This window comes from Thermobia domestica, chromosome 11 (genome assembly GCF_964235325.1).
Source record: "Thermobia domestica chromosome 11, izTheDome1.hap1.1, whole genome shotgun sequence".
Taxonomy (NCBI): domain Eukaryota; kingdom Metazoa; phylum Arthropoda; class Insecta; order Zygentoma; family Lepismatidae; genus Thermobia; species Thermobia domestica.
In genome coordinates this window covers 262359306-262647663 of record NC_137464.1, presented here as the reverse complement: position 1 = coordinate 262647663, position 288358 = coordinate 262359306, and the positions used below count along the sequence as shown (strand labels likewise).

The 288358-nt window shown below is 36.6% G+C and overlaps 2 protein-coding genes across 6 annotated transcripts; both read right to left on the bottom strand.

The window, feature by feature from the left end:
* Positions 1 to 19679: 19679 nt before the first annotated feature.
* Mkk4 (dual specificity mitogen-activated protein kinase kinase 4) lies at positions 19680 to 89885 on the bottom strand. Of its 3 annotated transcripts, none has more exons than XM_081732229.1 (11): positions 89531 to 89885; positions 77486 to 77588; positions 70025 to 70156; positions 65589 to 65618; positions 45043 to 45106; positions 44450 to 44563; positions 40896 to 41015; positions 40029 to 40148; positions 38964 to 39143; positions 37397 to 37623; positions 19680 to 35066 (listed from the first exon to the last, which is right to left on the bottom strand). In XM_081732229.1, the coding sequence occupies exons 1-11, from the start codon at positions 89622 to 89624 to the stop codon at positions 34901 to 34903; spliced, it is 1350 nt and encodes a 449-aa protein (XP_081588355.1). In that variant the 5' UTR covers positions 89625 to 89885; the 3' UTR covers positions 19680 to 34900. The 3 variants fall into 3 exon arrangements, with proteins under 3 accessions (XP_081588355.1, XP_081588358.1, XP_081588357.1); XM_081732232.1 differs by having other exon boundaries at positions 89582 to 89884; XM_081732231.1 differs by lacking the exon at positions 65589 to 65618 and having other exon boundaries at positions 89531 to 89884.
* A 26271-nt stretch (positions 89886 to 116156) lies between these two features.
* On the bottom strand, positions 116157 to 268433 carry step (cytohesin steppke). Of its 3 annotated transcripts, none has more exons than XM_081732226.1 (10): positions 268182 to 268433; positions 257325 to 257398; positions 145365 to 145429; positions 137322 to 137588; positions 135087 to 135199; positions 132794 to 132942; positions 128644 to 128755; positions 124482 to 124709; positions 123939 to 124008; positions 116157 to 123512 (listed from the first exon to the last, which is right to left on the bottom strand). In XM_081732226.1, the coding sequence occupies exons 1-10, from the start codon at positions 268264 to 268266 to the stop codon at positions 123425 to 123427; spliced, it is 1251 nt and encodes a 416-aa protein (XP_081588352.1). In that variant the 5' UTR covers positions 268267 to 268433; the 3' UTR covers positions 116157 to 123424. The 3 variants fall into 3 exon arrangements, with proteins under 3 accessions (XP_081588352.1, XP_081588354.1, XP_081588353.1); XM_081732228.1 differs by lacking the exon at positions 268182 to 268433 and adding an exon at positions 265310 to 265333; XM_081732227.1 differs by lacking the exons at positions 257325 to 257398; positions 268182 to 268433 and adding an exon at positions 229739 to 230934.
* Positions 268434 to 288358: the final 19925 nt, after the last annotated feature.

The following is a 288358-nucleotide window of genomic DNA, read 5'->3' as shown; positions in this document are numbered from 1 at the left end:
GTTTTTTGTTATTATTATTGTAGCATCGAATTATAAAGAATACAGGAACATGTAATATGATTTGGAATCTGCCGTGCTAATTGAACATTACTACAAATTGCGCTAATCTTATGAACACGCCAGTTCATGGTTTCGGCCTCCGTGGTCTAATGTAGCGGAACAAATTCTAATTAGTAGGTCATGGACTTGACTTTCTCATATGTTCTTTAGGCAATTACGGCTCAAGACGTATGAATGATGATGGATGAATTGGTGGAATGAAGACAGTGGACGAAAACGGGCTAATCCAAAAACTCCCACGCTCACGATTTTTGTCCACAACAAAGCTCACATAACACGAGGAGGGATCGATCCGACGACCTCTAGCACCAGATGTGAATGCATTCTACTGGCCAGACTACGCAGACTGGCCATAATAACTAGTATTTCTTCGATTTTTTCTGTACTTAGATTGTAAAGTATGTACCACCAGACATGTCAACTCTGACGCTCGTAGCAGTTGTAGTAGTAGAAGTAATAATAATAATAATAATAATAATAATAATAATAATAATAATAATAATAATAATAATAATAATAATAATAATAATAATAATAGCAGTAGTAGTAGTAATAAGAGTAGTAGAAGTACAGTACTTTACAGTCTTGAATAAAGAGTTAATTTCCCAAACACCAGTGGCGGCGGTTGGACGTTAAAAGTGAGGGGGCAAGACATGATCTGAATATTTGTATATAAATGTTAGTTTTCCTGGTTGTTTCTAACATTTTGTTTGACGAAAGGTTACTAATAGGATACTATATTTTCAGTTAAAATACCGTATATCGTATATAATAGTTTATTAAGTAAATTGAGAAGAACAACGCAAGTAGATACTAGCCCTTTGTACTCTTAAACAATGAAAGTGTAAGAAGAGATTTGATTCCTTGCTCATGAACATCTTAAAATTCTGTCTGGAAAATTGTGTGATCAGATTATTTAATAAATTTGCAAAACAAATAAATAGAAAGGATAATATTAATCATAGTAATGAATAATGATGCTTGTTTTGCAAAAGTTATATTGAAACTGAGGATTAATGAAAAACTTAATATTTAATTCCACACATGCTATTAAATGTATGTTATTACTCTTAGAAAATGAAAGACAGTAAATACTACAAGCATATGCTACGACATTTAAAGAAATATTTGCTTTTGCAACTTCTTGAAATATGTTCGTTGCCATTAGGTGCAGATTTCACTTTCTTGGAACACATCAAAACACAACAATACTTACAATCCACACTTCAGTTATACAAAATAAACTTAAAACCTAGAATTATGTTCAATTTACTAAATTTTATTGTATATACACTCGTACATCCTTAAACACAACACTTCACTCGTATATTACCTACAAAACAATGGAAAAGGTAGAAGTTGTTTCTTATCACGCTCTTTTTAATCGATATTCCTTACTTTAGAAAGAAGAAAAGACATTTTAGGAACTGTCAATTTTTGTGCAATTAAAGAATAACTTGTGAAATAGGCCCTACTTTTTTGCATAATGTTCTTTCGATTAGCTTCAAAGCGGCTCACTAACATATCGAGCCCTTGTAAGAAGAAATGAAAGTATGCTGAAATTGTGCTCCAATAGGTCATTTTTTGGGGTTATTTTCTGTGGCGATTAAAACGCAATTACTGTAGCTTTCTTTACTCCACGGGAAGACAACCAATACGTATTCACGCAACAGCAAATATTATATGGCAGCATTTTTTCCTATTAATCAGTAACACATACAAAATAGTTACATTTCCAAATGAAACTATATACATTAATTGGTTACTTAAAAAAAGTGCGGGGGCAACTGCCCCCCTTTGCCCCCCCTAATCGCCGCCCATGCCAAACACATTACGATTAACACAGCCTGCCAACATTAGTTTCCGATCCGTCTTTCACAGTGTTCGGGCCGGCCCGGCTCGGCCCGATTTGTGCCCGGCCCGGTTAGAGCCCGGCTCGAGATTCGGGCCGGGCCGGGTCGAGCCGGGCACAGAATTCAGATCCATTCGGGTCGGGCCGGGCCGTCTTCGGGCCTGGGTTTGCAGGGCTCTGCTATATATGCACCCATAAGAACCAATAGAACAATCTTGCCACGCGGAACTCCGCGTGACTGTGTAACGGACCTTAGGTATTGCTTGCCATCTATATTTAACCGCTAGATCAAATTTCGGGGACTTCCCTAATCTCGATCCGCCCAAATGTTCAATTCCGGAGAAAGAAATCGGGATTTTTCCGATCTCCCTTCACAGTGTATGTATGCTTTTAGTTTAGTTTCATTGTGTTACAACAATAGAAAGAAATGCAGATATCTTATTAAACGCTCGCAGGGACATGGCTTTAGAAGTAAATGCAGAGAAAACTAAATACATGGAAGTACGTCGGGACCGTAATATAGCAATTTATGGATGCGTTAAAATATTAAATAATACTTTTGATAAAGTGGATAGTTTCAAATATCTAGGATCAATATTAACAAACGAAAATCATATTCACGAAGAAATTAAATGTCGACTAAAAGCAGGGAATTCGTGTTACTATTCGGTTCAAAATCTCTTGTTGTTGCGAATTCTGAGAAATCTGAAGCTTAAAATATACAAAAAACGATAATCATGCCTGTTGTTCTGTATGGTTGCGAAACATGGTCGCTTACTCTGAGGGAAGAACATAGACTGAAAGTATTTGAGAACAAGATCCTGAGACGAATATTCGGACCCAAGAGGAACGGGAATGGGGAATGGCGGAAACTTCATAACGAGGAACTACATAATTTATACGGTTTACCCAACATTGTTAGGGTCGTCAAGTCTAGGAGGCTTAGGTGGGCGGGTGATGTAGCTAGAATGGAAGAAAGTAGAAACGCTTTCAAAGTCTTGACTGGAAGACCAATTGGAAAATGCCCATTAGGAAGACCCAGACGCTGTTGGGAGGACAATATTAAGATGGATCTGACAGAGATAGGAATACAAAGTAGAAACTGGATGCAGTTAGCTAAGGATAGAAGTCAGTGGAGAGCTTTTGTGAACGCGGCATTGAACTTCCGGGTTCCATAGGCCATAGAGTTAGTTAGTTTATATATAGGGCTATATCTATATATATAGAAATAGGAATACAAAGTAGAAACTGGATCCAGTTGTCTAAGGATAGAAGTCAGTGGAGAGCTTTTGTGAACGCGGCATTGAACTTCCGGGTTCCATAGGCCATAGAGTTAGTTAGTTTATATATAGGGCTATATCTATATATATAGAAATAGGAATACAAAGTAGAAACTGGATCCAGTTGTCTAAGGATAGAAGTCAGTGGAGAGCTTTTGTGAACGCGGCATTGAACTTCCGGGTTCCATAGGCCATAGAGTTAGTTAGTTTATATATAGGGCTATATCTATATATATAGAAATAGGAATACAAAGTAGAAACTGGATCCAGTTGTCTAAGGATAGAAGTCAGTGGAGAGCTTTTGTGAACGCGGCATTGAACTTCCGGGTTCCATAGGCCATAGAGTTAGTTAGTTTATATATAGGGCTATATCTATATATATAGAAATAGGAATACAAAGTAGAAACTGGATCCAGTTGTCTAAGGATAGAAGTCAGTGGAGAGCTTTTGTGAACGCGGCATTGAACTTCCGGGTTCCATAGGCCATAGAGTTAGTTAGTTTATATATAGGGCTATATCTATATATATAGAAATAGGAATACAAAGTAGAAACTGGATCCAGTTGTCTAAGGATAGAAGTCAGTGGAGAGCTTTTGTGAACGCGGCATTGAACTTCCGGGTTCCATAGGCCATAGAGTTAGTTAGTTTATATATAGGGCTATATCTATATATATAGAAATAGGAATACAAAGTAGAAACTGGATCCAGTTGTCTAAGGATAGAAGTCAGTGGAGAGCTTTTGTGAACGCGGCATTGAACTTCCGGGTTCCATAGGCCATAGAGTTAGTTAGTTTATATATAGGGCTATATCTATATATATAGAAATAGGAATACAAAGTAGAAACTGGATCCAGTTGTCTAAGGATAGAAGTCAGTGGAGAGCTTTTGTGAACGCGGCATTGAACTTCCGGGTTCCATAGGCCATAGAGTTAGTTAGTTTATATATAGGGCTATATCTATATATATAGAAATAGGAATACAAAGTAGAAACTGGATCCAGTTGTCTAAGGATAGAAGTCAGTGGAGAGCTTTTGTGAACGCGGCATTGAACTTCCGGGTTCCATAGGCCATAGAGTTAGTTAGTTTATATATAGGGCTATATCTATATATATAGAAATAGGAATACAAAGTAGAAACTGGATCCAGTTGTCTAAGGATAGAAGTCAGTGGAGAGCTTTTGTGAACGCGGCATTGAACTTCCGGGTTCCATAGGCCATAGAGTTAGTTAGTTTATATATAGGGCTATATCTATATATATAGAAATAGGAATACAAAGTAGAAACTGGATCCAGTTGTCTAAGGATAGAAGTCAGTGGAGAGCTTTTGTGAACGCGGCATTGAACTTCCGGGTTCCATAGGCCATAGAGTTAGTTAGTTTATATATAGGGCTATATCTATATATATAGAAATAGGAATACAAAGTAGAAACTGGATCCAGTTGTCTAAGGATAGAAGTCAGTGGAGAGCTTTTGTGAACGCGGCATTGAACTTCCGGGTTCCATAGGCCATAGAGTTAGTTAGTTTATATATAGGGCTATATCTATATATATAGAAATAGGAATACAAAGTAGAAACTGGATCCAGTTGTCTAAGGATAGAAGTCAGTGGAGAGCTTTTGTGAACGCGGCATTGAACTTCCGGGTTCCATAGGCCATAGAGTTAGTTAGTTTATATATAGGGCTATATCTATATATATAGAAATAGGAATACAAAGTAGAAACTGGATCCAGTTGTCTAAGGATAGAAGTCAGTGGAGAGCTTTTGTGAACGCGGCATTGAACTTCCGGGTTCCATAGGCCATAGAGTTAGTTAGTTTATATATAGGGCTATATCTATATATATAGAAATAGGAATACAAAGTAGAAACTGGATCCAGTTGTCTAAGGATAGAAGTCAGTGGAGAGCTTTTGTGAACGCGGCATTGAACTTCCGGGTTCCATAGGCCATAGAGTTAGTTAGTTTATATATAGGGCTATATCTATATATATAGAAATAGGAATACAAAGTAGAAACTGGATCCAGTTGTCTAAGGATAGAAGTCAGTGGAGAGCTTTTGTGAACGCGGCATTGAACTTCCGGGTTCCATAGGCCATAGAGTTAGTTAGTTTATATATAGGGCTATATCTATATATATAGAAATAGGAATACAAAGTAGAAACTGGATCCAGTTGTCTAAGGATAGAAGTCAGTGGAGAGCTTTTGTGAACGCGGCATTGAACTTCCGGGTTCCATAGGCCATAGAGTTAGTTAGTTTATATATAGGGCTATATCTATATATATAGAAATAGGAATACAAAGTAGAAACTGGATCCAGTTGTCTAAGGATAGAAGTCAGTGGAGAGCTTTTGTGAACGCGGCATTGAACTTCCGGGTTCCATAGGCCATAGAGTTAGTTAGTTTATATATAGGGCTATATCTATATATATAGAAATAGGAATACAAAGTAGAAACTGGATCCAGTTGTCTAAGGATAGAAGTCAGTGGAGAGCTTTTGTGAACGCGGCATTGAACTTCCGGGTTCCATAGGCCATAGAGTTAGTTAGTTTATATATAGGGCTATATCTATATATATAGAAATAGGAATACAAAGTAGAAACTGGATCCAGTTGTCTAAGGATAGAAGTCAGTGGAGAGCTTTTGTGAACGCGGCATTGAACTTCCGGGTTCCATAGGCCATAGAGTTAGTTAGTTTATATATAGGGCTATATCTATATATATAGAAATAGGAATACAAAGTAGAAACTGGATCCAGTTGTCTAAGGATAGAAGTCAGTGGAGAGCTTTTGTGAACGCGGCATTGAACTTCCGGGTTCCATAGGCCATAGAGTTAGTTAGTTTATATATAGGGCTATATCTATATATATAGAAATAGGAATACAAAGTAGAAACTGGATCCAGTTGTCTAAGGATAGAAGTCAGTGGAGAGCTTTTGTGAACGCGGCATTGAACTTCCGGGTTCCATAGGCCATAGAGTTAGTTTTTTGTGTTACGGAGGGTAAATATCGTGTTCTACTGGTCGTCTGCATTCTTAATCTTTAAACGCCCATTGACGCAACTGCTGTGTCAGGGCTTTAAACCTCAATGGCTCAGTCTTAAACCCCAAATTAAGGCTGGAAGATGGTTTTGGTACCAATTTATTCCTAAAAGATGCAGCTTTGCTGGTGTACATTTTATGTATGTGGGAGGAGGGTAAATATCGTGTTTTTTTCAATAGTTTTTTGGGAGCCATTCCCCCTCTTGGGGAATAGATTCACAAAAATTGGTCGTGAGGCAATGAAGTAGGCCACTACATGATAATATCGTGTATTTGTACTTCTTGCTTATATGGGGGAGCAGGGAGGGGGCAAAGTTAGACAATTTTTGGAGTTTCAGTTTTTTTGACGTAAATTACATTTATTTTTACAACAATCAATAGCTCAGACCTTAATTAAGCTAGAAAGATGATTTGGTACCAAAGTATTTTTGAGGGATAAAGGTTTCCGTCAGTTGCATACTCCCTATGTATATAGGGGGTACGTATGTACGGCCGAGAAAGGGAAGGATGAAGTTTTTTTTTTCATCAATTTTTTTCATCAGGTTTTGGTGGGTATACCTCCCCCCTTTGTGGTACATCCATAAAAATTGGTATGTGAAGCAATGAAGTAGTCCCCTACATGATAGTAACCTGTATGTGTACTTGTTGTTTATAGGGGAAGAGGGGGTCAAATTTGGTTAATTTGCATTTATTTTCGGAACGGTCTCATATAACACAAGATATATTTCACTGAAGTGGTCTAGAAGCATAATCCTTGTTAGTATACATGATGTGTGCAGCAAAAATGATTTGCATATGGACGTGGTACTATAGTGGGGGAGGGGAGAGAATGTCTAATTCAATGAATGTTTATCTGCGCATTTTTTTTAATATTTCCTACATAAAACGAATTCATCACGCAATGGCAGCAATGGCTACCATTTCTTATATTATTGTCAGAAGTATGTGGCCTACACATTAGCATCATTTTGTCAGCGTAAGGTGACTGCAAGGGTTGCCAGGGCCCCGCAGTCAACATTTTCATATTTTTAATGATTTTTTATGTCTGTTCTTTTTCTATGAATACGGCAGGTATTTCACGAATGTTACCTCGTTGGAATTTGTGGTCTATAAGCTTTCCAATGGTGTATAACTCATGACTCTGTGTTAATTAGGGGGGTCACCAGAGCCCCGAACGTGAGAGTCTACCATTTTGTTACTGGCGGGTGTCTAGAGTTAATAGTGTTGTTATGCCGTAGACACTAATCATTATTAGCTACCCATGTTGCAGATAGAGATGTATCTTGAAAACTGTTTAGTTAAAATGTCATTTGCTCCTTGTAGGCTAGTCACTGCTCTTTTCTATGAGTTGTATTTATTAGAGCATTTCTTCTAGCTTATGACGTGAGAACTGTCATTATTATGGAAATGATAGTGATCAAAAAATACCCAAGTTTTGAATTTGTGAATTTGGATCTTAGAATAGTGTATAGTGTGTTTAACCTCCGTTGTTCTTGGAAATTAACAAATGTTCAAATACTTCACTTGAATTTCTGTTGGTTTAGTTATACGCACACTGATATGCAGAATTTCGTTCAGTAATTGTTGTTATAATAGGAATATAACTGCTTGTAATTTATACTCCATGCACAAATCCTGCGGAGGATGGGTTGTTTGTTACAAAATTAAAATAGCTTCTTCAATCTGATATTTTAGTTGTTTTAAACATGTCCAAGCAGCATCGAAAAAAAAAACACGTTTAAAACAATTTGTTTAAAACGTTTAAAACAAACTGAATAAAACAACAGCCCTCGTTTTAAACATGTTTTAAACATTTTGTTTTAAACATATCAACCCTGATAAAATATGAATAATGACGCTTCATTTCGATATATAACTGGGTATACTTGTCTATAGTTTGGCTTTTCATAAGTGTTTGTTTCTTGCCTCATTGCTACTGCACCTTAGGAAAATACTTTGTAGGTCATACGTATGCTACAGGTCAGTTGGAAATTGTAAATTATAAATAGAAAATTAAAAAAAAATGTATTTGCCCAAAGTAATTTAAAGTGGATATGGACCAATAAATAATTTGCCATCGTTTATCCAACAGTTTACACCTGGTGATAACAGTAGTAACATTACGTTGGTAATTAATTTGGTTAGCAATGCGGCCAACGTATTGCCAACATTGGCAGACTACTAGCCTACTGTTTCCCACTCTTGGTTCTACTGCCTGTTCTGCTGAGAATAGTTACAAGGGAGCTCTAAGTGATTGTATGCAGGAAGCTTATAATTACAACGTAGGGAAACTTTGATAGTTGTATAGCCTACCGTTTCCCACTGTTGGACTTGTTGCCTGTTCTACTGGGGATAGCTGCGAGGGACCTCTGAGAAACGGTGTGAAGTAGAGGTCTGCATGGGTCGGAATTTTTAGCACGGGCTAGGCCGACCCGAGTCCTAAATATTTAGGCCCGAGCTCATGTAATAATCAGACCAGCCACTTAATAATTAATGCAAAATTATATTTTTATTTACAGCACTTAGCGGTTTAATTTTACAGTTGTGCTTTAAAAGTTCTCCAGAAAGAACAGTGATGTATCGTTGTATGCACGACTCCAAAAGTGCATTACCATCTGGAATAGTAGCTAACCCAAAAGGCTCGGAAGTAGTATTGGATGAGATTTCGAAACGCGTTGGACCTAACCTTAATTCTGTTACAAATATATCAGTGTAGCAAACTGCAAAAAAGAGAATAAAGTGAATTGTTAAGAATGGCGGTTTTATTATTGATGGAAATGGATGACACATAAAGTTACAAAATCATTTTACTTAAGCAGTCGAAACAAGATGAATGGTAACTCGGAAATAAGAAAATAGATTACATAAGGTAAAGGTTTAATATAAACGCCTAAGAGCAGATGAAACGTAAAGAGAGACAAACAGACTAAGGGGCACCATTAGCGTAGTAGATATGCGGGCCTCCCATGCAAGATAAACAGACGTGACCCTACTTATAAACCCAATTGTTATATTATTATTATTATTGAAAACTCGTTTCCTTTCCCAATCTCCGATTCTGCCTAATAGCATGTCTGCATAAGCGGTCATGTGTGCAGTTTTTGTCAATGAGCGGTCTCAAAGGCCAAATGGGATGGAAATCTCTGAGTGAGAGGAACAAAAACATTTTCTTATGATAAATTCTAGGTCAAAGTTCGAAGCACTTGTTTTTGACAGATGTTTTTTCTTCTTTCTTTCTTTTTTCAGGAAGAGAAAAGTTGTGGCGCCGAAGAAATTACAGTATATAATATTGCAAATTTGCAAGTGGATTTATTTACATTGCTATTTGTGATAATAAAGAAATTGTCATTGGAAGACATTATTGTAAGAATTAAGTTTCGTTACCCATCGCAAATCTTAGGGGTTCCCTATGCCTCGCGTCCCAAAATCGATATCGAAAATTTAGGATTGGATATATCGATGTTGATATATTTGCGATATCGAATGTTGATATGTATCAATATCAATATCGAAAATATCACAGGTCTCTATCCGAGAAACGATGCTTGAAATATACTGGAATCAATAATCAAAATTTAAGTATGTTCTTGCATTCCGTATCCAAAGTTGTGGGGGAAGGGGGTGAACCTGAACAAACATTTTAAACCAAATAAATAAATAAATAAAAGTAGTTATACTTCCCCTTAATAGAAAATTATTACTGTAATTTATCTTTTACCCCCGTTTCTGATTGTCATCAGAAATCAGCGACAGTACACCAGGGGCTGATCCAGGACCGACTTCTAGGTGGGGGGGCGGTGGTTTGTCATATTGCTACTTTTAAGAGCTCCAAACTTTGGGATGAGTTTTATTTATATATATATATAAAATAAGAAAGTTTCCTCTTCTGGGGGAACGATCGCCCCCCTGAATCCGCCCCTGCAGTACACATACTTTACATAGTATAGGAATATACTCTTAATTTTTCACAACTAAGCAAACCGGAAGACGAAATTCTTGTGATAATAAAGAGGAATGTTCTACAAAGTAATCATAATTCATTGTCCTTATTTTTGTCAGTAATTTTGACACAGAACTACAAGGTTAATAAAACTAGAAATGAGAGATTTAATTCCTTTTGTCTCTCACACTAAAAGACGCCTGCATTTTGCTGAGATTGTCACTTCTTAAGTCCCCTATTCCTGGCTACCGGGGTTTCAAGGTCATCAGTACCGGAAAGTAAAGTTTGTTGACTCTCAAATATCAACAGTTTGTTAAAAGAGGTTTAACAATTCATGTTGTAATTTCTTCGTTACAAAACACTTCTGATTGACTATATTTGTGGTGAATTGTACTTCGCATAAAAAAGCGACAGCTAACACTTTGCAGCTAGGCCATCCAATATATATCTTCTTATTCCACAATCGTGTCTGATAGAGACCCCTCTCTCTTCTCCTTTCCTCTGTCCAACTGATATCAAAATCAGCAACAACATGAGCATAATTTTAATTTCAAAATATACATGTATTAATATCAATAAAGTGAAAGAATAATAATGAGACGAAACAAGATTCATAAGTTGATGTAGAGAGAAACTTAAACATATCACAATAAAAAATTGAAACCCTAGATATCTGTTAGAGGTACGGAAGTGGGACAGAGAGAAAAGGAGATAAAAGAAGAAAAAGAAAAGGGAGCACAGATAAAAATATTGGGCCTTATTTAAAGTCGTTCTGACGCTTGTTTAGTACTATACTAATTAGTTTGACTAACATATGTTTCCTGCTGTAGTTAGGTCTTTAGTATGATGCTAATCATACGTCAAAACGACTCTACATAAGACGGAATGGATTTAAACGTAATGTTGGATTTTAGAAAAGAACCTAACATGTTATTATTTCTGTAATTTTTCCTGGATTGTGTTATTTCGTTTATTAGTGGGCACTAATTTGCCTCCAGGCCCTCGAATGAGTGAATTTCGGCGTGCACTTTGGTGTAAATAACCTTACAGAAAGAAGCCGGTTCGTTCCAAAGAGCAGAACTGAACTTAGTAAGATTTGAGTTATAGTTTCAGGTCGCAGCGTGAGGTAGGGGTAACGTCCTGGACTCACAAATAGTATAGGTTCAAAGCGTAGGTTCGAATCCTGGTTAAGACAAAGGTCCTTTTATCACAAAGTGATCGTGAAGAATCGAACAGTGACTTCTGATACTAAACGAGCAATCCATAAGAATGTGGAAGCAAACACCTGTATCGTGACAGAGACGATTTACAAATGTTGGTTGGGAAAGAGCAAATAATAATTATGGGGTCTACTAGGACAATCCGAAACACTTAATTGGTCTGTAATATCCACATTTTATGTTATTGTTCTTAGAATGAAACACTACACCTTTTGTTTAATATGTTTCGGGTAGAATAACCGTTGGTGTATTGGTGTAGACTTCCACACGGATTATCTCGGTTTAAATCCCCATCTGGTGCTGTTTCCTTTCATAAAACATTCGCTACCAACGTTGGTTGGAGAAGTTACAAGGCGAGATCCAAATAAACAGTGTGTGCAGTCTTAATCATACAGTGTAATGATAAGTAGTTTTCATATCTATATTCATCTCTTTCTCTCTATCCATCTTTCTTGACGTTTCCTTATAATGTCTTTCATCTCCCCCCCCCTCTCTCTCTCTCTCACACACACACACACAAATACACACTCTATGTCAAGGAAATAAGTAAAGTCTCTTTTTTGGGTTACCAAGTCTCAATCGAATCACCGTGTCACCGCGATGACCCGTTTCAGCTCTAGCGTGTTCATTCTATCATTGCGAATTACGACGTTATATTCGCAATAGGTGGAATCGAGAGTGGGTATTCGGGACAAATGACTAGAAAATGGTCCCCTTTTGAGTTATTTCAAGAGAGATTTTATTTATATTAATTTCACACAAAATTCGTTTCCGTCCTTTAATTCTTCAATTTGTTTTACCCACATATGAAATGCAAAATATGCACGATTTGCTACGTCTATAAGGAACCAACATACTTTTTTCATTTTAAACATTTGTAACTTTTCATTATGATACAATTTCAACCTTTAATGTAGGCTCTTTCTGATAGAAATTTAGCAGTAAAATAGGACTCGTTCAATTTTCCTTTCTGTCCTATTTCTATATTTTTTTTCTTCAGTTTGCATTAATAGTCTGCAATGGAAGGTATGACCTACGCCACCTACTAGGTTTATTATAATGCATTTCAGATCTGTACGTTTAATGAACACTACCGAATTCGCAACCGAACCACGCGGAAAGACAGAATCAGCGTTAAATGTTTAGCATGATATTAGATGTGTCTCGGAACTTTTCAGTTTCAATGGAAATTGAGAACTTAATTTGATAACCAAGATTGGTATTCATGTTGAAAGTGACTTAATGAATTTTTCAAGCATCCGCTACGTATTTATTTGAATAGTTCTGACAAAAAAATTAAAAGTTATTTCTATATTACTGTTGGATTTCTTAAACGGAACTTTACGTTTAAATCCAATATTTTTATCTGTGCTCCCTTTTCTTTTTCTTCTTCTATCTCCTTTTCTCTCTGTCCCACTTCCGTACCTCTAACAGATATCTAGGGTTTCATTTTTTCATTGTGATATGTTTAAGTTTCTCTCTAAATCAACTTACGAATCTCGTTTCGTCTCATTTTTATTCTTTCACTTTATTGACACTAATACATGTATATTTTGATATTAGAATTATGCTCATGTTGTTGCTGATTTTAATATCAGTTGGAGAGAAGAAAGAAGAGAGAGGGGTCTCTATCAGACACGATTGTGGGATAAGAAGGTATATATTGGATGGCCTAGCTGCAAAGTGTTAGCTGTCGCTTTTTCTATGTGAAGTGTGTAACTTCAGTAATTCACCATGAATATAGTTAATCAGATGTGTTTTGTAACGAAGACATGACAATAAATCTCTTTTAACAAACTTTACTTTCCGATACTGATTACCTCGAAAACCCGGTTGCAATAATTAGCCAGGGATAGGGGATATATATATATTTTAAAAAATGACATCAGCAAAATGCAGACGTCTTCTAGTGTGAGACAAAAGGAAATAAATCTCTCATTTCTAGTTTTATTAACCTTGTAGTTCTGTGTCAAAATTACTGACAAAAATACGGACAATGAATTATGATTACTTTGTAGAACATTCCTCTTTATTATCACAAGAATTTCACCTTCCGGTTTGCTCAGTTGTGAAAAATTAAGAGTATATTGCTATACTATGTAAAGTATGTGTACTGTTGCTGATTTCTGATGACAATCAGAAACGGGGGTAAAAGATAAATTACAGTAATAGTTTTCTATTAAGGGGAAAGTATAACTACTTTTATTTATTTTATTTTATTTATTATTATTATTATTATTTTGGTTTAAAATGTTTGTTCAGGTTCACCTCCTTCCCCCTCAACTTTGGATACGGAATGCAAGAACATATTTAAATTTTGATTATTGATTCCAGTATATTTCAAGCATCATTTCTCGGATCTAGTCCTGTGCGATTTATTCGATATTGATATTGACACATATCAACATTCGATATCGCAAATATATCCAATCCCAAATTTTCGATACCGATCTTGGGGGGCGAGGCATAGAGGGCCCGAAAGACTTGCGATGGGTGACGAAACAAAAGTTAATTTTTACAATAATGTCTTACAACAATTTCTTTATCACAAATAGCAATGTAAATAAATCCACTTGCAAATTTGCATTTTATATACTGTGATTTCTTCGGCGCCACAACTTTTCTCTTCCGAAAAAGAGAGAAAGAAAAAACATGTCAAAAACAAGTGCTTCGAACTTTGACCTAGAATTTATCATAAGAAAATGTTTTTGTTCCTCTCTCTCTCTCTCTCTCTCTCTCTCGGAGATTTCCATCCCATTTGGCCTTTGAGACCGCTCATTGACAAAAACTGCACACATGACCGCTATATGCAGACATGCTATTAGGCAGAATCGGAGATTGGGAAAGGAAACGATATTTCAATAATAATAATAATAATAATAATAATAATAATAATAATAATAATACACGGGTTTACAAGTAGGGTCACGTCTGTTTATCTTGCATGGGAGGTCCGAAAATCTACTAATCTATCTAATGGTGTCCCTTAGTCTGTTTCTCTCTCTTTACGTTTCCTGTGGTGTTAGGCGCAGGCACGTAGCCAAGGGGTGGGTCCGGAGCCAGAAATGAAAAATATTAGGGATGAAACAAAAACTAGAAAGATTCAGCGTTAAAATATAAAGCTACAGAAAGCGTTTGGTTACTCTTTTCTTATGAGGAGCTTTGTGCGGAGAAAATGAATATTATTATAACGGAGAATTTCGAATTCCATCTAGCTCCATGCTAATCCTATGGACTACAAATGACGATGGATAAACCGGTTCGATCAGATAGACTCTCAGGTAGAACTTAAGAAATGCCCACAATCACCAATAATATATAAAGCCTGGCAACATAAGATTCCAGTAACACTTGTTAAAGAAATTTTCAATTTCAGGGCAACACTAATCCATTTTATAGGATGTCTTTACTACCGAAAGAGATCTCGTTGCTCTCCTTGACGACATTAAACGAAGGTAAGAAAAAGAAGACAAAAAGAACAGAGTTCAAATGACCTCGAAAGACTATCTTTTTCAATACCTTTTTAAATATTCTTTTACTCCAGATTTCTTCACAGTTTATCAAAATGCTTACTAAGATATCCTCATTTTACTGTCCTAAGAAATCCATATGGGTATGTTGCCAGTAAAATAGATTGATCAAGCCCCTAGTGTGATAACCACAGTATTTCGTCACGGATCCCCATTACGAAATACTGGCTAAACGAACCAATATGTGTGGCCAGTAAAATAGTTTAGAATGATGGATCCCCTAGTGTGATAACCATAGTATTTTGTCACGGACCCCCTATTACGAAATCCTGGCTATGTGCCTGGTTAGGCGTTTATTAGTAAACATTTATAGTATGTAACCTATTTTCTTATTTCCGAGTTTTTTTTTTTTTTTTTTTTTTTTTTTTTAATTTAGAGAAACTGCTTTCTTCTGATATCTATTTCTTACCATTCATCTTGTTTCGACTGCTTAAGTAGGATGATTTTGTAACTTTTTGTGTTATCCATTTCCCTCATTCTTAACAATTTACTTTATTCTCTTTTTTGCTTGGTTCAACGCCTTTCGAATTCTCAATCAACACAACTTTCGAGCTTTTTGGGTTGCCTATTATTGCAGGAAAAGGAAAATTGCAGGTGGTAATGCACTTTCGGAGTCGTGTATAGATATATTTAGAAAGTTAGGCCCGAGAAATATGGTTCTATATTTAAAAATTTACGGCCCGAGACGGGACTGACCTTTAGTGTGAAGGAAGCTTGAAATTACAGCATGGGGACAAGTGTCGGCAGTCTTATAGAACGGTTATGTCCGCCCGTCCTCTGTATGTCGACATGTATCAGAGCAAAAACGGTAAGAGATATGAAGAAACGGATTTCGGCAATCGATTGAGCGTCCTAATAGGTTCCATCTCATCTTTTAATCATTCCCTGTTTCAACGTTGGTCGCCATAGAACAGAAACACTAATACATACCGACAAGCTTTTTTTTTTTTTTTTTAAATCGATTCAGAACCTCAAGAAAACACTATCAGTATCTGTATTTACTAAACATTGAAACGGCAGAAATCCAAGGATGTTATAAAATAGAGGATCTGTCCATACGTATCTTCATCATATGAAGTCAATGAACCCCCCCCCCCCCAAAAAAAAAAGAGCATCGTCTGAGCCTTTCCACCATCGTCTGAGCTGACTCATCTGATTGGCTATTCTCATTTCCGAAATAATCGTTGGCTCGAAACATTGCGATCTTAGTGGTGCGGAGTGTTCGGAGCAGGTGTGACGAAGCTGCGACGTATGGCTTCACGATTTTGTTGTATGGACAGATCCTCTATTTTATAGCATCCTTGCAGAAATCAAACGTTTCCGGTTTCAACGTTGATCGCAATAAAACAAAACGTAATAGACGAAAAACTCGCGGGATGAAACCTCTCAATAAAATTTATCCAATATTCAATTCCCTACTACTACTACTACTAATAATAATAATAATAAGACGAAGAAGAAGAAAATGAAGTAAGATGTTTACTTTAGAGGTTGGAAGCGTAAAAATATTGACTGATTTAATATGAATGCAAATTAACATATAAAATAAAGCCACAACCTCCAATCCTTAGACTTGAAATCTTGGTTGACTACACTGAATAAAACAAGCTACAAACTTCACATGGCGTGTTCAGGATCCCAACACAACAAAAACAATTATATTTAGCTCTGGTCGAAAAGGCTTAATTAAGGCCAAGCACGATTCTGTGTCACGAGATTTAAGACCGCGAGGTTTTGATCAGGCGACATTTTGGGAAAGGCATTAATACGAGTGGTCACTCAGAACTGTCATGTGACTACGGTACAAACTGACAGAACTTCAGCGACACGTCCTACAGCTTATGTCAACACTTACAGGTCGCGTCTCTTTTCATGATTGTCACCATTTTAGATCATGTGCATCCTATGGTTCAGATTATTTCCACGCAATGACGCCATATTCAAGGACAATGATTTACCTGTTCACATACCTGGAGGGGTTCGTGGTTTGAGGAAGATCGGGATGAAGCAGAACATCTGTGGTCCATTTTGGAGAGAAATTTCCGCCTCCATTCTCTCTCATGAAAATGAAGTCCGGAACATTTGCCTCCAGCCACTGCTAAGCTGTCCGTGCCTTGTGTGCTGGGGCTGAGTCCTGCTGGAAGCTTTAGCTCTGTCCGTGGAGGAGGGTGTTAAGGAGATTCTTCACTAGTGTCTCAAGAACTGTCTCCTGACACACTTAGGTGACGTTTTGACTCCCTTTTCATAGAAATTGAGCTTGCTTGTACCCTCGTACCCCACATCATGACTGAGCCAGAATCCTTTTTACCAGCTTCTCTAGAGGATATGGCATATATCCTGTCATTTTGGGCATTGAAAGTCTCAACACTGAAAATCCTTTCATCAGTGAAAAGGATTTGACGGTGACTATTTGCTGCGTAACGCTTTGCTTTTAGGAGCCTCTGACGTTTCAGTTGATTTGTTAGTTATCCTTTGCGTTGTTCGTAAGCACGGAGTCTTACGTCATTGCTTAACGAGCGAGATACAGACATTTTCATTATCTTCAGCTCACGTGCTGTAACTGATTCTATCCTAACTCGATTTCATCAGACACGCGCCGCCACTGCTTTCACAAGTTCTGGTGTTCGTATTGTGCGTGGTCTTCCTTGCTGCAAGTGATCTTTCACAGTTCGTCTCACATGTCAGCAAAGCGCTGGATAGTGCGGTAAAAGTTTTTTTATTTTTTTTCCTGATTTATAGCTTCAGGAGGGTTTTGAAAAGCTTCCCTGGTGACTTGACTACCTTGTGCAACACCATCTCACCCACACGATTTTCATACTCGTCCCATTCAATCTTTAACACTTACAACTGACACCTTTATACTTCTTCAGTTCATCCAGCAATGACTCACGTTTCATAGTATCGCTCGCTTATACGGGCAGAAGTACAGCTGCCCTCAAAAATTGGGACAATATTTATGATAAGATTACGTATATACGAATACATTCATTGAGTACTCTCTGATTCACTCATCAACAGTTTTCCGAAACTACTATGCACAGAACCTTGAAATTTTGTGGAAATGTTCCCTCTCCATTTGCACCTTAGACTGTAGCTAAGAGAGGGTTTTATGAAATATGTATTATTCTAAAAGTTTTTTTTTTTTTTTCCTGATCTCCGAAATTATAACGTGTAGGACTTTGAAATTTTCTTACAAATGTTTTCTTTGCACCCTAGAATATCTATCTATCTTTATATATAGGGTGGCCCAAAAGTAGGTATACACCGCTCCATTGATCACGTATAACATTTCTAGTTTATCGGTTTGCTTCGGCTGTTCGGAGCTTAAGGTAAAAGAAAAGAAGGCATTAAGAACAAATAATAAAGAAACTAAGTCTACCTAATAGATAACAATAAGAAATGACAAAAATGCAATGAACTGATCAATACGCTACTGTATACCTACTTTTCGGCCACGCTATATACACACACACACTGGATTTTGACAATTGCATATGCATGCCGGTTAGGCTAAAAAAGACGGTGATAATGAGAAATGAGTGAAATGAAGAAGGTGGGAGGAAACGGGAGAACCCCGAGAAAACCCGAGCACGGTGCTTGTCCACCACGAAGTCCACACGGTGCGAACTGGGATCGAACCAGGGACCCCAAACACCGGAGGTGAACGTATCACATTAAATGTAGAACGGTGATTTTCGTATAAAGTTTCTCCTTGCACCCTAGGTTGCAGTTAAGCTGGAGTTCTGTGGAGTATGAATATGACTTCTAGGGGTGCGGGGTGGGGAGTATATTCCAGCTTCATCTACCAAATAGGTGTTGACTCTTGAAAATTCGTATATATGTTCTCCTTGCATTCTAGGATCTAGATTAGACTATTTCACAAATGCAAATCCTTAGAGGGGGAATAGAAGCTTATTTTTATCTTTTCTTTCTTTCTCCAACATATCACCAAAGTATTGAGCGCAGAACTATGGATTTGAGTTCGTGTTATACATATGGCGGCTTGCGCTAGTTATACATATTTACCTTTGAAGCTCAAAACAGTTAACACTTCGTCAACCATTGACAATCTTTTGTCTCCGCTGAAAAAAAAAATGCTCTGATGCTGTTGTAGCCACTGAAACCCTCAAATTTCATGTCCGTTCAGTCTTTTTTGCGCCTAAAAAATAAGATGGAGTAAGATCTGGTCGGTAAGGTCAAATTCTTCAAAACAAATCTTTCGCTATTCTTGTCACACACCATTGGACTACAAACCACTTTCCTCGCCACTTGACTTTCAAGTTCATTCGATTTTTCCACTATGTAGTAATCTACACCAACATCTGTTGTTTGGCAGATAATCGGCTAATAAAATGCCATATTTGTCCAGTTCTTCTTCCAAAAGAAATGTATACATGTCTTTGCCTATTAACTTCTAAATGCTATAATCCTGTTAATTACTGTTGACATATAAAATAATCACTGAAATATGATTATATTTTGAGAAGTTGGTCGGATGAAAACTTTTGGCTCCATCTCATACGTCCAGTCCTGGTTAAGTGTGATGCCACGTTTACCAGATTTAAGTAAGACATCTTAAACCTAATTAGAATACAACTAGTTAAAACGAACAAATATGTACAAACAATTGTTTTTAAGTGAAAACAAATATGAAAGATTTCTTTTTTAAATTTTGTATTACCAAAGTATTTTGATGTACTGAGCTACTTAAATACAACTGACTTAATATAGAATTTGACCAATAAGGTAACAATCTCTCCAAAGCAATTTACTAGTTATTTTATTTGGGCAATCTTCATACATTCTCTTCATCTCGGTTTCTCACAAGCAAACAGTTTTATTAGGAAAAAAAAAAGTAAAAACAAAATTCATTCATTCCCAATAAAAAAAAGGCATTTTTAACCTGAGACCATGATGCATTATTACAAATGTTACAAAGTTTTCAAAACCAAGACGAAAATCCAGTTTATTTACCTCATTAAATTATTTTAGTATTAGAAAAAAAAGAATTCGGAATACTGACAGCTAAAGGTTAACATATCTTTTAAGATTTTTTGCTACATTATGTTACTATGTTTTTCAACCAACTAGAGAGAAGTCCCTGAAAAATGGGTGGACATCAACAGTATTAGCATATGAACAAGTACTGTATGCTTCAAGTACAGGGTGTCCCGGAAATCCTCGGACCAGATCTGCAATTAAGAATGTAACCATATTTAACTTATCTGAAAATTATATTAGTTTCTTCGGAAAGTCTTTTCTTTACTTGTTAGTATAAAGTTTAATGTCCGACACTGAAATACATAACATCGATTCATAAATGAAATTTTGGTTTTATGTCCCACAGTTATGCCCTTTAGGCTAAAGGAGACGAGCGGTCTCCTACCGGGAATCGAACCAGGGACGTGCACCAAAGGTCTAAGCGCCAGCAACTAGACCAACGGAGATGATGAACATAGATTCTTACGTGGAAGTCAAAAGTCTACCAACCAAAGACACGGCAAGAAAACTGAATGGTTAGGCCCTTTTTTTACTTGCTGAAACTGTAGGCAATTACTATACGCGACAGTTTTGTTCTCAGATATTAAGCTTCACTAACTATATTATTCTAAGAGAACGAATCATATGTTACGAATTCTGATACAAATACAGAAAAATGAATTAAAGTTCCTGTAACAATTAAAGGTCAACAATAACTATACAAACAATAAAAATAATATTAACGCCAAGCAAGACATTACAAACTGACTCAATAATTACTGTTCTATTTCAGACAATACGATAGATATTGCTCTCCTTCGAGCAATGAACGAAGAAGTTGCGGTTAACCGATACCGATACTATATATACACTTGCTACACGGATGCGCAAGTAGGGAGGAAAAAGTTCCCTAGCTTTTGTTAGTTGGACAGTGGTCCCTTATACACAGATCTGGTTGCGAGTATAAATATATTTTACCATTGTTGACTGTGAAACAGGTTCCCTCATATAACCCTCTCCTATATATGAAAACTTAGCGCCTTGATCCTGTATGACCATTTCTTGTTATTCAAAACATTTTGAATAACTTAAATTAAGAATTCCCCTTACTATCCATTAATGACAGAAATTAACATTTCATTTATTCTTAATTTTCTTAAATCCCTATTTCTAATGTTACACCTTGTATTTTACAACGATGTTCTTCAAGTTACTGGACTGGTCTATCTTAAGAATACTGTACGCTGGTATTATTTTTCTTCAAAATTCAACTGTTTTCATCACCTTTAAATAAAATTTTGTTTCAGAAGTTAAGTTTTCACAAAATTATGGCAAATAATATAAGATCTAATTGCTACAGTATCCTCTTAGGATTGGAATGAGAGAAAAATCGCACTGGCAGCATAAGATTGAACGTAGATGGATACTTATTCTAACCGTAAGTACATAATTGAAAAGAGTTAATACAGAGTTCCTACAGGTTCTGAGCAAAAAGATTCCCTCAGTTTTCCATGACTTTCCATAGAAATTCTCTGACTACAGGAAATTCTATGGAATCGGCCTCCTCCTCTTCTACAGCCAATCGTTCCTCACAAACATGGAAATTTTCTTTTTATATGATGATTGATTACTATTGTTATACATATTAATTACATAACTATTACATTTTGATTATAATAAGGACGGCAACAAATATCACAATACCATAACTATGCAAGAAAGAATAAACGTTTAACACCCTGACACAGTTTTAATCAGCGCCATTGTTTTCAATACAGTGAAGGTTTTTTTCTTCTTCTTCAGCTCCTGCATCAATTACACCTTCTTCTCTTAACGTACGCATTTACTTTCTTATAATTCCTTGAGCCTTGCATCCAATGTCCTTTTCACAGCTTTCTTCTATTCTTGCTCATTTCCCTCTACCTTTCTCCGGTCCAGATGTTCTTCACAGCGTCTTCGTGCATTTGGAACACAACCCAGCATCTTCCTTGAGATCTCGACATTCTGGATTCCACCTGCTTCTAGGATGATGTCTAGCGCTTTGCCAAAACTGTTTAAAATCCTCCTCACACATGAGAAAGATCCTGACAGAAATATCCAGTTCTTCACCGCAAGACTGAAAGATTTCCTCAAGTTCCTTTTCTTTCAGATTACAGAATACGGAGTATTGTTACTTGACATTTTCAGCTGTTACATCATTAAGGACGTTGGCATTGTGCATGACTTGCAGTAGAAGAGAAAATTTCTTCCATCCAGTCACAGGAGATCTGGATAATACCAGGATTCAAAGATAAAACTCTTATGGCCTTGTGCTTATAGCCTTTAGAACGCTTCTTTCTTGCAGTTTTCTTATCACTGAGCATAACACACTACGACATTCATGCAGAAATTCAACTTTCTCCTTCTTCATTGTCAAGGCCTGCAAGAGACAATCTGCCTAAAGAACGAAGGCTCACAAGAAAATCTTGAGCCCGATCTTCACAAGGAAAAGCATTTGCTATATTCAACAACTTACATTAAAATACAAATGTTGAGCAAAGCACCGTTTTATTGTAAAATAATCAATGTGACAGTTTCGGATATCTTAACATATCCTTCTTCAGACACTATCGAAAATAAATGAAACTGCATATCTTATTTTTCGCTTTTTGTTTACTTTCGATACTGTCTGAAGAAGGATATGTTAGATATCCGAAACTGTCACATTTATTATTTTATAATAAAACGGTGCTTTGCTCAGCATTTGTATTTTAATGTAAGGAAAAGGAATTTCGTTAGATGTGAACGCTGGTATCAACTGAGAATCCAAATATGGAAATGTACATTTCTCTAAAGAAAATCCCTTATCAGATGCACTTCTATGATTTGAAAGAAAATTCTACAACAATCAAGCAAAAAGTATTTTTCCAGTTTTTTCTTTTCTGCTTTTGTTTACAAAACAGTTCCCTGACTTTTCCATGACCGAGGACCCATATCCCTGACTACCAAGAAAATCTCTGATTTCCCAGGTTGTAGGAACCCTGTAATAATAATAATAATAATAAAACCTACAGGAAAGCAAGATTGATTTCAATTAATGGGGAGGGGGAGGATGTTATGTTTCAGTCTAACAGTCGTCGTGCGCTGACCACCACGCTACTGAGCATCTGAAACAACTTTAATCGTATAATAAGATCCACAAAATGTAATTTCTTCCCGCAAGTAAATGGAATTAACGCTCGATGTCTTTGCGATCACATCATTCAACATCCAGCTAAGTAAATAATAGCGTGAAGGATGAACATTTAACTTCGTATTGTCTCAAATAGAAGAGAAGAAAGAAAGTGACAAACTAATTAGTCCCTTCCGAACTTCTTGACGTCATCGTTTGACTACGGAGGTAAGCTTTGGAGCTATTTCTGAAACTATTCTAAATCCAACTACAAATCAATAACGCCATCAAAGAATTAATCAACAAATAAGAATCAGACACACAACTAAAGATTCTATTTTTTCACTACATCTTGTACACATATGTAATTTCACTAATTAACAACTGTCCAAGAACGTTCGAAACACCCTGTGCAAATGCATTCAATACTTTATTTCATATATAAATATATACAGCTTCCTGAGTTGATCAATTACATGGACGATTGTTTGGTTTAATATTCTACTGATCTAGCACTACTAAGTACTTCAGAACTAGACAAGAAAAATTAGTAATTACAGCACTGGATTTTACAAGTATAAATATGTCTGCTACGCACAGACACGGAAGATCTTCCCAGATTGATGAGAGTACGAAAACTAACATCGTACAAGAAAAATAATGTTGATAATTTGTAAAAATATCCCTTAATAATTTGGTATCATTAAAACATCAGTTCTGGAGATGAAGATTCCGCTACAAATGTTAAATTTCTGTTCACATAGCGTCATCCTTTTCTGACTACAAGTCATACACTGGCCACTATTTTGCACAAAATCACACCAAATTAAGCAGTTTAGTGTACCCGATTATAAAACTATAAATAATCATTGGGAATACGTTCACACTGGAAATATTTTAAGTAAATATAATGTAAAATTGCATTTCATCCACCATGTTTCAACTTTGTTTTTCAGCAAAAGAACTACCAGAAACACTGACCTACGTCTTGAATGTTGAATTTCGACACAGACCTCTTACAGGAAATCGCACTATGATCTCTCGTGCCTACGGCAAAAACATTCACCATTCCTCTTCAATTATTATACTTGTACTCATGAAACAGTTGTGTAATCTTGTGGTGTCTTTTGTGTGTGTGAAGAGAGAAAATGCTGAATGTAACTTCTTTTCCAAGTTACAGAAAAACAACTCAATGCCGAAGGTTTTTGAGAAAGGAATATGTGGATACCCACTTTTTGTTACTGGCTGAACATGCTTGTAAGTGGTAAACAACGAATACTTAGTTATAACTGAAGACGGCTGCTCCATTAAACAGCATTTTCAAATGAAACTCTCCACGTGGGTTAAGAAAGATAACTTTAAAAAATCAATCACGAAGAAACTCTCAAGACATTACGTGAGCATAAACTCATAGAGATGGGAGAGAGCCATAGGTGCACTGCACTAGAAACAATAGCCTTGTCACTGAGCCACAGTGAGCTCGTCCCTTACACAGGCATTTTCTTAAAAATACACTAATTTGGATAGCAGTGGAAATCTGTTTTTACTTTGCAGAACATCGAATATTACACTTTGTATTTTACAACAATCTTTTTCAAGTTACTGGACTGGTCTAGCTTAAGGACATTGTACTCTGAAATTATTTTTCTTCAAAATTCAATTGTTTTCATCACCTTTAAATAAAATTTTGTTTCAGTAGTTACGTGTTGAACATGCTCACAAAATTATAACAAATAATATTTTTAAAAAAAGCAGTCTAACTCAGAAATTATTGTCCTAAATAATTCTGTATAGCCTGACTTCTTATAGAACGTTAAGATCATTCTCATTAATACATTACTCATTTTAAAATTACTATTGTTGTATTCTCCATGTATTTCTACATACATGAGAGTACAGGATTTCAAAGACAATTGACTTGACAATATTGATTGTCTTTCCGCAGATGAGAGGGCAACTAAAGGTGAATCTAATTATCTATCTCATTATTGTGATTTTTTTAAATACAGAAATTCTGAAAATATCGTTTGAGTCTATCACTATCTGAACAATCTACTGACAAAATAGCAATATAATAGTGTTTCAGTATAATACAATATTCAATCAACATAGAATTTCAATTATTTTTGAGTTTGTCCAAAATCTCAGGCCTATCATCATCTCAGCTCAAAAATATAGTACTGTGTTGGACAAGGAAATCAATATTCGAAAGGAAATAATAGGAGGTCTCACGAGAATAGTATATACTAAAAACGAAACTAGAAACCACCTGAATACCAGGACTACACCGTTCCTTTGTCACGTTCCTAATTAATTGGGGTGTTAATATTCTTTAGATTTTACAGAAAGTCTATAACATCTCTACGCCATCACCATCATGAAAGTGCAGATGCCACTGCTTGGGTGACATTTCTCAGTCGAAGGATTGGTTCAGTTAGTGTTCAGCGTATCGTTCAGCAAGAAGGCTACATGGGACGGCCACTTATAGTTTAACTTAGGATCCAAACTACACGAACTCCTGCCGTTAATCAAACTTGGGTTTCCCGCGTACGTTAATCATATAGCTACGAGGGAGTTGCAAGAAGAGATCGTGTGGAATGGCCATCGTTGTCACCTGGCTTCAACCCTATATATATATATATCCTGTTTTGCCGTATGCTATGGGGAATTCTAACTCTTAATCCTGGATTGGATTACCTACGACAAAGAATGAGTCGTTTTCGGAAAAATTCGTCCAAAGAAAAGCCATACCCAAAAGTAAACTACCCACTGTAGATCTTTCTATCAGGAAATGTCTTTTTCCATATATTAAACTTATTTATGATATATTTGTAAAGAAAATAAAATCGCAGAATTCGTATTTAACAAAACTGTCAAAAAAAACCTCACCCCAAGAGTAAACTATCCCTTGTGTATATTCCTCATGGAAGTTATTTATGCAATATTATAGGAATATTAATGAAACATTTATTCAAATATGAATAAAATTGCCTGGTTCATTAAAAACAAATGTTTATGACATATTATCAGGTTATTAATGACATATTTAGTTATGAACAAAATCACGAGTAGTTTTTGAGGAAAATCTCCGGAAAATATTCACCACCAAGAATGAACTACCCCGTCATACATTTTTATCACGTGTAATGGGTTAATATCGTCAGGATATTAATGAAATACGAACAATATCGCCTGACATATTTTTGAGAAAATCGTAAAAATAAAACACTCCTAAGATTAAATTACCTCTTCTCGATTTTACCCACAGAAATTACTTATACCACAGTACGGGGTTGTTATTGAAAAATTGATTTATGAAATATAAACATAATCGTTAGAACCACTTTGGAGAAAATCGCAAATTTTAATTTTCACCCCTCAGTAAACCACCCGTATTTTAGAAAATTCGAACCCCCCCCCCCCCTCGAGAATCACATAAAAACCTTCAATTTAAAATTTGGTTTCTACATGTTGAATGATATGCTCTCTAGCGAGTGCATATCAGGGCGAACAAACGGAAAGATGTCGAAAAATCACCTTTTCGGTATGTATAGGCCGTGAAACGTGTACATCCATTGAAATCTCGAATTCGATTGTTTTCAGGATCACTAAACTTTCTTCTTTCCTTTCATACTAAAAATGGACCGTTGTTAGGTGCAGGTGATTTTTAATTTAAAAATTATTATTATTATTATTAAATCGCACCACCCGTTTGGGCTCTGCATTGATAAGACGCTCCATATTAAATGAAAAAGTAACGTTTCCAATTCACCAAAGCTGTTCCATAGGAGCGTATGTGTAACCAAAAATTACACGGAAAACGTGCACATATTTATGAGGGAACCTAAAACACTTCCAATCAGTTTCCCAACAATGCTATACTGTCGGTATGGTGAGGGCCTAAGGGAACAGCCTGATGAATTGGCAACATTGCTTTTTCATTTAGTATATGGCCCCTACCAGTGTGGATCCCAAACAGCTTAGGTACTTTCTTCTTTTCCATTTTTTCGTATCTTGACTCAAAACGGAGTTAGCCAATGACCCTGGAATTTTGATACACCCTGTATATATTGCCTTTAAATAATGAAAAACAATTTAAAGTGTAATACAGATAAGGTACGCTGGGCGCGTTTTCGCTAAATGCATCATCAGATGGGATTCGGGTTAGGACAGAAGCGGAGAAATAAAAATGAAAAATAAATAAATAAATAAAATAGATGTGAAATGTCCAGGTCGACGCCATGTTAGACTCATATATGTCATTCAATTGGACTTCAGAGCTACTTCTTTCCCTCCTTATCTGAGGAAACGTTTAGCAAAAGACTTCGTAGTTTTTCTTTTCGAAATGAAATCATACTGGTAACTACTTTGTTTCCCATGCTCACTTTGAAATCTTTGTTAAAACTAGAGCGTATACAGGGTGTCTCAAAGGTCCCCTTACATAGGGTAACTATTATCAGAGCTACAACAAAATGTAAGAGGAGAAACCGTCTCTAAATATGATGTTTTCCATCTAAAGTGAAGGGATTTTTAAAATTGGGCGAGCTGTTTGGACTGTAACTCTTTATGCGTCCAATGTTAAATGAAAATGCAACATTGCAATTAATAGAGAGGCTGGAGGAAGTGGATAAATTTTGTAAGAGTATGGTGAATAGAGGCTGGCCATCGACAAGTTAGCGTAAAAGACAGTAACTTCATTCGCTTATGTTGTGGGTCCAGGTAAATGACGTTTCATTTTCATTTAACATTGGGCGCATAAAGAGTGTACACCCCATACGGCTCGTCCGATTTTAAAAAAAATTCTTCACTTTAGATTCAAAACATCATATTTGGAGACGGTTTCCCCTCTTATATTTTGATGTAACCTTCATAATAACAGAGCTACCCTATGTCAGGGAACTTTTGATATTTATATATATATATATATATATAATATCGACAAGCCACATCACATCCTTCACTTTTATTCTCTTTCCGACAAAAGCTGATGCATTTCTCGCTACCCAACAACAGAGAAGTAAACAAATTTGGTTTGAATATCACACACGAGTAATGAGTTATGAAAGAAAAACATACGGAATTTTAACCGAAGATCGAAAAATTATTCTACAATTTACACCGGGTTAGTAAAACCTTATGATTTTAACCATCTTTTCTTACAGATAATGCAACTATGTATTATATTATATTAACCGAATAGACATAACCGGTATGTTAGTTCACAATCGCTGTTGTTTTAGGTTAAATTAACAAATCACCCAATAGCTTCTTTCTTTCTATGTCAAGATTATGCTTTGTTTCACATAAAAAAAAAAAAAAAAAAAAAAAAAATTAGAATAAAATGTCAAAAGAACGCACACAAATTAATGAACATGGACATATACATATAAATCAAACTGGAATGTAATTTGAAGTACATGGAATGAAAATAGATATATGTCCATTTGATTTTAATTACTGTCATCTAGAAATAAACATAAAACAACAAATGCATCAAGGTCCCAGTTTTTTCTTTCTTTTTTTTTTTTCTTATCACCAACAGGTCAACTACAATATTTTTCTATCATTATTTTTCTTATTAAAATTTCACACAAACTCGTTGCAAGCCATCTATGTATTGGAAAATAAACTGAAACTAAGCTTTCTTTAAAAAAAAAAAAAAATTAAACTAAGAAAAGAAACAGAAAAAATACGTATGGGATTACCCATTTACGTTAACATTATTTTTCTTACAGTGAAAAGTCCAGCAATGACATAGATTCACAGCTCTTATATATCATATACATATATATATATATTTAATCATTTATCAGAATGTTTATGTTACAAATACATTGTGAAAAACTATTTTTGTTTGTTTTTGCATTACTCAGCAAAATCTATTTATAATAATGATTATTAGTTTGTTTTCTTTGAAGGCACATATAGTAGGAAATTTTAAGAATTACTTTCTCTAATATTACGTAGATTAGAAAGTCACACAAAAATCGTTACCGGTGCAGAATTAAGGTACAGTAGACTCCGAAGTATCCGGCCTAGTTTTTTATTTATTTATTTATTTATTTTTTTTTAATCGTAATTAAATGAGGAAGGCAAGGCATTGCATTGGCAACATTACCTACGAAGGCATTGGAAGTGGGCGTCTCCTACAATCCTCTTCCGTGTCGTGTGAAAATTACAAGTTCTAACAGGAAAAGATCAGCGTTCTGCTGCTTATTCATTGTTTCGTCAGTGTGTGACGGACCTCAATACAGTATGCTTGCCACTGTTCCTCATTATAACTGTACAATACGTACAGAACTGTATTCGTAAACTATTCTTGGGGTATGCTTACTGTTCATAAAGAAATGAGTTCATAGAACTCCGCCTTTTTTTGTTATCCGGCCTTCCCTTCCGCCACATTAGTACGGATACTCGACAGTCTACTGTAGTATTCTTGACCTTCTTAAAAAAAAACCTTGATTTTGAAAACAGAACTGAATATTCATACTTGGAAGTGGAAATTACAAATGGTCTGTATCATTCAGCTAACCACACGTATCTTATTCAGTATCTGAGAATATAATACTAAATTGAATTTTATTTGTAAAAGTAAATGAGGCAAACTTCCAAACTGGCACTTACATTTTACAAATCTTCTACTGTTTTAATGTGCATAATATTTCTACCATTCAAAATCTTATCTTTGCTACGAAGTTCTTTCATGTGTTTAATGTATTACGAGCTTTTATTGTAGTCAACAACAAAAATTGTGCCCTTTTCTGAACATATCTTTTCAAAGTAAAATCTGATAGTCTGTAAGAATTCAACGGTACTTTTTCTGATACTGAAAAAAAGTAAATTTCTGTTATATGAAGGAACAACAGTTTGTTCCTGAAGTATATGTAATATATCTATTCATACAATATATTTAAAAAGAAAGGAAAAAAGACAAAAATGACTTTACAGCTATCACAGAACTGGTAAGTCATGGATAATATCAACTACTTTCGAACAGTCCATTACAAAAAATGTTCCTAAGTATAAATTAAATTAAAAAAAAAAAAAAAAAAAGTAACTGATAGCGAAAACATTTTCTTTTGTCGAAATTTGCAGCTTTTGAAAATCGCAAATGATTGGTTACATTTAATTTATTGATATTATGTTCTTTGTATTCTGGGAACATCTAAACTAAAAACTCAAACTCCACTCACTCCTCTCTCTGTGACTATGAGAAACTAACTTTCTTCAAGAGATTGATATTTTCTTCTTTATTACCGAACAGTCATTGGGAATCAAACAAGTAGTAACGTGAAAGAAGTGTATAACATATAGGCTTTGCTTCACATTAACTTAAATATAGAATATTTTACCTTCTATTCGATGAATTAACCCTTTTAAATTTTGGCTTTTTTAACGTAAATTCTTCAGTCAAGCTGCTACAGCATCATCCCTATTTATCCTAGGATCATGATTCATACCTCATTCTCTTCAGAATAGAATAGCCTTTCAAACTGTACTATTCACATTTCCCTATCATATGTCTGAGGCGAGAAATTTTGAGAAAAATCGTGATCTTTTTTAGGAAAAATAATAAAATTTTCAGCCGCTCTGTACTCCCCCGTCCTCCTGTGTTAACGCACATATCTCAAAATCAATTGAAAAATAGAAATGAGTGTAGTAAATATGTGTAACATTATAAGCATGTCTGTCTTGAATAGTAAGGACGGGTAAAAATATTTACCAATGAGCCCCACACCGCACCAGATAACTCCAAAAGACCCGGATGTAATATAAAAATTTCCTGAGACATTCCTAATTATCCTAGGGTCATGGTTCTCACATTATTCTCTTCAGAATACAACAGACTTTCAAATGGTACCATTCACATGTCTCCATCATGTATCTGAGGCGAGAAAATCGCGGAAAAAGGGAAATTTCTTGTTAAAAAATATTTTTTCTTTTACAGTTTTGCCCTTTTGGACCCCCCTATTTTAGCGAAGAGGTCTGAAACAAATCTGAAAAATTCTAAGGGGCGTACTGAATGTGTGTGCACAATTTCAATCTTCTAGGTGCAAAAGTAAATCTGCCAAAAAATAATAATAAATAGGCATAAAAGAGATTTAAAGTTATGACGTCATCGCACCCTTATGTACCGACATAGAAAAGAGTGAAACTACACGTAACGTGTTCTACAATGCCTCCAGGCTTTAAAAAACCAAAGTAAAAAGATTTTTGGTTCTTTTTTAATCGAATAATAAAGACACTACCCAATATACTAAAAACAGTATATACAATTTAAAAGGGTTAAACATTCTATCGAGCTGTTTCGATGTGCGCTGATATCTTTATCGTTGAATTTTGTTTATTGCTAAACTTGAGTCACATGGAGACTCCTGTAGAACACTTCTAGAAGAAAATAAATGAATTCCTCGCTTCTCAAAATATGAAGAACTACGTTTAATAGAACGTTTAGTTCATCGGATACAAAGTAAGATATTCTATATTTGGGTTATTCACGATGTATTATATAGCATCTAGTAGCAACTATTTATTTAACGTCAGCTCTACAAGATAGTCTTTCTGTATCTTGTGGATGACCAATAAAATCAATTTAAAAATAAAAATTAAAATAAATTAGTAGATACGAGGGCGAGTGAATTAAAACAGTCATTTCAATTAGTTAAAAAAAAAAAAAAAAAAAAAAAAAAGTCAGATTTAGATTTAAATAATTCTTTATAGGATTTCACTTGATTTTCACTTTTGAGCTCCTCCATGGCTAAGCAGTTAGCGTACGCGCCTTTGACGTGGGAAACCCGGGTTCGATTCCTAGCGGAAGCTCATATGGTTCGGATTTCACATCAGTAGATCCACGTCTCATATAGCTTTGCTGCTGAAAGGGACGTTAAACTCAAACTCAACTCAACTCACTTTCCTTCTTTATTCATCCAATTTCAATCTACAAAAAACGAAGAGTAATATAACTGTTGTAGAAAATATTCACCCCTGTGTAAGAAAGATCGAAAATTTGAACGAATTAGGATTATAATAATGATATTCGTCACGCTTGATGGTACCTTTCATCTAAATTGATAGGCTTAAGTAACTATTAAAAAGTCGGTACATGTCTTTCCGCTTCGAGAATTTTGAAAGCTGGAGTGAGAATTTACCACTGCCAAGTGATTACAATCTCGTTACTCATGATCGTGATATATTAATAAATGAACGCCTTTAAAAACGTAATGATAAGCGACATTCAGATTTAAACAAAACACAATATGAAAAAAAAAAAATGAAATCTGTAAGTTTTACGTCCCATGGTTATGCCGGCTACGTTAAAGGAGATAGTGATGAAGAGAAATGAATGAAATGGTGGAATGAAAGTGGGAGAAAACGGGAGAACCGAAAGAAAACCCACGTACACGGTTTTTGTCCACCACAAAGCTCACTTAGCGCAAGCTGGGGTCGAATCAAGAAACCCATGCACCAGAGGTGAATGCTCTACCACTGAGCCACCGCGGCCCAAAACCAAATATGGAATTTATAGGAAATTTCAGACGCATTTGATGAAGACAGTGTTACGAAAATACATCTAGGACGGGAAGACAACCGAACACCGCAGATCACGCGAAGTAATTGCATTCTTTTATAAGCGTCAAGACGTATTGTATCTTGATTAAAACTGTCTGGTACTGACAATGATAAGATTCACGATGGAAACATTTCATTCTTCAATACCTCTTGTCTTCTGCGCACGCGGAAATATCAAAAGCTTCGAAATCGAGGTAAGTGCAGAAAGTGGTCAAATGCGATCCTGATTTCGATTAACAAAAGAGTATGAACTGATACTTGCCACAACATCCCGACCTCTACTCACCTGCACATCTTACTGGAATTATTCGATGTACTGATAACCCTGATAGATCTGACCGATGAAATACCAGACTCCCAGTTCGAGAGGTCCCTATAGTGGTGGTATTTTCGAAACGCTTATCTATTAGTTATAAAGCAATATATCAATTGGACAGCAATCATTTAAGTATACACTCAATTATATACGTATTTCTATTTCGGCAACAATGCTCCTTACCAAAGGATTTCACAAAGAAATCGGTTTATTTTAAAATAAAATACTGTAACTTTTATTCCGAGCACTATTCGAACAAATGCTGGTCCCAATCAGTTGGAATACTACAATAACTAAATAATTCGTAACAATAATTAACAATAATAATCGGTAATTAGTATCTAGTTCACAAATTTCGCTAAAACAGTAATAATCACTTATTTCACATTATCCTAATATCCCATTTAAATATTCCAATATATAAGTAAATATAAGCACTTTCCAAATTATTTTATTACAACTGAATACCTACTATTGTTCAATAAAATCATCATTTCATGATTGTATACTTTACAGTAAGTTCTCAAGTAATCAATTCGCAAAGATCCCTGTCTATCAACACACATAATGGTTCTGTTAAAAGTCAAAATACTTAATAGTTCTTTTGTAATGACTATCATCGTGACGATAATACATCATCACGCAGACTGACTAGATTACATTTTAAAAAAAAATATCCCTGATAAAAATATTTTTAAACTTCAAAAAAATAAAAAAGAATCATTGTCAGTCATAACAATACTAGACACGATATATAAAATGATCAGTCAGTTCAATAAATCATGTAATAAAGAGTAATTTGCAAATAAAAAAATACCCATACATATTCTTTTTGTCATTGCTGGAGTTTCCGGAACTTAATAAAATTACTTTAAAATATTACTTTTCATCTTTTACAACTGTCTGTATAACAAAACGAATTCTAGCTTAATGGTCATCAATCAATTGACACTACAGCAATCAAATCAACAACTTATAATAATAATTTAAGTAAACTAAAAAAAAAAACGGTGTTTTTTTAAGATATATAAATAACACAACCCTAAATAAGATACTTTTCTTTCATTTTCCAGGTTTCTAATAATTATAATAATAATAATAATAATAATATTATTTAAATAAGTCTTGTAAATTATATTTTTCCTCTCGAAGATCTCATTTTGTAATTACCATACACACAAGGGGAGAAAATGTATATTTATTTGCACTTGAATAGCTAACTTTTTTTCTCCCTTCAAAATGTATTATTTAGAGCTTTCACTCGAAAATATATGCAACTAAGATTGAAAGGTACAACATAGCACCATTATATATTAAGAATTCATTCCTTTGTTTCTTTCTTTTTCATTAAATATATATATATATACTATATATATTTATATTAAGGATAATTATTCTATTACTTGGAGTAACTCTCATATTGTCTGTAAAATGTAAATAAGAGCGAGGGCCTAGGTAGAAGGAATACAAAGGGAGTGAAGCTCTCCAAAAAAAATCTACTTACGTTCTTCCATTGCTTGAGCAAATGGAATTTTTCATTAACTTTCAATTTACATCACGATTTCTGTTATATTTTCTTTGCATAATTAACTTATTGTAATAATAACGCCAGAGTGCGCTACCACACATGTCTTATCACATTCACCTTTATGTACTGGTAATGAAAAATAAAAAAGCAAATCGCTATTCTATTTCTTCAACTCTTCCTTCATTGGAAGCCTCTTCAAGAATTCTGTTAAAGACTTATTGTAGATATAATAAGAACCTGCAACCAAAACATGGTGTTTAAAGGATTCCTTCCACACACGAACTAATTAGAGCGGCGTGTGAATTGTATGGCAGAACAACTGATGATGGCAGGTACTTCTGATCAACAAAATTTTCCTTCATTTCTTTTGTTTTTGTTGAGGAAAAAAAAACTATAAATCGTACTGGACCAGATCCATTCATCGTCACGGAGTCCGTTATCAAGGGTCGTTCATCGTAAACATGGTTCTCCCATTATTAGCCATTCTGTCCAGAATATCACTAACATACAATGCTACATCAATTGTGTCCTCGTCACTTCGTTTGATGAACGGATGTTCCAGTAATTTATTGTACTTCGGTCTTTGAGTTTCATCTTTAATTAGACTGAAAAATAAAGAAATGACAGAAAGTGATATTTACGTCCAGATAGGTCTCTCAAACTTATTTCTAAAGAAGTTTTCAATAAACGAAATATCTTTCATTGAGTTTCAGTTACATCCTGTTTTATTATACTCATGCAGTTGATTCCTTATGTGAGAATATATAACAAGGGTATCTACTAAAATTCCAAAATCAAATTTCGTGACCTTTTCTTTCCCAAACCACAAAATTTAGTAACATTCTTAAGAGTGATCTGGGTACGAATTGGGCCAAATTTTTATGCATGCTATAGAAGCTTGTTTTGCTTGCGATTTGGTAGCGTCTAAAGCAGACCATAGACATTTTTAGTGGTAAATTTTGACGTTTTATAGAACAAAATTTTCCAGTCTATACTTATATTTGTATAGATTAAAAAAAAAAAAAAAAAAAAAAAAATCGTACCCCAAAAGCTAAATTTCTTGACTTTCATGACCATTTTCTGATTTCATGACTTTCGTGACCGATAGACACCCTGATGATAACCGCGTCCTAAGCGGGATCCCAATCTCCAACAGACAAAATCTTGTGATAACTTGCCAATAAGATATCAGCTGAATATTATGTTATTTATTTAGTTGAAGCGAAAGCACGTTAGGAAAAGTGGTTCGAATGGCATACAGATACATTCACATTTTAGCCCAGTTGTTCTCATTTAAATGAATAATAATAATAATAATAATAATAATAATAATAATAATAATAATAATAATAATAATAATAATAATAATAATAATATTTAATAATAAATATATATACGAGTTAAGTTCAAGTCATAATTTCTATGAGTTAATGATAGGCAATATAAATGACTATTAATTTTCATTTATTCTATGTGCTAACTATATAGTACAGAGCGTTAAAACTGGACTAAAGCGTTGTGTGAAGAAATAAATTGGAACTATAGTTAGCGTCACGAAATTCTTGGCAGTTAATAAATCGTTCGCCCATCGCGAGTCAACAGTCATAAGGATCTCAGAGTTAATTTTGACACAAAACTCACTTTCACAGAACATATAAGCACTATCATTAAGCAATCGACGCGCATTCTAAGACTTCTGTACAAATTAACAGAAATACGGAATCTCTCTTCCTAAGCAACGTTCTACAAGGCAATAATTTCTCCTAAAATGGAATATTGATCACCCATCTGGGCAATGAGAGCTCCTACAAACCTATACCGGCTAAACCCAGTTCTAAACTCCTTCCTTGTAATAGTGCGTTATAAAGTACCTCGCATACATGCGATGAAAAAACACAAACTGCTACAAACGTCAAATATGCAATTACCTGACACTCGTCATATCAGTGACCTCAAATATTTGTATAAACTTACACATGATCAACAACTCCGCAAGGCTACTCTCAGAATTGTATTTCCGAATTCCATTCAAACAAACACGTAACACACATCTTTTTCATATACTATGACTTAGACTTTCAATAGTTCAATGTTATCTGTTCTACAGGTTTCCTAAATTATACAACGAAATGTTGTAGATTTAATTCTGAAGCTGCATATAACTCTGCACTACGACGTCATTTTAGTAGATAAACTTTAGTCAGCTACTGTCAAACCTAGGAAAAATTGAATTCAAATGTAGTCATGTTCTTTCAATCGGAAATGTAGCATACTTACACACTTCACTACCATCTCACTAATTTAGCATTTTTATTCCTCTACAATTTTTGCATTACGTGGCTTCTGCGTATTTCTGACCCTTGGTTATGTGGTTAAAATAGAAGAACGTACATTCAAGGGTACTATTCAGTTATACACTTGTACTTACCGGTAAGCTTATTTGAGTTCTTGCTGGAGCGAAGAGATATGAGTTGTATTTGTGGTTGATGTTTCCGATAGTTTAAAGTCAAGAAGTATTATAACGTAAGGTTACAACTAATTTTATTTGAAGCCAACAATGAAACTAAGATAGGCTTTTTCATCTTCCCAATAAACTAAGATTCACCTTTACAACTTTCTTTGTTCTATTAAGTAGTCAATAGTTTAACAACAGAATCAACTACACAGGACAAGATGCCTTTGCATTCCTCTTCCTCCACGAATTTGCTCCTTTTCATTCCTTATTCTTGGATATTTTTATTGTACGATCTTCTATTTTTAAGCATTGTAATTCAGGTTTCAGCAAACACCCGAGCACAAAGTAGTACAAGAAATCTACATAAACCAAAATCAACGTTAAAAAAGGAACCATTTTAGTACATCGATATCGTATCAACCGAACAGATATACATGAATATCGAATTCCTATTAATCTCAATTTCTACTAAAAACTTACCAAGTGTTTACAAAATTCACAAATTCTACAGTGAAAGTGTTTCCATTCTCATTGGGCGATAACCTCGGCGGGTCTCCTTGGACTACCTGATACAACTGCTCAAACACAGAATTCCACTTTGGGTAGGGAAAGTGACCAGTTGCTACCTCCATCAAGGTAATACCTAACGACCACACATCAGAACGAACATCGTAGCCACGGGCTCGCTGCGGGTCTATCCTCTCCGGCTAAAAAAATTTCAATGGTTGCACTTTAGAATTCACATTCATCACAAACATATACATAAAATGTTATAGATTTTACTTTTACCCAACTTGCCAATATAATGAAACATACATAATTATATATAGATATATATATATCGGGTGTTGCAAAATAAGTGTTACAACTCTTGCGAGGTGACTCCTGCCACTGAGGCAAGAAAAAAATTTCTCTTGAACTTTCGGCTATCGGACATAGTTTCGGATCTACAAGATGTCGAAAGCATGCGAAAATGACTTTCGGACGCCAATAGTTCGGAAACTATCCAACATACCATAAAAAGGGGTGGGTAAAAAATTCACTGAAGAAGTCATACCTGCTGTATTGAAGTTTGGATGTTTCACAATCCTACCATGCACGCGCAAGGGATTCGCCTAAGGACCGTAGGGAGTCCCGGATAATCTGACAAATGAAAATTGGTCTAAATGGATATGAATTGATAGGGTTTCTACCACGTAACAATATTCGTTTGTATTAAGTCGATATCTGGAACAAACACAAAATGGCGGACACGTTTTTACCCGTTGGGTGTGGTTGCATAATCACCAGGTACGGATGCTGGCCAACAGTGACGTTTTGAGTATTAAATGTAGCGAATTTGTACTCAAATGCTCTAGAAAGACATCTGGAGTGTCAGTAGAGCACAACAGATGAAGCAGGGTGATTCACATGTGTGGAAACACGTAGCGAAAAATGTTCAGAAATGCACTCATACTCAGCAAACTTGAGTTCAAAGCGTCGGAAATGTAAGAATTAGCGTCAAGAATATGAAAGCCATTGCCAATTCACCAATAATATTCCCTCCACCAATAATAAGGATGCAACTGAGGCCAAGTTGAAATTGTGCAAGGGGACTCACTAATAAACTGGGTAAACTAAATGAATGTCACTAGTGGGATCGCATGATCGATATTGAAATGTGGCCAATGTGCGTGTTGATATCGACATGTAGCTAATGGACAAATCTCAACATGTCCCACTACTGCTGAATTGTACGAAATATTAGGTTAACATGGACCTCTGTTGAATGCTATCTCCAACTTTTTAAAATTTCTTTTATGTATTTATGTTACGACGTGTAATATCTTTTTTTCTTTCTTTCTTTCGGTGTCGGTGCTGTGTGTAAATTGAACTTAAGGATCACGTACAATTCAAACCACCTGTGTTCTTACCAAGGATGAAACTCAGCCTACACGCACACAAAAATACGTACGAATATCTTTGCTACTACTAATCATTCTCAGCAGATTATATATATAACACATTACCAGCAAATATTATGGACCATTGAGTAGATTAAACTTACAGCCATATATGGACGACATCCCGCATCTCTCGTCCGAGCTATTGAGTCGACCAGTTGTCCTGAGATCCCGAAATCACATAACTTAATGTTTCCTCGTTTGTCCAGAAGAATGTTGCTTGGTTTCACGTCCCGATGGATTATTTGTAACTTCTCCTTTAAGTAGTTCAGGGCTTTCACCGTCTGCAAACAAAAATAACTCTTGCAATTATTCAATATTTAAAACAGGATTCAATGTCAGTGAATGTCTATTCCCGTGTGATTTAATGTTTGACAGAAGATTTTAACCAATTTTTTACCCTTTCTTCACGTTTTTAAATTCTTTTTGAGTCTTTAACAGGTTGAAGAAGGAAGTAGCATTTTCCGAAAGCACTACCTGTTGCATGTGCGGTGAGTAGTAGCCTTTTTGCTTTTTCTCATTGAATATTATCACCGCTCATAATATTTATTGAACAATTTATTTATTTATTGAACAATTTCCCAGATACAGCATAACTTTGCCATTTTACACAGGGACATGCTAACAAAAAAAAAAAAAAAGTATTGTGATAATGTACGGTCATGTTTGTTTACATTCCATGTACCGCATAGGCTGAATGAACTATAGGCATTCCGTTTTCTATGCTTGCATTATCTATAATTATGTATCCCATGAAGGAATAAAATAAATTATAATAATAATAATTAATACTTTATACAATTTTTGTTAGTGAAATATAATTGTGCAAATAAGAAATGCTGCAAGGGATAATACACTGTCCGTAATGTAACCATACTACCAAGTGATTTAACCCAAATTTAAAATTATTTCAGCAGTATACGTCAAATGTTTAACTCTTACAGAAAAATATAAGTCCCTAGTGCCATGGTGCACCTTAGCACAATGGTTAACCGTAACATATTTTTTTGTTCTGATGTAAAACTAAAAAAACATGGATCAGAGTATAAAAGTACATCGGCTATCGAAATAAGAGTTTCAGCTTAATGTTGAATGCACACTTAATAAACAAATATCTGTTGTGCTATTCCGTATTACAAAAAGCTCACAATCTTAAAACAAAAACTTACCGCAACCGTAATTTTCCCTAAGATGTTCTCTGGTATTCGCTGCTTTAATCTTTCATAGATAAATTTATAGAATTTGTCTAAAGATGTATCCATGAGTTCCATGCATATCCAACAGTCACCCTGCGAAGAAAAATAAAATTCATGACTTAACATGGAATACTCTGGTTTATTCCATTTAACCTAACACACAAAACAAGCCATCCCCGCACATTTTTGCCTTGAGTCTGCAAAACAAAACGTGAATGATGCTATGCCTCTATACTACCATCAACCGAAGTGCAAGGAGTTTTAGAAAATATCCAACATATATATATACAGAATCAACAAACTTTGATATTAACATATACATTTCTAGATTTTATTACATTAAACTCTATCTCCGGTTAGTATTCTAATATTCTATGTTAATGGTGCTATTCTATATCATGGTCAACGTACTGCTGGTTTTTGCACATAATTAGAGAACCTAAGACACCTTCCGCCCACCAGTGTAAGTCGAAATTGAACTCTAGGCTTGTGAAGAACTCAATAAATAGTGATCATGTAAAACCAGCTTACCGTCTCTGAAGAAGCAACTACAACATTAACAAAAAAATTGGCTACTTACCAATGATTCCTCCCTTGAAAAATTTAAAGATTTTGACGTTTCGGAACTCTCAGCTGGTTCCTTCCTCAGTGCCAAGGTAAAAAGGATTAAAACGGAAAAATTTAAAGATTCTGACGTTCGGAACCAGCTGAGAGTTCCGGAACGTCAAAATATTTAAATTTTTCAAGAGAGGATTCATTGATAAATAGCCAATATTTTGTTAATTTTGAATATCCCCCCATGCGCCCATGTAATTATAAGCAACTACAACCTTTACTTACTTCCTTAAAAAGGGCTCCATAAAATTGAACTATATATGGGCAGTCATTTGATTTCATCACAACCTCCAAGTCCATTAACAACTCCTTCTGCTCCTTCTCGTCCACTGTTGATCGTATTCTCTACAATACAGAAAAAGCATTTCATTATCATTGTTAAAATGTGTTTCTTAATATGATATACTAACAGTAATTTATGTGTTAAAATTAGATGACAAACAATTTATATTTCTTGTCCGATTAAATGTATTTGAAACGAAGATGGTAATGCTCCGATTAACTCAGCCCTTACCATGTTAGGATGAGAGCAAGGCAAATACCTAAACTCAACATTTGTATAGAATGCTATTAGAAAGGGAAGTATTCCTAGCAAAGTTCCCAAAGCAATGGATTAGTTCTTTGGCCTGCAAAAAATCTGGATATAAATTCAAATATTGTATACTGAGATGCTATACGGTGAAAGAATTAAAGCTGATACCAATTCAGGGTTCCCGCAAGAAAGTAAAGATCGATTTCCATGACTTTCCTTGACATTCCCTGACACAAATTCTTGAATATAAATGGGAAGATATGGGGTAAGTTCTATCATACTTTTTTTTTTTTTTTTTTTTTTTTTTTAACGGCTTCCTCCATCTCCATAGCCATCCAACACACTTCTTTAATTACCATTTACATATCTGTTACGTTCAATAGAATAACTGTTATTTACACATAATTTAACATGTAGGTATATAAGCATGATACAGTACCACATACATTGACATGCAAATTAACTTTTTTTTTTTTTTTTTTTTTGCTTCAAAAAACAATAAAAGCAATATAATATGCAGTCAAGAATATACTGCCAACTCCCCTAAGGCCTTATACTATCAATCCTAAAATGAAATGAAATGAAATCTGTAAGGTTTACGTTCCACGGCTATGCCGTCTACGCTAAAGGAGACGGCGATGGTGAGAAAATAATGCAATAGTGGAACGACTGAAGGGGGAAGAAACGAGAAAACTCACGCACACGGTGTTTATCCACCACAAAGTTCACCTGGCGCGAGCTGGGATCGAACCAAGGACCTCATGCAACAGAGGTGAACGCTCTACCACTAAGCCATCATGGCCCATTATCAGTCCTAATACTGCAACTCTTGAGACATGTTAATCCTCACATTTACATTTTTAAACATTTTTTTTCTTTCAGTTCTTGAATTTGTTCTACAAGAGCGTCTTGTTCTTGTTTATAACATTATTCCATTTGTTTCTTCTTTGGTTTCAATTTCTTAATTTCAGCACTTAGTGTTCCTTTTTCACATTTAATTTTACTTTCCTCTGCACTTTCGATTCGTTTCTGTTTAAGGTATTCATCATTGCGTCTCCGAGCTGAACGAACTGGGAGAAGCATTCTTCGATCAACAGGAATAGATTCTAAACCTCCATAGTATATAATTGCATCATGCATCTGCCTCTACGCTACCACAGAATCTTCAATTTGGTTTTCTACAATAAGGGTTTTATTGACTCAGAACATGCCTTTCACTGAGGCATTGTCGTGGGATGAAATTAAACATTTTCGTAACATGCCACAAATCAAAATATTCTTGTTTCTTGGACATTACCTCTGCAAAGAAGTAAAAAATGAAATGAAATCTTTAAATTTTACGTCCCACGGTTATGCCGGTTAGGCTAAAGGAGACGGTGATAATGAGAGATGAGTGAAATGGTGGAATGAAGAAAGTGGGAGGAAACGGGAGAACCCCGAGAAAACCCACGAGCACGGTGTTTGTCCACCACATAGTTCACTTGGCGGGGGCTGGGATCGAACCCGGGACCCCAAGCACCAGATCTGCAAAGAAGTAATCTAACCTAATGCTGCCCATCTTCTCTGAAGTCAAGAGACCCTAAATTTCAGTACAGAAAGACAAACTCTTTGCTTTCTCAGCTGCAGAATCAGATATTCTGTTACGCTCATGCAGAGTTTGTAAGATACGTTTCATCCTAGCCTGTGCAAGTTCTGGATTGTTCTCTTGTAACCTGGAGTCCAAAGCTGACAGAGCACGTACCAGTTTGTACTTCAGACGACTCCTTTTCACAATCTTCTTGATTGTAACCAACAAAAAGTTTCGACAACCTAGGCTGAAAGCTAGTTTATCTTTATCTGATGCCTCCAGTTCTTTCAATAGTAGTTTTTCTGTTTTAGAACTGATGTCCATGAAGATGACAAGACATAGTTCGATTTCTGCTTTTAGATGATCAATTATCTCCCCTCTCTGTATCTCAAACATAGTACTCTTCACATATCAATCTGTACAAATAATAGAGAGGAAACAATTTTACATTGAAAAAAAGAATGTTACACTTGCACATTTATGTTCCCTGACTTTCCATGACATTTTACGCAAAACGCATAATTTCCCTGACATGTTTTCGTTTCCCTGACATTCCCTGATTTTCCAGAATGTGGGAACCCTGTAATGAATTGCTGATGAAATTGTTTTTGACATCCTGAATTTACATGGCATTTTTTTAAATTTTGATACGCGAAGTGCTGTTAATGAGCAAAGCATTGAAACATACTGAAGCGTGTATACGAAACTACAGGGTCTTCATAAAAAGAATTACGGGATTCTAAACGCTTGTCATTCGTCTTGTGTTAAACTAATGCAATTTTATTTTAGCAGACTGTAACGAAACTTATGAAACTAGTTCCCTAAAAAGGCGAGATTGTTGCGTCATCAGGTTTCATTTCCGACTGACTTAACTAAACTGCGGAACGGTGTCCGCTGGGCAGTGAGATGATAAATCCAGTCGAGAAAGCATACGACTTTATTTGGTTAATTGAAAACTAAACCAGTGATCACTGTACAACTTAATTTCAGTTGTGAGTGTGAGGATTCCTACCAACATTGTATACGTAAATGGCTGAAACACTTTAAACAGGAAACATCTTGAAAGAAAAATCACACGGAAAGCCATGCCTATTCGAGAAAACTGTAGAACGAAACAGAGTGTCATGTGCGCTACGTCCCAAAAGTCTCTGAAATGTCGAAGCTTGAAACTTGCGATCCTGTAATTCACCATACAATATGGACGTGCATTTCAGTTGTCACGTTCATGCAGTTATGAGCAGAAGGTTTCCTGACAGATGACTTGGCAAAGGAAAGGATCTATTGATTGGCCTACTCGTAGGCCTAACCTGGCACCTTTGGCCTTTTCCTTTGAGGATACGTAGAAGATTTGGTGTAGGCTCAGAAAATTCAAGATTTAATTAACCTTAAACAGCGAATAAAGAACACAATCACATCCATCCCACCATACATACTGGCGCGAACATGGCGGAAATAGGACATCCGTTGGATATGTGAACGACCGACAAACAGGTATGCATATCGAAATCTACTAGATGTAAAATACGCCACAATATTTACAAAATCCTACCAATCCATTTTCGGATCTTCTGTAACCACTACACAGTGCTCTTCAATTTTATATGTGTTGAGTAAAGAAAGTAACACAGTTGGTCTGGATCAAAGTGTGCGATGGGTCTGTGTGCAACACTGTGCCCTTACCTTGACTGCCATGACTGTATTCTTCTTCCTATAAACCATTTTATTCACTGTACCAAACGCTCCTCTTCCTATTTCACCCAAGTCCTGAAGGTCATCCGAAGTGAAATCATACACCTTGCAAAAACAAGGAAACAAAAGTACATTCAGTTTTCTATGCTTATTAGTAAATAATAAATTAAACATCAGATTTGATATTTACGACGGAATAAAACTGAATCAATATTTAAAGTTAAAAGATGATTGAATGATTGAATATCATAAAATGAACCAAATGTAATAAGTAAATTTGTCCCGTTACATATCAAGCCACACACTCTATTTGAACTTGTTGTTCTTTTAACGAAAACGTATCTGCTAAACACTGAATCTATAACTATGATTCTCAACGATGTTCTTAGAAATTATATCAAATAACGCCCAAAGTTGGAAGTTTTAAATATTTTGTTGTTAAAAAAGAAATAGGTGTGTATGAACAAATTAAACACTATTATTCGAAAATAGTCATTTCATTAAAACAACGTCAATATAGAAAACGACCTGCAGCATACTTTCGAGAATACTATAGATCTAAATTTAACCCAATACTCACTTACCTGCTCAGGAGACAATTGCAATTTTCCAGTGGACTGCATACTCTGAGACATTTGGAACCTCCCTCTGGAAGACACCAATATTAAGTAAGTTTAAGAATATTTTTCTAACACAAATTTAGTTGCAGCATTAACAAGGAAGATATTGAATGCTTCAACTTGAAAATCTTTCTTTCAATAAACACAAGTATAACTCCAAAAGAGAATCTAAGATTATTACACCACTTTTTCTTTCACATTCTTGAATAGAAATATAAAGAACATGATCACAAACATGACTTAGCGGTAGTTTATTCAGAAAAATCTCATTATATATGTAATATACTCTACTACAAATATTGTATTTATGAATAAACAGTACAGCTATTGTATCATTTTGTTGGTGTTAACAAATACTCGTGAATAAGTATTTATCAACACCATCTCCCTGAATATTATTTCAGGCTTTCTAGACAGAAATTCACGATTTCTTAATTAAATGCTCTCAAATACTTCACGATGTTGAGACAGAGGATTCTACAGCGTGTTTCAAAACAACATCGTCAACGTTTGGGAGGTGTTTCCTGACGCCACGGTAACACAAAAAGTCTAGATCAACCTGGGTGCACAAATGATTCCTTTCGGAATTATAGGTTGCCGAAAACATGAAAAAAATGAACTTTAAAGATCCATATCTCCAAAACTATGGGATCTACCGTAGTCGGGTCAAAACTTCACTTAAGAACTAATATGTATGCTATCCAAATATCTAAGTTTTAGAATCTTGTGGTACTTCCACAACAATTTTTATAGAGGGAGTTTGGCTACAGGCATATAGTTTAAAATTTATTTTATCATGTTTTCAGCAGCCTATAACTTCGAAACAAAGCAATTGTACACCGAGGTTGGTCTATACTTTTGGTCTTATCTTGTTATAAGGAATCACCTCCCACACATTGTCGGTGTTGTTTTGACCTACCCGGAAGGAATGGAACCACGCGTGCTAATCATTCGGTTACATAGAAGTATATTTTCACATCTGTTACTAGAAGAAAATATTTTAAAGTTAAAATGTCGTGTTTCTAGTATTTATCAATCTTACGAATGGTGTATACCAAGTTCTAATGTAATTACGTGAATCCTGAATAGCATTGAAGAAACATGAATAACATTTTATGATTTCTTATTTGATCACAGCAAATGTTCCAGAAGTGTTTCTAAATAAAAAAAATAAATAAATAATAAATCTAGAGTATGGGACCATGGGAAACAAAGCGATCAGGGGTCTCGGGTATGTTGTCAGCATAATTCTGCTGGCACTATTTCTTGTCTTCCAGATAAAAGTTATCTTCTTAATTACAGAAAGCCCATAATTGACTTAGTCAACCTAGAAGATCTCGCGAAGTAGCACATGTATGAACACGGAAGCAGAATACAAGAAAATTTTAGGGTGGGAGTCTCTTATAATACTATACAGAGAATAACAGCTACAAATATTGAGAAGAAAAGTTCATACAAACAATCTTTGAATTGTTAAATGGTTTTTCGCGTAAATCGAATTTACGTCAAGGATATGAAATATGCCCTTTTATACATCGCGACAAAACATAGCCAATTTTTTCCTCGAAGGTCAAGATCTAAGGGTTTACTTGTCCCTACCATAAATCCTTCATTGTAACTAGATTTCGGCGTTGCCGCATCAACTCAGGTAGAACTGTATAAAGCTCTCAGTATGGCTAACCCCATTACGCTTATCATAGTAGCCCGAGTCCGTGCAGATTTCTAAACACATTACCCCACAGAAATGAGTGCCATAAATCCAGGCCTTCTAAAGGCTGTTGCGCCAGGAATTTAGTTATCGTTATTATTATTGCTAATAATAATACGTAATATTAGTAATAGGCTTAATAAAGATTCTGTCTGTTTATCTGCTCTGCTTGTAAGTATATTATTTCTAACTTTAAGATATAGTTATACAGGTCAATATATAATTGATCAGTTTCTTTCTAATCTGATTCTTCACATGTATAAAAACTGGACAAACTACAAATTAGGATACTATACACAGGAAATTAATAATGATAGCTTTATTACTCAGATATTAACCTGCATACATTAATACATGTGAGGATTTAGGTACTTATATGGCTTTTAATCATGTCTTTTTTTAAAGAAAAAAAGTTTTAAATTGTAATTATAGACAGATGGTCTGTCGAATAATAATAATAATAATAATAATAATAATAATAATAATAATAATAATAATAATAATAATAATAATGTTTTCCCAGGACATTGAACAAAGTTATCGTGTCTTGCAAAATATTTTTGATGGAGACAAAGATCATGTTGTCATCAAGATAGATCAATCGTCCTCAGAAACTGAGGAAAACGAAAAAGAGGACATATTTTGAACTCTTGAAGTGTTAAGTTCCAATTGTTTATTTTATCTATTTATGTGAGAATTTTCAAAATAATGTTCAATCAGGTCTGATGTAGTGCTTTATGAGATTGATTCTAAGTTGCATGAAGGCAATAATAATAATAATAATAATAATAATAATAATAATAATAATAATAATAATAATAATAATAATAATGCTATTTATAAAAGACTATCATTAGTGCATCACGCTAACTCCTAATAGTAAATCACGTTGATACTCACTGCAATAATATAATGCAATAATTTAGATTTGAGCATTTATATTAATGTATCCGCAAGTTCGTTGGTCAGTTAACTAAAAAAAATAAATGTGAATGCAAACAATTAGAGCTCTTAAGTATTGACTTTAACCTATAATTAGTGCTTGAACTTTTCGGGTAAGCTGTACCCGCCCGATACCCATTGCGTTTGGTTTACTCGATCCTTAGACCTGATAAACTCGTTTGGCCTGTTTGGACCGTTTGACCCGATAGACTTGTTATGAGTTCGTACATGATAATTAGAACAATTTGTGTTATGATAATAAAGTGGAACAACACATCATTTACAATAATGACACACGGGATTATCAGGTCATCCCTATTCATACGGTTCAATCGGACAAATCCGATTCATACGGGTAAAAATACAATATCGGTCTAACGTGCGGTCCAGGATCTATTCTATTTTCCGAGCATTACCGAAAATGCAAGTTGCCCGAAACGGCTCGGACGTAAAAACTATTATTATTATTATTATTATTATTATTATTATTATTATTATTATTATTATTATTATATTAATAGGAGAGAAAATTACTTATTGAATGACGTGTACGTATTTTATCCATATTTTAAATGGTTATTCTGGTTTTATGTCTATGCTTATTGGTTTGCAACACTCAGAAAAAATAATTCGAGACTTCATTGTTTACCCTGGCGACAGGGAGAGCGGCTAAGCTTTTGTAATACCGGCAACATCCAACTGTTGACAAATCGCACGCGGCCGCTAACAACCATATGACAGTTTTACTGCTGATAAGAAAACTTGGTTTAGCTTTGAAAACCACTATAGGCTAAGGGAGACGATGAAAAAGGCAAACGATAATGGAATGAGGAAGTGGGAGGAAACGGGAGTACCTCGAGAAAACCCACGAGCACGACATGTCCACCACAAACTTACTTGGCCGGAGATCGACCCAAGGACCCCACGCACCAGAGGTAAGCGCTCTACCACTGAGCCATCGTGCTTCGCTGTCGCAGGTGCAATGTACTCCAGCGTGCTTCTTAGTTTATGACAAATGCAGCATTGTTAATACCTCATTCATTAGATGGATTCAAAATAGAACTGAGAATTGTAATATTATTTACTTCAAATGTAAGTACCGTTCACAAATTTTACTTGGGGACATCAATCTACCCCCCCCCCCCGAGTTTCAGAAACATACATTTTAATAAATTGTATAATAAAAAACGTGAAGCTCTTATGTCAATGGACAATCTTGCCTCTCACCCCCTTCCCCCCGCAAAATCTAAATGACGCTATTGTACTTAGATCGAAAATTTCTTACGTATGTCGAATTTAGGGGGGCTATCTCTATATCTAAAGCTTACAAGACCCATGGACTGACTGTCGTTCCTTCTCACTTTTTCTTTTCAGCACCGAGGTTATACGATATAAGTTAATATAATTCAACATATGATATAGCGGGCAATCCTTAAAGATCTGTTTACGAAATTACAAATTATTACACCTAACACGAATGAATGGCCCAGCCTCAGTTTTCTTCTATCGTCATATGGTATACTGATGTGAAAAGAACATCAAGAAACAATTACCCAAATTTAGGACTCAGCATTTAAAATAATAATAATAATAAAATGTTAGCCTAAATGTACGAGAACATACCTTTCCTGTAAGTTCTGAATCCAATGAAAAGTTAATTTTATCTATCCAAAAATATCACAAATAAATGAATCCTAATACTTTGAGACATGTTTCTTGCTAGTTCTTGTCACACAAATGCATACCTCAAACTTGTTACTTATCTTCACTGGCTGGTATCGTTAACAAAAATGGAGGTAATGAATTTCTCTTCACTCTGCTTGTCATTATTACTTAGGATTCCTTACATTATTGTTAGATTTTCGGCTGAAACTGCAAATAAACTCTCAAAGTACTCAACTTGCTCTTCTTTGAAATGACATAAAATCTTTCATTTTAACATTCCAAGATTATGCCCTTTAGGCTGAGAGAGACGATGATTAAAACAAGTGAATGATGATAGAAGAATTAGTGGAATGATAAAGTTGGAGGAAACGGGAATATCCCGAGAAAACTCACGGGCACAATGTTGTCCACCACAAACTTATTTGGTCAAGAATAGAATCACGGGCCCCCACACACAATACAAGAACAAATGCAACATGATGTGTTGTATGACGATAAAACGGCCAACTAATATAGGACATGAGGTGAAGTTCAATAGAATTGAAACAAGAACGTTTGGAAGTGTGTGGAGTGTTTCTTCCCAATAATCTACACAATACTAAGTCACAGATTCATCAATAAATTTAGATCGACTTATTTAATTTTACGTATCAAGACCCTGACCACTGAGAACCGAATCTCACATCTACATGCATGCCAACATTCAAGGTTAAGTCATCATCTCGTGTAGTGAAATATCACTAAAGCGTAACTAATACTTTTTTGTCCTATTACCGAATTCTCTGTCAAAGCCAGGTCTAGTCTAATTATCTACACGCCGGCAACAAAGTTCCATTACCTCTAAGTATGATGATAACGAATACTTCTTGTTTGCACTGCAGGTCCTATGAACTAAACAATGGCTGATACGTCCACTTACACTATCGAACAACGCATTATTACGAGTTGGCTACATGACAGAAATCAAACAGGTAAGACTATTGAAAAAAAAAAAAAAAAGTTTCTGTTGCACATTAAACGGGATCCTTCTCCGAAAGAAACCACTTTTGAAATAGAAACATAAAATCTTCGTAGGTAAAATGAAATGATCTTTTCATTTTACGTCCCACAATTATGCCGATTAGGCTAAAGGAGACAGCGATGATGAGAAGTGAATGCAATGGTGGAATTAATAAAGTGGGAGGAAACAGGAGAACCCCAAGACAACCTACGCACACGGTATCTGTCCATCACAAAATCCACTTGGCGCAAGCTGGGATCGAACCAAGGATCCCATGCACCAGAGGTGAACGCTCTACCACTGAGCAACCGCGTTCCTCTCTTCTCTATATGAGGTCAGGATAAGAAGAGACGTGGAGGTGTTCCACCAGAGAAGAAGCATGCAGTTTCGTCCAGGAGTAGTGGAGCAATCGCCAACAAAATCGACGAATAAACGGTCTGCGGAATTGAATATATATCCCGATCGGATATGCAGAAGCATATGAAGCAAGAGTTATACTTGCAGCGTTCAAGAATTACCTGATAATGGCATGTATTGGAGGAAGGAAACACGTGAGGCTCTACTTTACGTGTTCGACACAGTATCAAAGCGCCGTAAAGTGATCTTTTCAGATGATGATCACGAAAACTCGTTTATTTACTTTTCGGTTCAAGAAAAATCCACACTTGTACCAAGAGTTGGAAGATAACGCCCTGCAGGTGATAATATAGGCACCGATGGACAGAAGACGCTTGTTTTTGGTCGTTTTTCCCTGACGATGTTGTGAATCAATATCGGTACCTGAACATGTTATGCAATTGGTCCCGCTCTTAGGAAGAGCATGAAATTAAGGAAACAGTGGACATCTGCTCTTTATGCCATTACAGTACGCAAATATCTTTATGATGTGTTTCCTGGGCGCTGGATTGGTCGTGGGTTATTTGTGCTCGCAGTACCACTTGCCTAGCCACCACGAAGCCAAGACATCGCCACATGTGATAATGCACTGAATGGATTCATAAAGGATGTCATGGAAAACAACTGATGAACTAAAAGATGTTGAGAGACAAGCTTCGCACAGAACGTGGAAGCGTATTATCCTTCGCAATGGAAATGACAGTGCACAGACTATCCGTTGGATCATTACTGGTTTATATCCGATGAGAATGTCACAAATTCATTGTAAATTAACAACAGATATCCCAGAGAACATCTGTTTCATTTTGTTTGTGTATGATATAGAGGTAATGCGATTTTATGACCATCATCCAGTGTACTTCGCAGTGAAACTAAGCCAATTGATCACGAGTAGGGTGTCAAAATTCTTTCCTCGGTGTTTTTAAAGGATATACAGAAAACTGGAAGAGTTAGAGTGCTGGGATAAGCGAAAATTAAAACAGAGATACCACGCGTAAAGAACTAAGTTTTTGTTAAAGAGAAGTTCACTTTCACACATCAGTTAATGACCTCCCGATAGAAAGCACCCTTGCATCAAAATGCCAGGTCCTTGCAAAAACGTTAAAAATATTAAAGTATCGATAAAGCCCAACAGTCATCTCATTCTATAGTGACTCAAAAACATATTAACTTTATATTGAACAGAGAAATAACTTCTTGTGGTACTGTGTTCGTTTCTACACAATCTTGTGTTCAATAATAAGAAAATGAAGGAACGTACACATAACGTATTTGAACACTTTCTAAAGTACCTCATAGACGAAGACCAATATCAAAATTTGGAAATATACACACGCATAGTACTTACCACATACTAGAGGTAGTCGGGTTTATATCCGACCAACTTGGGCAATACTGTTGTCACCTTTGTGATTGAGTCTGAAGTATGCAACTCATATCGTTACCAGTGTGGTGCATCAAATTGTCGATGCCGAAGTACCGTGAAAGATAAATGGCCCCAAAAGTAAGTTATTATTGGGAAGGGTACACCATAGATCTTTTCCACACAACAGAAGAGGAGTGACACTGTCAGAAAAACTGTTTGAGTCGGAGGAACCACTGTTAAAGATATATTGGCTAGGCAAACAACATGGCCCATGCTGATATATTCGCAAACAAAAGGGGTCCATTCGAGACTATCAGCAAAAAAGTCACCTGAGATGCTTCGTAGAATTTGTCAACTGACCACCCAAGAGAATCCACCATTTCAGCGTGCCGTGGCCTTGTAATTTTTTTTTTTTTTTTTTTTTTTTTTCAGTGTTGCGTACATAATAGTTGGGTTCACAACTTCCTTCCGCACTACATTGCTGAACGTAAGACAAACTGTACAAAAGACACTTGGGGTGATCAAAATGGGAAACGACTCTCACATTCGATGTGGCCACATTTATCGTGCGTAATGTTCCAAATTTGGGCAATTATGTATCGTGATACTTCTTGCAAAGCACCTACCGGGTTTTACAGTCGGCGCTTTGTCCTGTTAGGAATCATGATTATCATTGAATACGGTTACGATGAGAAGTTATGTAAGTGAACAAAAACGTGAAGATGAAAGCGGACTGCTTCGAGGAATCTATTATGATCCCAATTTATTCCTCGTTTATATAAAGGCAATAAGAAGCAGGTATGGATTCACACGTACAAAGCCACCACTCATACTGCGGCGTAATTCCTCTGGGTTTTATCATGACATAGAGCAGGAAACGTGAGTTCATATTATTCTATTCCATGTTATTCGTACGCGATTTTTGCGCATTTGGGCTGTTAAAATAACATCTACTACATAGCGTCAATGACTTAGGGGAAACCTGCAGAGAGGAACGAGATCCTATGTCAGTGCTGCAACGCAGTTTATTACAGTGAAAATTTCGATGTCAGGCCTCTAATGCTGATAGTGCGATGGAATGCAAACAGTGGTCACTGCATGGCTTTTCATACCGTTAAATGCACTTTGAAAATCGGTCGAATATAAACCAAACAACCTTCTGTATGATTTGTCATTTCGTGATGCTGAAAACTCAAAATCAAATACCTGAAGCGAAGTCTTCGTAGGGAAAGACTTGCGCATTTTTTTCATTTGACTCAAAAAAATCACAAACACCATTCGACACAGTTCAGTGCAATACCTGCAGACAAGTCATGCTACCCTACCAAGTCAGATTAAATTCGCCATCCAAATTTCCATTGCATTTTAGATTTCATGCTATTAACACACTTTCTTCAATATATTTAGGTTATGCATCTCAACTAAGAGTATTATGATTGTAAAAATAATAAAAATGTTACGAGGAATGTCATAGAATAGAAAAAAAAGTGAACAAACAATAATTGTGTTATTTAGTCTAAATTAAGGCATTTTAACAGCAATACATGCAATACATTCCATAATTAGTACAAATGTAGCAAAGCAAAGAGTAATACAAAGTAATATCAAACAATAAAATACGAGAAGTATCAACATACTTGGCTAACCGATTACTGAGAATAAGTGTTAAGTAAATTCGCTATAGACAATTCCCCAGTTACGTAAATTCGTACGTAAAAACTTCCGATATAAGTAAAATTTACGAATGATACTTACATCTGAAGCAAGAAGTAGTAATTCTATTAATTTTCTAAATTATATTCCGAGAGCCATCTTGTGAGGCATGAACTAATTAGGAAATTAACTTATTAATTATTTTTTTATTTTTTAATAGCGCTGTCGGAAGAATATAAGGTTCTGTAAAAACATATTACGCAAATCAATTTTTGGATTGCATATGATTAAACGATTTATATATTTTTTTCGATTTTTTTTCATACGTTTTCATGGCTATCTTACGTTAATGCTAAAAATTCGACGTATATACATTTCGACTTATGCAAAGAGTCTTGGAACGATCTACTTACGTAAGTCGAGGACTGTTTGCATATTCTTTCTTCGGAGTTTCATATTCTCATTCAAGCGGAATCAGACCTATTGTCTTTGGCTCTCTCAGACCTTCCTCACAATCAGATTTTATTAAAAGTAAATCAAAAGTTCTGATTTACTTGCTTTTTTGGACATTGCAGTTTACAAGTTTAACAGAACATTCCGCCTCAGCTCTACGGATAGTATTTTGGATATACTCTGCTCCAAATTAAATACTTCCACGTTCAGGGAAGCCTCTAACTCTTTACAAGAAACCATATTCGATATAAGTTTACTAAGATTTTCTTGTTTTGATGAGACTCATTACCTCTTCAATTTATTACCATACTAACAAAATATATATAGAATGGTATATATTCAGAATAATGGAAAATATTATTGCAGGCTCTCATTTAAGACGTCCAAAGTACACAATTAAAAGGAAGCAGTTTTGCTAGCTTATTTCTAATTTAATACAAGGGTGTATCAAAAAATTAGGTGAATTTGTCTCTAAAACTTACTTTTTTGTGTTGCTAATAAATTTTTTGTATGTTACAGATACCAAGGTGAGGGGAGTCTGGCGGCTTTTACAACCTTCTATGTCAACCTGTCTGGCACCTAGAGTAATTTAAAAATGGCGGATCAATTTGACCATTACTCCAAGAAAGAGGTGCGTGGTGGTGTTATTCGTTTTTTATGGGCCAAGGGACAGAAACTATTGACATTCATCGAGAATTCGTTGAGGTTTATGGAGAGAGTCTCATGTCATGGAAACAAGCGTATGTGTACGACACATTAGCAAATGATAGGACTGTGACAGATTGTGACAGATGTGGCAGACCACCAACGTCCGTCACCGACAGGAATGTGTGACGTCGATGCGATGATTCGTGAAAAAAGAAGACTGAGGTTGCATGACATTGCAAATCTCATATGATTCAATGAGGAGTGTCTCCCATGGCCAATTTGGCTCTAGGAATTTCGATGTGCTAGTTGTCAAAACATTTGCGGGAGAACCAAAATATTCTGACCCTGCTCACGCGATAGGCCAACTGGGAATTTCTTGACCATCCTCCGTACAACCCTAATTTAGCTCTTTTCGATTACTTTTTTTTAAGCTCTAAAGAAACACTTCCGCGGGTGGCGTTTCGATATACTGGAAGAGGCACAACAGGCTACGGTTATCTAGTTAGGTAAACCTTGAGCAACATTTCTTCGCAAAGGGCATGGACGATTTAGTTCATGTCAGAATGAATGTTTCGACTGCATTGGTTCCTACGTCGAATGTTAGTGATATACCATGTGTCAAAACATGATACAGAGTTTCAGATATTTATCGCTGCACGTTTTTAGGTAAATTAAAAATTCACCTTACTTTTTGATACACCTTCACCTTTGTATGTTCCTCGCTACTGGATTCCGTTACGTTATTTAATGTTTGCCACTCCGTCACTTCGTTGTAGAAACATCGTAATATCATCTACAAAAGTAAACAACAGAATCCACGTTGACAGAAGTGAGGGAGCTATATTAACTGAACTTCATAGTTTATAGCTATACGTTGACCCTGATATGGTAGTACAAAACAAGTAGAAACAATATCCCACTCACATAGCATTTTTCGACAGGACAAACATGACATGAGAAGGTTCCGCCTCGTGATCACTCATGTAATATCTAGCAACTCCGAACAAATCTGATAGTAATGCTTTATAATTGCAGCTCCCCAAGTTTCTGAATGGCTGGAGCACTTTTCAAGAGGTGAAATTCGCCAAGGAACAGCACGTGAAATATTGTTACATTTATTATTTCTTTCCTATCTCTTTGCAGAACTATTTAAGAAATATCTCTAAGAGCGCTAGCGAAGTGCAATCTAGTAATCGTGAGTTTATAGAAATAAAGGCGCCTTTGCCTGAGCTATTTGCCTTTTCCATTTGCATCACCTGTTACCGTCAATATGAACCTTAGAGACTGTTGCTGTAATTAAATTATAGCAGAGGCATTTTCTTTATGTACAATTCCAAAAAACTCAAAGGTTCACTCTGCTTTCCTGTTAATCACTAAATAACTTCCAAAATGACGCCAACACTCAAACTTCCCGCTAGCGCAACACATTTGCCAATGTTTCCTCAGACGTTGCCTTATCTCCGAAACTTCCCGGTGCAGCCTTGGCCCTCTTTTTAAATACATAAATAAGCAGGAGTGTCACGTGTACACCAGTGAAGGAGTTTGGTTAGTATGGCATAATATTTCCTAATACAGAACTCAGAAGTACAAGTGATTTCTAATTTCACTTTTAAGTAGAAATATTACAAAGGAGTTAAAATATATACTTAGGACGCTCAACAGAAAACTGCTTCTCACTATATAGTACTGTTTCTGCTCTACAGTGATCAACGTTAAAACTGGATACGGTTGATTTCTACCACTTCCGTTTTGAATAAAGGATTAAGAGAGAAGATAGCTACTCTTCTTAGAACTCTAAATATCTTCCAAAGCAGTTTCTTGCTATCTCATAGTTTTTGCTCTACGTAGATCAATACTGAAACCGGAAGTTGTAGTGGAATTCTATCACTTCCGGTTTTAGAGAGTTAAGGATGCACAGGAAACGTATTCTTAGGACGCTTAATCGATTGTAAGAAACCGCTTCTCCCTATATAGTACCGTTTTTGGCCTATAGTGATCAACGTTAAAACCGGATATGGTTGATTTCCACCATTTCAGGATCACCTCGATCTGTAACTTTTGACCATCTATCGTCTTGACCAAAATTGATGGAATTCTATCAAACAGTTCTGGAGACTTTTGTGTCCCGGACAGATGCACATTTTTCTTTCAGTTTAACGTCCCAAGATTATGCCTTTTAAGATAAGGGAGACGGATGATTAAGGCAAATGAATGGTGACGTGAGAATTGATGGAATGAGGACGGGGGGGGGGGGGCTGGAGTAGCCGAGAAAACTCACGAACACGATGATGCCCACTACAAACTTACTGGCCGGGAATCGAACCCAGAAACGGATACACAAAGGACAGACGAGGTAATATATAAAGGACTTTTGGTTGCTAACCTAAATGCCTTAATAATCAATAATAATAATAATAATAATAATAATAATAATAATAATAATAATAATAATAATAATAATAATAATAAACCTACAGCTCATTTTGATCTAGCACGACTCGGAACACCACCTATATGTTCCGAGCTTGAAAAATTTATTGATACACAAATGCCTTCAAAGCAGCCGAACAATTACTGACCGAAAGCTGCTTCTACTCGCTCCCTTTTTGTGACACTAGTACTCGCGCGGGAGTCCAATAGAAGACACCCAAATTGATATTTGTTTTATTACAATAAAAATATTTTTCATTTAATAATTAAGACAATGTAGCGTAACTCTAGACATGTTTTTTAAAAAAATATTTGCTACAATCAGATTTTTTGAACTCGTTTTGAGACATTTTTAAATATTTTTTCATCAGGACTTCTGGCTAGCAACACAAAAGTTACCTGGTTGGGGGTCTGTGAACACTCCGCGCGAGTACTTAAGGGTTAAACCGTTTAAAACTTATCGAAACACTCAAACGAAGAAAGAAAATGGGTTCAAATTATCATACTTAACACATAAGTGGCACAGCCTCAGTTTTCCTTTATTGTCATATGATATGCTGATGTGAAAAAGATCATCAAGTGAGAATCACACAAATTTGGACTTAAAAAAAAAAAAAATGTTAACCTACACAAAAAAGAACATACACATGTTTCCAGTAAGTTCTCAATACATTGTAGGTTGATTTTATATATCCAATAACGCCGTAAGTTAATTCTTCGTACTTACGGCTGTGAGACGTTCACTTGTGTTCTAAATCACACCAATGCATACCTCGAACCTTTTACTTATCATCACTGGCTGGCAAGTTTGAAAATATTAGAAGCTGTTGCTATAAAAAATTGTGGTAAATTTAACATTAATCAGCGCCTATAACTGTGTTATTTACCTCCCGGCGCCTTCTGAATATGAGTTTGAAGAGGTACAAAAGGGCTGTTAATGCGTATGAATTTATTTTACTGTGCACTTACTCATTATGGCCAAATACAGGTAACAGTAGTTGTTTTCTAATACGTATGGCTACGAGGGCAAATACCTGATTCGAAGTCGTGTCAAACAACAACTTTCTTAGATTGAGCGACGCTGTAGTTGATCCAATAACAAAAGTGGAAAGATTTTTTAAAGAAAATATGTTACACACTTGGTAAATATGAATGGACGATGACGATGTACTTTACGAAACAGAGGAGTATACAAAGATACACGGATCCGCCTTCTCCCTCAACACATCAAACTGACCAGAAAATCCCATTCATTGATAATCCCATATATCCAGGAAGAAATACTACATGTAGTTAATTATTGTGTCAATGGTTACACATCACTACGCCCATCTTACAACAAGATTCGTAAGCTCGAAAATATATAGAAATCAACGCTATTTATTACCAAGAACATGTCCTATTCCCAGTTTACATAGACAAACTTGCAGCATTGTATGGCGACGTTATCCATCGTGCGACACTATACCAGGACAAAACTTCAGGTAACATGATCAAAAAATCGCTAGCCTTCTATCTACGCATGACAGTTGCATCAGGTATTCATGTTATTTTGTTCGAGAATATTTCCATTACAAATCCAGATACTACTCATAACGATTGTCTATTATATGGGTTCTGTGTTATTTGACTTCTCAAATGGCGCCTTTCATCACGTTCGTGAATGTCCTGCAATGCCTACAAACAAGAGTGGGACAATGTATTCTCGGTGCAGCTGCAGTGGAAACTGCGATGTCGTGCAATGGCCACCCCATCCAACATACTCCATGGTCCTAGAGTGGTATAACTGGGGTTATTTAAAAAAAAAAAAAAAAACTTTTTTTTTTTTTTTTTGATGGAAATAGATCAGCCTTTGTAGAAATTGTTTTCCTAAAATTCATTCCTTACTTCTTAAATTACACATTATCTTTAAAATTTGTATTTTCTGACTGGAACGTTCCAAACATGTACCCAAAACGCAGATAATGGGTGTATGAAATGAAATTGCATGTATGTTCTTGATGTAATCTTAAATCCTGATTTGATTCTTTGTAAATTGTGTTATGTTACATGCATGACTTATATCTTCATTACTATAGTAAAATCCTGCATTACACCACTTGTTTTTTCGAATAATGAAGTGGTTCAGACACCGGAATCCCGGTGTAGATTCCTGGTGCCAGTCTCTCCATCAGCTGATTGGACATTCTTGTAAATGTAAAACTCAAGATGTGTTTCTCGAGGTATTTTCTCAATCTGGGCTTAAATTTCTTTGATCTGTCCTATCTAGTCTTCTTATGATAGGATCCACTGCTTAGCTTCGTGTTTGGTAGTGAGATCCAATGGAAGTTGAAGGATTTAACTGAGTGTTGATGAATGGCCACTAGGCGTAACATTCAGGGCTACAGTTTTCGTTTCTTTCTTGTGTTTATTCTCAGTGTGTTCTTGTTTCCTTCTCTTTAAAATTCAAAAGATTTCATCTGCATTTACTAGCATTTATCTTTAACCTTCCGGTAGTCGCGCCTGCCTCTGTCACACGAGTAGTCGCGCGTTGTAATTTTTACAACATCTAACATTAAACATGTTATTGACTTAATATATAATAATAAGTCAATATAAAATATATATAATACGTTAACATATAATAATGTATATGTAACTGATCGAATTTATTGAATGTGCTGTTTTGTATCCTCTTTTATTTCTACTCTTTTGAATGTTACTAGAGGGACACGATATAAATGAACTTACGAGTATTCATTACCAAATTTGAAGAATTTAACAATAATATTTATTATTTGTATATACAAAATTGTCAAATAGAAACTATATCCTCAAAAATATTTTTCATAGTGATTTACTAGTTTATCAATTCTTACAATTCATCGGCTGCACCATTTAGTTCACCACATCTCAAACATATAGTTTGCTTCTGGATGTGTGTCTAGAGTTGTCACACTTCATAGATATATTTTTTTTTTTTTTCCTTCCACAGAGTCAGCAGGTACCTATTTTCTTAGTTGGAGGTTCATTTGAAGTAGAAGCTTGTTTCGCAGGTTCTTGTTTCTAGCGCTCCAAGTAAATAAAAATATCCTGAGGTAACGATTTTATTGGCGCTTTACTTGTTAGATGCCCTTTCAATAGGACCATCGCAAGATGTTTGTGGAAAACCTTTCTTCCTGGAATGCTTCCAGGATCACTGAAGGAAAGAATGACTCTAGCATTTGTGCTAGCAATATTCATCAATACAAAGAAAAATTGCTTGAAAGGATCGCCTTGTTATTCGGGACACAGTATACGCTGCACACATTTTGTCACATATTCAAGAATGATCTCTGGTTTACCCGTAACTGGGTCAATAGTTTTCTTGTCACTGATAGATGAAACGAGGATGACTGCTTTGTTTAACGTACGAAACAATCGTTTCTCATCGCTGAAACCAAATTCTGAGGTGCCCACTGCTCGCTGCTATTTGGCAGAAATGATAGGAGAGTTTTCGGCTTGTTCTCTTTGTAAGTACCAATCATAGTTATTTGTTTCGTTAGCATATCCTCAACTAGGGGTATACTAGTGTACCAATAGTCAATTGTCAGGCGTTTTGTATATACCTCTTACTTCTGTTTCACTCCAAATATCCTTTTCAAGGACAAAATCTTGATCTCTATACACCACACCATTATCTTCTTTCCCTTCTTTCACTTTCGTCTGAACGACTATCATTTTCAATATTTTTATCAGTTAGGTCACTGTTGCTATCAAGCTCCAGGCTGCCACCATCGTCCTCTTCTTCAATACCCCGTGGAATATCACTCAGCCTTACAATTTTGGAAAACACACACAAGTATTTATTGAAATATTTGTTATCAAACAACTAACACAAGTGGTCGCGCGTTGTAAAAAGTACAACAAGGATATTCCATCTCGGCCGAATGGGCGTCTGGGGACTGAACCGTGGCGTGGCAGGGGCTGACTTCCGGTGGACTGGTGAGGAGAAAGGGAAGGAAGGCATACATAACACAGCTAGCTTTTTCACTTAATCGAGTAGTGACGCAAAAAAAAAAAAAAAAAAAAAAAAAATACAACACTGTTGTACTTTTTACAACAGCGCGACTGCCGGAAGGTTAACAAAAATGATAAAAACCTTACAGATGGGAAACGTCCTCAGGACAGTCATCGTCATGAAAATTAGCATGGATTTCAGTAATCACATCAGTTAATTCAGTTAATATTTTACAAGTTTCCGTTTGAAAAATTCCTCTTAGGAATTATTCTCTCTTTCGGGTATCAGCAGAAGATGGTGTGCTTGAAAACTGCAAATCATTTCTATTAATATACCACAACACTTCTCACTAGTAGCCTTAAGGAAATTACATAAAAAATAAAAATAAAAAAAAATCATTACTGCAGAACGAAAAGTTTACCATCGACCTCATTCTATGACATAATCTTTATTACTACCTTCTTACAATTCTGTTTTGGGGAGTTCTGGTCATACTTCGTGTGCGTGTTCTAGCAGGCTGAAGGTTTTACTTGTACGAAACAATCGATATATTGCAGGAAATGAAACCGAGGTGTGTAAAATAAGCAGGAAAAAAAAAATGAAATATTCTTGAATTAACGTCTCATGACTGCACCCTCTAACCTAAAGATAATACAGAGGAATTCAGAAAAAAACACGGACATTATGACCACCACAAACTCACATGGTCCGAGATCAAATAGAGACCCCTCACATCAAAGGTAAAAGTTCTATTACTGAGATATCAAAGGTAAAAGTTCTATTACTGAGATATCTGCTCTCTTAAAACCGTGGTCAGGTCATTCGCAATAAAAACTGATACCAACAATTTTCGCGAAAAGAACGTATGCGAGAAACGCATCTTTCGGTGGGAAAAGACAGAAGAATAATACGAAACAAGATCTTCAGAAAATGTACAATAATAATCCTAACTTAACTTAACTGATACAGTAACGGAATTTGCCTCCAGCAGCGATCAATTTTAGGATTTCTCGCTGCACGCAGTTAATTGACTATTGGCCAATCTAATCCTCTTTTATGCTTGACACGAATATTTCGCGCAACATTTTTCCTGCGTCTGTCATCATAGTTTGAGGTTAGGAAATAAAACCCACTCACATTAAATACATGTATTTCTATAAATGAAAAAAAAAAAAAAAAAATCACTCTTTCTTTCTTTCTTCCTTTGTCTCATGAGAGGAGCATAGGAAGAAAATAGTAGTGCTCGAAATAATTATGTTAAGAGTAAAAAAAGATCCGGATCAAGTAACACATTTGATACTTCTCTCTAAGAGTTTCTGTTTAACCCTTAGAATTAATATGTCTACAAAATAAAGACATGGACTCTAGAATTTATTGCACAGGTTGTAACGGCAGGACGAACATTTCGTTGGTTTCTTCTTATCAAATAGGTTTCTGGCAACGTGTAGATTTTTTTTTCGCACTTCTATTTCAGTATTTTGCGCAGTGTTGCCAGCTATACAAATTTATCCAAAAAAAATAATTGTAATGATATTTTTCACAACAAAGGCTGAATGCATTTGTACTTAGATTCATATTATGTGTATTTTTTCGTGAAGTCCTGTGGTTGGCTTTCATCTACAAAAGAGAAGAAACCCATTACAGTTCTTCTATGACCTTACTTGTTGAAGGAAGGTTTTAGAAAGAACAAGTGTGAAGTAATTTATTTTTCTCCCTTCTCACTGGCGATAAGAAAACAAACAAGGAAGGAAGAAGGAAGGAAAGAAACCTTCTTTGTTCGCCTTCACGGGCAGGAACACATTATCACCCTTGAATCCAAGCATCCCTTCGTCTCCTCCCCCTCTGAATTTGTGGTTCACCAGGCCAAAAAGGCCATTGTTGATTAGGTAAAATTAAACTTGTGACTCATTTCTAACACACAGGCTTTTACGCAGATCAAAGCAGAAAAACAAATGTGGACTTTCAGTTAATTAGCACTCGTTTTACGATACAGGGATGTTTATCTTCTATTTTCAGTGTTACCAAGCTGTGAAATAAGTAATCACAGTGTTGCCAGCCATTTATATTTTTCGTAACGACAGGTGATTTTTCGCTACTTTTGGCAACACTGCTTTCCTCAGAGACCTCATATGAGTCTCGATGTTACAGAATATGAAAGCATGGTCCCTGACGAATCCAATTATTACCCTGCTACAATATCTCGAGTTACACATAAGCATTCATTGCAACATAATTTATGTGCGAAAATAACCCTATAATATCAAGGTTTCACGTATTATTTTTTTCTTAGTACGTGCTCGCTAGAATTTTGCGATACTTGCAGGATATATTAGCAATAGTCCAGCAAATATTTTCCATTATTTTTCTACAGTATGAAAGTAGTGTTGCCAGTCATTTGTTTTTTACATTTTTTCGTAAAAATACGCATATTTTCCCTACTTTTGGCAACACTATTTCCTTAAGGGACCTCATATGAGTCTTGATTGTTACGGAATATGAAAGCATGGTCCCAGACGAATCAACTGACGTATAAATTATTGTCCTACTACAATTATGAACCAAGATATACTTGCCTAAGTAAAATATTGAATTTTCGCCTAAAATACCCATTAATTCTAAGGGTTAAATTCACTTAAGAAATATTTGTAAACAAAAATATTAATGGAGAAATTGATTCAACAGCAGCATGCTCAACGAAAGCAGAGGAAAATGCTGTTTGCTAAACTTGCAACACCGAGAATGAGTAACGGGAATGCGTCCAACTCGTAGGATTTCGGTGCACAGGTTCGACTCCCGGTGGAAAATCACTGGACGCATTATGGTGATTCGGATTCCACCTTAAACTTTAGGTTTACGTCTCATGTTGCCCCTGTGCTGAAAAAAGACGTTAATGTGACCAACTCAAAGGATTTGTTAGAGTGAATATAATGTATAAACTATTACAATTTAAGCAGAATGGCACATGTGTTGCTCGAGTTGCAACGGTTCGGTGCCTATAGTAGCATCGCGAAAGGGTAATTTAGCAGTTAAATAGTGAAACGTGGAAAAGCATCACTATACATCGTCGTCTAAAAACACTATTTAAACAGACGACTCCATTTGAAAAGAGCACACGGACGGTATGCAGGACAGCGGTTTCCAGTTGTACGAAACCGATATGCGTCAACGGAAGCGATGGACAGAAGAGAACTGTAAGCCGCAACAATCGTGCAGTGGACCGCATACCATGCACCGTACAATGCATCTCTGATTGTGCATGCTTTTGCGTCAGCTTCCATTGAGGTAGAATCACAAATGCCCCAGACATCAGAATACAGTCGTTGGCGCGCTCAGTGGCAGACAGTCACAGCTTCCGACAAGCTCGGCTTCTCATCTGTCTATAGTGATGATTGCATACGTGTTATTGGTTATTGCGGTGAGCGCAATCTGGAAGCATACACTGTCGAAGGTAATAGAAACACAACAGCAGTTGTGCACCGATCTCGGCCAATCTCACGAATGACCTGCTAACCAAAGGTGCTTTAAAGGCTGATGTTATACCTATCCTTTAGACAACTGCGGACGTCACATTTCAGCAGAACAATGCTTTGTATTGACGTATTGTGTAGTCTTCAAGGGATGACGGGTTTCGCCGTCATGCATAGTCACCTGACAAGTCGCCCATCTATAACGAAATATCTTCTGTCTTATGATCCCACCTTTTATCATGGGATTTCCCTTTGAGGGGTTTGAACCCATTTCTCAACCAAGCCTGCGCACTAGTGAACCTCAATGTTTGAGTACGTAAGTACGAACATAAGGCACCACGCCAAGTTTCTCAACTACTAGTGGGTTGTGGAGATACTAAAATAAACGCATTTTTATTATTTTAGTTCCTCAACAGCAAACAATATGTGAGTTCCTTTGTCGTGACTCAAACGCTTGTAGTGGAAACCTCATCAAACATGTGTTGAATATGGTTGATAAGCATTTCACTCGTCACGGCAGATGGTTTCTCATAACACATCCAACCCCTGTTTAATTAGGTGAAACGAAGTTAGAAGTTTCGGTTGGGGCAGTGGAAGCTTTACGCTAAACTGACTTATCAAGGTTATACATTTCTGAAACTCTACTTTCATTCCATTCACGCATATCTTTCTTGGTGTTCCAGTTGTTACAACGAGCAGTGTACAATACGAACTGAAAAGTTAAAAAGGAACATTGAAATACATGCAGAAACAAAGCAAAGGTTAAAGGTTAAAAATTACGGAAAGTACACCGAATATCTCACCTTAATCTGAAGCGATCACCAGGTCCAAAACTGTGGAAAAGACAACACATTTAAAGCTTTCTTTTGCATAACTAAGCCAAAGGCAGTATCAAAACAATACAAAGCAACATAATATTAAGGTCAGTGTATTTCGTGCATATACATATACACATAAAAGTTTTACTGAAAATATTGGTGCTAGATCAAAGAATAACTTAAGAGTACGAAGCTCTTAATGTTGGCTGATTATAATAAGTACATTGAGGTAATAGCACTTGATTCACTGCCTCAATCTTAATAATCACTTTTGAATATACACTCAGTGCGGAAAAAGCCATACCAGCAGAATGGTGCCTTTATTGATACCAAATAAAGTGCAAATACACAAAAGCACAAACAAGGAAAACCACCAAAGCATGTCCGCACAGAAGTTTAAACAAAGGGAACACAAATGTACAAAAGAATACGAACTGCTTACCTAAGTAAAATTTAGTACATAAATATATAAAAATATTCAACACATATTTTAATGAAACGAGAAAATAACCTATTTAAATTTGTTTCTATACACCAAATCCTCTGTAAGCGCGAATTCAGTAACTTACAAAGAGTCAAAAAGTGACTGACTGGATTGGGACTCGAACCCGGGATCTTTGGCATACCGTGCCGATGCGTTAACCACTACGATACGCAGCCCGCTTCCTAGAACAGCCAAACATTCTCCCAGTGCTTGACGCATCGATACGGTAAGCCGGAGATCCCGGGTTCGAGTTCCGGTTCAGTCATTCACTCTGACACTCCGTAAGTTATTGAATTCGCACCTACAGAAGATTTGTTATGCAAAAATAAGCTTAAAACGATTGTTTCTTCCTTTCTTTAAATATATGAAATCACAACCGTCAATAGGTGTTCTCAATATATGGACAATGGATTGACCAAGCACAGCAGCTAGGCGTGGTACAGTCAGTAGCAAAAACACCTGCAACATGAGCATGTAAGTTTGTGAAACGACGAAATCTTTCGCTTCAAAATAAGTGTGCAGTTGAGAGCGCCGAGGTTTCCCCTGGCGTGATTCGTGCCACTTAGCGTTATGTTGATTCTTTGGGCTGATAGGCGTAGTTTCACAATAAACTTACATGCTCATGTTGCACGTTTTTTGCTGCAAACTGTACAAGCCATGTGGTCTGAATGGAGAGCATCGACTACAGGAATGGGAGAGTGTTTGGCTGTTCTGGGAAGCAGACTGGGCGGCGGAGGGTTAACGCATCGGCATGGTATGCCGGATATCTCGGGTTCGAGTCTCGGTCCACTCGCTTTTTCACTCTTTAAGTTATGTTCAACACCTGTTTACAAGAAAGAGGGATTATCGGAATTTCTTTCATTAACATGTTTAACTTATTTACAGATCGCATAAAACATAAATAAGTCTTCATAGTTTAAAACTCTCGTTCTCTGTTAGTAAAACTTCCTACATACAAAAGATCGTTTACACCATCACAAAACATTGATAGTCTTACTACAATCCACCGACGCTCATAGTATCATACATTAATTATTTTATAAAATTCGTATTCCGTAACATACACAACAAAAACTCCGAATAAAATGTTTGCAGGTGTGATTTTTAAGAACACCCCGCTAATGAAACTGAAGCTTCAGATTTTCTACACATCATCTCGAATCTGAAGTACTTCCGTACGTATGACCAATATAGGGTTGAAAATAATGAGTAAATATCTTCTGATTGTTCCTTTAGGCTAAAGGATATGTGATAAATACAAATAAATGATAAAATAACTGATTATCAAAATTTAACACAAAACAAGTGTTCGTAAATGAAAAGGAAATGAAATGTTTAAGCTTTACGTTCCACGATTATGCCGGCTAGGCTAAAGGAAACGGTGATGATGAGAAATGAATAAAATGGTGGAATGAAGAAAATGGGAAGAAAGGGGAGAACCCCGAGAAAACTCAAGAATACGGTGTTTGTCCACCAAAGTTCACTTGGCGCGAGCTGGGATCGAACCAGGGACTCCACGCACCAGAGATGAACGCTCTGCCACTGTTCCACCGTGGCCCCAGAATGGAATGAAGTAAAGAAACTGACAAAAACGAATGGAAAGTTCTCTGAAATACCTCGACATCGGAAGGTAGAAGAGGACGAGATTAAATAAGTTTAAATAAAGAAAGAGACAGACTCTCATAGCTTCCATTAGCCAACAGAAAATCAACAAAAAACAAAAGCGAAATGGAATTTATAAATACCCGAAAAGAGTAAAATCAGTGAATAAGCGATTTCCCTAAATGCTTCATAGAGAAAACCTAGGGATTAAACATCAGCGAACAGATAACTACTATGAAAAATGTAATGAACTGTAAGTTGTAGATGGAGAAGGCCTGCAGAACTATCGCTATCCCCCGCAAGGCTGATGCGGATTGAAAGGTGGAGATAAAATGTTTAACTACCTAATTCATTACAAATATCAAAACAAATGTTACGTGTAAGTGCGTTGGCAATTTGAAATCCTCGTCAATTGGTTCTGTTAACACTGTCGGAATTAACTGATACTGATACTGTTTTATCCTCCTTTTTCTTCTGATGTGCTGGAAAACGAAATTTCTCTTGATGGTAACAATAAAGAACTAAACGGTAGGTGTCATACGGTACGGTAGCTGTCATCAATCATACGGTAGCTGTCATCTTTAATTTTCAAACTTCAAAGTTCCTATAACCACAAACTACTAAACAGTGATTGCGGGACATTTTTTCACTCAAATGCTACGGAAATGTTGGTGTGGCAACGTTTAAGATACCTAGTATAATATTAATGAAGTGTTTATTCACCGAAACCCGTTTGGCGAGTACAATAATTCGATTTGCTTCCATTATATACGACAAACTGAGAAAAAAAAAAAATAAAATAAATCATAGCAAACCCTCTATGTATATGAATTCATATACAATGTGTATTCTTTCATCGTTTGAACATGGATGCATTATATTAGTTTATTAGTTTATACTTAGTATAATGTTGGAGAAGATAAAATGGACAGAGAAAGCAACAAACGAGGATGTTTCAAACGGATAGGAGAGAAGAGAACGCTTCTAAACAATATCCTTCGTAGAAAGGTCAGTTGCATTGGACATGTTTTGCGAAGAAATTGTCTTATTCATACCGCCATAGAAGGAATGTGGAAAACAGGACGAACACCACCACTGATCGATAATTTGAAGAATAGAAAAAAAATAACTAACAAAGAGTGAAAAAAATATTTGACGACCAGGTCTCGAACCCGGGATCTCCGGCATACCATGCCCGAATTCGAGTCCCGGTTGTCAAATATTTTTTTCACTCTTTGTAAGTTACTGAATTCGCACCTACAGAGGATTGTGGTATGTAAAAATAAGTTTCCTCTTTTCATTAATAATTGAAGAAAACATTGGGAGTTCAAAAAGGATGCTGAAGATCGAGGAACGTGAAAGAAACATTTTCAGGCCTAATCTAAATAAATAAATAAATAAATAAATAAGCCTCATTACTTCCAAAACTTACCAGAAATAATAATAATAATAATAATAATAATAATAATAATAATAATAATAATAATAATAATAATAATAATAATAATAATAATAATGTTTGTGGTGTTGGCAACATTGGAAGTTTGAAAATTAAAGATGGCAGCCATCGTATAGCTGAGGTGATTAGTGCTTTCTTGTTGAATTTTCTCAACATTAACATTTCACAGGCTATTTTTTTTTTTTTTATTGTTACCTCCAAGGAAGAGGTTCCGCTTTCCCGCACACCAATGGAAAAGAGAATGAAACAATTTAGTGAAATTTCTGCTTGGCAATGTTACGAGGAATATTTCAGAGGATTTCAAGCTTCCAACGCACCTTACAGATAATATTTGTTTCGATATTCATTATGAAAAAGGAAGGGTTTCAGTCATACAAAGCTGGACAATTGGTGCATATAAGGATACAGATACAATTAAAAGAATCGTATCTACAAATACCTTCACTTTTCTCTTGTTTTTATCCTTTTCTCCCATATTTCTACTCTACCCATTTATCTGATTGAAACATTCCCACAAAACGCTTAGAATTACCATCTTTAGTGACGTGTTTTCCTATTTTCTGATAAATAGTTTATATCATGGATGCAAATAAACAACAAAATTTTACTAGCCCAAGAAAAAAAGCTACTAGCCCACATTACAATTGTGATTATTATAGTCCTTACTGTTTAATAACTCGCCCGCACCGATGAACCACCCGCCCCGGGCGAGTGCTTATTTGCATCCCTGGTTTATACATACATACATAATAAATGCAGTTACACTGTTCATGTAACATCAAATATTACCTCTTAAACAAAAGACAAGCCACTAATTGGTACATTTAGAGCACAAATATTGATATATAAAAAGAATAAGGATATAGGCCTACGTACCGTGATTTATCAGGTACAGAATCCTGAAAAGGTCTCCCACGGGTCACCCCGGTGCGGGAACTCCGTGCAGGACTTTGGTTTCTCCTTTCTTCTTGCGATGCATTCGGAGCAGGTTGTGGAGGTTTAAAGCTACTGCAAAAAGCAATACAGTATATATATATATATAATGCTTCTTAAAGCTACATATCAAGATAATCCCATACTAATCAATATATACATATTACGTAAAACCATGTTCCGCTATTCAGTTAGCAAGAATTCTTGCCTGATTTAACTGACAATTCGCTCGTATCATGCATACTTGATCATGAATTCGATTCCTGATGGTGGCTCATAATCTTTCATTGTTGATTCAATGTATTGCGAACAGGTAACATGCTACCTGACGAAGGACGTAACGAGTTAGAAGTAAATAAATAATAATAATAAAATGGAGTTATACAGAAGGTCGATCCGCGTATATGTGTCCAATTTTGGAATAGCACTAACCTTATGAAAATCCATGGGACCACCATTGGTTGGCCTCAATGTGATGGCCATGTGTTCTGGCAATAGCCCTGCACCGTAACTTCCACTGTAGAAGACTACGACGAAATACAGGAAGTTGAATCTTGTCCCATTCCTCCCGGCAGGCTTTCCACAGGCCCCCGAGAGTAGTGACACGACGAGAAGAAAGTGCCCTTTTTAGTAGACCAAACCCGCAGAAATCCATGGGACTGGCATCTGGTGATTTCACTGGTATATTATGAAATGGAATAGCACGAATACCGGTGTCCGTCTCCATCTGCTTCAGAAAGTTCTGGGTAGAACGAGATGTATGTGAGGAGGCCTTATCCATATGCACAGAAACTTGTTTTATGGCATGTCCATACAAACGAGGCAGATCTTCTATATGAATTGGGGTTAGTATATGTTGCTGAAAGAATGCAGAGTTGATTTTACAATTTTTAAGGACCTGACGAATTGTTAACTTGCCCTGATAAGAGTAACCGGCGAACAACATGAATCCTTTCGAGAAAGTTGCTTTGCAATGACGGATGAACACAGGGCGGCTTTTTGCATCTCACGAAGTGTAAGTTATAGAGCGAATTTTGCCACAATCTGATAGATACACCCATGCTTTATCTAGTGTGGCCACAAACTTCCACTTTTCCCCAGATAGATGGCGTTCATAGAGGCGCCTGCTGTTGGTCCTTCTCTCACGGCGACAGGCCGCACTTAGGTAATGTCCATGACTTTTAAAGAGCCTTCGGAGATTTAATTTCTCACGCAAGGCGCGGTTAACAGTTCACTGTGGTATGTGGAGTCGAGCTGCCATCACACGTTGCGGAGGGGGATTTTCTTGTAAGGCCATTCGCCGCAACTTCTGAGCTACTTGTGGAGTCACTGTGGTACACGCTCGTTTCCTCGACCCCTTAGTGGGTGCTTACCTGGTATGTCTTCTTTTTTATACTGCTTGATTATGTTCTTGATAGTCGTCGAACCCAATGCACAACCATTTTCTCTGCACTGCTTTTGAATTTTAGAAACCGAATATTTGGCGTGGAAAAGTCCAATTACGTAGCCCTTCCAAAAACGGTTCACCTTTGGAGCCATGATGCACACGATACACAGTTTCGCTTGTCAGACGATAGAATGGACCTCCAGGTATGGCACACGCGTTTAACCACTTGGTTCGGTCGCTTCTGTGGTCAGGGGTACGGGTGTAAAATTGGACACATATACGCGGATCGACCTTCTGTATTTGATGCAATGTCACTGCATCTCTTACACATGTGCATTTATAAAAAGTCATAGCATCACAATTTATTACTATTAAATGAATAAGTGAATAACTCAGTTTGCCTGTTTCTTTGAATAGTTAATAATTTAACGTCCCTTTCAGCACCAAGGCTGTATAAAACATGGACCTACAACTTAACGTGAGATCCACGGCACGTATGCCAACGATGACCATCGTACCACCAGAAACATCTTCGTTTCTTTCTACGACCATGAGTACACTCGAAGCCGCACAAAGTGTATGAACATATACCGAGTGGCATATTTGTATTGAAACTTCAAACTCACAAAAAGCTAGTTTGAGGTTTCAATGGAGTACAGTTTTGAAGGTAGGAATAACATTACCTTGTGTACATTACCAAAAACCGAGTCAACCCATCATTAGTGACAAATAACATGTATGGATTATTTTCCGAAAATTTCGAAATAATAACAATAATAAAGCTTGTTTAATACACTCCGACTGTCGATGAGGACCTGTAATCTCCATCAAAATATAAGCGCAGAAGAATCAGGTTTGCTTTAAGATTGTTTAAATCTTTTGAGGTTATTTAAATGTGGATTTTTAAAAAAAAGGACGAGAGTCGGCTGGCATGCCATGGCCGAGTGGTCTAACGCATTATGTTGGTGGCTGCAAGAGCTGTCTGTTGCGGGTTCAAATCCCACTCAGCACTTGAGTATTACGCATGTACTGTATCTCTCTTCATTATTACCATTAATTTCTCATTGTATCCTTTAGCCTAGCGAGAATAACGTAAAACTGAAAAACAAAATAGTTATTTACTTTTCGAACTGAAACATTTGTATTTATAATCGATTATGCTCCTTCCTCCTTGGACAAACAAGAGAATTTAAGTGCACTTAGTTTCACCCCAGCCCTAGTTTAGGGTCAGTAGATCACCACAGATCCTCAGCAATGTAAATATTCGCCACAGAATATAATAAAAGACACTCACACAAGTTTCATGTAAAGTTGGGTACATTTGGCACGAGCTGGGATTGAACAAGCCCCTCCCCCCCGCAACAGAGGTCAGCACTGTAACACTGAACCCATCTGTACGATGGAGGACCCAAAAAAATCGGACTTCCAATGTAAAAAAAGAAAAAAAAATTTAAGTTTTATTACAAAATTCTTTCAAACTCTTTCAAAGTACTATCCATTAGATGCGATGCACTTCTCCGGTCATCTTTCCTACTGTTTGAAGTACGAGGGCGGGGTGAAAAGTTCTCGGCCTAACAATGAAAGACAGAAATTCAGTTCAAACATGGTTTTATTTTTCGACATAATCTCTCTTAACTTCAATACACTTGGTCCAGCGTTTCTCCAACATTAGTATTCCTTCCCGGAAGTGAGAGCCTGGAAGGTTGTGAAAATAGTCATCCACGACCCTCTCAACTTCTTCACACGATGTGAAGCGTTTCCCAGAAAGAAATTTCTTCAAGTTTGGAAACAGATAAACTCCGACGGTGCCAAATTAGGAGAATATGGGGGATGGCCGAGCAAATCGTACCCCAAATCCCGGTTTTCCCATCGCCAACGCACCCTGGTGAAATATGATTTTCTTCTTCTTCAAGCCAGGCCTCTTCTTGCGAATTTTGGCATCCAGCTGGTCAAGAAGGTTGGAGTAATATTTGCCTGTAATTGTTCTCCCTTTTGCAAGGTAATCAATTAACAGGATCCCTTTCCCATCCCAAAACACACTGGCCATGATCTTTCAGGCCAGTACGATCGTCTTCGCTTTCTTCGGCGCTGCACCACCGGCTTCCACCCACTGCTTGGATTGCTGTTTCATTTCTGGCGTGTAGTGGTGAACCCATGTCTCATCCATTGTCACAAATCGGTCTGATCCCTTTTGAATCGGTCCAAAGATTGCTGCAAAAATCGTTCTCGCATTTCCTTTTGGTCCGCAATCAGCAAATGCGGCACCCATCTTGCGCAGATCCTTCGCATCCCTAGCTCTTTATGCAATGTGTTTCGTACTCGTTCCTTCGATATCCCCACACTCTCAGCTATCTCACTCACCTTCACTCGCCTCTCCTCCAACACGATATCATGCACTTTTTCGATTGTTTATGGTGTCGTTGTGGTTTTCGGCCTTTCTTCACGTGGGTCATTTTTGAGGGATGTGCGACCACGTTTAAATTCAGCTGCCCACTTTTTAACGGTTGACATGGAAGAAGCAGAGTCCCTCGTAAACTTCTGTCAACTTCGGATGAATTTCCGTAGGAGTTAATCCATTCAAAACGAAAAAACTTATTTCCGCACGATATTCAAGTTTATCCACTTTCACAACTAACACGAAAGACGTCTAACTGCAACAATGCCTGCACACAAACTACTTGAGAGAACAAATTGGCACTTGATATACGAACAACTGAAAAGCACCCCAGGCAAGAACAATAAAATTTTGCTGATTGGAGTGTCATCTCTGGGTCTTAGCCCGCCCTCGTACCTCTGGAACTCTTCAACTTTGATATTCTCCAGTGCCCTCTGTAACGCTCTTATTACGGCCTCAACATTATCAAAACGTCCCCCTTTTAGATTTATTTCATTCTCGCGAATAAATAAAAAAAAAAAAAGTCGTACGGGGCTAGGTCTGGTGAATACGGAGGGCGGAGAAAGCTCACCCCTGAGAGCCCAAATAGCGGTTCACACACAAGAACGTGTATGCAGGGCATTGTGACGATAACGGAACCAGTCACTTGATAGCGAGATCTCCCGGCGTTTCTTCTGCACATCCTCCCGCGAACGTCTTAACCAAATAAAAACATCAGTTGACAATTTGATCAGGAGGGATAAATTTCAAGTGCACAATTCCACGAACATAAAAAACTGTGTCAACAGATGTGTTAGACTGATTGACTGAGTAGGGAGGAGCGTGGCCTTTATTGTAAGTCACGATAGAATTTTAGTTTAGAATGATCCGTCATATGGACGTGGTGTAACTTCAAGTATTTTAGTGTACGACGTCTTATATAGATACACTACGCAATTAGTTACGAGAGAAGCCACCTCGAAGTTTAATGATGAAAATATGAAAAAGGTCCTCTTTGTGTCAGCCGAGTGCACTGCAAAGGCAGTAGCGTCAGACTTAAAGCTTGTTTACGAATCGTATTAAGGATATCAGTTCAAAAATAAACAGGAAAATTAGAAATATCTATCCAAGCGAAGCAGCGGGCAATAAATAATAATGTACTGTCTATCTGCTCTGTACCTGTACTTATTTAAAATTCATTTTAACCTGTATCTTCTGGGATATGTATTTATGACGTAGCAGCGTTAGCTTTGCTTATGCGATCATGTCTCTAAGTGGCAATGAATATCTGTTGACATCTGCTCTGTTTTCCGCGTACTGCTCTCTGGAACTGGGGGTGTTCTTCATGCACCGAGTGGACCAGGGCAAACAGGAAACAGCAGCAGCGGGAGGGTGCTATCCTCTTTCTTTCTCTCCTTTCTCTCGCTTCTTTTCATGATAGTTTGCTCACTGAACGTTTCTAGAAGTCACCTATGCAGTTGCTGCTACAGAGTTTGTTCAGTCTACATTTGACCAATTTCGACTTACCTAAAAATTTAGAAGAATCCATGGAGCCAGGACCGTAAGTGCTCGATGTATTTCCCTTGGTTCCTAACAATAGCCCGACAGCGTAATTTCCACTGTAATAGGCTTCTCTGAAGAACTGGGAGGGCAATCTTGTCCCATTCCCTTTGCACAGCTTTCCAAAGTCCTTTCACAGTTGTCACACGCCGTTTTCCCAAAGCCCGCTTCAGCAATCCAAACCACAATAGTCCATAGGACTTGCATCTGGAGATTTAACAGGTACCTCATTGAAAGGTATCTCCTGTATACCACTTGCCTCCTCCATTTCCCTGTAGAATGCGACGGACGATCGTGAAGTATGTGATGAGGCCTTGTCCATGTGAATGCGCACCAGATTGGCATCATTTCCGTACATTGCTGGAATCTCATGCTCGTAGATCGGCCGCATGATCTGCTCCTGAGAATACTGCGAATTTATTTTGCAGTTCTTCGCCACCCTACGAATCTTCAGTTTACCTTGGTAACAGTAGCCAGTAACGACCATGAACCCTTTTGGGAAGGATTCTTTACAGACACGGACCCACCTTCTAAAGTTCTTGGCGCCTTTCTCTTGGTTTGCCGCAGTCGGAAAGATAAATCCATGCTTCATCAAGCGTTACGACGTACATCCACCTTTGTTTTGCCAGATGCCATTCGTACAGCTTCCAGGCGTTACACTTTCGTTCCTTTTGGTGGGCATCCGTGAGAAGGTGGCCGCGAGCTTTCATGACTTTTTCCAGCTTAAGTTGATGGTGTAACGTCCGACTCACAGTACCCAAAGACACGTCAAGACGATTAGCCATACACTTTTGTGTTGGCGGATTTTCCTGCATTGCCATTTTGCGAAGTTTTCTCTGCATGGTGGAGGTGGCCTCGGTGCATTCCCGCTTCCTAGGCAACTTCGTTGGTGATCCAAATGGTGGAGCTTCGTTGTCCTTGTACTTTTTAATAACATTTTTTTATTCCACTTAAACTGATGCTGCAACCATTCTTCTTGCACTGTTTTCTAATGACAGAAACACTAAAGTGGGCGTCATAAAGAGCCGCAACATAGCCTTCCCAAAACCGGTTTAGTTTGGGCGGCATTTTGGTCACAGAGCGGAAACTCTCACACTTGGAAACAAATTTAACACAACACTCACAAGAATGGCCCTGTTTTGTGCGTTATTGTCGTCCGCGCGGAAAAACAACTCCGTTCCCAGGAAGCCACTGCACAACACTGCAGGACGCCACGAGCCAGGTCGGGTGAATCCGTTCTGCCCGGGAGGGGGAAGGAACGAAATCGGCCAAACGCAGGCTGAAAAATCTCTGTGTATTGCAAGTGTTAAAATTTTTTAGAAATGTTCTGAATATAGGCGTATCTGGTGTGTGAATATAAATAAAACTGCTTTTGTTAAGTCACCCTTAATTCGTCCACACGGATGCGGACATAGAAAGTCCGAAGCCTTAGATATCAAAGGTATACACAAAAATACTGATTCATTCTCAGCAATCTCTGCATATTATCAATTTACAATTGAATTTGGTCGTTTTATTACAAAGCTATGTACAGAGTGTCTACTGAACTTGACTTGAATATTTTCAGTGTCCTGCTAAAAACATTTTCGTATAATACGATGAACTTTTAAAAAAAAAATCTATGCTGTGATATTTAACAGGCTGTAAAAAAAAAAAAAAAAAAAAAAAAAAAAAAAAAAAAAAAAAAAATTGAAAAGCAATCCCTCCTTTAATATTCTAACAGAAAGAATGCACAGAATCTAGGGGGATTAAAATCGAAAAACAAAAAGTAAGTTTGCTGGGCGCTATTTATCCCAGAGGTCTGCCGTAATTCAAACACTTTTCATCTCTGGAGGAGACTTAACGTCCCAGGACTGACTTATGACAAAATTAGTTAAGGTCTTATAAACACTCCCCATTTTCTTTCTCGAATTAGCTAGTTTTTTTACTGGTTGGGCAGTTACCCATGTCACCATTTACATCCAAATAATGAGGCTGCCATCTTGAAGGACCTCAAAGATAATTTTTATAATTTCCAAGTACATTTTCAGTATTTCAAGTATCAGTAGACACCCTGTATGTATAACAGAATCTCTCCACTTACATATGCTGAGAGTAACTGGAACTTGAGAACGTATGACTTGCTTGGGAGAACGACTTCTTCGAAGGATTAGTGAAGCACAGGTTTAGTTTGCTTCGACGTTCGGCTGAAATACACATACGTAGAAAAATAATGTAAAATGAGATTCACCACTTTCAACCAAAACAAAGACTAACTACAAGAAAGGATGCAAAAGTTTACTTTTGACACTGTCATGCAGTGGGGGTGGATTGCATAATACATATTACTACTAAAACCAAGATTCAGCTACCATACAATACTTTTTATTACAAATTCTCCATGCTATATATACTGTTAACAGTGGTTCGATATCTAAAAGTAGTCATCTCAGTAACATAAATCTCTGCAAAAATCGCAATTTATTTTTGATTTTGACAAAATAAGAGAAACGTGGCAACACAAAGCAAATGGCAACACAAAGGTGAAAAGTGCCAAAGGGAGTGGTGTAGCACCCATCATTTGTAAAGAGTTTATTCATTTAATTGATTTAGTGTAAACATTCATTAAAAAGAAAAAAATAGAAAAGAAAAGAAATAACCAACTCTTCCTTAAAGTACATCTTCCACAGATACGATTCAATGAAATTCAAAAACATGTTAAAATGAAACTGAACTGTGAATCGAACCAGGGTCTCCGATTAACAGTGCACAGTGGTTAGCATATCAGCTCAGCAAAACTAATATAGAGCTAACTTTAAAGATGTACGATATTTCAATATGCTGATGGATATTTTCCATTTTCTTATAGAAAGTTACTTCTGTTTGACAAAGCCCTATATAAAAATCAATAGTTCAATTTATCAGTACAGAAGAGAAGAAACGGGGTGATAATGAAAAATCTAATTCGAGATCTCCTCAATGAATTTGCATGTTTCATAGTCTCTCCATGCCGAAAGTGTGATTTTTAGACTCTCCACATCTGCCCGTACTTAGGGCTATGCGATGTTTCAGAATAACGACCAATCGATATGAAAACAATTTTGTTGATCGATACATGTACTTAGTTTCTGTATCGATAGCCACATCCGGATATCGCAGAGACGTAGTCTGGTCCTTGTTTGTCATATTTTTCACCCTGATGATATGCTGAAAGGAAAAATCCGTTTACCATCAACGAATTTAACGGGGTATTATTTAGTTTCTCCTCCAAATCATTTAGTAGTGACTCTGGCTCAAGTACCGGTTCCAGAGCCATTGATGGGGATATGGACTTGAATTCCTCTCTGCAGATTCACTTTAGGACTTCAGCGTACGTACGCGATAAGAACTACTGTTCAAAAGACACTAACCAACTTGTGCTAGGGAGTAAATAAAAAGCAAGAATTCTATCTAACCGAGCCACAGCAGTAATGCAGCAGGGGAACCCGAGCGGTAACAAGGTGATGTGTCCGTATGAAGCAGGCGCGTCAACGATAGTGGGTATCTAATATTAAAATGCTAGGTTTAAATGGCCAATCCTTTCGACAATGAGATCTTGAAAACCACAAATGCTAGAAACGTGCCATTTTCGCTGGTCGATCCCAAATTTTGTGTAGATTTGCCAGTTCTCATTCAAATTTTCAAAAAGCCTGTCTATTTTTCCCATATTTTAGGCGTCATTTTGACCCATTAGTTTAATATTGCCACTAGGACGTCAAGGTTGATACCATTGTGACAGTCAATCAGTAGAGGAGATACGTATAGCGGGTTGATGAACATTTCAGGCGCTTTGCTTTAATCTGAATGACAAATCTATCGTAAGCTGGCAACTTCGAAGGCTTGTGGACCAACAATGAGGTGTACTCGGATATGGAATTATAAGAAAAAAATGCATTTGGTATCATCTATTACTTATCCAAGTTTGCCGCAAACCCACCCCAACATTCTATATATTCAAATACCCCACTTATATGTTTGTCTATAGCAATTCACCCTCTTTGAGTGTGTTGTGTTCGTAAAGGGACTTGGACAGATATAGTAAGAGTTAAGGAGGAGATTTAAGCTCATATTAAAACTGTGCGCTGCGTAAATAGCGGAGTTCAGTTTGTATACATAAAGAACAGCGCAAAACAGTATATAGCAGAAAACATCTAATGTGTGCATTTGGGGGAGATACTAAATGCTATCTTTTAACCGTTATAGGTGTTCATTAACACAGTAATTAAATTGTCGAAATATAACAAGAGCTTTGCTACAGTGTGGGTGGTCTATATCGCTGCGTATTGTTGCGTGGCTCATCTGGGAACGCATTGGCATGTTAAGTAGGAGAACTGGGTTGAATTCTCGATTCAGTCTTATTTTTTCATTTCTGGAATTTCAACTCTACTATCCTTCACAATAGATAAACCCTGGCACATTTTAGTTCTGGTCAACTATCACTAATCTTTTTACTTTCACAGGACACGTAAAAAGTTTAGTCTCTCCAATATATTGAAGGATTAAAAACGTATTTTTACCCTATCAACCCCTGTGATAATTGAAGGCTCATCCGCATTCTTTTTAATTTTAGTGCATAACCAAAACAATTAAGAAAGTAAAAAAAAAAAAAAAAAAAAAAAAAAAAAAAAAAAAAAACAGTGACCCAGGTAGTCTCTGCAAAATACTATTAAAGTAAAAGAATGTTTCCAAACTTCTCTTATAAGCCAGCAAAATTAAAAAATGAAATGAAAACTTTGAGTTTTACATCTTAAGGGCTACGGGAGACGATGATAAATGAATAAAATGGTGGAAGGAATGAAGAGAGAGGAAACGGAAGAACCTCGAAAAAACCCATGCACACGGTGTTTATCCACCATAAACATCATCTGCCGCGAGCTGGGATCGAACCAAGGACCCCACGCTCTTGTAGGCCAAGGATGTGCAGTTTACGTCATAATTGTTGGGCACCCAAATTTATACCCTGCACGAAAGGTCTTTAAAAATAACGCTTATTAGTTCGTGCAATAACATTTTGCAGTTAGTATCTGGCTCGACTTCTAAACTTTTGATGCCCTTCATTGTCTCCTAGTTATTTACTAAAATAAAATAATACAGTTGATGTGACCCTTAACAACTAAATTGTTATTACTATTGTAATGAAAACAAAGCATCATTCATGCTTTTTGCGTCTACTTATGAACAAGAAAAAACTAATTAAAATCTAATACAGAACGGATAATACTTCGTTAAATAAACAACTGAAAATGATAAATGGTGAAGTTACACAAAAATTAATACTTGTGTAACTTACTTAAATATATTTACTTAACTATACTACGAACCATACTTTTACTCGATTTAAACATTTGCTTTTAATTACGAAAATAGTCTTCCGAACTGCATACGAGGAAAAGTGTCTTTCTAGGAAATAAATAATGAGTAGCTACATGGATTTTTGATGTTGAGATTTTATGTTAAAAGATTTAACTACACATGCATATCTAGAAATAGTGAGCAACATTGCAAATGCTAGGGTCTCCACCGTTTTTCGCAGCTTTCGTATCAACACAACACAGCACAGCACAGAACATCTGAATTTTGCCTTTATGATGATCAAGTGAGCATACACAAAGTCAAGTGAAAAAAATCTTTCAGTTTAACGTCCCACGCTTATGCCCTTTAGACTGAAGGAGAAGGATAATTAAGACTAGTGAATGACGATGGTTGGAATGAGAATCTAGGGGAATATCAGAGCACCCAAAGGAAAACCACGGATATAACGTTGTTCACCACCACTAAATCAAGTGAAACCTACCTCGCAGTCTACTTCAAACTTAGAAAAAATCGTGTTTAATATATGAAAGGAGGATACAAAAATTTCCTGATAAACTCAAACCTACGGTATTTGCTTATCTTTAAGTCCAAATACTAAAATATATTCGGACTAAAAAAAAAAAAGTGATACTTTGCATCGCACATTTACAGATTATACAGGGTGTTTTAAAACAATACCAACAACGTTATGGAGGTGATTCCTGACACCAACATAAGACAAAAAATATAGACTAACCTGGGTGCACAAATGCTTCCTTTCGGAGTTATAGGCTGCCGAAAACATGACAAAATGAACTTTAAAGATCCATAGTTCCAAAACTATGGGACCTACCGTAGTCAGGTCAAGACTTCACTTAGGAACTAATATGCGCGCTATCTAAAAATTTTATGTTTCAGAATCATAAGGTACTCACGCAACAATTTTTATAGCTAGGGAGTTTGGCTACGAGCATATAATTTGTAGTCGTCACCAACAACCTCTATAAAAATTGTTGCGGAAGTACCGCAGGATTCTGAAACATGGATAATTGGATAGGACACACAATAGTTCCTAAATAAAGTCTTGACCCGAGTATGGTAGGTCCCATAGTATTGGAGCTGTGGAGTTTTATTTTATTTTTTATTTTTTATTATTATTATTATTTTTTTTTCACGTTTTTGGCAGCCTGTAACTCCGAAGGAAAGCATTTGTGCACCCAGGTTGGTCTATACTTTTTGTCTTATCTTGGTGTCGGGAATCACCTCCCAACGGTGTCGGTGTGTTTTGAAACAGTCTGTATAGAACCGTAGTATTATTCTTACAAAAACAAAAGAAAGTAACAATGTACTGAATGAAATAAAATCTCAAGCCTATGCTCTCACATGGTTTTTACTTACTACAAAGCAAACAGCGATAAACGAATATCTCAACCATGAAAGCGAGGCAAGCATTCAACCACTGTACTCCTGCTTGACCCAGCAACACAAGGTGGTCAATTTTTAACATTAAATTAAACAGTTATCAACTGATAACAACAAAAAAATTAAAAGTGTTATATTAGAGATATACATATTCAAAATATCGATTACATCATTACGTAATTTAATTTTGTTTACTGTTTCCGTTCAATTTTACCATACTTTGTGAGTAGTCTTGACAGATTTTTCTTCCAAGATTTATACAATGTCCGAAAGATTAATTGCAGTGTCATTTGATATGCATGGTGAATGCATAACTACTGATACTTTATTATAGTATTATTTTGTAAGTATACGCTCACCATAAAATCAAAATTCAGATGGACTTTTCCTTTCCTGTACCAAAAAAATATAGTGGAAGCATAACCCCTCTTGTAATTACATTCTGGATCCATACAACATTATGCTTAAAATAAAACAATAATAAACTTGTCCCATTGTAAAACGCAATCATGAACACATACATAAACAACTTAACTTGAAAAGTTACGTATTTGTTTCCGTGTGAATCAAAACCAAAAACAACTTCCTTAATAGACAATATTACTGAGTGATGCCTGTTGTCATATTTTCGGCAATTTTCGGCAGTCTTTATTGATAGTACTATAATCTCTCGATATTTTTCTAAAATATAATACAATAGTGCAACTAATTCTGAACTAGTAATACTTAAAATGCTTTGACACAATTCAAATTTATTTATGCTTCTCAACACAAACAAATCTATAATAATTGGAAAGCAAAAAGTCGATCGTCGTTAAATCCTGAGCTATGTAAGTCTCAACTGTTTCCGGAACTTGTTCATTCATTTCATATCTGCTTAGAGTTAAAATACATTATGTTAAAGTATATCTTGAAACTGGATTTTCTCTAGACTATAATACCTATTTAAGAATAATTAATTTGCATTATGAAACCATCATTGCGTCTCAGAAAAGACTTCACTATCACTACTTTTTGCGTGTACAAGATTTGAAATGCCACTTTGGACTTTGCTTTCTCAAAATGACCTAAAAAATTTAACCCATCATTGTAATACTTGACTTCCTCACTACAAAGCGGGAGTTGTGCTATTGTCAGATGTCATTAGAAACACGTAAATAAAACGTACCAACCCTGAGCGGTTTCCTTTGGGTTCACTCGAGCAGACGATTCTGCCAAACAGAAGATACGATTATAGGTAAAATACAATGCAAAACATTTTTCCTGAAGGAATCACACTGTGAATAAAAGCAATTACTATCAGTACATAATCATATTGTACTGAATTTTTAGTAATAGTCAAAGTATTGTACCGGTATGTGTACATTTGCTCTCCCATTATCCTCGTCTATGGTACACCTCCATCGCTAAAGCGCCTGCTCCCGACGGTCGCACCTCCTGCGCTCCTGGCCTGATTCGGTTAGATAGTATTCGTGCTATTTAGTGGCTACCTAGCATTGTAGTTGTTATGCCATACGTCCACACTGTATTTATACTGAGCCCTCCTGAAGTCAATCTCCAAGTAATAATGGTGCTATTCATTTGGCGCATGCTCCACGCTCTGCTAAAAGAAATACAAAGCCCTAACCTAACCTAAAAATGTAAGAAATGTAACAAAATTTGGTAGAACCGTCTGTTCCAGTAATGCCGTTATATATATATATATATGTCAGGCGCGGATCCAAGGGGAGGATTATAGCTTTCCCTGGCGCTCAGGTATACTCTGGGTAAAATGAGGGGTTAACTGCTGTATCGCCAGACCAATTTTAGGAAACTTACCAGGTCAATTGGAGAATAAGGGTGTCTACTGAGTTTCAATTTCAAAATTCCAGTATATTTTCAGTATAAATATCAGCAAAATTCTAGTACCTAATACAATGATTTTTTTAAAAAAAGGAATAATCACACTCTTGATGATTTCAGGTTTGTAATTGTTTTACCATTAAATAATGAATATTTTATTTTTAAAAAATGTAGTTAGCCTGATTTCTTTGAAATACAAATGATTAGGTATATGTAGCTGCTCATGAAAGCGCTGAAATCTTTCCACAAGCAATGTGCCACATCCATACCATGCATTAAAACTGGCCCTCAGTTTTCCATCACTGGACATACTTTTACCGACTTTACTGAATAGTCTGCAGCCCTGTATACTGTACTTGAAGCATTGCATATAATATAATGGATCCATTGTTATTATACGTGAGGTAATGAAAAAAAAAAGTTAGTGACTATCTGCAACCCTAAGAGAGGTTGCATCACCTCTTAACGCCGGATCATTAGGAAAAGTCACAATCTATCAGGGTTGGCAAAAACCATGGTTTTTATTGAAAAAACCAAAAAACCAGGTTTTTATTGTTTTGTTTTGCTTAAACCCGGTCTTTTTGGTTTAAATAATTTACTCTATGTATTTATATTAGATATGAACAGAAATGAGTTTGTTTCGTCTTGGTGTTATTATGCAGCAACAAGGTTATGCTAAAAGAGGTCACATAAGCTTAAAGCGGAATCCAAGCCGCTTCTCAACTTACATCCAAGAGAAATTGTCCATTTGGAGACAGAACCGGAACTAATTGGTCACAAATGCGATTGCTGACTCACTCACAAAGGAATCCTGATAAAAATAAGTTGTATTGATCTTTACATAGGCCTACTTGTTAATATAATTGTCGAGTCATTTCAAAAGGACACAAAGATAAACAGTTACACAAGTAAAAACATTATACCAGAATTATATATAAATCGGGAAATTCCCGCTTTAGCCATTGTGAAAATCGTGTTATTACTTTAAATGTATTTGTATGTAAAATTTTAAGGTCAACGTATCATAATCACTACGCCAGAACTGGGGTATTAAATTACAAACTTGGCATGTAGATATCATTCAATAAAATTAAAGTCAAATCCAAGTTGATGTTGGAAGCTACGTAGGCAATTCATAAATTTTGCCAATTTCTATCAATATATTTAAACAATCTTACTTCTTTATAAAACAACAGGCATTGATTCAATAGAAATATATAATTTGGTTTCATTTCGCCTGTTTAGGCTTAACATCCTTATGAAATACCAAGGTTACCACGGAGAAGACTTTTGCTTAAAGGGACATCTGGAATCACTAATTGGTTTACACTTGAAAGATGGGTTGTGGTTCGATCAATAATTGAACACGGGACCCCTTGATTAAAAGGTGAAAAGTAGATAAACGTAATGCAGATGATTTGATATGTGGAAACGTCACCATGAAGTTCACACGATTTAAAGCATTTTCATTTTTTTCTTTTGGTTTAAATCAGCCAACCCTGCAATCTATTACTTCAATGACTGTACTCTATTACATAACTATTGTTGTTCTGTAAAATCACTTTTTCCATGATCTGAAGCTCAATTTCACTACTTTCCTTTGACCGACAACCTCAATTTATGATTTTCATGGCCCGTAGACAATTTACTCGGAGGTCTAATACAGTGAGCCAAGAGCAATATTTGTATTATCTAAATGTATTATTAAGTTATATTATATCTTGTATAAATAATTGTGTATTATTCTATTCTAGCTATAATGCAAGATTGCTATTACTCTGGATTTTTGGAGTTCAAAAATAGAGGGTAGATTATAAAGAATGATAATATTTGTATATTTCATAATTTTTCCAGTATGTGGATCAAAATTCCAGTATCAAAATTAAATTCAAGTATTTCAAGTATTTCCAGTATCAGAAGACACCCTGGGAATTTATTTAAGTTTGTGAGGAAGAATGTGTGAAAATCAGGCGACTAACCAGGCCAAGAGAAGGGAGGGGCAAGTAACTGAAAAGACAGCGAATCTGGCCTGACAAAAGGTACCAGGTAAAACCGCAGTCACTCAGTCAGGATGAGCGATCGGAACAGAGTTCGTGCCCATGCTCCACCTTTCCAATGCTGCTCGTTAGGCATACACACTGCCCAGGGCGTAAAGTGGCTCCAGTGAATAGAAGCCTCGCCAGAATGCGTATCCACAGTGATTTGCCAGAACACAAGTCAATAATGAAAGTAAATAATCCTTGATCCATATTCCTGATCTGGTTTGATAATCATATGAATAGTCGTTTCATAGACGGAACCAAAATATTAATTAAAAATTGAAGCATAAAGTTTGTTAAGTGACAAGTGTTGCACACGAACTAAATTCCGACAGTATTTAGGCAGATTTGCCGGAGCGCACTGCGGCGAGTTCCAGCTCACTTTAAACCCCGGCACTGCCTCTCTACTACTAGCTGGATAATTGTCACTCATTTTCGATGCATGTGATCTGAATTGGTTCACACCTCACTCTATTGCTTTTTTTTCGTTTTTAGACATTACATGTTCCTTTACGACGGTAATAATAATTTATAAACTGTAGTGTCAAATTCAGGATTTCTTTACTTTTCTGTTACATCAGAAATGCTTGTAATTTGAATAAAGATAGGACTTATTCTGAACTTTTTTTTTTTTTTTTTTATTTTTTGTGGGGGGGCGCGAGGGTCACAGATCCAGTATAAAATTGTGATTGAACTATATCCAAAAATAATCTGCTCATGTTCAGAGATGTTCATATACCTTCTCCCTTACTGATTCCGGCTGTTTCTTAGCCAATGGACAGTTATTAAAAAATGTCTTATCTATGCTGATATTACGTAAAATGTTCGACTGTGAACTGTCTTTAAGTCTGAAAAAAGTTCTAGAATAACAACGGGAATGGAACTCTGATTTCAACCACATCTGGTAATGTCTTGCAATAAACGTTTTGCTACATCCATTTTAAAGAAGGTCAGTGAACTTTAAGCGTACTACAGAAAGGGGATGCGGTGTACATTGATGGTCAAAGGAAGTACAGGTCGGTCCGTTGTCTGGGATACACGGTGTGTTTTATAAGGATAAGCAGAGACATACAGAACTCGGCTCTTTGTCGGAAATCTTGTTGTCCTAAATACAAAAGAAATTTTATTGCTTTCCCTGTAAGCCACAAAAATAGCAACATCTGGTGTTGTTGTAAAGTGGAAAGGGAGAACTGTACGATTAAAACAACGAGTTACTGTTACTAATTGCCACCCTGGCACCCAAACCAAATATAATACACTTGACTTATTCTGAAGCTTGTGTTTGCAGTGAGCAGTTCCTTTGAAGTTTTTTCCTGTATATATACCCTTCAGCTCCATTAACAGTTCAACTCCAGTTTCCATATCATTACATTTCGTCGGTAAGTGAAATATTAAATCAAAATTATAAATGTGATATTTACTGACTAATATTTGGATTTCCTTGTATTATTGATAAGCAGTATTTCTTTCAGAGGGTGAGCCGCCCCCCCCCCCCCCCTCCATACATACACACACACTCAAGTGCAAAATACTCTTCCGGCAAATATTCAGAGAAAATCAGGATTTCAAGAAGCATATATTTAACTATAATACACTTCTTTACTTTTAAAATACCCTTTTTGGATATTTCTTTTCCCCCAAAGGTAAAACTATTAATGAGCTGGTAAACGAAGACGTGGATATTGTGCTAATATGTTGTTCCAGGTAATTCCTTAACAACATTTAAGGCTCTTCTGGTGTCACGAGGAAAATCAGTTCAAGAAATTTAATTAGGACGACCTATGCTCTGGTGTAGAATTTTATAAATATAATCGATGTAATATAATGTAATTATGTAATAAAGTAATTAAATATAATGCAAAATATAATTAAAATGCACTATTCATAAGACCTCTTGTTGCCTTATCTATTATGTAAATGAGAAAGTTAGATACTTCTACATCATATATTTCAGATATTATTATTTGATTAGAATTCAAGAGTATCTTGTATAGATTAAAATCCCATCCTTCTTTCTCAATAGATGTATTCATGCTTATAACTTTAAAAGAATGCACACTCCAAAGTAAGGAATCTTTCTGCATATGGTTCATCCCTCCCCAAAGGAAGATTTTTCCACTCAAAGTGTAAAATAACAAAACAACACAAACCATTCGGAGTTTCTACGCTACTTTTTCTTTTCTTTTTCTTCAAACCCTTTCTCAAGTGACAGAGAAGAATACTCACCCCTCCAGCCGAGAATTGTCAACTAGCTTGAATTTCTTGGCAACACCGTATTTCGGAGAAAATATCTGTTTCCCTACCATCTAGTGGGAGGAGAGGGCTATTAGGTCAATTTTTCATACCCCTCCCAAAGGTTTTTAAGATTTTTCAAAATGTCTATTTGTTACTTGTTCTTGATTTTATATGTGGAGGTAGAGGGCCTATTTCGCGGAAAGGTACACTTGTTTTACTATACGGATCCATAGATTGTAAAATGCATACAAAAAATTGGGCAAGTCTTTAATTTGCCAGTTTCATGTCGAGAACAGAACCCAACTAATCCCTACGGGGTTACTACCCTTCCTACTACTACTCCTACTCCACTACTACTTGTATATAGATCCGTATAGTAAAACCGTCCGTCTAATAACGTAATCTAACGTAACAATGTAATCCAACCAAATATAACCGAATGCAGTATATTTTGGTACTTTTATCGATTTTTAAATGGATCCGGCGATACAGCAGTAACGCCAAAACGGGCTTCAAGCCTACTTTCTTTACACTGGATAAAGCCGCAAACTGTGGCTTAGCCCCTCCCTTGACCATATCCTGGATCCGCAGCTGTATATGCATTGGAAACAAGCAGCATTATACATGGCTTGATTAACTCATTAAGCAGTTCTTTCATGAATGTTAGTTCAGGTTCAGTATTAATTTCAATACATACGGATACCGGTACAGACCCACTGCCTTTCTGCTCTTACATTGTGAATGAAATACCGTACAGTCGCAGCTTGTATTCCCACTAACACTCAATACATATATACAATCCTCCTAGAAACGGATAATTTTGCCTTGTACTTCAGTAGACTGTGCTTTAATGGAAACAATTTAAACGTTTATTTTACAAGTATGAACACTATCGTGCATTCTAAGAATTTTCATGCTACCATACGACTACGCTTATATCTGTCAATTTATTTCTACCCAAAATCATTCCTACTTTTTAACAGTTTTAGAAGCGAACGGTAGTTGAACCAGGGCTTCTACTCTTTTAAGGACAATGTTGCTTTCCAGCAATCCTGTTTTTAGAACACTGTTTACACGAGTACCTACACATTTACGTATGCGGTAAGTACTCGTATTTGCTTCTTCACACTATTGTATAACGAAATAAAACTTAAATCACACAATTGTTACACCACGAACTTGGGTGATACGAAACACGAAAAACTATTCGCTTCTAAAGCTGTTCACTTAAAAATGGATTCACCACAATTAAAGAATAATTATTATGATAATACAAACACCTTTTGGGGTCAGTCTAGAGTTAAATTCTCCACTACCTACAGCAAACACACCTTGGCTCATCTGATTACACGAATTTCCTTGAGGTTCCGCCATTTTGAATTCCTTGACGTTTTACAAACCGATCATTTGTACCTCTATTACTACTGTGTAAGACATTTACTGCCTGAAAAACTATGCTCTTCTCCAGATGAACCATCTGTATCATCAGTAAACATAATTCCATTCATAACACTCAAACATTCTACATTTCTTAGTGCAACATGCATTTTCATAATCACAACCAATCCGAAAGATGGTAGATTTTCAGTAATTTACAATTCTTCTTCTTCACTTCTATGACGTAATAGAGACCATTGTATTCTTCTTCTTCTTTGAATCAAACGAGTGTTGGCAGATAGCAAATGCATTATTTTTCATATAAAATGATACAATAACAATGAGGGTTTTGACTGAAAAAAAATAATTATTGAAATCACTAATTATAATAACCTTCTTTGTATTAAACATATAACCTCAATTACATAACTCTTTCCATAAATTAAACATAACTTTCTTACAAGGCTGTCTGTATTCTTTATTATAAATTAACGAGAAATGTAGTAGTTTCGGAAATGTAACAGCCTTGTAAGAAAGTTATGTTTAATTTATGTTTAAGATGGATACAAGGCCTTTTTATAAAAATAACTCTTTCCAAAGAAAGAGTCAGTATTCCCATCCACAAACGTTCTCTCGTAGAGTTTTACTATACGGATCTACAGTATAAGTAATCGTTGTAGTAGTAGGAAGAAGAACGGGTTAGAAGTCCCGCAGGGATTGATTGGGTTCTGTTCTCGACATAAAATGGTCAAATTAAAGACTTGTCTAATTTTTTCTGTACATTTTATAATCTGTGAATTCGTATAGTAAACCATTCTCTATCATACGTAAGGGAAACGACTGATTTATATTTTCAACTATTTATTTAATTGTCGTTTTGCTCATTAAATACGTTATTGAGAAGTTAGCACGTGAGTTTCCTTTATGTCTTTACTCAACGCCGACGTTATAAAGTACAAAACTATTATATTAAATCTCAACAATCTGTCCGAATATTTTAGTTTCTACAGAACGTGAACCAGAGAACGCCGCAGGACCGTAGCCAGAGAGTGGTTATACCGGGCGATATCCACCCTAAATTATGTTTTCCCCTTCTAAAACAGAGCATCAGAGATAATTTTGAAATTGACTCAAAACCAGATACGAAATTCTTATAATTATTCTTTATCAAATTCTTTATTAAATGATATGCTTCTTACCAGAACCACCAAATATCTCCCATTCGATTATGTCAAGAGTTTCAAACTAATTTACTGTATATATATATATATATATATATATATATATATATATATATATATATATATATATATATATATATATATATATATATATATATATATATAAAGGCATTGCACTTTGACAAGCATCTATGTCATGGGACCAAATACACTTCTAAAGAATAGCTATTTGCATTGAGGACCACAAAGTCAACTGCGAACATAAGCAAAGTGTAGAGACTCATTTGTTTTGACAGGTAAATTGAGTGCTATCAGTGACTATAATATATTCTTTTGTTATGTATTGATTTCACCTGAAGTTGCTATAATACAATAACAATCAAATCTAAGGAAGGAATTATTCGATTTTAATGTTTAATAAGAAATAAAAAAACTTGCAAAGGAACACTAACGGATCCTTAAAAGGGTTGGAGGAGAGGGTCGCCTCCTGGTCAGTTTATGTAAGTTTGAAGCACGGAGTTTTACATCGGTTCGCAATAAAGTAGTGCAATAATCTATATACAGAAGTGGTAATTGCGGCACCTGTGGGCACTTTTATCTGATTGGGTGAGGAACGTCACGTGACCTGATCCCCTATATGACATCATAGGGATAAATGCCCTCTTGATTTACGTACGGTAGCTTGCCACCCTCCCCTAAATTTTGGGAGGCGTAACTAGGGCCACGGCTTTTAAATTTTGTAAATTGCCAAATTTGAAAATTTGGTATGGTAGCATAGAATCAAAGTATGTACCTCTGCAGGGGTGTAGCCAAGGGGGGGCCCATCGGGGCCTGCCCCCCCCCAAAGACCAGCTTTTAAAACATTATAGTAAAATTATCTCGCTTCAGTCATTTAAAAGTAACAAAGTTTACTGACAATTAATAATTTACGGTAAAATATTGTTTTTCCATACCGATCGAAAAATAGGATACCTTTTTGTGACAGCATATTACACAATTTACTGCGATTTATATTTGACAGTTTGGAGACACACGTTTTAACAAGGTACTATAAATACAGCCATAAAATAAAGGTACTAAACTGATTTGTAAGTACAGTATATTTTTTATATGCTTTAACAAGTGTTTTAAAAGACATATTTATCAGATGGAAAATTTGGTGAGAAACAATGTTTTTATTCAGTTTGGATTTCATTCGCTCTCTCTTTTATTTCTACTCAGTATAATAAAATAATTATGTTTTTTAGGCACGAATAATAAATAAATATTTTTGTCAGGAAACCGTAAAGAAATGAAGTGAAATTTCAAAGAAAATCAATCTTGTGTAGACAGGTTCTGTATACAAGGTCTTAAATTTAAATATAAAGGTAACCAAGAAAAGTTGTGTTGTTTTTTCACCCACCACCTTCGAACATCGATATGTCACCTAAGACGTACCTGGAAAATCAAAAATAGTCCCCATCAACATCGACGACCTTCTGCCATTGTCCTGAAAGGCCATGGAATCCATCGCGGTAGAAATTGGTGGGCCGTCAAACGAAGAAGGTATCAGGTGCATTTTGCATTTTTACTAGGGATTTGAACTGGCGTCCTCTAAGGCGATTGTCCAAAGAATGGAACAGGTAATAATCGGACGGTACAATATCCAGGGAATATAGTGGTTGCAATATCGTTTCCCATCCAAGGCGTAGAATGGTATCCAGAGTCATCCTAGTCATGTGGGACTTAGCGTTGTCCCGTAAACGAGGACCCGTTTGCGATTCAGAAGTGCTGGCTCCAGAGTTTTGAGTTTTTCTTGAACACAGCTCAACTGCTGACACTACACAGTTGCATTGATAATCTGACCAGCTGGTAGCGTTCCCGATGCACGATGCACCAAACACCCAGAGGGACCTTCTGGTGCAGTGCTGGTTTCGGCTGTTTTGAAATCGGTTCATGGGATACTAACCAATGATGATGGCGCCGTGGAGCTTCGTATAGGACCCACTTCTTATCACACGTCAACACCCTGTTGCGAAATGGCTCCGAAACAGTAAATAAACACAGGTGACTGCCGCGTTGCCTTCTGGCCCGGTGTCAAAACATGTGGGACACATCGACCCAACTTGTAGTGCTTCCCAAGTTGATGGAGGTGCTGCCGAATGGTTTCTCCAATCACAAGTATATTATGAATTGATTTTTTTTTTTTTTTTTTGAAGTGAAGAAAATGTTGAGAAACACTGCACTGTTGTTTTAAGTCAATATATGTATTCAAATGAAACATTAAGTAAATCCAAGTTTAGAAGGGATATCGAGGCATTTTCTTTCGCAGATGGTAAATCCAAAAAATATAACTTATTCTTTTAAATTAAAGATGACAAAATTTAAAACTATTCGTTTAATTTTAAAATTATATTTTGTTTAAATTAGCTTTCACAGACCACTTTCTCTCTGTTTACAAGACACCTGCTTTTCAAAACTATTACAGAATAAAGGAAATAGCCCCTATTTGCGTGTATTTAATCGCGAAAAATGACCCCAATTTTGGCAAAAAAAAAAAAAAAAACGCCGATTTCAAAGATAAAATAAAACGAAAACTTCGTCTCTACTTAAATGTTTATATGAGTGTGTACAGGGGCCATTCCCATTCATAAAATATGAATACATTGATACTCCCTCTTAAAATTTGGGAGGAGTATCTAGGACCACCCCTTAAATTTTGGAATTGTCAAAAAATGGTAACTGTTCGGTAGGGTTTGAATATGTATCACGGGGAATTTATGTGGTTCATCTTGTTCACATTTGTGGGTAAAAATTGCCAAATATTAATACCGCCAAGTGGTCGGTCATTGACTTATTTTATCATATTTGTTGGTGGTTTTATTCATGGGCGTCTCTGGCGGGGGGGACAGGGGGGACGCGTCCCCCCAATATTTTGAGTGACATAATCTAAAATTCCGCTGAGATACTAGCAGTTAGATCATTTCCTTTGATGTCCCCCCCCCCAAATTTTACATGCCAGAGACGCCAATGTTTTATTACCTTGTACGGTTATTAGATCATATAGAGTCCATTTTCTTTCATAAGACATGGTTACATCGATGCTTCCCTATTAAATGCTGGGAGGGATACCTAGGACCATTCCTTAAATCTGACAATGAAATTTGAGAGAATTGTCAATGAAATTTGGTAAATGCTCTCTTGGACCCACTGTAAACTTTGATTGGCAATGCTTATTCCTTTTTTATGGAAAAAATTACCAATAAACATATAAACGTAACCAATATGTTATATTACGTGATAGGTTATTGACCTTCCCTTTAACAACCCTTATTATCTTATATGGTTATAAGTGTGAGTATAGGAGTCCAAGACATGGGTACATTGATACACACTTTTTTTATATTTTTGAGAAGATTACGTGAGACCATCCCTATAAAATTTGGGAGTTATCAAAAAACAATAGTTGGGAAACGTTCTCTGGGAAATTTGTTATATTAGTCACGTAGGAATTTTGAACGTTGTATCTTAAGATCCATGACCAGAGTTCTCGCGTCATAATGGACACTTCTTGAAAAGAACTCAACCTTAAATCCGACAACATTATATATTTATGTGATGATCATGTTTAATGTGCCATATTGATATTATACCTTTGAATTGTAATTAAAATAAACCACGTAGATAAGCATAAATTTTATTTATTCATTTTCGTTTCTTCTTTTGATACACTAAAATGTTGAACATGTTTATGGTTATTGTAGATACCGTTTCATCACAGGTACACATTTTTGTTGTGTTTCGATTATTATTATTATTATTATTATTATTATTATTATTATTATTATTATTATTATTATTATTATTATTATTATTATTGATTGTGTTGATTTGTTTCCATGTCATGTAACATAATACCGGTTTGTAAAGCTTCGTATTGCGAGTTCTGTAAAGAGATGAGAAAAATATTATAAGATTAAGAGTATCCGTCGACCTTTGTCTAGGAGCAAAAATTTGCGAGCTACATCGTTGTCCAAGTTGCAGCGCTCTCGTAGATAAAGGAGGTTTACATGGTCTATCATGCAAAAGCAGTGCCGGCAGACATTCACGCCATTCGAATGTGAATTATATCATTTTGAGAGTCTTAAAATCCTCAGGGGTGCCAGCAGTGAGAGAACCAATTGGTTGCAGCCGTTCTGACGGGAAAAGACCGGATGGTATGACATTAGTGCCATGGAAGCAAGGAAAGCGGTTGATTTGGTATTTCATTTGCTCAGACACGTATGGCCCCCTCCAATTTTCAATTTTCAGCAATAAAAGCAGGACTTATCGCTGCGCGAAGAGCAAAAGAAAAGAGAAACAAATATATGAATCTCCTAGACATGTATTGGTTTGTAGCAGTAGCAATTGAATCTAGTGGTTCCTGGGATCAAGAAGGCGCTAAATTTATGAACGAAATCGGCAAACGTATATCCTATAAATCAGGAGACATTCGAGCTAAATCTTTTCTAATTCAACGCATTAGCATGGCCATACAACGAGGAAACGTAGACGCTATTATGGGTACGTTACCCACTGGTAAAGAACTAGAAGAGATCTTTCTGTTATAATTTTTGACAGCGAATTTATGTTTTCTTAAGATACCAACTAGAATTTCATACAACATTGATGTTGAATTATTTATTGAAATGTTTCCAGAGTATAAATGTTAAAATGGGTAGATAAAGATTATGGTTAATGTTTTAACTTTCTCACGAAATATTCAGTGCATAAAGATCCATATTTGACAATCTTCCTGTGTTCTGTATATAGTTATTGTATATAAATAAATGACAATAATAAATATTACAAGGATCTTATAAAATAGAGGATCTGCCCTTACAACAAAATCTTGAAGCCATACGTCACAGTTTCGCCGCCCCTACTCTGCCCACTCCGCCCAATAGGATCGCAATGTTTTAAACCAACAATCATGGCGGAAACGAAAATAGCCAATCAAACTATGGCAGAAACGAGAGTAGCCAATCAGACGTACCGATGCTCGGTTGTTTTTTGGCTTCATCGATTTAATAGGATGAAGATACATATGGGCAGATCCTCTATTTATAACATCCTTGAAATATTATGATGTTTAAAAATAAATAAAATAAGGCATTGTTATAGAAATTGTATAAATGATGATAAAAACAAAAACAAAAATTCTCCCTCATTGATAAATATGATAAAATTACCTGGAAGGTGTACTGCAGTAGTCTACAGTCATTGACAACGGATACCATTGTGAACATGTATTGAAATTCACGCAGAGATTTTCCTTGGACTTTACAGTGTAAATAATAATAAGCATAATAGCCACATACTGTTGATTCAAGACTGCATTTGACTATTGTTATATTTATAATACATACAATGAAGTTTTAAGAATGCAACATGTTGCGGTACATGAGGAGGATCGTAGCTGTCAAAATATTCTCCATAACGACGATTATCAATATAAATTGCAATCCAATGGCTCCCTAATTTTGTTGAAGGATCTGTATTCACAATGATTGCCAGAGGGAAAGAGATTTGTAGAGGCAAATCATTGCTGGCAAACACCCCTGTAAAACGATTTTTAAATATTGGACTTCCGTTTAAGATACTAGCTAGTTGTAGTACATGAATTGAAATGGTAAATAACGTATAGTACCTTATTTAGAAATCCAGAATAATCTTACGCTGATGTTTGATTTCTAGGAGTGATGAAAACTTCCCATACACAATGCAGTTTGCAGGTGCTGCTAATTTCTCCTGCAAATGTACTTCCTATCGAATGGCTCCATATAGTAAATTCCAATAGTGACTATCTCCAGTAGAAGAATCCGGAGGTAGGTCGAATACAAACAGTGTATATCCATTTGTGTAGTCTACTTTCGAAATTGTATTTCCTGTATTGGTAAAATGTATTCCTGATTCTGAGAAAGTGTGGTACGATGAAATAGAGATTCTCTTCAAAGTGGGTTGCAATGGTTTTGAAGGTACAGATTTCCCATCCACGTAGAATGTAAAGAAATTAATGTTCAGAGGTTGAAATTCAAATGGATTGCTTGTTATGGTTCCACTGGATGCTTCAATCGATGTAAATCCTACAATAATACGATTTGGCAATGTTCCCATGAACAGGTTATCAATAGTCTTGGATTGCATATCTTTCATGATGGTAAATGATTTTATTTGAACTTTTGTAAGAGGATATATTACAGGTATAGATTGTAAATTTTTACTGTGCTAATCTGACACTAGGACTAATGTTGTCTTTTTCACTTGCAACGGTGCATCTAGGCTATTGATTTTCGCACTGACACTACTTTCACTGGCTATGAGACAAAAGTTTGGTTTTGCACGAATAAGCTTCATACTTAATGAAGATGTCTAACCATGTCGAATTTCATACTTTGTCAATTTAAACCCTTTGTTCTCATTGATAGTTGCGTACATATGACGAGCAGTATCTTGAAACCACATTGCTCTTTGTAAATCTGTAATTTTTTTTTAAATCTCCATCACTATAGTTTAGCAGGTTTTTCAGGTACAAACGATATAGATGACTACGTGACGGAATCAGTTTATCTTTCAAGTTGATTTGTACTTCACTAAACATGGCATTTAGAAAATTATTGACAGGTTTATCCATTTCAGTGAAGAAAAAAAAAAAATAACATCTAATCTTACAATTTATGCTTGGTTGTACAATCAAGGGCGGCGATTTCTCTGTAAATTTGGGGGCCCATTCAGATGAAGAAAGCATATATGAGGATTTTAAAACAAATTGCATTCAAATTATGCCAAATATTGTAATTTTACAAATACAGTAAGGGGGCCGGGCTCCCCGGGCTCCCCGGGCTAATTGGTTTGTAGCTAGTAATGCGATTCTCGAGAACACTTGTTTCTGTGGGTAACGTTGAAAAAATGTCCAATTCACTTTTTACACATTCACATGACTGAAGATGTAAGAAAGCCATTGTTGAATTAATTAAATTCAACTGGTAACGATAATGTTGCGAATTGTTTTTCTTCTTATGTGATAATTTACGTCACCCCGTAACGCCGAAATTACTTAAAATAGTTCGAAAAAATATTCAGTTAGGTATTCTACATAGATTAGGGTTACTAAAGTTGAATCAACTGATAAATATGCGGAAAATAATTTTTACTATGTATTTCCGGTATGTAGTGAATTCGAGATACTCGGCAGGTAGGTTACATTTCTCTCTTCACTCAGAAAATAACAATGCTTATAAATTTTACATGTAGAATATTACAAATTATTTCTAAATTACTTAATTAGTTTTTTTTTTTTTTATCTGACTTTGTGTCACATTTAGCACAGCTGTATTTTCAACTGCTCATGGAATTCCAGGATACATTTTTTTGCTCTTGTTCAGACACAGATGAACATTACATTTGGAACACTTTATCACTGTATGTCCAGTGCCAGAATTAGGTTTGATAAGGCCCTAATGAGGCCCTTATATATATATCTAGCTTTCTTTTTCAGTGACAAAATGTCGCCATTTTGGGGCTTTGAATATATGCTATATGGTAATTTATGGACCTAATAGATATCTAAATGCGTTTACATATCAAATATACAAGGTGTCCGGAATGGGTCTGACGGTTTTTAAAAGTGTATAGTTTCAATATGATCAGAGATACAGAAGAAAAAAAAACATGCATTTTTAAGGGAGAACTCAAAAAGTTTATTTGGTCTTACTTACAAGTCACTCTAACTCAGTGTAACTCCACGTGAGCTCCATTTGTAACTCTTACAATATCTGGCCTGAACTCAATCTCCACGTATTCGGTAACATCTGAGGTGTTACTGAAGCAATCGCATTCCTAATACGGTTCTTCAGTTCAAGGTTACGCATCTTTCCACCAGAATACACAAGGTCTTTCAGATACCCCCACAGGAAGAAGTCCAGGAAGGTAACATCAGGAGAGCGTGGAGGCCACCTAATTGGCTCATCACGGCCTATCCAAAGGCCAGGAAATTCAGCACCAAGGTACTCCCTCACTTGTAGGCTCCAATCAGGCGGGGCACCATCCAATTGGAATTTTACTTGAGGTTGCAAATGTTGTACCTGGAGAACAGCAAAGTGGTGAAGCATGTCTCAGAACACATTTCCTGTTATGGTTTGCTCTATGAAAAAGAAGGGACCTATAACTGCATTATGTGTTAAAGTACACCAAACATTCAATTTGGGACTATCTCTAGAATGTTCTATGTACGCATGCGGATTCTCAGATCCACATATCCCAACACTGTGTCTGTTAACACAGCCAGACAAGTGAAAAGTTGTCTCATCAGAGAACGTTCAATAGGAAACTATGGTCATAATTAATTCCGTTCAGAATTTTAGTAGTAAATGCTGCTCTCTGTGGCTTATCGTTGGGCTTAATTTCTTGCAACAATTGCTCCTTATACGTGCGCAAACGTAATTGTTTTTGTACCACATCACGCACAGTTAACTTTGGAATTGTCAATCTTATTGCTTCCACATTCTTCTGACCGACGCAATTTACCACTGCTGTGTTGTTTCACTACACTCTCCATTGATACAAATTGATCCTTCCACGCCTGGATACTGTTGCGTGATGGAGGATCCTTGTGGTAAGCACGTCGAAAGTTTCGTTGAACTTGAACAACACTTTTTGTCTCTGCAAACCACCACACGCATTGTGCCTTTTCAAATGTCGACGCAATTTCTGTTTATCGGCGATACTAGCGCCGTCACCGGTAGTTGTTTGGGAGAAGAAATAGAAGAGAGTCTGAGTATTTTTACATGGAAGTTTACGATGAAGAACTTGAAAGTGTGGGAGGAAAAGTTCAGAAGAAAAGAACCAGAGAGATTAAGAGAGAAAGGTAAAAGAATAGGCTGGAAACAAGAAGAGACAATAGACGAGAAAAGAGTGGTAATCATAGGAAATATTGAGATTACTGAAGAAGAGAAGCAGTTTTTAAGTCTAGGATATACATTCAGAGTAGCCAAAGAATAGATGGATAAGGAAGAAGCTTTTTATGGGATAGAAGAAGCACTTCAGGAAATAAAAGATGAAGGAGATAGGAACATAATTCGGAGGAAACTAGTAAATATAGTAAATAACAAATCAAGAAGACAAAGAGAAAATAGGAATGTAAAGGATAAGAACGAGAAAGGACATAGTAGTGGAACAGGCAGACAAAGAGGGTGCTATAGTTGTGATGGATAAAGTATGGTATGAAGAAAAACTTGGAGATCTGAAAGACGAAACATACGAAGATGCGGTTGATAAAAGACAAGAAGAAGAGATAAAGAAAAAGATTATAGAGGACTGCAAAAAGAAAGGGTTCAAGAAGTTAATGAGAGAAGAAGGAAAATTGCCTAGGATGACAGGATTTCCAAAAATCCACAAAGAAGTAGTGAAGTTGACGCCAGTGCTTAACTGCAAGAATAATATGTTAGAACTTTTGGAGAAAAAGCTTAAGAGAATAGCCGAGGCAGTGAGAGAAGGACAGGAAAGTAGAAGAGTAGAGAATGCGCAAGAGGTTAAGAGGATGATAGATAGATTAAGAAGAAGAAAGCAGAGCACAGTGTTATTTAGCTTGGATGTTAAGAGTATGTTCCCAAGCCTTAAGAGAAAAGAAATATTGAGAATAATAGAAGAGGAAATGCGTGAAAAGAGAATAGAAAACTGGGACGGTAAGAAGGTAAGAAAAGGATTAGAGACATTGTGGGAGAATGGATACTGTATAATCAGAGACAGGATTGTTAAAATGAAGGAAGGACTTAATATAGGATCTTGTTTGAATCCAGTACTATCAGATATAATAATGAATCGATGGGAGAAGGAGACGATAGAAAGAGGAGGAGAAAGACTGCTTCTTTTTGCGGTTATGTAGATGACTGTTTAGGAATATGGAAGGGAACGAAAAGGCAGCTGGAGAAATTCATAAGAGACGTGGAAGACGAAAAGAAAGGGATTAAACTAGAGAATGAAATAGGAGTAGACAAGGAGATAAACTATTTAGATATGAAAATAAAGAAATCGGAAGGAGAAGAGTTTATTACATTCTGATATCAAAAAGGGTGTGCAGCGGGAGTGTATTGTCACAAACGAAGTGATGTGGATGAGGGTACAAAAAGAATTTCATAAAAAAAACATGGAGGAAAGTATAGGAGACTTAAACACAAAAGAAGAACAGAGGAAAAGAGATTTAAAGAAGTTCTGGAAACAACTAAGGAGAAATGGATACAACGAAGAGGATAGGGTGACAAGAAACATAGCAAGAGGGAGAAAGAAAGAGGAAAAAGACAAGAACAAGAAATGGTTTGGAATAGAAAGCCTAGGCAAAGAAACAGAGAAGATAAAGATAATGCTTTGGAAAGCAGGAATAAGGACGTACAGGAAAAGAGGAAGCAGAATAATTGAACTGGTCAGGAAAACCAAGAAAAAAGCAATAGCGGACAAAGACGAAAAGAGGGTAATATATAGAGTAGGATGCGCGGAGTGTAACAAAATGTACATAGGAGAAACAAAGAAGAAGATGGAAGAAAGAATAAAACAGAACAAGGATGATGTAAGATTAAAAAGGGATAACAATGTGATATATAAGTATCAGAAAGAGACAAACCACATAATAGGGTGAGAAGGAGCAGAGGACATAGAAGTAGAGAAGAGAACTTTGGTGAGAAAATGGAAAGAAGCCAGGGAGATTATGAAGGCAGGAGATAAGGTGATGAATTGGAATGCAGGATTCTCGCTAAATAAAGAGTGGGAGAAGATTCTGCCTAAAGAAGAAATGAAAAGGAAGAAGAAAGAAAGAGAACAAACATAAGAAAAATAAGGATAATTAAAGGTAGAATGTATCCAGCGAAAAGAGTAAACTTTTGATTGGACACGTGTGCAGCTAAAAAGTGAAATTAAAAACCACACAACTTTTACTTTTTAATGAAGGGGTGGAGCCTAATTAAAATTTGATCTCCGAAGAGTATATAAGAGGTGACCAACTTCCAAACAGCAAGAAGAAGTGGAAGTCTGATGAAGACAGTTATTTTGTCGAAACTGTTACGTGATTGTATTTTTTGTTACATATTATCACATAGCCTTGCTCAGTGTGTTGTTGTGTTTTAGTTTAACTTCGTCCCAATTAAGCCTCTTGTAGATATCTGCTTCCTTCTACGCCAATTGTGATCAAAGCTCCACTCCATGTTTCTATACGTGGAAGTCGCAACATGTCTAATTTCAAGTTGTTTCTATTCAGGTTTCCTGGTAAAGTTTCAAACGTTTCCAGAGATCCAATGTAGATAAATACAGTCTGAATATCACTGTATTGCCTGAAATTCAACTCCACTTTGAACCAATCGTGTGAGTATTTTCAGGTCAAGTTACTAGAGTAACTCAAGCCAAAATGAAATGCAAGCCCTGGAGATTACTCGAGTACGACGCAAATTCGCTGAAAATCATCAAAATATCGTTGAGAAACGTCAATGTTAGACTAAAATGATTATCAAACCTATAAATATTATACGTAGCTTCTTCTTACTGCGACGCGAAAATATTTAGGTACTTTACCATGTTTTGTAGTAACTAGTTTCGATAGGCCTAACACATTCAGATTGCTGCATATTAACTTACACAGGATAAATTCACTTGTACAGTTCTGAACACAAAAATACATAACAAAATACAGTGTGCTATTAATATATAAAAGCGAACGACTCAGATGCCTAAAACGAATGATTTATGCTCCTCTTCTTTCCTTTACTGAACCACTATTTGCACTCTATAGATCGCTATGAAAATAATGACTCACTCACTCAGGGTAGTAATGCTTCTGGAAGTAGGAACTAAATACACGGTTTTGATTTGTTGGCTTGACCCCATTCGTTTCTTGGCACGTAGCATGCATATAGCAGAAATCAAACGCTTGCTGCTGTCGGCCCTCGTGGCCGAGCGTACTAGCACAACGGCCTAGCAATGGAAATCTCTTTTGGTGTGAGTTCAAACTCTGCCTAGGGAAAGTTTTTTTTTAATTTTCATAACACTGTTCCCACTAAAATAAAATGAAAATAATACTCAAAAAGTTATTTACTTTTGTGCAGATAAGTAATAGTAGGAAGAGGAGGAGTAGAAACGGGTTAGAAGCCCCGCAGGGCTAGTTTTGTTCCACCTTGACCCCCATGATATAAATTTTGTGATCAACTTAAAACAGCTGGCTAGAGTAATGAGCGAAAAAAGTTTCCGGGAGTATTACTCTCCCGAACGGGTGGTTGAAAATGAGTGGCAAGGATAGTAACTCTGAATATTATGAAAGTACTTCTTTACCCTACTTCTAATACGTACAGCGAAATATTTATAATTTCGCGATATAAAAAGTATCGCCGCTTAGGGGTAATTTCTTGATAGTTTACTATTATTTACCCAACTTGTCCTTTTATGTCTTTTTAATGAATCTTCTTATTACCAGCCTCGATTTCTTGTCGTATTCCAAAGAGTATGAGAAAGGGCAGCAATAGAGTTCTCTTAGCATACAAGTACATGGTGTACCATAACACTTATACTGTAAAGTCTTGTTAAAGTAGCTAAATGTAATGGCTGGGAAACAAGGTCTCCATTACAAGCAGGACTCTGAAACAAGGTCCCCATTAAAAGCGAGACTGGGAAACAGGTGCCCCATTATGAGCGGTATTGGAAAACGGGTCCCCATTATAAGCGGAGCTGGAAAACAGGTACCCCATTACAAGCGGGACTCTGAAACATGGGCTCCATTACAAGCAGGTCTAGGAAACAGGTAGGGATGCGCTCGAGTCGAGACATGTCTCGAATCTCGACTCGACTCGACTCGAATTCGAGTCGAGACACACTTTGTAAAATTCGAGACGAGTCGAGACAAATGTATATCTCGACTCGAATTTTCGAGTCGAGACACGAGTCGAGTCGAGACGGCTCTTAAAAATCTCGACTCGACTCGAATGTCTCGAAAATCTTTCTATAATTTTTAATATTATTTTGAAGAAAGTATTCACTCAGAAACAGCCTTGAAACCAATTCCAGCTTTTATTCCTTTAGAAAGTTACAGAACGCATAAAATTAATAGTTAATCTTTAAAGATCAAGATTTAATTTTCAGCTCAATTCAGTTAATTAGAACTAATATTTAATGTCGTTGTATTTGGTTGTACTGTAAATATAATGATAATAATAATAATAATTGATTATCTAGTTTGTATAAAACTATTATCCGTAGTCTAAATCTAGTTTGTATAAAACTATTGGGATAGAGTGAACTTCATAAATTCTCTGAATGAGCAGTTGGTAGTCTATAGTAATTTAGCATAGTTATAATTATTGTGTTTTCGTTCCCATGAACGCAATAGGGTTACGTAACTTCTGGATTATTCGCTTGCCCAACTACTCTGAGGCTTTAATATGTTGCAGCATATCACGAGCTACGGATAATATATAATGTAACATTTCTTGTACATCACATATTATGATACGAGACTATTTTACATAGTATATCTTATCTAATATAAATAAAATAAAGAGTTTGTTTGTGTGTTTGTCTGTCTGTCTGTGCGACCTGGGGACCAGACGAGTGGACCGAGAGTTCCCAAAATTTGGTCACGGGTACCTTAGTCCAGGCCCCAGATTAAGACGAAGCGTTTTTTTTTTAATTTCGAAACAGAGGGGTCTCGGGGGGGGGGCGTTTACTGGGACCGACCTGGGGACCAGACAAGTTGACCGAGAGTTACCAAATTTTGGTCACGGATACCTTGGTCCAGGTCCCAGTCTATGGCGAAGCGTTTTTGTCAAAATTGGAACCAGGGAGTCTCAGGGGGGCGTTTAGCGAGACATGTAGTAAAAGTAATCCAAATTGATCGACATTAGTGTCAAATCCATAGTTTTCACGGTCGCTGAGATCAATGGTGACACTTCCATCAGCGATGACTTGCAAATTCAGCTACTACTGTATGCGGGCCGGGTGTCAGCGGGTGAGGAATACCGAGACATGTATAAATAGCCCATATTGATTGATACTAGTGTCAAATCCTTAGTTTTCGCGGTCACTGAAATGAATGGTGATACTTCCACAGGTGTTGACTTCCAAATACAGCCCCCACGCGAAGAATGGGTATATTAAGCTAGTATTACAATAAATGGACTGCTTGGATGCCAAGAACTAGTACAGATAAGTACCATCCACTTCTATGAATAGGTATTTTTTAAAAGGATTTTTGTAAACACTATGTTATAAAACAATGAACTACATACAGTAGTTATGGTTTTGGTTCCCAACATAAAAGAAATATGGATTGTTCATGAGATATTGAACTTCAACTTTCACTCCTGGAAAATTTCAATTTTGGAGTTAGGCATCAAAGCAGTTCACTGTAAGATAAATACATTCCGCACATTAGTAACATAGTTGTTCAGGGGCCTTCGATTTCCATCCTCTCAAATGAAAGCTGAATGATTGCTTGATACATGCTGACTATATAGGAGAAATAGTGTATTAAGTTTTCGAGCTTTGGTGCGTATCCGTATTTACACTCTGATATAACTTTAAGTGCACACTCAAATCGAGCTAATTGTTTAATGCATTTCGAAAGCTTTTGTTTTTATGCAGTTCATTAAGGAAAATCTATTTCATAATCGTAACATTTATGTACTAAGAAACTATGAACGTAAAGTGGACTCGACCTAGCCCCGTGGCCGCTGTGACTCAGTGGCACAGCTCTCACCCTTGGTGTGTGAGGACTCTGATTCTGTGTGTGTATGTGTGTGAACTCCGCGGCTAGTGTATGCGTACAGAGTCGGAAGCGGTATGTATTGTTTATACTACTTACAACGTTACCCCCCACATAAAATATAAATTCACCCTTTCTCCCTTCTCTTTTTCGAATACAATGAACCGACTCTTTTGCTGAAGAACGATGCTAAAAGAAAATTGAAACATCTGTGTCTAAACTTTCTTTGAAGCGCAGTCTTTTGTATTTGTAAGGTTTTGCGAGTGTTTTCGAGATAGCCAAATTTTTACCATGGACTCCTGCTGCGAACTGACCGTGAGTAAACACCCGATCTCGCTGTGCTCAATTTCTCTCGCACACGTGAAATGGGTTTGTTGTTTCCAAAACAAATAAGAAGTTACCTTGTGCTTTTGCATTTCTGCACGCACACAGGTACCATTGTTGTTTTAATGATCAGAAGAAATATCAAAACCATCCGATATATATGATACAAAACAGCTAACAGAGGGAGGCAAAGATAAAAGTAGGCCTATACCAAGTTTTCCGCGTGGTACCATTATGGAGAATAAATATTTGATAAAGTCACGTAGATGCGCTTAAACCTATTCCATCTGTCCTTATAATTTTTCTGGTCTCATCAATTTCTCAGGAGAATACGTACAACATATGTCCAAATTCCATATATACTCTTTCTAAACTAATGAGTAAACTCATTAAGAACACCAACTGATATCAATAAACAGGAAAGAAAACAATACTTTATACTTCTATCATTTGGTACACATCTCTATAAAGCACAGCTTGTTTCTTTTTGAAATAGCTCCTTCGTGTCACAGCTGTGGTTAGTTTTGTGTTAGGATGAAAGAGAGAAATGCAACATTTGCTTCGAAGTGAAGTTATATATATTATTAAGATGAGCGGTGATAAGCGAGGTTTAACAAAGAGTGCCTTTCGGATGCACAATTTAACGGGTAGTTGCAGTCCGTGTTGAGAATCGAACCAAAGCTATGTAAGACATGTTAATATTGAGCTCTTTTGTGGTAAAAGTGAACTTCAGAAACACACAAAAGACTTGAAAATCAAGCTAATGTAAAGCAATTGAAAAATAGCCTACCTATCGCTGCATCTTTTCTGTGGCTAGAAACATGCAGTGTGTAGCAACAAGAATCGTGTTAAGGACTTTTTTTTTCGAACATAACATTCCCTTCCACACCATAAAAGACAAAATAATGTTTGTTAAAAGAAAGTGCACATAATATTTTTAAATTTTGTTTGTGATCCTATCATGCATAATTATAAATAATGCCTTTCATACTACGAGAATGAGTTCAACTATACGTCATGGCCCCTGTAAAGCGGGGCCGCGGTGGCTCTGTGGTAGATCGTTCACCTCTGGTGCTTGGGGACCCTGGTTCGATCCCAGCTCGTACCAAGTGAACTTTGTGGTGGACAAACACCGTGTGCGTGGGTTTCCTCGGGGTTCTTCCGTTCCTCCCACTTTCTTCATTCCACGATTTCACTAATTTCTCATCATCACCCCTCTCCTTTAGCCTAACCGGCATAACCGTGGGACGTAAAACTCAAAGATTTCACTTCATTTTTTCCCTCGAAAGCGATATCTTTCAAAATTATTTATTGTTAGATATTGTAAATTTACGGTATCTATTTTAGTGGACGGGAAATTTTGCATCTAATCGGATAATTTCATGGCTTCTAACAGGAATTCGCAGTTACGAAATTTGCATCACTGTCTTTTGAAAGGATGCCTAGAAAAAATACTACTAGAAAATAACTGAAAACACAAAATGGATTTGATAGCCAAATTCACGTCATCTTGGTGCGTCATCATTTTTCTTTAAATATTTGTATTTAGTATTAGATTAGAGTTTAGTGTCCCTTTCAGCATCAAGGCTATATGAGACGTGAACTTATAAATTAACGAGGGGTTCAGAACCACAGGAGTTCCCATCGGAAATCGAACCTAGGTCTCCCGCACCAAAGACGCGTACGCTAATCATATGGACAAGGGTGTTCGATATTTAGTAATGTGTACATAAAGTTGTGAAATTGCGCTTGTATAATGGAATGCAATTCCTTCTACTGACATAAACCTTCACAATACTTAGCTGGACAAAGTATCTTTAAAAAGAAAATGTCACTCTTTATGTTTCAGTTCCTGGTTCGACTGAAGGATGGAACAAATTGCAATGAGCGTTTTTGGATCCTACTTTGTGTAGTTGATTCATCATAAACTTGGTATTTGATACGGATATGAACTATTACACATATTTGGTGTTTATTTCTAAATAATAAGTCCTAATACAATTTCATAAAGTTGTAATTCTTCTTTAGTTTGTATCACTTTACACAATGACAAATCCAAAAGGTGTGTTGTATCGGTGCAGTACCAGTTTTTCACGTTTTTCAAAATGTTCCAAAACCCAAAGAATAATCTTTAATTTCTGATATTTTAGTCGTCACAAATTACAATTTTATAATGTAGTCAATGTTTATAATTACTGGGCAGTTGGGCGTTTAAACTAATGGCATCATAATAAAGTCAAAACCCTAATTTTGAGTTGAATTGATTCTGATTTTAACGTCCCGGTCAGCAGCGAGGCTATGTGAGACGTGGACCTACTGATTAACGTGGAATCCGAACCTCATGAACTCCCACCGGGAATCAAGCCCAGGTTTCCCACGCCAAAGGCAAGTATGCTAACCGTTAGCCACGAAGGAGCTCCACCATAATTTTAGTGGGCGATAAGAAATATCTCGCCAGTGCTTTTACAATAAATAAAATTTTATAAGTATTAAAGAATAGTGGTAAGAGATTTTATAATAGCTCTTTTATTTATGATATATGAGTATTTTTGAAAAAAAAAAAAACAACAGCTAAAGAATAGGTTGGCGGAACCACAAAAGACTCGTAAAATAAACTTTCTTATAAATACATACGCACCTTACTCACCTTTTATAATTGCTATGCTTACGTTCTCCATAAAAACAGAAATTCTCTTTTAGTGATACTTTACACAATATCATGAAGTGGGTTCAAATTTAATTAAAGGCAAAATACAATACAATAATCCATAAATATTGCCTCAAGTGAGTTTAAAGATTTCTAAACACTAGTGCGAAACCGGGCTCTGCCGTTGCGATCGATTTACAGATCTTGAGACGGAAGTAAGAAGGGTCTTACGCACACAGTAAGTAAAAACAATTAATATGCCGGTAACTTTCCCCCAAATGGGTGTATCTTAAAACTAATCTCACCATTACTTTTCTAATTAAATTCTAGCCCGAAATTATGTATCATATTACCCTATTCCCATTTTGAAAACTTGACCTTAATTCAAAATGGCGGATTTCAAGATGGCTGCCATCAAGGTCATATCTACCATACGACTTCCCCCTAGACTTATATGTATCCACATGGTTTTTCTTCACTTTTCTTCATTAACGCTCCGTTTACAAAGGGTAGTAAGGGACTTCTGTGGTAATCTCTAATAACCACATCACAACTCTTAAAAGTTATTAAAAAAAATAGAAAACATGCACCATGGCAAAAATTTGTCATCAAAAGTAATGATGCATACATGCCTTCTATCAGCAAAAAAAGTTTCATTGAAATTGGAGCCGGACATTTGAGTGATGTCCCTTGTGGGATGTGATTGAACGTGACGTCAGAACACATCGCCCCCCTTCCCGGAATTTACGGGAATTAGGTGACTAAGTGAGCACATGTGGTGCCAGCTCTCTCCAGCGACCTATCAAGGATCATTGCGTGTATGCCAAGACGTGTCGCCGTTTTTATCCATGCCAAAAGTCGACATACTGACAATTAGGTAGGTAGTCATGATGGTCTGGCTGATGTGTGCGTATATTTTAACTCGTACATTTTGTCTCGACTCGAATTTCGAGACGTCTCGACTCGAATTCGAGTCGAGTCGAGACAGAGACTGTCGAGTCGAGACAGAAACATATTTTCGAGTCGAGACAACATTTTCTCGAGACGAGTCGAGACAGGCTTAAATCTCGACTCGACTCGACTCGAATGCATCCCTAGAAACAGGGACCACATTTCAGGCAGGGCTGGAAAACGGGGGTCCAATTATAAGCGAAAGGGGCCCTGTTATAAACAGGGTTAGGAAACAGGACCCTATTACAAGCGAGGCCTCATTACTTGCTTCATAAGAGCCTAGTGCATACCAATACAAAATACCGTTGTTATATGTTTTTTTTTATTATTTGCTTTCTTTTATTATTTGGAAATTGTATTACAGCGAGTTTTGTCTTTAAGTTTTTGTGAGGCCCTAAGCTAAAGCTTGTTTAGCTTATACGTAAATCCGGCACTGTGTATGTCCCTTCCAGTTAGACTTCTTGCAACGCTGCCTAGATTTCATAACAAAAGGCCAGTTCACTACTGCATCTGTGCTCACTTCAGTGTTCAGAATTGCCTGTACTGGACCACGATGCCTCTTTTGTTGTTGGCATTCTCTATCAATGGATGAGGACGGGAGAGCCCTCTTTTTCGTTTGGCAAGATCTTTTCTTCCCATACAAATGATGCTGCAACTGCCGTTCTAAAGGAAAATCTGTCTGCTGCTTCTTCAGAATCCCTAGGAATTCACAGTCACGACAGTAGATTAACCTGAAAGAAGTTTTACCTTTTCAAAAATAATGCCCAGGAAATTGTTGGCGAAACAACATACATACATATGTATAAGAAAATAGTGACTCGTAAGCATTTGTAAGGAAAAAAACTTGAAGGGTGGGGAATCCCCTTTCCCTAGTTTCTTAAATTCCTCGATGTACTTTTAAAAAAAAAACTTTTTTGCAACATAGACATGCAGTATAAGCTATTACTATGTGCGTATTATTGTATTTATCACACATAAAAATCATTAGGGATATTTATCAGGACCATCTAAAAATGTTAATCATTACTGCCGAATGTTGCGGAAAAGGATATACCACATTCTTTTAATATTTCGAGAAACGTTTCGTTACGTCTCTGTAACCATTGAGTATTCATAAGTGTTATACATTTTTCATATTACAAGCACTTGCCTGTTTTACAGAAGAGCAAAAGATGAAACAGCAAAAACACAAAAACACGTTGTTGTGCTACCGCCAAAATCCTCCCACTCACAGAAGCACACAACATCGTCGATAGGAGGTCTACTAAGCAAGGATGAATTGACCGGTACGTCGCGAATTCGTTGCAATCCGCATCTGCAACCACTGTCACTCATAGGCTCGTAGAAGCACGCATAAGTATGTCACGGATTCGCGACAGACGTCCAAAAGGGGTTAATGGGAAATGAAATGAAATTTTTAAGTTTTATGTCCGACGATTTTGCCGGTTAGGCTAAAGGAGGCGGTGATGATGAGAGATGAGTGAAATGGTGGAATGAACAAATTGGGAGGAAACGGGAAAACCCCGAGAAAACCCACGAGCACGGTGTTTGTCCATCACAAAGTCCACACGGCGCAAGCTGGGATCGAACCAGGGACCCTAAGCACCGGAGGTGAACGCTCTACCACTGCCCCTTAATGTGAGCATTAGTTCGTTGGGACCAATGGAAAGTGAATAAATAAATAAATAAATAATAATTAACACTTGGTGAGAATTGTACAGAAATACGGATTTCCTTTTCGAGATGTCTTATGAAGCATACATTATTAGTTGTATCATGGGATATAAATAAATTGGTTTTTATATTATGTGTATTAATTCCATGAATAAAATCCCGTATATTGCTATAATAGCGTACAAGGATTGTTACAATCCTCCATGGTTCTTGATGGCTTGTAATATATTTTATTGTTTTAATGTTCAATAAAGAATGTGAATAATGAATATCTACAATTGTCTCATTTCATTTCTAGCTAAACTCTATACGACGTTGTAGTTTAGAACAGAATAGAATAGAGTATTTTACCATCATTGAGCTTTACAAGCAATAGACAACGTCCGAATGAGATATACATAGATACAAAGAAAAAAATAATCATAACATACAGACAATCAGCTGCTGGTTAACTGAATAATGAACCTGATAGTATTTGATATAAAGTGACACTGCAAATTACGACACCGTTTCTTCACATTCACTAAACTCTTGAATCAAGTAAAATGGATTCGCTATTAACCAATCATATAACTTTTTCTTATAAACCTTAAATGGCAGCTGCTGTATGGAGGATGTTAGTTTATTAAACAGCTTCGGTCCTATAACTAAATAACTATTTTTGATCTTCGATAATCTAAAGGGTATATCATTTTTTTTTTACACCATCTAGTATTATATGTATGTACTTCATCCCTGAGTGTCATATTTGCCAGGTTTTGCTTAGTGTAAAGTAGCACTTGATAAATATATACACTAGGAATGCAATGGATATACTCGATTGCAATGAAATGAGCTGAGCGAGCTTAAGCAACGTAATCAGTTTATTGTGACTTTTTAAAACAATCAGTATTTTTCATAACAATCGCACAATTCTTCGTCTTGACCTTTTGTTCCGGCTAAAAAAAGTTTAAAAAATCGTTAATTTGTTTCTAAATTGTGATTAAAATTGAAAATTTTTACGCTAAAAAAATAAAAGGGCTTCGCCCGAATTTTTGAAAATCACGCGCAGATTTTAATTGTTGACGAAAAAAATCACGTGAAAACTTTTTCCCCATGTTAAGTCTATGGAAGCGTTTTTCGGTGATTATACCTCGATGGTACATCGGATTTTTGATTTCGACCTATGTTCTCACTCAGCACGACATACTCTATCAGCGTGCTAAGTTTGGTTGAGATCGGCCAAACGGTCTAGGAGGAGTTCGCGGACAACCAAACGGCTAACCCGAGTATAAGAGCTTCTCTCGCTCAGCTCAATTAACTATTGTCATTGTCTTAAGGCTGATAAATAGTGGTTTACAGTGTTCTTTATCATGTGTTCCTGGTGGTTTTCTTTTGCAAACCTAGGACATCACGTGCTTGATTACTGTTACCCCAAAGCAAAATCCCGTATGCAATTATGCTGTGAAAAAAATGCAAAATATGAATTCCTCATACTCATAGGGAACTGTATCTTTCAGTTTTCTTAACAGAAAGAGCACTCGGAAGAGATTTGTACATACATATTTGACATGTTTTTCCCAGGTTACTTGGCTGTCTACACATATACTAAGAAATTTAACCTCAGTTTCATCATAGTTTTCTGTATCATTGCAGTGATTGAGACTAAAGGTTACTTTTTTGTTTTGTTTCGATTAAGGACAAATCCCATTTCTTTTAAACCAGGTCGCTGCCTCTGTTAATGCACCTTGAGTTTCTGTACACTTCTTCATAGGTTGTATTTATGTTAAGTAGGGTTAGTGTCATCCGCGTATAGAATTGATATGGTATCAGTATTTAGTGGCAAATCAAACCCAGAACAGACCCATATTTTACTTATAAGATGTTTGAATGCATGTTGTTAATACTATCTGCTTACGTTCATTTAAATAGGATTTTACAAAATTTAAACTGCTGCCATGGAATCCGTATAATACACTAATTTATCACCTGGGATTTTATGATCTACACAATCAAATGCTTTACTTAAATCGCAGAACGTAGCTAGAGCAAAACTTTTATTTTCAAAAACTTCATATATTTTTTTCCTTAGTGATTCTACTGCATAAGTTATGGATTTCCCAGGCATGAATCCAAATCGAGCTTCTAGAATTATATTTTGCTATATATGAAATCAATGTATTTTCTGGAAAATAATCCATGGAACTATTATTGGAAGTGTGACGTAAAAATCTTGATCAGGTTCCATTTTTTTTTTCTTTCTTCTTCAATGATGATGCAGGAATCCACGAACTGAATGATATAGGATATCCTTTCCACTGGATGAGATACTCCTTTCTGCGACCACTTTGTTCTTGTACGCAATACTTTTATTGATTAAGAATATGGAACGGGATTACTACCAGTAATTCTTCTCTGTAGAAAACACCATCGAAAAGCTGGTGGCTTAAATCCTCTAATCCAGGGGTTCTCAACGTTTTTCACAGGCGTACCACCAAAGTATATTAATTATCGATACCACCATAAGTCGTATCACCAAAAGCGGCTGATGTACCACCAGTGGTACACCTACCACTGGTTGAGAAACCCTGCTCTAGTCGACACACTGGTGGATTTCTCGCTACAATGGCTTTTACTTTAAATATTCCCCATATCCATTTCTCAAGATAGTTCTTGTCAAAGACATGTTTTGTTTGCTAATACGCACAGTATCACCAACAGATAAATCCGTATATTGCTTTGAACCAGTTTTCTTTCTTTTTTTCATATAGGTTATGCCACACCTCGAATATATTGTCTTGCAAAACGTTTGCAGATGCAATTTTAATACTGGAATGTCGACTTTCATTGTATACTTTTACAAGCAATGGTAATAATTCGATGTAGTTGTAGGTTTGATATTTGTAAAGTATTTCCACATACGATGTTTCGTCTGATTAAATCTTTCTGCGATACTGGATTTAATATCTGGATCCTTTGTTGTAACATGTTGTACGTGGTGTTTCCAAAGAAACTTTTGTACTGCTTTGTTGGTAAATTCAGTTATTTGATCACTACGAAGTACAATTGGTTTTCTGTCCCGAATGAATTACAGATTTCATTCATGTTATATATATAACATATAACAAAAAAGCTCTCCATTCTATTCTAGCTGAAAGACAGAGGGTAGGAGAGAGAGAGAAATGTTCAAAGTATTGCACGCCTAGGAAACATTTGAAATTCAAGTGTATTATCTTTTTTAAAGACGTAAACCACCATTATTTGGTGTATGTTTCGTTGAAAAATTATACTCGACAAGTGACACTGAAACCTAATAAATATTGTTTCGCGCCTTAAAAAATGAAGATACTGTTTCTCTTATTTTTATTAGAATATTAAGATATTTTGGAATATTACTTATGAATATTGTTATTGAGTATATATGTATATTGAAATGAAAGAGTTGATGGAATATTCCACTATTTTATTCAAGTGGAATTTGATAATATTCATACATTGCGTACTACGCAATGAAATTCGATTTCTTATGTTACATATTTGCAGGATAGATAGTTGTTCAAATATTTCTTACATCTGTTATTTTTTTGCTCCTCAATTTCTCATACATAAACGATAAACACAAAGTTGTTTACCACTAACTCATATGGCCTGGAATCAACTCCGGTATCCCTCGCACCACAAGAGAGCGGGTTTCTGGAAGGAACTTATAACACAGGATACTCTTCCGATCGCACTGTGGGGTAAAAACCAGCTGTGTGTGAGATCGATGGTGGTTCACTTCACTGTCTTACGATCTACCACACATTATTGTACAGTACCAACTTCTTATCGTGAAGTAGTTTCAAAAATGGGAAGTTTTCATTACGTATAAACAGAGAATCGCATGCGGAAATACGGTCAAAATTGCTTTTCGCTTGACTACATCACAGCTATTAGTATTACACCAAGACCTCCGAATGATTTTCGCAATTAATTTGGATACTTTGAGCCCTTGCAGATTATAACGTGGATTGTTCTCAATATTTTTGTTTGATTGCCATCAACTTCAAATGGTCTACCCGAGCGTGGAGCCTCTCTTCCCGTTGATCTAGTGTCTAGCGTACGTTAGTTGGTTGCACGGGGACCCGGGTTCGAATTCCAGTGGGAGAACCAAAAATAATATACGTAAGCGGTGGTTCGGATTCCATCTTACTTGTACGTCCATGTCTCACATAGCTTCGGTGTCGAAAAGGAATGTTAAACTCCAATTTAACAACTGAGCGTGAAGTATTATTATTCAGCAAGAAATCTCCAGCACAAAACTTCGCAAATATTTCATTTTTGACAGGTGTTCGTGACATTAGTTCTTCCATACATTGTATCGTCAGCGATGAAAGTTCTTTCCGTTTCCTAAAATCTACTTCGGGAATAACGGTGAAACGTAGTTTTTCATAGAGTTTCAAGACCAGAAGATACATAAAATTATATTCTTTTTAATTTACTGAAAACTGTCCTCAAATTGTCCTTCCATTCTGAAGTTATTTACAAAACTAATTTCATCAAACGGAAAGAACATCCGTCATTGACTGTACAAACTTCTGATTTAATATTTATTTATTTTTAATCTTCCTTAAAATATGACACAATTTTTGCTTACTTTCTTCCATCTCAAATCGTAAATTGGCTTCACAAAATTGAAACAATTTACACAAGATGCCATTGATATGACAGCTGTCACAATGCAATTTAACAAAACTGTTTCGAATCAAGTTAAAAACAAATGTTTACTAAATTACATTTTCAGATAAAATGAACGAACTTTCTGACCAATCCATTATTATGAAATAAAGAAAGAAAGAAAAAGAAGGAAATAAGTAAAGAAAAGAAAAAAGACAGAAAATAGAAAAAAAGAATCAATGACTGAAAGAAAAAGAATGAAAGAATAAAAAAAGAGAGAGAGAGAGAGAGAGAGAGAGAAAGGAAACTACCAAAAATGTGCTATTGTGTATACATGGAAATTTCGATAAACAAAAACTTTAGCATGAAGTAATATTACTTTTATTACAAAAGAGAAAAATTATAATTATTTACATTAAGAATGGAATTTGATATTCTGACACAAATTGTGCTCATTATATACACATACATCACATGTTCATCACCACATTACACAAAGCTTCACGTACGAAACAACGCAAAAGAATCTTTGGTTAAGGCAGTTATTACACACTAACCTGAGGACATTCCCTGGACAATGGTGAACTATTCACCAACACGTTTATTACACTGGGCAGGCATTCATGAGCAGCCACATGAAATTTAAATACGTCTTACAACTTTATTTTTCTTACCTTCGTTTAAAATGTATTAATATTTATATTGCGAATTACAAAGGCTTATAATTTCGATTACATAACGGGAAGACTATTATCAAGACACATTCTGCTCAATTCACGACTGTTTTCTTTTGTCTCTTACTAATTATTTTGCTTAAACTAACAGTTTCTTAAAATTATACACCTCTTTTGGTCCACCTTAAATTAGTTATACTGGTTTATTATCATCATTAAGTAATTTGTCATTTATTAAAATTCCTTTCATTATTATGCTAATAATAATAATAATAATAATAATAATAATAATAATAATAATAATAATAATAATAATAATAAAGGGTTTAAGTAAAAAGTAGAACGGTTGAAAATGCATGATACTACCACTACTACTACTACTACTAAAAAACGCAAGGTTTTTCTTGTCAAAATTCTATCAAAGAAATTGAGATAGTAAAAATATATAAAAGCACAAATTTTGTGTTCTATTGAATGGCAGTGAAAGATGGTAGCTACCTGAAAAAAATACATTAAAACTTGAGCGATCTCGAGAACAAGGTGTAAGGAAAATAAAACATTTGCTACCAAAATAGAGAAACATATAATTGAATGGAGAACGTTATTAGAGATTACTATTATTCCACGGTTAATAAGATCTAGACGTATAAACGTACTTCACACCATAGCTACGAACAGCGCGTACTAGTTAGTTAAGAAGCCTACGGAAAAGACTTTAGGAACACCATGACGATCGACGATGCAAATCAGGACCTTATGAAGGTGAATGACAACAATCAAAAACTGAATTCGCTTGATACAAGGTGGAATTCAATTGCTAACCTTTCTTAAACCAATATTCAGTTATATAAAGTAAATGAAGGAAAGCCGTGCACGACGAATCACTAGAACAGGTTATCAAACTCATTTGCGACTTTCATAATCATTATAATAAAACGGAACTGAAATTGGTGAAACTAACTTATCACGCTTAGCAGTTTTGTTTTAAAAGCACACAAGTCCACGCTTTTACTCGTTAATTCTTTATTTCCTTTAACTGTTGTTTCCCCTCTTCTGTACTCTGAAACAATTTGTTAGTTATGCGTCACAATGACCATCTGATTTTCAATTCTAGTTCTTGCTAGACTATAATTATACACGTCAAAGGCTTTCGCAAACAAATTATTGTTTTGCTGTTAGTAACACACATTTTAAGCGCCCTTTACTTGCTTTTATACAGAATACGTTCCTGATACACTGAACAAAAAATATACGAAAAAAGCCGTATTCTTGGAATCGAGGCTACAATCATTAACAAGAATGGTTCGAGGCAATATACTGAAATTTAACGTATGTAGCGACATTGATTCTAGCGTTTTAATTAATCGAGTTTAACATCTCTAATTTCTATATAAATTTAATTGTTTTGAAGTCAAAGTTAATTTCACATCGTATGAAACGAATAAACAACCTTACAGAAGAAATTGCATGACCAAAGATGAATGTGGATATATAACCGATTTCTCTTTATAGATGTGACTACAATAACCGTTGGTGTCTTATGACCAGTGGCATGTATAGGGCCGTATTTACGAATGGGCCATAGCTTGATGCGGCATAATTTTTATACCTCAGCTCTGAAAATTACAGAAATTTGGCAACAAACATCGATATTGAGGCGGTGTTTGCTAATGCTCCAAGGCGTCAAAAAATGTTAAATAGACCGATTCATATGTGTCCAGTGGCTCCTTTGACAGATTTTGAGATGTGATGTCTGTGATCTAGACCCTCTTCACTATGCAAATGTAATTCACAATAGGAACAGCAGAAGAATACAATTTGAAAAATACGCTATAAAAATATTGAAGATAATGTCAACTGAACTAACCCCTGTTTACGAAACCTTGCAATTAATGCACAATGCTTAAATCCCTGGCAATTATGACGTCAAGCTGCACATCCAAACTTCCGGCATGTAAGATACGACCACTAAACAGATATTTTATTTTATACCATTCCGTAGTAATACAGACTCATTTTGATATTTCTCACTGTCTCATCCACAATTAAAAAAAAAAAAAAAAAAAAAAAAAAAAAAAAAAAAAAGGGTAGAGTCAAAGTCCTTACGCAAGTGTAATTTACAAATGTCCCACGGTTATGCCGGTTAGGCTAAAGGAGACTGTGATGATGAGAGATGAGTGAAATGGTGGAATGAAGAAAGTGGGAGGAAACGGGATAACCCCGAGAAAACCCACGAGCACGGTGTTTGTCTACCACAAAGTCCACACGGCGCGAGCTGGGATCGAACCAGGGACCCCAAGCACCGGAGGTGAACGCTCTACCACTGAGCCACCGCGCCCCCATGTGCCAAATTGTATAGACTGTTCTATGCAATTCAGTTTCGAAATTTTACAACATACGATTATTATTATCATTATATTATTATTATTATTATTATTATTATTGTAAATCTGAAGTATTCAACAACTATTAAGTTACTTATAATAAAACTGACAAGATTTTTCGTATCTACATAGAAAATACGTTTCTGAAAGTGTACGAAAAACCTTTATGAACCCAAGAGGTAAAGCAAGTTTTAAGCATTGAGACTTTTTAAAATCATCCACGTAATTTTATTTCACCCTGTATACTAAGATATTGTATACCAAATCCTCAAAAAATCACCAAAGAAAAAAACACAACAATGTTTTTGCGTGCTTGATTATGTTATTCATTATAGAATTTTACAGTAATATATCTTAATTGAGATGCATAACGTTTCCAAAATGAATATAACATCTGATATGGTACCTTTTTCTTGAAAAAGTTTTGAAAAAGAATTTTTAAATATTTTACATTATAAACGAGCTATTTTCTTCTAAATAGCGAAAGGAGAAAGTGGAACGCTGACATCAATGTGCTTTTAAGACCTTTGATGAACACACGAAATTAACTCAGGTTTATCACTCAAATGCAAAATCTGCCTGTAGTATATTTACAGTTTGTTTTCCAGTAAAAATACTTATAATATCATCTTATTTGACACTGAAAAAAAAATCATAACAGATCATAAATTAACAAAACAACAACATGATTAAAATGGAACCGACGTCATTTAGATCTTTAAAATAAAATTTACGAACACTCAAATATATACAGATAAAAAAAGGTACAACATTCCTCGCGTCTCTTTACTTTTAAAAAAATAATAAAAAGTGTTACATATACTTATTAAGCTATTTCTTTCTTTCTTTTTTACTATTATTAGTATTTAATTACACTATAGTGTGAATCCTTAATAGAATTCGACAATCAAATAACATTAAGGACTTGACAACGGTCAGATAAAAAGTCCAGTTATATTGCACTCCATAAACCAACACCTTAAGTATTAAAAATAAAACAAAAAATTTGAAATTAGCAACGATGTCAAAAAATAGAGTTCTCTACCATTAGTTTTTAAAAATTAAGCCAGGATCAAACCTTATCCATCTTTTTGTTAAACCATTTCCATAAAAGAAACGAAGAGTATTTGAAATGCAGAAGATATCGTTTCAGTAGAAGATAAAAAGTTTAGCAGATGATTGCGGAATCTCAACTGAAAATTAAAATATGACAGAAAACACGAGAAAATGTTGTAATGAGTATGAGAAGAAAAATATGAAAAAGGATGAAGGAATCTGTGATTGCAATGGGAGGTTCTAGATCAAATATAGGCGTTGGAGTGAAGAAGAATATGGAACAGGAGACTGTTGTAAGCAATCAGTTAGTGCTATTGGTGGAAATGTGAACGTGAAATAAGAGCAAGGATAAGAATGGAGATGCCGAATAATGAATTTTATACATATTGACTCAAAATATTTATCATTGTAATTCTACTCATATGTGTAATGCTCAATGAAGCAGACACGTGGTTACGAAAACACTAATGATCCAAGAAATGCACGTATGTAAAAAGTGACGCAAAGACAATAGCATTGGAATAATTATAAACAAATGAAGTTTGGCTAGAAGATCTGGAAGAAATTATTTTCTGAGGGACGAGACAGAAAATACAGTGAACGGAAAAGTAGGACGGGAACATTTGATAGACGGTGGTCTTCAAACATAATTTATGTATCAAAACAAAGAAATCCACTCTCTGAGTGAAAGTTTCTTAACTTGCTATGACAGATGATGGTTTCAAAATAGTACAAAAGTGAAGACTAGTGTCGAAATTTGGGAATCATTGAAGATCCACAATTCTATGAAATAAAGTGATCAGTTTTCGAGAGATTGTTCAATTAGCTACGTGATTTGTCAACTGCAGCGTGATAAGCGAGGTTACTCCCCCCAGCGTCGTGAGGCGAACAGGGAAGTAACGTGACGACCACTCGGTCTAGAAAGTTCCTGATACGCCACGCTGAGCATGGGTTCGTCGCGGCCGGACGTAGCTAATGACCATAAGGGCTGTCATGCCAGTGGTTAGTTCGTTATATAACCATAATGTACAGTCTTACACAAAAATATTGGCTGTCCACCTTACTTTGGAAGATAAAATTTTGTCCACCCTATGGAGGAAATGCTAATATTCTAACCCTAATTATTCCTATGTAGGAAATTCTAATACTTCGGCTCTACATAAGAATGTCAATTGGCCCAAGATCTACATTGTTTGATTTAATTCGAACTGCAGATAAAAATACAGGGCTTTTCAAACAGAAGTGGGGTGGCCAAGCTTTTTTATCTATTTTTTTTAACAAAACTGTACATAGCCTGCTTTTATTTAAAATATACCAAATTATATATATGATTGTATCATAACCACAAATGGGCTTTATCAACTATCGTCGATTTGAAGATATTGTTCCGTAACTACCAAACTAAGTTGCTTGGATGCCGAATATCTTTCAGCTGAAAATATTATTTAAAATAACATACATAAACTGTTTATGAAATCTTAGTTATGTACCGAAAAATAAACCCAACATTTATCTGACTTATCAGCTGCCAAGTCCTCAATATTAAGGTTGTTTACTTGTACTACTACAACATACAAAAAGAGTACACGCTTGACCTACAATCTAGTTTTTTTTTTGGTCTGTCACTCATAAGTGCACTGAGAATATTTTCGTCATACTATAGGATACATGGTCCTACATTTTATATATCCATTTAAGTTGATATTGCCAAATTTACACGAATTCGAGTACGATACTTAAATTTCGACAATCAACTGGTTATAAGTTCATCTCAGTGCACTACTACAGATATTTAAGTCATATTAAATTTCTACATGAAAATATAATTAGTTATTTGTTTACAAATACTATCAGCTAATTATTATTTTAATAAAACTACAGTTGTAATTACATGGCATTTCTACAATGAACAGAAAACTGATGTCACTTTTCATCAACGGTTCTACTGATATATTACATCTCTCCGAGTTTTAAATACATTACTGAAACCTAACTTAGTGACAGGTGGCTTAGTTCCTTTGTACTGTATACTGTGTAACTCAAATTATATCTAGTTTAAAAAGTTTTAACATTTCAAAAGCCTTTCGATTTGTCTTTCAAATGACATTAAATGACGGAAAGGGGAGAGAGAAGAATCTGATTCTCTCAGAACATCATTGCAATAGGGCCGAGTGCTAACCATTATGCAAATATCATTACAAGGCTTGGAAAGTCTAGTACTATAGCTATCTGATCTCTATAAGAAAACTTCGGCTCTTTCAACATTATATCCTCTATTGACGATTTGGCTGTTTCAGTACATGTACACTTTCTTCCTGTAAATATAGGCATTTACAAAACCTAATGATGAAAATAGAAGTGCATAAACTCTGAAATCAATTTTCCAGTACATTTTATAATAGCGAAGCGTTTACAAGTACAACTGATGAATTCACTATAATATTGAAGATGGAATATGCGAATACATTTCAAGAAGCAAAATTTCAACTTCAACACGCACAAATATTATAAGAAAACTAATTACACATTGGTATTCAGTCGTAAAAGCATTGAATATTATTATCCACTATCTTGATATTTTATGCGATCATAGCACCGTTTCTGTTTTCTAAATATTAGTTCGTATCAATTGTGTGTGTGTGTGTTGTAGCGTAGTAAAATCTTTAAATATAAACAGACACATTACATATGAAATAACAAGGTCACATGAAATTGTGGAACAAGAAAACCTAATTGAGTAGAACAATAACAAGTAAATAGCTATTTGACTTATGGAACTAATGTGTACTTACAACAAAATCATACCATGATAGGTCTTACTTTCCGCTTTACTAACACGTTATCATTTCTGAATTATATTACAATAAGCTTTTCCAAGTTGTGCAGACTCTAGTATTATCTGATTTGGACTCAAAGAAAGAGATTTTGTAACGTGATACAGCTGATCGCTGGTGACTATTAATAACAGTCTTATTCTAACCAATTAATGAGCAGATGTTTCTCAGATTACTTTTATGCTCTGGCATGTTTGAATGGAAACAATAACCAACAGTTTTCTTTATTTTTTCACTCAATAAAACTCGTAAACGAGTGAAATAACAATAAAACATCCGACAATATATATTAAATAATGCACATAATCGTGTGCAAAATATACATATCAAGCACTACAACTCAATTCAACGTTACTCCTTACATACATTGATAAGCATCACTGTTCACCACACCACATTATCACATCACATCACAAATACTTCACTTGTTTGTTGTTCCTGCACTCACACCTCCTGGCTTTGATATGAATAACCATTCTCCTCAGGCACTCATTGTACACATTTTTGGAGATTACAGGCACATACCACTTCATGTGGCTATTCGAATTTCCCTGCTTCTACATCACAACAAAGCATGCACTTCACTCCACCCTTGCGCTTTCATTATGCAGGCCATGCTTTCCCTTATGCTTTGGTAAACTAGCACCAGATAAAATATCACATCAAGAAAGAGAAGGAAACGCTCTTAACTCTTCGAATGAGCACTCGTTTTTTGAGCCTTCTTCTTCCTGGCAGCTAACATATCATAAAATGGATTATGACTGATGCTTTGCCTGCAAAAGAAGAGAAAACAAATGTAACTGATGTCGAAGTACCATACGAAAATAAATTTATCAAGACACAGATCAAGTTGAGACGCAGTAAGTACGTCCGTCGCCACAAAGTTGGCAGTACTGGATTCAAGTTAATTTTATGCACCTCTTCCGAATTGAAGAAGCAGAAAATTGTACAGGTTCGGATGTAAAACATTCATATCTATTGTAACTATCAGTTTCAGAGCCGTTTTGAGACACTATAATCAATGTTTTTATGCCCTAGTCAACACGTAAAAAATACTTACTAGTGTTTCACTATTACATACGCATGGTTTCAGTTACATTTTGTTAAGGACTGCAACTACGTTTCCCTGACACATTACGCTATCGACAAACTTTATTCCAATTCAAATTGATATCTGAACAGATTACATCGTAACTTACCGTATGCACTTAATCCATTCGTCCTTTTCTTCTGGAGTAGCAGCTGACATTCGATAAACTGTGTGTTTTCCTGATGAGAAAAAGAAAATGAATGATTGTTTTAATGTTACATACGATACTTTCTGGATCAACAGTGTAATGACCTGATTCCTAAAAGAAGTACACAATATAAATGAAAATCCAAAAGATATGTTCTATCTCAGATCTAGAATTAAGTTTAGCATTTCCTGGTAGTAAAAAAATTCTTTATGGTGAATACATATCATTTTATTATAGAATAATAGAGAAAAATATGTCTGCCCAGGCATATCTCCTACCGACTGAGCTGTCAGTGACAAATTTTTCCTCTCTATTTCTCGAGCTCTAATTCAGCTTTATTGCACATTCTAATGAAACAAAATTTTGTGAGTTTCTCTTTCATTTGATATGACTTTCATGTATGTGCGTATTAATAAACGTGAGTCATTAAAGTGTGTAACCAGGAAGATCATTTTGAATAATCCTCTATTTCTATGGAATTTGGAAACAAAAACGCTCATTTACCTTCAACCACTTTTCCTTCGGAGTCTGTTTTGCAGGCTTTAATAAAATCCGTTCCGTAAGCAAACAACTCAAAACAATGTGGCTTGTTCCTGTCCTGGACCTCTCTGACTTGAATGTTCTCCAGGGGGATGATCCCTCGTGGCTCTTTGTCCGTTGTATATTCGAAGTAATAAAGGCAATTGTCATTTAATATAAACCATCGGCGTTTCCAGCTTTTATAACGTCCACCTGCAAGCAAATATACAACGTCAGATGTTTCATATGTATCTTTACATTCTCTCTCATACACATACACACGAGACATGACATTAAAATTGAAATCATAAATAATTGATGATTAAACCTTAGTCGAAATATGCCTAATTATTAGTCAAACTGAACTATTCAAAAAGTGAACGAAGACGTAGCCCGGTTCTGTTTTACTAAATTTATGCAGATTGTTCACTATTGTCAGGATTCTTCTGTTCACTGACAAGTTACGTTTGTAATGACAGAAGTGTGTTATTTAGACTGTACTTATAATTCTGCAATGAAACTGAAAAGCTAATTGTATACGTTACTGCACATCAGCCATTTTTAAACTGTGTCTCGAGACGAAATTACTGATGCGCTGGAACAAAGTTAGAACATTATGAAAATATTAAAAAGTAAAATCTGACCACAGCAAATCGCTTTTAATAAGTAATAGTGATAGATAGCCGAAACTGTAATTCTATTATTTATTAAATGCGATTTGCTGTAGTCAGATTTTATTTTTTAATTAACCCATTTGTTCCTAGCGTCCTACCACTAGGACGTTAATGTTTTTGAACACTGTATTAATATTTTTATAATTGTATACACGAGATGGTAGTTTTAAGATTAAAAAAGTTGTTTTATAATGTTGACCTGCCAACATTGAAGTCTAGCGCACGTGTTTCGTCTCGAGGGTTCGTGAAGCTGGTATTGAGAACTGGGCAACATGTCTTGTCAAAAAATGTAATTTTTTTGATAAAAATATAAGTCGTAAATTGTTTAGATTTGTGTTGTTGGTTTTTAAGAAATCAGTCTATTCTTACATACAATTTGTTTACTGCGCAATAATTTCTGGTTTACAAGGCATGTTTAGAAACATCAGTGTACTACATGTAGGACGCAAGGAAAATATGCTACTTTCGACCAATTTTGCTGGTGATCTTTATGTAGGACGCTGCGTCTACAACTAGGTCTATAGTTAGTGATATTAGAGCGAATCCATCCCTTTAAATTGCGTGCTGCCCCTAAAGAAGAATGTAATTTTTACTCCCATATTTGTAAGTTCCTCCTAACTGTTTGGGCTGGTCTAACTGTCTAAGTCAAAATTTCAACAGAAATTTCTGAATGCACAGAGTGTGTGTAGTGTCTTTCAAACACGGATGCCGCCAGTTTTTCAAGGGTAAACCAATTAGATTCAGTTTTAAAATGTGGTGCGGCTGTACACGATTAGGTTATTGACTTTGGTTTGAACCACACCAAGAAACAATGAGTATAATCCCGGAAGTGTAGGTGTAGGTGGTTCTGTAATACTTCAATACGAAGAGAAACTGGTCGAGGGAAAATTAGTGAACTATCATTTTCTTTTTGATAACTTCTTTACATATCTCCCCATTTTGGCTGAATTGAAATAGTGGGATATAAACGAAACGGGTACAATCAGAGAGGATAGGTTCCTCAAGGAGGCTCCAATAGAATGCAATCAAACTATGGAAAAGAAACCTAGAGGGTCGTTAGACAGTTGCAACGACCACGAAACAGAAATAACATTATGAAAGTGGACTGACAATAGCGTTGTCTCCGTAGCTTCTAATTCTGTTAGGGTGGAACCACTCTCAAAAGCTAAACGTTGGTCTCAACCTTCAAACAAGGCAGTGCACATAGACCAACCATTTATGGTAAAATTGTAGAATCAAAATATGGGAAGAGTCGATCGGATGGATCAAAATATAAGTCAATACAAGGGAAAAGTGTTACAGTTGTCTTATTACGTATATGATTGATTTCGCAGTTCAAAATGCGTGGCTGTTACAGAAGAGAATCTTAAAACAAAAACTAGATATGCAAAGTGTAAGAAGAAAACTTGATACATATCGTCAAAGCTACGGAAGAGACACTCGAAAGGGACACAAAAGCCATCCCTCTTCCCTTCTTTTAGCACAAGACTCGAGATATGACTGGTATCAAACACTATGTCACGCAATAAGAATAGCAAGAAAATCTGTAAAGTGCAATATTGAAGTTCATGTCAAATGTTTCATTGATTTTTCACAAGAAAAAGTAAAATTTTAAAAGAAAACGACATGAAAATTATCAAAATATGTGACAAAAAGTACATTTGGCATAAACGGGTTAAGGTAGAGTAATTCCAAAGCTAGAATGCACACCATTCGGATAAGAATATAATACATACTTTATTACTTATCTTTTAAAACGGTAAAAACTCTTTTTCGTTATTAGTCAGGCAGTTGCAGTTTCTTTAGGATCAAAAAACAAAATAACTTGGCATTAGCTTTGGAGGAAAAACAGGTTTTATAGGTGTGCCGCAGGATACACGATTGCACAATGAGCCAAAAACTGAAAAGACCGGAAAACGCTGCTGTGCATAATATAGTTACCGGAGGTCTTGGGACCCATTGCTATATTTTATAAGTTTATTTGGAGTTTAACGTCCATTTTTAGCACACAGACCTAGTGACGGATCCAGCGGGGGTCGCCCCCCAGAAGAGGAAACTTTTTTTTATTATTTTATATATAAATAAATAAAACCCATCCCAGAGATTGGAGCTCTTAAAAGTAGCTCTAAGTAGCAGTATTACAACCCCCCCCCCTCCTAGAAGTCCGTCCTAGATCCGCCCCTGCACAGGCCATATGAAGTGCTATCTCAGGAACGCGAAAGGTGGGCCTAATTTTTTTCGATTTAATTGTAAAACAAAGTGTACCTAGATTTAATGAAATGCTGTCATACGAACTATCAATATATGTTTATGAAAATTGTTACCTTCTAACTTGTACCTGTTGGAACAGGAAACCATAAGGAACATGAAACTATACGGAAACGTTAGAGAAGTTCCGCGCATGGTTGCGCCGCGTGCTGCGTCTGGAAGTGTTCGACCCTATTCTGCAGCACGACACCCAGTTGCGAAACAGGTATCCCTAAATCATGGCATGTCTCAGGGAAGTATTTTTGAGAGATTGTTTTCAACCACACTTCGCAGAAACTAAAGAGATTGACAAGGAAATTTTGGGTATTCCATAAATCATGGCATGTCTCAGAAATTACTGCACAAATAAATCTAACACTTATGTGGTGTGATCGGAAAGTTTTTCCGTTAGCATGGAAGAGGTGGCTTGGTGTGTCCTTGAGACATGTTGAAACATGCACCGAGATATCTTTATTCAGTACGGCGTAGCAACCAGTTGAGTGCGGATTCAAGCAAATACGGAAAAAATGCTTCACACCATCATGGAAAATAATTTTCAGGAATGCTTGCAGAAGTGGAAACACCGTTGGAATCGGTGTGTTCATTCAGCAAGGGACTACTTTGAAGGAGATCCATCCCAACAGCCAGTAAGTACTGCCATTTTTAAATTACAAGCCCAGTCTTTAAACTTTCCAATCACACCTCGTAGTCATTAGTCATATTAGTCATTTGATATTTGGCAAAAAAAAGTAAAGACCAAATTCCTATCACCACAAATAAAATATTTGGGTGCCAATGGCGACCTGAAATTTCGCGCCCTGGTAAAGCACAACTAATACAATCTAACACAAATAGTAAAATATTCCCGTGGACCTCCACCCCTATCAGGTAAATACTAGATAAAACTGGCAGAAGTACGGTTGGATGCAAACTAATAAATATGTCATATTACGTTTAAATTGTCCGTTGCTACAATACGTTTGTCAAAAAGAAAACAGTAACGGAAGTGTATGGTCCACTCCCGTTAATAGTAATAAAAAGTCTATTTTATATTTGTAACACTGTAGGAGAATAATGTTAGTATTACATTAGGTTCATATTTCTGCGTTGTTACAATACATTTATCAAAAAGAAAACATTAATGGAAGTATATGATTCCCTCCCTTTAATAGGAATTAGGAATAAAAATTATATTTTAATTTAATTGTTGAAACGTGTTATCTTACCTTGTTTCCACAACCATCCTTCCTTATCAGGATTAAAAAAGGTGTGCATTAAATCGTTGCCATCGTCTTCTGGAATTTTAAACGGCTCGGTTTTTATACTTTCGTATAAGCTCTGAAAAGACAAGGAGCACATTTCATAATTTTTTTCTTTACAAACTCTCAAAATATCAAGTTATAATAACCTTTCAAGTTGGCTACTGTGAACTATTATTACTCTAGTTTGGTTATTTGTATCAACTGTCCGTGGCCAATTCTTACACGTTATTCTGCAGAAGCAAGTTCTTGAAGTTAATTTGTCTCCATACCAACGAAGCGTGTGAGACAATTGCAAAAGGATAGGAAGAAAACTTACTGTGAAACATGCTCACGAAGCCCCAGTTGATCCTGTATCACTGTGTGTAATGTACAGTAGATAGATACAAACCTGAAAATTTTAATCACAAAAGATACCTTTGATTTGTGCAAGCAAATGATTAGGTCAAAGCGTTGCTTCCTCACTTTGCAATGCTGTAGCATATGGTGGACAGTTGTCAGTTCTCCCGACAGTAATTTAGACACTTTTAGGTAAAAATGCTTCAGTTACTTCTACTACTTTCAATGACAATTTAAACATTTTTATACCTCTGGTTACACGAAAATTAATTGTTTGCTCGTTGATGGGCACTCCTACCCTCATTAAGATATTTAATATATGCTATTTAAAACTAGTTGGACGTAACTGAATTATTAAACTTTTGTTTAAAAAGGGAATGTCGGTTGTTAGTTTCTACAACGTGTGAAGTTTAACATAAGGAATCTTATAAAAATTACCTTTCATGTTATTCTTCAAAATGAATATTTATTAACTGTCCAACTACAAATATTAAGTTCTACTCTACTTATATAATTTAATATAACTACAAATTTTATTTTAAAATAGATGCTCTTACATGAAAGCTTTGAAAGCAGTGTTCAGATCTTACAATATATATATATACACACAGGGTATTAATGAACTATACCGACAAACTGTAAGAGGCGATTCCTTACACAAAATGACAGAAAAAGTTCATATTGACTTGTGGGCAAAAGTGCATACTTTCAGAGCTAGAGTTGTCCAAAATCGCGAAAAAGCCAAATTTCAAGAGGCCCTATTTCGAATTCTAGAAACTGGATGGTGACCCTTATCAGCATAAAGGAAGTCAGGCATACGCAATCCAAAACTCCATATTTTATTAATGTTCAATGAGTGTACAGAGTATTCCATGCAGGGTGAAATTCCCAGACATACCATCAACCGAATTTTGAGATATGCTCTGACTTTATGATTGGTCCAAAGTAGGCAAACGATAAGCCTTGATACCAGTGAACACGGAATCATTTGGCACGATGCTGGAAGTCTTAAGGATCGTCAACAGCACGGTCTCTCGTGCTCGGGAAAATGCATGCTACAATCTTTTCTTTCACGCTTATAAATGAAGAAAACGTGAAATATACCGTGAGGAAATACATCGCATCACACGTTATTCCGAACACAAAAAAACGCGGTTCCTAACACTTCCCAATTCCCTCCGAACTATTGGATGTCCATTGTTGTCAAGGCTTATCTCCTGCCTACTTTGGACCCTCCTTGAGATCAGCGTATATCTGAAAATTCTATTGAGAGCATATCTAAGAATTATACCCTGTATGGAATACCCTATACACCTATTGGAAATTGATGAAATATGCACTTTTGGATTGTGTATGCATGGCTTCTTTTACGCTGATAAGGACTACCATCCACAGTTTCTGTAATTTGAAATAGGGCCTCTCAAAATTTGACTTTTTCGCGAATTTGGACAGCCCTAGCTCTGAAACTGTGCACTTTCGCCATAGTTCCATATGAACTTTTTCTCTTATTTTGATGTGAGGAATCAGCTCGTACAGTCTGTCGGTATAGTTCATTAACACCCTGTATAACCTTTTCACACAATAACCGTCTGCATAGAATGAGTTGGAAAATTGTTCGCTGGACTGGTGTGGAATTCACACCGCAATTTTCGCTTGTATGGAATGCCCTACCACTTACCTCTCACCGGTCAGTGATATTACCAGGGTGTGTTTCTTATTCCTGGAGTTCCATCTAACGGAATGATTTTATCAACTACTGGATAAGATGAATAAAACTAGTCCGTGGTTATTTCAAATTAGGCTTTTCACTTTATTCACTTATTTATTTTATATGTAAACATTGTGTATAGTTTGAAATACTGCATATCAAAATCATTAACGATATTTACGTAACAATATTTGCAACTTGCTTTTGCACAATGCGGAGTGTGAAATTATTTCAGGCGTAAAAATATGTATGGCAGGTAGAAGTGTGTATAATTTAGCAGGAAGCCTGTACATTAGGGAATTTGGATTATTGCAAGCCTATGTTTAGGAATATAAAACACAATTCCTATTCCGTGTTGTGTAAATGGGTAATTTGAAACTACGTGTGGTAAGAAAAGACTGACAGTTTAGTAGTAGTAGTAGTAGTAGTAGTAGTAGTAGTTGTAGTAGTAGTAGTAGTTGTAGTAGTAGTAGTAGTTGTAGTAGTAGTAGTAGTTGTAGTAGTAGTAGTAGTTGTAGTAGTAGTAGTAGTAGTAGTAGTAGTAGTAGTAGTAGTAAAAATGAAATCTTTCAGTCCCACGCTTATGGTGGGCTAAAGGAGACTGGCAGGGTGTCTACCAAGCAAGCACAATCAACTTCCCTGACAAAATTATAATTTTTCCTGACTCTGTCGCTATCTTTTTTCTTAGTATATCTAATTAAAAATAACTTATCTTTAAAGTGAACTGTAAGTTTTCATCATTGTTTATATGCTTATACAATATTCTACAAACGTACAAACGAACCAATTCATTTATATGTAACTTATGACTATTTTAGTGGGCAAACTTTTCACTCCCATTTATTTTTATTTTTAGTCATCACACTATAATAGAATTTAAATGAAAAAACTTTTGGAAATGAGTTTTCCTATACAATAACTTTTTTGTTTACACAGATGTTTAATTTAAACCATTATCACAGACGTGCCCTTGGCTTGTATGTTTAATAATTCAATCAGTGAAAAATATAGGAAATAAAGGACAAGATTAAAATATAGGACATATATACGACAAATATACACAAATTTTCAAAATATAGGAAAAAATAGGACAGCTGGGAGGCCTGGGTTTCTGATAGCGTGATCTAAGTAACAAACAAACAAACAAAAAGGTGAGTTTTATGGGAAACTGAAAAATCTTTCCCATGTTATTTAAGTGGCACATATTCTGCACCCAAAATGTTGGTACTTCCGGTAGGGCCATAATGACGAAATCTGGCATGCTTATAGGTTTATGAGGTGCGAGATAGTAGCCCGAGCTAGCGCGAGGGTTTTGAGGCGAAGCCCCAGCTAGCCTTAGGCTAGTTCCCATTATAGAGGTCATGGGAAAGATTTTTCCCTGACGCACAATGAAATTCCCTGACTTTTCCTAACATTTTCCCTGACCCTACCAATTCCCTGACAGGAAGACATCTTGTGTTCGAATGAAGAAAGTGGGAGGAACAGGAGATCCACGAAAACACACGCACACGGTATTTGTCCACCACAAAGCTCACTTGGCGCGAGTTGGGATCAAACCACGGAGCTCATGCACCAGAAATGAACGCTCCACCACTGAGCCACCGCGGCCCCCAGTAGCAGTAGTAGTTGTATTATTTATTTATTTACTTCTAGTACCGATGCTACATTCAGTGCTTTTATGATACTTTTATTCCTTCACCTACGTAATTGTGAAACTCGTGGCGAACAATGGCTAAATTGAAATAGTTCAGAACACTATCCAGCTTGGAAAGACATGTGGGGCATACCACAGATGAAACAGATGAACAGTATTCCATTACAGAAGAAATCAAGGCCTCGTAATAATTATCTAGCACTGTCAAGTGTTGAAATGCTGTCTGTATAACATTTCTAACATGCAGAAAAATAACGTTTTTATTTCATGTGTAGTAATTATTAGGAAAGCCATTATTTCTAAACACATTATGTACCTCGGTGTAAGTAATTGGGAAAGATATAATGGGTCATATCACCTTTCACTAAGTACTTATTACAAGAAACTAATTTCAAAGAACATGAAATTATACTTACAACCAGCAGCTCTTGGGGTAGATCCCCTCCGTTATTGATTCCCCTATTCATTGAAATGAACTGTTCCACAGTCGGTTTATCCTTAACACTGGGATTATGTAAACTTGTATTCAACATAATTATAGCAAACGATAGGACGTAACAGGTATCTGAAATTAACAATTTGCATATATTAAGTAATACTCATATGTACTACATATTTAAAAAAAAAATCTCAAGTCAGAAAAGAAAGCTAGAGACAACAGCTACGTTTGTTGATCTTCAAGAAAGAAGTGCTTTGTTTATTTCCAAAACCCGAAAATGAAAATATTCGATGTAGTTACTGTTATTTTCATTATTAAACAATGTACGAGGGATGATCGAAAAAAGGTTAGAAAGCCTATTATGGTTTGTGTGTAAGACATAGCTGGGAGATCAACACACTTAATGATAGAGGTAACTCAACAATAGTTTTCGACGTAACCACAGTTTTTGTTCAACCGCTTACCACAACGGCAAATAAAGTTTTCTATGCCATTTGCATAAAAATTCGCGTCACGTTCTCGTAGCCACCGTATGGCAGCGGTTTTGCTTTAGAACAGGAAAAAGGTGAAAGTCATTGGGGCTAGGACAGGGCTGGAGAAGGGGTAATCTAGTGGTTTCAAACGTAACGGCAGTGGCTGAAGTACTGGGTCTACCGCTGTGTCCAGGATTGTCATTAATAATATTGGTCCGTCTTTCTTTAAAGGCACGACACATTTCCCTACACGTTGCTTTGAAATGTAGCTCTTTCCATATACGTCTACAATCTGCCAATGAATATCAGCAGGTGAAGTGTTTTTGGACCACGGGAACCGCACCAATGACCTCACTTCTACTCTTGATCAATTTTCCAGGTGGGTCATTATTTCTGATGTCCAGTGCTCGGATATACAGGATCAGAATTCGAAGTGTGCAAACCTGCATCAAGACAGACGTGTTATTAATCCACAAATAAATTTTCGTTAAGTTACAGTGAATAACATAAACGTTCTATGCTTTATAACTTCTTTTTTCAATCATGCCTTGCAACTTGAACTGAAACTCCGATTACTTTATAGATATGCACCGTAATCTAACCTAGATAGAACACTCAGCCATGTTTGCATTTTAAGGGCTTCACTACGCTCCAACACTTTCTTCTTTTTCTGAATTTTAGTGAATATAACTAATATTAAACAAACAAAAAGTAAGGAAGACAGTTACTTACAAAATGCTGTAAACTATTTTTAGATCGTTTTTCTTATGTGTCAGAACTCTGGATGCATAGTTTATGACGTCATACTGTTAGTCTCTCAGAATTTCTCCACAACATGAGAAGTCTTGAAAATAACTAGTGCTTCAATTAATATTACGAAGGTAAATTCGAAAATTATCCGCATTTTCGCCATAATCATATGCGCACTGTCCTCTGCCCTCGCATTTTATAAGTTTATATTGTTGTGGTAATGCTACCAGAGCTTGATCTTCATTACTCCATTTTTGTTTCTTTTATTGCAGAAAAAACGTGGCCCTTCGGCTGATAGTGTTCACCAAGGAAGAACAAAGGGCAGTGATTCGATTTCTCTTGTCTAAAGATATCAATGGCTGAACTTCATTGACGTCTTTCAACTCAATACAATACAAGGTGTGCACAAGTGGATAGAAGTAATCGAACAAGCGTAAAGAAGGAGAGTACACCTATCAACTTCCACCATTGACAAGCTTCGGCATACCCGAGAGATTGTACTAGCAAATCTGCGAGTAACTATCGATGAGATTGCGTGTACTCCACAGGTCAGTCATAGTTCTGCCTGAGTCACCCGACGATGTTGAGAGTCTCCGATGAATTTCACTCCTCACACACATTCAGATCAGTTAAATCGAATCACTGCTCTCGGGTTTACTTTGATGCGCACTCCCAGCGGAGTGGCTATGTTGTCTCTGCAACACAAGAAAAACTAAGTAATTAAGATCACTCTCATAGCATTACCATCAACAATATAAGCTTATAACATACGAAGGCAAAATGTAGTTTTCACAATATAGTTATGGCAAAAGTGCGGATAATTTTTTTGACTTGTCTTCGTACATAAGTATTGAATACACCACCTTTAAAAATTACAGGACTCTCTGTTGTTATTAAGTTACTGAAGATACAAGCAAGTACACGTATTTATATTATATATATAAGTTTATTCCAAAGGAATACTGTGTAACACATTGAAGTTCTGTGGACTTCGAACACCTTAAATAAAATATGATTGAAGGTGACTATTTGAGAAACAGTACTCACCAGTATTTGTGAATATATTAGGATTAAGTTGACAGTATCGTTGAGCGAAACACTCCATCATACGATCAATCTTTTGTGCTTCACCAGGAAGACGAAAACTCCACAGAAACTGCCTGAAATATCGATAAGAAACTTTTACAAGTTTTCAAAACTCTTTTCGACGAATAATTTCATTAACATTACTTCGTATCAGATTTATTTTTGTCTAATACTCCACTCGAAATATAAATACACATTCCATTTCTTCGTAAACTTAATCACATAGCCATTTGAAAGCTGTTTACGCACCCTGGTAAGTAGCTTCACATATGAAGGTATAATAATTTAAAAGCAAGTAAGAAAACGCATTGTTCTTATGTGTAAGTTTATGTTACTTACTTACAATATATTCATTTGTCATTAGGATACACACTCCTAATTGTTATTTTTTTTTACGTCTTACTCGATAGGTAATAGAATGGATACAACAAGGAGACAAATAGTACAAGGTGGTAAATTAAGAAAATTGAAAATAATGTATCCCAAAAACAAAAATTCCAATACATTGTATATTTTATAAAAGAGAAAGAGAAAGACAGAGAGAGAGACGGAGGAGGGGGCGTGAATAAACAAAAATCACGGTAAGGCTTTCATAGCTAGAACTACGAAAGCCGATATAATATCCTACAACAGTAGCAGCGTATACTAATTTTTAAGAAGTCAAAAGAAAATAACATATCTATCGACAGGTTTATTTCATCGAGCTGAATAAAATGACATACTGGAGAATAAATCCTCATGCGCAGTTTTCGAAAAAGTTGACAAAAATGTTAACAACTATTGTATTGTAGTATTGTTTATGGCGCTAAAAAAATATGTCGTTCGTGGCAAACAAAAACAGACTAAATATACGTCCTCTACTAAAGAGGAATTCATTATTAACGTATTTCTCCCATCAAGCCTTTAATTTTGACATTAACAAAACAACATATATACTATGGTTAATGAGATATGATAACTTGATCTGTTAACATTGAACATTCTTGTCGTAAGACAAACATACGTCTGCCTTTGCCATAATTACATTCGCTGTATGATCTATATAAATGATGTTAGAATGAAATTGAGGAAGTCACAGCGAGTGAATCGAAAGTTTTGTTACATTATTGTTAACCTCTTAACATAAAATTCCGAGAATACTCCAGTGTAATTTTATCGAAAATATAAAATCCCGAGTATACTCGGGTTAACTTCTGTTTACCCCTTAATGTTTTAAAACAACGATTATACTCATTTTCCTATGTTTCTGTATGTTTCCGCTAGACAGCCCTGTTGTTATTCACGTGTTTTTACAGTAGACGTCACTGCAATCTCCTCCATTCAGGATTCCAGTTTGTTTTAGTCTGCAGTGGGTGGTGGTTGTGATAAAGCGTATTCTGGCACCTTAGTTTTCTTCCGTGTTTCTTCACGGTATTTATCTTGATTATTCAAATGCATTCTGTAGTTCATTTTAACACATCCTATAGGTAATATAGGTCCCTTTGCGAGCACGCGTATAATCGGAGTTTTATTTTAAGTGCTTTTCAGGTGCATGTATCTCATTGAATCAACAATTAATATCCCCAGCACCTTATAATGTTTTTCAATAATTATTTCCATTCAATAATAATAATAAAAAATACATTGAAGTCGAAACACCTTATTCTTCAAAATCTATATATTAAGAGGTCAACTGTTCCAACATTAAAAAAATCAATTCCTCAGTGCATTCTTATATATGTACCAAGATTATTTTTACCACAGAACTGACTTCAACTGCTATCAAAATACGCAATATACAACTAGCTCAAAAACTAAAATCGCAAATCTCAATATGATACGTTCCGAGTACTAAGGACGAACAAAACAAAAGCTTGTTCCCTAAAAATGCCCCGTGAACGGTCAAAATGATAATCCGTTTATTCTAAAACTATTTTTCTGAGAGAAAAAGGAACTCCCAGGCACGAGAATTGGCTGCCACAAAGTCGTTTGGTATTGCTACTCTACACTTAAGGTATAATACTCTACTTTACACAGGTTGCACATAACTTTTTTGTTGAGCTTGCCTTTACTACCGGGAACGCTTTAATATTGTCGCATATTCTATTAGGAAAATTAAGAGACAACTTTCATGTATGTTTGATACAAATTCCCTCTATTCAGAGTGGAGAACACTTGCATTGAACTACAATCAAACGAAACAAAAACTGCTCATACCTTAAGGCTTGTACTAAGATAAGGTCGGTGAAATCGTGTAGATCGACGAATGCTTTTAGTACTTTTTCATTGAATTCGTTTCGTTCTCCAAGGTAGTCTCCTATCGCAGTCTTGTTGAGGCCCTCTCCTTTGTACAGAAATTGAGCAACTTCTTCCGGCGTGTTCTTCAAGAGTCCGTGCTCAATCAAATATTCAATACCTTTCTTTGGATCCATATTGAACTTCTTTCGACCTATACTCATTTGTTTTGCTCTTGTACTGTTTTTGCTGAAATAATACAAAACAAATAGTTTTAAATACAAAATACTTTTATTTCAAAGAACATTACATTATTTTCCTGTTTTTGCTTTAAATCTGACACTATTCACAACCATTCAATCAATTAAAGTACATTACTTGTAAATTTCAACTATCATGTCCGGAAAGTTGGGCGTTTTTGACGCGTATATTTATAACAACATTTTCTCCCTGATTCTTAAAATGTTATTGAGCCATTAAGAATAAATCAAATAATTCACTTACTTTTTCACGCAATATGTCGTTTATTCCAAATATTTAACGTGGAACAACTTAAAGCAGTATAACTTACGTCTTTATCAGGAAAATCAACAAGTAATTCGTCGTCATGGATACCAAAAACATTCCATTATCTATATTACAAAAATATTTTTTATCCTCTTATTCTATCGGAGGCTAGTGCATATAAAAATCAAGTATCCCCCAAGAAAAATTACAAGCTTATTACAAGAAAATGATACAACGAAATGCCCACATTTCGTTGTATATTTACATACCTGTTATGAAACCGCACTTCAGAAACAAAGACGAATGACTGTTGAAAGCGAGAAGCAACCAATTGACTTACTGGTCAGTGGCGTTCGGCCGCATGTAGTCAGTTCTATAGCGTATATTAAAAGAAAGAAAAAGAAAAATGGTGGCTGAAGTTGACAAAAAGGGTGAAAACACTGCATAGAAGTGAACATTTGTGATATGTGGGAACGACACTATCTCTGAATCAGAAGTTCAAAGATAAAGCAGGGAATTTCAACCTGAAAGATTAGCTTAATGCTGGGTAACTATCAAAACAGTGGACGATGACCAAATAAAGAACCAAATAAAGTCTAACCATAGATGACAGATCAGAGAAACAGAGGTGCTGAACCTACCTTACAGCACTGTTCACGAACATTTGATGATACTCGGATACACTCTCACCAATGATATTTAGTATCACAGAAATGTCAGAAAAATGCTTTGATCGTTATTCCATCTGCGGTATGCTTCAGAAACAGAATAAAACTGACTTCTTGTTTAAGGAATGGTGAGTAGTGACAAAAAGTGAATCCTGTATAACAATATTATGCGAAAACTCAAGCAATCCACTACTGTGTATGGTGGGATTTCACGGGCATCCTGTCGCTCCCATAAAATCAAACAATCAAATAAGGCGGTAGAGCATTCCGTTGGAGACATTGCATTAAAACATCTATAAGACAAGAGAGCTAGTAAACAGAGAATACAATTCGAGATTCCACATGTCATTGACCACTCACAGAAAATTCAACGAGTTAAGCTGGACACCAAACTGTTGTTCCGTCCGGTCTTTACAGACCTCGTTGACGGAAAATCATTCCGTAACATTTTCAAAGATTACTTTCGCCTCCAAACCAAGACAATTCTACATTCAGGTACTTTGAGTTCCCAGAAACATGGACTGTCATTAAAGATAGTAGACAATATTGCAATACAGTTCTTTTTTTATGTATATATAATCATCATTTTATCACTTGTTTTCCATCCTACGAGGAAAACTCAGAACTTTATAACAGTTGTAGAGCAAAGTCAGAAAGTTTGCCAACAAAAGTGAATAAAATAAAACAATAATAAAGTACAATGAAGATAACACTATCAAAATGAAATATTATTGTTTATGATTATTTCCTAACATGTCTAAATTACAACCAGTTTGTCTTAATACTCGCATATTTCTTAGTTTTAAATTATATTTTACTCTAGTTTGGAAGAAATTTGTTTGGTACATTTCCTAACAAGTCTAGCAAGGGCCCATAACAACCAGACAACCCAGAAGATCAACGTCTATTTGGGCAGTGATAAACAATTTTCAAGCACTTCACAGAATCAACGTACAGAACAGAATCAACGTACAGAACAGAATCAACGTACAGATAGCACTAGTGTTAAATTATTCTTCTCAAACAGTATTATTCTAAGGGAACAATTATAATTTTTTGACTTTGTGAACGTGCTTTTAAATAAGATGTTAAAACCATTAGATTTTGAAGATTTTTTTTAAAAATTCTTAACCCGAATTATTATTATTTATTGTTTTATCCTACTGAAATCTATAGGACAAATGTATAAAACATTTGAAGGGTATACGGAAAGAAGGGGATAATCGATATTTTACATTTTTGTTAGAAGAAGCAATTTAAATTGTAGAAGGGCTGTAAATTTTCTTGTATAGCTGTTTTTCTTGTGCAAGTTTCTCTGCAACGAGTCACCTTTTTCTCAATATTCGTAGTGCATTTAGAAGTACAAACTAGCACCAACAGGTAGTGTGCATATCGGCTTTTTCGAAAAAAATTGCAATGAGCCCCTTTTTTCCATGTACCCTTCATTTGATGTTGAACATCTGGGCTACCTGTGATGTCAGGAACTGATTAAGCCTATAGAGTAGAGGGGGGCAAGAGTACGTGGGGGGTAAGGATACGATTCCCTAAAATCAGGTGAATATATTCGTGTATGGCAATAATGCGTCACGTGGAGTTTGATGTTAATGGCGTCTAGAACCTAAACAAGTTTGAGTGTGCTGCGGCAAACTACAAGCTATCTAGGTAATTATTTATGTTTTTCTAATAGTTTGATATAATATTGGGACATAAGTAGTTAATGAATAACTTACACAATTTTATAACGATTTCAAAGTACTATAACGCGTTAGTTTCTAACATATCCATTGTTTGACAGGATGGAGTAAATTGACTTTCTTTCAACAGTTCGCTGTACAACATCACGGGAAAGTCAATTGTGTAGTAAGGGGGAAAGGGTACGCAGATACCTACGGGGCAAGGGTACGCGTGCGTACTCTTGCCCCTTCTCTTCTATGAAAAAGAATCCAATTTGATTTAGAACTAACAATCAAAAAAAAAAAAAAAAAAAAACGTAGATTCCGTTGTAATAGAGAGTGACGGCAAACTTTACGAATATTGGTTCCCATATGTAGCCTCTAACGTTAAGAATTCTGAAGAATTGTGATATTTTCTTATATACGAGGGATAAATTTTTATTCTAAATACCATTCCTTACATAACAGTATCTAAGGTGGTGTTTGAGTTTTCGAAACAGATAAACGTGAGATAGTGACATCTGTAGTTATTAAATAATGTTACGCTTGCTTATTTTATTCAGGTTTCAGAAATACTACGCTTTGTCCTCTTTTATCTTAAATGTCAGTAGTCTTCAGTAATAAATGTCAATGGGCCTTATGCAGAGTCGTTCTGACGCGTGATTAGTGCCATACTAAAAAGTTCGAATACTGTATGTTTCCTGTAGTAGTCAGTCCTTTAGTAATCATACGTTAAAACGACTCTGCATAAGGCGGTATCAGTCCAATGATTGGTATGGGATTCTATAAAGATATATGAAGCTAACCTAACCTAACATTTGACAATATGTAGCTTCATCAAGGATAGGTCGAGAAGTTTTCAAGTTACCCTCGTAGGTGACAAGTATTCTGTAACTGATGGAATAAGCTGGAAATATATTTTTATAAAGGATCTCTAAATATCATCTGATTTTTTTGTATCCTATGCATTCCCATTACTGATATAAAGAGAATTAAGGATTTTTCTTTTCTTTTTCTGAATGAGAATCTGCAACGTCTTTAGGTACAATAAAGCCAGTAGGCCTATTTACCGAAGAAATGGAGAACGAATTAGTGCAATATATCACATTACTGGATCAATTCTTCTATGAATTAACTTTAAAAGATCTACGAAGAATGGCATACAATTTTGCTGAACGCAACTAGGTGCCCCATATCCTTTAGCCGTGTGAATCGAATGGCAGAAAGAGATTGGACAGTCTTTCCGTCGTAGACATTTAACAATTGCTTTGCAACAGCCTTCAAAGACTGGTCTGGGGAGAGCTCGTGGTTTTAGCAAGCCACAAGCTGAATGTTTTTTTAATTGTCTAAAAGATCTTGTAAGACAAAACGGCTTTTCTCCACGGGATATCTACAACATGTACGAAACTGGAATAAATATGGTTCCTCATAAAGTTCCAAAAGTCGACTAAAAATCAGTTGTGAATAAAACTGTATCTAGTGATTTTGGAGTTAACCTAACAGCTGTTTCATGGTGAGTGCATCTGGTTCCTTTATTCCCCAGATATTTTCCACAAAACAAATGAAACAAGAATTATTCGATGGCTCGCCGCCAGGTTCTGTGGGAATATCTAATTCTGGTTCATCAACTCACGACTTTTCGTAGAATGGTTATATTATTTACATCAACATGTGCGATCAAATCGGTTACGAAGAAGGTATTTTTACTTGTTGACAATCAGACCTCTCACATTTCAATCGAAGCGATTGATTTCTGCAGGCAAAATAGGACAGTGATGTTGAGTTTACCACCAAATCCCAGTCATAATTTGAAACCATTAGATCGCTACTTTTTTGACCCAATGAAATCCTGGTATTCAACTGTGTGTGATAAATGGATGAGGAATAATCCATCCCACATAATTCCAAGTTGCGAGTTTGTTTACTGAGGCTTACTACAAAAAAGACTCATAAAATGCTTCGTGTGGAGTGTTCTACTGTATGGGGCGGAAACGTGGACATTACGTAAACGTGATGAAAATCGACTGGAAGCCTTCGAAATGTGGGTGTGGAGAAGAATGGAAAGAATTAGTTGGGTAGAGCGGAAAACGAATGAGAGAGTGTTAGAAATGGTGGGTGAGAAAAGAACACTTTTAGATATTATTAGGAAGAGGAAGAGAAACTGGTTGGGACATTGCCTAAGAAGATATTGTATCATGAGGGACGTTCTAGAGGGTATGGTGGCGGGAAAGAGAGGGAGGGGGCGAAGGCTACTACAATTATTGGATTATATAAAAACAGAAAGATCATACGTGAAGACGAAGAAGTTAGTGGAGGACCGTGGAGCATGGAAGCTTCTCGCTGCGGCAAGTGACCTGCCAATAAGGGCAGAATACCTATGATGATGATGACTACAAAGCTGCAACCATTGGTATCCAGCCTTCAAGAATCTGGAGTTGTCCTACTGAATCCAGATGTGTTCACTAAAGAAGATTTTCTTCCTTCTATTGTGGATGTGCTAGACTTAAATGTAGAAGCCAGGTCTGAAGACGAAAGCATTCCTGAAGCAACAAATCAAGCATCAGACCTGAATAGAGCCCAAAATCGTTCATCATATGATTCACTGGAAGTAAAAAGGGATCCATGTGGTGCATCCAGATCAAACACTCCTTTGCCAGTTGCTCGTCCTCCTCCATCTGTTACCAAACCTTTAAACAGTAACGCTAGATCCTCACTAGAAGCAAGCAAGAGCTCATGCTGACTGTCCACTTCAAACACTCTTCTGCCGGTTGCTCGTTGTCATTCATCTGTTACTAAACCTTCAACCAGTAACGCTAGATCCTCACTAGAAACAAGCAAGAGCTCATGCGGACTGTCCACTTCAAATACTCTTCTGCCGGTTGCTCGTCCTCATTCATCTGTTACCTAACCTTCAACCAGTATTACTGGGTTCTCACTAGAAGCAAGCAGGAGCTCATGCGGATTGTCCACATCAAACACTTCTCTGCTGGCTGCTCGTTCATCGGTTACCAAACCTTCAACCAGTAAACTAGATCTTTACTGGAGGTAAGCAGGGGCCCATGTGGACCATTTACCTCATGCGCTCCTTTGGTGGTTGTCAGTCCTCTTCCAACTGCTACCAAGCACTCAATCAGTAGATCTTGATCTTCTCGAAGTCAATCAGAGATTCTGACATCCTCTCCTTTCAAGCAGAACTTACTTTCGAAACGGCGCCCTCCAAAGAGCAAAGGCAATCATCATCTTGCACCAGGAAAACTACAACCGAAGTTGTAGCTACAACTCCTCAGGTCAGTGAGGAAGTAGTGTACGAGTGTCCATTATGCAATATCATTTACAGTGATCCACCAATAGAAGACTGGATCAAATGCGCAAGATGTCATGAATGGTGGCATGAACAATGCACATCACATAAAGGAGTAGGCACCTTCATCTGTGATAATTGTTAATGCTCTTTTGGGTGCGTACTCTTGCCCCTTTGATTTCGTACTCTTGCCCCACATATAGGGGCAAGAGTACGAATTTGAATGTTTTCATTTTATGAGTTCTAGTTCTTCTAAGAATAGAGGTATATAAAAATTGAGTTCACATTTCGTAAAGGAGAGTTCAAGTTTTGTGTTCCATGTAAAATTTTTCCGTTGTAACTATTTTTTACCAAAATATATAAGTTTAATTAAAATTTGCGTACTCTTGCCCCCCTTTCCTATACAATATTGGAACGGGATTACAGTCGTCGTACTACACAAATACCTTGCAGGACGGGGTTCTATTAGTACACATATTTACGAATTGGCGATAATTCTTAAATATATATAATTGTAGTAGTAGTTGCATTCGGCGTCGAAAAAGTATTGAGCTTTTGGCGCATGAGATTGCGTTGTTCCAAATCTGATAATATATGGCTCGACGCGGGTCAAATCTAACTTCATTTGACAATTGACATTTAAGCTAGTAGATGTGCAAAACGCGTTGGAATTCTTACCATAAGACGTCAAGTATTGTTGCGCCAAGGACACTAGTGAAATTTCCGCAAAACTTTGCTACATTTCACGATCTTATTTCGATAAAGGCGCGTGAAGAAATTTATGCCGTTTATGGGTAAAATAGTTATCAAAAGCAACAGCCAAAATACGGTCCAGTCGCTTTTGTTCTGGAAATTTTTATGTCCACGATGCTCCTCAGTGGGCGACCAATCATAGCAAGAGGCTTATATTTTACTGAAATTCTGGCAAAAATCGGGCAAGACCCGTCACGTAAGTAGTCACGACATCGCCAATGACCTAGATATTCTCCACCAATCAGTATTAGATCATTTGAAGCTACAAGAAGCTCGACGTTTGAGTGCCACACGATCTGACTCATTTATTCAATCGAATTTCAACGTGGGCATCTTCACTGAAACGTATCAAACTCGAGCCATTTCTGAAGCGGCTGTTCACGAGTAATGCAAAGTGGATAAACCTACAACAACAACAACGTGAGGAAAAGACTGTGGTCGAAGTGATAAGTTCCACAGTCTGTGGCAAAGGTCACATTGACGCCCAAGTTTATATATAAGGAAATTTATACTATACATTTGGTGGAACTGGAAGTCTATCGTGTATCACGAACTGCTCCCACCAGGCAGAACAATAGATTCGGACTTGTACTGTGGACAATAAGCATGAGCGCACTTAAGAAGTGAAAACAAAGTACCAGAACTAGTCAAAGAGTGTCGAATACCTCGCTGCCACCAAACAGCTCGCTAGAAATTGAGAAGCTGCCTACGAAGTTTTAATGTACCCACCGTATAGCCCCAACTTGGCACCATCACTATCATTTGTTTCGGTTTCTGAAGGACTCCGTGAATGGCGTTAAGTTAGTTTCAAAACAGGCCTGTGGAAACCATGACTCACACTGTTTTGACCAGAAACCATAAAAGTTCTATTGCGAAGGATTATAGTGTTGCCGGATCATTGAACAAAATGGTGGTATGTAAGAGTTCTCGTAATGTTACTTTCAAATCTTAAATATTTTTCCATTTGAATTTCCACAGGCTCAATACTTAGGTAACCTGACATTATTAGTAATACGTATTTCTAACGTCTTTTCAGTGTATCTATAACTTATGAAGTTCCCGTTTTTAAATCCTCCCCTATTCCTAGTACTCACTATCGAGAGATAGTAAAATGTGGGCTTACCTTTCTTCTGAAGAATCCATGTTTTCCATCTCTGCAACGACCTCGCCAAGTTCATCTTTGAGTTGCTGGAAAGAAAAATATATAAATTAGAACAAAAAAAGTTTTCAATTCTGCATTATGTAACTATCTCATATGGCAAACTAAATATTACGAGCATTTGGAGAGTTATGGTGACCACGACCGGAAAATAGCACACATGTAATCCGAAGCCCTATCATTTTTGCATCGGGAACATACAGTGCGGCAAATTGGAAACAAGAATAGTTTGTATTTTTTTTTTAATCGACCTTTCTCGGTTTATTCAAAAATAGGAACCTCTTTGTGCACACCAGCTGTACATGATAATGTAAAGCATTGGACTGTAATGGTGTTTAAGATCATAATTTTTTGTTATCTGGATGGTGGAATCGTCGACAAAAAAACTACCCTTTAGTTGTGCTTAAACCAGAAGTAAACGAATGGGAACAATTTTGGCGAGCATCTGGGGTGTGGTAACCCACACGAAACATTTTCGTGCCAAAAACTCCCTGAGTTGTGTGCTAGGACATCTCCACTTTGTGCTTCCCCCTTAAGGTATGGAGCACGAAACGTGCATACAACTTTCTTTTTTCTTTTTAATTCTACATTATTTGGCAACCAGTATCCTTATTCACTCTCACGAGCCTTGATATTACCCTGAGTCTTGCATTTTGGCCATTCAAAATGATATTTCAAACTTTGATAATGTCATTTGTTCTGGAAGATCATCTTAGGCCTGGGCGCTCATAATCTTTCACAGATCTCCGGGTAGCACTAAATCTCTATGGCATTCAAGAACATGTTAATGAGAAAAAGAAATTGTTCCCATAAACCTTTTCCAACATCTCAAATGTTTTCGTTGGAGTTTTCACTAAGCGCGCATAGAACTAGATATTTATTCCTTGTGCCACTGTTGAAGCTGTGTCATCACAATAATTACAATGTACACATTCCATCTATACTTAGCCGTGTCACGCGCCACACTAGAGACTGGCCGAGGTGGGAATTGCTATACGTATTCCCTAGACCACACGAACGATTCAAAATTGTGAAAAATTCCGTGCCAAAACTAACTTCGTAGAAAAAAAGTCTCGTTTTCTAATTGCCGTACTCCACTAGTATTATGAAAAATGTGGGCTTCCGACTTCCTTGAATGAAAGTGATCCAATTTCTTTTGAGTAATTTTGATTTCGTTGGTTCTTTTGTAATTTCCTTATTATTGTTGTTACTATTATTACTATCTATACTTAGCAAAACTTTTTTTTTAAAATTGTGTATGTTTATATTTTAGTACATTTGGAAATTAATGTGTTACTGTACTTTGTACTATATTCTATCTTTCACTTTTTTTTTTTTTTTTTTTTTTTTTTTTTTTTGTTAATAATAAAACACATTTCAACTAAATTTTAGTTTTTCTACTTTGAAATTTCCCCGTCGAATGAAGAACAATGCATCGTTCCACTTCGCCGATTGTCATACTTTATTATCCTATCTTAAAATGTATTACAAATCTCTACCATAATTGCGCGTGTTCTGCAGAACATTTTACTTGATCGCAACGTTGCTTAGGGGGAAAACAAAAGTGGGGTTTAGAAAAATACAAGGAGAAAAAATAGCATTTCCAAGAATGGGAAACAATAGAGCTAGTTAGCTTCATGATACCGCGGGGAATTCCTTCAGCTAGTTGCTAGATCAATAAAACACAGTGGGGAAAAGTCTGCGTCGGTCACATCATTTATGACCAGAGCATGTCTTTCTTCTTTCTGTCTCTTTTCAACTTCGGGTTTTCAACAGATTAGCTCTATTCTTTTTCTTTCCTAGCAACATGATCGTGACTCAAGGTTTTAACCCTATCCACTATCAATCACGTTACATAGCCTATCAATCTATGGCTATAACCTTCTTATAATGCAAAGGTCATTCAACAGGAAACATTTTGAAATTTAGAATAACTCAACAACAATAAGCATAATTCAGTTAACAAGGCAAAAGCACTTCTTTTCCTGGGTCCTACTAACAACAAAGAGCCGAATACTGCAACAGTACTTTAAAGTTATTACCGCCCTTTTCAATTTTTGGTGAAAAAAAAAAAAAAAAAAAACTTACTGAATCATCATCATAGGTATTCTGCCTTTATTGGCAGGTCACTTGCCGCAGCTGAGAAGCTTCCATGCTCCACGGTCGTCCGCTAACCTTTTCGTCTTGGCGTATGATCTTTCTGTTTCCATTAATTGTAGTCTCCTTCGCCCCCTCCCTCTCTTTCCCGCCACCATACCCTCTAGGACGTCCCTCATGATACAATCTCTTCTAAGGCAATGTCCCAACCATTTTCTCTTCCTCTTCCTAATAATATCTAAAAGTGTTCTTTTCTCACCCACTATTTCTAACACACTCTCATTCGTTTTCCGCTCGACCCAACTAATTCTTTACATTCTTCTCCACAGCCACATTTCGAAGGCTTCCAGTCGATTTAACGAATAGCGATGCTTCAAATTACATCAATTTGGCAACGCTGTTATCACCTGTGTAATTGTGCCAGAATGAAGAAACTGGCGTTATCAATGCGGTGTGTCAGCTTGCAGGTGTCGGTGTGTCGTGTTGGTGCCAATGAAACTTTGCAGAGAGGGAAGCGTTATTACGAAGATTAGGTCATAACTTCCCGCGCCGAACCATCGGAGGGACTAAAACTAAAAATACCGTGGCTAGAAAAACACGAATGGGGTCCACTAAGAAACTCGCAAACAAAAGGGGCCTGCTCGAGATTATTAGCGAAAAGTGTCGTATGAGGTGCTTCGTGGATTTCGTCAACTGGTAGGCCAGAAGAATCCACCACACCAACATGATAAAGCCCCGAGAGTAAATCTGGCATAGTCTACTGTCCACTAGGCCATTTCTCGCAGTCTTGGTCTGGGATGGATATATAATGGCTGAATTCACAATCTCCTCTTGCACTACACTGCTCAACGTAAGAATATGCCATAACTACGAAAGAAACTTGGCGGAGTCAAAATGGAAGACACCTGTCACATTCGATGAGGCTTGGATTTCTCACGAGTCATGGTAACACTCGGGCAATTAATTACGTACCATATGTCTCGCAAGGATGTACTGAGTTTTACCGCCACTCCAGAGCAAGTATTGACAGGGAATCGTGATTGTCGCCGAATACGATTACAAGGGAAAAATGGGAAGTGAACAAAAATATTGAAATACCCCCCAGCCCTTTATCCGCATACTGAAATTGGAACTACGTGGGGAGTGGCCAAGGGGACTTACATTAGAATCTCCTGCAATCACTTTCAGCTAACCTGAAACTTTAAGTTATTAATTAGTACCGGTATGTGTGTATAAATGTAAAGTGAGGACAGGCTCCAAAATTGATCTGCCTACTCCCTTCCCTTCGTTCTTAATATTCTGATTACGGGCCAGACAAGAATGCTACGATTTTATAAATTTCAACAAATATAACGGTTTGCTCTTAGCCTATGGACATAAGACATAAACGAACATAACTGCAACATTCCTTGAATAATGAAGTGTGGCCAATTACAGTACAGAATTCATTCACGCCACTGCATAACAATAAATTACAAAATATTACCACCTTAATTTCCTAATGTCATGTTATCACAACATTATGCTGTTGGATAATTACCTGACTACCCAGAATTGCGCAAAGAAATTCACATAAGCTAAAAACGGAAGCACTTACTTGTTTCCGCATTACTTTGTCTAACGGAAAATTTCTTGGACATAAAAAAATACGTTGCACCGTACTACATCATCATCCTTCACGTTCCAGACGCATTTAAGTCGAAAGATCAACCAACGCGTGAAGGACACGCATGCTCAAACATTCTATCCATAACACACTCATATTATAACATACAGGTTATGAAGTACGTATGTAAACAATTGTGGACAAAAATACCTTTACAATTAGTATCTGAACTTGATCGGGAACTTTCCAGCGAAGGGCAACGGTTCAAAGCAACAGACGCAACGAATGAAATGTTGAAATCACCGCAGAGCTCTTGCGTGCTACAGAATAATTATTGAAAATGAATATAGAAAATGTGTATTGTGTACATCGACTCTAGCACAGAGAACAAACACTTTTTGAAACAAATTCACCACACAGTCATACACTTTACATGTATTGTCTTCAACAGTTCCTTACGGATTAGCTATTTGAACACATGTCAGCACCACCAAATTAGTTTAATCTAAGAATTGTTGCCAAGAACTCAAGAGGGCCGTCATCTTTCAATGTCATTTTCTCGTACAGTATTTACAGTACTAACTATTAAGAGGGGGCTAAAATTAGAATTTATCCGGGAGAAACATCAGGAAATTCTCCCAAGGAACATTAAAAAATTGATCGACTGATTTCACAGTTACCAGAAGGGCTCGAAGATTTTCGAGGGGGGGCTATCTCCATGGTTGCTATACGTGATTTGCTATATTACGTATATATTTTCGTGAGTCAGGGGAGGCCGCCCCCTTCCTCTGCCGCCCTTCGAGCGTTCATGATTGTTACTGGAAAAAGCATGTAGGTTGAGAATATCAATTCTTTGTGACTAAACATAAAAATAGAAGTTTCGCTTGGGATGAAAAATTATAAATGAATATTAATAAATAAATAAAAACTGCAGTAAAAATCGTTAATATGTTAAAGCTAAATCAGTTTTTATTTCGGAAGTTATTCAAAGCAGGACATTTTCTATTCAAAAATCAGTAAATTATATAATTGATAAATAAAACCGGAAATAATAAATACTGAAAATCCCGTTTGAATAAGTTACGGAAATTATTATTTTTTATTCACACGACTAATTTTCATCATTTAAAAACTTATATGGTTGATAACCATGAATTAAAAAAAAAATAAATAAATTACAACCCAAAACAATTGATATCTGAAAAATTTTAACGACAGATGCAGCTAAAAATTAACACAACTTACACCGAAACCATATACATTGAATAAGCGGTTTATTGCTTCCAAGAAACATTTGTATATCTGTAATATTAAAAGCGCGTTATTTGAGATCCATTTATAATATTTAAATTAAATTTGTTTCAAGCTCTTCTCTGACTACTGTGGCTCCAAATATCAAATTTTAGTCATCAGAACAAATATTCTTGATGTTGTTCACCACAAATTTACTGTGCCCTGGATTGGACCAGAGGTACTATTAGAGGTCCGCACTGGCCCGGCCCGTGAATTTATGATGTGAAGCCCTACCCGAGTCCGAAATGTGTTCTAGCTTTTAGGAATGATCCCGGCCTGAGTTCGTGTGATAATCAAATGAGCCCGAAATAAAACTCACCACTGCCATCATATAACACGGAAGATTTGAAAAGCGGATTCGTACTATCACCCTCTGTTGGTGTTAGTATAGTAAATACAACAAACTGACATATCAAGATGTCCAGTAAAAAGGGTGCTGACACACACACTTGCTTCGTAATACCGAGCAAGAACATAAGTGGATTCTTGAAAGGAAGTCGTGACATACACAGGTACGCCATCGAGGAAAACAAGTAGCATAATTTGTACTTATTTTTGAGACAACTTGTAATGATAATTTGTGTATATAAATGTTGTTATGGACAATGGTCGATGCCGAAGATATTGTCTTTTATGGCCAGACAGATTTATGCAGTTAAGATATAATACGTAAGGAAGTCATTATGAATGGATGTAGATTCAATTTATACGCATGAAATTTTGTGAAAATATAAGGTAAACGTGAAAAAGTATTCGAAAATATACAAGTTTAAATCAATTTTATTCTGTGTTTATCATTGAACATTCATGGAGTAAATTACGTCTTAAGCAGTTCAATAATCCTATTTTTGACTAATTTAGGGCAAATATGTAATTAATTGTCCAGAATGGATGAAGTCAGTACAATGAATGTTACAAACTTGACCTCCCTTAGCAGAATCTGACTTCGGATTACACAAGTCACGAAAGGAATGAAGTTCAGTGTCAGACCATTTGGGTGTAGACTTTCGACTCTTCTAATGAATATTCTTTGAAAAGTAATGGCCTCAGAACTTTCCGCCAACCACTCGTAGGCGAACAAAATAGATCCCAGCAGCAACATTCATTTAATATAAGAGAAAACGAAAAAGTTTCTTCCATAATCAATATCCTGGCCACGATAGAGAATTCCACACGAAACATTCTTCCATTAGCATATCCTCCCATCCATACGTCCTTTTCCCCTCAATTTTGAAATTCAGCATTCTTCATGGCTATTCTTTTTCTACGCAGCAAATCAACAGGCTTCTTTCTGGTCATCAGACTAATGTTTTCTGCTTTAATATTATGCTTATAATATTAAACATGCTTATGCTTATTATGCATATTATGCTTATTAATGCATTATGCATATTATGCAATATTATGCTTATTAAACATCATTTAAAAAGCCAACAGCAAATCACAATATTTAAGTGTACAAAATGACAGGTAAACTTAGAATTGAGCACTGAGTCGCAATGAAAGGTTGCTTTGTTTGTTTAGAGGTACGTTCAAGTTTCAACAATTATTTCGCCATTAACTCCTTTACGTTTCGCACTAAAAACACACTCTGTCCATTAGCGGTTTCGCTTTTTACATTATTATAGGAACCGAAGCAAAAGAATAAAATCTGTCTGCGTAATGTTCTAGTATTGTAGGAGTCAAAACATGGGTTTTAAATTTATTTGTGCACTAATAATGTAGGAATCAAAACATAAGATTAAAATGTATCTGCGTAATGTTCTAGTATTGTAGGAGTTAAAATAGTGCACGGGGTCCCTGGTTCGATCTAAGCTCTTGACCTGTGGGATCTGTGATGGAAAAACGGGATCTCCCTTTCTTCCTCGGATTTTTTCATTCAATTATTTCGTTCATTATCGTAGTCTCCCTTTGTCTCGGTGCATAACCTTAAACATTAAACTTTATTGTAGGAAAAATAACAAGTCTTCAAATTTCCAGGTAAGGTCAAACCTAGATTAACTGAGAAACCTCTATCTTGTCCTTCAACATTATCTCCGTAAGTGGGATTAAGCTAACAGTTCCTTGAGATCATATTTATCCAGATTTGACTATATTAGGAACTATGGATTTCTCATGATTAATTAAAAAATTCTCAGTTAATATTTCTTCAGCCAGTACCATTAGAAAGCCACTTTTAAATCAAGAAAAAACAACTATGACGTTAGTTTAAGCTGACCTGGCCTTGAAAAAGCTAACAATTCGAGAGGAAAATGATTTATTAAAATTATTATTTTAATATACAGCATCGGAAATGGAAGAAATGAAACGTGGTTGTACAGTTTAACACGTGATTTAAACATACATTTACTTTCAACAACCATGTAACTCGAAGTAACCAGACCAAAAATTGTTCAAAGGAACAGCTACTTTATCTAGTGCTAAATTCTTTTCTAGTTGAAATACTGTGTATGACTACCTTCCTAATTACTGCGGTCTGTGACGTGGTGAGATTATTTCTACAGTGTAGATCAAGTGTCACAAGGTTTGCTACCTGCATTATTTTGTGAGTGAATATTCTGAAATAATAACAGATACTCACTAACTTCTCAATGTCAAAGCTACCACGTATACAAGAAACCGTATAGTATTTCCTGCCCCTTCTGAATTTTGGAAATATATCGACTCGTTTGTTCCAAAATCTGGCTACGTTTAACATCTGCAATATTTTCACTACAACTGTGTGAGCCATAGCCATTGCCACTGAAATTAGAAATAAGTGGAGAGTATCGGAGCAGAGAATTAACTCTATTGAAAAATCAAATTTTCGGGGACGAAACAATGTAACAAAAGTATTCACGGGTTGTGACACTGCTTTCTCATCTGATGATGGATGTCCGGTGATGCACAAAGATCGCAACCAGCTACTTCAGGCAGAAATCCGCAAGCGCACATCATCTGCTGACGCCCACGACAGGTTGCAGTTGTTTCTTCACGAAATCCTTTTTTGTTGCATAATCATTTATGGAATCAAGGACGGCAGAAAAATCAAAGGAGGAAGCTGATTCAATCGGCGCTAAATTTCTCTTCTGATGGCAAGTGCAACGTTAGTCCTTGATCGCCTTAATATCTTCACGTTTTATGTAATGGTAATAAAACATTCGTGGAAAAACGGAAGAAAGAAAAAAAACTTTCTTTTCTTTACGATTTACTGGAACAGTCGAAAAACTGCAAAGTTAGCGTACAATTCTAATTTATGCTCAGCCATAATCGCAATGAAGAGGATAGGTATGAAATAGTTTTAGGCTTACCTTAAGCATACTTATGACAACCCCACCCACCATAAGCAATTATTCACAGAATTTAGTAGTTTTAGTCCTAGTGTGGTACTCCCATGTAGGCCATAGTGTGCGTTATCCTGGGTTCGAAAAGTGAAATGAAATGTAAGTTTTACGTCCCTCGGTTATGTTGATGAGACGGTGATGAGAAATGAATGAAATGGTGAAATGAAGAAAGTGGGAGGAAATGGGAGAACCCTAAGAAAACTCACGCACACGATGTCTGTCCATTACAAAGTTTACTTGGAGTGAGTGGGAATCGAACCAGGGACCCTACGTACAGAGGTGAACGCTCTACCACTGATCCTGGGTTCGAATCTCGGCCGGAGTTCAGAATTTTTTGTCAGGTAAAGGACGATGGCTTGACACCTCATGCACTTTTGGTACAGTTTTAGGTGAGTTCCACTGAAATGTATAATATAGGAACTTACAATGGTCGTGTTTCGGCTAATTTTGAAACTATAGTAGGACAGTGAATTTTAAGTCCAACATACGTGTCCTTCAGGATCAAGGAGACCGATCAAGGAATGGTGTGAGAATGTGGGTAGGAAACCGAGAAAAGACGAATCGATGTTGTCAACCACAAAATCATATACTAGCTTGCAATCGAATCAGGGAACCATCGCACCAGAGAGAGAACGCTGAATCACTGAGCCACTGTTCTTCTATTAAAACTTTTAAAAAATAAACGATACAAAGATGAAAAAGATGAGCGTTGCAGTGGTACAGCGTTCACACATGGTGAGTGGGGTCCAGTCCATAGTTTGATCCCTTTTATCCCAGCTCACGGCAAGTGGGCTTTGTGTTGAACATTCTTAACAGTCTGCGTGAGTTTTCTCGGGCCTTCTCCCACTTCTTCATTCCACATTTAATTCATTTCTTGACTTTTTCACAGCAACTGGAGACTTATTTGAAAGCAGGAAATTCCGCTGCAGAAAGACTAGTAGTGTCGTTGGAAATCGATGCACTGACCACAGATTATTGAGTAGAAAGTGTGTCATGTAGCCGGTCATATCCTTCGACTGCATCGCCAGTTACTTGTGTTCACACACACTTTAAATTATGTACGTTAATATATCATACTGGGCGCCCGGAAGGTTTGTACACACTTCTACATGTTAGTGCAGCGAAGATCTTTCTTAGGATATATACAGAATGTTTCGAAACAACACCGACGACGTTTGAGAGGTAATTCCTGACACCAAGGTAAGACAAAGGTATAGGCCAATCTGAGTGCACAAATGCTTCTTTTTGGAGTTAGAGGCTGCCGAAAACCTTTAAAAAAATGAATTTTAGAGGTCCATAGCTCCAAAACTATGGGACCTACCACAGTCGGGTCAAGACTTCACTTAGGAACTAATATGTGCCCTATCCAAATGTCCAAGCTTCAGAATTCTGCGGTACTTTCACAACAATTTTTATTGACTTGGTGCGTATTTCAAATCATATGCCCGTAGTCAAACTCCCACTATGAAAATCGTTGTGTGAGTACCTTAGGATTCTGAAACGTGGATTTTTGGATAGAGCATATTTCCTAAGTGAAGTCTTCTGACCCGACTAGCTGCGGTAGGTCCCATAGTTTTGAGCTATGGACCTTTAAAGTTCATTTTTTTTTTCTTCACGTTTTGGGCAGTCGAAACGAAGCACTTGTGCACCCAGGTTGGTTTATGCTTTTGTCTTATCCTGGTGTCAGGAATAACCTCCCAAATGTCGGTTATTTTGAAACGCCCTACACACACATTTTATATTTTAATATATTATATATATATATATATATATATATATATATATATATATATATATATATATATATATATATATATATATATATATATATATATATATATACAGTGGCGGATCCAGGATATGATCAAGGGAGGGGCTAAACCATACTTTGCCGTTTTATCCAGTGTAAAGCAGAATCGAAGCCCATTTTATCCAGTGTAAACCTGAGCGTCAAGGGGAGGGGCTATGGTCTCTTAGCCTTCCCTGGATCCGCCCTTGTATATGCAATTTGGTTTACACATTATGCATTAACATACAAACATCTTATAGACATTCTATATACACACATTATAATTTAATACGCTTCTGAATATTAAAACTACAGTAAAGAATAGTTAATATCATGTGTTTTCCAATCGGCATTCCCCTCTGGAGCTATTAACTTGCAATACTTATCATTCAGGTGCGTGCAGAGCATGTCTAAGTAACGTGTCCCGATGCAGCATCCTCAGATTTTGCTTTTGTATATCCCCCCCCCTCCAGAACAATTTTTTTCTGGAAGGAAGCCTGAATGCCATGCTTGACGAAGAATATAGAAACGTACTCTTTTCTAAGAGTGATACGTACTAGAAACAGCAGAGTACCCTAAACATACAGATTATGCTTAGGGAAGTACGCCACTGATAGCCACAAAGCCAAATAAACATACTGAACTTACTGACTATAATAGCTATGACAACACTTAAATAAAGAGCTGGGCTCGGCACGTGGTCTGATAACAGATGGACGAAGACCAGGAACAAGGAAATGGAAAAAGGATCATGAGACGCTGGAGCAAATTCCGTCGATCATGTGAGAAAGATTAGGCACATGAAGTCGGAGAATACGCTACATCCTGAAGACACATGCTTTCTATAAAACACACTGTTTCACAGAATCACGATGGGATCACAGATTCAAGTATCATAAGTATCCCTTCAAAACAACTGCATACTGTTGAGAGTTCAAACTTCTATTCATTTTCTTAATCAGTGATGTCTGCAATAGGCTGAAGTCAAGATTCCACGGCCGAATTTACAGATGTACCAATGCGGCAAATCAGCATCTTCAATGTTCTTCAGTTTTGACACAGTAACCACCTAATTTAAAACCCTACGATACACCTATATATAATACAGTATTATATAAATATTAGAAATAATACTTCAGAAAATGTAAATGCAGTATTGGGGATCTGTAATATTAATTAGTTTATAACTTCCCACCATTTGAAAAGTGGCAGATGTAAATCAATACGAAGTAACAATTTTTAATAGGCTGGAAGTCACGATGGAAACAGAATGTCAAATTTGCTCACTCCTCTTCAAGAACTATTGTCTGAGGAGTTTCAACCATAACAGTTTGAAACTGCAAAATCGCATGAGACCCTTTCTCGGTATATGGTTGGCGTATCTGTCACGGGAGACCTGGGTTCAACTTCTGGTGGAGCTCATGTTAAGCTATACACAGGTCGTCCAAGTTTCATAAAAATGAAATCTTTCAGTTTAACGCTCCACGATTATGCTCTTTAGTTTAAGAGAGATGATGAGTAAAACAAGTAAATGATGGAATAAAAATTGAAGGAAACTGAGTACCCCTAGAAAACCCACAAACACGATGTTGTCCACCATACACTTACTTGGCCAGGGATCGAACTAGAGACTCTGTACATGCTCTACCACTGAGACACCGTGCCTCCTATCTCTGTCTGATAAAGCCGAGCGTTTAGTTTGCGAAACTGTCACAAGTTATAGTTTTATAATAAAATCACTTTGCTTTGATCAGCAATTAGTTTATCATTTAATTATAATATATAATAGGTAAAGCTAGTATAACAGAATGTTAACCTTATGTTAGTTTAACCTTATGCTTACAGTCTATCATGGCGTATACACGCACCTGCTCTTTGAGTTGGGAAATATTACAATACTTCTGATTCACCCTTGTATTTAATAGAAAAAATATGAAATAATAATATAATTTTTTCAACTTTTTTGCCTTTAGGTAAAAGTAAGTAATTTCTGTATTGGTTTATTATTAAATATTGAACAGAATTAGTTATTTCTTGTATGTTATGTTATACATACATAACTAACTCGATGGTCAATGGAACCTGCAGGTTGAATGTTGGGTTCACAAAGTTTCTCTATTGACTACTGTCTTTAGCCAACTGGTTCGTCAGGAGTTATTCAGAGTACCTGTTTTTTTTTTTTTTTTTTTCCTACAAGGAACCTGGTCCACAATAGTTCGTAGAATATGTCATACATTAAACATATGTATAAATTTGCCAAACGCCATTGTAGAGGATACAACAAAAATATTTGTGTGTAATTTTAGTTGAGTTTTCCATTTCATAGAATCAGTGGGGTATTTACAATTTTGTTTCGGGGGGGCTTTGCTTGTTTCGGTAGGGGCTTTGTAACTTTATTCCTGGAAATGTGAAAATTCTGCAAATATATATGCAGAATAATAGATAAAAAGTTGTGGTAAAATTTCGGTGAGTGCTTCAGCCCGGAAGCCACCTCCTTAAATATGCCACTGCATAGAATACAATATTAAATATATTGCGTTGATTTAAATGAAGTTCCTTCTGAGCACTAACATGTTTAGTGAAGTCATTATCACGTGATGCATTAATTAAATGCAGTATTGTACTTTAAAGTGGGTGATGCAAGTAACAAACGCTTATCCAACAAATTTGACTGCTAATTATAAGAATATACTTTATTTTTCTTTCCCTACATTTTCAAATATGCAGGAAATGAAAACAGCAAGTTAGGAGGAAATTCCCCTTACCCCCCTTGCAAATCCCAGACAGAAGAAAACATGAACTGCACTTCAAAATATTTGTAGTGGAGCTAAATTGGTATATTCCATCAATACATTCTGACTATAATTTTAAACATTTTATGAAACATTAAATGCTATTTATGCTATTAGTTTATCGGGCCTACCCTACTTGTGGGATTACGCATCACCACTGTTCGTTAGACTTGCTTCAAGAACATATTAACACACTAAAATTGTATTTCTTCTTTATGACATAACTGGCAGATAATGAAGTACTTTTTCTAATCACAATCATTCGGAAACACTGATCACTGTTTTTGATTGGTTGTCACAATACATTCCTAACAGTAAACCCCAGCGTTTGAGATTTGGAACAGTAATTCCAAAACAACAATCGATTAATTTTGCGTTCGTCCCTTTCATAAAAAGTATGTTGATCTACATAATGTGAAATTCAATCTAAATGAGTGCTAGTTGGTATCAAATCTCGGTCTCCCGCACGGAATATGCAGTGGTGCCCACCCCCCCTCATGTCCATGACGCACCCCCCTCAATTGTCTATCCGTAGGTGTTCTTCCATGAAAAAAATCTTTTCTATTAATTTTTACACTCCCTCAAACATATTTATATAGATTTTTACCCCCCGCAAATATTTCAATGACGCAGTTTGCGTCATAGCCCCCCCCTGTGGGCACCCCTGGAATATGCGTATGCTAACAATATACCCGCAGAGGAACTTAAGCAAGAATTGAAAAGAATCAACAGTTCTAACAGAAACGCTGTTTCTCTTTGAAGCATATATTTTTTTTAAATAGATCTTCACTGGTATTTATCCTCAGTATGGTCTCTTTAACTCCCTTTGTTGTTAGTATCTTCACGTTTAATGAGGAATCCGGGTTCGATTCCCGGCAAATATGGTTCGGATCTTACATTCAATTGTATACGCCCATCTAAAATAGATTTGGTTTAAGAGGCATCAGAAACAAACAACTTATTTTGCCCATTTAACTTGTTTACTCAAATAAAGCAAAAACCTAAGTTGAGAAATGCTGCACTCGTATAGGTATTGGTATTACCTGACGAATCTCAATCTTCACCAAATGATACGGACGACTGATGTACAAACACTCACGCACATTAGGTATTTGCGTACGCCTTGAAAATATGCAAATTTATCATTGTGTAGTAAATATTTAGGACATATTTTCCAGGGCCACATTCATAGTCTTTCGTTGTTTGGGCGTACGCCCTATCAACCGCGATTACAATCAAGTGAAGAGTTAACAATGTTACCATAAATTTGAACCAATTTACACAAGGACGAATTTTGTTTTGGGGAAAATTATTTGAGAATAAAATAAAAGGTAAATGACTGACATTGAGAACGTGCCAAGTTCCTGTTTACTACCACCACTGAGCGAACGCCAGTAGACAAACCAGTCGCATTCGCGACACAAAAGAAATGATTCACTCACCTAGTCCAGCGGATGCCAGATTTTTACTAACGACTGACGTTGTCCGGTATAAATAACTTCAACATAGAAAAATAGAAAAAGAAAATCACACTCTAACACGGCGACCGGAAATCCTCGAGATGCGTTAGATATTTTCGATGAACCTCTATTAAACTGAGGTCAAATCTTGTTAGTAGTTTCTTCGCATCCTGATTTCGTAACTCGCTCAAGTCCAGCTACATGTAACTTGCACTGCTTCAACAACGCACTGCTACTACACCTTGTTCAAGCGGCGGCGACAAAAAAACGCCAAACAACATTCTTGCTTGATTCAGCACACAACATAAAATGAATCTCCTATCCCATCATCTGCAAGGTCAGCAACCCCCGAAGGTCTAATTCACACCATTGTTATAAAACTAACGACAACCGGGTTAATTATTTGCACACAGGCGACACAGTTTAATTACACTAAAGTTCTGAGTTGATGGAAACAATAGGTTGTCTCACGCGGAGCCTCTACAAAGAACATTTACCTTCGGCTCCTCTTCGCACACTACAAAGAAGTGAGTTAATAAAATGCAAGAATTCACTAGCAGAACATAGTCTTCAGTTTCTTTTTATTTGAACACAGTTGACTTCATCGAACGGAACTATGTGATAAGATCATAATTTAAATCCCAGAAGGCAGTTACAACTGTGACGTCACAATTATAATGTTGCTATTGTATTCAACGCTACTTACGTCCAAGAAGCTTTATCACCAAACATCTAACGAAAGTTTCTTATATTGAATTTACTAGAATAAGAATCTAGATCTGCTTTTTCTGCACACCATTCATTCATTCATTCATTCATTAATAATAATAATAATAATAATAATAATAATAATAATAATAATAATAATAATAATAATAATAATAATAATAATAATAATAATAATAATAATATTTCAACTGTAGCCAGTACTTACTTTTTCTGGAACTTTTCTGTTTAGGGGACATTGAGAAGGTCAAATGATAACTGCATCTTCCTTGAGCTCTAGAAATGCATGCCAGCTTTTCATGAAAATCCTTCCTACGCACATTGCGAAGTGAACACTTCGTTCGCACTAATCTAATCTCAGTCAACCTCACGTTTGGTGACTCAATGGTGGAACGCTCACCTATAGTGCGAAGGGGTCTTGGTTCGATCCCAGGTATGAGTTTCTGGACAACATCGTGTTCTTGGGTTTTCTTGCGGTTTTCCAGTTTCTCCTACATTCTCATCCTACCAATTATTTCATTATCATTCACGTCCACTAATCATCAGGCGTAGAACTGAAAGATTCGTTTCTTTCTCTCTTTCACACCCACCAAAGCAGTCCAATATCACACTCACGCGACCTTACACTCAGAACATAATTTTGACATACCGTTCCCATCTAATTAGATGCCTTCTTTTGCTCGAACATGGACAGTAAACATTTTTTTGGTGGGGGGAGAAGTGGGGAAATGTCATCTATTTTTGTGGCGGTGGGGAGCCGGTAAGACAACTGCTTCAAGTTCAATATTCGTAATACACATAATATTAACAGGCTACCCATCCCTTGTCTCCATCCAATGTATACGAGACACCCATCACATATATTCCAAGGAAATGCAACACACTAAGATGTAAGCACGAAGTAAATATTTCCGTAATCAGCACTAAAAATTTAGTTATATAAATTATAATTTTCACATTACACGGAGAAATTTAGACTAAATAAATCAATATTTTAAATCTAAAGATGTTATTTTAAAAAAATGTATTTGAAATCTAAAAATGTTATATGGTATGCTCTTTTGATTTGAAACTCACCTCAGTCAACCCCGAGGCTCACTTCGGGAAGATGAGGTAGAGCAAACCTGAGTAAAATGAAATCTTAAGTTTTACGTCCCAGGATTATGACTGTTAGGCTAAAGGAGATGATGAGAAATGAAGAAAGTGGAAGTAAACGGGAGAATCCCGAGAAAACCCACGCACATAGTTTTTCCACCACAAAGTTCATTTGGCGCGAACTGAGATCGACCCAAGGACCCAATTTACAAGAGGTGAACGCTCTACTACTGAGCCACCGCGGCCCCTCGAGCAAACCTGAGTTCCGAACTCTTGAGTACGGAGTTCGGGTACCTTTTCACACGTGTCTTTGCACTTCAAGTGCTACATTCTTTAACTGTGCAACTACTTCTCGTCGCACTTGCTAAAAAAGCGCCTACACATAACCAAATACTACTTTAAACATGAGATTGGGGAGTAAGTTAATAAAATGATTAAATTAATTTGTAGACACACTGTATTTTAATTTATGTGTTAAAGATCGCATCATTCAACGGATCTCTGTGATACGATTAGGATTTCGATTCCTGAAGGAAATTATTTTCCCAACCATACCACAACTCGTGTTGCTTTTTAACTAAGTCGTGGTAAGAGACTGACATCGAGTAAGTACATTATACAATCACGAGTGTCTACATATAAAATCGTGTTTTCCTGTCCACGCCCAACAAATAAAACCAGCAGACGACAAACAGTTGTTAAATGTGAGATCATTACAATTCAAAGCCGGTGCTCGATTACTTCAATATCTTGGTCTTCCTTCCGCTCCTCCACGTTCTTTGCATTAGCAATGGATCTGGCTTGTCCCGTGTAATAAGAAAGGGGTCATGGAACCTCCAGATACATCACATTTAAGATTTATTTTGTTATATATGTCTTCAGCTTGCAGAGCTTCAAAAACTCACTTTTTCTACTAGCATCCGTAGCCTTAAGCTATCTTCTTATTCAATGCCAAACATTACATCCACATTTAACAATGAATAAACAGAGAAATTCCCACCTGTCATTCACGTTCTATTCGCACTATTGCTGTTGAAGTTATTCGTTGCTTTATTAACGATTTGAAACAATAAATCCTTTAGTTTAACGTCTTCGGATTATGTCCTTTAGGCTAAGGGAGACTACGATTACGGCAAGTGAATGATCGAAGAACTGGTAGAATGCTAATGTGGAAGGAATGGAACTCCGTGGAAGAAAACCCATGGACATTATGTTCACCACAAGCTTACTTGGTCGTGGATGGAACCAGGGATCCCACGCGCCAGAGGTCAGCCACTGGGCCCCTAAACGATAATCATGTGTCAGCCATTGTACCTGTTGTTCTGTATGGTTGCGAAACATGGTCGCTTACTCCGACTGAAGAACGTAGATAAAGTATTTGAGAACAAGATCCTGAGACGAATATTCGGACTCAGGAGGAACGGTAATGGGGAAACTTCATAACGAGGAACTATGTACTTTATACTGTTTACTAAACATTGTTAGGGTGATCAAATCTAGGAGGCTTAGGTGGACAGGTCATGTAGCCAGAATGGAAGAAAGCAGGAACGCTTTCAAAGTTTTAACTGGAAACGGGAACCGACCATTAGAAAGACCTAGGCGCACACGGGAGGACAATCTTAAAATCGATTTAGCAAAAATAGAATATGAAGTAGAAACTGGATCCAGTTGGCTGACAGAAGTCCAGTTGGAGAGCCATTGTGAACGGCACTTAACCTCTGAGTTCCATAGGCACAGGGTTGGTTGGTTAGCTTGTTTTAATTTTACGGTCCCTTCCTGGCACTGACGCCATACAAGGCGCAGACTTACATGCGCTTGTCGCATATGAAGGTAAAGCTCCAAATAATTTTCCTACTAGGAAGCTCGAGCATGATTTCGCACACTCTACTTTAAATTTAAACATTTATTAAGGAACTTCCCGATACTTACGAAGTAATTTTAACTGGGAAAAGAACTTAAAGTTGGCCGGTGCCAATATTTAAAGTATATATAAAAAAAAAAAAAATCAGACGAGCTGGCCGCAGGGGCTGGACCCAGACCCTCCCAACTACGAAGCAACTACAATAGTGATAATATTGCATTCCTCAAAACGTTGCGAGAACAGGTTACACAAAATATTTTTAATATTTATGAAGTATTAGCATTTTAAATATCCTAACTGCCAACTGGCGTGGTCGAGCGGTGTATTGACGGTCTTTAGTGGGTTCGAATCCCACTCAACACGGGTGTTAGTATTCATTATTACCAAGCATTTCTCACTTTCTCCTTGGCCCTAAGGGCACGACAGTAGGAGGTAAACCCTGAAGTAAACTCCGTTAGGGGCAATAAAAGGAATCTCGAGATTCCACGTACGGGATATGGATAGCAACTTTTCTGTATATCCTTATACGCATCAAGCATTTGTTTGCTACTGTGCAGGTTGCACAGAAGCTAAGGAATGTTCTAGATTTTAAACGGGATATGGATATGCACCGTTAAGAGGGTTCTCGACGCCGAAATTAAATTGCCGCAAATTTTAAACGTTTCCCTAAATATTTCATAAACTTATAAAGAGGAGAAAAATTGCAAGTAGTTCTTTTATCAATGTGATTTTCCAAATGATTTGCGTAGTTACACCTCCTCTGAATGTTTTGGTTATGCTTGTAACTACGCTATCATTTGTAAAATCATATTGTTAAAAGAACAACTTGCAATTTTTTCTCTGCTTTATACGTTTCTGAGATATTTACGAAAAAGTTTAAAATTTGCGGGCAATTTAATTTCGGCGTCGAGAGCCCTCTTAAGGGATTGACTCCACTAACGAACTCGATCGAGATTATTGCAATAAGAAATGGTACTTATCCTTTAATTATAGGCAACCAACATTCCTTTGGTACTGTGCAGGTTGTATAGAAGCTAAGGAATATTATGGGTTTTAAACAGGATGAGTAGCCAAGCCATCGTTACCCGTGAAGATGTTAATAGACTGCCTCCACGAACGAACTCAGCTGATACAATCACTCTAGCTGTCAATTGCGAAAATTAATTAATTTTCGTTCCAGTTACCGTATGGAGTAACGAACAAACGCACTAACAGTACAATTTTATAAGGGATACTGCCTTGTCTAAATTAATTAATTCATTAACTACGAGTGGAAGATATCGTCTGAAATACACTAACTGATTCATATTCACGTCCTCAGCAGCGAGGCTATACAGGACAAGAGTACAGTTTAAAGTGAAAGCAGGGATAAGAGTGAAGGGGAACGCGGTAGGACGCCGTTACTCCTCTTCCAAAAATATCTGTGACATCCCCCACTTCCTAAAAAAATTACAATGGGCAAAGATAGGCATGAGGGACGGCGTGATTACATGCGTCCCCCCTACCTTTTCAGGTCCACTTTTACCCCTGAGTGAGAATGCGCCGATTCTCTTTCACAGGGAATAGATCCTGGTACCCTATGCACCAGGCACGCGCTAGTTTCTAGACCAACAAGATCAACTCTTCAACTCACAAAACACGATATGCATACACAAGGCAAAGTTTTCCTTTTTCCTCTTCCAAACTACCTATTCTACAGGTATTATGTTTTTCACAAAAGAAATAATTACGTTGTAAAATTGTGTAGCTTTGGTACAAAAGATATCCGGTCTTCCCTCTCAACAAAATAATAATGAAACATCCGTACATTGGCTTTTTGAATCTTGTGTTTGCGTGATGTCGGTAGGCCCACGCCCTCTGACGTGAGTAATCATCAGAAACAACATTCTCTGCCCTGCGACCTCTCCCTATCGCACATTGTAAAGCCACAATTCTAATTCTCTCTCTTTCAATGTTTTTTTTTTTTTTTTTTGTTCTCAAAAGACTACATTGTCAACTCCATTTTCCGATGTAAGTTTAAAAAAAAAATATCCTTGTTTTACCATTTATCTAAAAGTGGCACTTATTTCTGGAACATACAGTAATATTCACAATAAAATGTGTCTCAAATACATAAATTAGTTTTTTTCTAGACCCAACCTCCAGGAATTCTAGCCCAGAAAGTGTTGTATTCGATTAGAGAGATTTTAGTTATGTGATATGTGGTCAGCACACCAATTTCCATCACTATTATTCCCAGCGTTATAAACCGGAACCCACAATTCTTCAGTCAAATAGATTCTTAACTGACTTACAACACGAAGGAAATAGTAAATTTTCTTTAGTGGGAATCGAACCCGGAAGAACGCACGGCAAATATTTGTCTACAGCCATAGCCGCTCGCAAGGTAGGGCAATTGTCCAGCTCTGGATTTTCGATGTTCTGTTCTTCAAAATAAATGCAACCTATTAGGTAATAAAGTTATGCAATATACCTAAATAAATGTTTTACATGACTCATTATCGGCATGCGTACATCCAAGCGTATATTTAATTTCGTTCTGAGTCTTTCCTCTCTTCCTTGGGAAAAATCTTGCGGGCGTTACTGCCTAACGATAATAATAGACTTGAATTTACGGGGGCAGACTACTAAACATGATACAAAAGCTAACCATTTTTCTTTTGCTCATTTTTCGTAAGTGAAAAGAGGTAGTGAAATGTAACTTGCCATAATAATGGATAATGTTATTCTACACCCGAAAATACGAATCGAAATAATTTTCAGTGTTGCCATCCATAGAAATTACAGTGTGCCAGAATATGAATTACTCAAATATTTAGGTTAAGGCAGCGACTAGAAAAAATAACTCAATGGTAATTGATGACTTATCACGTTGTCTAGATTTCTTGTTAACTACTTTTCAAATAATATTTGTATTTGTTTTGTTCTGTTGACTACCGCTGAGTTCAATTTTCTAGTTACTGCCTTAACCTTGATACCTTGATTTTTGGTTAATTCATATTCTGGCCACACTGTAATTTCTAGTGGATGGCAATACTGATTTTTTAAATTCGTATTTTCGTGTGTAGAATAGTATCTATTATTGTGGTAAGTTACATTTCATTATCTCTTTTCAGGACCACAGAAAACAAGCACGTTAGCTACTTGGCCACAACGATAATAATAATAATAATAATAATAATAATAATAATAATGATAATAATAATAAGTTACATTCATCTTTTAAGTGTATATTCCGCAGAATTAACTTCAAATCGTGTATGAAGCATATTTGACAATTTCTGCCTTAAAAAAGAAAAATCTTTCGCAGAATGTTTCTAATAATAGCCAAATTGTTAACCAGCCATTTCGTACTGAAAATGTGCAAAGGTTCAGTACCTGTGAACTACAAACTTCGAAGAACAGTACATTAATCAATGCTGATATTAAAGAAGATTGCAGCTCCCACATAAGATGATTACAACATGTCGAAACTTGCGAATCTACAAGGCCAGATTTTTTTTTTTTTTTTTTTTTTTAAATCATTAAGACTCACCTTGGCTGACAGCAAGTGCCTTGATTTGTTCCCATAGCGCTTCTGCCGGTTTTCCCACCGCAATTTTAAAATGCAGTACATGTCTTGCCTTTCCTCCCGATGGTGGATGCCAACACACTGTGCTCAAGTTACATTATCTCTCTATAACTGGACCACTTCGACTGACTAAAGAAGCGGTACTTTGTTCAAAGAAACGGCTCTGAATTCCTTTATTACTCCTATAATGTGAAGTTCCACGAACAACCTCATATCTCAATCCCTACCCAAGAAGTAAATAACATATTATCTCTCTTCGAAACTATGTGAAACATTTTTTTTTTTTTAAAAGTTTTCCGTTAACGGATGCAATGCCATTTGTTGCTTAAAGTATAAATGTCCTTCGACAGATTTAAAAGAAAAACAGTCTTCAACACATCACTTGTCATTACTCATTACGTTACGTAACCGTGACGCACAGATGAGATGGTGTAAGCAGTTTCCAATGTTTTTTGGTGTGGTTTGTCCATTGGGTTCTTATGTAGCCTACATAGACTGCTATTTCTGTACAAAGTCAACTCGCACAATGCATCATCTGCACTTCTCTAGTGTCAACTGCAAACACCCTGCTCGCAATGCTTTCTCTTTATACATGAAATGTTCGAATTAATTAGCTACTGGTCGTCAAAACGTCAAAGGAAGTCGTTAACACGAGTTGTCTTTTGCGCACACAAAGAAAAAGGACAATCTCCATAGCGTTTATCACCAACCAGAGCCACTCTGACTCACTCACGAGCTAATTTTCTCATATGAAATGAAACAGAAAATTAACATCTTCGAGCAACAAGGAAACAAACAAACACGCACGGAAGAGCCACATGACTAACACTGTGCTATCAATATTAACAAGACTGCGAATAGAAGTTTTCTTCGTCCGGGAATATCCCACATCACTGATCGGGACTTAATCATCGTTTGATTTCCGAACTATTTTTATTTCCGTTTCTATTTACAAACTGCCTTGTTATGTTCCAAAAACAAACGATAAATAATAATAATCAAAATAAAAATGTAAATTCCACTAATGACTTCGATAACATAACAGATATACTAAAACTTAAAATATATAAATTTAAATATATTTGGAATCATATCGAAAAATATTATATATACATATATATATAAGGGCGGATCCAAGGGGGGGACTAAGGGGCTATAGCCCCCCTTGACACTCAGGTTTACACTGGATAAAATGGGCTTCAATTCTGCTTTACACTGGATAAAATGGCAAATTATGGTTTAGCCCCTCTCTTGATCATATCCTGGATGATCCGCCACTATATTATATATATATTATATATATATATATATATATATATATATATATATATATATATATATATATATATATATATATATATATATATTAAACAGTACACTGACTTCTTCCTAATTTATTACTACAAATATGAAACCATTTGCACTACATGAGTACTACACCTCATGATTTTCTGTTAATTAATGTTCATAAATCACCATCTGTTTGAAGAACTCTCGGTTTTGTTACCCTACGAGGGCTATGACCGGCCAGATTACCTTCGTGTTGCCTACAAGAAGAGACAATGATTTCCCGTCTCATTCTGTCAATTTATGTACAAAATTTGTATCCCGATGTTTTTTCTTAATTTCATCTAAAATTTACTATAATCCTTCTGCGACACGAAAAGTCCACAAAGTAATGGAGCATATTGTGTAATGGTCTGCTTTTCGTACTATCACTATCAATTTATAGTTTTTATAATATGAATTACGTAACACTAAACGAGTACCTGAGATCTAAGACTTTCGAGAAATTAGTAGTTTTGGAAATGAGACTAGAATTACTATGTTTCTGGTCTAGTCTCGAACTTAAAGAAAAAAAAATATGTACACTCATGTCCAAAATTATTGTCGCATGTCTATAAATATGTTGTTCTAGCAATATGATTTGATAACGAGTTCGCCCCGCATGTTCTATAATGTTAGTATGTGTATAATTGGCAACGACATGTATGTGGAAAATTTCATGTCAAAAGAGCAGTAAATAAGAACAATAAAACGAAAATAAAATTGTCTTGTCCATTTAGCAACATTTTATTTTACTCATTGGAATTTTCGTGTTTATAATTATTTTCCTATCAAATTTACAACAAATATACATTTCCCGATTATACAACATAGTATAAGTATTAAAAGTACCCTGCAAAATCATTATCCAATTATATTCTTACAAGAAAACAAGTTATAGATATGCAACAACAATTTTGGTCATGAGTGTACAATTAACTAGTGATACGTTGTCAGCGTATTGGCTTCCAATGTACTTAATCGTAGCTTTCAAACCCCGAGTCTTCACCTCTTTGCAATAGCCCCCCCCCCCCAACTGAGTTAGCTGTTGAACGAAAATTCTGTGTCTTCATAAGAAGCAGGAGCACCTTTACGTTGTCATTTGAAGAATCTAGACTGCTACTCGGCTAGACATAGAACACACTATTTTGTAATTTAAGTTGTTTATCATGCTCCCAAAAAGTGCGCCTTGTCGGGCTTACAAAGGCATCCCGAAATATATGTTAAGTTTCACTGAAATGATATCTGCTTTCGTTTCAGTGCGCAACAAACTTATTTATCCCACCATCTATGAAAATAAACAATGTTCTTTTCTTTATCGTGTTATAAACATGTATTTACTTTATGCTGATTTTACAAACTATTCCTGTATTTAAAACGTGTGTTGCATTCTTTACATGTACACGATTTATGTATTTATATCTGTATTTCCATGTGTGTGTTGGGTACGCCTACGTTATGACTTGGTGAGCAGTTTAGAAAAAACTCAGTGAAACCGAAAACGTTTGGAAAACACCGCTATACGCAATTACTCCCTTCGTGTCTCCAGTATATTATCAGTATAATTCAATCACTCGAATGTTAATGGTATCACGAAAAGGCTTGCACTAGCTTTTAGATACGCATGCAAGGAAGGCAGTAATGATGTATAAATGCAGCAGTTCAAAATGTAATAAAAACATGTAAAAGTTCCTTTTGTTTTAAACGTAATACAATATATTTTTTTAAACGGTTATTACATCAGCTAATTAAGAAGTCTTTTAAGCATTGTGTAGGTTAGTTATAAACTGCGGAGACGGAGGTACAGGACAATGAGTGGACGAAAGGATAAGATGCTCAAGACTGACGTTAAGACTTCAGGAATACTAAGACTCACGATCCGTAGGATGTAGAATGCGCCTTCATATCTACTCTGAAGGACTGTTGCAAATATTAACAAGGGGAAATGACAGTCTGGTTCGGGACGGTGCATCATCTGAAGCTCCAAGATCATTACCCCATGACGGAAAAATCATATTCTATGTACTTGTATATTGGGAAACCCAACCTGCAATTATGTACCACATTGTATGCAATTTTCTTAATCTGAAAGTGTTCATGTTCCTATTATTCCACCAATCAATTAATCATTTTCTTCTTAAATACAGTAGACTATCAATAATATGGGCACTCGATAGTGCGGCCCATCCACTAAGCCTACGTTTTTCGTAGGCTCTTTACCAATATAACATCATTGCCTCATTCTTGTCTGTGATTGCAGGTCTCTTTACAGTCTTTTCTTTCAGCCCTTATATAATCCGGCGATATCAGTGAGTACATGACAACCTAGCTGGGATGGCAACTTTAAACAAGCAGCGCTCTACCACTAGGCCACCGATCCTCCCCCCCCCCTTAAATTCTCCTTTGCACATGAGGAATAGTGAAGGAGCGCCAGCAGCCGAATTAATTGCTTGGCATCTGTATAGATTTATAACGCCACAGTGTAACTTTCTTTTCCTTTATTTATTTATTTTAAATGTTAATCATTCTCTGATTGCCCTGAATCATCAGAGGGTAATAAAGGAAACATTTGAAGAACGTGGAACACTAAAAACAACGTAGTAGTAGTAATCACTTTTACATCAATGGAAATACAATTTGTATTCGCTTATTTGGTGAATTATCGGAGTGTTTAAAATTAGTTTGATCCCCACAAAACCATTATATAGAATATTTTGATTTCAATCAAAACACAACTAATCATATGTTAGTACATGCTCAGTGTGCATTTATCAAACTAATCAATAACAGAGCCAGGAAATAAATGTCAATGCTGGTATTACAGGTTAAAGACAGCACGTACAATAAATATTACAATCTTCAACAAAGCATGTCGAAAGAAATCCAAAGATTATCTAAAGAATGTAGAATGTAGGCTGCCTTGATAAGATTAAAATACAACTCCACTGTTGAAGTACACTTTCAATTCAAGCCATTGTGTGTGGTTATTGTCACATAATCCAATGATTTTCACGAAATCTAATCATACAACTGCTACGGAATTTAAGTTCTTACATTACCGATAAATGTTACAATACCGAGTGAGCATAAATTCTTTTGCAGCTGTTAGGCAGAGACATCTGGTGTGTTTTTTTAAAAGTATCCCCAACTATTATACACCTTGTTGCCTTAATCCTTTATTTCAACATGGGTAGGCAATATACAAAGTATACTCAATTTCTCGCTACATGTCAGACAAATCTCTGTCTCTAATATCTGCTATCCTAGCCTTGATTTTGATTTCAGTTTGAGTTTAGGATTCCCTAAAAAAAATAATATCGTTAAAGGAAAATTAAAACCAGTTGAGAATACTTCAAGAGCATTGCCAGAACAAACTTAAAAAGAATGGAGAGAGAGAGAGCGGGAAGGATAACTGTCATTGTTCCTAGATATAAAAGTAAATCTTTCAATCGGGACCAGCACCTCTTTCTCAAAAAAAAAAAAAAAAAATCTCTATGACTTACAGTTCTCGAGATATAGCTGCTTAAATATCTAGAAATTCGAACTTTTTTGGCCATTATCTGGGGAACGGTGACTAGTTGGCCAGTAGACAGGTAATCAGTGGCCATCGGTTACTATTTGGTACCAAAATATTCACCATCCTCTTAGGTATTGATCAGCACCAATATGATCTTTGTGTGACTTACGGTTCCCGAGATTTGGCTCCTTAAATCTCTGGAAGTGAGCCATTGTTTGGCCAATATCTCGGGAACGGTACTAGTGACGCGAAAATTTTAATCACTTTCTCTCATAGTTTTTGATGCTCTATCGAATGCAGGGTTTAAAATTGGAAAAAAAAAATCGCAAATAACAGACAGAGAGAGAGAATTTAGTAACGAACTTTTTAAGTTCGTTGATTTAAGGCTAATAATCACCATTTTGGCCTCTCTCACATTAACCACATTCTGTAGTCTTTTTGCTAGTTGAGGGAATACTTTTATCTTCAAAAGGTGGCGTGGTTACCGTACAGCATTCATTTTAAAGTTTACAAAATAAAAAAAAAGTTTTTCTCTATTTTTCAAAAACACTACGCATCGAGCAGGGGCGTCATTTAGGGAGGACAGGAGGGAGCAATTGCCCTCCAGAGTTTAAGGAATACAAATACTTTAGTCGATTTTCTACTAGTATATTAGTACAAAACTTAAAATTCTTATGTTGGTGGTGCTCTTGGCACCCCCATCCAAAGTCTAAAATGACGCCACTGGCATCGAGATCATTTTGTTCAACTCCATGATACATATCGATTGGTGTAATCTAATCTTTTTTTCCTAACGCTAATAGTATTGAATAATTTAATTACTTCCGCTCATGAGTACTAGTACATTTTTTTTTAAATCGGGAAACTTTTTGAACAAAACTGTACATAATCATTTAAAAAAGTTAACTGTAATTTCACCAACAGCAAGATAAAAGTGGCTGCTTAAATGCAAACATTGCTTTCAGAAGGCATTTTCATTAAATCGCTCAGCGTGGGTGTATCATCCAAACAAACCCATCTTATCGTATTTTTCGCTGATATTTCCACACAGCGGCAATGTGTGAAGATAACATCTGAAGCAGTGACGGCGTAAAGTTTTTAAAACGAGGTCGGTTAGTGAATAACACGTGATCGTCAGGAAGCCTACATCCGTGGATCCTTCTCACTTCCTCTTGAGAAAAAAAAAAAAAAAAGTAATTATGCTGACTGGCTATAGCAGATTTTGCTCTCATCTGCATTGCACGTCATATACAATGATTAGGCTCCCGTTTGGCTAAATACTACCAGCATAAGAGCAAGCAGAAAACATTCACATTCGCTCCAACTGACATTTTACTTTACATTTCTAACGTGCATTATTTCAGCCAATTTCATCAATAAAATGCTGCTAGGACCATCCCTAGTTACGGGTATATTGTAATCATGTTGACGGGGAGTTGGTAAATTCTCCAATCAGTTATTTCGACCTGTTTAAAGAAAAAAAAAATCAATGAAGTCTTTTAGTTTTATTTATCACGGTTATGCCGTCCAGGCTAAAGAAAATGAAATGAAATTTTGCGTTTTACGTCCCACGGTTATGCCGGTTAGGCTCAAGGAGACTGTGATAATGAGTAATGAATGAAATGGTGGAATGAAGAAAGTGGGAGGAAACGGGGGAGCCCCGAGAAAACCCACGCACACGGTGTTTGTCCACCACAAAGTTCACTTGGCGGGAGCAGGGTTTGAACCCGAGACCCCCAGCACCAGAGGTGAACGCTCTACCACTGAGCCACCGCGGCCCCCGTCCAGGCTAAAGGAGACAGTGGTGATGAGAAATATATGAAATGATGGGATGATTAAAGTAGAGGAAACGGAAGAATCCTGAGAACCGCCCACACGGTGTTTGTCCACCACAAACCTCACGTGGTACAAGCTGGGATCGAACGAGGGACCTCACGCACCAAACGTGAACGCTCAACTACTGAGCCAGCGTGGCTCTTGTTTAAAGAAAGTTTCCATCAGAAGCTGGTTTAGTATGAAATTTAAGCGTCCCTCTTCATTACAGCACCTATACGAGACGTAGATTTACACATGAGCTATCAGCGGGAATTCAACCCGGATTCTAAAGCGGACACATGCTAACCATACAGCTACGCTCACGTGAATGTTGGGTTTATACTTTTAACGGATTCCGGTCGACTTCTTTGTCATTTTTATAGTTTGCTGTTTAAGGTATACGAGGTGTGTTCAAAGAGTATCGAACCTTATTTTTTCCCGCGCAAACCAATGAAGCGCAGGAGACTTTCTTCAATGTAGATGTAGAGGGGACACTCATGCGCAGTCGTGAATATTTTTTCCCGCCCACAGAAAGCGTCAGTCCCTGGTAGTCAGCCAACGAGCGAAGACGTGTAGTTAGCGGTCTTCGGATTTCAGCTTTTTGTAAAATGACAGAGAAACTTGACCAGCGACATTACATCAGATTTAGCTCACAACTTGGAGATACCCGAGCGAACTTGCGCGGAAACTATTCAATTGCATGGGTACATTCAATTTTGAACGAGAATTTGGGCATGAGGAAGAGTGTCCGCGAAATTTGATTCAGGTTTTCATCGCTAAACACAACATTCCTGTGCGTCATCAGGCTTCCTACTCATCCAACATGACTCCATGTGACTCGGTTAATTCCCCAAGCTGAAAATACCACTACAAGGGACCCGATTTAATTCCAGAGAAGACATCTTACGGAATGCGATAGTACGGTTGCTCATCATTCTAAAAACTGCGTTCCAGAAGTGTTTACAACAATGGCGGGAGCGCTGGGAGAAGTGTGCACATTACCAAGGAGACTACTTTGAAGGGGATTAATGTTTCGTATTTCCAAATCAATAAATGTATTTTTGCCAAACAAAAGTTCGATACTTTTTCAACATACCTCGTATAACGTTTTCGCAGGCTGCAAGTGAATTTTGTCTTTAAAAATGGGTATGCATAAACAAGGAAACCAGCAGTTTTTTTTTCAAGAAGATCAAATGACCGACGCGCAGACAGTGATATATATATATATATATATATATATATATATATATATATATATATATATACCTTGATGGTACTACTACTTCATATAAAACTACAATTATTTACGCTCATTGCATAACTTTACTAATTACATTAAATAGACTAATAATGCTTAATACAGATTTAATAAATACTAGATGTCACTAAGCAGATCTGTTTTGCCAGTATTTTGATGAAATGGACCCCTTTGAAAATCCAGTGGAAGGCAATTTCCCCGTCGCTCCACCCCCGGAGCAGACATGTACTAAACTTTGATAAGTAAATTTAGTAGAACTAATTTCACCTGATTAATTTCTAATGACTGTTACAGAACACATGTCAGGAAATGCGACCGAATTATAACAAATTGTAACAAAACTAATAAATTGGCACGAAGTTAAGCTATGTGGATTTCTGTGTTACCGTCAAAAGCATAAAATATGTAATAACGCAACCAACTTTTTTTAACGATTTTTCCGTAATTTTATCGTTAATCTGAAACGGGAAAAAATAATGACTTAAATTGCATAACATTCTCAAAGAGTCTTTATCTCCGCATCTACAACTCAGAAAATAATAATTGGGAACTAAAATATTATCAGTTTATTGCTTCGATTATGTTGCGTGATTACTTTCACTTAGTTTTCACTTATTACAGTCATGTTTTGCAACGAACAGAGAAAACATTAAATTATTTCAAACGACCGTGATTTGTGATCTCAGCAAAGAACAGTCTCTTTCCATGTTATGAGATGTATTGTCACCATTGTGGAACAACTTTTTGCTGAAGGATGAACAAAAATGAAATTAAATCTTTAGTTTTACGTCCCACGGTTATGCCGGTTAGGCTAAAGGAGACGGTGATGAGGAGAAATGAATGAAATGGTGGAATGAAGAAAGTGGGAGGAAACGGGAGAACCCGAGAAAACCCACGAGCACAGTGTTTGTCCACCACAAAGTCCAAACGGCGCGCGCTGGGATCGAACCAGGGACCCCAAGCACTGGAGGTGAACGCTCTACTGAGCCACCGCGCCCCCTGAAGGATGAACAAATACACTAGTTATTTTATTTAACAAACAATCAAACCAATGAACAGCTTACACGAATTTGAAAAGCTGTGATAGAGTGCATTACGATACTTCAAAACCCAAATAAGTTGTGGTAGAGTGTCCAGAGGGCTAATTACGATCAACAGATGTTCTAACTTGCGAGCCTAGCTCTTGAGCGTTCAATAACTAAACGCAAGCACGTTTGAGCATGAACGCTATTAGCCAACAGAAATCAGACAAAGCCCGAGTCGAAGCGAGTGTGAGTTGAACCAAATAAAGCCCTCGTCATTGGTCTAGAGCAGTGGTTTCTAATCATCATCTTTGTTTGGTGTTCACCTCGGAAACCCTGCATACTTCACCCTTTCAGCCCGCGTTGGTCACAATTTGTTTGGTCTCCTCCTTCGATTTCAGATACAACACTGAATTATCAAATAATAATAATAATAATAATAATAATAATAATAATAATAATAATAATAATAATAATAATAATAATAATAATAAATCATCAACAATTTATATTTATTGGCAGCAAGTCTTCTGTATATCACTGAGGTGCGTCTTTACTACAACATCCGTAATTACGAATACATTTATTTGTAATTAAGAATTTAGTTTATTAGTAGCGTCCGTCCACTTGCTTGCTGCTCACGTTCTCCCGGTTGGGAACCACTGGTCTAGTGGCTGGCACTCATGCCTTTTGTGTGTATGAGAACCCAGGATCGATTTCCGGCAGGAAAGCGTCTAACGAACTACAATCGTTTAATATCCCACTTTAAACTGGAAGTCTCGTCCCAAACAGCATCACTGGCAATCACAGATAAACCAATTATTTCTGCGATACAGAACATTCCGGATCTGATTCCTGGTAGAGCTAAGAATTCTGTACTGCTCAGCTAAGTGAATTAAGATGCAGCGAATTTCAGTCTAGAGAATCATAGCTACATCGCCCAAATAAACATTTTGACCGGTCGTAATCCTTAGGATTTATTCTTATGGCTTGAGTTTATTTCTTTAATCATCACTACGACAAATCTAGATAAAGATGTCAAACGAACCGTAAATATCTATGAAAAGAAAAAAAAATAAATATTTCAGTTTAACGTCCCACGATTATGTCCTTTACGCTAAGGAAGACGATGATTAAGGCAAATGAATGATGATGGAAGAATTGGTGGAATGACAAAGTTGGAGGAAACTGGAGTACCACCGAGAAAGCTTACGGACACAATGTTGTCGTCCACAATTTATTTGGCGGTGATCGAACCAGGGATCCCACGTACCAGAAGTACTGTGCCCCAAAAAGAAAAAAATAAAACAACAGAAAAGAATCACCAGTATAAGTTCCAATTTTGTCCGGTAGATGTCAACTGTTGGAGGGTGTCTACTTCCATCTAACGGCGTGATGTGTAACTTCTAGAATTCCACAATTATACACAGTTTCAATTGCAGAAAACGAGATATGGATAGACATGGTTAAAGCCACCGTTACCGATTCCGATATTAACGAATTGACTACTAACGAACTCGCTCTGTCTGAAGATTCAAACACTGGCGTCTCAGGCATGTAAAATTTGGGGGAGGGCATCAAAGAAACTGATTTTAAATGATACTACCTAGTCCAACCTGTTTATTAACTTCGATTCCATTTGTTACCTTTCTGCTTACCTTCACTTACACCCTAAGGTATATCAAGAACTATTACAATCGTTTCACAGCCTGAATATTATATTCCAAATAAATATATTATTTATATGATATTCTGTCGTTAGTAAATAAATTAAATTAGAATGAAATATTGAATATTTTGTACTTCAGTACCCCTCGTCCCTCTCCCGCCAGAGACGCCCGTGGATTCAAATATTCTATTTAGCTCAAGAGTTATGTGGAGTAACGAACAGACGTAATAACATTACAATCTTGTAAGCTGCATTATTTGTGATGCTAATAATGATCAAAATAGATTTAGAAAATAGAATGCAACACAAACGGTAGAAAGCCGAATCAATATACAGAATAATAACACTGAGAAACGAAAACGCTGATCAACTACGCGCGAGACAGAAAACAAATATGAGAAAAGAACCAACCATCTGCCAGATATCTATCTCCAATAATTTATCGGCAAACGAAGACCCAGGAAAAGCAAACATTTGGCTGCAGCATATACAACTGACATCTTTATTCACTTCACTGACTACAAAACGGAAGACAGTCAAAACACTTGGAGCAAATCTTCTTTTAACTTCCAACAGCTTTAGTAATAGGGTGATTGAACTACACAGTAAACATTAAGCTCTTCCTTAGCTTACAAAGATCACCAATAATAAAAACATTGCAGAAATTTCGCAGCTTTTAACAATTAGCTTATCAAATCATAATACCGTATGTCATATTCTATAGTGCAGTTCCAGCTTCCACTTGGTAAATTGTCCATATTATTTCAATAGCCTGTAAAGCACCACCACAATCATCCTCCCTGAGTGCTCTAATTCCATTCCTTGTTGTCCAGATCATTGAAGGGTAAGGGGAAAAAAGAAGGAATGTCACTAAATTGCATTTTCGAGAAAACTGCGTTTTAATATTGAAAAGCGCGTAAAAAGAATAGGGTTAGTCAAATTTTTTGCCCTTTTTACAATGGATATTTCTACATCTACGCATGCATGGCATATACAGTCAAATAGTACCAAGAGTCACAAACAGATAGGACATAGCACCCGATAAAGCATGGACATGGACATTTCTTGTTGTTTTTTTTTTTTTTTCCTTACCCTTTTGCAGTTGTGAAAACGCATGGACAGATGCAACCCAACTTTTATATGAAACTTTTCTCGGAACTGACAGCAGTTGGTAGCACTGAGCTGGGTAAAACTGTTAAAGTAGGTGATTTTAATATATGGTGTTCACTGCAGAGAGAACGCTCCGAATCATAGAGATGCATCTTAAAATGGAGAACTGTTTCGTTAGTCACCTACTCTACAATTTTACCTGCATAAACACCTGGGTCAGTGCTACCAACTACTGTCAGTGTAGAGAAAAGTTTCATCTAAGTTGGGTTGCATCTGTCCAGGCGTTTTCACAACTGCACATGTTCTGGACACCAAGGAATGGAATTAGAACACTCAGGGGAAGGAGATACTTCTGGTGACTATACATATTGTATATCAGCATGCAACACCTTCCCTCACATTATAAAACTTCAAAGACTTTATCCATCCATAATTATCACTCTAGACGCTAAATTTATTAATATTAAAACTCATGTTGTTAGGAACACATCCACAAATTGTCCCCAGAAAGCAGAAAGGTGCTAAGCGCCATTCTCCTTGATTTCCAATTAAGTGCATATTCTGACTACCCATTTCATGTTTAATGTGGTGCAGAAAAGAGACAAGTGGCAGGAAACAATATGAAAGGTCTGCAATGAAAACAATTCTAGAAGAAAGAATCGGAATTATTGTTTTATTAGTTTTCATTCATCTCCTGAGAAATTTTAATTTTCGCGCTTAGGACCTTTGTGCTTTCTGGGGGCGAAATATATTTTGATAAAAATAAAATCACTCGATTCTAATGTGAAGAATCGTTGGTTCGATCGCAGACCGTATGAGTTTGTCGTGGACATGATGTTAATGGGTTTTCTAGTTCTTCCAATCTCTTCATTCCACCACATCTACTATTGTCGTTCACTTTTGTCTGTTAGAATCTGTCTCTAGTCTGCAGGGCATAAACCAGGTTAACGAAGCGCGATTAGTTCATTTGGAGTGAATAAAAAACGAAACTTTACTATGAACCAGGTTTCTTGTGACACCCAAGCAACAGCCTAAAATGCATGAAAAACGGAATGCACCATTGCCCGATACGCACAGACATATCACTTTCCTCTACAGGCCAGAGGCGCAGCCACGCGGGGGACCCTAACTTCATAACTCGACATACATTTATACACACACTTAATAAATTTATACTTGTTTAGCAGATGAATGACAGATTTATCTTACACTTCATCTTTACTCTTTCTTATAAAACAATCTATTTCTATATAATCTAGGTACCAATATTTACAATTACTCACCGCCTTGTTGGGTGCAGAACAACACCAGTTCAATACTAAACAGACGTAGTGCTTTGTAGTATTTGACCCCTCCCACCAAATATTTCTGGATGCGCGCCTGCTTCAAGCGTTGCGAGACGTACGGTCTAGACCGTATATATACGATAATTTGATCTCGTACGGTATACGGTCCGACCCCTTGACCGTACACGTTTACTGAAATATTGTACTATATTTTATTGTTGCGGAAAAAAGTTATCTTCTGCCGTGTTTAGTATATCCCAATGACTACTGATTCACAGTTAGCTGCGGCCTGTTGCAGTGATGCTTTGGATATTATGTTCCTCTTTCGTCCTTCATTAAAAAACAATTTAACAAACAAACAAATAAATAAATAAATAAGAAATAAACAAGAATTTTAGGAATGATGCAAAAAAATTGGATCAATAGATTGCAATCATGGCCAATAATTAGTTTCTGAATCAGGAATCACAAAATTTTTGAACAGCCCCTAAGTAGAGTTTTCATATTTTTTACGGATAAACACATGACACTCAGTTAAGTGATAGTTTTGGTTTGGCTACACTATGTGTAGTTCTCCAGATATAAGGCCTACAAGAAAATTTTTGATTGAAATATATTGGATCTTTTGATTGAAAAATCGTATAAAAAGGTAGTTATCGTATTTTCTATTGAATAAGAACATCATACTGAATTAACTGATAGTTTGGGTTTGGCTACACTATATGTAGTTCTCCAGATATAAAGCGTACAAGAAAATTTTTGATTGAAATATATTGGATCTTTTGATCCAAAAATAAAATACACTTACTATCGACAGTGAATGAATGCATTTAATGTAAAATAATAGATCCGCATGTTCTAGTTTCACTGAATCACAAAATATAGTTAGACTGTATGACATGCTGTTTTCTGTTTCGAATACAAAGTTGCATTTAATGAAAAGTAACAATGTCCATTTGGAAGTATAATTTGGACAAAAACAAATCGGAGTTTTCTTTTATTTTTTTCATTATTATTATTATTATTATTATTATTATTATTATTATTATTATTATTATTATTATTATTATTATTATTATTATTATTATTATTATTGTTTCATGCAGCAAACCTTAATATTATATATCATAATGCTCTATTACTTTTATTTTTTTCGTGAATAATTTCAAATCAAAACATTGAACTTGTCTGGATGAAAAAAAAAAAAAGAAAGAAAGAAAAGCTATATGTTTAAAAAGAAAGGCGCTTTCATGTTACTGCACGATTCCCACCGGAGAATAAAGTTGTCTATTCTTATCTTGCGTAAGGTTTCCGCGTTTTGTGAGTCTAGCAACGCAGCTGTCTTGAAATACTGAACGAAAACTCTCGTAACTAAACGACCAGCACTTGTCTTCAAAACGAGACACCAAGCTTCAATTGTTTGTAGTTCACGTGATTGAGATTCCATGGAAAGTGTAGGTCCACGTATCGTACAGCTCCGGTACAGAAAAAGCGCAAAAATCAACCGTCATGTAAGTCTACAGAGCAACAATGTCAACGTACTGTGTATTGGAGCACTTAGGCAGATTTCACATTACGTTTGAAATTATTTTCGGCATCAAAATTAGACCCAAAATACAGAAATAATAATTATACAGGCCTCGCTTCAAACGTTTGCTTTATTTGTTTATTTAAGAAATGCCGTGTTCCTTGAAATTTCACCAGTACTATCTTTTCAACCAGTATAGACAGATAATAGATAAACCTTCTGACGAAGGAATGCAGTCCTATTCAGTCGGTCCTCTGAAACTCCACCTCACTATTCTTTCTCAATTCCACAATTCTTCTGTTTCACTTCATACTTGTTACAATAAATTGAACAGTAATGTTCCGTTAGTGACCGAAGTTCATACCACTTTGGTATCACTATGTTTCAAAGTTTTCCCCATTATTTCTTTGTTATCAAACTTATTTCTACTATCTCTCATCAGGTTCTTGCTACTGTCTCATCAAGTTCTTCCCACTATTTTTTTTTATCTTACGAGTATCTAAGTTCTTCCCACTCTTTTATCTTATCTAAGTTTTTTCCACCATTTCTTTGTTAGCCAAGTTCTTACCACGATTTCTTTATAGCCTTCCCTGCTGATCTAGTAGTTAGCAAGCGTGCCTTTGGTGCACGGGGGTCTTTGTTTCAATTTCCGGTGGGAGAGAATTCAAATTAGAATGCATTATGATGGTTCGCCGCATTAAATTGTAGGTTCACGTCTCGCATAGCTTTGATACTGAAACAGTTCGCTAAACTCCAATTTACCAACGATTTCTTTAGGTTATCAAAATTCTTACCAATATTTCTTTATGCTATCAAAGATCGCAGACTGGAAACATTATGAGAACGGCTACTGCACTGTTTCCGTTCTTACAATCCAAACAGACAAAACTTGGTATCAAATTATACAATATGTGATGCTAAAACCCTTGATAATCCATGGGTAACCAGCATCTGCACATGCTCTCATTAAGACTGTTGGTTTTGGTCAATTGCATAGAACAATCCAAATAACAGTTTCCGGAAAAGGGTGAAAGTACGGTATTAAAGCATGTTTTGGGTGAGGTATTTTTCTGGTTTGTCCTAGCAGTGAACCATTAATCACTGCGAGTTTGTGTTCTGTTGTTTCCTCTCAAAGGAGTAGTTTCAGCTCATTTTTCTCTGGCGCTCATTTCCACTTGGCTCACATTCAACTTAAACACTTTTTCTTTCCACAACATAACAACGAGAGTGATAAACTGATTTCACCAGGTTATTAATAGACACACAAAAACCCTATCACACTGATTTGTGTCGAAAAAAAGCTCTCGCCACGTCTCATAACCTGCTGGATAAATTCCATATACACAACCACAGAAACACGTGAAAAAATCTACATGATGCATGCACGCTCCGGCGTATACAATTTCCTACAAAACATACTTTAAGTTTATATTTTAGGATTTCTTACTTTCCTTTCGACTAATGTGATAAATTCAAGTCTCAAATTATTACCAATAGTGGACAAGGAAAAGAATTATTTCGACTGCAGTAAAATGTCTACCTTATCAAGTTGAATTTAATGATACTGAAAAGCATGATTAATTGGCACACTCGGACATCAATTTACCGAGTATTGTACTTCAGTTGATAGCTCACCTCTCGTACAAAGCCCATATCATGTTAAGCTCGTCGACAATAACAGCGGAAATGTGAATTTCTCCCGGGATCACCCGCTTGTTATCACATTCACTCACTCGCATCTGTCATCTTCGAATTTCGAATATCAATTAGGTTTAACTAACGAATATTTATTACGCGTGCTTTTAGTATGCTGATTCTGTATTCGGTTTTTGGTTGTTGCAGAACATTGTGAAGCAATTGTGAAACTTCTAGAGCAAACTCTTGGTTAGGAAGGTAGAAAGAATGGCGTTAGGTGTTGAGATGACCACGGATCATTAAGATCAACTCGCACCATCTTACCAAATATGAGTCCTTAGAGATTTGAGCCACGGAATTTAATTTAAAATCTTCCAGTCAGGGATGTGAAATGCTAAGTTTAATGAATGGAGTATTCCACAATTCAGCTCATTTTTGTTTGAAATTGACAGAATCGTGACATCCTTTATATTCCGTTTATTTCATTTGGTAAGTCGAGGATACTAATTAAAAATATATTTCCTTTTCATACTCATTAGAAGTAAGGGTTTCTGAGTTATGCCTAGAACACAGTGTCTCTGTAAACTTAGTCCCGACTTTAACCCCTAGTGGAGAAACTTTACATCTAAGCGTATATTAAACGTGAAGTAACGTTTTATACAGAATCAGTTCCGACATTTATCTTGCTACTTAAGCAACAAATGTTTGCAGCATTAAATTGTGTAGGCAGTCCCAGAGGTCAAAATTCTAGGGCCGTTTAAATCTAAATTCAGAATAGAACTTTGAGAATAGGGAGGGAGATATGTGATCGAAAATGACCGATATAAGTGTCAAATCCACAGTTTTCGGGCTCACTGAGACGAACAGTGCCATTTTCGATGCCATTTAAATCCAAACTCAGTCCCCATTAGTACTCTTAAAGGGGGATAGTGACATGTAAAAATAATTGAAAATGATCGATATTAATGTCGATTGATTGGTGACAGTTTTGATGTTCTTTATGACCAAAATGAAACTCACTTTCCCTGTGCGAAAACGGGCATTCTACTAGTTATATGCATGGATGGAATCATAATTATATACATGGATGGATTCTACACCGCAAGAATAAGTTTCATCGAGTTTACTGCTACATCGCAATCGTATATCGTAGAAATATATTCGTACTACTTCGAGTTTTACAATAGATTTCCACAAAGCGAAGACCAGTGTAAAGAGGACGAATTATGGCAGAGATTTGCAAACACGAAATATTCATTTGAATCAGGGATGATATTGTGAGGTAAAAGACTGATAGCATTAAAAAATACATATACAGTACATAATCTGCAGTGGCACAAGTGTGCCATGAATATGAGTGTTAGACAAGATGGACACTTGTACTTTCTGCTTATTCTTTCTTTAACTATTATCAGTACAAAAGGCCACGCCTTCCCTTCCCAAGTAAAAAAGCTATAGTAAACACGGATGGAACTTCAGTTCTTCAACCATGAACACCGACAATAGCTCTGTTATCTCAGAATAATCAGTGACATACAACGTACTTTCTAGGGAACAACAACTTGCAAGTGACTATTGCACAGGTTGGCACAACGCAAACCATCAATCACAAAGCCATGAAGCATATCGAAACAAGGTTTACTTAGTACGTAATACGTTTCAGAATTCATTACCACGTCTTCTTTCCCAACTTGCTTCCCACAAGAATGAATGAAGAAGGACGAAAAATCCGAAGAAAAGGCATCATAAACTATTATTTAACAAAGATTTCAATGATCGATCATAATTTTCTCTTGGAGCATCCGAAACGAAGCTCCCAGAAGAAACCAATATCAGTTTCGTAATTGATAGATAATGACTATGATAAAACACATCTAGTCAGTTTAACTAGCTGAATGATTGGTGAAGCAAATCTAAGTTTGACAGACTCGCTCAACATACTCCCACTTTTACATTTTAATTAGAATAAATAACAAAAAGAACGAATAGTCAGCTAGAGCCACCAAATTTTCTACACGATAGGACTTTACCAGATTCAATCACGTACGAAGTCGTTTATTTATTTATTTATTTATTTATTTATTTATTTATTTATTTATTTAATTTTCGACTCTAGGAAGAATGAGGGAGTCAAAATTTACACAGTAGGAACATCTACAATAAACCACAGTGTATGTGAGGCAGACAGCCCCAAAATTTTCCTGTAATGCAAGTTGCAAATTTTTCAATTTATATAATTGTTTTGCAATAACCTTACTCTTCCTGTGCAAAGAACGAGTATTTCTATTTTTAAAATATTCTAATAATCGCAGCCTAAATGTAACAAGTATTGACATACTTTAACCAAATTATCGTGTCTTGAGTGACGCCGTTTCTAGACAGACTTGGAACAAAGCTAAAATAATTGACATGAAACTTCTCTTCCTAAAATCAGAAAATTTTCAAACTAAGAATTTAAAAATGTCAACAAGTGAGTGAGAACGAGTATTTGAACAGCACTATCTGAAACAACTCTGCCCCCCCCCCCTTTACTCGCTCTTCACATCTCACCAGGATGCTGCCAAACACCTAAACGGACAATATTGTGAAAATGAAAAAGAACTGGTAAACCTTGGAAATCCCAATGCTTGGTTGATCAATATTATTTTCTATTCACGCAACAAGGAATAACAGGCATTCAATGCTGCAAGAATGAACGGAAGTACGGGATAAAATAAAACTAGAAAGTAAGAGACTATCATTTCAAAGTAAAGACTTTAGAAGGTTTCTGTTCAGTCTGTTCATCTGTTGAGCCAGCATCTATTTCAATGTATCCTCCCTCCGCGTCCTTCAGCATCAATGTGAATAGTTTCCTTTTCAACTGGAACACAAAAAACGAGAATAACGTTCACATCTTTCCCACAGTGATCCAAGAGACATGATTTCTAACAAAAAGATATAGGAAACCATTTGTTGCAAATTATCAAGGGATAAAGTGGAGAATCATTACGACAAATGCTGTTCCCTGTTCAACAGAAAGATCACTTCAACACACGTACCGGAAAATGTACTAAATTATTTACAAGAAAGAAAAAAAATGCCTGCCTTTACTAGAAGCACAGAATAATAAATGAAGAGAACCAGTCATTCAGCATGTTTCCATCTACAGTCCACGAGGAAACTACGCTCTAAGTACAGTGATGGGCAAACTACTGTCCGCAACATGAATTTAACTGACGAATTTAACTTTACTTTTGATAATCATTTCATACCACTTTGAACCTGATTATTAGCAATTTCACGATTCAATTAATCACATTCCCCTTCATAACATTTGAACCATAATAGTGCTTAGTTTTGCAAAAATCTAAAATTTTCAGTGTTGTTTTCAATAAATTATATTATCCTGCGTAAACATTTTTCTTTTTTCCTTGGGTCTCTGTTACGAAACTTTGCTCATCATGTCTAGCAGAACAGGTAAGACTTGCATGGTGAAAACCTCAGCGCAGGGACGTACCCACGGAAGGTTCACTGGGTCTGCCCAACATCATTTGTACACTTTCTTAATAAAACTATACTTGTTCAACAGAAATATAAATGTAGCATGAAAATTTGATTTTACACTATTTCTGTACTCACTCTCTTATAAAAACAACCTGGTTCTATCATTTTTTCTGAAAGTATAGGTCAGCGTTTCCCAACATTTTTCACCCTGCGGCACACTCATAGATATTATTATTTGTAAATATAAAATACGGTGTTATTTTTTCTGTGATTACTGATCTTCTCACAGAGAAGAAAACTCGATCACTGGTTTTTCCCCGTGGTAAATCATTATGCTTATTTTTCATTCTAATTCAAAATAGAAAACAATTCTAAAGAAATATTGGACTCAGATTTTTAAAACTAAGCTTTCTTTTTCGAAAACTGTATCCAACCTTTCACTAAGAAGAAAGATCACTAAATAACGAACGAACAAACAAATCTCTTTTGTAATTTGTATGCATGTTTGCTTTGTCGAAAGGATTGAATGATATTTTAAAATTTCAAGTTACGAAATAGTCTGCAGCAATAAAGGAGCAATAATAGTCATAACAATGATAACAAATACTTTTTTCAACATTAAAAATGCACAGAAAAGTAACACGGTATGTAACTTAAAGTATTAGATTCATAGTAGAGGTTCATAGTAATGTGAAATACAAATATACATTTTTCCTTTGTCTTGCAATTTGACTCCTATAGAATTAATAGTTTCGATTTTCTCGCGGCACACCAGCGGCTCATTCACGGCATACCGGTTGGGAAACGCTGGTATAGGTGGAAGTATTTTACAACTACTAATTGTCTTTTTGGGTGCAGAATAACACTTGTCCAATAGTACATAGACATAGTGGCTTGTAGTACTGGATTTTTTCAAAACTTGAACCCATCTCAACAAAAAATTATGAGTGCGCGCCTGCTACAACATATGTAAAATCTTGCACAGCAAATTATTTGATCAAAATATTGTATATTTAAAATTCTCAAGTATTTTTCCAGTCATATTGTATATCCAACGAAAATATATGGTTGGCTAGTTTCTCTGTTGGATGACTAAACGGTGGACGTGGACGGTTAACATTTTCGTTTCGCAATTCACACCATACTATCAGACATCTTGACGGAAATTCTTCTGGAGTTTTCCCCCAGTTAAATTAATACAATGCTAGTTATAATATATACACTCTGGTTCTCCAAAATTTCTTGACGTTTTGTTTTATCAACTGTACTCTATTCACTCAGACTAGATGAAAGAATGAGACAATTATCCATATCAGACTGAGAAAAAATCGAATACGTAGAAATACATTGTTATGAAATCATGTTATTGTCACTTAGAATTAGGAATATCGGGGAAGGTTAAAATTTTGAATGTTTCTGTAAAATAATAATAATAATAATAATAATAATAATAATAATAATAATAATAATAATAATAATAATAACTTGTACTATCCCTGACCATTCATTTCCTGCTATATTCTCTTAAAAGCTTCTTTGTCACCCCTCCCGCTTTCTGGTGGCATTTATTTTTCTTTCTTGTCAAATTAACAGTCACTTTAAATTTATGGTGTTTGCCGGATGCTTATTGTATTAATTCTATCAGCAACTAGGCTAACAAATCAATATCTTCTGTTTTCAACTCCACCATCTGTCACCTGATTAGCAAATACTTTTTTCATCGATCATATCAATATATGCAAGCGGATTTACGTCAAAGCATCCGTTCACAGCTCACACGTCATAAAATAACAATTAGGGTACAATCTTGGACAAAGATTTGCATCCTACCTGTTTTCAACAATAACAAACTGACAAACAAAATTTCGACCATTCTGTCGCACGTGTATATGAACATGCAATTCTGAATGGGGCCGCGGTGGTTCAGCATAGAGACCTGCACGGGCTGGGCCTGGCCCGAAGCACGGCCCGGCCCGCGGACCGGGCTTGGGCGGGCCGACACTGATTTCTCTTCAGGTCGGGCTGGGCTGGGGCCGATTAATTGTAATTCTTTAATGATTATCGACATTCGTTAAACGATAATAATTAGAATAAAGGCAAATGTTGAAGAAGTGTGCCCGTGAAAAAATATTAGAAAATGAAACTTCGAAAATTTATCGGGCCCGGGCCGGGCTTGGGCCAAGAATTTTAAAAAACTTATCGGGACGGGCCAGGCTCGGGCCGAAAATCTCCAAAACTTTTCGGGCCCGGGCTGGGCCGGGCCTAGTACATTTGGGCTGGATTGGGCTCGGGCCGAAAAATTCGGCCCGTGCAGGTCTCTAGTTCAGCGGCAGCGCTCACCTTAAATACATGCGATCCCGGTTCGACCCTAGATTCGACCAAGCGATCTTTAGTGGTAGAGAAACACTGTAAGCGGGGATTTCTCGAAGTTTTCCCGTTTTCTCCCACTTTCTTCACTTCACCATTCCATTCATTACCATCATCACAGTCTCCCTTAACTTTCGTGTATAATTGTAGACGTTAAATAATAATAATAATAATAATAATAATAATACAGAGAAAGTGAATAAGTACAAGCACTCACAAGTAGTGATAAATACGAAACAGCTTCCCGCGTGACATTGTTTGCATTTTTACCTTGGCACGGAAGTCGAAGGTTTTATTATAGATTTTGCGTTAAAGTTGCTGGTTGACGTCTCATATAGCCTCACCACTGAAAGGGAGTTGAGTTTAATGTTCTTTTCAGGAGCGAGACTATATGAGACGGGACCTACTGACTAACATGAGCTCCCGCCGGGAATCCGCTGAAAGGGAAACTAAACACCAAATCAAATCAAATCAAATATGATAAATAAGAACTTAATCAACGCGGAAATCGTTAATGGTGGGAATGCATGCTTTTAATGCAGAAAGTATTTTAGTGTATCGCGACCAATATTGGAGACCTAAAAAGCAGATATTTATTAAAAGCGTAATTCCGACTGTCTTATTGTTTGGATGTGAAAGTAGTCACTGGTGCGCAAATTAGAAACCTGAGGTTTTGCGAAAACAGTTGAGAAAAACACAATTTGGATTGAAAGGACATATACCACATGAATTGAAAAGATGTGGGTGCAGGTAAAGGATCACAGCTGCAAATCCTGGGGTGAGAGGACCTTTCGGTAGACCAAAGCGATGAGACAGTAATATAAACAAGAATCTTCGAAACGTTAATAAAACTCCGGATTTACTGTGTAGGTTTTGTTTCTGCGGTAATGAACTTCAGCGTTCCTTAAAGCCCGTCGCTTCATAGAATCTGAATTAATACTACAACTAGTAATACTCCAACTGCAAAATGAATTAAAAAAAAAAAAAAAAAAGATTAGCATCAATTCTGCATTAACAGCCCCACTCACCTGGCATCAAAGTAGAAGACTGCATGGGCTCAGCCCGATCCCGCGGGCCGAACTCAGGGCTACAAAGCATATCACCTTGGGCCCAGGCCGGGTTCGGGCCGTAAATTGTTAAATATACAATCATATTTCTCGGACCTTTTCGGGCCTAACTTTGTAAATATGCTGTACAACGATATTTACTGGACCGTTCTTTCTGGAGAACTTTTAAAGCACAACTGCAAAATTAAACCTTTAATTGCTAAATTTCATCTTTGTTCAACCACTACATTTTTTTTCTAATGTCCACACACCCGTACGTCACATTTAACATAGCACGTGCCGCTTACATAATATTTCCATTGAAACTGATGCGCACTTTTACCGCGAGATCAACAAACATACTGAGACCTCTGGAGGTCACTAACTGATGGTCACTGAATGTCTATATAAACGTCAGAAGGCTGCAGCATGTGCGTAGTGGAACGGGTTCAGTCAGTGATGAAAATATTCTAATCCTCTACACAAACGCCGGTGTTTGTGCTTATATTAAATTAGATTAAAAAAAAAAAAAAAAAAAAAAAATAGAAACACATAATAGTTTCTAATTCTTATAAATTATTACGAAACACATTAAAAACCACTTGCGTCTTTTCACTGAGCCATATTTAGACGTAGACTTACAGTAACTAACGTGAGAAAGGAAACACATGAACTCCCACCAAGAATCAAATTACTTAGCAACTAACTACTCAAGATACTGCACATGTCTGATAAATGCACTCTATTATTAACCATACAGCAGACTATAATCTAAATCCGCATCCAGACCAACATGAATGTGAAATATAATTGCAATATAATAATAAGGAAACAATTTTATTAAATGTAGTTCCCACGAGAGGGCTTTTGCTAGCAAATTGTGCCCAAAAGATTTTTTTTTTGGAGGGGAGGGGGCAATTTTTCATTGAATCAAACTGAAGAATGGTAAATTTAGGGGGAGAAAGATATATCTGGCGGATAAAATGGTAAAAATTTGGGTGGTTGCGCCCAAATTCTTGTAGGGAAAGATTGGACACCCTGAAAGAAAGAACTGCTAAGCACCCTACGAATTTTGCTTTTAGAGCAGGGTTGCCAGTTTTTTTCAGATGAAAAAGAAAACGTTTTACGATTTTTTCGGGGGGAGGAAACAGAAACATATGTAATATTCAGAATGTACTATAACAAACACACATGTGTTTTTACATAGTAACGCAGAATAACAAATTGAAAACTAGGGCAGTTTCATTTAAAATGCAACACAAAAAGTATATTATAACTCCCAGTGGGATTTCATGTGGTTCGGATCCCACGTTAACTTGTAGATCTTCGTCTCAGACAGCCTCGATACTGAAAGGGAAGCTCAATTCAAATCCAATTAACAAAGTGTATTACAACTTCATCAAATCTAGGAGGCTCAGGTGGGCAGGTCATGCAGCCAGAATGGGAGAAAGTAGGAAGCCTTTTAGTTCTAACTGGAAGTCCAATCGGAAAACGACTTATTAAGAAGACCTAGACGCAGATAGGAGAATAATATTAAGATAGATCTCACGGAAATAGGAATCCAAAGTAGAAACTGGATTCAGTTTGCTAAGGACAGAAGTCAATGGAGAGATTTTGTGAACACGACATTGAATCTCCGGGTTCCATACGCCATAGAGTGAGTGAGAGTTTTTATTACATCTTTGTTACCCTCTAATGAAGACTTTGCATCTCTTATCAGACGTCCTTTTTTGCATGTTCAAAAAGATTTTTGCAGGACCTATCGAAATTCACAACCACTTAGAGTTGTTTCTTCTACTTTACACTAGCTTCTTCTGACATCAGTACATCACAATCGATGGAAACTGTGTTATGATTGAGAGGGTGGTGGCACACAAAGGTGGTGACACAAAACTATAAATTATTCTTAAACATAAGGTTGGAATGCCGGTTACACAGGAGATAAGATTGCAACCTATTGTATTTTCTCTATGAATACTAAGGATTCAGGATTTAGATCTCTGGGCTTTCGGCATCTATCTATGGCTATTTAGTCCGTCACGTAAGAGGGATGACGTCCCTTGGCGAGCACATTATCCGAGGAAAGGGAAGGAAGGAAGCGAGCTGGGACCTATAAGTTAGGTACCATTCCGACATTTGCCTGGTGTGAATGAGTGAAACCCAGAAAACCTTATTTAGGATTGCTGGCCGGAAAAAGCTTCTTACACTTTTTGACCGAGTGCCCCCACCGGGAATCGAACCTCTGAATACTAAGTTACATGATTGGGTTGAGTTGATGATAGTGTATGAGAAATTAGTTGTTTTAGTATATTATATAGAAGCAGTACGGGGTCAGTGAAGACACCTAACAATCACATGCTGTCAATACGATAAACAAATAATTCCTTTTAAATCATTAATATCAGCTAAGGCGCAGACGCATAAAAAAATTGGACTCCGAATAAGTATGGGTACCACAAGCAAGGTTGTGACGTAAAGCGAAATTCTAGGAAGTTCAGGGGAAAAATAGCTTAAACACTTAATTAGACAGTAATCAAAATTTGTATAAGAAGTATAATTTAACCAAGAACATGTTTTGGTCAAGGCCATACCCTGAGGTGGGATTAATTGAGGATCAACCTTTGAATAAACTGAAAATCACGTTTTAGGTTTTTCTATTTGGTGGCTGGAGACTCTTGGAACAAGAAATAACCATAGTTGCACTTTGCTCAATTCAAATCATAACCATAAAGAATCAGGCAAAAACTAATATCTTTTCCTTTCCCTTGAGGTACTAATCTTCAAAACAGAAAAACAATGGAGTGAGTGAATAAGCTGTTTGTATACTTTATCAAGCTTGAATACTCTTAAGAGTCTTCACTGCAGCGAAATTAAACTACCGCTAATTTTAAGAGTTTTTCTGTAATATCTTCAAAACAAATAAAAATATTCGAAAAGCAGAAACGTAGTGAATTAGACGATACGTTTTTGCATGTGATACCTTTATCACAACTCACTATCTGCTTTCGATTTGCAACTGTAGATGTGGATTTTGTAAATAGTGGAATATCAAAAGCAGATAGGTGAATTATAGTAAAGGTATCACATGCAAAATCGCATTGTCTAGTTCACTACGTTTCCGCTTTTCGAAAATTTTTATTTGTTTTGAAGATATTACAGAAAAACTAAAATTAGCGGTAGTTTAATTCCGCTGTAGTGAAGACCCTTAAGAAAATCCTAAAACATTTAGATGAAATTTTCGTATGGGTTTACGTTGAGCTGGTACTCACTGCCTCAAGGATTCTGTATAAGGGTTCCCTTCTCCTATATTAATAACGTGGTTTTACGTCTCGAATTGACTGAAGGCTGAAATCAACTTTCCCACGTAGCAACAAAGCAGCTCGTTATAACAATCTTATTAGCTTCTCCAGCTGTGATAAAAAATCACTTTCTCGCTCTTCATCCACAAACCTGTTTCCCTAAGTCTGTGTAGGTCATTCCTGTCATTAACTCCTGAAGAATCGCCAAAGGCAATGCTACTACTCTGACAGGAGATCTTCCATTCATTTCTCTCTACGTTCACACGACGATGAATCACAGCACAAATCAATGGGATTTCATTCCTCAATCCATTCTTACATGTTCACTGCTCCAAAAAAGATCTCGCTCGAACTGTTGATGTTTATCATGCCACACAGAAGGCATCAGTCCTCAAATTAAGACTCCACTTAAAGTACCATTTAGCCTCTTACGACTGGCGCCATCTGTACTACAAAAAAGTATCATCAGAAAATTATTAAACAGAAGGGGATCCTCTGGCTTTAAAAACCAAGAAAACTAAATTCCACTCTAGATTTTGAAACAATATTTTCTTTCTAAGCTCCTTTTACGCTAAAGAGAGTTGGTAGATTGCTTCATAAACGTATTATGTGCGAGGAATTAAAAGCCATGAAAAAAGAAATTTAAAATCAAATTACCGGTACCGAGTGACCTGTTGGTTCTAAATGATTAGTGGCATTGAAAGTAAACAGGTTTCAAACACAAAATACACATGATAATTAAATTTCAAGTTAGAGCGCGGAGTCTTGGATCCGAATCTTTACTTAAAATATTATCTATTCGTATTTTTACTACTAACACTGACGCTGTTTGAAGTTCGAACGTGAATATTTATTTAGAAACAGATAATGCCGTTTATTTACATAAATTTTCCAGACGTCAAAAGTACAGGATTCTGCAAATCTATCAAACTGCCAATTTTTAAGAAAACCTGCCATCTGACGCAAGAGGAATTTGGACATTCACTGAAAATTTGGATGGAAGAGAAAAGTACAAAGAGGTACGTATCTGTTTACGGGGTTGAGTCCAAATATTCAATAAAGAAATAGTAAAACACACACAATCTTATTATAGTTATATTTCTGAAGAAGTTGATCCAACAATATGTAAAAAGCCAAATTACATGACAACAGTACAGGTTCGAAGAACAGAAAATGTTAGCTTCCGAGATGCCGTACTATCAAACCACGAGCGGAAAGAGAGAATACGTGAAGAAAAAATTTAAGAGATTTTCTGCTACTCTGTCCATGCTCTTCGAATTAAACTACAATTATTATTATTATTTTTTTTTCAAAACTTGAGTCTACTGAGAGGAGAGCTCAACATTTTGCCTACTGACTACGATATATACACTCAATAGAATTCCTATAACTACACCAGAATATGACCATGACCATTGCTGATATATAAATGATAAATACGAATCAAACATGTTGTGACCCTTAGAAAGAAACTTACTACGCATATCGATATCGTTATTACGTACTGAACACCACAAACAAGACATCTGGGTTGAAAAACAAGAAGACTTCGACCTTGTAGATAGTGAACAAACAAGTTGATAACGTATTTAAAAGTCTTTGCTGTAAATATTTCGAAGCTTCAGAATGGGCTTTAACATTAAACTTTACAACTGAATGCCAAAGTGGGAACATTCCACTCAAAACCCAAACGCGAAGTGATAAGGAAAAGGTCCATAGAAATAAAGACGTTCCGAGTTCGATTCTAACCACAAAACCACAGTTTATCACGGTTTATCGTAACAAAGATGTAAATAATAGATAATGGCAGACCAATTTATGATCACAGCTGCTCCCTTTGATTATTGAGTGATTGATTTGCATTACTTCCTTTGCCAGAAGCAAGGCAATGTAGAACGAGGAACTACCACCGGAAATTTTGTCACCTATATTATCCCGTGGAAAATTCTTACATTTATACTAGCACATCGTAAATTTTGTCACGGTCATCGTCACATTTACAGCTGAACTATGAAGAGAATCGAAACCACCGAAAGAGCTTAGCTTATCTGAATCAAAACGAAAGCAATTCAGTTGTCGGTGTCTGCGCGGACAAAAGTGGCTCTCTAATGGGTTTCTAACTTATTATTTACAAATGTACAGTGTCCTGCGAAAACGAACTAAGCGCCACTTTTATACTTTTAAGAAAATTACGTATAAAGGTTGATGTCCAGCATTAATGTAGCCGTAATCAAAAGTGAATTTTTTTTTTGGGGGGGGGGAGGTGTTGGTTTTCCTCTCTTTTCGATTGTGCAAACCGTTCTAATGCTTATCAGGAACAAATCGTCGCATTTACTTGAATTTTCACAGTTTGGCGCTTAGTTCATTTTTGCATAACACGGTACAAATGTTAGGTTGTGCTGAAACAATTTCTGAACAGAAAATAAACAATATAACAGGATAAAAAGTGTTTTACGTGTTCATTTCCTACTGTCCATGGCATGGTAAGAAACATCAAGCATGAAATTTTGCGAACTTTTAGCTTCTGTGTTATACGTTAAACACAAGGCCTGGAGTAGCTTCCCCAACGTTTGAAACACTCAATCTTGCATGGTTGAGTTGAGCTGATTTTGAATTTAACCCCCCTTTCAGCAGCAAGGCTATATGAGACGGGACCTACCGATTAACGTGGAATCCGAACCACATGAGCTCCCGCCGGAAATCGAACCCGGGTCTCCCACGTCAAAGGCGCATACGCTAACCGCTTATTAGTCTTGGGTGGATGGAACATTCCTACAAGATGATGAAACTTGTGGTTCCACGATTTACAAATATTGTTCGTCCTAGGATTGTTGTTAAGGGTAGTTTGGTGAATGTTCTGGGTGTCTGGGGGATATACATACAGCAGGCACACTGCGAAAGAGAATATTATCTGACCCATGAGCTCTAACAGGACGTACATACCAGACAAGTAAGTACTATCAAAGTAGCCGAAAAGTTTAAGCTTTTCTTCCAAAGCATTTCTTTTGAGAATTTGAACTCCTCGATACACACGTGTTGTAGGAAAAAAATGCCAATTCGTTCACTTTCCCACAAATAGACAAAAAAATTCTTGTCTTTTCTGAACAGTTCGATGAGTCCAAGCTCTCTGAACTTCCTCCACGTTGACAGAATTAAGTGAAAAACGCAACCCTGTACACAAGTTGAATTTCCAAAAGTTGCTTTTACAGCCTGCATTGGTGCTATCTTAAAATATAACCACAGATGCAGGTTCCGGATATCCATCAATTTTACTGCACTGTTGCTGCACCACCGCATGTAACAGTTTTTCAAACGAATATCGTGTCTTGCTCTGCATTAGAAGGCAAACCGTAGTAATTAATGGAAACAACACCTTTCAGAACCCGAATGACAAAAACGGAAATATTTGTTAGGAGCTATTCAAAAGTTTCCGTCCATTATCCAGGTTTCGCTTCTCGATAGCTCCACACACCTGACAACCAATTAAGATGATAAATTTAAACGAACATGTATAATACTTATGGTACTGTTACGAGTTATATTTTGTACGGTTTCCTTCTGTTCATTGCATTATGTCCTAAAAGGTGCCGGTCATTTACGGTGACAAAATTACCCCCGCCTGTAGAACGAGAGCTACAGTTTTGAAGTGGGATTTGAAGTACTGTAGTGCGTTGGATACTCTCTCACCAGGATCGAACGTGGGACCTCATGGTTCTCAGATAGTTACTGGGATGTACTCATTTAATTTAGGAATACACAAATACATCAATTCTCACACAATTCTTTTCAGATAGCCTTCTTTTCAGTGAGGCATACTATAACCTTATGGATATCCACTGCTTTTATATTTGTTCATTTCAAACTATGGTCAAGAAAATCAATTAGTTCTAAACAATTATTTGTAAACTGCGACGAAGATAAAATAAAATGAAATCTCTCAGTTTAAAGTTCCACTATTATACCCTTCAGGCTAAGGGAGACGATGATGAAAGTAAGTAAATGATGATGGAAGAATTGGTAGAATGAAAAAGTGGGAGAAAAGCAGAGTACCCCGAGAAAACCCACGGACACTATGTTGTCCAGTACAAACTAACTTTGTCGGAGATCGAACCAGAGATTTCACGCATCGAAGGTAAGTGCTCTATTACTGAGCCACCGTGCCCTCCTGCAGCGAAGATAAAGAAGAGGAAAATGTTATAGACAGTGCTGCAACGCATGCATCTTTGTAAGTTTCTTAACTTCTATGAAGAACCTAACGACTATAAACAGAATTTGCTGAATGAGGTATCGATAGCACCGTTAGGGCCGCGGTGGCTCAGTGGTAGAGCGTTCACCTCTGGTGCTTGGGGTCCCGGGTTCGATCACAGCCTCCGCCAAGTGAACTTTGTGGTGGACAAACACCGTGTGCGTGGGTTTTCTCGGGGTTCTCCCGTTTCCTCCCACTTTCTTCATTCCACCATTTTCATTCATTACTCATCATCACCGTCTTCTTTAGCCTAACCGGCATAACCGTGGGACATAAAACTCAAAGATTTCATTTCGATAGCACCGTTATTTCCAAAGTGACAGCATATAGCGTGAAATAATTCAAGATGGCGAGAGCTAAATAAACAGTGTAAAAAAATGAAATTTTAAAAAGACTGTAAAACATTTGTGTGTGATATCAAAAGAATTAGAGATAGTTTCCAAAAATACATACTCTATAGGGGAAGTATATTTTCCTTATAATAAAAGAAACAAATTCGTAAAATAGTTTACATCGTACATAAACAAGTCCTTTTTTCTTCTTGTTTTTCAGTAATAACAGCCTGTTTGTCGTCTTTAAAATATGCTTACATGCCTTTCTAACATGATATTGTCACCAACATTAAAAAGCGAGTCATAATATGGTGTTCTCTACATGTTTACTACGAGAAAGTTAATTCTAACCATACGAAGACTATTTTTTGTCTCAGTAGTATCAATACACACATTTTTTACATACGCATGTAGCTGTCAAACTGGATCTGGTGTGTTATTCTTTACAAGAATGTCAATACTTTCCCCAGATTCATGCGTGAATGGCGAGAAATCAAAATATAAACTTGTTGACATACAGAAACAACGAAGAAAAGTAAACATTTTAACTTTCCTGTTTCTTGAATTAACTTGTTTCCATTCGGTTTTTATCAAATAATAAACTTGATTGTCAGGGTAATTACACTCAATTTACGATTTCTCCATAACTTCATCATTCGGAGAGACTATTTTTCTGTTTTGTACTAGAATTTTCATTCTAGGAGATATATATAAATACTTGCCAACCTGTAGTGATTTTACACTTGTATGCGTGGTTAATATCCGAGTAATAGCACAAATTAAGAATATAAAAATGACTGAACCATCTAAATTAAAGGGAATGTAACGACTTGCTTGCTACTCGTAAACCCTCCATCAATTTTGTTGACTTTTGTTACATTAATGTACCCTGACCTAACTTAGTTCTTTAGCACATTTTCCGCGAGGTGGGGAGAAGGGGTAAGAGGTGACAAGTTGAAAATGGCCGTATCAGTGTCCAAGTTATAATTTTCAGAGTCAGTGAGATAAGCAGCGACACTTCCGATGCCGTTTAAGTCCAAATTAATCTCTCATACGTGTCCTAAGGGAGGAAAGGTTTCAAATACTTCCCATAAATCTATTCTCCCCGAACGAAGAACGGGCATTCCACCTAGTCGTTACATAAATTATCAATATTTCAAATACGAGGGAAGATCAGAAACAGGCTACAAGGCAGATATTTCTGGTGTTTCGTCTGTTATAAAGGAACGAGGAAACTGCGGTAATTGAAATAATATATATAGATTTACCAGTTTCGCTGCAGGCTTTGGTACCTTACTTTCTGACCACCCGTCGTATATTGCTTGATGCACATGTTTTCCAACGTAAAATTGTCTTTGCTTATCCATTTCTTCCCTTAAGTTACTTCATATACGTACATGAATAATATATCGCCTAACAGGACAGGATGACTGCTCCCAAGTTCGATTTCCGAGGAGGGTAAGAAAATAGCCACTTTTCGCGCTCACTCAGTTCCACCAAGCTGCAAGAAGTTGTCTAAACTGCGACGTAGCGGGCTTAAAACCGAAAAGAAGTACATTAAAAATTGATCCGCTGACTACATAAATTACAAGTCCGGTTACATTCCAGGAATCAAACTAGGCGGTACTGGTCGGGGAATAGGGATGGTAGCTACCAAACAACGCGAGTGCATCAATGACCTCTAAGTTCCTTATTACCAATTTTGTACTTCAAGTTCTTTCCAGCAATAAAGTATTCATCTCAAGTCGTCTTCATACTTCGCACTCTACTAACGAGGTCCCGAGTTTGATTCCCACTGGGAAAACTACAGTAATCCAGAGTTTTCTTTACCTGTATCTCTTGTCCCGTATAGTTCACTGCTGCCAAGTATGTAAATGCACATTAATGAATCAATACTCTCTACATGGAAGAACTGTTCTTAGCTCGATGGTTACGAATGATAAACCAGGGAGAACAGCCATAATTGAAATCGTGAAGTTATAATGACGGGGAGGTCTACAGCAGCCATTTTCAAAATGAAATCTTAAATTTTACGTCCCACAGTTATGCAGGCTAGGCTAACGGAGACGGAAATGAGAAATGAATGAAATGGTGGAATGAAGAAAGTGGTAGGAAACGGGAGAACACGGAGAAAGCACAAGAGCACATTGTGTTCGTCCACTACAAAGCTCACTTAGCATCCATTTACGAGCGGTGTGCAGCGACGGAACCACTCTTTGGCCGGGCGTAACTTAACGCTGTATAGAAAAGTTGGTACCTTTCAAAAGTATAACAATAACTGTTTCTCATTATTTGATTGTTAGTAGTTCCATATTTCTTTGCCGTAGATAAATGTTTGTGATCAACAATAAAAGTAATTTGGCATTAGCTACGAGAAAAACTTGCTTCTTCTAGGTGTACCGAAGGACTTCAAGTTAGTTATTGCCAAAGAGACCGAAAAAGCACTGGTCTCAAGAAATCTGTAAAATCTACGCCGGGGATTGTTTCCTGAAGAATGTAATTAAAACAAACATTTCCGTCCATAATTAGTTTAACTGCAGTGTAAAGTTATTTATTTTTTAAAGTTTCTCTCTTATTTGTGTAACTTACCAAAACAATGAAAAATTAGTTACTTTGAAGTTGAAACGTTCGGCAATTATTAACAGACAGACATATTGTAAGGCTATTTCGTCCTTGACGTACAGGAAGTATGAAAAGAAAAAAAAAAATCTACGTAAAACTGATCTATTTTAAAGATCAACATAACTAAAAATACGAGATATCTCAGAAGTGACATCGGCACGGCTTCTCCATCTGCTATGGAAAGCAAATCCGCAACCTGTCTTCTAACTGAACTCTGGCGTCGATGAAGCCCAACGTAGAGAAGAAACCGTGGCAGCCAAAACAAACAGCTTTCTTTAAATCTTGTGTGATGTGGATGCCTGGTTCAACACGGTCAGCCACATGCAGAGAACAGCAGAGGTTCGGTTTCTCTCGAGAAAGACTCGGCCCCGGAGCGCAAGATTTGCATATGCATATGTAACAACTGGATAGACGATCAAGGTTGTCCTCATTTATTCCTTTTAGAAACTGCCGCCGCTGTTGCAAAGCACTAAAACACTCATTAACCATGATTCTTTGTTATCGCAATTACCTCACCAATCAACTGACGATTGTATCCAATTGTCTTAATCGTAAGCACCATTAGAATCACCTTGAACCGAAGTTCTTCCTTTTACCTCGATCACAGACTAATTGAAACTCAGTTATTGTTCCTTTTTAAGACGAAAGTGTTTATTCATGGTCGAATGGATACCACTTTGATTTTCAATTCTGTCACTTACGTCCCGTTTTCATACTTGCTCCATCTTCTAAACACAGTTTGTTTTGCAATATATAGGGCCACATTTCTTCTTCTACTTTAAAATAACAACCTTTGCATATTATTTTTCCGTTTCAATTGTGCAGAGCTATACACCGATATAAACAGAAATGTAAGAAATAGGCAAGGGTTGCAGAACTAGTTTCCTTGATCCCACTTCAAACAACGCATGCCATACAATTCAGATTCAAATTATAATCAATTATCATAAGATACGAACAAAAATACAAAAAATGACATACATGATCTGTTCTTGTCATTTATCATTCGTTATCACACACACACATTATATATATATCTGCGCCTGCAAAAACCCACTCTATACAGTTTTAGCTCAAAATGATATTTTTTAGAAATATAGGGGCAGTTTGGTGTAGAGCTAGGATCTCCAAACTGCAGGTCGCGGGTCAACACTGGCCCGCGAGCACCGTCTGTATACTTCGACTAAGCAAGCATAATTGAGGTTTTGCGTGATTTCGCCGCTCCGCACAAAATGGCCCTAGCTACAGTATGTTGGTATTATGAGCAAACCAACTGTTGGCCCTTGGAACTCAGTGGACAAGTCAACGTGGCCATTAGCCTAAAAAGTTTCGCATCTATGTAATATGTTCATTTAAGGGATAATTAAGTGAAATCCAAATCCGCCACACGATGTTCCTATCATTTTCCGCTAAGTGATTTCAAAGACACACTTTATGTTAAAAAGGTAACTTAAAACGAAACTGCGATTCAGCGCTTTCTTTTAATGCTAAAAAGATGTACGAAATGTTGCAAGCAGCATTTAGCTATTCATCAATGAATTGCATAACTACCTCTCAGTAGTGGCTTTCACGTTTTCAACCTGAAAGTGTGCTTGGACAATTATCCCCGTTCTGTTCGCTCGTGCGGAGTCACAATGACAAAAATCGTATCTGGTTAAGTGCACTCGTGACCAAGATCGTAGACTGACTGCCGATAAGCTTAACATGTTCATCTGCTTGTGTCACCGAATATTACACAAATACAGAAGGGAGGCAGCGTGTATCGGCGACATTCGTGCTGCGTACTATCACAAAGGATGTTACCATCCGCAGGGTAGTGGAAGAAACAACCGCTAACGATCCGACATTCCTGGTGAATATAATAACAGCGGATGAATTATTGCTTTGCCCATACATCTCCGAAACAAAGATAGTATCAGTATCGTCCCAATGGAAGTCGATCTCGATCCTGGAGGTCCACCCCTCCGGAGAAAAAAAAAAAAAAAAAACGCAAGCCCAATAGGAGTGAAAGCATTACTGACATGATCGGGATCATACATCAAATTTGTTTCACTTGCACGAACAGCCAATATGAACGACTACCCAGATGTGTTAACACTTAGAGAAATGTGAATGTGATCAAGGTGTTCGCACAATGACAATGCTCCGTACGATACTTCAACCATGGTGCCTGACTTCTCCTGAACACAATATCTACATTATACACTACAGTATCTCCCGTGCTCGCCGGATCTGGCTGCTTGTGATTTTCTCCTATTCCTACACTGAAATCCACCTTAAAAGAAAACTATGACACCATTCAGGATATCACAACAAAGAATTCTAGCGCATTCTACAATAGGCGGTCCAGGACTTCTTCCAACTATGACGACAATCTTGGAATCAGTGTATAGATGCAGAAGGTAAGTACTTTGAAGAGGAGAAGCACGAACAGATGGTGTCTCTATACTTTTTATAGCATCAGTCCGGGAATTAAATGAACAGTCCTTATAATTATAAATGTCAAGGTATTTAACTTAAGCTTTACTTTCACTCACTGACAGAGAAAAACAGTTTTCTTTATGATAGGTAATATAGCATACTTTTAGAACGGAAGACAACGCTCTGAAACTTTCAGATCCAGCTACATATGTATTTTCGTTTTATTATTTAAAAACTTTTGTGCAAAGGATAAAGTCTGTAGAGCTACCTGAAGTTTATACTAAGAAATTTCAAACAAGGAATTCTGTTGAAAGTCTGTCCATTATTCCTAACACGAAGAAGTGGATCATATGAGCATTTGAAAGCGTGTTTCATTAAGAACTTTAATATTTAAACATGAAAAATATGCTTTAATTACAGTGGAATTCAGAGACTCCTAAGTAGAAGGTAAATAAGCGCCTTATTTAAAGAGTAAAAAATGCAGAAGGGTTAGTAATTCTTACGTATTTTAGCCACTTAACACGAAGATTGGAAAATTTACACTTATTAAAGAATAATAATAATAATAATAATAATAATAATAATAATAATAATAATAATAATAATAATAATAATAATAATAATAATAATAATAGGAAAAGAAGAAATAATCATACAATATGAAATTCCAGTACTTTTCCATTCATGCGTTACACAAAATTACAGAATATACTGTATAATAAAACTTAACTTACATACGCACTGAAAGGCTCTCACGAAAAGGGAAGACCAAGGATGTGTCATCGCCAGCACAAAATCTAAAGTTTATCAACTTCCTCCTTCAGCTTTCGTATATTCTCTTCTGATTCAAAACTTACAACTACGTTCTTTACAACACATGACTCAAAGCTAACAATACATAAATTAAAACACGCGATACATTCTTTTCCTGACACATACAGCTATAAAATCATATATACACGTTATTCTAAACACATTCATGTATACACATGTATGTGGAAACTATTTTCAATTTGGAATTATGCTTCCTGGTATCAGTGGTTTCCACAAATTTAGATTGCAGTGACTGTCAGTATTAGCAAACATTCGATTCAATGATTTAGATACAAAAAAAAAAAAAAAAAAAAAAAAAAAAAAAATTTACACTTGGTAAAGATAGTTGCAAACCAGTAGTACACAGTCAGTTCAATAAATTCAGGAGTAACTAGAAATGATATATTTCATGATGTCAAAAAAAGTTTATTATCGAATTATTTCTTTTCCATCTCTCTCTCTCTCTCTCTCTCTCTCTCTCTCTCTCCTCGCTAGGAAAACGCGGGGGTGGTTGTAGAGACTTTGGAGCGCAGTGGGAAAATAGTTCACTGGAATGCTCTCCAGTACCGCCGCACAGTGCTCGGAATAGCAAAAAAAAGCTGGATAAAACCCCCAAAATGAATCCCATTACAGGAACGAACGTCTATAGCCTTGTAGTAGGGGAATTTCCACTCGATATAAATCAGATCTGATTTTCATCCTGGCATCACTCGTTCATGAGAAAACCTGTCGAAAGTGGATAATTGCGCGTTCTTGTAAAAACGCTTTTCGTGTGTGACAGTATGACGTAACTGTTACTTTTAAGTATGGTGATAGTTATGAGATGTTAAATATTGGTATTGTTGTTCACAACAATAGCAATCCTGTAAGGCAAATGGCAGGCCTCTGAAGCAGTTAGTATGCCCACTGGGGTCATTTTTACAACACTATATTCAAAATCAATGCTTTGTTATATATGTGTAGACTTTTAAAATTTTTCTAGCAAGTCCAAGGTTTCATTTTCATTTCAATATTTTATGTGGTATCTCAACGATTTTTGTTAGAATAAGCTGCTACTATCTGCTACAGTACTTGGAAAACAAAGTGAGCTTCAATAAGTCTGGGCGCGCGCTCAATGCTCACAGAATGACTGCGAGTCCCGTTGTGTCGTGTTATCTTGCCACCTAGACAAGTCTTCGCGCACACTGTAAAACGCTGGAGGATTTACTATACCCATAGCTCATTTCCCAATAAAGATGCTAAGTGAGGAATCTCGGAAGTTTCGAAACAGACTTCCGCAGGTATCGTGAGAAATGGTGCCAGAAGAACTCTAGGAAAGATGTAAACCTAGACTTGCTACACATTTTTTTTTTTTTTTTATCATCGTTTGAACCGATAATTTCATTGTTCAGACCCAGTATGCCCCAAATCATAATATGCCCAACGAAATGTTACAACTTTTAAACAGCCACCGCCAATGAATGGGAACTAGAAACTGACTAGAAAAAAGTGATTAATTTCTCAAACGCCTTTTGTGATTTTTATTGTACTTGATTGGACAACTTCTACTATCTTGCTTTCAAATATGTATGTTGCGAGATAGTTTCGTTTCTGTAAACATTTCTTACACAGACTGATTTTGGTTAAATTCATTATTCAATTTTTCGTTACTGTCCGAAACCATGTTTATTTTGTTTATAATGAGATCTTTACTCTGTAATTTTAATAATATTACCACAAGTTTTAAATTATTTTTTTTTTAAATAACGACCCAAGAAAGTATTTGTAAACCTGATTTTGAAAATGACTATTTTTCGCCGTCTACATAGGCAAATCGCATCATTAACCTTAAACGGTAAATTATTATTCACATTACAGGAAAACAATTGAAAATAGCCCAATGTGCCTTCAAAAACTACCATACTGACAAAAACGCGCTTTCAATACACCTGCAATTAGTTTCGCCGCATTTTCTCGCCATTACGACCACTATGTGCCGTCATATTCGTTTGAATCTATGCAACATCCACAAAATGCTCACGCTTGAGGGCTCATTTGAGCTTACAGGAGTGTATGAAGTCTGGTGGGGACAAATCAGGTGAATATAGGGTGCGTTCAAGGACAGACCCTTCTTTTGGCCAAAAATTGATGCACAAGAAAATAAATCGGCTCACACCAGTTTTCTTGTGCGTTATTTTTTTCTAAAAGAGCACAACATACCCATATTCGTATGCGTTATTTTGTTCTTTAACATACCCATATTCGGGTAATTTCGCTACATTAGACTTCATGGGCCTTGTGCAGAGTCGTTCTGGCGCGTGATTAGTGCCATTCTAAGGAGTTCGACTAACATATGTTTCCTGCAGTAGTCAGGTCTTTAGTATGACACTAATCATACGTCAAACCGACTCTGCATAGGGCCCCATGTTTTTTCCTAACTCTACTCTGCCCTCAAGGAAGAGTGTTTTGAGAATGTAGCATCTATTTAAGCCAATATTATAACGGTGCCGAAGACAATTCCATTACATTACTTTCCTAGAGCGTTCTAATGCATTGGATTTGAGTTTAGCGTCCAGTTTCGTCGTAGCGAGGTTATACGAGACGTGAACCTATAGCTTAACACGTGAGATCCCAATGGTAAGAGTTCCAGCCGGAAATCAAACTCAGATTCCCAAGCCAAAGACGCATACGCTATCTACTAGGGCGTTCCGTAACCTCTACGAGCATTCCCACGAGTATGTGGCGAGGGAAGGGACGTGGTAACAGTTTTTTTTTCTTTCTAGAATCGTTATGTATATTGTTTAGAATAGTCCCGAATAGTATTGCATATCCGACGAGAATCCCAGGATGCAAGTTTCTGGACAACACTACTTTAGCCTAGTTTTAGATCTCAAACACTCTTGTAGTTTTAAATTATTTATAGAATAAAAACTATAAATTGATAAAGTAATTGTACGAACGAAATGAAGAACGTTTAAAGAAGTCATTACCCAATATATTCTAATAACGAATATAGTTTAAATGTTATATCACGTTGAGTGGACGTTTCTTTGTGACGCAGAAGGATTGTAATGACTTCTGGATGAAATTAGGAAAACAATCAAGGCATACATTCTTTGCACAAACTTACAAAACGACAATATAAAATTTTCGAGATGAAACTAGAAAAGGGGTTCCGACATTCGACACGAGATTAAAAAGAATCCTTTGAGAATCGAGACAACCTTATTTCTCGTCTCGTTTCGTTAGCAATACTACACGGAATTTATTATACGAACTGTGTATATGTGTTGCTATTAGGAGAATGTGACACACTTTGAAGACAAATAATAACCTGCTCCTAACAGTGTATTTTATGCAGTGTACACTTCAATAATTGTTTCAGCAGAATTTAAAGAAAAAGCGTTAGATGAACCACTTCCTTCACGTCTATTTCTCTTTTTAAAGATCATTAAAGTTAAAATAAAAATTAAAGTTTAAGAGGAATTCATAAATTTGTGCTATATCTCATTATAACCATACCATGTACTATCGTCTTGCTATAATAATAATAATAATAATAATAATAAAAAACTTGACAGTGCTTTACTCTTCAGTATTAGTTTGATCTTAATAGGGGACGTGGTTATTATACAGCATCACATTTACGTTTTAAAAAGTCTTCTTTGATTTTGTCAAAAACTATACATGAGGATTTACAACATTTTCCTCTTTTTATTTTGTGCAGCTCAATCCGACCTATCCCCGTCGATATACGTGAGATATATCCCCGTCGGTCTTTAGAAACTTTTGAAACGCAAAAAATTGTAGAATTATTATAAATTCTATTCAATTTTACACTTCAACTTAACCTTCCCTTTCGATCTAAAAAGTCACTGAAGATTAGTCGTAGCTGTAGATTAGCTCAACATAAAATGTACAGTCCGCAAAAAAAAAAAAAAAAAAAAAAAAAAACCTGCAACATGAGCATGTACATTTATTGTGGAACGACGAAGTCTTTTGCTCCAAAATAAGTGTACAGGGGAGGACGTCGAGATTTCTTCTGGCATGATTCGTGCCACTTAGACGTTATGTTGATTCCTTGCGCTGTTAGCTGTAGTTTCACAATAAACTTAATGCTCATGTTGCAGGTTTTTTGCTGCGGACTGTACAATATAAAATACTCAACTATGGATACTAAACAAATAATCCATGAATAAGAATCTTGCTAACACATTTAACATTTTTGATGAATAAATTAATTTAAAGCTACTCCAATGCAACGCAGATTTATATTTTTCTATTTTAGTCTGCACAGAGAATGGTCCCGCCTACAGCTTCGCTCTGCTTGGGAAAGAGGTTTTAATATTCCAATACTCGTATATTGTCTTACGAAATCATGCTAAAGGACACACTGGTCAGCGTATATAAATTTAATACCGTGTTCTGTGATATAAGTCTCCACCTTGGAGCACAAATACTATATGAAAATGGAAACGCCTACGGTATACTACGAAATTAAATCGATTACATATCACTAGTCCCTATTAAATTCATTTCTTAACCCTTTAATTGGCAAGCATTGATAGCATTGCCATTAAAATATCAGCACTTGAGAGGAACAGTGCCAAATAAAGGATTAAATATTTTTTAAAAAATATTGTATTACGAGGAAATTTAGTAAAAATAAACAAAATTATCATTTCGTAGACTTAATAAGTAAAGCACGCACACTATATACAAAACCGCTGAAATCAGAGGACAGAAGAGCTCGGCAACCTCCCTCCCCTGGTTTTGAAAGCCGGATCCAACCGACCTAGGATGAAATTTCCTGTTCATTGTGTGTCCTCGAATTGGCTCGTCTCGGGTACCTACTGCACGAATATTAATGATGGTTGGCGCGTATTTCACATACCGACAGCATTCCAAACATGATGCGCTTTCCTGTGTTTTCTTTTGTTCTCAACTCTCATCCACCCATTCCATTATACTGCTTTAGTTCAAATGTTTCGAGTATATATACATATGCATACATTTATTTTGTAATATAATAATAACTGTTTTATTTGCATAAGATCAATCGATGAATACAGAATAACACGATATAGGCTACTCAAAGAACATACAAAAATAAAGATACAAGATATAGATACGAGGATTGATCTAAAAAAAAAGGTTATAAAGCATATAATAGCTTTTTTGTGAGACATAGCTGGGACATCAACACACTTGATGATAGAGGGCACCAGGGTGGATTGATTTAAATCAGTCTGATTTAAATCATGATTTAAATCAAGATTTAAATCACTTGATTTTTTTAATAAAAATCGTTGATTTAAATCAAATTCCGAAATAAAATTATTTAAACTGAAAATAAGTAAAATCCCGTTTCTGTTGTGTTATTTCGGTTACGGAAGTTAATAACCATAATACAATGAGACTCAAATGTACAGTATGTACAGCATAGTATGAAAACAAGTATCATGCACAGGATGATTAGGGAAAATCCCGTTTTGAACGCGTAATGGAGCAATCCTGCTTTCTTCTCTTCGTAACAATGGGTTTGGGTTTTTAAATCGTTAACTATTCCAACGGGGAAATTCTTTCGTGTGCGCTCCTGCTTGTTTGTTCCCAGACAATAGGGCGTATTTAGAGGGGTCCTATTCCCCTCTCTGATTTTTTTTTTTAAAGATTTATAACTTTAGGCGAAATTTATGTATTCCGTGCCTCAAGCTAGTTCCAATTTTTTAAAAATATGCCCCTACCAAATATCAGTAACTTTTGTGAAAAAGTGTCATTTTGATAAACGTTGCTGTACTTTGTCCTTAATGTTTAACCTTTTAAATTATATTACCTATTTTTATTCTATTAAAAACCGAATCTTCCATTATTCGATTAAAAATGTACCAATAAACCTTTTTACTTTGTTTTTTCTTTTTCAAGACTGGAGGCATTGTAGAACATGTTACATATGCTTTCACACCTTTCTGCGTCGAGACATCAGTGTGTGATGACATAAATTTAAAAACATATTTTTTTGTCATGCCTGTTATTCTTATTTTTTGGCGAGATTACATTTTGCATTCAAAAGACTGAAATTTTGCACACTCGTTCAGTGCACCCCTTAGTATTTTTCAATGTTTTCAGATATCTGCGTGAAAACAAGGGGGGGGGGGGTCCAGAGAGGAAATTGTAAAAAAAAAAAAAAAAAAAAGACATTTTTAACAAAACAGCTTTTTTCGCGATTCAGATGGAGACATATGAATTGTACCGTTTGAAAGGCTGTTCTGTTCTGAAGAGAATGATGAACGAACTATGATCCGAGGATAAATAGGGATGTTTTAGGAAACTGTTAACTGAGATCCTGTTTTATACATGAATCTAGGGTATTTGGGAGATATTGTTTTTCGCGGGCTTACTTTTGCACCTAGAAAATTGAAATTTTGCACAATTATTCAATGCACCCCTTAGCAGTTTTCAGTGTTTCAGATCTCTACCGTAAAACAGGGGGTTGGTCCAGAGGGGTAAAAAGTAAAAAAAGGATATTTTTAACAGAAAATCCCTTTTTTTCGTGATTTTTCCGCCCCAGATACACGATGGAGACATTTGGATGGTACGATTCAAAATATTTTTTATTCTCAAGAGAATAATGTACAAATTTTTATGTCTGAGGAAATTTTTATATTACATGCGGGTTATCTGGGGTATTGTGGGGATGTTCTTAGCGCATTGTTAAATATTTTCCCCGCCCTGACTATCCAAGATAGCTTGAAATTTTATACACACATTTAGTACACCCCTTAGTATTTCCCAGTTGATTTTGAGATATGTCCGTTAACACAAGGGAGTTCAGAGGGGATCAAAATTTAAAAAAAAAATCAGAAAAATCCCATTTTCTTTCAAAATTTCCCACTTCAAGGACATGATAGGGAAATGTGAATGTTACCGTTTCAAAGGCTGTTCTATTCTGAAGAGAATGAGGTATGAATCATGATCCTAGGATAAATAGGGATGATGATGTAGCTGCTTGACTGAAAGTTTATAATTTACCTTTTAAAAAAAGCCATAATTTAAAAGGGTTAAAGAACATTGTGATTGATATAGGTTAACAACTGGGAATTAATTCAAAATTCAACCCTTATACTTTCAATTAAATGGCATAATTAGCATTTAATACTAATTCCTAATGCTTTCTCTTCAGTTCGCGACTTATAATTTACGAGGAGAAAGATTTGATTTAAATCAAAAAAAATCAACAAAAATGATTTTTTTAAAAAAAATCATGATTTTTTCCACCCTGGAGGGCACTCAATAATAGTTATCAATGTAATAGGTTTTTGTTCAACAGCTTATCAAACGAAAGATAGTTTTCTATACAATTTGCATACAAAAACGCGTCAAGTTCTCGTAGACTGTGAGACAGCAGGTTTGAAATAACCACATGCCTAGATTGTCTAGAATTAAACAATTGTCTAGAAAGCAAAACAATATATTTTTTTAAATAATTATATTAACAAAAGGAAAAAAAGATATTTTTTTATTTATCACAAGAGTATGTAGCCAAAAACAAAGACTAAAATTAGTATTTTATGAAACTTCTAATTAAATAACAGGGACAGACATATCCGGTGGTCAATTACACAAATCAAAAAGTCATTGTCAAACACGGTGATCACTGACAAAATCATTAACTATGCAAATAAAAATAAGCAGTACATAATACGGAATCAAACTCCACCCCAATATACAAATCCTCATTATCCATTATACCGGGTGTCCCAAAATTCACGCAAGAATTTTAACTTTTTTTTTATTGATTCATAAAGTATACAGTATAGGGTTATGTATGGAATAGCATATCGGGAAAATTGTACGCACTCTTTTAAGTTGAAATTTTCCATGACAGTTTTGCATAAATGTAGCTGAATTTCGTTGATACATCGCTCAATTTCCTCCTTCACGTTATGGATGGTCGTGGGCTTGTTTGTGTGAACCTTAAAACTTACACACGTAATATATATATATATATATATATATATATATATATATATATATATATATATATATATATATATATATATTTTCAACGGCGTTAAATCGCATGATCTGGGCAGCCAATTCTGATCAATAAAACACGAAATTACAAGAGAAAGAAATGACTCTTACAATAATTGACTTACTTCTCGGCCTGTATGGCACGTGGCACCGTCTTGTTTGAACCACACGTCGTACACACCCATATTTTAAAATTTCAACACAAAAAAACGATTTATAATGTCGTTAACAGCGAACACCATTAACTAAATAATAATAATAAAATCTTAAAGTTTTACGTCCCCCGATTATGCCGTCTAGGCTAAAGGAGACTGCGATGATGAAATAATTAATGAAATGGTGGAAGAATGAAGTGGGAGGAAATGGAAGTACCCCGAGGAAACTCACGCACACGGTGTTTGTTCACCACAGTTCACTTGGCGCGAGCTGGGATCGAACCATGGACCCCAAGCACCAGAGGTGAGCTCTCTACCACTGAGCCACCGCGGGCCCCGAACACCATTAACTGTGCTTGATCAGCCATATTTTCGAAGAAAATTCTTGATTACGGCGCCGAATTTATGTTGCTGGATTCTAAGAACACACTCACGAACTGTTTGGATGTTTTGTTTTGAACGACTTTTTGAAGGACGGCCAGTGTGTTTAAAATCACAAATTGTTCCAGTCTCCCTACTTTTTTAACACTTCTCTTCACAGTTGAAGTTAAATCATACTATTCCGACCACATTTTGTACAAAAATTTCGAACTATATCTGCCAAACCTTTATTATTTTTTCAATGAAAACTTGTTCTTTGGTCTGGGCTCCATTTTTTAATATAATCGTGAGCTGTCAGCTGCCTTTTTTTTTTGTTGTTGGGAACACCTTACCGCACAAATGACGCAAAATTCAGATCTTGCATGAATTTTGGCACACCTTTGATACAGCTAACACAAAAGAAAATCAGATGTAAATGATTTGTAACTGTACAAATTTGAATTGATTCGGTCAAGTCAAGCGAATGATGTGAAATAAAAGAAATGAATGATGTATCAATCAAGAACCTATCCCAAGAATAGTAGTAAGCTTGCAACATAATCCCGAAGACATATTAACCTACTAATATTAATTGACAAAAGAGAAGCATCTCTTACCAATTTAGAAAACATCCTTTCACCCTAAAAGAAAAAATCTTTCTACCATGTATAAAGAACAAACAAAAAATTCCAAGAAACGTGTGAATACTGTTAACAGTAGCCTTCTGTGTTTTCTTTACGTATTGCATTGGTTTGCAGAGAATAAGCGAGACAATACAACTATGTTTTCGGTATTTGCTGACATAGGCAAATACCTCAACAGGTCTTCACAAAGAGAATACGCTAGCTGAATTTTAAATAAAATACTAAAAAGAACGTTTAACTTTTACGACTAAAAAAAGAATATATTGTAGTTATTTCGAAGGAGGTTACCAGTCTCAATTTCTTTCTTTAAAAACTTCTGCTCTTTACAACGCTTAGTGATCACTGGTGGAGGTACGCTCTTTTGCGTTCTCTCTCTACTCAGAACAGGGATCTTCTGCTGTATTGTCTATCTAAAGGTTACGATAATTCTTTGGTTAGAAAAAAAGGGGCGGGGCAACAATACCTCTCGTAACACTTAAAAGTACTTCTGTTACTCTCCCAGAAAGAAGTTCTAGCCAACTCTTTAAACACGCCTTACAGTCTCTCTCTAAAAAGATGCTCATATCCAGGCACGGATCCAAGGGGAGGGCTATAGGGACTATAGCCCCCTTGACACTCAGGTATACACTGGATAAAATGGGCTTCAATCCTACTTTCTTTACACTAGATAAAGCTGCAAACTATGGTTTAGCCCCTCCCTTGATCATATCCTGGATCCGTCACTGCTCATATCTTTTCTCCGCATTTTAAAAGAAGTTTATGACCTATTTGCCTGTGCATCCAGTATAAAAAAAATCAAGAACTATTTGACGGAGCCAGAATGTAGAGGGTTAGATTAGGAATAGAGTTTCTTGATGAAAGTGATCCATCCAAATGATCTGACGACATGGCCCCTATATATTCCCCATACGAGTTACTATGTATCATCATCATCATCATCATCTAGGTATTGCTGCAATTGAGAAGTTCTCACGCTCCACGGGCCTTCTGCTAACCTCTTCGTCTTTACATACGATTTTTCTGTTTTGATATCATCCATTAATTTTAATCTCTTTCGTTCTCTCCCTCTCTTTCCTGCCACCATACCCTCTACCACGTGAAAAATCTTCCTTACATATTGCAACAATGAAATCTATGTTACTGGTACGGGTAAACTTCAAGAGAACTGTAGTGAATTTTATAAAAGGCTACTGAAGAATAAAGCTATTGTCAAGAAGAAAATTTCTTCTGAGAATTTTTTGTTGAACTCTTCAGTTGAAGAATCAACTTCTTACCCAATGTAATATCAAGGATTCGAGCTAGGGCAAAGGGGGAAATGCAGGCAACATAATGTCCTACTACATTGTAAATTAAAGTTACATTGTTCACTGCTTATATTTTATAGCTTATATATATATATATATATTACAATATAAATGTATTAGGCATTGCTAAGGTAAACATGAACTAATTTATGCACTGACCTGTTTCAAATTTCTCATGATTTTTAAAAAAGTCGGAAGCTGTCCCGTTTTCAGCTGAAAAAACTGAACTTCAGACTCCATCCCTAAGAGACAAGCGCTAATTAGGGGTATCTGATAACATGTTAGTAGTAGGGGCCCCGTTATATCTCGCCGAGTCAGCAAAAATTTTTGTGACGTCATAGGTCAAAGGTCAATGACCTTGGCCCGGGGTCAATGACCTAGGGGTACATAGGACCACCCCCTCTAAATTTTGGCAGGGGTACCATGGCCCATCCCCTAAATTTTGGCAGGGGTACATAGGACCACCCCCCTTAAATTTTGGAAATTGCCAAATCTAAAAATTTGGTATGGTAGCCTAGGACCACAGTATGTACCCCTATCAGTATTGGGTGTCTATGTCGTTCCCTTTCATGGGTAAAAAATTGCCAAAAATTTAAATTTCGGGGTTTTTTGACCTAATTTATCCCCTTTGATGAGGTGTTATTATCCTATATAGTTATATGGTCATGTATAGGGGTCCATTACCTTTCATAAGATATGGGTATATTTGTGCACCTCTTTAAAAATTTGGGAGGGGTACTTTGGCCCACCCCTTAAATTTTGGAAATTGCCCAATTTAAACATTCGGTATTATAGTACAGGACCCTAATATGTATTATGATAAATTTGGATGGTCCACCTCGTTCCCTTTTAGGGGTACCAAATTGCCAAAATATAAACGTAAGCAATACGTAGTACCACGTGTTTGGTTTTGACCTAAGTTATTTCTTTGGATGAGGTTCTATTACCTTATATGGTTATGTATAGGGGTCTATTCCGTATCATAAGACATAGGTACATTTGTGCACTCCTTTAAGAATTTGGGAGGGGTACTTTGGCCCACCCCTTAAATTTTGGAAATTGCCCAATTTAAACATTTGGTATTATAGTATAGGACCCTAATATGTATTATGATAAATTTGGATGGTTCACCTCGTTCCCTTTTAGGGGTACCAAATTGCCAAAATATAAACGTAAGCAATACGTAGTACCACGTGTTTGGTTTTGACCTAATTTATTTCTTTGGATGAGGTTCTATTACCTTATATGGTTATGTATAGGGGTCTATTCCCTATCATAAGACATAGGTACATTTGTGCCCCCCGGGGAGGGGTCCTTTGGCCCACCCCTTAAATTTTAGAAATTGATCATTTTATATATGTGGTATTATAGTACTGGACCCTAACATGTATTATAATAAATTTGGGTGGTCCACCTCGTTCTCTTTTAGGGGTACAAAATTGCCAAAATATAAACGTAAGCAATACGTTGTACCAAGTGTTTGGTTTTGACCTAAGTTATCCCCTTGGAACGTATACAGGGGTCCATTACCTTTCACAAGACATGGGTATATTAATGCACCCCTTGAAAAATTTGGGATGTGTACCTTGGCCCACCCCTTAAATTTTGGAAATTGACCAATTTAAACATTGGGTATTATAGTACAGGATCCTAATATGTATTATGATAAATTTGGGTGGTCCACCTCGTTCCCTTCTAGGGGTACAAAATTGCCAAAATATAAACGTAAGCAATACGTTATACCACGTGTTTTGTTTTTGCCCAATTTCTCCCCTTTGATGAGGTTTTATTACCCTATATGGTTATATGGTCTTGTATATGTTTTTCATTTCCTATCATAAGACATGGGTATATTAATGCACCCCTTGAAAAATTTGGGATGTGTACCTTGGCCCACCCCTTAAATTTTGGAAATTGACCAATTTAAACATTGGGTATTATAGTACAGGATCCTAATATGTATTATGATAAATTTGGGTGGTCCATCTCGTTCCCTTCTAGGTGTAAAAAATTGCCAAAATATAAACGTAAGCAATACGTTATACCACGTGTTTTGTTTTTGCCCAATTTCACCCCTTTGATGAGGTTTTATTACCCTATATGGTTATATGGTCATGTATATGGGTTCATTTCCTATCATAAGACATGGGTACATTGATGCACCCCTTGAAAAAATTTGGGATGTGTACCTTGGCCCACCCCTTAAATTTTGGAAATTGACCAATTTAAACACTGGGTATTATAGTACAGGATCCTAATATGTATTATAATAAATTTCGGGTGGTCCACCCCGTTCCCTTTCAGGGGTAAAGAACTACCAAAAATTAAATTTCGGAGGTTATTGACCCCTTTGATAAGGATTTAACATGTTATATGGTTTATTACCTTCATATGTTTATGTGCCCTTTTAAATTTGGGAATTATCAAATAACAAAATTCGGTAAACCTTTTCTAGGACCCATTGGTGTTCCTCTTATGGCCAAATATTCAAAATTTAAAGGTTATTGACCGGCTTTATTATTGAATAACTACAGGATTTATTACTTTTTCATAAGACACAGGTGTATTTGTGTACCAATCTTTAATTTTGGGAGGGGTACATTTCTTATTGTCATATCAATAATTGATAATTGGATAGTATCTCATTCATTGGGTAAATCATTATGATCACGTGATCAGTTATTGACCTATGATGGGATTAGGAGTCCAGGACATTGGTACATTTAAACTTTGTAGGATAATTTGAGAATGCGTCATTGGTTTCGATTATTCCAGCCAAATATAAACGTAAGCAATACGATGTACCACGTGATTGACCTTGATGAGGTAGTGTACAGGGATACATAGCTAACCTTATTGAAACTTATGACTCATAGTCTTAAGGGAATACATGCTACAACACTGGCAAAGTTATTGTTGATGCAATTTGATTGGCTGATCACTATCTTTCGTGCAATCTGATTGGTTGATGAGTTTCAAATCTTTGCTGCATTTAGTTTTAAGTTTTGTTTAACATTTAAAAATCTTGGTTTCGTTTAACATTTTGCACTCACTGATAAATATGATCAAAACCGTTTATTTGTTAATCGAATAGTTAAAAACCGGATAAAGTTTGACGGTTAACCGTGAAACGTGAAATTTTTTGTTTGAAAACTCTTGTTTCAAATTTGTTTGATTTTTTTTTGTTTCAGAATTTTGTTTGAAATTTATGTTTCAAAATTTTTTGTTTGAAAATTTTTAATTTTTTGTTGCAAAATTTTGTTTGAAAATTTTTTGTTTAAAATTTTCTGTTCGAAATTTTTGTTTTGAAATTTTTCGTTTCCAAATTTTTTTGTTTAAAATTTTTTGTTTGAACAGTTTTGTTTGGAAAATTTTTTTCGTTTTAAAATTTTGTTTGAATTTTTCGTTTCCAAATTTTTTTCGTTTCAAAAATTTTGTTTCAAAGTTTGGTTTGACATTTTTAAAAGTTTTGTGCACTCATTAGTAATGAACCGGAACTGTTTAGAACTAAAACCTCTGGCAACATTGTGGTGCAATAGTACACGTCAGAACATGATGATGCAACGTCATCAGTTTTGCATCATATATAAGTATCGTTCGAGTTAGTATTCATGATAACATCATCATGGCTACTTGTCTGCAGTTTCTAAACACACGTGATGTGATGAAATCATTTACCAAGATTACTGATTTACAACAGAATGTACCTTATAGAATCTTAGCTAGCGAAAAAATCCCTACAAAGTTTGGATTAAGAATCGTAGTGAAGCTTGAAAATGATAAGAATATAATTTTACCAGCAAGATATTTACCCATGGAAGCATCAAAACAAGAGGAACTGTTACGTTTCTTAAATACTGTATCTGTATCTTTATGTTACAAAGGATTCTTGGGTCGAAGTCATCAATTTGAATTTAGTACACAGCAATTGTGATGAAATCATGAATTCAAACGTCAGCACATTAGACATAGTTGTATGAATTTGGTTGGTCAGCTTGACGTCAGCAACTGTGATGAAATCATGAATTCAAACGTCAGCACGTTCCTTACCAATGACGTCAGCAATAACTATAAACCAGCAAATACAGTGTCATCCCACGAAATCATTTGAGCAAGTGCTTTTCAGGAGGAAAGATGTGTACTTCTAACGATAAAGAGTTCATCTTCGCAAGCTATTATCCAATAAATATATTTCAAACAAAACATGTGATGATTGGTATCAGTGCTAGAACATTTGAACCAGTAATTCGATTGGGCAAAGCAGAACAATTTGGTGTACAACTGACCTGTGAAGAATGGCACGAATCGACCAAATGAACGATTATTTTCATGATGAGCTAAATGTGACCATAGTCAAATCATTAGGCTCAAATCATGAAGTGGTGCTGCGTACAGTCCTCGAAGAGAAGATGATGCTGTTACGTAAAAAGAGTACATTCCATGTCTCTCGCAATATGGTGTATCTAACGGAAACAGAATGGAACAAATTTATCAACGTATTTCAGTGTGTTAAATCTATCTAGATATGTATCTACATGTATCTAGATATTGTGATGGTTGTCAACATCGTTCGTGGGTGCATAACTGTATTGATAAACAGTTTATTTGTGATCAAATGGACATTGAGTTTCCACCAATTGATATCGCAATAGACCTTAAAAGACTTCAATTGGAATTAAAATTATATGCTAAAGACAAACTAGTGCAAGAAGTTCAAAATACATTGTATCGACAATATCCAGAACCACTATCTGGTATGGATGTATGTGGAGTGTAATAAAATGATCCATTTCAATGAATAGTGTTTTTTTCATTTCAAGTACAACCCCATATTCTGATGTGTACTATTGCACCACAATGTTGCCAGAGGTTTTAGTTCTAAACAGTTCTGGTTCTTTACTAATGAGTGCACAAACTTTTAAAATTGTCAAACCAAACTTTGAAACAAAATTTCTGAAACGAAAAAAATTGGAAACGAAAAATTCAAACAAAATTTTGGAAACGAAAAATTTCAAACGAAAAAATTTTAAACAAAAAAAATTGAAACAAAAATTTACAAACAAAAAATTTCAAACGAAAATTTTAAACAAAATTTTGCAACAAAAATTTTTCAAACAAAAATTTCAAACGAAAAGTTTCAAACAAAATTTTGAAACAAAGTTTTCAAACAAAAATTTCGAAACAAAAATTTTTAAACTAAAAATATCAAACAAAAAAATGTCAAACAAAAATTTTCAAACAAAAAATTTGAAACAAAATTTTCCAAACAAAACTGTTCAAACAAAAATTTTTAAACAGAAAAAAATTTGGAAACGAAAAATTTCAAAACAAAAATTTCGAACAAAAAATTTTAAACAAAAAATTTTCAAACTTTTTGCAACAAAAAATTTCAGACAAAAAAGTTTCAAACAAAAAATTTTGAAACAAATTTCAAACAAAATTCTGAAACAAAAAAATTCAAACACAAATTTTCAAACAAAAAATTTCAAACAAAAATTTTTCAAACTAAAAAATTTTCACGTTTCACGGTTAACCGTCAAACTTTATCCGGTTTTTAACTATTCGATTAACAAATAAACGGTTTTGATCATATTTATCAGTGAGTGCAAAATGTTGAACGAAACCAAGATTTTTAAATGTTAAACAAAACTTAAAACTAAATGCGGCAAAGATTTGAAAATCATCAACCAATCAGATTGCACGAAAGATAGTGATCAGCCAATCAGATTGCACGAAAGATAGTGATCAACCAATCAAATTGCATCAACAATAACTTTGCCAGTGTTGTAGCATGTATTCCCTTAAGACTATGAGTCATAAGTTTCAATAAGGTTAGCTATGTATCCCTGTACACTACCTCATCAAGGTCAATCACGTGGTACATCGTATTGCTTACGTTTATATTTGGCTGTAATAGTCGAAACCAATGACGCATTCTCAAATTATCCTACAAAGTTTAAATGTACCAATGTCCTGGACTCCTAATCCCATCATAGGTCAATAACTGATCACGTGATCATAATGATTTACCCAATGAATGAGATACTATCCAATTACCAATTATTGATATGACAATAAGAAATGTACCCCTCCCAAAATTTAAGATTGGTACACAAATACACCTGTGTCTTATGAAAAAGTAATAAATCCTGTAGTTATTCAATAATAAAGCCGGTCAATAACCTTTAAATTTTGAATATTTGGCCATAAGAGGAACACCAATGGGTCCTAGAAAAGGTTTACCGAATTTTGTTATTTGATAATTCCCAAATTTAAAAGGGCACATAAACATATGAAGGTAATAAACCATATAACGTGCTAAATAGGGTAAATAACCTCCGAAATTTAATTTTTGGTAGTTCTTTACCCATAAAAGGGAACGGGGTGGACCACCCCAAATTTATTATAATACATATTAGGATCCTGTACTATAATACCCATTGTTTAAATTGGTCAATTTCCAAAATTTCAGGGGTGGGGCAAGGTACCCCTCACGGGGTGCATCAATGTACCCATGTCTTATGATAGGAAATGAACCCATATACATGACCATATAACCATATAGGGTAATAAAACCTCATCAAAGGGGAGAAATTGGGCCAAAAACCAAACACATGGTACAACATATTGCTTATGTTTATATTTTAGCAATTTTGTACCCCTAGAAGGGGACAAGATGGACCACCCAAATTTATCATGATACATGTTGAGGCATGTACTATGATACCGAATGTTCAAATTGGAAAATTTCCAAAATTTAAGGGGGTTGGCCATGGTACCCCTTCCAAATTTAAAGGGTGCATCAATGTACCCATATCTTATAATAGGAAATGGACCAATATATATACATGACCATATAACCATATAAGGTAATAGGACCTCATCCAAGGGGATAAATTGAGCCAAAAACCAAACACGTGGTATAACGTATTGCTTACGTTTATATTTTTGGCAATTTTGTACCCCTAGAAGGAAATGAGGTGGACCACCCAAATTTATCATAATAGATATTAGGGTCCTGTACTATAATACCCAATGTTTAAATTGGTCAATTTCCAAAATTTAAGTGGTGGGCCATGGTACCCCTCCCAAATTTTTAAAGGAGTGCATTAATATACCCATGTCTTATGAAAGGTAATGGACCCCTATACATAACCATATAACCATATAGGGTAATAGGACCTCATCCAAGGGGATAAAATCGACCAAAAACCAAACACGTGGTACAACGTATTGCTTACGTTTATATTTTGGCAATTTTGTACCAATAAAAAGGGAACGAGGTAGACCATCCAAATTTATCATAATAGATGTTAGGGTCCAGTACTATAATACCCAATGTTTAAATTGGTCAATTTCCAAAATTTAAGGGGTGGGCCAAGGTACCCCTCACAAATTTTTAAAGGAGTGCATTAATATACCCATGTCTTATGATAGGGAATAGACCCCTATACATAACCATATAACCATATAAGGTAATAGGACCTCATCCAAGGGGATAACTTAGGTCAAAACCAAACACGTGGTACAACGTATTGCTTACGTTTATATTTTGGCAATTTTGTACCCCTAAAAGAGAACGAGGTGGACCACCCAAATTTATCATAATACATGTTAGGGTCCTATACTATAATACCAAATATATAAAATGGGTAATTTCCAAAATTAAAGGGGTGGGCCAAGTACCCCTCCCAAAAATTTAAATGGGTGCACAAATGTATCTATGTCTTATGATAGGAAATAGACCCCTATACATAACCATATAACTATATAAGGTAACAGGACCTCATCAAAGGGGATAAATGGGCCAAAAGATCAAACACGTGGTACAACGTATTGCTTACGTTTATATTTTGGCAATTTTGTACCCCTAAAACGGAATGAGGTGGACCACCCAAATTTATCATAATACATGTTAGGGTCCCGTACTATAATACCAAATGTTTAAATTGGGCAATTTCTAAAATTTAAGGGGTGGGCCAAGGTACCCCTCCCAAATTTTTAAAGGGATGCACAAATATACCCATATCTTATGAAAGGGAATGGACCCCTATACATGACCATATAACTATATAGGATAATAACACCTCATCAAAGGGGATAAAATCGACCAAAAACCAAACACGTGGTATAACGTATTGCTTACGTTTTTTATTTTTGGCAATTTTGTACCCTTAAAAGGGAACGAGGTGGACCATCCAAATTTATCATAATACATATTAGGGTCTTATACTATAATACCCAATGTTTAAATTGGTCAATTTCCAAAATAGAAGGGGTGGGCCATGGTACCCCTCCCAAATTTTTCAAGGGGTGCATTATTATACCCATGTCTTATGAAAGGTAATGGACCCCTGTATACGCCCATATAACTATATAAGGTAATAATACCTCATCAAAGGTGATAAATTAGGTCAAAAACCCCCGAAATTTGAATTTTTGGCAATTTTTTACCCATGAAAGGGAACAACATAGACACCCAATACTGATAGAGGTACATACTGTGGTCCTAGGCTACCATACCAAATTTTTAGATTTGGCAATTTCCAAAATTTAAGGGGGTGGTCCTATGTACCCCTGCCAAAATTTAAGGGGTGGGCCATGGTACCCCTGCCAAAATTTAGAGGGGGTGGTCCTATGTACCCCTAGGTCATTGGACCCCGGGCCAAGGTCATTGACCTTTGACCTATGACGTCACAAAAATTTTTGCTGACTCGGCGAGATATAACGGGGCCCCTACTACTATGTTAACAAAAATTAAGGGAAACAATTTTAGCCAAGTTTCCTTATATCTTGACAATCTTTAATATCGTACATTTATAATTACATTCCTAAAAAGAGTTGACATTTAAAATAAAAAAGAACTGGTTTATAAAGAAATGTTTTTATATAAAATACAATGAAGCTATTAAAAATTGTGATGTCCTCCTTTAAACTCAAAGGATGAATTAACGAATGACCTACACGTGATTAGTGTAAGTCGCACTTCTGCTGTGCGATGCACTATGGAAACTAGTTCCTCCTTACAGATGGCCACATACGTTTTTTGTCAATAACTAACCAGTGAACTGCGAATATTTCCCGTACAAAAACCCACATGTTGACATGAGTTTACATTGCAATATTCATTTTTAGAATTCCTGTTTCCTTAGTAAGCTTCGCAGGAAATCCCAAAATGATCACAGGAAATGAAGAATGAATGATTTTTCGCCTGAAGTCACAAAAACTTTATTTTCCTTGTTTCATCAACAAAGTTAACCTCGTTTAATAGTAGAGGTATATAGGGTGTTCCTAATTCTTGTTACAACGTTGCTAAGCTGACTAAAATACTCATGAAAATAATATATATATATACATATATATATAAATAATATACATATATATATAAAGTCTATGAGACGAAATGTTGAATATGGCCTGTAGTTGTAGCCAGTGAAGAACCATAGTTCAGCTGTCTACTTTTCGTTGGCGAGTTGTGATTTTGTTTTTAACGTCTCGTTCAGCAGCGACGTTATATGAGACGTGGACCTACTTATTAACGTGGAATCCGAACCACATGAGTTCCTCCGGAAATCGAATCCGAGTCTCTCATGCCAAAGGCACGTAGGCTAACCGCTTATGAGCTCCCAACTTTCAGTTCGGTATTGTAGTTAACTCCGACTCCCATTAGTTAAGTTTTACTTATAGGCATTTTTATTTCCTGCCACAAGTTGCTTCTCAGAGCTACACGATGCTAAAGTCATTACAGAGACAGTACACACCAAAAACACGTGCACCAACAATTCGGCCATATGACAACTACCGTAATTACCGCGGAATACGCTGAAATAAAGCAAAATGTTTTGAATGAAACTGGAGGTATCGTTTACTCAGTTTAACACTCAAGTGCGACTGATTTAAACAACACGGTTGATTTTTGACGGAAATCGCAGTCAGAGCACAAACTCCTTTCGAAAGACTACGAGTAAGCCGTGGTTTTTAGTTTAGAACTTGGCTCCGACCTGTTCAAATGACAAAGTTTTCGCGTTCGGTACGGGAGATCCGGATTCGATTCTGGTGGGAACTAAAAAGTTATTTTGAATCCATATTAAGCTAAACGTCCAAATGGCAACGGAACACAAAATAACTTTAATTCCGAAGCATCTAAGAGTCAACCATTCAACGGCGTTTGCACATACAAAAATTAGCGTATTCTACACTTAGAATTTCCGGACCAAAAAATATACCCAAATCCATCTTTCTAACTTGTGTTTTGTCGAAAGTGAAAAGCTAAGTAACTGACAGAAGAGTATGAAAGTAAACAGATAATCCACATTGTGACTAATCGAAAATCTGATTAATAAATTGTCTGTGACTCAAGCTTATTCACTTTAAAAACAAATTAAAACTTTCTTTTAATCATCATATGAAAAAAAAAAAAAACTTTCCATGCAAGTGAGTAACTAAACACCGTCTTCCAGTAATTACGAATTAATAATAATAATAATAATAATAATAATAATAATAATTATTATTATTATTATTATTATTATTATTATTATTATTCTGGTACCGTTTCCCAACAGTCTTGCATCTCTGTTACTTTAAGTGATATCCAATTTAAATGGTTCTTAACCACACAATAATTTTGTTTAAACTGTAGAACGAAAAAAAAAAATGTGGATCCTTCTTAGGGCTAATGCAAGACAACTTTGAATCACAAATACAGATAGATGTGCTAAATAAAGTATGCTTTGTTCACAAGCGGTCAAATTACTGTTATGTGGTTAAAAATGTTATCCAAAGTCTGCATTACAATTACAGACGGGTAATAGTCTTCATTCATGCTGCAGACTTCCTCACTAGTTGGCTAAACAATACACTATTGTCACCATCCAGCCATATGCAACCCCAGCTAGCTCTTTACATTTTCCATTATTTTGCACATCCTTAGTAGAATTCACGCTTTGAATTCTATTTATCTTATAAACAAATGTGTTGCTTTTGGATGACATACTAGACTGCATGAACTGTCTGGGCTGAGAGGATAGACAGTCGTGTCACTCGCGGCGTAGATTCTCGTCTAGAACTTGGAAAGTTGTTGAAGCTATCACAAAGACCAGTACCCCAATCAAAATGAGAAAGGAAGTGAGGAACAAGTCCCAGAATCTAATATAAAATTACTGGTTACTAGCCCTATTCATTATCATTACATTAGCAGCAATCAATTAACGCGAGCAACAGGACTTTAGGATGCTTTCTTTACCACTAACCACCGACATAAGGTTCTAAAATTCACTTCTCGTGCAATGAAAATAATTTAATGTAAGTGAAATACAGACACTTGATTGTTAAATAAATACTGTCATTGTGAACTCATCTGCATTGCGTACTTTTATTGCTCATATATAAATTTGAAAACATACATCGGGTGTTCTAAAAATGGCGCCCACGAACAATTACAGGGCCATTCTTCAGGTCAAAATAAACCGAAAATTCTGTATAATGATATACTCTCCGGGACCTTCTTCAGCCGCTCTGGGAAATCAAAATTTTCACTATGTGGCAACGTTATACATTAACTTCAAATCATCAGCATTGCTCTACGAATCCATCAAGAAGTTACATTGATTGTTACACTAATAAGTGGTGTTAGTGGCAACATTTATCGATTTTAATTGCCATCGATTGAAAGAATCGATGTTATTTGATAGATTGGTAGATCTACTCTACTCATCTTTATCTGCGACCTTGCCACATAGTGCACTCCAGACGAGAACTCGGCAGGTATACAAATATATACATTTTTCTCTTATTTTGACTTGTAGAATGTGGGCGCCATTTTTAGAACACCTGATATATATAGTGGCGGATCCAAGGGGAGGCTATAGGGGCTATAGCTCCCCCTTGACGATCAGGTATAAACTGGATAAAATGGGATTCAATCCTGCTTTACACTGGATAAAAACGACAAACTATGGTTTAGCCCCTCCCTTGATTGATTATATATCACATACAGATAGTTTTATCTCTATTTTTTTTTAAAAAATAGGTAAACATGATTATGTATTAGGTATGTCATTATTCGTTGCATATTGGTTTACATAATTCAACGGGTTTATTCTTAACCATTTATAAGCCGTAGCCCTTACCAATGCACAGATGGAACTGGTAAGTATAAAACCTCTGCTTTCCTTATTCACTTCATAACAAATCAATTTTACATTACTAGAAAAAAAAGTTATGCTAAATTAATTCTAAACTCAAATTCTTAAAACGATAACTAAAATGAAAGTAAAAATCTGACCATTTATATAAGCTTCAATGTTTATTATTAATACCCCTTTTTTCAAACTAACACCATACTATCCCGCCCTGTCTACAGCACTAATTAAAGCGCAATAGACTATAAAGTTTCTGAACATATTGTGCAGGGATGTCATTTAGGGGGAGCAGGGAGGAGCAAATGCCCCCTGAGTTTGACATTTATATCGATTTTATCAATAGAATAGTAGTAACTCAGTGAAAAAACGCGAAATTTTACTTATATCAAGGGGTCTTGCTTCCCCCCACCCAAAGCAAAATCTGAAATGATGCTCCTGACTTTGTGGTCTGCTAATGTGTTTGAAAAATTCAATTAATTTTCGAATTTCTCACTTCTCAATAACGTCCCATTACTTGTGGATATTTCTATAAATTACAAAATACGCTTTACAGAGATACGAAAATGAGTAAATTGTGTTCATTTCATGCTTTTTATTAGTGGTGGGCACAAAAACGGTTTGTTCGGTTTTTAGAAACACCGAAACCGGTTTTCGAAAATTAAAAAAAAACGGTTTCGTTTTTCTCAAAAACCGGTTCGATTTTTCAGCTGATCTGGTTTCGCTTTTCTTCAATACCGATTCAGTTTTTTTTATTTTTTTAATTTGTTCTATTTCTGACCAGAATGGTGTTTCGTTGTTCTCCGGAAACCGAATCTATTTCCACAGAAATAGTTTTATGTGCTTTCGAAAAGTTTTCACCGAAACCAGTTTCGGTGAAAACCGAACCGGTTTTGGATAAAACCGAAATGTCGGTTTCTCGGGTTTCGGTTTTTATAGAAACCGGTTTTGCCCATCCCTACTTTTTATACTTGTAAATAACTTCCCCACGAAAAAAAGACAGCTCTTTTATTAGGTTCTGAGAAAAGAACTTGGAGGACATGGAACTGAAGACAGCAGTTTGTAATATTTTTGAATGTGATAGTACAAAGTAGTCTACAGAAATTAACAACAGTCCAACCTACAATGACGTTGTGCAAACTTCCCTGACTGTACAAGTCAAATTGAGGTTAACTCACAGTGCACACAACTACATACAACCACGCACTCATTCCGTCATATTTTTCTTAGAAACGCAGGAATACCCTATCAATTTGCGTCATTCGTTGAAATTCTACAGTAAACAACCGCTGTCTTTGCCTTTCACAATAATGTGGTCGGCCTTGTCATTGTGAGCAGGTAGAAAGTATGCAAAGGAATGCAGGGTTTTCATTAATACCAATGGACTTTTCTTTTGAGCTTCCAGGAAGCAGGATTAACATTTATACAATGAAGCGAGATTGATTGTAAATGGACATTGCCAACTCTTTTGTCATGAAAATCCAGGCTTCTTAATGTTTTATTTACAATCATTTTCATAGGTTTTCAATAGAAAGAAGAACCTTGACTTATTCAATGTGCAAAATATCAATTTTAAGCTGATTTATTTTTTAAAAAAATATTTCAAAAATCGTTAACGCTAAAGCTAACGTAACAAAGCTATGTGTCAAGTCATTATCTTCTAAGAAGAGTCCTTGTGAACGATAAGCTCTTGAAAATAAGTGTCTGAAGGTTAAACAAGAAATCATTCTCAAATCAATTTGACTCGACTTTCTGAAGCCCTTATCTAACATAGATACCGACCATCCATGTCTACATCAGATAGTGATATTGGTCTCTCCTACATGCCATGTTCAGCACATATAGCACGAAAAATATCTAGACGAATGGAAGCTACCAAGACCTACTGTATATTGCAAATGTCAAACATATTTGAAACAATTAAATGATAACTGTCCTTTTTTGCATTAAAGTACTTCTGTCTCGCAATAAAAATACACACAGTACAGTTTCAACAATCAGAATACTTACATTATTTTCAACTTTCTCCTTTTATCCTAGAACAATCTAATTATAAATATATGGATATGAACTATAATAATAATAATAATAATAATAATAATAATAATAATAATAATAATAATAATAATAATAATAATAATAATAATAGCACTTAAAATAAGTATATCTTATATTAACACTGAAACTTAATACATTAAATTTACTTTTACGCATACCCTACATATCTCAATATCAATACTCCAAATACTGGAAAGCCGCAGTGGTACAGCGTTGGCCTGTGGTGCAAGGGGCCCCTGGTTCGATTGTGTGTGGGTTTTCTCGGGGTTCTCCCGTTTCCTCCCACTATTCATTTTTAATTACCACCATCTCCTTCACAGGCTGCCCGGCATAATCGTGGAACAAATAATTGAAAGATTCCATTTAATTTCCTTTTCCAAATACTGGATTACTTGTAAATATTTTTCTACCAGTAATAGACAAGGGATAGGCCTATTTATTTGTTAGTTCAATGTTATGAGACTTCACTATATTCACTGTGATTAGTCTGGCATTCAAAATGACGTCACAAAGTATCAGTCTCTCTCGCATTTTGCCCTGCTCTTTAGACAAATGGTTATACATTTCTGGGGGAGGAGCCACTTTAAGTGAGCTCCCATCAATGAGGGAAATAGGTGCTCGAACTACTTTAGATTCTGCGGACTTTATACACCTACGCTGCTCCAAGTAGTGAATGTTACATGAATTTCCCTACCCGATGAAGCAACTGTTCACACTCCTCTCTGTAGCAAGATTCTCAAGTTTACCATTCACAACTGATTTCCATCCTAGGCTAAATGACGTGAGGCATGTTTCTTAAAATGACATACCCTCTCGTGACTTGCATGGATAGCGCACGCGCCTCTGGCATGGGAGACCTGGGTTCGATTTTCGGCGAGAGCTCATGTGATTTGGATCCCACGTTAGGCTGTAAGTCTACGTTTCATACAGCCTCGCTGCTGAACGAAACTCAAATCAAATCAATTCAAATTAAAGTGAAATACGAACCACCGCTCGAGTTTGTATCCGAGGGTTACACAACCGGAAATCGAACCCAAGTACTTGAATTAATCGTTCGTCCCCTTTGGCCTACAAGGCATAACGATAAGACATTTATTTATTTATTTATTTATTTATTTAAGAAATTATATTTTCTCCACCTAATCCCCCTTCGGTAGCCGATGACTGTAAATACTCGGTCAAATTAATAACAAAGAACATATTAGGCATATACATGAAATAATTTGATTCATTAAAAAAACAAAAAAAATCCTTACCACACAACTGGATATATCCCAGGCCGACTTGGAAAATCTGTATCCATTTCGTTGGTGGTTTTGTTTCTTAACTTGGGATCTCCTCAAAGAACCAAACCAGCCAACAACCACTGCTTTGGAACGGCCACTGTTTCCTCCCTTCTGATCACCCATACTCACTCAACACACAAGCACCAACACTTATTCCACTCCAACTGGAAAAACGGAAAGCTGTCGTTTCCTGTTACAGATAGAACTTCCGTCTTCCAACCAACAATTCAAGCACAACACCACCACTCCATTACGATAAAGAAACTGCGTCCTTCAGAATAACAAATACGAAGTACAAGTTCTGCTGCTGTTGTCGCTACAGGCGATATTCGAAGGAAAACACACTGCCGCGGGCTGCTTATTCATGAATTTTCATCGCAAACAGGTGTACATGCCACACACTCAAGAAAGAACGAACTCAACTAAGCCAAAGTAACACTTACGAGTGACGCACGTATGTAGAGATAACTCATACATGAAGGCGGGATATAAGCTTCAGATAAACACTTCACATGATAACCCAACTATTCTCGGGATAAGCGTAAATTGATGTAGTATGAGCATAAACACATATAGATGAAGCAAATAAACACTGCACTCGCACGTGGACTAGAAATGTAACAGGAAAAAAACGCATCTGAAAGACAAAAATCAACAGACACACACCACTTATCTATTTTTGATTCGCGCAAGAAAGAAGAAAAACGCGCCTTTCCTCTCTTCGTCTGTACAGTTACTAGTTTTTCCCCAACTTTTGGAACGACTTCGAAACCCACGTGTGCCTTCGAATGTGATGTTCTGTTCTTGACCTGGGAGCACCGGCCACTCTCCCGCGTTGCGTAACTTACACTAGTCAAGACTAAAGACTAGTCTGCTCCTCGACCCTGAACAAACGCTCACTTGAAACTAACCACAAAGTCTTATCTTGTTTACTCTGGCCAAAAGAAACAACCAGCTATTTCTCCCAATAGAAATGTTCCTTCCACTCTGCGTGTGTGTGTGTTTTCCCACATTCCCACACGGCAAAATGTTGGCGCACGAACACCTCTTTCAAATTCGACACACTTCCTCTGCAACAAGTCAACTCAGTCGTTTGTCTTTGCTTTTGCCATGTCAAGCCTCCACTCGCAAATGGCAGGACGCCTCAATTCACACCTACATGATGTCACCATTTCACAGAATAAATAAAGAAAAAAAATCACAAAACAATGCACTTGCATTAATCCTTGGCATTTTCCAACAGATGTTTCGTTCCATTTTTTCTTTCTTTTTTTTTTTTTTTTTTTAATTGCTTGTCGACATGCAGAGAAGAATTATGTTTCGCGGTTTGGGTTCCCGCCTCTATTGTCAGTGGTTTCAGATTTCACATTCAATCCAGCTTCAAGCACGCGCACACTTTAGTTCCCCCCCCCCTCTTATGTCAATGAACGAAGTTAGCAGGACGTTCATGCACTTCCAAGCAGCCAAATATTAGCACATGTTGTCCCGGGTTCACTCTCCGATGGGTGAACTATATGTATTAGGTTCTTATCAATGTTCCAGGATTTAAAGTAAGGCTTTAAATAGAGTACATTTGGATGAAATTGATCAGTATCTATGTGAAATCATTCCGACATTCGCATGGTAGAACTGCTGTTGGTGGTGATGACTGCCAAAATTCCGGGCTGCGATATTCTAGCTCGAAAACTCCAAATCACACTTACCGTTTATCAACCCTTGCTCGGTAAAGAAAATCAAACCTGAATAAGTGTTTATTCTTTCCTAAATAAAATACACGAAAGTACACGGTTTCTGATCATATCAATACCATTAAAACATTCATTAGTGTCTACTTAAGTATAAATACACGATTTTAAATGCAAACTTTTTCTACACGCTACTAAATTTTAACTAAAACTTTCTGAATCTATTGGTATCTTAATGGCTCTTTATACTAACAATTAAAGCAGCTCCCAGCTGCCTCACGTTTCATTAACGCCAAAAATTGTGTAGCATGACCTGGAATCAAGGCACACATGCTACCTACCTGTTTACATTAAAACAGAAATGGGCAAAACTTTTGTTTAGAACGAGACCAAAGAAGAAAAAAAAGAGAAGACTTTATGCAGACCAACATAATTATTAAAAACAACAATTTTACATTTTACCAAATTCTTGTAACTAACTAATAACACCTATTAATAACGGCACTTTATCATAATCTGACTCGAGTTAACTGTGTTTAACGCAGAGATGTTCACCCTCGCGAGGGTGGCCCTCTCGAGGGCATCCTCACCCTCAAGTTCCCTCGCCCACAGTGACACGAGGGCGAGGGAGAGGACAAGTTTTGGCCGCGAGGGCGAGGACAAGCTTCGATGGCGAGGGTGAGGGTGCGCGAGGGCGAGGACAAGTTTTGGCCGCGAGGGCGAGGGTGCGCGAGGGCGAGGACAAGCTTCGACGGCGAGGGTGAGGGTGCACGAGGGCGAGGACAAGTTTCGGCAGCGAGGGCGAGGACAAGCTTCGAGGGTAAGGGTGCGCGAGGGCGAGGACAAGTTTTGGCCGCGAGGGCGAGGACAAGCTTCGACGGCGAGGGCGAGGGTGCGCGAGGGCGAGGAAAAGCTTTGACATCGAGGGTGAGGGCGCGCGAGGGCGATGGACAATTCCATTCGCGAGGGCGAGGGCGAGTAATCACCGGTAATCGACCTATAACCAGAGTCGAAGTCTAAGAGGGAGTTATTGAAAATGTTTAATTATCCTAATTTTTATGTAATTATTTCACTTTAGAATATTAGCGTTTAAATACTCCTCTCCCCCATACAACCATTACACACGCTAATACTATGTAACAAGCAGTAACGACTACATATTATCAGGTGCAGCATTTAATCAATCAACATATAACATATAAAGCTTATAAAATTTTAATTAGTCAGCTGGATTACATCTTATGAAAAAGTTGAATAATTTCCACCTTATATGTTAGTTGTTTGACGTAACGTAAGCATGAAGGTAAGCTTAGATCTTTGTTCGAAATTCACATTGAAATGATATTCGCAAAGAATCTTCAGTTGGCTGAATCTCTTTCGTTCCAGGTTGGCTATAAGACTGCGATAATCGTAGGACGTAAAAATGAAGATTTTATTCCCCAGTCAGAGTTTTTAAACTATCCTATCTCTTCAAGTCAATAATTGTCTGTTTTGCATTATTACTTTTCAACCACAGAGCAAAATAATTCAGTCACTCTACTCCTGTTTTAATGATGTATGGCAGCATGTAATAAATTGTTGCGAGGTCCTGGGCAAGAAAAGTTTGTGATCGCCCTTTCAGTTTTTAATTGCTAATTATAATAAAATTTCTGGAAATCAATTAATCTACACTTTTAATTATTTGTGCTAAAGAAAATAAAGGTTTGTTCTCTTACTTTCCCGTTCCACCATTTCTTTCATCATCATTCACTTGCAATTTCATCCATCTCCTTTAGCAGTTACATAACTCTGGGGCGCTAAACTAAAGATTTCATCTTTTCTTTCATTACTACAATCTTAAAGTTTGCACGTATTAAAGATTGCACGACATTATTAATTGTTGAATTCGTGGATTTATAAAAGTCAGTGCTAAATCATTTTAGGCTCGATAATCTTTCCAAGGCCCCTGGAGGCGCTAAGCTCTGAACGTGCCATTTAGGGAGGAACGGTGGCTCAGCGATAGAGAAATTACCTTTGTTCGAAGGGTCGCATGTTCGATTCCCGTCCAAGTAAGTTCGTGGTGGAGGACATCGTGTTCGTGGGTTTTCTGGGGATTCTCCAGTTTCCTACCACATTCTCATTCAACTATTTCTTTCATCATTCACTTCTGTCTCCTTTAGCATTTAGCTTGCATAATCGTAGGATCTTAAACTAAAGATTTCATTTTTCATTTGCCTTTACGTATTTGTAGTGTAAGGAATCCTTGAGACAACGTTTGAAATATATAATTTCATAATTGTGGGAATTACTGAAAAAGTTTCCAACAATGATAGCTGCCAAAAATGAACCAAGACCAAAGTGATAAAGTGCACAAATTGGCCCCTAGGGTAATTTCTTAAGACAAAGTTTCATATTTATGGCAATTATTGAAAAAAAATTAAAAATTTTAACATCGTTAAGGTAGGACAAATGTATCTCTATTAGTGGTGAATATTAACAATATTTGAGCATCGAAATTAACCTTACAAGCACATTGACACATTTCAGTTCATATTTTAAAATACCAATTAACTTAGATTCACATTCAAATCAATGAAGTCTTTCATGTAATAGGTTAGAGTGGGTATATATTTCCGAGTGATAATTCAACAATAGTGTTCTGAAGTATTTTATTTGTTTGCTGACGGAGTTTCAAAATTAAGCTCTTTAGATCTTTCCCTGTGAATTTGTTCAAATTCCTCAGTTACGCTACATACATCAGGGATGGCCAACGTGTTGACTGTCAAATTCTGACAGATAGTCCGCGGCAGTCACTCTACCGCCACTCATCAATCCTTGATTTCACCCTCACCCTCATGAGAGCCGCCTTGTGTGGCTGAATACTTATGCTTGCATCGTAGTTCAAGGAACATTTTGAAGTAAAGGCATTGGATACTGTTGATAAATGATGTAAACGTCACTATCGACCGAGATCTCCATTGTAACAGTTGTTCCATTTGTAGGTGTTCCACAATAAGTTATACGATGATATGTTTAGTTTCCTTTCTTTAGGACGTATGTTACGCAAGGGCGGATCCAGGACGGACTTCTGGTGGGGGTGATGGGTTGTAATACTGCTACTTAGAGCTACTTTTAAGAGCTTCAAACTCTGGGATGCGTTTTATTTGTATATATAAAATAAAGAAGTTTCCTCTTCTGGGGGGGAGCGATCGCCCCCCCTGGATCCGCCACTGACGATAAGGAAATAATTCAACAAATAGGTTGAATAATTGATGCTCTGATCCTCACGAAGAAGGCCCTCTCGAGGCCTCCTCACCCTCAATTACCCTCGCCCTCAATGATATGAGGGCGAGGGTGCGCGAGGGCGAGGAAAAGTTTTGAGCACGAAGGCGAGGGCGAGCGAGGATGATGGACAACTCCTATCGCGAGGGCGAGGGTGCGCGAGGAGGAGGAAAAGCTTCGACGAAAAGGGCGAGGGTGTGCGAGGGCGAGGAGAAGCTTCGACAGCGAGGGTGAGGGTGCGCGAGGGCGAGGACAAGCTTCGGCAGCGAGGGCGAGGACAAGCTTCGATGGCGAGGGTGAGGGTGCGCGAGGGCGAGGACAAGCTTCGATGGCGAGGGTGAGGGTGCGCGAGGGCGAGGACAAGTTTTGGCCGCGAGGACTAGCTTCGACGGCGAGGGCGAGGGTGCGCGAGGGCGAGGACAAGTTTCGACAGCGAGGGTGAGGGCGCGCGAGGACGATGGACAATTCCATTCGCGAGGGCGAGGGTGAACGAGGGCGAGGGCCAACTGCTACTGCGAGGGCGAGAGTGAGTGAGGTCGAAGTAAAATGAACATCTATGGTTTAACGTCCTTCAGCAGCGTGGCTATATGAGACGGAACCTACTGATTAACGTGGAGTCTGAACCACATAAGCTCCCGCCGGAAATCGAACCCGGGTCACCACGCCAAAGGCACGTACGCTAACGAAGGAGCTCTAATCTGACTCGAATTTGGCTGCATTGATTTTCAGAAATGAACTTAATTACTCATCTGTCAGTTTGTTTCTAATACAACTCCTTCGAGATAATCCTGTTCTTTTCATTCGTCATATTACGAATCAGGTTGCGGGCCAGATAGAACCTTTCAAGGGGACATTTGTCCCACAGGTAGGATGTTCGATAAGGCTGAGGACCTATCGAACTTCGGTAGTGAAAATTTATCGAATTGTCACCGGTTACTCGAAAGCGTTCAAGCATTTGGAATTATCGAATTTTCGGGTATTATCGAAGTCTCGAGTATCGAGTTTGTGGGAAGAAACTTTTCCTTCACTTCATTTCAAGAGAGGCAAATTTTAAATCAACACCCTGCATATACGTAATACATGTACACCTATGTTAACCTCGATTGCACTGTTTCTTCTAAACACTCCGACTTCGCTTCTTTCAAACAATTCAAGACACGAACAGTTCCTGTGTCAAACTCGTCGAATGTTTCGAACACTTCGAGTGTCGAACATTTCGAGAGTCTCGATCACTTCGAGAGTGAAGCATTTCGAGAGTTTCGAAAGTTCGATAAAATTAAAATTCTTTATCGACGAAACGATTTTGAAATTTTATCGAATTATCAATTACTCGATTATCGGAACAGCCCTATCCACAGGTCGTAGTTTGTCTATCACTCACTAAAGCATCCTTGTGTGCATAATACAACCTCCCCCAAAAAAATCTTCCACTGGACTGACAAAAAAAAAAAAAAAAAAAAAAAAAGATTAACGTTATTCACCAAATCTAAATTTTACCAATTGAATAACATTGTAATAATAAAACTAAAGATTTAATTTGATATATAATGAATATACAGATTTAAGCATTCGAAGAGGTGCGATATATTTCCAAGAATTAAGCCCGATAAAACCGTAACAAAGAACTGGAGATTACATGTAACATTCTACGTTCAAAAGGAAACATTCAGTGTATTTTAGTGATTATTTAGAAAATCCCAGCTACTATGTTCAATTTAATGTCCCTTTCCAACACACCAAGCCTGTAATACAGTTTAATATGTGATGCAAGCGGTTTGTGTTCCGATTACAAAACTCAAGTTGTAGATTGAAATATAATACAGAAAATATTAACCGATGCAAATAATGATCGTTAAAAAAATATTTAAAAAAAACTAAGCAACTTGGGTGTATATTTGGAGATATAATTACAACATAAAGTACAGGATTGAGGGGAGGGGTAAAAGTGGAAATATGCATCAGGACGTCGGGCCACGGAACATGAACTCAGGACCGCACATTACGAAGTGGCAATAATTAGGGTTGCCATAATTTTTCGATCGAAAATACTTACAAGCCTTAAAATGACGACCCATCAAAGATACGTATTTTGAAATTTCTTACCTAAAAATCACATTTTTAGGTTATCACAACTGTTTACTGTAATACTTAAAACACTATTGGAAACAACATATTTTATAATTTTTTCATTAACGCAAATATATTAATGCCATTAAATTACGTATATTAAATCTAACCACAAGAACCCTGGAATGGAAAAATGGGACATTTTTTTAAAAACATAACCTACTTTGCTAATAGTAACTGAAATATCCGTAAGTTATATACCCTATGATGAAAACAGTTCGTTTCGCCCGAGATTTTTAGCGATTTCCGACTCGGAAACTTTCGGGCAACTCCCAAAACTGTCAAATACGGACATTTTCCTATTTCATGCTTTGCACAATACGGACACGGACCCAAAAATACAATCAGTCTGTACAAAATACGGATGTATGGAAACCCTAGCAATAATTAACTTATGCCTATAAGCAAGCGCGTCCTGCAACGGAGGGCAACTGGGAGGTGCTTTATTTGCATAACTGTCATTTTAAATCTTACACAGGTACAAGGTTCTTTATAAACATCCACTCAAATGCATATGAATGAAAGTTGAACATGAATTTATTACAAGCAAAAGTTGTTAATGAAGTAACTATAATAAACTGAAATGTACAAATACATAATGATAAAAACGTAATTAATAGATAATGTAGCTATTTCGATCTTCCACATGTTAAAAAATGGTTTACAGCTTTCTTCGAACAGAAGTCGAAGACTTACCATCCACTGACTATGTTTTCTCTAGGGACACTTCGCATGGACAAACTAAGCAAGGAGTATTGGAATTACGGTATTCTTTTACTTAGGATCCAGTGTAGCCAGGTGGCCAACGCAATGGAGGTGTGGTTCTGATAGGAGCACAGCGGTATTATGGTTCCTAACCAATTGACCAGTTGCATGTCTATATGTAAATGAAATATTTATTTTGCTCATGCTGTTTTCATTTTCCTATTGTAAAAATAAATAAATAAAAAGTTTGTGCTAAGGAGCGAGCCTATCTCTCCCCTCATGGACCCACTTGCCTATAGGATTCCAAACCATTCCCGTGCTCGTGGGTTTTCTCGGGGTTCTCCCGTTTCCTCCCACTTTTTTCATTCCACCATTTCACTCATCTCTCATCATCACCGTCTCCTTTAGCCTAACCGGTATAATCGTGGGACGTAAAACTAAGGATTTCATTTCCGTAAAACTAAAGATTTCATTTCATTTCCAAACCATTCCATCTCATAAGTGGGACATACAATAGCCTTCTCCCCCCTCCTAGTTTTTTGAATGACAAAATAATTTAAGGTTTTATTTATACAGTTTTGAAAGATTACAGTAAACTCATGATATACCAATCATAATATAGATTCTGACTGCCCCCCAGTTTTTCCCTTCTAGATCCGCCACTGGGGACGCAAGAGCAAAGCACGTATAAGAAGCACCGGAGAGTAGTTGACTACTACAGAACTACGGTCCTCATTCCGTATCACTTCGCATCAACGAAAAGCAAAATCTGGGCTTTAATTTGCGAATTTTTGCACGTTCTGCACCCCGCTACGCTACGCAGTATTTGCGAAGGTTAGTACAGAATAAGGTTCGTATACGTCTCGTATTTTATGAAATTGTATCCCGGCAATCCAACAAAATTCTTCGGGACTCAGAATTATCCCGTAATTTCCGGATTTATCTTTAACTTTCTTACTCCTAAATTTAAAACATGTAGTTGACAAGAAATTGATAACTATTGTCATAAAAATTGAAAAATGAAATGAAATCTTTGTTTTATTCCCACGATTATGCCGGTTAGCCTAAAGGAGACGGTAATGATGAGAAATTAGTGAAATGGTGGAATGAAGAAAGTGGGGGGAAACGGGAGAACCCCGAGGAAACCCACGAGCACGGTGTTTGTCCACCACAAAGTCCACACGGCGCGAGCTGGGATCAAACCAAGGACCCCAAGCACCACAGGTGAACGCTCTACCACTCAACCACCGCGCCCCCGGTCATAAAAATTGCACACAATGGGTAATTCAATAATGTAAGTTGAGCAATGTACTATTTTAAAGGGTATTATGGTCTTTTGGAAGTTCAAATACTCCATGCTCTCCTTCTCCCCCTCTCAGCCCGCCAAAATTGTTGCTTTACACTCATTTTATGTGCAAGGCCTTCATCAAAAAATTTGACAAAAGAATCGAGATCAAAAAAGTTATTATTCATTCAGTGATTATCAATCCTCTTAACAAAGATGGCGACCTAACATTTCTTTCTTGCCACCATATTTAATCAGAAAGTACTCAATTTGAACGTTTTTGCCTCTGATTTAACAGTGACTCTAGCTAAAAAGATATTAGTGTTTCCCCTTGTTGATTTACGTCAATATACCCTATTTGGTCAAAATATCTTGGGTCAACTTACTGTTACGTTGCGAGATTGGCGCCACTACCGGAAACTGTAATAACTGATTTGATATGAATCGAAAGCAATTAAAATTATTACTTCATGTGCTTTCAATATGCTCAAAAATAATGTATGTTCTTACAGAAAATCAAAGGACAAAATGCTCCTTTATTATACCATGTAATAGTGCTTGAAAAGTGGCCCATTAATCGATTCGATTTTTTTTTCTTTCACTCGCAAATATGCGAAGTTCATACAAGGCCCACTCAACTTAAAGAAATTAATAAACGTGCAGAATTTGTTCGTCGAATAATTTACGTAGAAAATACACTATCTAATCTAAGATAAAGTTGATAGGACAACACAAATACCAGAGAGATAACTAAGTGTTTATTCTAAGCAGCCTTTTGTCACCCACATCCTCCCCCAACAGTTTCAAGGAAGACTCTGACGTCACAAATGCTTCTCGTCAAGGTGACATGTTACCTGTTTGGATGACGTCATGTTTCACCTATGGATTTCTTTCTGCATCGATGACCACACCAAGCCACTCTATTCTGCCTGCAGCTAGGTCACACATACTACAAACAACTGACAAAGTTCACTCACTGGTTGAGGTCATGAGAAAAGGTCATGGATCTTCTATAAGCATCAATGTGCACGATAGACCTAGCGCTGTTCCAAAAAAATCACAAGACAATATCAACTGATGAGCAAATAAAAAATGCTACAATATCCCGTTGTACAACCAAGGATTAATTATTTAAATGACGCGCAAAAACGTACCTTGTCATTGAAGTGAAGCCTCGAGTCCACGCGAGTTAAGCCAAAACTTTGCATTATCTGATGAGAGAAGTCACTTGTTTATTCGTGGTAACAATTTCAACAGCCGCTAACACGAGGGCATACAATCAAAAAATTTAAAGAGTTCTAGCTGTTTGGAGACTATAATAATAACAATACTAACATTATTACTACTACTACTACTACTACTACTACTACTACTACTACTACTAATAATAATAATAATAATAATAATAATAATAATAATAATAATAATAGCAGCCTTTTGGAAATCATATTTAGGATTTAGATTTCTGGGCTTTCGGCATCTAAGGCCATTTAGCCCTTCACGATTTGAGGGATGACATCCCTCGGAGAGCACACAATCCGGGAAAAGGGAAGGAAGAAAGGATTGGGGAAGGAAGGAAGCGGCCTGGGGCCTATAAGTTAGGCACCACCCCGGCATTTGCCTGGTGTGAATGAGGAAAACCTCAGCGTGCTACACTTTTTCGACCGAGTGACCCCACCGGGAATCGAACCCGGGACCGCTCGCACCGAAGGCGAGAGAGTTAGCGAGGAAATCACATTGTAAATGCTAAGAATTTTGAGTAAAAACTTTCGCGTTAAGTTTCAACAGAAACGTGATAAGTGAAAGATAATTCTCATTGACATAAGAATTAATTGGCACTAAAGGCTTCTTCGGTGGACAATATGCAAATTCGTAACTGCATCTAGATATTCTATCCTTGGTCTTTCTCTCTATCTTCTCTTCCTGGTGTTTCTTCTGTCCTTTCCCTCTATCAACACGGTGATCCAATCGGAGTGCCGAATAAGATGGCCAAGCATGCTGTTTCTTATTTTTCCTATTATCTTCAAGATCTGCTGTCCTTAATTAGCTTCCTTTAGTATGACTTCGTTCCTCTTACTTTCGGTCGATGATATGCGCAGCATTCTGCCCAACACCACATTTCAAATGCTTCCAGCTTGGATATTTCAGCTTTTCTCAATGTCCACGTCTCTGATCCGTAAAGCGCCACGCTCCCTACCAGGGTCTTAATAAATCGTCTACGAACGTCCAACGACACACTTCCTGGTGTTAGTAGTCCTTTTTTCCTATTGAATGCTTGTTTAGCCTGCGCTATTCTGGAATCTACGTCTTTTTCACTTGTTCCGTCCGAGGATATTAGACTTCCTAAATAGGGGAACGTATTAAAATCTTCGATTTTCTCTCCATCTAGCCATACGTTTGCCCCCTTCCTGTCCTGCTCTTGTGTATTTTATCACTTTGGTTTTCTTCGTATTTATCTTCAATTTGCTGCCCCCCCCCTCCCAGTTAGTCGTTCAAGTTTGAAAGTGCTTCCTGAAAGCCCTATTCGTTCCCCGCTATAAATGCAATATACGAAAGTTATATCTGAGCTGTGTAAAAGCATCGTAGGTGAAGGTACACATCCTCTATCTCCCTCCCAAGAATGCAAATGTGTCATTTATTCACACATGTTAACCGAGAGTAGTGTCAACGTGCTCTCCTCAAAAGTTAATAACTGTGAGTTGTGACACTTGAAACTTCCCTTGCAGAGGGTGCAAGAAAACGATTTAACTTTGTTTCAACTTTGACAAAACTCATTCAGGGGCTTCTCTGGTAAATTTATTTCAGGCTGTAAAGTAGGGATGGAGTAATTACTTTTCCTAATCATTTGTATGAACTAGGATGAATTTACAAGTTTCAGGTAGTGCGAGAGAACCATGTATGCCTAAATGTTTTGTAGGGATACGCACGAACGAGTTTTCTTTGAAACTCAACTCGACTAAACTCGAAACCGACATTTTTGAGCTCGACATAACTCGACTACAAAAATTTCCTCAAACTCGACTCGAATTCGGGTCCACTTTCGAGTCAAGTCGAGCCAAATTCTGTGTTGAGTTGATTTTGAGTTTAACGTCCCTTTCAGCAGCGAAGCTATACGAGACGGGATTTCCGAACCACATGAGCTCCCGCCGGGAATCGAACCCGGATCTCCCACGCCAAAGACGCGTATGCTAACCGCTTAGCTACGAAGGAGCTCCCAAATCCTGTGTGTAATTTCAAGTACTCTCTTCAAGTATCCTACATAGACAATATAATTATTATCAATGACACTATTACTACTATAACTTATTATTATTATTATTATTATTATTATTATTATTATTATTATTATTATTATTATTATTATTATTATTACTAACACCGTGAATAAAGATGAAAGACAGATGGTTTGTATCTGAATACAAAAAACCTAGTTGACTGCTGATTTCGGTTGTGGACAAGTCTTTAGGAGGCAAGGACATCGTTCACGAGGTTCTCGGTTTGAGTTCCGGAGGAGCGTCTTCGGGCTCGAGCCAAAAGTAGTTAAAAATTATAGGACGCCAGCCAAACATGTTTTAAAGTGCTCTGTCCAGGTTTAGGGTTGTCAACGGCTCGAGAAGGTCGGCTCACAGCTCATTCACTATCAAGCCGAACCGAGCCAACAACTCACCAAACAAGCCAGCTCGAGCCGATGCCTCATCTGAGCCGAACAGAATCCAGCTGATGACTCACCCCAACCGAGATGGTTCGAGCCATCGGCTCAGTTAAACCTAATCGAACCAAGCCGATGGCTCGTTCCAACCGAACCGAGTCGGTTGACACCACTACTCGGGTTGGGCTTCTGATTGGGCTCAAAATTTCGACCGTGCAGGTCTCAGCCTTGGTGGTAAGAACTACAGGATATACTTATATCGGTGCTCACGTTTAAGGCTGTCTCGTTATAAAAATATATTGTCGTAGACGAGAAGAGACGAAATGCGAATAGTGTACTCTGTCCTGAGCAACATGACACAAAGTATACCATATTACTGGTTACATTTGTCATGGCTTTCGCTTTCCAGTCTAATCAGGCCATGATTTCAAAACGAGTTAAAACAAGCTGAACGAGCGAGTCACTTATCAAACTCGACTCGACTCGAGATTTAGCTCGACTCTTGCCCATTCCTAATGTTCCGACCAAAGAGAGGTTCTACCACTTACCCTAACGTAGCTAAGTGGGCCACTAAGCCAGTCAAGCAAGGGTAGTGTGACCAGTTCCTTTCCGCAGGGGTTCTGAAAGTGGAATCCGTGCCAGTTGCGGACGCTGCTCTTATCTGTTAAAATCATTCCCAGTTGCGGACGCACAGGTGTTGTTTGGAATTTCCATGCCTCGATTACGATGCAACCAGACTTGATAGTCCCAATTGCGGACGCATGCAGGAGAAGAGGTAAGATCTATTGATAACAAGCAGCAACATTGCCACATTTTTCATTACATTACATTTACTACCCTGCCTCAATATAAAGAATTCAAATCTGTCAGTATACGAGCATCTATAATTATAAAGCTATGTAATACTAGAGATACTGCTAACCACTAGTTTGTCCATTAATTACATATGAAATACATGTATACATCAGAATTCCTGTAATTATTTTTCAGATTTGTGCATTATTTAATTTCATTTATCCCAGCAAATTTTTAGTGAGGGAAGTTTTCGTAGATGCTAGCCCAAAATAACACTTCCATTTTTATTCCTTCTGTCGAAAGAGAAGTTATTTAAATTTATTAGTTTTGCATGATAATTTACTTAATTACTTGCTTAGAAATTACTTAATTACTTGTTTTAGAAGTCATTAACTAAAGCTTGTAGTTTGCAGAATATTAGTTGATGAAATATTTAATCATAATCGACCGTTTCGCACACGTTCATCGACGAGGAATATTTAGTGTCCCAGGAAAATTTGTTACAAAGATTCATTAAGAAGATCCATTTCCAGTAGCGTAACTAGAATTTTTCTCAGGGGGGGCCAATGAAGGGCCCAAGAAAATTTTGAGGGGGCAATCTCCAATGAATGATTTTTTGCCTATATATATATATATATATATATATATATATGTGTGTGTGTGTGTGTGTGTGTGTGTGTGTGTGTGTGTGTGTGTGTTTCAAGGTGAATGTTTTCATCTTTGTTCTTCATGATTTTACTCTTTTAGGTGAAAGTGTAAGAATTTACTACTTCAAACAACTAGGATACATTAATACAATTGATTTCCGATATAAGTAAGTGGTAATTTAATCGCTGCATTTAAAATATGTGTGGCTGGTAGATTTAAGTGAAGCAGAGAAATACACTTTTACAGATCAAGAAAATAACTTAGAGGTTCATGCTTCTACTTAAAAGAAGATCTTTCTATTCTTGTGGGCAGCAGCAAACTTATCAACAACTTCTTCAAGATCTAACGATTTAGCAATTTTCTTCAACATAAAGTAATCCTAAATTTTTCAACCTATCATCAGTCATTGAATTGCCTATATATCTTTAATCTTTTCAAACATGAGAATGGCCTTTCACATGTAGCACTAGAAACTTATATAGAGATTATATGTAACTTGTTGGTTTATAGGAATGCGTTTTTGTAGACGCAAAGATGAACGAAATTCGCCAAGGAATCAACTTTGGTTTTCTCTCGTCTTCATACAACTTAATTGTGTTTGGGAGGATTTTGAGTTTACATTTAAATATTTCCAGATCACTTTTATAATACTGGACCATATGCTCCACAATGTTGTAATTTAGAAAGTTTTCACCCTTTCGATGTAGAGTGGTGATTGATCTAATGATTTTGCTACATGATCCAAAGCGTTTTTCTGTCTCAGTGATTGCTTTATCAATAGTAGAAGAAAAATGTCTCTTAATATATTATCTTTAGAAAATTCGTTGTCTGCCTCCAATGAAGGAAGAGATTAATCCAAAATGAATTTGTAATATTTCGATGGGGAATGTCTAATTCGTTTCCACGAGGAACCCCTATAGCCTGTCTGTTTCCGGCTCTGGAATTTCCGGACCATTTTCTATGCATATCGACAAATGTTATTGATAAATTTGTTCGACTGTTGTTCGTTGAGAGTCATATTCTCCAGACCACATTTTTGACAGCGTTTGAACTAGTGAATCTACAAGAATCAAACCTTCCGACATCTCTGCATCTACTTGAAATAAGGCGAAGCTCAAAGTTACAGCATGGCAGCAGTAATATTAAATTTTACCCGAAATCATTCCATCTCGTATAGATGACATTTATTTCCAGGGTGGAATGATGGAAGTAAATAAATATCACAAGTTCCAGATTTGGTTTATTACCGCATAATAATATAAATAGTTGTTTGGCAGATAAACTGTATTATTAATAATAATAATAAAGTAAAATGTGATGTACGAGGACAAAAGTGCTTACGAGACAAACGTCGCACAGAAACAGGAACTGAACTCTAACAGGACAGTGATTTGCCGTTCCACCCCACTTTAAATTATAAGCCTTGCTCTTGAAGCTTAAGTTTCACTCTAAAGTAAACTGCCAATAATTATCATGTATTCTTAATATTTCAGAAAAATGTCCAAATTTCACGCTCTAAAAAATGGTAGCCTAATCAGTGACGAAACTAGACATTTGGTGCCCAGGGCATCTTTTGCGATTAGTACCCGTTTCATCTACATCCACACCAATAAACACACATATTAGTTTGCTGGCGCCCGGGCAATTGCCCCGGTTCCAGTACCTTGTTTTATCTGGCCGTAGTTCAATTAATTTTTGTTACTTTTACCCTTGAGTTCTAAAACTGAGTAATGAATGTGCCTTAACTTTATTAAGATGATGAAGTGAGCACTCTTTGAAGCAAAAAGAGGAAATATATTTTTGTTTCCCTAATATCAAACAGTGTTAGAACAGACATTTAAATCGGGACTCCTTACAGCAAAAGAAGTATACATGATTCTTTTCTTTCTTTCGTTTGTTTACCTTCACTACTTTTTAGAATTTGACGTGAATTCAAATACACAAACACTTCACACCCACACCGAATGGCCAAAGCTCAGCGGTAGAACATCAGCCTAAGATTCGGAAGATGGTGTGATTGATCCCTCGTGGATAAATATTTCAACTAAGGAGATTACCAAGATTCTTCCTCGGTGGCCCTATTGACTAATTTCCCTTATCTCTATCCTCTGAATCTCGGATGTTTCAAAGCCTTAAAATACATTCAAATGTAGTTGAAATAATGCTACTATCCTGTAGTCGATGCTAAATTAATATTGTAAGTTTTGAGATTAGATTTGAAGAAGGGGCATTAATTAGTATATCCTGTTGAAAATCCATGTCACCACTGATTTACTGTTCTGCATAATTGCTACAATGTAATTTTCTCAGAAATGCTTAATGCTTAATTTTCTCAGAAATGCATATTTTGACGCAGAATTAATATAAACCTGTGATAAAAATTGGTATTCACTTACTGAACTTACTGAATGGAATATCTGTAGACCAGTCCCACGAACATCATATAACATGATGATACAACCTGGTCATGGGTGTAACTACACTTTTACACAAAACAGCATTACTGCCGCGACCAAGTTGTATCATTTCAGTATCTTACCTGATGGTTAGTAATCAGGAGATTGTAGCAATGGCTCTGTGATAAATTTCGGAATTTCTCTAGTAGTAGCAGTTTTGGGATTAAGCTACAGTTAAAATAGTTTAAAAGAAAATACTTCTGAAAGATTTATTTATAATGAATCACTGATTTTTGTTTGCCTCATTTCCCCAGGCTTTAGTTAATAGAATAGGTTCACCAAGCGCTGACTCCGTTTTCCTTGGAGATCGCTAGTATCGCTTATTAACATCGCAGCAGAAGGTTTCTACTTAGTTGCCACGGCCAAGAGCGTTAGGAAATTAGACGTACTAGAGACAAGACCAGAAGGTAGACGAGGAGAACCAGTACCAGTAGCAAATAGTAGGTGTTGGTAGTATTCAGTATCTTAATTTTCTCGAACTATTGGAATACGAACAGCAGAGAGAATGACAGAAATAATAAAAAATTCTGCTCTCTTCTTTTACTGTATATTAAACAAGACCTCTCGATATTATTTGATAATAATAATAATACCAAATTATTTAATGGATGCTATGCATTTGTTCTATGCCGCCATAATCGATGGAAATTAATTACTTAGTGTACGAAAACTACTTTCGTCCAACACAATGGTAATGTTTCACTGCAGTGCATGCTATTTGTAAGGAAGCATCTCTTATTTTAGTATTACTTTCAACATTGAAGCAAATCAGAATGCAAACCGATTTTGCTTTTGTCGAAAACAAAGAAGACAAGCAGATAAGGGACAGAGGTTAAAAGGAACGTTCAGATACTGAGATCAATGCATGCACCTTACAGATTTAGATAAATTAGATCTTGCTGTACTACAAACAAAAAGGAGCTGAAGATTTTTGCTCGGAACGCAGACTATTGCAACAACGATTCTGCAGTTGGTAACAGTTGGTAACGACTGCAGTTTGTCGAGATGTTTCGGTAGTAGCTTAACTTGCGGCCACTATTAACTCACCGTTTGTCGACCTATAGCAGTATCACTCTGTGTGGGGGGCCGCTAGGGGGGCCAAGATTTTGAGCAAGGGGGCCTGGCCCCCCAGGCCCACCCTTGGCTCCGCCACTGTCCATTTCTCAACGTAATTGCACGCAAACTCCTAGCCTAAACTTTCGTACGAAACTATATGAGACACAATTATGCATGTTAATGTAGAATCAAAATCTTATGATGAATAATAAAAGGAGAGTAATAAAATGAAATTTAGTGGAAAGGTTCATTTCCATGAAAAACTGAACAACACAACGTAATAACTTCAACTATAGGTTCATTCTACATGTGAAGTAAAAAAAAAAAAAAAAAAAAAAAAAAAAAAAAGGAAAAATAGTTCCTCCGGAAATGTGACGTTAAAAAAAAAATCCACTAACGCGAATAGGAGAACCTCTGAAATATGTTTCCTTTTGAACAAAAAGTAGGGCTTGTACAACAATACACAAATGATGATGAGATTAGGTTGTGCATTAGAATGTGTGCTGCTTTGGCACACTTGCCAATAGATAAAGTCGTTTATGTTTGGCTGTGTATTCAAGAAGACACACCATGCAACAGTAAATTGCAGCAATTTTATGATTATTTCGTCGTCCAGTGGTTGGAGAACTCGACTTTTACTACATATATTTGGAACTGCCATAACACAAGGCACAGGACGAACAACGCACTGGAAGGCTGGCACAACAGACTGCGTTCTATTACAAACAAAGCACACCCAAACGTCTCATAGTCCGAGTTCTCAAGGATGAAGCTCGGCACAGCGACTTTCTGTACGATCGTTTGGATTTAAAAATTGGCGGGAAAAGAAGAAAGAAATCGGCAATACTATTAGACAAAAGAATGCTTAGAATTCTCGCGGAATTTAAGGATACTGGTAGCATCAAGAAGAGTTTGCGATGCATAGCATATGTTCAGAGACTTGAGTAGCTTTGTGTAAATACTGTATATAAGTGGTTTGTGTAAATATTGTATAATTCACTACCTGACAAAGGAGAACTGCAAGCTTATTCTCATATATAATCGATAGTGGCTTTTCTCCTGCAACTTGTAAACACGTCAGTGCCAATAGTTTCATTGACACTGGCAGTAGTAAACCTGGTTAAGTGTGAAGGGAAGTTGCATAGAGGGTACGAAATTCTTGTGGGGGGGGTGATTCCCATCTTATTTTTTGAAATAAAATTCCCCCCACTAAAAATTTGTGAGAAGAATTTTATTTCGACATTGTAAAAAGGCTAAGGCCCCTGAAAAAGTCATGCCCCTATAAGAATTTACTAGCTACACTCCTGAATTAATCTCTCTCTTTTCAGCAAATTGTATTCCTGCAACAAAGAGTCATTCTCGTTGCTGAGGGCAGAGTAGTAAATGTAGTGAAATGAAAAATGTGGCAACGTTGCTGCTTGTTATCAATAGATCTTACCTCTTTTTACGCACGGAAGCTTTCGAAATGTAAATGCGGAGAATTACTCCTTGAAAACCTTACGTTTCCCGAATCGTTAACTGTATCACATTCGAACACTATTATGGTAGTGCTCTGAACTTCATTACTTGCAACCCCCATCACTAGGTAGGATCGTCTTCTGAAAATCCTTTTAGTTTTACACATCGGTAAGTCATACATAGACGGAACGACGCTGCCTTATGAAGGAGACACTAGAAACCATAGCGCCGCCCAGGGGCGGATCCAGCGGGGGGGGGGCGGTCGCCCCCCCAGAAGAGGAAATTCTTATTTTATATTATATATATATATATATATATATATATATATATATATATATATATATAACCCATCCCAAAGTTTGGAGCCCTTAAAAGTAGCAGTATGACAACCCCCCTCCCCCAGAAGTCGGTCCTGGATCCGCCCCTGCTATTACATTCTTAAACAAGTAGCAGTGTTACGTCTATACCACGTGAAGATGTTTGGTTCATAGGTGTGATATTTTCTCTGTTATTGAAATCGGAAATAGTAGCCGTATATTTATATCACTTCCTGTTTTATTAGAACAATTCAAATGGGGATGGAATAAATTCTTGCGATGCTTGATTGTAGAAAACTGCTTCTATCTACTACTGTTTTTACTCTACAACAATCATCATTAAAACCGAAAGTGATTGATTTTCTGCCATTTCTAGTTTTAGTCGAGAGATTAAAATGGAAATGGAAAATATTTTGAGGATGCTTAGGTGATTACATGAAACCGCTTCTCGCTATCTATTACGGTTTTTATTCTATGGCGACCAACGTTAAAACTGGAAGTGGTTAAATTCTTCGACTTGCGGCTTCAATAGGGGTTAAGAGTGAAAACTGCTTCTCTTCTGAGAACGCTAAACTGATTCCAAAAAGCAGTTCCTCCTTATCTCATGATTTTATTCTATGTAGACCAACACTGAAACCGGAAGTTACAGTCCCACACGTGCAGCTATATTTTGAATGTCGACTTGTTTCCATTGTACTTTAATAAGTACAAGTATGTTGTGTACCAAAAATTATGTGACCTATGATTAACCCACTGACAAGCTTTATAAAAGAGAAAAGTTGGGGAAAAGTGTTTTTCGTACTTCACCCCTGATATACAGAATGGTCCATATATATCCTGATCCGTTCTTATAAGTTTTGAATTAATATTTTTAAAAAACTGAAATTTCGTACCATGCAAATATTGACAGGGGGACATTGTTTTGACTTACCGTGCAATACCATCACAATAAGAGTGTTCCAACTCAATATACAGTTTGAAGGCACGGTGGCTCAATGGTAGAGCGCTTACCTCTGGTACGTGGGGTTCCTGATTCAATCCCCGGTAAAGTATATTTATGAACAACATGGTGTGCGCGGGTTTTCTCGGGGTACTCCCGTTTCCTTCCACTATTTCATTCCACCAATTCTTCTATCATCAATCACTTGCCTTAGTCTAAACGTTAGTCTCAAAGATTTCATCTCATCTTCAACATCACAATAACAGTGATGACAACCGAACAACAAAGTTATACATTTTAAAATGAAGTTACATATTTATAAATGACGCTACGCCAAGTTATTATATACTTCAGATCTAATGTTCAAAGAAAATGAAATAATATTTTTTTTAGATGAATATTTTTTGTGGCCTCCCATCGGGAATCGTACCCGGGACCACGTGTACCAAAGGCACAGCGCTTGCAACTAGACGAGCGGGAAGGACTTACGAACTAAGGATGATACAGTATCACAATGACGAAGATTGTGCGAAGATTCATGCTGCCCACCAACCATAGGAAAGAACAGATAGTGTTAGAAGAGGGAGATTAACAGTTGACTACGGTTTTCGTATGTCTTATCTTTCTCCCAATAGTAGACAAAATTAGAAATGAAGAGTACGAAAAATAATATAACACCAGAGTGGAAAAAATTAAGATTTTTTTAAAAAATCATTTTTGTTGATTCTTTTTTAAAAAATCATTTTTGTTGATTTATTTAAATCTTTTTTTTTTTTTTTTTTTATTTAAACCAAATCATTCTCCTCGTATAATGCAAGTCGCGAACTGAAGAAAAAGCAGTAGGAATTACTATTAAATGCTAATCATGCCATTTAAGTGAAAGTATTGTGGTTGAATTTTGAATTATCCCCAATCGTTAACCTATATCAATCCCAAACAATGTTTCTTAACCCTTTTAAATTATGGCTCTTTTTAAACGTAAATTATAGACTTTCAGTCAAGCAACTACAACATCATCCGTATTTATCCTAGGATCATGGTGCATACATCACTCTTTAGAATAGAACAGCTTTTGAAACGGTAACATTCACATTTCCCTATCATGTTCGTGAAGCGGGAAATATTGAGAGTAATCGGCATTTTTTTTTTTTTACTTTTTTTTAAAAAAAATTTTGATCCCCTCTGGATTCCCCTGTGTTAATGCACAGGTCTCAAAATCAACTGGGAAATACTAAGGCGTGTACTAAATGTGTGTACGAAATTTCAAGCTTCTATCTTGAGTAGTAAGAGTGAGGAAATTATTTAACAATGAGCTAAGAACATTCCCATGATGACCCGGATGTAATATAAAAATTTCCTCAGACATCCCTATTTATCCTAGGATCACGATTTGTACATTATTCTCTTCAGAATAAAACAAATTTTCAAACGGTACTCTTCAAATGTCTCCATCATGTATCTGGGGCGGGTAAATCACGAAAAAAGGAATTTTCTGTTATTTTATTTATCCTAGGAGCATAGTACGAACATCATTTTCTTCAGAATAGAATAGAACAGCCTTTGAAACTGTACCATTTATATGTCTCCATCTGAGCCGGGAAAATCACGAAAAAAGCTATGGTTTTGTTAAAAATATTATTTTTTTAAAAACATTTTTGCCCCTCTGGACCCCGCTGTTTCCACACAGAGATCTGAAAACATCTGAAAATTATTAAGGGGAGCACTGAAAGAGTATGCAAAATTTCAGTCTTCTGACTGCAAAATATAACCCGTCAAATAATAATAATGATAATATGCATAACAAAAAATATAATCTTTTTAAATTTATGACGTCATCACACACTATGCCTCAACGCAGAAAGGCGTGAAAGCATACGTAACGTGTTCTAGAATGCTTCCAGTCTTGAAGAAAACTAAGTAAAAAGCCTTATTGGTACTTTTTTAATCGAATAATGAAGATTCTAGCCTATCACCTAAAAATATAATTTAAATATAATAATTTAATCATACAATTTAAAAGGTTTAGCATTAAGGAAAAAGTACAGCAACGTTTATCAAAAGACACTTTTTTTTCACAAAAGTTACTTATATTTGGCAGGGGTCTATTTTTAAAAACTCAGAACTAGCTTGCAGCATGAAATACATAAATTACGCCTACAGTTATAAAACAAAAAACAACAATGGAGAGGGGATAGGACCCCTCTAAATACACCCTATTATCTAGGAACAAACAGACACGCACAAAAAAGAATTTTCGTCTTAAATGTCGATACTGATTTCCCCGTTAGAATAGTTAACGATCTTAAAATCCAAACCCAATATTACGAAAAGAAGAAAGCAGGATTGCTCCGTTACCTGTTCAAAACGGGATTTTCCCTAATCATCCTCTGCATGATACTTGTTTTCATACTATACTGTACATTTGAGTCTCATTGTATTATGATTATTAATTTCCATAATCGAAATAACAGAACAGAAACGGGATTTTACTTATTTTCACTTTAAATTAATTTATTTCGGAATTCGATTTAAATCAACGATTTTTATTTAAAAAATCAAGTGATTTAAATCTTGATATAATCAGACTGATTTAAATCAATCCACCCTGTATAACACCGCTCTCACAAAGCCTCGTTTCATAAATACTTACCTTTTTTTTTTTTTTTTTTTTTAACTAATTTTAATCACCAGGACTCAAACTACTTTGGCACAGATTATCAAAATTAGAAATCTAACCAAAGATAATCTGATAACCGATCACACTACATAGCAAACAGGGACAAGACTTCTGGAAATGAAATGTTTTTTTTTTTTTCAGTTTAATATCCCACGTTTATGCCTAAGGCTAAAGGAGACGAATTATTAAGGTATGTGAATGATGGGAGAATCGGTGGAATGCGAATGCGGGAGGAAACTGGAGTACCCGAGGAAATCCATGGACACGATGTTGTGCAACAGAAACTTACGTGGCCGGGGATCGAACCAGGGAGTGCACGCACCCTACCACGTAAGCGCTCTACCATCGAGCCACAATACCCCCATACAAGATTTTTGAAGTCACGTGTACGATAAGATGTATCCATTTTCGTTGCTAGTAGAATGTCTATCCTTCTCGAAGTTAGCAGTCTTTACAGAATAGGATTTAGTTGATTCGGAGCTCAGCAACCCTTTCAGCACCTAGGCTACACGAGATATGTATCTACAACTTAACGTGAGATCCAAACCGCATGTACTCTAGGGATGGCCGGATCCGGATCTCGGATCTGGATCCGGATCTCGAATCTGGGTTCGAAATTCGGATCTGCATCCGAAATCCGGATCACATATCTTCATTCTTATCCAAACCCACATCCCGCCCAAATTGTGATAAACTTGAATATCAAAAATTCACCGAAAGTAATTTCACGAAGTCCTGACAGTGAAGAAGAAAACAGAAAATTAAGACGAATATTGACAAGTCTATTTGTTTCCTTCATTCTACACTAAAGATCAAATGCTTGCCTTACTAAAAAATGATCTGATTTGACCCGGATGAGAATTCGAATGTCGAATCTAGGTCCACCCGGTTGCAGGACCGAGATGAAATGCACACATATTTATATTTGAAACCGGAATACAAAACTCGAATATTTAAAATTCCTCAATACACCAATTTCTTTGACAGTTAAGAAAACAAACAGTTAAGACAAGTATATTTATCTTGCTCAGTCTGCTCTAAATATCAAATGTATACCTTACAATTAGATTTAATAATTATTTAGTAATCACAATATGAGCACCGAGAATAAACTATGAATTTTGGTGCCCCTTATCTAGATTTGAAATTTCGGATTCATACATAGTATCAGGCTGAAAGATAAATATTTGAAATCTGGACACCGAAACAAGTGCTAGTACCAAGATCGTAGCCGTTTTACCTAGGTAATGCGAGCGGAAGGCGAGCACTAATTCCGTATGTACCGGTACTATGGGGAACACGAGAAACTAAAACAGATAAATATTCTTTTTCAGGGGCAAGTTGCGCTTTAACATGATTTTTCATGAGTGTTGTGTTCAAATACGAAAACTGTAATAGCGACTTGTTTGAAATAAATGCCTTTTCTTTTTTAGCAATAAAGTTAGGTACTTTCACATTGAATAAAAATTAGCAAAGCACATTTCACTTATTAGAGTGCTGGTTCTTATGGAAGCTTTCACACTGAACCGAAGATTTCCTCATGTGGGTATCGGATTGCCACAATTCACCTTGCTGAAAGACGTGGTTTATCAGGAGGTCGGCCAAGATTCTTTTGGACTTAGCCTGTAGACTGCTTCTGGTCTCAATTATTCCCATATAACAAGACTAACCATATATACAGTTGGTTCGAAATGATTTAAAATATCACTAATTGACCTTAAGGGGATAATCGCGATTTACATATTCGTAAATCAGAAGAGATGTAAAAGTTAAGCGTTAAAATAAATCCGATAATTCCTAATGCAACCTAATGACAGCAATAAAACTCCTTATGTAACATTTTCAAAGCTAAGATTAACAGTTATGTTCCTGAAGAAGGTTTATGGCAACATAGAATATTATAAATCCAATTATCATAAGTAGTACCTCCGACAGCCCCCCCCCCCCCCCGCATTTCACATCATCATCGCCCTTCATCCTGACAAGTGGGCAATTCACTTACCCACAATGACTTTTCAGGCGTTCCAGTGACATCAATATCTCAGTTTGGGTTTGGAATCATGCTTCGGTGAACCTTGACTATCACCATCAGCAGCTATTAGAGAATCAGAACTTATTTCTGTATTAGACAATGTGGGTAACTATATCTTTTCGTCTATAGAAGACAGAGGGCGTGCCTTCGGTGCCCGTGGTCATGGGTTCAATTTCCGGAGAGGCACTCAACAATTTCGATGTTGACCCAGCATCGTGAGGACAATTGAGGAGTTATCTTAAGTAAGAGGTAGCGGACTGCAGTCTAGAAAGCCGGCATTAGGGACTTCGGGTGTCGATGCGTTGACTACACATCCCCACTTTGAACGTAAGCCCGCTGGTCGTGCCAAGCGTGCCAAGAATTTAGTTTGTTTTAATTATCATAAATGGCTTCTTTATTATTAAATTTTATCCAATATTTTCTTTTCAACTAGTTTGGGAAACTCAGAGCTAGCTACTTGTTTTCTTTTTAATTCATGTTCATAGTTAGCACAACCAATCACTAAGGAAAAACAATCTTTTCAATAAAATTTGCCTCACGTCTTTCGTAGCTCTAAGTTTAGTTATTTTTAGTTTTCTTTTTTTTTTCAAGTTGAAGGGCGGTTTATCATTTTCCCCTCGCTTACCCTATTTTTTTTTTTTTCTAGTTTTACCTATGTTTCTTTGCACGGACATTACGCCTATACGCACGTGCTTAGTGTGTTCGTTTACAAAAGCGGGCCATTTTCCTGTCACTATAGAAAGTAAGAGTGCACTATATCAGAGAAATATTAATTGAAGTATGTAAGTGAATATATCTGTGACGAAGTCATAATTACTCTCTTCAGACCCGCTTCCTGAATTCCAGTTTTAGTATTCTTTCTTGATGGGGGAATGATGTCTCATGTAGGCTTATTAACTATAACATCAGCAATAAAGAAAATACGGTTTAATTTGCACTAATTTTAAAACATTACGTTAATTAAATAATAATAATAATACGGAGCGAGCTCAGGCTACTTGTTAGGATTCTTGCTTCGCAATTGGATAATACCGGGTTCGAATTCGGAGACCAGACATCCTGACTGAGGATTTTTCAGGGTTGTTTCTCAGTTATACTGGGCAAATGCTAGGTTAGTACCTTGATCTAAGACTCTGGAGACCTTCCTTTCATTCCTTTTCCAATGTTTTCATCTGTTGATTACTACAGTGTAAAGTGGCCTCTGAGGATGTATCTGGTAGCTTATAGTAAATAAACAAAAACGACGTAATATATCTTCACGAAACGTGTGGGTTAATTTAACTACAGCCTTACAGTCCCAATAGATAGCTAAAGTTTTAATATAAATTTCCTGACTTTTATATACTATTTTCATATTGTTTCAGCTTTCAATTTTCTCATGTATGTTTCCACCGAGAATTGAACCTGAGATCACATGAACAAATGCGAATATGTTAAATATTTTTGAACACTTTCATATACAAAACACAAAACGCTTCAATGATACGAGGCATGGATATGTTTTGGTTACGTCCTGCAACGTATGATTAAAGAAACATAAAGGGTGAAGAAAAAATAACAGAAATCTCTTTTATATTAACTCCTTCAACAAACTCCCGACCTCAGAAGGGCAAGACATAAGTTAGGTGTGTACGTTTAAAAATCTACTGTTGTTCCACGCCAACCAGTCTATATTTTTTGTTGTATACCTTAGAAGTGAAAGATATTCATTATTACATTTGTTGATGCTTGGACTCTAGTGAGTCAGAAACTACTATTAATAAAGAATTTGTTTTGTCTAGTATTCCTGCGATTAGAAGGGCCTTATCTAAAAGATATTTCATTCATATGAGAAAAGAAGAAAGTTTATTTTCTAAGAATAAAATAAATATTTTCAATGTGAAGCTAACATTAAGTTTCGAAGAGGAGCTAAACAGAAGAATTTGTTATTTACATCAGTTTTCAGACAATTCACTATACTCTGAAATGGGAAGAAATCAAACCGGGAAACATTTTACTAAAGAGACTTCGACAGAAAGTGCAACATGTAAATATTGCAAGGTTAAAATAAAATAAAGAACAAAAGTAACACAAACGTGTTATGGAAACATTTAAAAGCACAGCAACCTACTATATCAGTGAATCCTAAAAAAAAAGTTTTAACGAATTTTAGATATTCAATTTTATCATCACAATTTCAGATGCAGGTTTGGATACGAATCAAGATCTGAGATTCGAATTTCGGATCCAGATCAGAGATCCGGATCTAGGTCCGGATCCGAAAATTTTTGGCCATCCCTAATGTACTCCCACCCGAAATCAAAGATGAGTCTCCCGCGCCGATGGTGTCAATGTTCTTACTCTCAAAACAAGGAAGAAAAAATCGAAATAACATGGTAAGAGAATACTTCCGGTAATTAATTAGTTCCTTTAATGAATTTTAACAATTGATTAATGGAATAAAATGCTTGAAGTGAAAATCTTACCTGTATTTCCATCAACAGCTCCGCTTTTCTCCTCCGTATATCTAGCAGCATCTTTTGCTGTTCTGGTGTCAAGTCTGAAAAATAAATACCAAGAGATTCGATATTTATATGCAATGTAAACAAATCATCGAACAAAAGCAATATAGCGTCATATCTTTAGGTTGTATGAAACTCAAATTTTAGCACAACAAACTGTGATAACTTTGACGCTACTGTACTGGGCGGTTGAGCGAAATCTAAAATATTTCGATAGTGCTTTAGAAAACATATATTAAGTTCTGAATATTAAATGATATGAAGAGAGTATATTTCATCTGAAGAACTAGTGAGACCTTTTAAAATAGCACAAATCCTCATACTAGCTAAAGAAACTGAACAGTAGCGATCTTAAAAACATTGCCTAGAAACTGCTGGAGACGGATCTAGATTACACTACGCATGAAGGAGTCACTATGTAAAATTTTACTGCAACTGAGAAATTTACGTATGTGTACATTTTTACTGTATCAATCTATGACGAAACTTTTATCTACAACACAATTAGCCCGGTTCACATGGACTGACAATGTAATGCAGAGAAACTGGTGATACTTAGCTAAAAACTTTTTACGACTAGTTTTCCAGCCAACGTGGATGATCGTCACCAGCAGGAGCAGCACACCGCTCCCTTAGGGCTTCAAGTACCAAAGAAACAGAAAAAATAGAAAATTTAATCATTAAAACTAATAAAATACTTAGTTTTTTTTTTTTTCATTACGGATACATTTTTGAACACTGGAATTCCCTTCGAATGCACCCTTTAATAAACTTTATATGATCAGAACTCAGCTGGAGGTAGGTACAATGTTTCAAAATTCATTGCAAACAATACAGCAATGGGAAGTGCTCACAATCAATAAATAACGTCGCTTTCAATATAACGATAAAATAGAGAAAATTTCTGGCTTCCCTTTAAAACAAAATTTTTAAAAAAGAAATGCTGAGACATTTGTGTCCTATGAGAGGTTTATGTGCCGCGTTTCATTTTCCTAACTTGACAAGATTGTGAGATTATGTATTTCGGCCCAAATATTGGACTACTCCTACCTTTTACAATACACTCTTGAATCAAAATACTGTAAAAATTTACGTGGAGGTACGTGCTGCTGGTTTCAAAATTCATTTCAAACTGTTCAATCATCCTCCTTGATCTCAAACAGCTGAGCTCCTTCATAGCTACAGCATTAGCATACGCGCCTTCCACGAAGGAGTCCCGAGTTCGATTCCCGGCAAGAGTTTATGTGGTTCGGATCCCACGATAAGCTACAAGCCCATGTCGCATATAGCCTCAGTGCTGGAAGAGATTCTAAACACGTTCAACTAAACTAACAACTGGCAACATTGCTTCCAACACAAGGAAAGAAATTACGGAAAATGTCTCCCATTTTTTCCCTTAAAACGGGAATTTTCAAAATTGTTGCGACATGGGTTGGCTTATTTTTTAATGAGTAGATAAAGTTTCATCCTAACTTGACAAGATCTGAGATACATAATTTTTTGCGTAAATCTCTTATGCTCCCTCCTTAGATTACACAATTTAACCAAAGTAACACAGTAAAACTCAGATTCCAGATAGAAGACAACTGCTTTGAAAACTTAATTTTAAACGGTTCAGCAGTTTCCCCGTAATTCGAACACACAATATCACTTCCATTTTTATAAATTACAATCGTATTCTCCGCGGGGAAAAAAAAAACGAACTTTTATTAAAGTACAGCTAACAGCGAATTATATTCTGATGAGAAATGTTACCATTCTAAAAAAATATGTTTTCACAAAAATTTTGCAAGCTACCTCACGCTGATTAGTCCACAACTTTTGAGAGGTCCATTCAAGTTTCTCGAATATTATCTAACAAGTCATCAATGAGTACTTTAATTATGTAGGTCCACATCAGGCCCGCAACCAGCCACAGAGGTTTGGTGGGGGCATGAACAAGTTAGGGGGCTAACTCATTAAAAATTCTCTTACAAACATCTAAATTGTGCGTTTTTTTTTAATGATGGCATTTTGTATTGAAGTCTGGGGGGGCCACGAAAACTTTAGGGGGGTAGGCCACTTAAGGATTTCATTCCATTAAAAAAAAAACAATCAAAATTTTGCCGTTCCCAAAAATCTGCCACCCTGTGCTCGAGCACACATTAGCCCTTACCTAAATACGGGCCTGACAGTGAGCTATGAAAAGTATCGACGCCAGTTTTCATTTTTTTGGGACAGCAACTTTTTCTACACCGAAAATAACTTTTATTTTACTTGCCCACATTAATACATGTCAGGAATAGAGAGGCACCAGGAAGGCACTCGCCCCCACTCTATCATAATCACTGATAACTCTCGTACACGTGTAATGACTTACCACCAGATTTCCTCTCTACATCAGAAAGCACTGCGAAGACTGGAAACAGTACATTAAATTTCATTTCATGCCGAATCCTTTTGTTTGTTTTAGTTTTTATATTCTTCACATGTAATGTTCCAAACAGAGGGCTTCTTTTCTACTTTCACAATGCCTAGTTCTGTTCAAGTTTCCGGATCCCTTCCTATCTGTTGTGTTTCTTTACAGTGTTGCAATAAATTGTCGAACAACTAACAGAAGGCCTCAGGAGAACTTTATACAAGTCAGTCCCATTTCGGCATTAATGGGGCCGCAATACACATTTAGACAATATGGTGCTGGGTCCCATTCTTCATATTGTTGAAATATATCCTTACTAGGTCATAAACAAAGGGCCCCAAACAGGACTTTATAACATTGTTAGTTTCACTCTAACAAAGGGACCCCAAAACTATATTCAATGTTGGTGGCCACCGAACTCTGGGAATGGAACAAACTACAACGAGTAACTATGCTCCAACACAGCAGACATGTTTCATCTTACTTTCCATGTTATTGAATATTAATTACATATATATATATATATATATATGTACCAGGCCCGCAAATAGGGGCGGGCTAGGAGGCCTGGTCCCCCCTAGTTTTCGTGGCCTCCCAGACTTCACTACAAAATGCTATTTTTAATACAAAAAAAAACAATTTAGATATTTGTAAGAGAATTTTTAATGACTTAGCCGCCCCTAACTTATTCATGCCCCCCCCCCCAAAAAAAACCCTCTGTGGCTGGTTGCAGACCTGATATATACATAATATTTTTATTAAAGTGAATGAATTCTCAATAATGAGTCGAATACACTAACTAACGTCAGCATAGATTAACCAAGAATACCATTCGTACTCCAAAATAATGTTTTCACCAAATTCATTGGATGATTGTATTTGGAACTAAACCTGAGATTGAGCAACTGCTACTGAAATGTGTGTTTTACTAGAAACAACAGTTAAAACATTAAAATTCCCCCACTAATTCTTGCCTTCATCTCCTTACCACTTGTGTACTACCATGAGATCCTTTTGGGACCCCAGAGATATTTAATGCAGTGTACCTCTTAAATGAACGTAAGTACCTTAAAGTCTGCTCGTGTACTTTCTGCCCTGTGTATTTTTAATATATTGAACACAAAATATAGTTTCCTCTTGCTTTCTTTTATGTAAAAACTGTGTTTACCACTGAGGTCGTAACAGGACTTCAAGGCAATGCCCATGTAAGTAATCAATTATTTCTCTCTTTTCTCGCTTCTTACCAAATGAGCAAAATTAGTAGTTTACATAATGCTCAATAGATAGCAGAAATGACTAATCACTAGTTCCCGAAAATTACCTCATTATTGACTTAATAAAGTTGGGTGTGTAGGGGTTTGCGACCTTGTCTCTTTCTCCCAAATGTTCCTATTTGAAGCAATAGATAACTTGCAATCTGCTTACATTTTTGAACAGCTTGTGAATAACAAAGTCTCAATAAATAAATAAATCCTGATGTCCATTTCTTAATGAATCTACCAATAAATGAATGCTCATAACCCTAGAGAAGGCGATACCTTCTGTAGCCCGCCCATTTTCAGATGGAATGAAATTACATTTCAAAAAAAAAAAAAAAAAAAAAAAGTTTCGAAGGGCTAAAGCCCTATACTTCAAGCAACAATCCCAAGATGATATGACATGACTATTCTGGGCTGTATTTGCGCTTGGTACCTGGTGATGTGATCAGAGTATTTCTTTTCGATTTCGGATGATGATTATGTCAGTGATATCAAGATGACAGTCCCAAAGAACAATGCAATAAAATATTGTTTTTAAAGGTATCTGTATAAACTTTCTGTACGAAACACCAATAATTACTTATTTTTAATTGGAGTCTCTGATGGACACAACGGTATTTCGTATGCTATATTTTTTACGGTAATACACAAGGGTAGAAAGACTAGAACGGGGCGGCACATCACCGTGCAGATTAAGTTGAAGGACACCACCACATATATGGCTCTAAATATTATTATTTTGAAAAAAGAAAAGTTTCCAAATCCTTCCTAGAGTCTTTCTTTCCTTTCGTAGCAGGTATGATACCTGACGGCACACATTACAAACATGCCTATAGTTCCTTGCAAACTAGTAACTTAATGCCTAGAAATCTGTTCCATGAACGAACGAGAAGTGTAAGACACGAAAGTGGATGCAGGTAAGATACATATAAGGTTAGAGTGCCTAAAGCGCTTCGGCGACTGTTAACCAAAGTATTGGTTGTTGAGCCCCAAACTAAAGGTGCATAACTTTATTAATCGATAATTATTAAAAACTTCTTAATATACGTACAGCGCGTCTATAAATATACTATCATACTTTAAAATGATATTATGTTGCTTTCGATAATGTATTTAAATAAAACTGGTCACATTTGAAAGAAAAACTCAAAACATGATTGTGCATGCCAATAATGGACGGGATGAAACACAGAAACCGTAAATTCACTCATGTTTACTTGCACTGTTATGCCGTAATGTGCTAAAGTAAATTTATTTCCTTTCGTTCTGTTGCGTTGTTAATAAAGAACTAGCTGAACCTGCGCTCTCTACAAAACGCATCATTCGCATAAATCTCCATATCATTCCTTACAACATCTGTACATGTCCCTTTACAGACACAAGTGAAAGACGTATTGAGTAAAAAAAAAAAATATTTTAAAAAAAAGCAAAGGGGTATCATAAAGGGGAGACTTTTTTCGATTATTTTTTCTCAATATCTCGCACCGTTTGCAAGGTTTGAGCCTGCTTCCGGTTGGAGCTTCTAACTCATGTATGACCAGTGTTTTCTTTCTTCTTGCATGCTGTATATAATAAGCAAATACATTACATACACAATTAATTATAATGTCAGTTATATATAGTGTTCATTGGGCAAAACACTCCCCCAAAAAAGGTTCATCTTAGACTGGAGAAATGGTTATCCTTCCTTTTCCATTATTATTTGGCCATGAAACAAACGCCGGAGACATATACAACCCCTATAAACAACAATGTGGTGTTCGAATTAATGCTTAGAATGTCATGCTTTAGGTTTTTTTTTTTTTTTTTTTTTAATTTCAACCCTTACAATGTACCCGTAAAAATGTAATAAAGAAATAGTACCCGTGTTTTTTAAATATTCAATTAGAAGTGGACAATCTACATGAAATTTGCAATCGATCAGTGAAAACGTCATCTTTCTAGAGCCTGTAGTTTCCGAGATCTCATTGTCGAAAGGATTGGACAGAAACATATAAATGTCGTTTAAAAGAGCTCCAAAGATGGCAGCACAATTCATTTGCATTTATTTCGGAGAAGGCTTATTAAAGACAAAGGCCTTTGAACAATAATTTAAAAGGATAAACTTTGTGAAAAATATTTCTTTAACTAATTTATTTAAAGTACATTCTTTTAAAAATATTTGTCATTGTTATAAACGTGAAATCACAAATAACCGTAAATCAAAGGTTTGAAAGCCAAGGTTATAGGTTAGAGCTCGGTCGCTTTTAATTGGTACTCATTTTAATAGGTAAGTTTCAGGAGTTCCGAAGACCCCATAAAAACGAAGTTGGTGTGTTTTATAAGAACACTGCACGCAGAGTCTGGTACAGGCTCCAACATCAGACTCCTACATCACGTCAATTTTAAAGAGGTACCGTGATTTTGCCAATCGTGACTACATATGTCATCAAATCCATTTCATCAGATATGTTGAAGCGCATGTGGCGTGAATGGGAACATCGTCTTGACGTCTGCATCGGCACTTGTGGGGTCCACATTCAATGTTTACAGGTATAGTGAAAATATTTGAGTGTTTCATTCAAAGGTGACCGATTGCATGTAAATACCACTCTAAAATGTGAAAGTATTTTTATTGACACGGTGTATAATCAAAGAAATGGTAGAATCTTCACGTTACTAAATCTTTTAGGCATGAACGTGCAAAAATACCATTACGTTCGTAAGGCAATAGATAAATCTTTTGCAAAATGCAAAAAAAATATTACAGGCAGCTTGCTCTGATTCCTGGATTCCATATGTACTAATCGGGGTGTAATATTATGAGGATGAATGCAGATCTTCCCATAGTGGTTTAGGAATAATCAGTGAAATAAATAAATAACCTACTGTAATTGTCCTGTGATATTACGTAAGTTTATATTCACTTTTCTCCTTGGACGGCATTTAGAATCTACCCCAACTCGTATCATGGCTCCAGAACCGAGTTTTATTTGTCTAAACTGTGATAAAGGTAGAAAACAACGAGTCCTGCGGGGCTTCTAACTCCCTTCACTCGCTCAGCTATATTTTGTGAAGTACGAAACACTTGAGATCTTATGTGCAAGATATGGTGAGAAACTACAACATACCCTCCTCCTTTACCATGCAATCTTCATTTCTGTCGTCTGTGGTGATTCTTTCGGCTAATCTTGCTTTACTGGCTGCCCCAGATGACATCTACATGAAGCTGTTTTCACCGGTGTGATGCTATTTATTTGTTGCTCTTTTAATACACTTTACTTAGAATTACTCGTCTTTCATTTTCGTAGTTCATCACAAATATTTATTATTTTCATGCTTTCCCTGCTCCTTCCCAAATATAGGTACGAATCTATATTGTATTAATATCTTTACACTCCTAAGTGTTGCAAATTACCAACTACTGACAAATAACGAAAACAACGAATCCTTACCTTCTCACCGCAATGGAGGATACAGTTCCGAAATTGCTATTAAGAATACGTGAACAATGACAGTATTTTATTTATTTGCTCCGTGTTTGAATACATACTCTGCCAAATAACTCTTATTGTCGTAGAGAATACTTAAGGGAGGAGTTGCATTAATGGACCCAGATTCACTTTAGGAGGGCTGAGTATAGAGCGTGTGGGCATAGTATAGAAACTATAGTGTATAACACAAACCAACTCCCACTAAAAAGCACGAATGCTAACAGAGTCAAGGCAGGAGCGCGATGTCTGTAGAGAACAGGCGTAACAGTGATGGTGGGTATACTAATAAACTAGGATCGCAGGAATATGTATGCCTTGCGTGAGTGTGTGTAGAGGGGGATTTCTTGGTTCTTTAAGGAATAACCAAAAGAGGCTTTTCGACATCAAAATATCGTCCCACTTTAGCCACATTATGGTGTCGAGTGGAGCTGAATTTGAGCTTAATGTCCCGTTCAGCTATCTGAGACGCGGACCTGCTGATTAACGTGAAATCCGAACCACATGAGCTCCCGCCGGGAATCGAACCCGGGTCTCCCACGCCAAAGGCACGTACGCTAACCGCTTAGCCACGAAGGAGCTCCACATCATGATGTGTTCATTAAGTAAATCTTAACCTCATTCGGTTAAGATGCAACTTAGGTTTCCGCTGTAATTTCATTTTTTTTCCCCCATTATTGCAGCATACACATCCTACGATAGTTATTAAGGCAGTGGGTTTCAACACTGACATTACACTCTATCGGCTGTTTACCTAATCTCGTATCACACGCAAATTGATGCTTCACAAATTTAACTCACTTTTTCTCAATAATTACTTACCTTAGATTGACGGCGTTTATTACCTATATTCAGGGCTTGAAAAATTCACTTGCCTGCTCGCCAGTGGCGAGTACTTTTCTACTTTTGGCGAGCAGAGACTGTGTAAACACTGACCGCAAAATGGTCTGGCTAGTCGATGTTTTAGCTGCTTAGTACTTGCATGCAAGATATCTTAAGCTCTGCCTATATTCTTACCAGGGTTGGCTGGTTTAAACAAGCTGGTAAAAAAAAAAAAAAAAAAAAAAAAAAAAGTGTAAAACAAAAAACGAAAAATGTTCCGAAAATCTTGATGAACACACATTTATGGGATATCACGTTTCACTCCTGTATATTATTCGTATTATATTCAGATCTAAATTCCCCATTCAGTACTCAAAGAGATTATACTACAAAAGCAACTTATGTTCTTTTTATAACTTTATGAATGTTTCTTTTGTGATTTTTTTTTTATAGTTTGTTATTATTGTTATGCAATTGCAATCAAAGAAAAATTCTAAACATTGTTTCGTTTCAATAATGTTTACTGTTGGTAAAATACAACGAAGTGCCGTACGTTTTTTGGGGGGGAGAGGGTCATACAAAATCCCACCAGAGGCATTTATTGAAATCAGAAGTATCTTTGGTATCTATATATGTATAAATGGGTAAGAACCAAAGTGAATACAAATAATTCGCATCTTTATTCATTTTCCTTACTAATATGCAAATTAAGCTGTTGTAAACTAACTTGGACTAAATTAGTTCTTCTGTACTCTGCAGTATTTTGAAATCGTCCATATGTAATTCTGTATAATGGTTTCACTTGTGCAACAGTTTACTTGTGTCCTACTGAAATGGCTTTTGACAATTATATTAACAAGTAGGATAAGATCAGTACGATGTATTTTTATCAGGAGTCCTTTGTGAGTGAGTCGGCAGACCTATCGCCAGTTAATCCTGGTTCCGAGTTCAAATAGAGGACAATCTCTCTCAGATGTAAGCCGAGAAGCGGTTTGGATTTCGCTTTAAGCTTATGTTACCCCTTCAAGCGTAACCCGATTGTTGTGTAATAACACCAAGGCGAAACAAACCTATTTCTGTCCATATGTGGTGTAAATACATGGAGCAAATTATTTAAACCAAAAAAATCTGGTTTTTTGGTTTTTTCAATAAAAACCATGGTTTTTGCCAACCCTGATTCTTAAGTTAGTCTCATGCTGACATTTCGTCTAATTCTCCGTAAATTTCCTTAGTTCGAAGCCACCAACCCAATTAGTCCGTATAAATAGCTCTTTCGAACCTGAATACTCAACCTCGGCCCTAATTTTAAAAATTCTTTAAATTTAATCTACACCTTTAAATGAAATTAGACATTAGCTTTCATGATCCCTGTAGCTAAATGATTATGGACAGACTGATAGAATAAGAACGTTAATTCTGTATTCGGGGAGCCAAAACTAGGAGAAAAACAGAATGTTTACAAGAGAAACGAGTTGTTACGGAAGGGTAATTAATCTATAAAGTGTATACAATAGAAATTAAATTCAGTGTGTGTAATGGAGAAACAAGAAATGTTGCGGGGGGAGAAACTAGGTTAAAAAAAAAGAAAAAAGACAAGCCGTGAAGGTAGTACAAACTTCTTGTGAAGCGCCTAACCTAACTGAAACAAACTAACCAAAATTAGGCTATATTTGGGGAAAAAAAGTATATTTAGAAAAAAAAAGGGGATATGTTTAGTACAAGGGGTCCAGAAGCACGTAAAAAACAAAATTTACAGGAGAAATGAGCGATGCAACTACTTAGACATAACATAACCAAATCTAACCTAACAAACTAACGTAAGCTAACCTAAACTAACGTAATATTAGTAGAAATAAGCGAAATTCTATGATTTCTTGGAAAATTATGCGGGACTCCTACATTAATATAACATAAACTAGCCTAACCTAACAAACTAACCAACCCTACCCTAAACTAACCGAATGTGAACAGAAATTACCAAAATTGTAACTTTTTTTTTTCTTTTTAGAGAAAAGAGCTGGACCCCTTCTGGTAAACATAGGCCAAAAAAAAAAAAAAAAAAGCCTGGGACTCCAAAAGCAGAATCTATCCGAATAAGATTGTAAATGAAATTGAAGAAAAAAAAATGGCTCATATAGTGGTTCTCTATAAGTTTATATGGACTGGTATGGAATTAAACACACCTTCTCTGGTGCAAGAAATTAGCACTATCCCTGAATTATCATGTCCTCAAAATCTTCGTTAAACTAATATTCCATTTATAGCTTATGTTTCAAGATTATAATAATTATATCACACTAACTTTACATGAATTAGTGCATTAAGTGTTGCACAAAGAACCTAACCTACTCTTTACTCTACCCTACCTAACACACCACTGTTAGGTTGTAATTCATTGATAAAAAGTAAAAAAATTAACATTGTACACAGCCAAATTAAATTTCATCAATACTGCTAATATCAGCGTTATCAAGCAAATTTGACAGAAATACTGTTATCGTCGTCGTTTACCCTATTACACTTAATTTTAATCAGCATTACCATACAACACGATTTATTCTACGGCATTACCAAATTAGGCTTCACTGCATTTATGTATCATCACAGAAAAACGAAATCATATTCATAATTTCAGAAAAATTACTCATAACAGGCAGTTAAAATCCAATTTGTCGCACGATTATATTGGATTACGAGTATCAACGATTATTCATTTACCTTGCTAATGACATCTCAGTTGACATAATATTTACGAAGGTATTAACAAGTAAACTCATGATAACAATTAAGTCGCACATTTTAAAATAAGAAAATAGAAATGGACCTTTCTGTTACCATAATTCTACTTTGCAATTAAAAACAAATGCTTTACCTGCTATATTGAAGCCTTCAGCATTGTTTTGTGATGACATGCTGTTCATTTTCTTTCCTTTTAGGCTTTCAAAATCCTTCCACATGAGGAAAAATATGTTGTGAATATCCCTGGAAAATTCTTCAAATTTACAACTTCATTCAACCATTCCATATACACAACAACAACAGAAATACTACACAAACGCAAACGCTTGTAGAAAGATTTTTTAACTTCGTCACGGTCCTGACATCTATCGAACGTCTGGTATAAATAACAGAAGACCATCACATCGCGATTGCAACATTTTTTTTAATTCCTCACTGAGGCCATCTAGTAGTGAAAATAACAAACTCTTTGCTTTTAGTCAGCGGAGGACTGAAGCCTGAACCATTACTGACCGACGAAATGTAAATGACAAAAGTTACTGCTGTTTCTCGAATGCCACTTTTCGCAATTGTGAGTATATTTTGCTATCTTGCTCGTCGTCTGCGACATAATTTGAAATTTTTCCTGGGGACAAGAGTAAATACTAATATTTGGGCTCCTAGAAAAATATTAATTAGGCCTATGATATTTGAGATCTTCCAGAATTCAAAGCAGTCCCACAGTCAGGAAGGGACTAGAGTGCCCAAGGTACTAGTACATGATTTTTGCCCTATACAATTTGCTAGTTATACATAAACAAATAAATAAAACATCGTTCTAGTAAAACTATCCACTATCAGCTGCATCGGATTGGAAACAATAGGCGGGTACTCAAAAAAAGTATATTTGGGTGCAAGGGCGCCGATTTCTCTCTAAATTTGGGGGGCAGGCATTCAGATACAGAGGCATATATGAGGATTTTAAGACAAATTACATTCAAATTGTCCCAAATATTATATATTCTTAAATATAATAAGGGGATCACATGATCTTTGGGGGTCCGGGCCCCCTTGGCCCCACAGGATCGGCGCCCTTGTTTGGGTGACCACCAGAGTGGCGTACTTACTGATGGGCCTTATGCAGAGTCGTTTTGAAGTATGATTAGCGTCATACTAGAAGTCTGACTAGTGCTGGAAAAATATGTTAGTCAAACTCTTTAGTATGACACTAATCACGTGTCAGAACGACTCTGCATAAGGCCCACCAGTAAGTACGCCAGAAATTTTTACTTGGGGGGTGTTCAAAATAAAACGGGGGTGCTCTCAGAATAGTGATATACATTTTTAAACAAACTCAAAGAAAAAAGTATATTTTGTTACGCAACTATTGCAATACTACTACTACTACTACTACTACTACTACTACTACTACTACTACTACTACTACTAATAATAATAATAATAATAATAATAATAATAATAATAATAATAATAATACCAACTCTTTGCAGTGTAGGTTCAATAAACAAAGTTCACACATTTGAGCATTTACTATTATCACTGCCGCAAATCCCGGGGGGATGAGGGAGACATGTTCCCTCCAATCTTGGAACTGAGAGGAACTGTCTTCCCCAATAATCGGATTTGAAATGTGTTTCTGGGGAGAAATTTGATGATTTTTGTCTGATTGTCACAAAGAAACGTGAGATGAAATTGATGTCTCCCAGAATAAGCCTCAAATCTGCCCGCCTCCGAACGTTGAAGACAACTCTGCTCCTCTGATCTTTAACAACATTGTTTTTCAACTTCATAAATATTTTGGACATCGCAAATATATACATATATACAGGGTGTTAATGAACTATACCGACAAACTGTAAGAGGTGATTCCTCACATCAAAATAAGAGAAAAAGTTCATATGGACTTATGGTGAAAAGTGCATAGTTTCAGGGCTAGGGCTGTCCAAAATCGCGAAAAAAACAAATTTCAACAGGACCTATTTCGAATTCCAGAAACTCCGGATGGCATTACTTATTATCGTGAAGAGAGCCACACATACACAATCCAAAAGTGCATATGTCATCAATTTTCAATAAGTGTACAGGGTGGCTCTACCTACAATGTGACTCAGATATGCTCTAAATAGAGTTTTCAGATACACTCTGATTTGAAGGAGGGTCCAACGTAGGCAAAAGGAAAGACGTGACAACACTGGACATCCAATGCTTCGAAGGAAAGTCTGAAGTGTTGGGAACCGGCAGCTTCATGTCTTTCTGTGTTCGTAATAATGTGTGATGTGATGTATTTCGTCACGGTATATTTCACATTTTTTTTTTTTTTTTTTTCATTTATAAGCAGGAAAGAAAATATTGCACCATGCAGTACGAGAAACTGTATTGCTGACGATCCTTAACACTTTCGACATCGCGCTAAAAGATTCTGTGTTCACTGCTATCAAGGCTTATCGTTTGCCTACTTTGGACAAATCATACAGTCAGAACATATCTCAAAATTCGGTTGATGGCATGTTTGGAAATTTCACCCTGTATGGAATACGAAGGGATGCTGGGAAGTCCTTAGCTTTGCCCCCTTTCTCCTTCCGATATTTATAATGTTCGTTTTTATTTGAAAGCTACATGTGTCTATATGTTTGTGACGAAATATTAAAACATTGGTACTAAGGAAAGTTATTATTATTATTATTATTATTATTATTATTATTATTATTATTATTATTATTATTATTATTATTATTATTATTATTATTATTATTATTATTATTATTATTATTTTAGGTGAGTGCTTGAGATGGCAGGGCAGCCCAACAAGTTCAACGATGTTGAGAGTCGAGCGGTGATGAAGTTCCTCTTCCTCCAGGGAAAATTTGCAAAGACGATCCATGGTGAGATGCAACAAACATTGGGGGTCCATGCACCTTGTTATGCCACAGTGGAGAACTGGATTGTGAGATTTAAGACAGGCCATTTTGGCACTGAAGATGACCCTCGCCCTGGGAGACCATCCATAGTGATTGTGCCAGAAACCATTGAACAGGTTCAGGAAATGATTCTCACAGACAAACGAATTTCTGCTAAAAGTATAGCAGAGGACCTAGGTATATCTCGTCAACGCGTTGGTGTCATTATTCGCGATCATTTGCACATAAACAAACTTTCTTCCAAATGGGTGCCGAAATGTTTGCAAGCCGATCAAAAGCGTGCAAGAGTGCTTGCTTCCAAAGTGGTTTTGAGCCGTTTTGAGAGGGAAGGGACTAATTTTGTGGAACATTTGGTCACGGAGGATGAAAGATGGATCTATTTATATGATCCAGAGACAAAGAGTGACGTCACAGTGGTTCACCGAGGCCAAAAAAGTTTCGTGTGCAAAAATCAAGTTCAAAGGTTCTTGTCAGTGTTTTTTGGGATAAGGATGGGGTAATCTTTGTTGATTCTCTAGAACAAGGTAACACCATAACCGGAGCTTACTATGCATCATTGCTGGAAAGGCTTCACTCAGAGCTGAAGCAAAAACGCCGTGTAAAGCTGTCCCGAAAAGTTGTCTACCTTCAAGACAACGCATCTCCTCACAAGAGCAATTTGCGATGCAAAAATTGGCTAGCTTAGGGTTTGAAAACTTGCACCACCCACCATATTTACCTGACCTGGCCCCATCAGACTATCACCTATTCCCAAATTTAAAGAAACACTTGAAGGGCAAAAATTCACCACCATTTCTGAAGCAATTACAGCAGTAAACTCATGGTTTGACACCCAACCAAAAGAGTTTTATTTAGAGGGCCTAAATAAATTGCAGGCCCGAAGCAAAAAATGCATCGAATTGAAGGAAGAGTATGTTGAATAAATCCATCAAAAAGATTTAATTTTGTCTTATTTTTCTTAGTAAAGCTAAGAACTTATCAGCACCCCCTCGTACTCTGTACCCCCACTGAAAATTGATAAAATATGCATTTTTGGATTACGTATGCGTGACTTCCTTTACGCTAATAAGGACCAGCATCCACAGTTTCTGGAATAAGAAATAAGTCCTCTTGAAATGTGTGTTTTTTTTTTCGCGAATTTGGACTGCCATAGCCCTGAAACTATGCAGTTTTCACCATAGGTCCATACGAACTTTTTCTCTTATTTTGATGTGAGGAATCACCTCTTACAGTTTGTAGGTATAGTTCATTAACATTCTGTATATATATATATATATATATATATATATATATATATATATATATATATATATATATATATATATATATATACTAGCAGCGTTCACCCCGCTTCGCTGCGGTCACCCCGGAACGCAATAAACTTTGTTACTTAGATAATTTTTACTTTTTCGCTTTCAAGTGATATGATAAAAACCATAGAAGATTGCAGTAAATCTTAACATTATATCGCCTGTCATTTATGTTAACCCGCCCCGCTTCGCTGCGGTCATCCCGGTGCTGGCATATTGTAAAAGTGTCTGTAAAAATAAGCAAATCAATTAAAAAATTTTAAACAGAAGATTCAAGCTATTTTCCGCTGTATATCGCCTGTCATTTATGTTAACCCGCCCCGCTTCGCTGCGGTCATCCCGGTGCTGGCATATTGTAAAAGTGTCTGTAAAAATAAGCAAATCAATTAAAAAATTTTAAACAGAAGATTCAAGCTATTTTCCGCTGTATATCGCCTGTCATTTATGTTAACCCGCCGAGTGACACGGTCATGCGGGTTGCATATAAATACGTTTATTTTTACCTATGATGAACTAATAACAAAGGATTTGTACGTTATGGACACTTGAATGGTCAATTATCTCAAGACACTGGTAATTAAAAATTAAAGTGATATGATAAAAACCATCTAGGGTCCAAATCCTAATAACCCCCCAAAAATGAAAGAAATTGGTTCAGCCGTATTAGCGTGATGAGCGGACAAAGGATTTTGTACGTTCTCTTTTATATATATATATATATATATATATATATATATATATATATATATATATATATATATATATATAAAATATGGGAGTGGTCTTACCGCCCCCCCCCCCCCACTAATGTTGAAGATAGATCTGCGCCGCTGATTATTATTAATAAATTAAGTAAGACAGTGAAACCTCTCTAAACGGACATCGGTTATTTGTCCGTAAATGAGAGGTGTCCCTAAAAGGAAGGGTTCTCTCTCATAACACCACAGTACACATATTTATGGCATGGAAGAATAAGAAAGTATGTCCTCTTATGAAGGTGTCCACTATTGAGAGATGCCCATTAAGAGAGCTTTCACTGTATTAGGAATTAACAACCACTATTTTACCCAGTAATTACCAGTGGCGGATCTAGAAGGTAAAAACTGAGGGGGACAGCCGGTACCCAGACTGATAGGTATATATAAACTTTCAAAAATATATAAATTATAGTTTAAATTATTTTGTCAGTGGAAAAACTGGGGGCCTAGGCCCCCACGGCCCTGGCCTAGATTCACCACTGGTAATTACACATGAATTGATTACATACGAATTATTGTAATAATTTTGCAATATTCTGCAATTATTTCAATTCATTCACCCCCAGCAAGTTTTAGTGGGTGATTTTTTTTTTTTAAATATTAATTGGGAAAAAATTCCCTCGTCTCATGCTGAAATCACATTCGATTAGTAATGAATACTGTGTACTCATGTCCAAAATTAATGTCGCATGTCTATAAATATGTTGTTGTATGAATATAATTTAGTAATGAATTCACCCAGTATTTCTTATAATGTTAGCACGTGTATAATCAGCAAAGACATGTATGTGGCAAATTCCATGTCAAAAGAGCAGTAAATAAGATCAATAAAACGAAAATAAAACTTTCTTGTCTATTCAGCAACATTTTTTATTACTTATTCTAATTTTCGTATTTATAATTCTTTTCTTATGAAATTTACCACAAATATACATTTCCCGATTATACGCATAGTGTCAGTATTAAAAGTATCCAGCAAAGTCATTATCAAATTATATTCTTACAAGAAGACAGTTATAGATATGCGACAATCATTTTGGACATGAGTGTACATAGTTGCAATTTCATTATTTTAATGTTCTAACCCTACTGTTAACGTTGATTTTTGTAATATTATTTGATCTCTTAATCTTCGTTCCTGCCCTTTCTTGGCTACGTTATTGGCTTTTGAATATCTTTCATAAGAAAATTATTCATTGATTTAGTTGTTTTCCAGAAAGCCAGTTTTTCAATTTACAAATATTTTGTATCTTTCTCTTTTTTTCTTTTTTTAATGTTGCCTAATTTTAAAAATCCGCTCAATGAATTTACGTGAATAAAAATATACTTTACAAAAAAATTAAGCTAGCGACAAATGCGCTCCTGCATAACATTAGAGTCAGTCTGAAACATGTAATTCTTACTTCGATCGATCTCTTCATCATGCTTCGCTGGTTTCCCATTCGAGGCATTGTTTTCAGTGTCAAGTCAAGGCTGTGATTATTACGTATTTGTGGACGCAAGGACGCCAAGTCTCAGCAACGGGCGAGAGAGTGGGAGAGATTCAGGGTTTCACCCGAGTGGAGGCTGCGTTACCGTACACATTAGTGTACATATTTTTGGAAGCTTAGCTTCATCATTCATTCATTCATTCATTTTCATCTTTTCATCTCGATATATTGCATCACCACCTTGAACGGGACTTATGGCGTCCCAACCTGTCACCGTGCAGCATTCTGGCTTACCGCCTATTGCACCGGAACCTTCTTGCTCCTCCGTGAAACCGATTAGACGACGCGACGTTGCCATTCTCTGGAAAGGATTTCTAGCAGTCAGGGTTCATCAGCTCGTCAACGTTCTCCTGTTGCATCCACAAAACTGCCACCCGCTAAACGTCAGCATAAGCTAAGCGATGCCAGCTCTGAGGCATCCATGATCATTCACATTCAGGATGATCGCCAGTTTCCAAACCTGCCTCCTCCTAGTCGACCAACCATTCATTCTTTCTTGCTTCAGAACTTCGATCCTAAATTTTCAAATCCAAAGCTACTATTAGTACAGATCACAAAATACATGCCGCGGGCGAACATCACTCAAATAGTCAAGACTAGGAATGGCATGATTATTAAGACGCCTGACCCGGAGTTTCTCCGTACGACACGGAACAAGTGCAGCTTTGAGATTTTTGGTTCCAAATCAACCATGACAAAGCTTAGCGATCAACGCCCGAAACAGCCACCACCACCGAGGAAATCACCAACATTGTCTGTTGTTATACGCAGGGTGGATCCGAGCTATAGTGACGAGGAGGTCTTTGAAGAACTTAAACTGGAAGGGAACAATATCATCAAATGTATCCGAATAAAAAACGATCATGGGTTGACCTACATGTGCGAGTTCTCACAAGCTCTCAACAGACTATCGATGAGTTACTCACCCATAGCGCCTATATCTATAAACAACGCCATCGTGTTGAACCATCACGCACCTCCGCTCCTTTACCCATTCGCTGTGAACGGTGTCAGGTCTATGATCAGCACTCTACTTCCCAATCTAAAAATCCGTTCAAATGTGGTTATTGTTCCGGCCCACATCTTACAAGAAACTGTTCAAATTTACAATCACCTCCAACCTGCTCCACGTGTCAGGATCATTCTCATCCGACATACAGTTACAAATGCCGATCCAAACCAGCTCCCGAACCAACAAAACCAGAAACTGTGGCACCATTACGCATACCGGAACAAATCCATCCACCCGCCAATCCAGTCTTACAACAACCTGTAACTGTCCATCAGCTTCTCACCTTTCTTACTTTCTCGCTACAAAATATCCATCCATTCCTTCGAGATCACATCGCCCAACAAATTCAAACCGCGGCTAAGGCAATTTTCCACGCCAATATCTGCCCAACATATTCCGGCAATAATGTCTATTATCACTCAAATGCACTCGAAACCGAGGTTTAAGAGCTATCCTCTAGCCATCCATATTATTATTCACTGCATTATGGCGTTCTCTTTCTTGTTCTTAAACATCGGTTCTTTACCACAGCATAAGCCGCTCTTCGAAGCACTTTTACTCGAAGAACAAATCCATGCCTTTATCCTTAATGAGACACATCTCACATCCCGACTGTCATGCCGCATACCTCGCTTCCAATTGTTACGTCAATATAGCACTTTACCTGCTATGCGAGCCAACGGGGGAGTAGCGATTGGGTTTTTACCTTCTATCCCATTTCGGAGTCATTCTCCGGCTCTGCACAATCTTCCTGAATACCTTATCGCATCATTATACTACCAGGAATTGTATGTGACTGTAGCAACCATATACATCCGTCCTGGGCACGATATTCCGTTCAGTTTCTTTCAGTATATCTCCAATACCTTCCGCACTTACATAATTATGGCAAATGTGAATTTACATAGCCGGACACATACGCAACGGGACCGTTTCCTCAACTACATCACCAGCCATACTACTGGAGTGACTCTGTCACTTACAAAACCGACTCGTCCCACGAGTCAGATTACTCTAGTTATTGTTTCGAGCAACATATCACATCGTAGCTGTGTTAACGTTCTTGATCTTATTGGTAGCGATCATGCTCCAATCAAACTAGACATTCAGACCCATGTAACTACCACTTCTCATCCTTCTCCTCGCCTTACTATCTATCGTTACGATAAAGCAAATTGGACTGCCTACAGATCGTATCTTCAGGATCATCTTCATCATTTACCTTCACCAATTGCAGAATCAGAACTTTCTGAAACTCTGGATTCTCTAGTCAATAATATGCATAACGCCACAGACAAATACATCCCTAAGTCAACAGTTTCGACTTTTCGCCTCTCTTTACCTCTTCACTACTTACCACTGATCAAACGGTCCCAAAAGTTTTATAGAGATTATGCTGCCACTGGCAACCTTGACTCTCTACATCATTACAGGCAGTCGCAACGAACGGTGCACAACTATCTTAAAGCTTACAAGTTGCGATGCTGGGTCAAAACATGCAATAATCTGGCTCTCTTTCATATCCTACTCAGTATTGGAAACGATTCCGGCAACTTACAGGTCAACATACTCACACAACATATCCTCTTATCGACAACAATACTCCGCTGCATACCGATACAGATAAGGCAAATATGTTTGCAAGGTATCTCCAGGACATCTTTACATCTCTTGCACCTGAATATCCCCATCGTTCTCATTCAGTCGACAAACTCAATCTGGATTCTCCTCATCTCCAGCCTAATGTTAATCACACTCTGCCGGACAACAATGCTCTTACTCCACCAATCTCTATATCTGACATCAATTCAGTTGTAGCTCACAGACGTAACACAGCCCCTGGCATGGATTCTATTAGGGATGCATTCGAGTCGAGTCGAGTCGAGATTTAAGCCTGTCTCGACTCGTTTCTCGACTCGAAAATATGTTTCTGTCTCGACTCGACAGTCTCTGTCTCGACTCGACTCGAATTCGAGTCGAGACGTCTCGAAATTCGAGTCGAGACAAAATGTACGAGTTAAAATATACGCACACATCAGCCAGACCATCATGACTACCTACCTAATTGTCAGTATGTCGACTTTTGGCATGGATAAAAACGGCGACACGTTTTGGCATACACGCAATGATCCTTCATAGGTCGCTGGAGAGAGCTGGCACCACATGTGCTCACTCAGGTTACCTAATTCCCGTAAATTCGGGACGATGTGTTCTGACGTCCCGTTCAATCACATCCCACAAGGGACATCACTCAAATGTCCGGCTCCAATTTCAATGAAACTTTTTTTGCTGATAGAAGGCATGTATGCATCATTACTTGTGATGACAAATTTTTGCCATGGTGCATGTTTTCTATTTTTTTAAATAACTTTTAAGAGTTGTGATGTGGTTATTAGAGATTACTACAGAAGTCCCTTACTACCCTTTGTAAACGGAGCGTTAATGAAGAAAAGTGAAGAAAAACCATGTGGATACATATAAGTCCTGGGGGGAAGTCGTATGGTAGATATGACCTTGATGGCAGCCATCTTGAAATCCGCGATTTTGAATTAAGGTCAAGTTTTCAAAATGGGAATAGGGAAATATGATACATAATTTTGGGCTAGAATTTAATTAGAAAAATAATGGTGAGGTTAGTTTTAAGATACACCCATTTGGGGGAAAGTTACAGGCATATTAATTGTTTTTACTTACTGTGTGCGTAAGTCCCTTCTTACTTTCGTCTCAAGACCTGTAAATCGATCGCAACGGCAGAGCCCGGTTTCGCACTAGTGTTTAGAAATCTTTAAACTCACTTGAGGCAATATTTGTGGATTATTGCCTCACACACACACACACACAGAATCAGAGTCCTCACACACCAAGGGTGAGAGCTGTGCCACTGAGTCACAGCGGCCACGGGGCTAGGTCGAGTCCACTTTACGTTCATAGTTTCTTAGTACATAAATGTTACGATTATGAAATAGATTTTCCTTAATGAGCTGCATAAAAACAAAAGCTTTCGAAATGCATTAAACAATTAGCTCGATTTGAGTGTGAATTTAAAGTTATATCAGAGTGTAAATACGGATACGCACCAAAGCTCGAAAACTTAATACACTATTTCTCCTATATAGTCAGTATGTATCAAGCAATCGTTCAGCTTTCATTTGAGAGGATGGAAATCGAAGGCCCCTGAACAACTATGTTACTAATGTGCGGAATGTATTTATCTTACAGTGAACTGCTTTGATGCCAAGTGGACTAACTCCAAAATTGAAATTTTCCAGGAGTGAAAGTTGAAGTTCAATATCTCATGAACAATCCATATTTCTTTTATGTTAGGAACCAAAACCATAACTACTGTATGTAGTTCATTGTTTTATAACTTAGTGTTTACAAAAATCCTTTTAAAAAATACCTATTCATAGAAGTGAATGGTACTTATCTGTACTAGTTCTTGGCATCCAAGCAGTCCATTTATTGTATTACTAACTTAATATACCCACTCTTCGCATGGGGGCTGTATTTGGAAGTCAACACCTGTGGAAGTATCACCATTCATTTCAGTGACCGCGAAAACTAAGGATTTGACACTAATATCAATCAATATGGGCTATTTATACATGTCTCGGTATTCCTCACCCGCTGACACCCGGCCCGCATACAGTAGTAGCTGAATTTGCAAGTCATCGCTGATGGAAGTGTCACCATTGATCTCAGCGACCGTGAAAACTATGGATTTGACACTAATGTCGATCAATTTGGATTGCTTTTACTACATGTCTCGCTAAACGCCCCCCTGAGACCCCCTGGTTCCAATTTTGACAAAAACGCTTCGCCTTAGACTGGGACCTGGACCAAGGTATCCGTGACCAAAATTTGGTAACTCTCGGTCAACTTGTCTGGTCCCCAGGTCGGTCCCAGTAAACGTCCCCCCCGAGACCCCCCTGGTTCGAAATTAAAAAAAACGCTTCGTCTTGATCTGGGGCCTGGACTAAGGTACCCGTGACCAAATTTTGGGAACTCTCGGTCCACTCGTCTGGTCCCCAGGTCGCACACAGACAGACAGACAAACACACAAACAAACTCTTTATTTTATTTATATTAGATAAGATATACTATGTAAAATAGTCTCGTATCATAATATGTGATGTACAACAAATTTTACATTATATATTATCCGTAGCTCGTGATATGCTGCAACATATTAAAGCCTCAGAATAGTTGGGCAAGCGAATAATCCAGAAGTTACGTAACCCTATTGCGTTCATGGGAACGAAAACACAATAATTATAACTGTGCTAAATTACTATAGACTACCAACTGCTCATTCAGAGAATTTATGAAGTTCACTTTATCGCAATAGTTTTATACAAACTAGATTTGGACTACGGATAATAGTTTTATACAAACTAGATAATCAATTATTATTATTATTATCATTATATTTGCAGTACAACCAAATACAACGACATTAACTATTAGTTCTAATTAACAGAATTGAGCTGAAAATTAAATCTTGATCTTTAAAGATTAACTATTAATTTTATGCGTTCTGTACCTTTCTGAAGGAATAAAAGCTGGAATTGGTTTCAAGGCTGTTTCTGAGTGAATACTTTCTTCAAAATAATATTAAAAATTATATAAAGATTTTCGAGACATTCAAGTCGAGTCGAGATTTTTAAGAGCCGTCTCGACATGACTCGTGTCTCGACTCGAAAATTCGAGTCGAGAAATACGTTTGTCTCGACTCGTCTCGAATTTTACAAAGTGTGTCTCGACTCGAATCTCGACTCGAATTCGAGTCGAGTCGAGTCGAGATTCGAGACATGTCTCGACTCGAGCGCATCCCTAGATTCTATTACATATAGACACATTAAAGAAAGTCCGTACGTAGTCTCATATCTGCTTTGTCGCATCTTTACCTTTATTCTTCGCACTGGCTTTGTACTTGCTGACTGGAAAACTTCGAAAACTCTTATGTTTCTCAAACCACATAAACCTGTTGCTTCTGTTAGCTCATACCGTTCTATTCAACTAACATCGACTTTCAGTAAAATACAGGAACGGATCATTGTCAAACGTCTTCATTCATACCTGGCACATCATGACGTCATTCCACTCGAACAAGCTGGTTTCAGACCTTCTTTTAGTATTAATGACCAATTGCTTCGCCTCTCAAATTTCATATCTAATCATTTTAACACAGGCAATCCATCCTGCTTGGTCCTGTTTGATCTCGAGAAGGCATTCGACAAGGTCTGGCATCCCGCTCTCATCTATAAACTCAAACAGCTCCGCCTGCCTATTGCTTACCTTCGATTCATCTTTAATTTTCTTACCTGTCGACTGGCTTACGTCTGTATCAACACTAGTTTTTCATTTCCTATTTTTCTTCATTCTGGAGTTCCCCAAGGATCGGCTTTGTCGCCCTTACTATATATCCTATTCGTTTCTGACTTCCCAGCAATCCCAGATTCTGTTAAGCTCTTTCAGTATGCCGATGACACTGCACTTTTTGCCACGGGAAAAACATTTCATCAGCTCAATTTGGCTCTCCAGGATGCTATCACTGCCTTTGTTGATTGGTGCTCCTACTGAAGACTGAAAATAAACCCAGCAAAATCTCAATCTATTGTATTTCTTGCTCCGAAACATCGCTCCCGTGTACATCGCAACCCAACACTCTTGAACCTCACTGTACAAGATGTACCTTTAAAACCTACTCGCAGTGTCAAATATCTAGGAGTAACCTTCGATCGTCATCTAACCTGGACAGCACATCTGAAAGATATCTCCAAGAAGGCGTACTCTCGCCTCAATCTTCTGAAAAGTCTTGCTGGAACTACCTGGGGACTCCATACTCATACGTACAATTCTTAACACATACAAAGTTTTTCTCCGCCGTATTCTGACGTACGGCTTTACAGCTTGGATATCTGCTCCGACCTCATACTATGAGAAATTACTCATCCTGGAACGTCATGCCTTGCGAATCGCTTTCGTATCAAATTACCTAGTCCCACTCAAGATCTCTATCATAGACTTACATTTCCGCACATCTTATATCATCTAGAAACACTACGCACTAAATATATCACCCAGTGCTTGCACAACAATCATCCACTCCTTCAGCAAACTTTTGCCGACCACGCTCGAAGTACCTCCTCCGTTGCTGCTCTGTTCCCTCCGCTCTCATTACTATTCACTTTGTACCGTTACACTCTGCCTCCAGACCACCCTGACGCCGTCTACTACGAGCCATATACTACAGACGCTCATCTACCTCACATATGGCCATCATATGCACAGTAACACCTGTACTAACAGGGCTCCTGTGTCTTCATTAATGTCTAGCGTCGCCCCTAGGCGAGGAGATAACCTGCATTTGTTCCACTAACAGAACCTATGTGTTGTGATGTGTTTCGCACTTCATTTCATCATCTCACATAATATCATTACCAGTTATTACTTCCTTCACTGAAGTATGTACCTACCTTACCTCATGTTTATGGTTAAATTCCATAAAGACCGTTAAAGTATGTGCAATAAAGTTTTTGGATCTACCCATATCCCTACCACTGATTCCTGCACATCGTACTACATTTTCTTGCATCTCTTCCCCTACAGAGAGCTCCTCCGTGGCTAAGCGGTTAGCGCACGCGCCTTTGGCGTGGGAGACCCGGGTTCGATTCCCGGCAGGAGCTCATGTGGTTCGGATTCCACGTTAATCAGTAGGTCCACGTCTCATATAGCCTCGCTGCTGAACGGGACGTTAAACTCAAAATCACCTCACCTCTTTCCCTACAGAGGGCGTAACCCTCTTCGGGTAGTAGCTAGCGTCCGCTAGCTGGACAAAAAAAAAAAAAAAAAAAAAAACGATCTCTTCATTTCTAGAAACGTTAACTGCTGTCCATTGATACACCACTTGCAGAGTAGCACTTACTAACTGTCTTTTCTCGGAAACGACCGCGGAGCCCAGGAGGGTAGGTATGAGCGGGTCTGTTTTGTCAATTGTTTTGATCGGAACACCGCCCGAAACAATGAAGTCATGTGATTCTCGAAGCCGTACATGAGAACTAGGTCGCTTCGTATTTTGAAGTGAAATAAATAAATAAGAATTTTGTCTTCATTCCTAAACGCTAAACCCTTTTTAATTTGATGTAGTAAATAACCTATATCAGTGGCGTAGCACACTTTTACGCCCCCCCCCCTCCGCAAAGTATAGAGAAGGGGCCCTAGTTGTAAAGCCGACAGAAGTAAGGTTGAAGTTCTACTTCTTTAAATCTTTATTCATCGCAATACTTCGGGGGCCCCTATACCTCGCCCCCCCGGGGGTTGCGGGGGCAGCTGCTACGCCACTGACTTATATGATACTGATTGATACAATTGGATTTTGTGAAGTATTCCTTTTCCATCCAGGGGTGTGTGTAAAGAAATTTCAGAGAGTGTTAGGGGGAGTTGGGGGGTGTATATTACTCCCTGAGGCCCACTATGTCTAGGTACTATTGAACTTGTATTATTTCTATACTCGATAAAACGATAAGCAATTTTAAAGCATTGTTACCTATATTCTCAGCAAAAATAATCAAACTAAATTGTTTTATAAGAAATGAAAGAGTACAGATGTAGTGTAAGATCAAGTTTTAGGGAATATCATCCATTTCTCTTGTAGAGCAACAACATACATACTTCTTAAGAAAGTGTAGAAATACGAGTCACGTAGTACAAAGTTTGTATGACTACAAGCATCGAATTACGAAGTTTGGGAAGGAGGTCCGGACCCATTGATACAATCTTTAAGTTACCTAGAACAATTTGTACACGTTTGGCACCATTACTCCTCGTTATTTATTACATTTTGCAGTATTAGCAATTCTACATAGAGCCGGCTATTCGGCCTAATGGTTTAACCATTTTGGTTACCGTTCATACTGTAACTTTTGAATTAATTCAATATCGGAACAATTCTAGGGATAACGACGACATGGCTTGGTAGCCGTGACTACAGTGTTTAATATCCTACAAGTTTATTAAAAAAAAAAAAAAGCACGAAAGTTCAGTGTTGCCAATATAGGGAAAAAGTCGCTAAGTCTAGGGGATTCCACTTCAAGACAGAATAGCTTTTTCCGATTAGTGACTTTTTTGGTGATTTTTAAATATTGATTCGGCGACTTACTTAAAAATCTAGCGACTTTTGTGCTACGAATAACTTATCATTCTTAGCTCTAAGAAGTTTAGATATATGTTTGTTTTCTTTTTGTTTACTTGAATTAGTGCAAGCGTGCACAAACTGGGCAAGTACCAACATGCGGCATAATCTCCAGAATTCAACTTTAATTTATGTTACCCTTTGCCCTATAACCATAGGCGGAACTAGAGGGGGCAGGGGATGCCGGACTCCCCTAGAAGCCAAGCCGGCCCTCCCCAGATTTTTTCTACTGGATGAAAATGTTATTAATTTATCTCAATCTATGCGTAACAATTTTAGTGATGCTTGCATTTGACATAAGTGTAAACACTCGTCCGCTTATCGATATTTTTTTTTTTTTTAAATATGGTCTGGTGCCCGGATGTAATAACATCCCTGGACCACCGGCGTGCCGTCAAGGGGACTAGGGGACTAGGCTAGTCCCCTGGCATTTTAATTAAAGTATTTTGTGATAAATATATACCAAAGAAAACGAAAACATTGTTTGTATTTCTCTATTTTCGTAAAATAACACGATTTCAATTGTTCTGACACAACTTTAGTCAGCGCTCGTGTGCTGGGTGCAACAAAGTGGAGATCGGAAACGTTCGGGTTTTAATCGGCTTTTCTCGGGGAAGGGAACAGGGTCCAGCCAGCTAGTCCTCATATTATGTTGTCTAAGCTCTAAGCACGGGCGTTCTGTCGTAAGCGAATTTAATGCTCGTTTGCTTTTTACAGTTAATAGTTTTAACGCAATTAAATTTACAGTATTAATCTTGACACTTTAAGAGATCTAGTGAAGTGTGAACTTTTTAGATTGTCAATATATTTTGAAAATGACTCAAAGAATAAAATATGGAAGGGGACTCGTTTGAGAAACGGAGTCCCTTGCAGCAAAGCGATGGCGCAAGCAGTTACAGTATATTACTTCAATTGGTACAGGAGACAGTAGGGGTGGGGATCGGCCGTTTCAGTGTTGTATTCTGGACCAATTATTCATGGAACCATTTGGATTCCTTAATTTTCAAGAAAAGCAACAAATAATAACCAGTGGTAGAACAACTCCAAGCATTTCCATTTAGACAAAAGTGAAAGATTATATACATAATATCAAAACGGATTATTTTGCTTCTTCGAAATAGTTAATTGCATGTAATACAAGAAACAAACTGTATTGCTGGCCTTGTATTATGTTCCACATAGAAAAGGACGTGTGGAATAATGGTTTTTGTGACACGAGCAATTTTCACATACCCAAGTTGCTCCAAGAAAAATGTTATTCACACCTGTCCACAATAACTAAATTGAAAACTTTCGGGAAACCAGAATTGATTTTCAATTGAGCAATCAATGCAGAAGTTGATTCAAACCGAGAACTAATGAACCGATTGATTTATTCCCCTTGTTTTATGGCTAAATAAGAGCTATCATTTAGAAGTCATGACAAACAGGAAGATTCTATCAATTAGGGAAATTATATTGAAGTAATTCAGTTACTTTCTAAGTACGACATTAAACGGACTTGCAGGGGCGCCTGAAGAAAATTTTCTAGGCAGGGGCCCATCTCCATGGTTGCTATGTTGCGTCTGGTATTTCTGGTATTTAATATACGTGGTTTGCTATATTACGTATACATTTTCGTGAGCCAGAGGAAGATACGGGCCCCACCCTGCCCTCTCGTTCGGGCACCCATGTTGACTTGTCATATTCACAGCATGGGAGTGTTTAAAGGAACATCAAACAGAATTCAGAATTATATTATTAAATGTGTTGGTGAGTAATTTTAGATAAAATTAAGTCAGAAATAAACAATACACTTCTTACAGTAATAATGTTGGACAAAACTACGGACATTGCAAAGATCTTTCAACATTCAATCGATACGTGAAAGACGGCAATTCATGAAAGATTTATTTGTTTTGCAGATGTTACTAGTGATTGCACTGCGACTGCTTTAAGTGAGCATGCTTTCCAAATTGTCTCTCATTTTAATTGTAAGCAAAAGCTTGTAGCACTAGGCTATGGATGGAGCTGCCACATTTTCTGGACATTTGAACGGTTTACGATCTTTTGTGAAAAGGTGTTTGAGTGCACTCACCATACACTGCTATCATTACAGACTCAATCTCGTTGTTCCACAGTCTGTTAATCACATCAAGGAATGTAAAATATTTTTTAGAATAAGTAGCATTCCAAATTTCTTTTCATATTCATCGAAACGCTGTAACGCGCTTGCTGAATCAGAAGTAACTAAGCGATTTCCAACGGTTGCCACTATAAGATGGAATTACAATTCCAAAATTGTGAATGCAGTAAATGAAAATCAAATAGAACTCTTACCGTGTTCTGAGAACATTGTAGAAAATTCAGATAATTGCGACACCGAAGCTTTCATGACTACAAAAAAGAAAAAAAGAAAAAATGTGTGTTATCATTGAAGGATTTCAATTTTGCATTTCTACTAAAAGTTTTCAGTCATTTTTTCTTTTCGCGCACGGATATACTATTCAACATTCTTTAAAGTAAAACCTTGGATGTGAAATATTGCACCCAAAAAGTACAAAAGATGCTATCTCAACTTAGAAATGCAAGAAACGATTTTGAAGACTTATAGAAAAGTAGAATTGGATGACAACGGGAACCTTCTAATAAAAGACGTAAAGTAGATGACTCAACAGATTCAGAAATTAAATACGTGCGTCTCTTCAATGACATTATTGATACTGTGATTTCAAGATCTCAGTGAGTTACAATTTCTTGAGCTGTTAGATTTAAAGAATTTTCAGTGCTTGAAATCTCGATTTCCTGATTGCTTGTTTTTGGCCCTTAAATCAATTTACGGGAGTTTTTGTTTTTAATTTTAACAATTTGCGGAGTGAATTAATATAGGTTTACAGACTCTTACATTTTTCAAATAAAACTGTGACTGAAATTATCCGCTTCTTGAAAGAAAGAGGCTTGGTTGAAGAAGGGTTTACAGAAACATATAAATTGTGTTATTTGGTGTCAACAATACTGCTCAGGACCTCCACTCTACAGCACACATTCTCTTCGAACCTAGTCCCCTGTGAGAAAAGTCACGGCACGCCACTGCGTGATAGTGGGCAATATACCGACCTCTCAACTTGCGCTGTTTATATATATCACCTTGAGACAAAATAATTACAGAAAAGTTGGGATGCAATATTATTACAGGAAGTAATAGATAATGAAGTAATTCCTAAAAGTATAACTGACACTGTGCATATGAAAGCTTTACAGAAAAAAAGAGACCGGTGCTTGGTTGCAAGCCACGCCATCTAAACAATTGGTACCTTTTTAGATAACAAAGTTTTTCAAATATGTGTAGCTTTGCGTCTGGAGGTAAATATCTGCCATACATTTACTTGTACATGCCAAAGCAGAATGGATGAAAAAGGGTTACACGCACTAAGTTGTACTAAAAGTGGAGGAAGATTAGTACGCCATGGTGAATTCAACAGCATAATAAAACGGCCACTAGTGAGCATTGTTTTTCCAAGCATTTTGGAACCACCAGGAATGTTTCGAGATGGAAAGCGGCCAGATGGAATTACCCTAACTCCATGGAAAATGGGTCAACGGTTGATATGGGATGTCACATGCGTGTATACCTTTACACCATCTTATTTGCCATCAACACAAAACGAAGCAGGTAGTGCAGCTGAAGTGGCCTGCAAGAGAAAACACTACAAATATTGTAAACTGAAAGAAGAGCATCTTTTCGTTGCTTTTGCAACAGAAACTATGGGGTTTTCAGCAAAGAAGTTCACAAATTTTTGAAAGAACTGGGTTCCAATTTGATTACTAAATCAGGCGACGCCAGAAGCCAAAAATTTTTAGTACAACGCATTAGCCTCCTTTCACACAAGTTAGAAGAAATTTATCTTAATTAAACAGAAAACCTATTTCGAATTTATAACAATACAGTATATAATTTATTGCATACTATTTTCTGTTACGATAACATCTGTGTGACTGTTTCCATATTTATGAATATATGTGATGGCTTCATGAAGACTCTTCACAATTTTTGGTACATTCTAAACTACTGTATTCGATTTTTAATGAATTAGCTGGTGGAGGCCCAAAGAGCTATCAAAACAGACTAGACAAAGAAGAAAGAACATCACTGTAAGAAGCGAGATGAGGAAAAAAATGAGTGACTTACAGTAGTAATGGCGTGACCTGAGGACACTTTTTGGCCCCTGGGTCCCTGCCTCAGGACCCATGGTCCCTGGCCAGGGTCAATGACCTAGGGGTACATAGGACCACCCCCTCTAAATTTTGGCAGGGGTACCATGGCCCACCCCCTAAATTTTGGCAGGGGTACATAGGACCACCCCCTTAAATTTTGGAAATTGCCAAATCTAAAAATTTGGTATGGTAGCCTAGGACCATAGTATGTACCTCTATCAGTATTGGGTGTCTATGTCGTTCCCTTTCATGGGTAAAAAATTGCCAAAAAGTCAAATTTCGGGGGTTTTTGACCTAATTTATCCCCTTGGATGAGGTGTTATTACCCTATATAGTTATATGGGCGTATACAGGGGTCCATTACCTTTCATAAGACATGGGTATATTAATGCACCCCTTGAAAATTTTGGGAGGGGTACCTTGGCCCACCCCTT

Coding starts and splice junctions, on each gene's coding strand:
- step (XM_081732226.1), bottom strand. CDS start 268,266: ATGTGGAAGGATTTTGAAAGCCTAAAAGGAAAGAAAATGAACAGCATG. Junction 257,399..268,181: donor TGAAGGCTTCAATATAGCAG/GTAAAGCATTTG, acceptor TTTATTTTTCAG/ACTTGACACCAGAACAGCAA. Junction 124,710..128,643: donor AGGATGGTTGTGGAAACAAG/GTAAGATAACAC, acceptor ATTTGCTTGCAG/GTGGACGTTATAAAAGCTGG.
- Mkk4 (XM_081732229.1), bottom strand. CDS start 89,624: ATGGCGGAACCTCAAGGAAATTCGTGTAATCAGATGAGCCAAGGTGTG. Junction 39,144..40,028: donor TAGGGAAAATTACGGTTGCG/GTAAGTTTTTGT, acceptor TTTTGTTTGCAG/ACGGTGAAAGCCCTGAACTA. Junction 35,067..37,396: donor GTGAATTTTGTAAACACTTG/GTAAGTTTTTAG, acceptor TTTATTTTTCAG/TCTAATTAAAGATGAAACTC.